Raw genomic sequence first — 288,358 nt, 5'->3', positions numbered from 1 at the left:
CATCCTTTGGGTTGCCTTTTTACTCTATTGATAGTGTCCTTTGGATGAATAAAAAATTTTAACTTCGATGAAGTCCAATTTGTCTATTTTTGCTATTGTACCCTGTGTTTTGGTATCACATGTAAAAAGTCATTGCCAAATCCGATTTGTCATGAAGATTTTCCCCTTTGTTTTCTTCTAATCATCTTACAGTTTTAGCTCTCGTGTTTAGGTCTTTGATCCGTTTTGAGTTAATTTTTGCACCTGGTGTAAGGTAAGGATTGCACTGCATTTACTTGCATGTGAATATCCAGTTTTCCCAACATTGTTTGTTGCAAAGATTGTCCTTTCCCCATTGAACAATCTTGGCCCTTCTGCTGAAAATCCCATGGCCGTATTCGCAAGGGTTTCTTCTGGGGACTCTATTCCATTGGCCTCTACGTCAGTCTTTGTATTAGCACCACACCATTTCTGTTTCTTTTTTTTTTACTTTTTAAACTTATCTTTATTGTTGAGAGTATTATAGGTATCCCATTTTCCCCCCCAATTGATCCCCTCCACTTCGCTCCCACCCCCTTCCCAGGCCTTCACCCCATTATTAACTGTGTCCATGGGTTATGCATATAACTTTTTTGGTTAATCTCTTCCCACCCTCCACCCCCCTTCCCTCTTTCCTCTGACATATGATTGTCTGTTGCATGCATCAATGTCTCTGGATCTGTTTAGTTCATCAGATTCTATTGTTCATTAGCTTCTTAAAGAAGACCCTTCAGCTTTTCCTGTAGTGCTGGTCTGGTGGTGCTGAACTCCTTTAGCTTTTTCTTATCTGTGAAGTTCTTTATTTGGCCTTCAATTCTAAATGATAGCTTTGCTGGGTAGGGCAATCTTGGTTGTAGTTCCATGTTTTTCATCACTTTGAATATTTCTTGCCACTCCCTTCTGGCCTGCAAAGTTTCTGTTGAGAAATCAGCTGACAGTCCTATGGGTGCCCCCTTGTAGGTAATTAACTGCTTTTCTCTTGCTGCTTTTAAGATTCTCTCTTTGTCTTTAACCTTTAGCATTTTAATTATGATGTGTCTTGCTGTGGGCCTCTATGGGTTCCTCTTGTTTAGGACCCTCTGTGCTTCCTGGACTTGTAAGTCTATTTCTTTCCCCAGGTAGAGGAAGTTTTCTGGAATTATTTTTTCAAATAGGTTTTCAATTCCTTGGTCTCTGGCACCCCAATAATACGAATGTTGGGCCTCTTGTTGTCCCAGAGGCTCCTTATGCTATCTTCATATTTCTGGATTCTTTTTTCTTTTTGCTCTTCTGATTGGGTTTTTTTTGTTTCTTCATGTTCCAAATTGCTGATTTGATTCTCAGCATCCTCTACTCTACTGTTGATTCCCTTTAAATTCTTCATTTCAGTTCGTGTAGCCTTCATTTCAAATTGGTACTTTATTATGTATCGATTTTCTCAGTTATTTCCCTAATAGTCTGCTTAAACATCCTTATAAACAAAATTCTGAATTCTGTATCTGTTAGCTTGCTTGGATCTATTTCATTTAGTTCCTCTTCTAGAGATTCCTTCTGTTCTTTCCTTTGTGACATGTTTCTTTGCCTCCACATTTTGGCTGCTTCCTGGTGTTTGTTTCTATGTATTAGGTAGAGCTGCTATGTCTCTTGGAATTTGTAGAGTGGTTTTGTATAGTAAGTGTCCTGTAGGGTCCAGTGGCTCAGCCTCCCAGTCACCTGAGCTAGGCCTTCTAGGTGCTGCCCTGTGTAGGCTGTGTGCACTGTCCTGTTGTAGTTGAGCCTTGGTTGCTGTTGGCATCACTGGGAGGAATTAACCCCCAGGCCAATCAGCTGTGAGGATCAGCTGCAACTGCAGCCAAAAAGCTGGTGTGCTGGAGACACCCTTATGGATCAGGATTTACTTCAGTGGAGCTTTGGTGTTCACCAAGTGTGCCCCTTGAGTGTCACTCGTGGCTGTGGTAGGGTTGTCATCCAGCGTGGTCAAGTCTGACCACCAGGTGCACTGTCTCTGGGGCTCCCGGGAGTTACAAAGTCAGCCACCACCAGTGCCTTGCCCAGGGCCACCCAGCATGAGCTACACAGCAAACCGTAGTTGGCTGCTACTTGTGCTGGGCTTTGCGTTGTCCAGGAGAGGCCAAGCTATGAGCCAATGCAGGCTGCCAGGCCTGGGGCCACTTACCAAGCCGTATGGGACACACTGCTGCTTGTTTGAGAGATTTTCAGAAAGTCCTAAGCATAAGGCTCCAGAGGCCACTTGCACAGAAAAGCCCCTGGAAATGGCCTGGATGAGCTGCAGGTGGGGAGGGGCGTGGCCTCTGGGAATCACGGGGCGGGGCCAGAGGTGAGAGTCAGGTGCTGGAGATTCAAATATGGCGCCTGCCTGCCGGTTGTGTGCGGGGAGGACTCGCCAAAGGAGCCATGGCCTCTGCCAGCTCTTCTGCCTGGGAGGAAGCCGCCCCTCCACCTCTCGCCCGGATCTCAGGCAGGTTAGTTCCTCCCCGAGTGTCCCGGGTCCTTTCCAGCTGCCGCCCGGCGCTGGGCTCAGGGGGAGCGTCCGAGTGAGTCCGTGCCGGGCCCTTTAGAGGAGCTGCTGGGGCTCCCGCAGCCTCCGCGACCCTCAGGGACAGTCCCCGCTGGTTTCACAGCCTGGAGTTGTGGGGACGTCTCTTCCTGGCCCTGGAGCCCTGGGCGGGGGGCCGCTCTCGGTGCTTCTTCAGCTCCCTGGTTGTGGGGCTTCTGTTCAGCCAGATCTCAGGAGGCTCTGAGTGCTGGTGGTTCTGTATTTTAGTTGTAATTTTGACGTGGTTGCGGGAGGCGGCGGGCGCAGCTGTTCCCTAGGCCGCCGTCTTGTTTCTCCGCCTCTCAGCACCACACCGTTTGGATTGCTGTAGCTTTGTAATCAGTAAGTGTGAATCTTCGGATTGTGCTCTCCTATTTCAAGACTGTCTTTGCTATTCTGGTTCCCTTGAGTTTTATGATGGATTTTGCTCTTTCTACAAATAAACATCATGGGATTTTGACAGGCGTTACATTGATACTATATCTCACTTTGTGTAGTATTGACATCTCAATGTGATGTCAATGTGATGTCCATGAACACAGGATGCTTTTCCATTTATTTGTTCTCTTTAACTTCTTTCGACCATGTTTTGTACTTTTTGGTGTACAAGTCTTTCATAAAATCTTGGTAAAGTTAATTCCTAATTATTTCATTCTTTTTGATGCTCTCATAAATGGAATTGCTTTCTTAAGTTCCCATTATGTTTTTTAAGGATTGCTTTGGCTCCACTGTGGAGGAGAGGTTGCTGTGGAGACGAGGAGTGGGAGCTGGGAAACCGGTTAGGAGGCTGGTATAGTCACCCAGGCAAGAGATGATGGAGAACAGGGTGGTGGCACTAAAGATGGAAGGACATGGAGGATTTGAGGTGTATTTGGAGGTAGAACAGACAGGACTTGAAGATGGGATGGAGAAGTGGTGTAAGAGAGGAGGAGTGTTCGAGGATGACTCTAAGATTTTCAACTTGAATAGCTGGCTAAAAGGTGGTACCATTTTTCTCTGAAATGCAGAAGAATGGGTCAAGTTTCCTGTAGAAGAAAACTAAGGATTCTACTTCGGATATTTGAAGCTGAGGAAGACCATAGTACATCTGAGCGGGATGTCGAGAAGGCTGTTAGATATCCAAGCCTATCGCTCAGGGAAGAAGTCAGGCCTGAGATGGTGTTAGGGAGTTACCCAATGTAGATATTATTCAAAAACAGGGACCAGGTGACACCACCTAGAGAGAGTAGAGAAGAAGAGTGCCTGGGACAGAGCTCTGAGCTGCTCCAGCATGTAGAGGCCTGGCAGAGGAAGAAAAACCTGCAGAAGGGCCTGAGAAGTTGCATGTGGACCCCTGGAAGCCAAGACAGGAGAGTGTTTTAGGAAGGAGGGAGCGTCAACTGTGTTAAATTATTGGTGTGCCCATTGGATTTGGCACATGAATGTCTACAGTAACCTTAGCAAGACATTCTCAGGGGAGGCAAGGGAACTGTATCTGGAGAGTGAGGGAGAGAGGGGTAAGAGGATGGATTTTGTGGTTTGAGTGCTTAACGGATGCCATTTTCAGGGACTGAGAACCCTGTAGGTAAACAAAGAACTGGAAATAATCTAGTTTTTCAGACTTATCCTTTGTGCCTGGATGGAAGCCCCTCCCTCCATCTCTGTGCATTCACCATCACAGCCCTAATAACTTATGTGCAGTGATTTTTCACGTCCTTTTGTGCTTCCCTTGCTGGGGGGTGAGCTGCTCTTATGTAGGGATCCTGTCCCTCTCCTGTGTGCCAGTGCCTAGCACAGGGCCTGGCCCACAGTCAGTATTCAAAAAGTGTTACCTTGGAGCCTGGTTTCCAGAGATGAATGGTTCCTTCATTCAAGAAGGTGGGCTCAGGCCTCTGCAGCTCCCTGAGAAGAGGAGGCTTCCCAGATACTTTGGGGATCCTTCTGGGGGGCTCTCATGCATGTGGGTTGGAGGAAGCCTGCCTCCAGCGCTCTCCTCAGGTTGTGCGCAGGAAAGCGGAGGGTGGCCCTGTGGGCATCACCTCCCCAGAGCAGCTGCCAGCTCCGCTTCCGACCACTTAGACTAAGAGGACTCCCCAGCTGAGAGGGAGCACCCAGGAGCCAGCGGGCCCCAGTTCAAGGAGAACACATGGGTCCAGAAAGCAGCCCAATGGCTGCTAATCACACCACAGAATGGGTCACTTTGTCTTGAGCAGGTGACCCAACCTGACCCTCTAGCCCCTTCGAAGAGAAAGTTTCACGCTCAAAGAGTTCCCCCCATTTTCAGGATCCTCTTACTCCAGTTCTATTACAAGGCAGGAGGTCTGGGATTTGGGAGCAACAGAGACAGAGGGGAAAGCCGTCTGATTAAATAACCTCATTTGGGCGGAAATGAGTTTTTGAGTGAACAGATGGAAAACCACTCTCTCCTCAGTCAGTGGGACCAGAGAGTCCCTATGGCTTCTTGGCAACAGCTCTTAAATAATTTGTTTGAGGAAGCCATCTGCATGCGGGGATCTTTCCCTGATGACAGCTCTCAGTCAGGCTCCCAGAGCGGAGGGTCAGGGAAACAGCCCTGGCCTAGGAGAAGGCTTAGCCACACTTCGGGGGAGGGAGGGCATGAAAACCCGGCTGGGCTGCAAGCGCCCTGGTCCTCAGTTCTTCGGCCCTGCAGGGGCAGCTCCTCTGCACATGCCTGACATGGAGAAGGAGCAGTCTCTGAACTGCCCAGTCGCAGCCTCAGAGCCCAAGCCCTCCTCTGAGAGACGACACCTTCATTCAAATCCCATTGACTTCCAGCCTAGAGCAGGGGTTCCTAATAAAACCAGGGACTCCTGAGCCAAGCTGGGGACCTCTCCTCAGGATAACACACAGGTAGCTACAACGCACGGTTTTGATGGCTGACCATTGCCCCTTGAGCCCTACTCTAAATACTTTTCACACAGACCTGACCTCTGCAGAACTGCCGGCTTCTTGAGTACAGCAAGCAAATCTTCTGTTCCCAAAGCATCTACCTTAGACACAGAGTAGTTATCAGTAAATATAGACTGAGTAGGCCATCAAACTGCAACGCAGTTTCTGAGTCTGCGACAGGGCACAGAGGCTGTTCCTCAATGGCACAGAGGCAGCCTGACAGCAAAAGAGGAGAGAGAAAGATCATAACTGAAAGGTTAACGTTGGCGGTGGTGTGGGGCAGGCTAAGTAGCCATCTCAGGCGGTGGGTGAAGAAAAATTGAATTTATTTAAGGAAAGGGGATGGAGGATGGGGGTATCCAAAGGGAAGGGCTACGCAGCACTGAACCAAAGGATATTGGGTCCATGATGGCAGCAAAAATATACTTGGGACAGTGAAACAAAGAGGAGCATAGAAGAGGAAACAGGAGAGCCTAGGCTGGGCTGCTCTGGCTCCCTGGGAAGTCAGAGAGAAGGGGCCTTGGAGACAGGTTCAGGGGGTAAGCCCGGGACCAGTTGCCGCTGCCCATTGCTCCCCTGGTTGCAAGTCTCGTGGGGTCCCCTCAGAGGGAAGAAGAAGATGCCGCTGGCGTGCTCCCCTGGGGGGGAGAGTGCTGGGTCCTTTGTCCTGAGTTATTTATCTCTTTCTTGCAGGCTGGAATCTTAGGGGAGGTCTCAGGGGAGGGTCTCAATGGAATGTTCATCAGCTTTCCAGGTGTGCTCTGTCAGGGTCGTGGTCTCCCCTGATTGGTGGGTGCCAGGGCGTCATTCGTGAAGGCAGCTTGTCCTGAGGCAGCCATGCTGTCACTTGTCTGGTTTTGCTGCTTTTCTGGGCCTGGAGCTGAAATACAACTGAGGCCTCGATGTTATCTTTAGGGAGGAAGGCTCAGGGGGTCTAAACCGCATGGGCATCTATATGCTGGGGGAGGACAGGTTACCCTGGGGACAAAGTTCTTGTTTTCCCAGTTTCGCCCCTTGCTAGGCATCCGGGGCTTTCTGCCCTGGTGAGCCTCTGTACCTGAGTTGGCTTCTGCTCCTGTCGGCCTAACAATAACCAGGTGTGATGTGGAAAGGCCTTCACACAGAGCTCACATGCAGCTCTCTCAGCGAACACAGCCTGCTGAGAATCCCTGTGGATGTCAGAAGCATGGGCCAACCTTTGCCCAGAACACAGAACATTTTCAACATGGCAGAATCCATGCTGGTGGGCACCCCTGGGCCCCTGGGCAATCCAGAAACACCTTTATTTGTGGTTTATAGTTTACATACTTGAGATAATGCAACCAGGAGAAATACCCTATAAACAAAGTAAATTTTCAGAGGTATTTATCAATAGCCTATGCCTTTTTTGGAAATCATAAAATTTATAGCAGTGAATAATTTAAAATCATTTTGTCACCTTTCTAATCATATTTTCAACTTTAGAAAAATTATATTTGTGCTCTGGCTAGTGTTGCTCAGTGGTTAGTGTCAGCCCACATGCTGAAGGGTCTTGGGTTCGATTCCCTGTCAAGGACATATATGTGGGTTACAGGTTCAATCCGGGGCCCCCAGGCCGGAAGCAACCAATCAGTGAGTCTCACATGGATGTTTCTTTCTCTCCATTTCCCCCTCCTTCCCCCCCTCCACTCTCTGTAAAAATGAATGGAAAAAATATCTTGGAGTGAGGATTTAAAAAAATCATATTTGTGAATTTAGTTTTATCTCCTAATGTGTTTATCATTTTCTTGTTACCTTTCAAATTCAATTTGAACTTGGTTTACTCTAAAATGGAAATCCCGGGTCTTACTGAATAACTGCCTCGAAAGTGTTCTCCCGCCACCAGGAGTTCAATTGCTCCCTTCCCCGCACAGCGCTAGGCCTCCCCAGGGGTGTTTCATCCTCAGTCACCTCAGCTTGTGTCTTGGGGCCACATTGTCTATTCCTTTGATCTACATATCTCTGCTTGCACCGGAAACACACCACTTAAATTGGTGTTAATTTAGCATCTTTTAACAATGCGTAGAGTCAGATTCCTTTGCTTTTGAAGACAACTTTTCCCATTTTACAAAATTAACACTTTCTCCATGAAAAAAGCTTTAGAGAATATACAGAAGGGGAAAGAAAAAGTTAAGATTCCCTATAATTCTAACCATTGACAACCACTGTGAAATTATTGGGGCTGATCCTTCCAGACGTTTTTGAGGAAAATGTGTGTACAGAATATATTGTAATCTTCTTTTATTGTGCCAAAATAAAATATTAACAAGTTTCAAAATAAACAAGGGAGGCATTGTGGTCAGTGAATTTTAACATGGCCTTCCTGACGTTTGTCCCCTCATTTATTCCCCTGAAGGCAAAAGGGAGATTATCCAGGTGGGTCCAATCTAATCACACAGGCCTTTGAAAGCAGATTTTTCCCCAGCTGGTGGCAGGAGAGGAAGTCAGATCTGAATACTGAGAAGAGTTGCTGGTTTGAAAATGGAGGGGGCTTCTCGGAGTAGAGAGCAGCCCCCTGACAGCCAGCAAGGAAATGGGGACCTCAGAGCCACACCTGCAGGGAAGTGAATTCTGCTACCACCTACTTGAGCTTGGAAATACTTTCTTCTCCAGAGCCTCCAGGTAGGAGCCCACCAACAGTGATTTTTAGCCTGGGAGACCCTGAGCAGTCCACCCAGAATTCTCAGAGAACTGCAAAATGATTAATGGGTATTGTTTTAAGCCACTAAGTTTGCAGTAACTTGTTGCACAGCAAGAGCAAACTAATATAGGCATTTCAACCAGGGCACAATTTTTTAATTAATTTTTTTTTTTTTTAGAGAGAGAGAAGGGAGAAGGAGAGAGAGAAAAAAACATCAGTTAGAGAGAGTGAAGCATCAGGCAGCTGCCTCCTGCTCCCCGCTACTGGGGATCAAGCCTGCGGCCCGGGCATGTGCCCTGACCAGACAACCTTTCAGTGCTCGGGTTGACCCCCCAACCAACTGAACCACACCGGCCAGGTCCAGGGAACAATTTTTAAAGCTATCTTTCTAATGGTATTTTAAACATTAGAAAAATCATATTTGGGAATAATCTGAATTTAGCTTATTTTCTTTACTCAGCCTCTGCAGAGGCCTCTGAATTCCCCTGGCTCCACAAAAAGCCTGAGTCCTGAGCCAAGATGGGGTCTCTGGGACTAGGACTCAGCCCCACTGTGTATCTAGGAAGTGGAGTGATTCCCACCCCCAAAACTGTCCCAGACCCATGAGAGCCCTACTGAGAGCTGGAGATGGGAACTCCCACGGATTGGCAGCATCCCTCCTCCATAGGCATTCTCCCTGGTGGGCTAGCTGTTGACTGAGGGCATCTGAACACACAGGGCACTGCATTTGACTGACCATAAGCTGAGCCTGTGAGGCTCACCAGGCCTTTGGGGAACAGTGCGTACCTTTGCATTTTAACACATGTAAAAGTCTGTGCATTTCTGTCATATAATAGCCAAGGGTAGCCACAGGGCTGGCTGGTGAGAGCGATTGGGTTGCAAAGGGCCCCCCAGTTCTTCCAATCCCACTCTCTGGTGCCAAGCACAATAATCAAAGTTCCTTTTTATTACAGGTCTCATGCTAGGTAATTTATACTCACATTCTCGTTTGTTATCTTATCATTGCTCTAGTTTGCAGAGGAGGGAACTGAGGCTCAGAGAGGTTGTGTCATTTACCCAAGGAGAGATCATTAAATAAGTGATGGAGCTGGGATTCTGACCCATCTCTCACTTTAGACTCTTGTAACCGCTACCTTGGTAGCCAGAAGGAAGGCGTGCACTCAGCAACTGCACACATAGCAGTCAGTGGTTCTCAATCCTGCAGGTGAGAATCCTGTGGGGCTTTTTGAATTCCTGAAACCTGGACCTCAGTGCCAGAGATTCTGATTTTAATTGGTCTTAAGGGAATCAGACCTCAGTAGTTTCAAATCCTCCCCGGTGAAGTTAATGTGCAGAGCAAAGGTCTCTAACACTGCCAGGCAAAAGAACCCCCTGGGGAACCTTGTTACATATGCAGATTTCTAGGCCCTATTCTGTGAAATTCTGTTTCAGTTGGGCCTGGGGGAAGAGGGGGGGAGCCCAGGAATTTGCATATTTGCCCTGCTCTCTGTGCTTTTCAAACTTGTTAAAATGAAGATTCTGATTCAATAGGTCAGCGGTGGAGCCTCAGATTCTGCATTTCAAACAAGTTTCCAGGCGACACTAATGCTACTGATCTTGGGACCACACTTTGAACGCTAAGTGTCCCAGCAGATTTGGACGAGCTGCCCTAGACCAATGTTTCCCAAAGTGTAGTCCTGGGTCCAGCAGTATCACCTGGGAACTTGTTAAAAACAGAGGGGCCTCTGCCTGAGATCTACTGGATTAGAACATTGGGGGGGGGGGGGCAGCAGTTTTAATAAGCCTCCCAGGTGACTCTATGCAGGGGACAGTTTAAGAACTGCTATTAGAGGAATGGGCCACATCTGCTGGGCCAGAGCCAGCAGAGAAGGGGTGTCTGGCTCTCAGTCTCTGCTCTGGGCTCCATACCCAGGAGGCCAGGTCGGGTTAAGCAGGAAGCAGACTAGGGTCCTGCCAGCCACATCTGGATCCCAGCATGAATTCTCCTGTTTCCTGACAAAGTCAGGGGCAGCCACGTTGGTATCATTACGAAGATATGCAAAAAGCAACATTCTTGGAGGAAAGCCATTGACTTTGTGAATTTAATGAGATCTGGCTCAGCCTTCTCTCCAGATGTCCATTTATTGGTTCACCAGCAGCTGCCAGGGAGATGCAATACAGAGTTTGTTGGGTTAGGTTTTAGGTGTGTGTTTTTTCCCCCTCAGTTTAATGCATCCGTTTCTGGAGCCTAAACACCCATTTCTAGAAAGCAGTGGGATTTCCCTGGCCCGGGGAAATAGGGAAAGTTAGCACCTCCCTGAAAGGAGGGGGTATAATTATCATTTCAAACATTCATTCTTTCAATAAATATGTATTAAATGCCTGTTGTATGCCAAGCATTTGGCCACGAACTGGGGGGAGAAATGGTAACACCATTCATTGTGTTAGTTAATGGTATGTTAACTAACATATGTATGTGTTAAAAAATTTTAACTACCAAGGCTGCAAGTCTTTTTAAAAGAGAGGGTTTATTAAGTCATGGCTAGCAGAAAAGACCAGTCTTTGGACATGGAGTCTAAACCCCAGCAGCATAACTGAGTGGGTAAGACATGTCCATTGTCCTGGGGTTTTGCAGGCATTTTTAACAGGGAAGAGAAAGATGCAAGCTGTGCTGAAATGATATGCATTAGCTGCAGACAGAAGGGACTGGAGAAGGTGAAGTGGGGCTAGTCCTGGGACAGGCGCATAGAGTCTGCCAGGAAGAGGTGGGCCCCTGTGGATTAGCTGTGGGCAGCAGATCGGGAAGTTCATGTGCAAATAAGAAGTGGAGGCTTCTGGGGCTCAATGAGGCTTCCCGGAAACTACTGCCTTCTCAGCAGGGGTCTTTGGGGCCTTCTGAATGGCCTCCTAAATGCAGAGCCCAGAATAGCTGTTCCTGTTTGAACTAGAGGCCCTGGGCCCCTGAAGAGAGGGGGGCTCAGTTACAGCTGAAGGCAGAAGGAGCAGGAGAGAACAGGGGCCCTGGGCCACAAGGGGCAGAAGTGACCCCTTCTCCTTTCCTGGAGAACAGGCCCAGCCCCCCAGCTCCCCACCCTAGGGCTGGGGGGGGGGGGCGGTTCACATGAGGCTCACAGTCAAAGCCCAGCTGTTCTGCCCCGCTCCACATGGAAGCTTTGAAAAACCAGGACATCGGCAAGATGAGTCCAAGATGCAGCCCCACTCCACCCAGAGGTCTCTTAATAGCTAAGGGATGAGCTATTCACAGAGAAGAGAAGCTGATACTGTTTCAGGTCTGAAACAAAGGCAGACTCAAAAAACGCACACTGCTAGCCACGGAAGACAGAGCAGAGGAGCGCAAGCATCCGCTTTATACTCTGCCAAGTTTATGCCTTTTCCAGTGCGCAGTAGTTTTCTTCCTAAAGATGGGGTGTGTCTCCAGCCATCCTCCCGAGATTCAGATTTAGGGATCCAAATGGACTCAGGTAATCTCCCTGTGCTCCTCAGGACTGGCTAGCTTCTGTGTCCTGATATGACCCCAGGAGCTTCGAGCATTTCCTTGTTTTTTCCATAATAGAAAATTGGAAAGGAAGATCACTGTGTTGTGCGAAGAAAGAACTGGAGGGTGCTAAAGGAAAGCGGGGAGCCCTGCTGGACGCTGCTAGGGAGTCTAGCTGAAAGGCACAGTGGTCACAAGTGATTGAATTAAGGATACACTTTAGGAGTAAAACCAGAAGGACTTGGTAGTGGATTGAATTGGGGGGAGTGAGGAAAAGGGGAAACTCAACGACAGAATCCAAATTTCTGATTTAAGCAACCAAGTGGGTGGCGCTGCCGTTTTCTAATGGGAATGAGGGGTGGGGAGGGATCAAGGGCCCTAGTGAATCCGGTTTGAAATGCCTCTGAGAAATTTCAGGTAGGCAACTGGATATTAGAAACGGAAGATCAGAAAAGACCTGGCTTGAGATGCACAGTTGGAAATCATCAGCATAGAGCCCAATGCCTTGGGTTGAATTAGGCCTGGGGGGAGAGAACAGGGGTAGGGAGGTCATGCCAACCCTTGGAGGTCTGAGAGCGGAGTGGGCAAAGGAGGGCAGCGCTTACAGGAGAAAGGGCGGCCAAAGTCCCTGGGGTGGAGTAAGGAAAGGGAAAGGGAATGGACTGTTAGATTTGACCTGAGATCACTTCACTAAAAGCTAGTGGCTGATAGAGAGAAAACCCTTTTTGGAGTGGATTGAGAAGAGACTGGAAAGCCAAGTAATGGAGATATGCTTTGAGGTGAAAGGGCACAAAAATGGGATGTTGTCAGGAGGGGAGATGTGTTGGGGGGAGGTTGCTTGTGATGTTTAGTTTGTCGGGTTTTGGAGGAGCGGACCGTATTTATTCCCCCAAGATGGGTCACATTAAGGCAAGTTTGTAGGCTGATGGGAATAACTGAGTAGAGAGGCTGGTGTTGCAGGAGGAAGTTAGGGGCTGGGATCAGGAGTCCGGGGAGGGGGCCCCTGTGATGGATGCCCCAACACCTTCTCCACTGGAAATGTTGAGGCAGGTGAAGAACCCAGGGCCCAAGCCGTGGCTTTGGTGGTGGGAAGGCGAGGGAGGTGGTGGGAACTCATGAAATGCAAGCCAGGGCCATCAGCTGGGGAAGAAGTTTGAGGAGAGGGGATATGAAATAGTTGCCCTAAAGGCCTTCCAAATGCAGATTTGGGCCACCACGCAATGATCCTGACTCAGCTGTCTGAGGCAGAGCCTGGGAATCTGAAGTTTTAACAAGATCCTGGGGTGATGCCTGTGGGGGGAGCGGGTCCTCCTCCCAACCACAAGAAGGGTTTATTGCCCCTTTTGTTTTACAGTAAGTAATCTGTGTTCTTTATGGAAAATTAGAAAATTTAAGTTGACCCAAATGTCAGATTTAACCCCCACCCCCATCAGTGCTACTCTCTTGACTTCAAAGGTAGGTCTGGCTTAAGTTTCTCTCTTGTTTCATTCAGTTTCTCTCCCTTGCAAGGTCTAAGGTCTGGTGGTACTTGGGGGCTCTTCTTTCTGCGCCAGGACTGCCCCCCCCCCCATGGAGGTGCTTGTTCAGGGGTGGTTCGCTGCTCCCAGGCCCATCTCAGAGGGGGTGTGGAGGCTCCCAGGGCCTTCTCCGCACCCGCCAGCTCGAGTTGCAGCAGGTTGCCACCCGAGGCCTGGACCCCGCAGCGTCCGAGGTGTGCGCGGTCCAGGGGACTCTCTCCCTGGCTGGGACATGGGCTGGGGATCGTGGAGCCCCCAGGCTGGAGCCCGAGCTGGTGGGTACACTGCGCGCAGCGAGGCGCTGGGGCAGCGCTGTTGCAAAGACTCAGAAGCGTGACGCAACCCGGCGATCAAAGGCGCGCGTGGCATCTCCGAAGCTGGGCGGGTGGATCGCCAGCCGGACAGCGGGTCCGAGGTCCCCAACCGGCTCTAGGGCTGAGGGCGGAGAGGCGTAGTCAGAAGTGTAGCCGGGTCCCCAGGATCACCGCCCTGCGCCCAGTGACAGGCCCTCTCCCCACGGCCGCAGGATTTCCCAGCCGGAGAACCAAGGCCGCTCCCCTTACCAGCCCGACCTTTCTGGAAGGAACTTGAACAGTGCAAGTCCTGACCCTGCAACTCCATCCACAGGAATTTAATGTGAAAAAAGCCCTACTACGTGCTAGATGCCGTGGACACAGGAGGGGCGAGGTCCCTGTCCCCTCGACCCCGCCCCGCCCCCCGCGCGGTTTCCATTCTACCGAGGAACCCCACAGTAAATAAAATCACATAAAATGTCTGGAAATGTGCAAATGCTGCGAAGGAAACAAGAGGTGGCGAGAGGATGAGAGAGGAGATCTTCCGATTGGGAGGGAGGCACAGGCCATGAGCAAGGGGGGGGGCAAGAGGGTGTTCAAGGACCTGAAAGGAAAATCCAGGGTGGCTGGAGAGGAAGGAGGGGAAGGTGTTACCAGTTGTGGTTGATCGACTAGGTTCCGTGGACATCGCTGCACGCAAAGAAAATAGTCTCTAAAGATAAAATAGTAAATAAGAGTGATTTTTAATAGAGTTCTGGAGTCTCTCTCGATGTACTAGTAATGAAATTCATATTCCACACCCCGGCCTGAGCTCCTGGTTCTCTGACCTTGGCCGCGAGTCTCCTGCTCCCTGCCTTCCCCACCCCCCAGTCTCATATTTGACCTTGGCCCAAGAGTACTCAATAGATTAAGTAATTGGGCAAAAGAAAGAGCGACAAAAGGGAACTTAAGATCCTCAAAGAGAGGGAATTATATAGAATCCAGAGCAGAGAGTTTGGAACAAAAGGGTCAGAAAGCACCCGCGGGTCTCGAACCCCAGGGTAGGGATCATTGTCTGCATTGACGAAGTAACCGCTTGAGCTAAAGCCGACCCGGGAGGCTGGGTGCAATCTTAGCCTCTAAACTATAGTGGAGTGACGTGAGGGGGCTGGGCTGCATCTGCTCCACGCCTCTGAGCTCTTTGCGTCACCGGTCCCTCCCTCTCCCCGCCTAGTGTCCCGAGAGCTTGTCCGAGAAGTAGGGGAAGGCCTCTGGGTGCCCCGCGCGCGGAAAGGGACCAGAAGGCGGGCGCGCGGGGAGAGCCGAGTGAGCACAGCGCGGGCCACCCGCCCTGCTCAGGTAACCAGGTGGCGGAGGCCTCTCCTAGAAACTTTTCAGGGTGTCCCTGAGCAGGTGGGAGCAGCCCAAGGCCCTCCATAACATGGCCCAGGAGCAGCCAGTGAGCTTTTCTAGGGCTGAGGCCAGCGCTTTGCCAGGGCTGTGACAGGCCCAGAGCTGTGCCCTGAGGACAACCGGTTTATGATCAAATGATTTTGGGGTGGGGAAGTGAGTGAATTAGTGAATGATTATCAGGGCACCGGGGCCCAGGGTGGAGCCTGCAGGCTGAAGATTTTAAAGCCTCACAGCTCAGGGGAAACTGTCAGGGATAAAGTAGGTGAGTCATTCCTCCTCCCCCCACCCCGCCTCCTTGTATATGCTTCCTTCCTTTGGGAGGATTCAGGAACTGGATAGAGACCTTACCTGTACAATTGTTAACAAAGGGACTGGCACCTCGAGGATAATAATGTCCAGGGTCCCTTCCCTAAGCATATACCACAGTACCAAGCTCTGGATTAAGCATTAACCCATTTAATGGCCAGAATGACTCTGAGTTTGCTAATGCTGCCCCATTTTACAGATGAATAAACTGAGACTCAGTTTAAACAATTGAAATGTTAGGAATTGTAAAAAGTGACACAATTACTATCAGGAAAGGGGAGGAGTTACCCATAGGGTCTGTCTTTCCGCCTATCTTGCTTTAAAATATGTCAAACAACGGGTAAACTGCACTACACAGATATCTTCCATTTTGTTCTTTGCTGTTTCTTGTACTTAGCACAGTGCCTAGTCCACAGTAGGCATTTAATAAACATTTAAGTGAACAAGTCGCTGGGGAGAGGAGGATAGCATTTTACTAGAAACTGCTTTATAATCCCCAACCTGGGTTGAAGCCCAGCACATCCACTTCCTAGCTGTGTGACTTCAACCGCAAGCTTGTTATAAATTGTTTTTTACATTCATTTTGTGAAACAAAAACCACATGAAAAATTAAAACCCATACAGGTAATGAAAGCCACTCTAACGCCAGCTACATACCCGGACCCCTCCCCAGAGGTAACAGCTATTTTTAAAAAGTTTGCTTTGCCTCCTTCCAGTCCTCTTTCTATCAATTTGCATATGAAGGTAAATAAAACTATATAGCTTTATTTTGTTTATGGCTGTGTTTTGTTTGATATCATGGGACTATGCTGCACCAGCTTTGTGAGAAATTCTGTAGTGTGTCTGGGAGATGTTCCCACAGCGACGTCTGGGATCTCTCATTATTTATAATAGCTTCCCACGAGTACATGAACCATGATTTATTTTGCCATTTCCCTGATAAGATTGGACATTGAAGTTACTATTTTTTTCACTCGTTTACAAATAGTGTTCCAATGAACATCTTTGCACAAACCTCTTCATGAAAATTAGCAAGTAGAACAAGTATTTCTTGAGGATAAATTCCCAGAAGTGGAATAGCTGGGCTGAGTAGCATACACACTTAAAATTGTAATTGCCAAGCAGCCATCTAAAAATGGGCCTACTAATAGTATGTGCATGATGAAAGCTTGGAAAACTATGCTGTAATAATGCACCTCACTCAGGCCAGGCACATAGTAGGCTCAGGAAGCAATTACCGAAGTAATCATTTTCCCCTCCTCTCTATTCCCAGCCCTTGATCTGATCAAGCCCTGGCTTTGGAGCCTGGAGCCTGGATTTAGAAATGGGAACTGGCCAGCAGGAAGGCAAGGACAGGCGGGTGCGTCCCAGGCACTCCCCCTGGTGGGCGAATGTCCCTGGACAGTAAGGAAATCCCCCATCTTGGCAGGCCCTAGAGCAGATCACACCCATTCCTGCTCAGAACGCTGAGAGACCTCTTCTTAGTCCAACCCAGACTCCATCTCTGGGTAACCTTGTGCCTGCCTACCTTTCTGATGTCCTGGTCCCTCTCTCTTCTTCCCTTGTTCTGTTGCAACCACACTCCCATGCTGCCGCTTCAACTATGCCCTTTCTAGCTCCTTCACTGTTTCTCAGAACTTCCCACCCTCCAGTCATTCTTTAACATTCAACTCGTATCCTTCTTTCTTTTTTTTTCTTTTTTTAAGGCATTTATTTATTTATTTATTTAAAGAGGGATTTCTTTTTTAAAAAAATACATCTTTATTGATTTCAGAGAGAGGAAAGGAGAGGGAGAGAGAGAGAAAGAAACATCAGTGATGAGGTAGTTTTAGAGAGGGAGAGAAACAGAAACCTCAATGATGAGAGAGGCATCATTGATCGGCTGCTTCCTGCACACCCCCAAATGGGGATCAAGCCCGCAACCCGGGCATGTGCCCTGACCGGGAATCGAACCCTGATTGCCTGGATCCTAGGTCGACGCTCAACCGCTAAGTCACGCCCAGCCAGGCGAGGCTTTTATTTTTAAAAAATATATATTTCAGAGAGAGAAACATCAATGATGAGAAAGTCATTGATCGATTGCTTCATGCACGCCTCCAACAGGAGATTGAGCCCATAACCCAGGTATGTCCCCTCACCGAGAATCAAACCATGATCTGAATGCTGGGTTGATGTTCAACCACTGAACCAGGCCTGTCTGGGCTTGTATCCTGCTTTCTTAGGGGGCCTTTCCTTGAACAGGGCCTTTCCCTGCCTAACTGGCCCCCTCTCTCCTCTCCACACTCCCTACCTTACTCTTTGTCACATCAGCCTGTGTTCTTCACCCATTAGCAAGTATACACTGAAGTAAACCCAGACATTCCCAAGAGTGGCAGAGTACAGTGTCATGGGGGCAGGGAGGCCCTATCTGTCTTACACATGACCCTTATCTCCCAGGGCCTGCCACAGCACCTGGCAGTCACAAGCACTCAACATTTGTTTTATGAATGGATGAATGAATAAATAAATGACCCTAACAAGCAGAAGTAGAATTGATATTGAAAGCTAGCCAGGGGTAAGGAAGGATATACCTTCCAGGGTTTGGGCTCCCTTTCCCCTCCATGGTCAATAAGAAAAATTTTCCCTGGGGTAACCTTTAGCCAGGTATATTATCCTGAGTGCCTTGGGGTGGAAGGAAGGAGACAGAAGGCAGAGGAGGTTTTCACACCTTTGCTTCAGTGATCTTTTCCACAATCTGTGTGGTAGACCCTATTATTTGCTGGATGAGCAAACTGAGGCTCAGAGAGGCAGAGTAGGATTCTATGATGCACAGCTAGCATCAGCCTCAAAGAATGGGAATGTCTGGTGATTGAAGGGTTAGCAAACAGTCCCATCCTCTAGTCCAAAAGGACACATAGTCCAAAGGAGGTACAACCCACATTTATGGCTTGGTGGCCTCTCTCAATGGAGAAATCTACACTTACTGGCATTGGGTGGTGGGCCCATTCATTCAACACACCCTTAAAAATCATCTATCATGTGCAACACCCTTCAAAGATGACTGAGGGTTGAATTTGGCCTTTGAAAGCCTTACAGCCAAGAGATGTAATAGACCATTGCTCTATAGGATGTCAAGTGGTATGTTTGGAGTATGTACAAACAGGGAAGCCATGTATGGCCAGGTAGTGTATAACTCCAATCTGAGCATTGCCCGTCAGAATGATCACAATGTGAATGGTGCTCTCTGGAGTCATGCCACGCACAACCTGAGCAATACATGTGGCTGCTGGTGGGGATGGGGTAACTCACCTGGAATTAGGTGATCGGTCTGAGGAGTGAGAAGAGAGAATAGGTCTCAAGGGAGCACCAGTATGTAGGTGTGTGTGGAAGAAGCAGAGCCAGAGAGGCAGGAAGAAGACTGGGTATTAGAGAAATCAACAGAGGAATCTGGATGGAGAAGCAGCCAGCAGTGCCAAAGGCTTGATTCATCAAGCAGAGAAGGGCTCCCAAGGGACGGCAACAAGGAGTGTGTTGGTGACTTTGGCAGGAGTGGTGAGGATGAGAGATTCCTGCTTGTTGTGGGGTAAATGAGACTTGGAAACAGAGTGAGGGTGTTCAGCCCTTTCTGGACATTGCGCTGTGGAAGGAGAGAGAAGGCAATGGTGGTCAGGGTCTTCAGGACTAGGGAGAGATTTGTTTTCTTTTTAGTCTTTAAGATAAGAGCCTTGAGCATGTCTAAATGCTGTTGGAAAGGAGGTAGAAGCAAAGAGAAGTTGAAAACTCACTACAGAGTGTTTTTAGCAGGATGATTCACACAGGAAAGTTTCTAGGAGGGAGAGAGGTTTGATTCACAGTGGGCAAAGGTTCCAGATGACAGCTAGTCAGGATTCCAGAAGGCTTCATGGAGGTGGTGTGCCTTAGTCCTGGTCAAAAGGAGCCCCTGCCCTATGCCTAGTATTTTAAAGACCCCTGCCTGCAATGCTCTCCAGAGTGCAATAAGGAACTGTCGAATAACCAAGGGAAAACACCCAGAACTCTTTTAGATTGTATTCCAGGTAACTGGAACACTTAAATCACTGGAAAGAATAGCCCTGAGGGTCTTCCAGGATCTATAGGTAACTTTTTATCAGGGATTCTTCCCAAGAACAGACCACACACACCCAGGGGGAAGCCAACTCATCTTATGAGTTGCTAAACCTGAAAAACTGAGTAGAAAATACACCAGACCATTATTCTTCATGAACATAAAGACAAAAATTCTAAACAAAATTTTCACAAATAGAATCCAACAATCTATTAAAAAGATAATCTATCATGACCAGTGGGTTTTATCCCAGGAAGTTTGGTTTAACGTTTGAAAATTAATCACTATATTAAACTAAACAAAAACAAAAACCCACACGACAAGCAAAAATAGCATCATAGCAATAGATGCAGAAAAGATGTTTAGAAATCTAATATCCATTCCCGATTTAAAAAAACAATCACAAGCCCAGCCAGTGTGGCTCAGTAGTTGAGTGTTGGCCTCTGCGCAAGGAGGCTGCCGGTTCGATTCTGGTCAGGGCACATGCCCAGCAGGGGGCGTGCAGGAGGCAGCAGATGGATGCTTCTCTCTCATCGATGTGTCTACGGCTCTCTCGCTATCCCTTCCTCTCTCTCTCAAATCAATAAAAACACTTTTTTAAAAGTGTGGTTTAACTTTACCCACACTTAAAAAACAAACAAACACAAAACTCTCAGCAACTTAGGAACAATAGGAAACTTCCTCAACCAGCTAATGTGCACCTGCAAAAGGCCTACATCTACCTTCATACTTAAGTGTGAAAGACTAACTGGCTTTCCCTCGTAGTATCAAGAACCAAACAGGGATGTCAGCTCCTTTCACTTTTATACTGAAGGTTCTAGTCAATACAATAAGTCAAGAAAAAAAAAAAGATAGAAATAGGTTACCCAGTCTGGAAAGGAAGAAGTAAAACTTCATATTGGCCAATGACACAATCCTCTATGGAGAAAATCTGATGGAGTCTACAAAAAGTCGCCACAACTAATTAGTGAGGTTAGTCAAGTGGCAGAATACAAATCAGCATACAAAAATTAATTGTGTTTCCATTTATAGCAGCAAACAACCAAAATTGAAAATTAAGAAAATACCATTTACAATAGCACTGAAAGTTATGACAGACTTAGGGATGAACATGGCAAAACATGTGCAAGATCCGTAGACTGAAAACTACTAAGCATGGGTGAGACAATTTTTTTTTTTTAAATAAATAATAAATGTAGAAACATACCTTGTTTGTGGGTCAAAACACTCAATATTGTTGTCTCCTAATTGTTCTGTTGACTCAACACACTCATAGTCAAAATCCCATCTTTTTTATCAAACGGATTCTAAAATTCATAAAAAATTAAAGGACCTAGATTAGCCAAAACAACTTAAAAAAAAAAAAAAAAAGACAAATAGGTCAGTGGAAAAGAAGACTCTTAAAAGTAGACCCATAAATAGATGACCGATTCCTGACCAAGTTGCAAAAGCAATTCAGTGGAGAAGGCGTAGTCTTTTCAACAAATGGGGCTAAAGCTCTTGGTTATCCACATGCAAACAGAAGATTGAGCTATACCTGCCACCATATACAAAATGGAATTATTTCAAAGCAAAACTAAACTAATAATGGATCATAGACCTAAATGTAAAACCTAAAATTCACAAAAATTCTAGAAAATCTTTGACCTTGAATTAGGTAAAGATTTCTTAACCATGAGATCAAAACTCATGATTCATAAAAGATACAAAACAATTAATTGAATTTCATCAAGATTTAAAACTCTGCTTTTTGAAAGACACTGTTAAGAGAATAAAATAAACTGTGGACTGAAAGAAAAATCTTTGTAATCATATACCTGATAAAGGGCTTATATACAAAATATAAACGAACCCTCAAAACTCAAAAGTAAGAAAACAAATAGGTCATTTAAAAAAAAAAATGGGCCAAAGTTTTGAATAGACATTTTACCACAGAGGATATGTGGGGGACAAATAAGCCCATGATATAAAATTCTCAGCATCAGTAGTCTTTAGGGAAACGCAAATTAAAACCACAGTAAGATAGCCACTACACACTACAGTAGCTAGCATGAAAAAGGCTAAACAGTCCAAATGTTGGCAAAAATGTGAAAGAACTGGAACTCTGGTGGGAATGTAAAATGGTCCAACCATTGTAGAAGGAAAAGAGTGGCAGTTCCTTAAAAAACCAAGCATATAGCCCTGGCCGCTGTGGCTCAGTGGTTAGAGTGTTGTCCCATGCACCGAAAGGTCACTGGTTAGATCCCTGGTCAGGGCACATGCCCAGGTTTCAGGTTCCATCCCTGGTTGGGGTGTGTACAGGAAGCAGCTGATCGATGTTTCTCTCTCACATGGATGTTTCTCTCTCTCTCCCTCTCCTTCCCTCTCTCTCTAAAATCAATAAAAAATATATTTAAAAAATAATAAAGCTAAACATACACATATCATATGATCCAAGCATTCCACTACAAGGTATTTACCCAAGAGAAAAGAAAGCATACATAGAAACAAAATCTTGTACATGAATATGCCTAACACCTTCATTTACAATAGCCCCAAACAGGAAACAACTTAAATATGTATTCATAAATAGGTCAATGAATAAATCTGTGTTACATCTGTACAATGGAATACTACTCAGCAGTAGAAGGGAATGAAATATTCATGCGTGCATCCATGCAGCAACATGGGTGAATCTCCAACTAATTATGTGAAAATAGAGAAACTAAACTAAAGGAGTACATACTATATGGTTCCATTTATATGAAACTCTAAAAAATGTAAGCTAATTTTGAGAGAAAGCAAAACAGTGGTTGCCTAGGGATGGGGGTGGGTGGCAAGTATTGGAGGGTAGAACTATAAAGGGTGGATCTTTGGGAGCATTAGATGTGTTCACTCTCTGATTGTGGTGGTGGTTTCATGGGTGTATACATAAGTCAAAACCAATCATGTGGACTTTATTATATGTCAATCCTACCTCAATAAAGCTGTTTAATACTTAGGCCCATAGTACATGGGCCTCCCTGTTACTCTGCCTTTTGCCCACAAACATTAGGAACAAGCTTAGTGATAGGATATTAATGGACAAGAGTTAGCGTGCTGTGTATGGGAGGGAAAAAGAAAAAGGACATTTTTCTAAACTGCTCCAACACCCAGAGGTTTCAGAGAGTCACCGGATAATATAATAAACAGCAAGTAATTACTTAGCAACCACCATGACCCAGCCTTGAGTCAGATTCTTGATAAATATAGACGGCAATCCCAACACATTTACAAGACTTTGGCAGTTTAGAAAACAGGCCTAGAGGCCTCCAATCAGCCATCCAAAACTGCACAGCGAAGAAGTGGCAGGGCCAGGTCTGCGGGGCTTGAGCAGCTGGACTTGTTCCGTTTCCCTTTGTGGAGCGCTCCCTGCAGGCAGCTCCCGGCTGGGGCTGCGGGCTCGGCCGCACGCGGGCAGCTGTGGGGACAATAGGCCGCGCTATCCAAGTGTTCCGCCCGCCAAGGTTCGCTATTGTGCACGGAGCTGTATATATATAGCTGACTGCTGGGAGGAAAGAGAAAGCAAGATTTACTTTTTGGAGGCTCTGACGATTTAGGCGACTTGAAATGTCCCGAAGGCTTCTGCAGACGGGGCCTGCAAGGTCACTGGCTAAGCACAGTTGGAGTGTGGTTTCTTGGCAAGGAAGGAGGTGTCCTGGCCCAGGGAGGTGTGACACGTTCCTCTGCTCAAAATAGAGACTGGTTTCCTGAGTGCGAGTCCGCTGGGAGTGGGAAGGCTGACCCAGCCCTACTGCCTCTGGCCATTGGAGGGCCTGGAAGTCCTGGTGGAGAGTGGGAAATGGAGCAAACATTCAGGGCCCCTGGCCATCTCAGGCTGGGGATGGAGGATGACAGACAAGGGCAGTGAGGTGGCTGCTATATTGCGGATGGGAAAGGGGTGGCTCCCACTTCTGCCTGGTAAGGTTGGGAGAGAGGAGAGCGTGAGTGAACCTTAAGGACTGGCAAGAGTTTCCAGGGAGAGGCCACTCCCTGCAAAGTATGATAGTGGGGGTGTTGCTGAGGCTGCAAGTTGCTGGGCATGGAAGGAGATGGTTCCTGTGCCAAAGTAACCAAAGAAGGTCCAGAAGAGGAGGCAGAGGCCTGACAATGACCTTAGCAGTGTGAGTGAGCATTCACAGGGGATTTTCTAACTGAGTGAGAACCAGCAGTGCCCTCGAGTTTAGATCCCACAGGATCTAGCTCAGTACCAGCTCCAGGGCTCACAGTGAGCTGGTTTACAGTCATGTGGCTGCCCTGGGTGTTAAATGTAGAAATACTTCTGAACTGGTTGGTAACTAGCACTGCCCAGATCCCACAAAATCACCCCCACCATACAGCCATCCCTGCCTGCCCCCACACCTCTGTCCCCTGCTACTTTACTTCTCGAGTCCCACAAATTTAGCCACCAAAAGTTTAATGCTTAGCCTCCCTCTGATTGGCTCAGGGTTGTTAAATATTTGAATATCACCTTGGCTGGACCCAAAAGAGTAGCAGTAGGCAATTGATATTTGCTATGTGCCAGGCACCCACCATTCTAGATACTTTATCTACATCTACAATAGCAATAACAATAAGATGGCAATGAGCTAACAAGTATTGGGTGCTCATTAGGTGCCAGGCACTGTACATAGTGCTTTGCATTGATTATGACATTTTAATGCCCACCTATTCAGTATAACCCTATGTGGTAGGTTCTGATATTATCCTCCATTCTCAGAGAGGAAAAAAGCTCCAGGTCCAAAGAGGTTAAGCACAGTGTGCTTTGGGTCACACAGTAAGTAGCAGGGCCTGACTCAAGCCCAGGTCTCACTGACTCCAAAGCCCTTGCCCTGGCATTACTCTGTACTGTGAGTAATAATACAAAATAATACAAAAATGCTCATAAAATTAAAAACTGTGGTTCTAATATTAAAAGCACTCTCTTCCCTTCCTATCTGACAGTAGTCCAACATCTTCATCAGGCAGTCCCTAAAACTTTGCTGCTTAAGTGTTTCTAGTACATCCTCTGAATTTGACAGGTATCATTCTCACACTGTGAAAGTAAATTAGATCGTGCCATGAGTTGTTCAGCTCATCTGGCTAAACAGTGACTGGGAAACACTTTGTATAGAAGATACAGGCGAGTCCTGGCTGATGTCTGCAAGAGGCTAATGGGAATATGGAGCCTTCCTTGGCTCCATGCCACCCATTTGCTTTCCAGAGCTTTCCTCAAAATTCTTTCCTGGCTCTTTTTTTATTATTGTGTTTAAGTCAACATAATGGCCATTAATTGATGCAGTGTCTCATTGGCAAGCTTCTGAGAGATGCCCTATTCCTGAAAGCAGGCCTCCTTCTGACTATGTTCCAGGAACTGTCCAATGTTTTAATGGCCGGTCATGAACCTGCACTCATCCACTCAACAACCATCTAGGGAGGGCCGACCATGGGCCAGGCACTGTTCTAGATATTGGGGGCAGAGCTATGGCTAGAACAGCCCCTGCCCCTGCCCTCATGGAGCATGTAGTCTGGGCAAAGAAAAAGATATCAGACACATTATTAGGGAAATACAGCTAACAGCACAATTATGTTTTGTGATAAATGTTATGAGAGAAAAGTGAAGACCAAAATGAAAGTTGATATAAGATCTTGGATTGGATTGTCAAGGAAGAAGGAAGAAGAAATATTACAAGTAACATTTAAGCAGATACATGAAGAGACAGCCAAGAGAAGAAAGGAGGGGGGTCTCAGAAGAAAGAAAGTTCCAAGCAGGGGAACAGCATGGGTGTAGGCCTTGAGGTAAAGTTAAAGTTTGGCATTTTTGAAGTCGTGAAAGATAAAACATGGTGTCTGGAGTTCAGAAAGGAGCTGGAAAGTGAGAGCAGATGAGACTGGACAGTGAGAGCAGAGGCAGATTTTCTATGAACAAGCATCTCTATTTGAGAAGTGCAAATGAAAAAAAAAATCAAGCCTACCTACACCTAAGAAAAAAATTACAGATGAGGGTTTGGAGCCTGAAGACGACAGTGAAACTATCCCAAAAGAATACCCTTTGGTAGAACATACAAACCACATGATAATGGTACGAGGAGGAGCCCCCAAAGCTCTGTTTATTCATAAGGAGAGTGAGAAGAGCAGTTGCTTTCATAGCAAAAATTTATCTTGGGCTGAACTCATATCATACTGGCAAGGGAAAGCTTTCTTAATTAAAGTAAAGCCGGACAGGCTTAGTAAATGTGTCCTGAACTTATAGGGCCTGAGACAGTGCCTTAGTCACAATTCTTTTAGTTAACAGAAACTGACTCTAATTAGCTCAAGTTAAAAAGAGAAATATTGGGCCCTAGCCGGTGTGGCTCAGTTGGGGCAGGTGCAGGAGGCAACCAATCGGTGTCTCACATCAATGTTTCTCTCTGCTTCTGCCTCCCTCCCTCCCTTCCACTCTCTAAAAAAGCAATGGAAAAAAATATCCTCAAGTGAGGATTAACAACAACAACAAAAAAGAGAAATATATTGACTCAAACAACTGGAGAGCCTAAGGAGTAAAGGAGCTGGGTGGAGGGGTTCAAACTCGCCATCAGTTGTCTGTGTCTCCCTCTTTCAGGCTCTCTCTGTTCCTCTTTCCTTAGTGATTTGCTCTGACGTGGCTTCATTCCAGGGCACGTAAAGATGGCCTTATGCTACTTCAGGTAAAAGAGCTAGATCGTTATGTGAATTCTGAGTCTCATCTTGGATTGTGTGCCCATCCCTGAGCGGATTGCCAGGAGAATAGACCACTCGGCCCAGATCAATCTCACCCAGCCATGCGGGTCAGAAAATAGGAGCATGGAAGGCCGGAGGGTTCACTCCCTAGAGGGTGCTGGCAGAGCAAAACGGACCCCTAGGACCTAAGAGACGCAAAACTTGTCCTGCCTCCACATGTAGAATATTATTGTTCCATTAGTGTTTCTCAATTAAAGAAGAAATAAGGTACCCATAAACCTACCACCTATTGTTAATATTTTACTGTATGCCCTATTAATCTCTCTCTCTCACACACACACAAACACACGCGCACATATTTAATTGGCTTTGTTTTCCTTGGTAGTCATTTGTTTGGAAAATTTAACTCTGATAGTATTAACTTTTAATTTTTCCAAAGAAACATAAACCTGTATTCCTCTAATTGGTGATGTGCCACGAGAAACTTTGGTTGGCACCTCTCTGTAAACACCTCATTCAAAAGCTTTCAGTCATTCCCATCTTTCCTAACATTTAACACTGATATCAATATCCTCCGTCACTTTCTCATCCTTGGTTTTAGATTCAACTATAAATGTTACTATGCTCATGTTCCCAAATGTTTTTGGATCCTTTAGCTTACCTTAGCTTGCAATCTTTATTTTCTGATTTAAACCGAACCTAGAGTATTTTCCCCCAGGAAACACTAGTGTACTTTCTGAGTCCTTGCATATCCAGAAAAGTAGTCTTTACACATGAATCGTGACTTGGCTGGGTATAAGATTCTTGGGATGCAGTTCTTTTCTTTCAAAATCTAGGTGACTGTTCCACTGTTGCAGATGAGAAGTTTCATACCAATCTGATTTATTTTTCTTTGTGAGTAAGCTTTCTCTGTGCCAGGAAACATGTTGACTTTTCTCTTTAATTTAGAATTTGAGAAGCTTCACCAGGATATGATTAGTTTTGGGCTTTTTAATGCAACTTGGAAGTTGATGAGCCCTTTCGTCCTAAACTACAAGTTTTTCTAGAGCTGAGAGCTTTCTTTCATTATGTCTTTAATTGTTATTTTTCTCCTGTGCCTTTGCCTTCAGGCTCTCCTGTTAATTGCTTACCAAGTCTCCCAGAGCTATCCTCTATAAAGGTTACCTTGTACGTATGCTTTGCATTACTTTGGTTTTTATCTCCAAGTGTTTGTGATGCTTTTCTCATTTGGTTTTCCAGAATATTGTTCCTTGGTTAGTTTTTTAACCAAAGTTTCAAGTCATATTTTAAAGTTTTCAGTTTTAGAGATTTATTGCCCTTTTTCATTAGGTTAGAACTGCCTCCAAAAGGTGCACAGTACCCATTGGGGACTCAGCTTCCCTCCCTAAAATGGGAACTTTCTTTCCTCGCATTGATGGTTTTGCTCCGTTACCTCGTGCTGTGTGGTGTTGTTGAGGAAAAGTGTGAGACGGCCTGATTGCCATTCTTTTGTAGGTCACCATTTTCTTTCACTTGAGCGCTAGAAAGCCGTGCTTATGCTGGCATTGGTGATGCGTGGCTGCTTTCTTTATAACGAAAGAAGGTGACATCTAACAAGTGGTGGACCACACTGAGGACCTGTCCTAGGTGGAAATACCCTATTATCCATTTTTTCTACCTACGGCTTCAGTAACCCACCTTTGGGCTTTTCCTAGGCTGTCATTGACCGAGCATCCTCCTGATGTCTAGGCCCATCGCCCAATAGTCTGGTGTCCAATATTCTAATGAAATATTCATGTAGTTCTCATATGTTTGCATGGATATTTCTGTGAGAAGATAGTGTGTGTATGGGAAGGGGGAGAAATGATTCCGGATAGTAATTAAGCTTCTTTATTGCAGACATAAACTTTCTCTCTGTTGTTTTATTTGAAAGCTATTGGGGAGCTCCAAGAATTGATGGACACATCAAGAAGCAGGCTTGAAAAGTATTATAGTTTTAGTTCACAAACAGATACGCCAATAAATATTTAATGAGTGTCTACTACGTGCCAGGCTTTCATTGTCCCGATTTTTAAATTTTCATGTGCTCTGCTGCCTTAATCGCATTTTATTTGAAAAATGGCTTCTCTTCCAAAAATATTCAAAGAAGATGAGAAAAGGAGTATTCAGGGTAGCTTTTGAAAACTGTTTAGATTTACTAGTTGTTTGAATACATTATAAAAAGCATTTCTCCCCATTTTAAAATAAGAGACCTTTAAAAAAAATTTTTTTATTGATTTCAGAGAGAGGAATGGAGAGAGAGAGAGAGAGAGAAACATCAATGATGAGAGAGTAAAATAAGAGACCTTTTGAAGATAAACATTATATATAAATATTTGTACATATATCTGGTTTCCTGAGAGTTTGTGGAACCCAAAATACCGATTCCCTCTGTAGTATTTGAATTTTTACCCCAAAGATGAACTATTTTTATAATATAAAAAAGTACAAGTTCATAAAAAATTTCACACATGCACACACACATGGTTTTTCTCTCTGACAAGTGTCCCTCATAGCGACCCTCCTGCTCTTTGGAAGCCTTGCCCTTTGTTCCCTGCCAGGTGCTTCCGTGCTCTCCTCTGAACCGTCTGCCCCACTGGGCGGACAGCCACATGCAACCAGCCTGACGTGCTGTTTGCTTTTTCCTAATGTCCTGACACTTGCATCTCTTCCAAAGATACTACCAGAGCGTGAGGAAGAATGCAGGGGAGAGTTTTAGAACCATTCAGGGTTCACAGCTCGAATACCTCAATAAAAGCTTTCAAAAATGTTTTTCATAAGAGGTTTAAGTTGAAAAATATACCTTGTCATATTTTCCCTGAGCCCCACTCTGCGTGACTGGCATGAAGAGTTGCTCATTGTAATGCAACTGGCTATTCTGGCTCCTTCCTCAAACTAATTTACCTCAGGAAGCCACGTTCCTCCATAAAGGGGGGGCCGGGTGGGAAACAATGGGGTCCTTTACATTCTCAGTAGTGTGGTGCTCATTAGCTAAATGCTGACTCTGTTGGGCTCGGGAACAGAACATAATATCCTACAGCAAGGTCACGGCTGTAGCAAACTGGAAAGAAAGGGGCCCTCACACCTGCGTCTGAGCCCTGGGTGGGGAAGGAGCCAGGCTGGGGCGTGTAGGGCAGGAGGGATGCTGCCCAGGTGGCCTCCTCCCCTCTCCGGGCCCGGGCCCTGGGCCCAAGGCAGTGACAAAGGAGGGGGAGGGCAGCACTTAACCCTTCTGGGCCAGAGGTGCCAGAGCATCTTACAGACCAGCTATCTCCACACTATTTCCCCCCATGCTGTTTTGATCACAATACCTCTACTGGTAAAACTGTTTGGGCATATCCTCTCCGTATAAATTATGATATATTAAATATCTCATCAACTAAAATAGTCAACGTTCTAAAAAAATTATCTTTATTGTTGAAAATGTTATAGATATCCCCCCTTTTTTCCCCTCTGATCCCCTCTACCCCGCATCCGTCCCCTCCCCTCCCCAAGGCCTTCACCACACTATTGTCTGTGTCCATGGGTTATGCATATGTGCATATAAGTTCTCTCATTAATCTCCCCCCACCCACTCTCCCACTCCCGCCTCCCCACTGAGATTCATCAGTCTATTCCATGCTTCTTTGTCTCTGGATCTATTTTGTTCCTCAGTCTATTTTGTTTATTAGATTCCGCACATGAGTGAGATCATGTAAAAGTGAATCAGGAAGAATCAGAAAACCTGAATAGGCTAATAACAACTGATGAAATCAGAGCAGCAATAAAAAAACTCCCAGCAAACAAAAGCCGTGGTCCGGACAGCTACACAGGGGAGCTTTCTAATTCTTTGAGTTGTAGGGTTAGATAGTTTACTAAAAATTTTTCTTGCTTTTTGAGGTAAGCCTGCAGTGCTATGAACTTCCCTCTTAGACTGCTTTTGCTATGTCCCATAGATTTTGGGTTGTTGTGTGTTCATTTCTTTCTAGGAAGTTTTTGATTTCTTTCTTGATCTTATTGGTAACCCATTCATTGTTTAATAACATGCTATTTAGCCTCCATGTGTTTGAATGTTTTTACTGTAGTTGATTTCTAATTTCATGCCATTGTGATCTGAGATACTTGATAATGATTTCAATCTTCTTGAACTTGTAGAGACTTGTTTTGTATCCTAAAAAGTCAACATTTTAAAGGATGAAATTTAAAACTAAATATTAAGAGAGAAATCTAATGTAAACATAAGACTTATTGGAGAAATGCATGGATGGCCTTTCTCCTTTGCTAGTGGGAGTGGGTTTCTTGGGGTACCATTGGCATAAGCATTTCCAGAGGTCCCGACAGGGGGATGAGATGTGGTAGTAAGCTTTATGTTCATGGAATTGCATCCCTCAGTTTGTAAAGTCCCATTTCCCTTCACCCAGTCCTGGAAGATGTGCAGCTGGGGAGTCAGCAGAGCTAGAAACAAAGCCAGTGTCGAAAGTTTCCCTTCTGTGGTGGAGCTGGATCCAGTCCAGCATTAGGCTAGTTGCAGTCCATTAATCCACTGTGTGTGGGGTTCGCATGGCTGTGAGACATGTGGGCCAATGCAGAAGCATGAGAGCCCCGCAAGCCAGGAGCCAAGAGCACAAGAGCTCAAGTCAAGAGAGCTGACTCCTTTGTTTAGGAGATTATATATCTCACCTTCCTGTGCTTGCAGTGGCCATGCCTACCCTGGCCAATGACCTGTTCCCAGGTGTGACCGACTGTACCTTCCCTGTTTCACCCAGACTTTACTGGGTATGTGTCTACACTGCAGCTTCCTGGCAAAGCTGCACAAACGGCATGCCCTTTGCTCCTTTCCAGTTATTCATAACTAGGTTAGTTAAAACGGTATCAAGACCACTTCTATAGATGAGGCAGGGGCAACTCTATGGTCCCCATGCTTCCTAGAGGAGTCATGACATGACCCTTGGAAATTGTAGCTTTAAATACAAGCAAGACCTCTATTTCCAATTTCCCGTCAAAATATTTGTGAAGGTACAGAAAAGGCCCAAGGTTCACATTGCCTGAAGGACAACCTGGAAACTGAATTTGGGAAGAATTTCCACCAAATACAGGGCTAATGGAGTGGAACAGAAGGGGGAAATGGCAATCCTGCTTCACCCATGAAACAAAGCATCCCTGCTTCCTAGAAAGAATCTTCAGCAGCCTCCACATTTTACTTGCCCGGGGTTCTACAACAGCCATAAAATCAGGTAGACCTTTCAGAAAACCAGGAGGCTGCCTTTGAGGAGCTCTGAGGACAATCATTTCCTGCTCCCTCCAAACCCACATGCTCTCCATCCATCCAAAGACTGCAGATCACAGAAAGAGGGAGGGCAGGGAGTTTGGGGTTGGCAAGAGAGGAAGAGGAAGGGAAGTATGGGGAATTTTAAGGGGCTGAGGTCCCAAGGTCAGTGCTTTGACAATAAGGAAGAGAGAAGGAATCTTCATAACAGCACCTGATGAGGGTTTGCATTTCTCATTTATCCCATCAATTCAACCCACCCAGGGGCCAAGAGCTGGGAAGTTGGAGGAAATTCACCTTAGGACAGGAGAGGCACATGATAGGAGTGATATTCTGGGCCTCTGTTCCTCACTTCAATCAAGCTTTTATGATTTTATAGACGTTTATGTTGGAGTTTATAGTAAAAATTTTTTCTGATAAAAGTTTTGCCAAAAACCATGACAGTCGTTCCTACCTACTGAACATTGGGAATTGGGTCATGAGCTATCATGACCACCTTCTGTACTGGTGAATTCATGACAAGTGGGGCAGAACAATTGACCCACTCGTCTGCCTCCATAGTTAGTTCTCTCTTTGTGCAGAACCAAGTGGAGAAGCGGGAACCTGACAAGCGAGAACCAAAACCCTCGTGAAGACTATAGAGGCAAATAACATCTTAAAGATTCAGAGGAAGTATGTAACAATACAAATGATTTATGGCAACACACAGAAGAAAATTTTAGAAAACTAGAACCTTTACTGAGCATAGCTTCTATAAAATAGAAGTAGGAAATCATGAGAAAAAAACAAGATGAGATGAAAAAGGGTATAAGGGGGGGAGGGAACTCATATATTAATGGTCAGGTTAAAATCATCTGAAGTGGAGGCAATAAAAAACTAAATGCCCAGAAAATGAAATCATTCACATGGAAGATAAACCTTAGCAGTCTTTAGAAAATTCAAAGGAAATGGGAAAAGCAATAAAGATTATGAGAAAGGAAATTATCTACTTGAAGGGTAAATAATAGAGACTGATTCCAAGAAGTGTAGGCTATCCTAAATAGAATCAAAATAAGTGCGTGTAGAACCAATAAAACATAATTGAAACATTGCAGAGATTTAAAAATTTTTTGAGTATGTAAATTAAAAAAAAAACCATAAAAGAGAAAATATAGGCTAGTATTTATCTGATGTTAAGAAATCTCTAAACAGACAAACAACATCAACAGTATAAGTATATTTATCAAAATATGAATAGACTTACCCTGGCCAGTGTGGCTTAATGGTTAGAGCCTCAGCCTGCCCACCCAAGGGTCATGGTTCAATTCCCAGTCAAGGTCATGCACCTCGGTTGCAAATTTGCTCCATGCCCCTGGTCAGGCATGTCCGGGCATGTGCAGGAGGCAACCAGTTGCATTGATGTCTCTGTCTCTTTCTTTCTCTCTCTCTTTCTCTCCCCCCCCCCTCTTCTACTCTCTCTGAAAAGCAATGGAAAAAATATCGTCAGCTGAGGATTAACAAAAAATAAATAAAAATGAATAGACCTGAATATATACTTCTTCTAAATATTTTTAAAAATATGTTTTTATTGCCCGGCCGGGCATGGCTCAGCTGTTGAGCATTGACCTGGGATCCAGGCGATCGGGGTTTGATTCCCGGTCAGGGCACATGCCCGGGCTGCGGGCTCAATGACTCTCTCATCATTGATGTTTCTGTCTCTCTCTCTCTCCCTCTCCTTTCCTCTCTCTGCAATCAATAAAGATATATTTTAAATATATATATATATGTTTTTATTGATTTTTAGACAGAGAGGAAGGGGGTGCGGAGAGAAACAGTGATGGGCTGTCTCCTGTGTGCACCCACACTGGGGACGCATCTGAAGCCTGGGCATGTGCCCTCACCGGGAATCAAACATGGGAATATGCTCAACCAACTGAGCCACACCAGCCAGGGCTACATTTTCTAAATTTTAAGAGCATTACAAAATTGAGATAAATTACTAATTTGGAAAAATGCCTGATAAATATGACAAAGGGTTAATATATAAAGAACTTTTAAAATAAATAATAAAAATACAGATTGCTTTCAAAAGGAAACTTGGGTAAAGATCATAGATAAAAATAATTAAGGACTCAAATGACCAATAAATATTTGAAAACATAATTTAACCTCATTAATAATCAAAGATATACAAATATAAAACAGTTTTGACATATAAATATTTGCTTTTCACATTTGCAGATTTTTTAAAGGGGATTCTGATGTAGTTGGTTCTTGCAAAGCACAATTTCAATGGCACTGGTCTTCCATTTGAGGGTTCATCTTATCTTTTGGGTCTTAGTTTTACCTTCATTTCTTCCAAGGAGTTCCCTCTGACCACCCAGGCTAGGTTATGTTCTCCTATTATAATTTTCTTATTTAACTTTTAACACTAATGCAATGTTTGTGTGTGTGTGTTAATCCTTACCCAAGGATATTTTTTCCATTGCTTTTTAGAGACAGTGAAAGGGGGAGAGAGAGGGAAATATCCACGTGAGAGAGACACATCAATTGGTTGCCTCCTGCACGGGCCGATTTCACCACCTGGTAGGTGATGGAGATGGTTCCTGCCTCCACTGGTTGGAAGTTCCTGCTCATGGTGTGAGAGCTCCAGGCATCTTTTCTAAAACCTTCCCTGTCCAGACTGATCAAACAGAAGCAAAGCTCCCTTTCTCCAGAAAGGAACTGGATCTTGTGTTTTCTGAGCCTCAGGCAGCACTATAACACCTTCTGAGGCTACACTGACAGATCAAGGTTACTTCTCAAAGATATAAAACAGGTGGCTTAATTAGAAAATAGTCAGAATTTGCCTTTATTTATTTTTGTCTCAGTAAGCAACACTTTTCCCCATGATAGTCATCTTCATACTTCAAGATGTCATATTCCACCACAAAGATACAAAGCAAAGCTGGAGTCACTGAGGAATTCATGACTCAAGGGTTCAAATTCTTTCTTGGATCCAGAGGGAAATATCTTCCCATTTTCATGTGCTGCTTTGTAAATGGAAATATATATGGAGATAGGCAACATTTGTGAGGATACGTTAGTATTAAGTCAAGTGAAAATGGAGTTAGCACCCTTTTGTTCACAAGGAGGTAGCATTGAATAGGAGCTTCACATTTGGGGGAGAGGGATCAGGCAGCTGGAAAAAAGGGAGGGTTTTCTCATTAACATCTGTAACCAGCAGGGAGCAGGGAAAGAATTGTTGAAGGCATGCTGTTTTGTAGAATGGAGACACTTCCCTGAACCTTTAATCTGCCCCAACCCCCTTCACACAAAAAACAAAGCAGTTCAGGGCACTTGTTGAAGAACTTGAGCTTTGACTAGAGAGGCTGAGTTTGAGGCCCAGCTCTGCAGCTTTCCTGTGTGCCCACGGGCGAGTGTATTAACCCTATGAGCCTAGCTCTCCCATAAGTAAAATCATGATAATAAAAGGGACTGCTTCATAGGGTTGCAGTGAGACATACATGAGATAAGTAAGCAAAGTGCTTGGCATAGAGCCTGGTGTGTCGTTGGCTCTCAGTAGATGGTAAGCATTATTATTTCATAGCAGCAACTTGAACTGCCAGTGAAAATGACCCTTTCCTTTGTATCTTAATTATTTTTCTTTAAACCTTAATTATTTTTATGAAAACATTCTCAACTGAAGTGCATATTTTCCAGGCTTATTAAGTAGAACATATTAAATATAGTGAATACTTTGGCCTTTGTTATGCTTAATATACCTCACTGTACAAAGAGAAATGCAGGAGCCTATAAAGTTGAAACTGGACATCTGCCCAGTCTGCCCTATTCTCCAGGTAACCCCTATTACAGTTTGTGGCATGTCCTTTCTGACTTGGAATTTTCGGGAAAGTTCCATTGAATGCTGCAATGCAGGGATGTTCTTGTCTAGAGCTATGACAGTGTGTGATGGACTTTGCCCTGACAGTCAAAGTCCGCAGCCAGCCAACCCCTTGGAGCTACGTGCCTGATTCATAGTCTTTCTGCCTCCCCCTTGATGTTAGCCTGTGGCTTTCCCCTCCTGCTCCTTCCCACATTGGAGTTTCCAATCCCCTTTGTTCAGAAAACAGAAAATCAAGTTGATTCTAAGGGTAGGCTATTAGGATAGTCATTCAGATATTTCAGATACACATTTCATATATTTCTGAGCTTATGATTATGCCATAGAAAGAGGAGCAATATTTCAGGAAGAGTCCTAGATGAGAAATCCAGAGATCTGGTTTCTAGTCCTGCCCCTACTATTTAATACCTGCCTGAACCTGGAAAATTCACTACCCCTTGCTAAACCTCAGTTGCCCCATCTTTTAAATGAGATCATTAGTTAATACACTAAACTCATAGTGATTGCTTCCTGTGGGACAGGCATATTTCGTGTTTTTTTTTAATCCTCACCAGAGGATATTTTTTTCATTGCTTTTCAAAGTGGAAAGGAGAGAGAGAGAAACATCAATGTGAGAGAGACACATCGATTGGTTGCTTCCTGCATGTGCCCCGACCGGGGTCGGGGATCAAACCTGCAACCGAGGTACATGCCCTTGGCTGGAATCAAACCCAGGACCCTTCCGTCTGCAGGGTGACACTCTAACCGCTGAGCCATACCAGCCAGGGCTGGCCAGGCATATTTCTAGGTGCTGTGCACATAGCAGTGAACAAGACGACAGGTGTCCTTGGGTTAACATTCTAGAAGTGGGAGAAGTGATAAAATATATTCACTGGTTAGTATCCAACAGCACACTCAGGTAGGCAATCTGTCATGTTCTAGCGTACCACCTCATTTCCCAGAGTTGTCAGGCCTTCAAGTAAGTTTCATCAAAGGGATTGGTAAACTATAAAACATGATATAAAATATAATTCTTAGAAAATGCCTATAGATTTGTAATACCAACCGCCCAAGATCCTGCTGTTCTCAAAGGAGTGGGGCCTCGAAGAAGAGAGGGGCATCTGGACACATACAGTTGAGAAATACTGCTTTATAGTTGTGAAAACACTTGTTCCGTACTTATCTCAATCTGTCCTCTAAGTTTTCAAAATGCCTCCCAAATATGGTGGCAGGGAGTGATATGAGAAAAGAAAGAACTTTTTTTTCCTCTACCTGCAAAGGCCAGCCTTGTATATTACTTAGCTGGACCCCTACCATTTGCACTGCAATGCTGGGGGACAATGAATTGGAGGGTGAAGCGGGTGCGGGGACCTATGCTCTGCAGTTTCCTTTTGCAGACAATTTCTCAGATGTTTGTTTATAGATTATAGAATACTTTCATTGTAGGAGTGACCTAAAGCAAAGTGCTTTAGGAAGGTCGACCAGCGAGGAAGTTCGGTGAGACATTACGGTGAAGCAAAGCTGATATTATATATGATACAGGCACATTGCACATCGCGGGTTAGGATTTGCATTTTACTGCCCTGGAATCCCATCACTGTCTCGGTGGTTGGCATCACTCCCCATACTTTACAGATGAGAAAACTACAGTTCTCAGCGAAAGCAGCCTCCCAAATGTGTTGCTGAGTACACTTCTTTTTTTTTTAAATACATGGAACGCTTCACGAATTTGCGTGTCATCTTTGTGCAGGGGCCATGCTAATTCTCTCTGTATTGTTCCAATTTTAGTATATGTGCTGCCGAAGCGAGCACTGAGTACACTTCTTGGCTGAGCGGCCACCTTCAGAGTCCCTCAGGAGCTCAGCCCACACTGGTTTTCTTCTTGGTTCCTAGGCCCCATCTCGCTCTTGCCAGCCTGAGGGCATTTGCTGTTTCTCCCCCGTTGCTCATTGTGCTCTCCCTCCTGGCCTCCTTCCCCATCTTGAATACAGGTCCTCCTATTAATTTTTCTGCGCCATAGAACTTTCTTTTTCTTCCAGGCATTTATGAAGAAACATTTTATTTTTCAAATGTGCTAATTTGTGTATTATCATGAAGTCAAAGTTCATGCCTATTTGGTTCACTACTGTATTCCCAGTACCGGGCACGGTGCTCAATAAATATTTGTTGAATGATGAATGGAAGGAAGGCCAATTCATCATTTTATTTGAAAGTTCAAACAAATAAAAGCTATTTCCCCTGATACGGTATTTTGATATTGTTCTTATCCTGATATTTTTCTAACATACAAAAAGTTGAAATAATTGTGTAATATTGATTCCACAATTGTTAATATAAATTAAGAGCTAGTGATCGAAGTCTATTTCAAGAAAAACTGAATTTCAAGTTGGGTTGGTTGTCCGGCCGGGCATTGCTCAGCACTTGAGCATTGACCTAGGATCCAGGAGATCACGGTTCGATTCCCTGTTAGGGCACATGCCCGGGTTGCGGGCTAGATCCCCAGTTAGGGGCGTGCAGGAGGCAGCCAATCAATTACGACTCTCTCATCAATTCTCTCTTTCCCTCTCCCTTCCTCTCTCTGAAATCAAAAAGGATATATTTAAAAATAATAAGAAAATAAATAAATAAAGTTGGATTGGTTGTGACACAAATAGGCCCTACCAGATGCTTTGGGAGTTCTCGGTTACAAAGAGCTGGTTCTACACTATGTGGCCCAGAAGTAGCACCTTTGTCAGAAAGCTACAGGTGCCCGCACACAGGGCTCTGGTTTCTACACAGCTCCTGGTGACATAGGTGTTGGAGGGAAAAGTCTGGGCCTGGAGGCCTCGTCACTCATGAGTCTGTGTGATGTAGGTCGAATTACAGTCCCTGTAATTGAACCCCCTTGGTTGAAGCCGCTGACGCAAAGCCTGGGGATAAAGAGGAGGACCCGGGCAGTTCAAACCCGCGCCGTTCAAGGGTCAAATGTACCTCTCTTCTCTGAGTCTATGTCTCCTTCTGTGAAATGGGAATTAAAATTCCAGTCCTGACTCGCTCATCCCTCACCAAGATGGGATGATGGAGTCCGATGTAGGACACTGTCCTTTGTAAAAGCATAATGTGCTGTGAAAACGCCAAGGGCTTATTCCAGACAGGGGCACATGCAAAGCATCTGGGTATCTGTTTATGTTTCTTCTCGCTAATTTGCACTGTTAATGAAGAATTCCAGGTTCACCCCCAGCTTCTGTTATCTGGCAGGACTTTGGATCACAGCCCTGGGGCTCCTCCTGAAAACTCGGAGCTGGGCCAAGGGCGAGCCTGTAAGGGCCTCCTAGATCCTGCTCACTCCCCGGAAGCTGGATTGCTTTGAATATTGTGCCAAATCTCCTTCCCACTCTTGGAAGAAGATTTGAGCAGAAAGAATATAGGGCCGGTTGTTTTCGCCTGCCCCTTCTCCCGCCCCCGACTGCAGAATTTCTGTCTCACATTTATCCTCTGACTCCCTTTCTTCTCCTCCCGCCCAGACTCAAACTTGTAGGAGACCTTTTGCCCTGAATTTCAGCAGGAAGCACAACCAGCAACCAGATGTCTGACTTTTTCACCCCATTGGCAAGGATTAGCCATCTTCCCTGTAAACTTCCGGCCTTTCCTCTCCCTTAGATCTCTCAGCCTCTTCACGCTCCATCTCCTTTAGCTCATGCACATGAACACCCTCCAGAGGAGAAACAAAAGGTGGCCTGCACACTGCTGCAAACGTGCGGAGTATTTATAAACCCGGTTCAGTAAGCCCAGCGCTGGTGGCTGTTGGAGAGGGTGTGGGGGGACCGGATAGTGGCTCAGCTCTTGGATTCACTTGGTGTATCACCAAATTCTGATCCAATGGAGAAGAGGTGGCCTTGATCAAATACAGAGATAATTAAATTCACAGCTTAAAATAACATGTAAAGAAAAGTGAACACAAATTCTGTTACCATTAAAGTATTTGGGTGTGGAAAAATAATAGATAAGGCCGTTTTTGCAGCTTCTAGAGTAACAAGAGACACAGATCGTCTTTGAGACAGAGCAGAAGACTTTGGAACTGGGAGAAAACTCTGAGGGAAGCTCATCCAGTTCCTTCCCTTCCCAGGTAGAGAAACTGAGGCTCTGCTGGGGCAGGGTGGGTGGGAGGACTTGTGCCCCAAGTCCGTTGGTTGATGGTAGAGTGGGGTATCCCAGATCAAGGGCCCACTCATGGCTCTACTTATACCTCCCCTGAGATGTTTCTGGAAAGGAGTGTGGCAGTCACAAGCCTGGACTTGGCCTGCCTTCTCTCTGCTTCCCATCCTTCTGCTCTTGGAACAGTTGGCTGGGTCTCTTTCTCAGGGTCACTCTGATCACAACCCCCAGCCATGAAGCAGCAGCCAGAGCGATGGGTGGGGCTTTTCTCGCCGGTGTCCACCAATCATCCAATAAACACCTTGAGGGGAAGGAGAAGCAGAACTTTTCTTTTAAAAAAACATAAGAGGAAACATACTCAGAAAAGACTGGTTTCAAGTCAGCAGTCTTGGACAGGCCATAAGCAGCAAGTGTTACCCAAAGAAATGCATGAAAAAGCAAGTGGGGCCATCACAGGAAACCTTTAAAATGGGTATCACTCAACTGCACAAAATCCTGTCCCTCCATCTTTCCCATCCCCTGCTTTCCCCACACACATCTGTGTTTGCTGCTATAAATCCCCGTTCTACCATTCCTAGTTGTGTGACTTCAGTCAAGCCCCTCTCTGTGCCTCAGTTTTCTTACCTATAAAGTGGGGATAATAGTTCTTATTTGATATAGTTGCCATGGGGCTTATGTAAATTGAGGGTATCACACTAAGCATGTAGTAACTGTTTAATAAGCTTCAGTTTTCTTCCAGTTTTCTTCCTTCTGTGATGGGAGACTATACACCCATTCCTTAAGGGAGTGGGTCCCAACAGGGCAGGAGGTGCCTTCTTCAGCAAGTCCCATAACACTTTGTTTCCTCTCCCACCTGCATCTTTGTTCTGCAGCCTTGGCTGCCTCCAAGAAGAAAGGTCAATCTGGGCCTTGAAGGATGTGTTCAGTTTGGGTAGCCAGGGCACCTCAACCAGGCAGAGTCATTGTGGGAAATGTGCGCCCTTTCTATCCTCGGCCCACAGCCGGGGGCTCTATCACTGATGTTTCTAATTGTTTACTTCACAAAACCTGAATTTTTCTTCTAAAAAAAGGGAAAGAAACCAGGGCCCCCACATTAATATAAATGGCTCCCAAGGGGGCCTGTTAGCTGGGGCTCAGAACAATGAGTTAATTGAAAGTGGTAATGAGAAAAAGCAGCTGACACTCATAAACCCATGCACCAATGAGCAGTTCAATTCCTGGGCAGTGGGTGAGAGCCAGGCTTTCTAGCCAACCAAGATGTCAATGGCTTCTCAAAATAATTGCCTGAGGAATACCAGGCTGCAGGCAGGGACCAAGCTTGTCTACAGATCCTGTCACCTGGCTGGGAGCCACCTGTGATGGCTCAGTGCCCAGTGCTTCAAGCCCTGTGCTTTGAGGAAATACCGGAGACCTAAGGATAGGCACTCCACTGAGGTGTCACGTGAAAAAGTCAAGGGACTTATTTCACATTCCAGCCTCACCATTCCCATGGGGGTGGGGCTTGAGACAAGGCACATCTCCAGGCCTCAGTTTCCCCACCTGTCAAATGGGTACATTAATACCTGTCCTCCCGGTCTCGCAGCATTGTTTTGTTTGAACATCCAATGAGATGACATATTTGGAATGCTCTATGAAGTAAGAGACATGTCGTGCGAACAGGAGAGCTCTGTGGAGTGAGCTAGGGTCAGGCTGCCTGGCTCACACAGGTTAGACTAAGACAATAATTCATACTTCATAAGATTGATTAGAATTAAGTAAAATTTTACATATATATAACAAAATATATATAAAATGTATTTGAAATGGCAGCTGGTGTATGGTAAGTACTGGACAAGTGTTCCCTGTTGTCTGTGATGAGGTGTATTCAGGGCTCATGGCCGGAGGCCCAGAGCGGGCTTGTGCTTTGCTGCCTTTTCTAATCATTTCTGGTCACGTGGACCAAATGCCCAGTCTTCCCACAGCAGCCCTGCATCACACAAAGAGGGGTGGCTGAGGAGACAGAGCAGTGAGGATTCTAAAGACAAAAGGATGCACAATGAAGCTGAGACGTAGCCAATGGAGATGCCATTTCTTTCCAAAACCTGTCAGTCACACTGCACTGTGAGCTCACCGCATGCTTACCCACAGGCAGGGCAGGTGGGGATGGGATGGAATCTTCAGTGAGCCTGGGACCGTTTATATGGAAACTGATGGAGTTCAGGGCACAGGAAACTGGGAAATGTGATTATGTGTGTGTGTTATAGGGGGGGATACAAGCAGCTACTGAGAAAATGTTATGCTCCTCGGATAAGAGAGAAGACACAGGGCCTCTCCAGCTGTCTATTGCCCACCTCTCCCTGTTTCTCAGGACTTCTCATAAGTCCACCTCAGAAGTTTCCTTGGACCGTATCATCGCTCATGTGCAGCCTCAGGTGGGATGTTACGGCAGGTGCTGAGTGATGTCGCCCATACTGTGCTCAGCTTAAATCCCACGGCAAGTGCAGGAACGGAGTCCACGTGCTGTGTCTTAGCATGTCCTTCAATAAAGCCAAGGACAACATTAAGCACAACTGAGTGATTCACACACTGCCAGTAGGAGTGAAAATTGGCACAACCTTTTCAGAGCTCAATTTGGCAGTATGTCTCCTACCCTTTAACCCAGCTTTTACTTCGAGAAATCTGTCCCCCAGAAGCATGCACATGCACACACAGAGGTGCCGCCTGTGTAGCACAACTTGCCAGTAATAGAAAAGACTCAGACACAACCCAAGGGCCCATCCAAATGCAGTGATACAAGGATGCTCACTATACCAGGTTCGAAATTGCAGAAGAAAAAAAGACAGACGAGAAAGAGAATGAAAAATTTATTTATAGGAGCTGTTTAAAATACAGAGGTGGTTTAATATGTAGATTATAGTGTGATGGAAAGGTTCCAAATATATATTAAGTAGAAAAGGTAGATTGCAAAATATTAAGTGGAGTGAAATGTCTTTCGTTAGTGCATGCATAGAAACAAGATCTGGGTGAACAGACACAGAACTAGTCACAATTGTTACCTTGATGGGGAAAGGGAAAGAACACAGGAGACTTGCACTCTCTTCAGAGTTTATTTCTAAAATGCTTGACTTCATGATAAAGATATATTAATTTTGAATTTAAAAAAATCTAGTAAAGCCAATTAGGGAAACATACATAAACAAACCTTAGGGTAAATAAATCTAAGGGCTGGGGCCACGTGCTTGGCACTGGGCCAGGCTGGGGTGCAGTTATGAGAACCCAGAGAGGTGGTTTGATTTGGGCTCTTTTGTAGATTCTTTGGTAGGCAGCGGTCAATTTCGCCAGAGCCTGGAGCGCGGGCAGCTCAAGGGTCCGTTTCCCATGAGGGCAGCAGATACCCATTGATTGGCATGTTCTGAGTTGCTCCCTGGTAGGGGAACTCTGAGCAGTTGGGAAGCAGTTGGCCCAGCTGCCTGGATATAGGGACAACCCATTCTTTTTCCTCTCGTGGAGCTGGGGCCCCAGAGAGACTGTGGTCGGAGTTGGCTTCCCCTTAGGAACAGGTCCGGGTCTGAGCCAGCTGGGAAAGAAGGGCTTCCTTCAGCCGCAATCCATCTCACAGGCTGGGCGCTCTGCACCGCAGGTGTCTTCTTCCCTTCCTCCCAGAGACCCCAGAAAAAGTTTTGTTTCCCCTTATGACCCTATATTTCTTAAAGTTTTGGTTCCAGGCGAGCAATACAAGAAATGTGACTGGACACTGGGGACCTTCAGTTCTGAGAACCAGATGGTTGAGCAGGTCCTGCCTGTAGCTTCTCAGGATCTGCTGGTTCTCACCACTGAGGGGGACTCGTCCCCATCAAGGCATCAGCAGCAGCCTAGAATCACAACTACCTGGGTTTAAGGAAGAAAGTACACGCCTCTGTTGATTCAATAAAGCCAGCTGGACCTGTCAAAAAGGTGGTGTGGGATGGGAAGTCTTTGGTCCCCTTAATTCTGCTTCATCTGAGAGCTTCCACCATTTTAATGTTGTTTCTGAGGAAAAGCCAGAACTCTCAGCTGAGGCTTTTGACATTGAGAAGATTTGGGGGAGGGAATCATGTGACCTACCCTAGAATATTTAAAAAGTCACCTCACAGAAAAAAAAAAATTAGAGCCATTCTGTGGATTTCCAGAGCATTTCCTTCCCAATCAATAGTGTGAGCTACAGTGAAAGGTGGGACAGTTTCTGTGGACCGAGCCCAGTGCTAGCTTCCAGGGACACACTGGTGAACATCAACAGGCATTTCTAATTTTGTGGAGCTTATAGTCTAATGAGGGAGACCACCTTTAATCAAATAATCACAGTTCTGGGTATAGAAGAGCAAAGGGACATAGGTGCTCTACGGGAACCTAGAACCGCTCTAGACGGGCGTCAGGAAGGGCTTTCTTAAGGAATCGATACTGAAATCCGCAAGATGAGTGGGAGTGGACACTCTTGTAGACCCTCCAGACAAGAGGATGGTGCCATGAGCAGCAGGGAAGATGGAGAGAAGCGGGTAGGAGTGAGAAGGGCCAGTGAGGAAGGGAGAAGGCTTTCCTTTCCTGGAGATACCTATGACTACTGACACCACTACCCCCTCTTGCCCCCCCAGCCTCTGCATATCTCACTTGGAAACAGATGGAGGGTGAACTTGCCAGACTAAAGGGTTTCTCACAGGACTGGGTCCCTCTCGTTACTAACTATTCAATTCTTTACCAAGCGAGAAACTTGGAGTTGAATTGACTCAAGTGCCTGCTCATTAAGAAACAGTGAAGAGGATCTGAAATTAACATGATGCAAATGTACACTTGCCGTCTAGTTTTAATCTTTGTTCTTTTTGCTGGATAGGAGCCTAAAGTGCCAGAGTGTCTGGTTCAATCCTGTGCACTCCTTGTCCCGACTCCTGGGCCTTCTTCCTTCCTCAGGAAACCCAGGCTGTTACCCACAGGCTCACACTTTCAGGCCCTTTCTCTCTTGAACCCCAGATGCTCCCAACTCGAAGCCTCAAGGCCCCTCTCTCTCTGCCAGGTAACCCCCGCCTTTCTCTCACCCTTACAGGCCCCAGCTCCTTTCCCTCTGGTTCACAGAATGCTCCCTGCCTGAGGCCATGCCCCCCACCCCCCAGCCTCCTCTTGGCCACACAGAGGCCTCACACTCACTTCATGGACCCCTAGCCTCCTGTCCCATCCCTTGGTTCTCCTTCCCACCCCATGCTTCATCCCGCCATTTGATTTACTTTTTCCCAGATCAAACTCAAAGGACCCTCCGGCCTGCCTCCCCAAGATTGGAAGCCGTGAGTAATGGGAGGAGAGAAGGGAGAGCCCTCTCAAGGCCCCTGGGCTCTCACCACAGACCCGCCACCCCTGTTCCCATTCTTCGCTCATCTTCCTCAGGGGTCACGCTCCCATCAGAGCCAAGGTCCAAAGCGCTGCCTGGGACAAGGAAGGGTTCTGTGCACATCTCAAGATGCCCTCTTGGAACTGGACTCTTGGAGCTGTTTGGCCTGAGGAGTGGCACAAGGCACAGGCCGGGCCCAGTAGAGAGTGCCACACTGTGAGCTCTGCTTTAAAGAGAGCATGTATCTCCCACTGAGCCCCCTCCCAACCCCACAGAAAGCTTCCTGGTCTGGCCCTTCATTCATGGATCCAGGGGCCCACTGCCTGCTGGCTCTCCTTGTGGGGTCCTGAGGTGACCAGACAGGAATGAGGCCATGGTCATGTGGGTTCCTGGAAGATGAGCTAAAATGTGAAGAATTCCCTTTATTAAGATAAGAGGTTCTAGCTTCTTAGGGATCACAAACTCTTAGATCAGGTGAAGGGTGCTCTCACCGGAAAAATTTCCGTGTGCAAAAGTGCACAAAGCTCTGCCTACAGCACCAGGGCTCCATCCTGCAAAGGGCCAGGAGAGACCCAGGGCTTCCAGGGGAGTTGGAAGTTAGTGGGCAGGCAGGGAACCCCAGTCCCTCTTCCCCATGTCTGAGAGGGCAGGGAAACCTGGCCTCATCCTGGGTCCCATTCCCAGGTCCTGGCTGCAGAGAATGAGCTAGTGAACGAGCACTTTCTTTCCCTTTTGGGGGGGCAACCCCATTGAATACGGGCTCTTCCTCTCTACTGTCATTTAAATTGGGGCTCCCAGGCAAGAATTTTCCTTTGGGTTAGGAGGTGAGTGAAGTGTTCTTTCTAGGGCTTTCATAAGGCAAACGTCTACAGACATGTGGTCTTGAACCAATCTGCTTACCCCTGACCGGCCAGCAAGAGTGAGGGGGTCTCACACACACACACACACACACACACACACACACACACACAGAGAGAGAGAGAGAGAGAGAGAGAGAGAGAGAGAGAGAGAGAGAGAGAGAAAGAGAGAGAAAGAAGGGCTTAGAGACCTGTCTCCATCTTTACAGTGAAAATTGTCTGGGTGCCAAACATTGCTGGAGCACTGACCTGGGCAAAATACAAGAAGTCTCAATTCAAACAAACAAACAAACAAACAAATTGATGTCTTTTAAGAGAATGAGAGCAAAGTCTGCAGGAGCCCCAGTTTAGTTCAAGCCTTCACAGTTTTGTTTACCTCCTCACCAGAAGATATGTTTTTATTGAATTTAGAGAGAAAGGAATGGGTGGAGAGAGAGAGAGAAAACATGGATCGGCTGCTTCCCCAACTGGGGATTGAACCTGCAACCTAGGTATGTGCCCTGACTGGGAATTGAACCTGAAACCTTTTTGGTGCACGAGACCACACTCTAACCAATTGAGCAACCAGTGGGGGCTTCACTGCCCATTTATAACATAATTTCTACCCCAACTCAGAGGACAAAAATTTGGGGTGTTGCTTCTATTTTCCCTCAAGATGATAAGAGAAAAATAACATAGCCTTTTGTATGTGTTGCATTGTAATTTAAGTAATAAACATTTACTGTGGATCTACCGTGTACCACTATGTACCAAGCACCACAGCAAAGAATTAGACAGACATATTCCTACCCCTTCTTTATATCATGGATATAAGTTCAGGTGCAATAGCCCTTTCCACAGGTGCTCCAGGGTATATGGCCATCCAAGAGTCGTGCAAGAGTCCCCCCTGCTCCCCACCCCAGAAGGAAGTGACATTTAACACCTGGAAGGGTAAAAGTAGCATTTCCCAGTCCTCCCTTGGGCCTGTTTGCCCCAGACCTACCTTCCCAGCTCCTCCGTCATTCCGTCTCACCCCTGCCCTTCCCATCAGTTGCTATGCATATGGGTGGGACCCTGGTCCATACAGTTACAGGGTCACAGCAAAACAGGAGAGCAATACGAGGCCTTGGGAGTACCCGATGGGGTAGGTCTGAGGTGGCTGAGTGATCCTGGACTGGCCTTGGCTAGAAGTCACAGGTGAGACAGCAATGGTGCTCCTGAGATGCTGGTGGAGAGCTTGCCCATCTTCCTGTCTCCTCCCCCTCTGACCTGTACATCTTCTCTGGTGCCACCAGCCTTGCTCCTTACTAGGAAGGCAGCTGCCTGAGGCCCAGCTCTGACCTGTGATGCACAGTTAGGGTAAGTCCAAAACACCAGCCCTGGCCTACAAAGCCCTGGGTTGTCCTGCCCACCTCTGCAGGCTCATGCCCACTTGTGTTCTCTGTCCAACATCGGTCTTCCCTCAGTTCCTCATTGCCACCACCACTCTACTGTACCTGGAGTCTTCACACACACTGTTCCCTCCTCTGCCTAGAAGGCTTTCCCCACCCTCATCCCCACCCAAACTTCACCCTCAATTAACTCCTGTTCATCCTTCAGATCTCAGCTCAAGCGCCTCTTTGTCAGGGCAGTCCTCCCTGCCCCCTGGTCCTATGTGCTCACGGCTCATGTTCCTGTTTATACCATGTGGTTATTTGATTAATACCTGTCTCTCCTACTAGGTTATACAATCTGTGTGGGCAGGACCTGGGTCTGTTTTTGTTCACCATTGTGTCTGGCAACTGTTACAGAGCCTGTCACGTAGTAGGCTATCAGTAAAAATATGATGAGTAGTTGCATGAATAAATGAATCAATGAATGTCTTGTATGGGGGAAGCTGTCCATACCAAGCAGATTCCCTGGCCCTCACTTTGTGTGCTGGGCTGGCACAAACGGAATCCAGGAAGCTCAGGTGTCTGCCATACTCACCGCAACCTTGTCAGGAAAGCCACCTGAGCCACTTCATTCCTGGAAATGTGGTTTTGCCCTGTGCCCTGTGATCTGAGTGGAAGCAGCCCTACAGCTCTGTCCACAGTTGCCTAGATGAGGAGTGGTATCCCTGCCAACTTGCAAATGAGCCGGGCGTGAGAGAGGCCAATACTTTTTGAGGAGGCTTGGCATGAATTACCCAATGTAATTCATTTTGGGTGGTGGCAAGTTTGGGATTTTCTCTCAAGAAGTCTACCTACCAGGAATTCTGGAAAAAAATGTGAAAAGAGAAGGAAGATCACTTTAAGGATGGCTGACTCCCCAACCATGCCCTCTGCTATTATTCTAGTAGCTCTGGGACCAGAGTGACTTCATGGCCGAGGAAACCACAGTCCTTGCCACCCTGCGCTGCCAGATAGCCTTGTGAAATGCCTCCTGACCACTGGTCATGTGTGTTCATCCCTTCCTTTCAATTTTAAGGCATAAAAACAATCCGAGTGTGAGGAAGAGAATGAGTTTTTGTCTGCATTTGTCCTTATCGTGTTCTGTGTAGAAAAAAAAAAAAAAAAAAAGGACCTCCTTGGTTTCTCCTTAAGGCTGCTAACAGTCTCTAAATGTGGCATCTAGAAACCACTCAGTAAAACAAACCTGTGTCTAGTGCCTGTTTTCCTGATCTGCTCATGCAGCTGTGGGGCATTAGCTGCTGATGAAATTGTTCCTGGGATCCTAGTAGTTCCAGAACCTTGGGGGTCCTTAAAGTGAAATATCACAGCTACGTGAAGACCTGGCCTGTTTGTGCATCGGTGCTAATCACCAGCACCCCAGGCGCCAAATCCTTCAGGAGTCAAGCAGTGGGGGTGCTTGGATGTCTCGATGCTTCTAGTTACTCCAGTTTGTTTGTGGCTCTGTCAGTGCTGCAAAAACAACAAAATCAAGCAGGGCATAAGTATATCTATTTCCCCAAGTCTGGTTATAGACCTCAAAAATGAACTCCAGGCATGTGATGATGAGATGAGTAGAGGGAGGGGGAAAAATGTGCAGTTTAAAAAGCTTAGCTCAGCCAATGCTGGTTGAAACAACCAAGGGGGTGTTTGGGGATCATCTTATTTAGGCAGACTAGAGATGGAGCCATTTATGGCTGTCTTCCTGACTTGATTGCATTCCATGTGAGCAGGGGCCTTGCCTGTTTTTTCATTTTAAGCATTCCCAGTGTCTAGCCCAAGGCCTGGCACATAGCAAGCACTCCACAAATGCTTTCTGAGTGAATAAATGAATCAGAAAGGAGGTTTCAAATCATGAAGCCAGGGATAGAAACAAGGAACTGACTGAAGAGATAGGGAGGGAGGTTCAAGGAGAGAAGTGGGTGTTCTTTTCCACTGATAGTTTTATCTCTGAATATCCTTATTTTTCATGAATCAATAGAGGAATGTATGGAGCAATTTTCTTACCATTAGAGTGCATATAATAAAACATCCAGAAATCATAAATAAGTAAAATATTTAACCTACATGAGAAATAGATTTCTTTCCTATGGTCCTGAAAACCAGAGGAATCCGCAGATGGTTTTGTTTTGTTTTTTAAAGATTTTTTTAAAAATATGTTTTTATTGATTTCAGGGAGAGGAAGGAAGAGGGAGAGATAGAAATATCGATGATGAGACAGAATCATCAATCAGCTGCACTGGTGATCGGGCATGTGCCCTGACCTGGAATGGAACGGTGACCTCCAGGTTCATGGATTGACGCTCAACCACTGAGCTACAGCAGCTGGCTGTCCCCAGATGGTTTTTGCACAGAGCCCACAGATATTATAGCCAGGACCACACTAGAGCTCAGACATCTTTTGACAGAATGACCTGGCAGAGGGCTCCAACTACTCCATCTGTGGCACATTCAGGGCAGGAGACCCTGTTGATTTCTTACCTTGTTTTAAAAACATTTGAACTCTGGTTCAAGTGCGACAGTGCTCTTACAAAAACAGGTCTGCGGAAACAGCACAGATGAGATCAACAGCCCTGCGCTGCTTAGCGCGGCTCCTCTCTGCAGAGGAAACAGTACACTGCACGACTTGGGCAGCCAGAGTTGACTTAGAGGAGCTTAACTGATTTGATTCATCGGTTCAAATCACCTTTAATGTGGCACATTAGTAATGCCACCATATTGTAAATGATACATCCGCGGAGGCATTAGTCATTATACAAATAGAATTAATAGGTTTCACTACACTTCAAGATAAACATGTTGGAACAGTAACTCCATTCACTCAGGGCCTTTTGAGCTTGCTCAAGGCCCTTACCTGACTGTTAGAGTAAATACAAAGTTTTATGACCTACTTGCTCTGTGTGACTTCACCATCACCAAACACCACATATTCAGTTTAAAAATTGCAATTGTGTCCATTGACACATTTATTTATCCATGCATTCATTCATCCTCCTACTAAGTAACCTATTGTTTTTTTTCCCAGTTCAGTTCACAGAGTATTGTGGTTCCATATCACTATAAAATTCACAGAACCATTTGGTTGGGGCACAGAAGACTAGAATGTCTCAGTGAGAGTGAGACAGGAGAGCAGGCCCAAGTCTGGATGTCAGACTCATCTGGATTTGAATTCTAGTTCCATTACTGATGATCTGCATAAACTCAGGAATTGACTTTGCTTCTCTGAGTCTTCACCTCCTTACCTGTAAAATGGCTGTGAAATCCCTCATATCTCAGCATCTCTGCATTGCATATTTTTTCCTTCTTATGCAGCTTCCATAATTCCAAGAATCAAGAAAAGCTCCTGGAGAACCAGGCAGGCCTTGTGAAGGAGGAATTTAAGTTGGCCTGGGAAGGAGAGACAGGACAGGCTGCAGGAGGGAACATTTCCTTTAGAGGTTACTGTGAAAGCAAAGGTGTGTTGATGGAAATGTGATGGCAAGTTGGGAGTAGTAGTGACAGCAAAGAGACCAGGTTAATGACGGGAGAAAGGAGGGTGGGCTAGGGAGATGGGAGAGGTTGGAAGGGACTGGCTTGTGGGAAGCACAGAATGTAAGATCTTCCAGAATGCACGGATGTGGAATGTGGCCTAATGTACAAAATATTTCAACCAAATTCCATTACATCTTTCAATGATCAGCAAAGCATTTTGAAAACACCAATTCTTAAAAAAGCACACGCTCCAAGGCCAAGTTAGAAACATTTCTGGGAGTTGTAAGCCCAAGTAGATTGTAGAAATATGCACATTCACAACAGCTAGTTTCTTAATGGCTTGTGCCTTAGTTTTTCCATTTAGAAAAAGGAGATGATGATGTTTGCAATAACAACTACATTGTGAGTTTACTGTGGTGTTTAATAAAATATAGAAAGCACAGTGCTTTGTACTTAGCATAAAGGACCTGATTGATCAATATTAGCTATTATATGCATAGATATCTGGCAAGATGTTACATCAACTTACTGGTTATTTCTGTCTGTGTCAGCTTAAGTAATTTTTACTCTTTTTTTTTGCCTTTGCTTTATAATCTGAATTTTCCAATAAACATGCAATATTTTTGTAAGGACTATGAAGCTAGCTTTTAAAATCTATACTTAGCAATGACACATTTCAGGAAATACAGTCCAAAAGGATGCAGCCCTGCCTGCATAACCTTTCAAATAATCATACTGAATAGTTTAACCCTTTAGAACGAAAAACTCCATTTCAGAAAAGGGTCTTTGTTTTACATTTTCACGACTGAATGATCTATTATATGTGGGAGCTTTTTACAAAACAAGGGGCTCCCCAAAAGTACCAAGATCCTCCTCCACTTTAAACACCTGGGCTCATAGCTTTGAAGTAACAGATTTTGATACTCTAATCTCTGACTCTTCCATGTTTAAGTGGTCAAAGATCTTGAAGACAGAAGATAAGCAAAACCCCCAGTAGATTGTGAGCTTCCCCAGGGCAGAGCAAATACCACTCACCTTTGTATTACCAGTACTTGGCACAGTGCCAGGCACACAGTAGCTACTACTACATAAATATTTAAGTTGAATGGATAAGTGAATGAATAAATGTTAAATCTAAGAGCTGAGTTTCTGCATGGGGGGTAGAGAGAGTGGCACCCTATTACATATTAAGATTTGATTAGGGCCCGGCTGGGCTTGGCTCAGCGGTTGAGCATCGACCTAGGATCCAGGCGATCGGGGTTCGATTCCCGGTCAGGCACATGCCCAGGTTGCAGGCTCGATCCCCAGTCGGGGGCGTGCAGGAGGCAGCCGATCAATGACTCTTTCGTCATTGATGTTTCTTTCTCTCCCTCTTCCTTCCTCTCTCTGAAATCAATAAAGATATATTTTAAAAAATAAATAAGTTAATAAATAAATAAAACAAACATTTGTATGGCACTTACTATGTGCCAGGCACTGCTCTAAGCACCTAACAGAGTCTGTATTTATTTAATCCTCATAATGATTCTATTCAATTGATACTATTGTTATCCCTATTTCACAGATGCGGAGACTGAGGCACAGACCGGTTAGAAACCTGTGCAAGTTGACGCAGGTTGTGAGACAGCCCATGTTCAACCAGGAAGTCTGGCTTCACAGTTCTCACGACTAAGATTTACGCAGTTAAAAGGCACTCTAAGGAATATGAAGTTTCTGTCTCCTTCCCCTCTCCCCAATCCCATAGCACTGCCCGATTTTCACCTGCTGCTCTGGACTTGTGGCGGTGTGCACATGTGGTTTGGCTCTTTGGAGACTACGTCTCTGAGGATGAAAACTGAGAATGTAGAACAGTGGAGGTCAGTTGAGTTAACTTGGAGAGTGTCGCCATCAGGAAGAACAGATGCTGGTTAAGTCAGGAAGAAATGGGTGTTCACTCCAAGCCCTGCTTTAGAAAGCCTCTTTGTTTTACGACTCTGGGTGCAAGCAACCCTTTTAATTTTGTGTTTTGGATACCAGCCATAGGAGGCCCTCTTTAATGTAGCAGATGGTTGGAGACAGGCAAGCCGGGTTCCTACCCTCTCCATCAAGCAGCCTTCCCTAGAGAGGACTCCCCCAATTATGTTGCTCTGAAAAAGGAAAGATAACTTGAAATGAACACATTAAATTTATACCACACGTAAAGTAACCACTGCTTTAAGCATCTGCAAACATTTGGAGGTCAGGAAACCGTTTGAGAGTCTGATGAAAGCTGTGGACTTTTTTTTGCAGAGAATTTGTACATAGGTATATACTCAAAAATGTGCATATTCATTCCAGGGGCTCGTGGAGTCTCCGGTATCCATCCCTGAAGCTTCAAGGGCCTGTGGCCGAGAGATTGCTGTGCTTCCGGTGGAGGCAGATGTCGTTCTTTTATGTTCCTTTTCCTTTTTTCAATCTAATAAGATTCTTAGCTTCTGAATTGTGAAAATAAGGGTCTGTGGATTATTAAGGAAACATTTCACATCAGAACACTCAAATTTTACTGGAAAAATCCTTTCAAATATTGGATGAAATCCCTTTAGTGTATTCTCTGGCTGGCCCGGGACCTTGGCTCCTTCTGTTAAAAACTAACATGCGGCTCTTTTGAAAATTGTAACATAATTTTTTTCTCTCCCTCGGATGGGAGGGTGAGTTATGTCTTTGTGCATCATTTCTTGGGGAGCTCACTCTTCTCACAACATTTCCCAGTTCAGCTCTGGCTCCTGCACTGTTTCCGATATTAAGGATTGAGGGTGGGGTAGTTTGTCAGTTGAAGAACATATAGAATTTTCAGAACTTGAAAAGGCAGCTTTATCATTTCCAGTACACAAACAGATATTTCTTGCTCTGATGTCCACTTGCCATGACTGTGTGAGGAAGTGAGAAGCCTTTGAGGTGGCTACCAGACCCTGTATGACTATCCTTGATGTCACTCATTCACTGATCCTTCTTCGTTGGGTGGTAACTTGTCCAATCATGATCACATTCTTCCAATTCTACTGGGTGTGTTCTAGTCATTTAGGGAGAATCTTCTGAGCTTCAGCGAAGGGTGGAACTGAGATATTTAAGGATATTGAAACCAAAACCAATTTGTCTTAATTACCCTATATTTAAAAATTTTAAATATTGAAAGACTGAGTTAATTATTCCAGTTCTTCATGTCTCATATTTTCTGAAAATTACCCCCATTTTGGGTCTGGAAAATTCAAGGCTGAAGTAGGTCAAGGACTAAGCATTTAGGCTCATTCTGGCTCTGGTTGGGTAACTTAGCTGGTTAGAGAGTTGTCCCTATATACCAAGGTTGTGGGTTCAATCTCGGTCAGGGTAAATATAAGAATTAACCAATAAATGCATAAATAAACAGAACAGCAAGTTGATGTTTTTTTCCCCTCTGTCTCTCCCTTCTTCTCTCTCTTAAAATCAATAAAAAAATTTTTTCCTCCTAAGTCAACATTTAGGCTCATTCTGTCTACCAAATGAATAATTAAAGCAATTACTGGAAAAATTCAAAGAAAAGGCCCATTCCTACACCCCCCTCCCCCAAACATCAACCCAATTTTTTAAAAGAACTATTTTGGGCTTAAATCAGGGTTTCTCAACCTCAGCATTATTGACATTTGGTGCTGGATAATTCTTGGTAGAAGGAGGCTGTCCTGTGTATTATAGTATGTTAGCAGCATCCTTGGCATCAGTAGATGCCACTAGCACCACCCTCCTAGGTGTAACGATGGTCTTCAGACATTATCAAACGTGCACAGGCACCCGTGGTTGAAAAGCACAGGCCTAAATTATCCAGAAATAGGTTTCTCAGAGGTAAAGTAAAATTGAGTATTTATCTGTTATCTGATCTTCTTGATCAGATGAATGCTAAACTGAAAAACAGTTTGTTTATTTTGATGCCTTACTGATTACCTGTCTGTTCACTTCATCCCATTCTACATTTGTTTTAGATCCCATTTGATTGCCCCAAACAGGGACTTCCTTATTCCATTCCTCTGGTTCTGACAGGCCTGTTCATTTGCTGCTTGATATCTTTTTGGCTATATAGATATTTAGTGATCTGTCTGATGTTTTATACCCCGTGAGGTCTGGATAATTTCTCAGTCCTTTGGGGGGCAGCTGTTGTGCTGCTAAAGTTTCCATTCCTCTCTTGTAGGTTATCATCTTTTGCAATTTAAGATCTAAGCTGAGCCCACATAGCAACTTGGAGAGGTTGGAGTCTCTGGGTGGTTTGGTCAGTATGTGGACACAGTTCAGGAAGCAGAACTGTTGGCTTTGAGATTATAAATGTGATTGTTAAAAGGAATCCTGTAATCACAAATTCTTCCTTACATATGTGCAGTGACTGCGAGACAGTAAACAGTTTGTTTTGGAAAGGATTTTACTATCTGTTTGAAGTAAGAAGTGACTCTAGTGTACAAAACATTTAAACAAAATTGTTATGTCTTATAATACTCAACAAAGCACTCTGCAAACATCAGTCCTGGAAAGAAAAAAAAAGGCATCCTTCAAGGCAGGGTTATAGGCACTTCTGGGAGTTGTAAACCCATGCAGGCTCCAGAAATATGTGCCTTCCAAGGGCTGGAAAATTCTGAATTAACAACAAATAATCAGCGAGTGTGACAAAGAGTTAAAGTACACAGACTTTACTTTCACAAAGTTTATGATGTAGTAAAGAGGTTTAAGATGCAGACCTGAGATTGCAAACTGATGGCCAGCAGGCTAAATCGGGACCATGGATTTGTTTTGCTTGGCATGTACAGGGTTGGCCTCCTGAGTGTCTAGGAAAGAGAGTGAAAAAGAGAGAAAGAATGAAAGGAGTTGTTAAACATAAAAAACATTAAAATCCAGATTTCCAGCTGTTTCTGAAAAAGTCAGAACATCTGCCAACAGGGTCCTGATTCCTGCAACTCCCCGTGGTGACAGTTGACTGGCGTGAACCGCAGCTGCCCCTTTTGATCAGAGCGGGCGCCCTCTGGTTCCCCAGCGGGGCCCCCGCGCTGCCTGACCAGGCCCCTGTCCGCGCTTCACATGGCTACCCTGCGGCTGATTTTGGCAACATTTCCTTTGTCTCTTCGCAGCGGAAACAAACAGCTGAAGGAGCCTGGAGCCAAATAGCGGCTGTCCACCTTGCGTGTCAGGTGAGACGACCCCGGCTCAGGCGGCGGAGGTGGCAGTAAGCACGGTGACAAAAGGTCAGATTGGGGATATATTTGGAAGGCAGAGTTAGTAGGGTTTTGTGATGGATTGGATTAAGATACGAGAGGGTTAAAAATGACTCCAATTTTTTAAAAACTTAGATTATTTTTAAAAGAAGCCTATAGTGGAATTTTGGAAAATTGGTATTGAACTTTAAAAGTAAAAATAATTATTTAAAAGTTTTTCTTCATTAGTAATCTCCAAATTGGGTCCCCATAGGTGGTAGGCTATCATATTCTGGGACGTGCTGACAGTGTTGGGGAATTGGAGGGGAAAAGTGTTGAGAAGGGTCCCAGGCGCTAAGTTTGACTGGTCGCAGGAGATGGGATGCGATGCCAGCCGCGGTGGCCGCGGCCGTGGCCCCCCGCCAGGGGCGGGTCCCCGCAGGACCTCCCTCCGCCCCAGGAGGTGGGGGGCTGTGTCTTGAGCTGCTGGGGTGAGCTCCCGATGGATACTTGGGGGAGCTCGAAGGCGGGCGCTCGGTGCGCTGCCAGGTGCCCGCAAGGGGGGCGTGGGCGCGGCTCCGGGACCGCGGACGGCAGGGCGCTCGGCGGCGCCCGTGAGAAGCCGCAAGAAGCTCGGAGCTCCCTCTGAGGCGCCGCTCTCCAGAGGCTGCTCATCCCTGAGATTTATACGAGTTAATAAAAGTAGCAGAGTTGCATCCGATGATGTCTTTATTTGCACTTTATATTTCACTGGGGAAATCTCCAATTGTCCATGTCGAGGACAATTACTTTATTTTATTATAAAGTGGGTTAATTTGGTCAGTGGAGACGGACAGTGGCCATGGTGGGGGTGGGAGCTAGCCGGCTCGCACTTCTTTTTCTAATCCTCACCAGAGGATACGTTTGTATGTTTACTGATTAGAGAGAGAAGGGCGGGGGAAGGGAGAGAAACGTCGGTTTCCTAGAGAAGACGTCGTAGGGTGGGCTCCCCGAAGCGCCTCCGCCGGGGATCGAACCGACACCGAGGCACGTGCCCCGCCTGGGAATCAAGCCGCAGCCCGTCGGGCGCACGGGGCCGACGCGCCGACGAACTGGGCCGCGCGGGCGGGGGCGACTCTCGTCCGGGGCCTGGCCGCTGCGGCGCGGAGCCGCGCTGACTGGGGAGCAGGCAGCGCCGGCGCTCGGCCAAGCGCGCCGCTTCCTTCAGCCGCCCGGGCGGGCGGCCCTGCCCACGCTCCCGCAGCGGTCACTCGGCCGCTTGCGCGCATGCGCTGACCTCAGCGCAGGGGGGAGGGGGGAAGAAGGGGGTGCCCTCGGCTCCTTCCCTCCCTCATCCGGGTCCTGGGCGAGCGGGCGCCGTGCGCGTGTCCCGCGGCCGAGCTGCTAATAAAGTTGCACTGAGGGGAAGCGCAGCGACGGCGCCGGGAGAGCGCGCCCGGACCGCCGCAGAGTGAGTGTGGGGCCGCGGGGCGCGAGCGGGAGCGGGGCTGCGGGCTGTGCCGGGACGCGGCTCGCCCTCCAGCCCTAGAGGCCGGACTCGGGCCGAGGCGGGGGCGTTCGGCCGCGGACGGAGCGGAAACCACCCGGGCCTGCGGGGCGGGAGGTAGGCCGAGCCCGCGCCTGCTGGGGTCCGGGCGGGCGGGGATGGGGCGGCCCGTCTGCCCGCGGAGGCCTCGCCTGCGGCCGGGGCGTCTTGAGGCGGAGCGGAGGCGGGTCCTAGTCCTGCGCCGCGGCTGGCGCCGGGACTGTGGAGGGAGGCGTTCGGGACGCCCCGGAGGGGTCCCGGGCCCCGCTTCTGTCCCGAGGATCGGTTTGTTCTTCCTCATCTGAGCACCACCCTGGTACGGTCGCCGTGCTCGGCGGAGCAGCCTGGTCAGCTCCACTGCAGGCTGTCCAATGGCTTGATGAATCCGTGCCGCCGTCGCTTTGTGTTTCAAAGATAAGGATCCACGCTTATCGGTGGGAATTACACTCTGGGCGGTTGTGACCTGCTACTGCACTCAGCTGGGTGTTAGACCTGATTTCTGCCACTTGCCATGCCAGTTTTCACCGCTGCAAAGGTTTCTTCTACTTCATGTGAAACTTGTGCATAGCTACGCGGAGAGTGCCAAGCACTGTGCCCGGGCCCTTCACCTCGATATCAGTCCTCAAGATTCATATTCCGGTTTCTCCTCCTTCCCCTCCCCTTTTCCTCTCTTCCCTTTTCAGCTGCTGTTATTACGTGGAGTTTGGATACTAAGCTTTGAAAACTCCCATGTGGCGCCCGTCTTAAGTTGGAGCATGCTCAGTAACCAAAACATTTTGGTTGCAAAAAGAACTGGGACGAGGATAGTCGAGTATTTGGACCTTTGCCCGCTTCCTAACAAAATGTTCCAATTCTGGTTTTGATGGCATTGGAGAGTGGAGCTGTAGGCCAGCCTGGAGGTGAGGAATGCCTGAACACCCTGGGCCAGATCTCTATCTTGATTGTAGAGACATTGTTTCCTGACCAGCTGGAGGTCTAGAGAGAGGGAAAAAAAAGCTTTCCTGGTCGCTTGTGCCTTGAAATGGGTGTGGTGCTAAGTATATCTTGTTTACCTTATCTTTCTATGGAAAAAGTTTTGTCTGGTTGAGTTTGTCACATCATGCCTGTTGCCTAGCACTACCAAAAGTGTTCTTATCTAGCAACAAAGGCTGGATAGGTGGAGGTTGTGGCTTGGCCTCATACAAGTTGAGAGGAAAGGGTACTTGAGTTGCTGTTTTTTAAAATTCTTTTTTTTAAAATGTTTTTTAAACTAGAGTACAGTACTTGAGTTTCTTTAGAGTACCCAAACTGCCCAGAGTTAATTAGTTCTTAATGTTAATTTGAAAGCCGAAAAGTTGAAAACCTTAGTCCTAGTAGGTATAGTAACATCCAAGTAGCTTAAAATTTCTGCTTGATACCAGAAAACAGTAGCTATACACAATGCAATAGTTTCACATTTATTGGCCCACATAGTGTTATGAAATTAGTGGGTTCCAAATTAAGTAAGGAATTATTTTTAGATTTGAACAAATTATTATATTTTATTTTTTTTACTCCTTTGCTAACTCTTTTTCTTCTAAGGTGAACCCAGAGATTTACAGGAATACAAAACAACTCATAAGAGACAAGTTAACATGTAACCTTCAAAGAAGTCGTACATATTTTGTTTGTTTTTAATTTAATTTTTGTTTATGATTGTTCACATGATTGTCTATAGCATCCTCCTTTCCTTCCCCCTCTTCATTGCTGCTCCCTCAATGTGCTTTTCCTTTTCACACAGCTGCTGTTATTGGCGTAAACTAGACTGGTTTATCTTTGATACAAAAATCCATTCGTTATTTATGTTTCTGTTTCTTTCAGATCATAGTGGAAATAGGCTGTAAAAGTTAGATGAACCTTCTTAACTGACTTTCCTCTTAGATTTTAAATGCATCCATATGCTATGATCTGGTTAAAAGGAGGAAGAGAGCCGAGAGCTGGAAAAGAAAAGAATAAAATAATTTTTGTAGAATCTGTGTAGTTTTGGTGGTATTATCTACTTGTCTGGTTCACTGTGGTAGGCGCCACAGAAATGGGTAGATTGATACGTGCGGCATTTCTTTTCCCTCTGGCAAAGTCAGCTATTAATTTCAGTGGGAGACAGTGGCAGAATGTTGTTACTAATGAGGTTTGAATCAGATTGTTGTTTACTGTTGGTTATGTAACATGTTGCTGGGAGTATTATTAAAAGTTGCCTTCTGTTGCAAGGTAGAGGCAAGTAAATTCTCCTTACCCTCTTCACTGGGTTTTAATTCTTGGCTGAACCTGAAGGCACATTAGACTATAACCATAATTATACCTGGGCAGCCTGTCTGTTTCCTGTTTTCATCATGAACCCAAACATTATGATTTGCAGTGATGATCTTTTTTGTCCTTTGGGTTAACAGAGGCAATATGTTTTCTCTCTCTACTGAAAACAGATTTGTAACTTGGTAAAATCAAAGATAGTGGCTTCTTAGTCTTTTGAAGACCAGGCAGTAAAATACCAGTTTTTCATTTTGTAGTAACTTAAATTGAAATACTATTTTAAAAAAAATCTATTTCACACAAATTGCTTGATTGTGTTTTATGTAAATTTTAATGTTACCAATGGTTGTAGAGTCTTTGAATTGAGAAAGCCGTTTTTGTTTATGACTTATCAGTGTTTATTATTACCAGATGTATATGTTGGTTTAGGCAGTGAGCCACACATTTGGGTGAATTTCAGAGCTGACTTGAGTACACTATAGGATATAGCTGCCTTTATTCCCCTAGTTTATCAGTCTTCCTTATTCTCTTTACTTCTAGAGTCCCCCCCCCCCCCCCCAAGCACAAAGAAGCAGTCAAATAGTTTATTTCTTCAAATGTTACAGGCATCTTACATCCTATGGGTTTGCTAGTCTACTCATAAGGTCAGAGATATGGGAGATTTCTTTTTATGAAGGACAGCAGCAGCCTGAGCAATGATTGTTATCTTCACCAGCCTGAGTATTATGGAGAAAAGAGTATCTTGGAGGTTAGGATTTAAGAAGGCTGCACAGAAATGGGGTACTTTCCCACCAAGGAAGATGGTGCATGACCCCAGGAAGCCTATTCATGTCTTTCCACTTTCAAAGTTAATAGGATAGTAGTTGTTGAAAATTTTAGTGCTAGATTATCCAGTTCATTGCCATTTTCTAAAACTCTGAGTCTGAGAGGTATGTTTACTAGTTGGAGGATTAAGATGGAAAATTTTTGAAGAACTGCTAAAAACTTTGTTAGGACCAACTTAATTCCCAGTCTCACAGGCCACCTTCATATTCTCACAGCTTTTATCATTTTACAACTTTGAAAAAATGGGGTAGTTTCAGAATTATTACGGGTTTTTTTGGTAAATAATCAGCTAGTTCTGGGCTCTTTAGTTTTGATATATTTTTGCCTTCGTCAGCTAGGTGGGAAGATTTTTGGCCCCATTCTGGTAGGGAGGTGGTTTCAGAAAGAATTTATTTTTTATTGAATTTATTGGGGTAACTGGTTAATAAAATTATATAGGTTTCAGGTGTACAGTTTATAATATATCATCTGTGTATTGTATTGTGTGTTTTACCACCCCAAGTCTAGTCTCCTTCCATCACCATTTATCCCCTCTTTACTCTCTCCTACCTCCCCCCACCCTCCTTCCCTCCAGTAATCTCCATACAGTTGTCAATGAGGTTTTTCGGGGGGGGGGGGGATTTTTTGGTCCTTTTTTGCCTAATCCAGGGTCTTTTTTGCTATTGGGGTTTTTTTGGGGGATTCCATTGCAATTTTTGGAATCTTTGTTCTTGTTCTGTGAAATTTGCCATTGATGTCTTGATAGGAATTGCGTTGAATCTATAGATTGCTTTGGGTAGTATGGATATGTTGTCAATTTGTGTAGTATGGACATTTTATCAATCCTTCCTGTCCATGAACATGGTATATGCTTCCACTTGTTTTTATCTTCTTCAGTTTCTCCCATCAGTATCTTATAGTTTTCCGAGTACAGGTCTTTTACATCCTGGTTTAAATGTATTCCTATTTTTTGTTTTGTTTTGTTTTGTCTTTTTTTTTTTTATATACAATTATAAATGGGATTATTTTCTTAGTTTCCCTTTTTGATAGTTCATTATTGATATGTAGAAATGCAACTAATTTCTGGGTATTTATTGTGTATCCTATTGCTTTACTGAATTCATTTATCACATCTAGCAGTTTTTTGCTGGAATCTAAAGATCTCTATATACAATATCATGTCATCTGCAAATAATGACAATTTTTCTTCCTTTCCAATTTGGATGCCTTGTATTTCTTTTCCTTGTCTGATGGCTGTGGCTAGGGCTTCCTGTACTAGGTTGAATAAGAGTGGTGGAAGCGGACATCCCTGCCTTCTTGCCCGTTGAATATGATGTTGGCTGTGGGTTTACCTTTATTACGTTGAGGTATGATCCCTCTATTCCCACTTTGCTGAGAGTTTTTATCATAAATGGTGCTGGATTTTATCAAATGCTTTTTGTGCATCTATTGATATGATCGTGTGATTTTTGTCCTTCATTTTCTGTATGTGATGTATCACATTCAGTTGATTTGCAGATATTGTACCAACTTTGCATCCCAGGAATAAATTTCTCTTTATCATGTGGCATGATCTTTTTAATATATCACTGGATCTGGTTTGTTAATATTTTGTTAAGGATTTTAGCATCTATGTGTCAGGGATATTGGCCTATAATTTTCTCTCTTTGTAGTGTCTTTATCTTTATCTGGTTTTGAAATTAGGATAATGCTGGCCTCGTAAAATGAGCTTGGGAATCTTTCCTCCTCTTGAATTTTTTGGACTAGTTTGAGAAGGATAGGTGCTAGTTCTTTGAATGTTTGGTAAAATTCACCTGTGAAGCCTCTGTTCTAGGACTTTTGTTTTTGGGAGTTTGTTTGTTTTTTATTACTACTTCAATTTCATTACTTGTAACCGGTTTGTTCAGATTTTCTGATTCTTCCTGATTCAGTTTTGGAAGATTGTATGTTTCTAGGAATTTATCCATTTCTTCCAGATTGTCGAATTTGTGGGCTTATAGTTCATATTTTCTTACAATCATTTGTATTTCTTTGGTGTCAGTTGTTACTTCTCTTTAATTTTTTATTTTACTTATTTGGGTCCTCTCTTTTTTTCTTGATGAGTCTGGTTTAAATGTTTGTCACTCTTACGTATCTTTTCAAAGAACCAGCTCTTGGTTTCATTGATCTTTGTTTTTTTGTTTGTTTGTTTTTTAAGACTATTTTGTTTATTTCTGCTGTGATCTTAAAGAATTTTTTTATTAGACAGTTCTGTGTGTGTACTGCTATAATTGTAATTCACTTTTGGAAGCTAGTTGTTAAAGTACGTTTTGAAAAACAAGTTTTTTCTTGAATTCTTTGGTACACCAGTCTCTGCCTATAATGTATATATAATTTAGAGACTGGTATATTCTATAGAAATTTGGAAATGGGTTGACGTGTTGTTAGATTTTAATTCAATTTTTTCTTTTGATTTCCATATAGTTATTTTGTTATTACTGGAAATAATAATGAGAAAAAAACTGGTGCCACCTTCCCACCTTTCTCTGAGCATAGCAACTGAAGTCCTGGGAAGTCTCACACTTTTCAGACTTAACTATGACCTCAGAATATGGCTGGTGCTTTCAAGGCAAGTTTTGTTTTGTTCAATTTTGTTTTCATGATGTGTTAGGATCTGCCTAGCATCTATCTGGTAGGTTGTATAACCTGAGATCTAGTTATTCTGGTTTGTGTGTTCTCAGGAAATGGGGGCACTGCAGAAATATTTCAAAGCTAGCCTTTCATTTTCTTTCCCCTTATGCACATCCTTCTGCTCACTTAAGTGAGTGCCTGCTTAATTCACTGGCCAGTCCCACTCTTTGGAGTTGAAAGTGTAAATTAGATGAATGCTGCCTAGAGTTGAAAAGGTACCCAGAGCCAGATTTGCTGCCTTTTCTTTTAAGCAGGTAACTTGAAATCTGGGGTGCACATGAAGTATCTGGGGAACATCTTCATAAAACACTGGAATATATCTTGTGTACACAGGTTAGCATTTTGTACTCCAGAGACATGTAATGTAATGATTTGGTATCTGCCCTTGAAGATTTTATAATTTAAAGGAAAGCACTATAAAAATTGACCAGCTCTATGTCTGTTCCTGTGCCTACAGGCCTATACAAGTATATTCAAATACATCTGGTTGTAATGTAGGGAATCTTGCAGGCTCTGTGGGGGTGAGTGATACATCTAGATCAGGCTCTGCTTAATTAGAGGACTTAGAGGAGCAGGTGAAGTTTAGAGAGTGATTAAAAACTGGGAAACAAAAGTCTGGATGTGGGAGATAAAAAAGTATAGACTTGTGTGGGCACAAAGAGAGGCTAGGCAAGAAGATTATGCTGTGAAAAGTGTCGGACCATGAGTTCTGTTCCTGAATGGCTTTGATTGGTTCTCACCCACTATGAAAACTTTCGATGTCTTTGGAAATTGGGAGTCACTACTGGGAAAAGTGGTGATTTAAGTGTTTCTCTACGAAAATGTTTTTGATGTTCATGTGATTATATCCCCTCTTCTTTATAAATGTTCTCATAAAGAATAAGATTTCTGAATCTAGGAGAGCTTGTGGGTAAATTTGCTCTTGGTGTCCTTATCTTCCCTGCCTGCAGCATGATTGTGGCTTACATATGTTGTCATAATTGTAGACCTGGGTCTAGGATTGGTTTAACTGTGGTGGGGGGGGCAGGGGGTGTCTTCCTTTGCTGATACTTGGTGACTACTATTGATATTAGAACAACAAGGGTAAGATATTTTTAAAGTTTTACCACCATCAATCACAAAAATTACTATTGGATTTAGTATATAGGCAAGTGACTTTCTTCTATTGCAGGTGATACTAAAGACCTTGGTTCTCAAACCTGCTGCATAACCTGGGACTCTTGTTAAAATGGATATAGGACCCACTTTCAAACCTAATGAATCTGAATTTTGTTGTAATGAAGAATTTGTTTTTTTAAACCTCATTCGGTAATTCTTTTGTACAGGTTTGGCTGAGATGATGGTGGGTTGTGACCCATATGGGCATTTATTTTCATGAGTTGATGTGCTCAGGAGATTTTGTTTTGGCTAAAAGTGTTAGGCGAGGTTTTTGGATTGGTTTGTTTGCCTTTTATTTTGTACTGAAACAATTAGAGAGATGTTGGAGCAAAAAGTTAAGTAGCTGTTGCTATGAATTTACCTTTGAAGTTTGGGCATGAGCAGTATGTGTCTCTGTGTCTGTCTGTCTGTGGGAGAGTGTTGAGGGTGGTTTGTGTGTGCTTATGGGAGTTGGCCAGGAGGTCCTACTCAAGTATAAATTGCGCACCGTGTGCTGATTGGGTCCTTTTGGAGATAGAAGGAAAGTGCATTTTCATTAGTTAGTTTATACATCATTAGGTAGTACCCAGACTTCTCCAAAACCAGCACTGAGGAATGTGGAAGAAGCTATGAGGAATGGAGAAAGAGGAGGCAAGAAATGAGGAGAGTCAAAGGAATGGGAACAAAAGAGTAGGGGAGAGCCACAGATACTGGCAGGAGGTGACGAGATCATCAGCAAGGACTTCGGGAGAGGAGAAAATAAAAGCTGCAATTTTTTTCAGATCATAACATCTCTGAGTTGAGTGTTTTTATCTTATTCAGTTCTCAGAACTGATATTCACTATGTAAAATTGGAAAAAATTGAGATTTAGGTGTGTTAGATCCGGAATTTGAACCCAAGTTTATTAGAATGCAAATCTGGTGTTTATATGTTGCAATACACATGTTAATGTCCCTGTTATAGATTAGCCTTATCGTGTATTTCCAGCCAGTTCTCTTGTTCTACCACCTATGCTCCAGCAAACTAAATTGTAGTATTTCCCCATCCTGGTAGATAAAAACTCTGTTTTTCTGTTTTTACTCGCAATAGCTTTTATGTCTAAGCTGTAACTACCTCATGTCGCTTATCTCCCTTTACTGCCTTCCTCAAAGGGCCATCCCCTGAATTTCTTTTAGCACCCTGTATTGTAGATAGGTATGGGCACACCTTAGTTGTTTATTAATTTGTAATTCTTTAAAGTTAAGATCTGGACCTGAATTATCTTTTAATCCTTATAGCCTCTATCTTAGTGGTTTGACATTTTTTAAAAAAGATTTTTTTAATTGATTTTGTTTGTTTTTTTTAGAGAGAGAGAGAGAGGGAGAAACGTAGATCTGAGTGAAACATCAATCTGCTACCTCCTGCATGCCCCCCACCGGGGATTGATCCCAAAACCCAGTCATGTTCCCTAACTGGGAATCACACCAGCAACCTTTTGGTACATGGATAACCCCCAACCAACTGAACCACATCAGCCAGGGCATGGTTTGCCATTTTTAGGTACACTCAGTAAATATGTTTTGTATAAATAAGACTATTAGTCCGAGATTAATTTTGGTACTGGTTATATATACGTATATTTGTACAAATATACATGTTGATGGTATATTTGTTAATAAAACTGCCTCAGTCGACCCTGAAAGCATTGTAGAAAGGGAGTATAGAGGACCAAATTTAATTGCCCAACATTCTGTAACCTCTAAAGACTGAAGTTACAGAGTATAGCCTTTTGAGGATTTTCTCTATTTCTAGGATAAGTTGAGAGATAGTAGAAAAGTAGTATGTACACAATCGACTGATTAAATTGAGTATGGGTGTTCTCAGTGTTCCTAAATTAATTTTATTTAGTGGAAGAAAGGCAAAAGGGGCATGAAAATTTGAACCAACTTTTCAATAAGAGATTCAAAATTAAACCCTTTGGTTACTAGAAAACCTAATATTACTTTTATTGTCAAAGGTGTTGCAAGTTTACTTGGGGATCCTATTGCATATGCTAATATATGCAAATAAGAAAAAGCATAGTATCTTACCCTATTTTTTTGTATACATAATCAGAAATTCTTTCATAACCAAGGACTTTTGTGAGGATAGTGAAATCTATTACTGTATCCTAAGTACTTTTATTTCAACTTGTGTACCAAGGTTTTATTTTGAACATGACATATTCTACAGAAAAGATTACAGGAGAGAATTGATCTATCATATGGATACTATACAATGGTTTTAATCCCAATATAACAATTTCATTTTGAAACCTAAATGTTAAAATATTAAGAAAGTAGATGAGTGAAATATGGTTGGGGCATTAAAAGCATATATATGGCAGTTTCTTGTTGTATTAAATGGGAAATGCGGAATACCAAGTAATATCATAGCATACCCTCAATCATGGCCAGAGGAGAAGAAGAATATATATATATCCTATACATATATATATGTATATATGGAATATATATATATATGCAGAGAAAAAATATAAGGAAGTAAGTATACCAAATGTTAATGAACTGATTAAGCATATTTTATAATTAGAAATTTTATACTGAGAAAAAAACATTTAAAATAAAGTAGTGCATTGTCTCATCATTTCTGAGATAATTATGTTCTAGTGATAAGTGTGACAAAAATGTCCTAATGATAACTGGAGCTTTGAAACTCCAAAAGAAAAGGCTACCATAATAAATGTAAATTTTTATACAATAATAGTTAAACATTAGATAATCTTTTTTTTTAATCCTCACCCCAGGACATTTTCTCCATGATTTCTAGAGAGAGTGGGAGGGAGGGGGAGAGAGAGAGAGAGAGAGAGAGAGAGAGAGAGAGAGAGAGAGAGAGATGTGAGATGTGAGAGAGAGAAAGAGAGAGAGAAAAAGAGAGACATCAATGTGAGGTATCTGGCGAGGGCCAGATAGTCTTTTCGTACCTACTGACTGACTTAGCTAAACTGAAAGAAAAGTGGGCTAAAGTAGATAAAGTTGATGAGAATATGTTAAGTGGTATGAAAAAAATCAACTTGAAAATGAGCACATTGAACTGGATTATTCTTGGTCTCTGAAACCATATAATCTTATTTTATGATAATATATAATTATTTGAATGTTTTGGAGAATTCAGAGATATGAAGAACAATAGAGAAGCTCTTTAAGGGAAGAAAATTCCTTGGCAGGAGGATCTCTTTTTAGGTGGCAGTGTGTATAGTGGTTCGGAGTGTAGATTCTGGAGCTGGGCTGCCAGGGTTTCAATTCCTGGCTTTATTTCTTCCTATTTATGTAAATCAGCAAATTATTTAATTTCCTTTTGCCTGTTTTCTCATCTGTAAAATGAAAATAATGGAATTTACCTCATGGCTGTTTTGAGATTTTAATGATTTTTGGACTATAATAAGGTCCTTAACAGTGCTTGGAATAGTGAGTATTCAATTAATATTAGTGGTATCCTCATCTTCCTTCCCTCCTCCCCCTCCCCCTCTCCTCCCCCCCCCCCTCCTCAAAGGAATTATTGTTTCTTTAGCAATTGATTTTGTAGAAAGGAAACTTGAAATTATTGAAATAGCTATATTCTTTTAAGAAAGTCGTGTCCAAAAGTCTGCCTATCTAAGTAACTTTACAAAATTATTCATGCACTTTTGTTTATTCAGTCAGTAACAGTGCATCTTATTCTGCATGCTTTTTATAGTGTGTTTCTAACACAGCACAGTAACAGGTTCATAATGATAACTAAGTCATCAGGAAAAGCTCATGTTACATTTAGGTCTTGTGAACTAATGATAACTGGTTTAAGAAAAAGCCCATTTAAAATGAAACCACTTAACATGCAGAGTAGTGTTTCATACTAAATTGTGACTAAAAGATCTGATTGGGACTTTACCTTGAAAAATTAAAATTTTGGAAAAACATTAGGTTATAATTGTAAATATGCATTCTTATAATGAACAAAGACTGAATCAAGTGTGAATGGATAGGCTTAATTTTTCTCACAAAAATAAGTTAGTAGCATGATATAGCATCCTTCATGTTTGACATTTGTGGTACTAACATTAAGAGGATTTTTTTTTTCTTTTGCAAAAATATCCGTAATAAATATATATTGCTTTTGCCAAGAACTTTTGTTAATCCGTTGATAAGTCAAGTTATTCTTTCTCTACAAACAATAGGCTTGCTTACTGATTACTACAAAAGTAATTGCAAACCCACTATAGGAGTACCATCCATCTGGGCCATACTACATCACTTCCATGGGTGTTGGAGGCAAAGAGAACCGCAAATCTGATGCTAATGCTGTGCCATGAGTAATAAAGTCGTTTGTCTCTGACCCTGGAGTCTCATGTCTTTTGTCAATATCTGTGAAACAGTAACTAACTTATTTGCTTGTAGAGCAGTAGGGTAAAATTAAATCTCAGGCCCTACATTGTTTGCCATCATTTTAATAAACTTTGTGAAATGTTAGTTTTTGCAAATTTGCAGTTTCACTCATGGTTTATGATGAGGGATGCTAGTGAATGGGAACTAATTTTATAGGTCGCCAATTCACTAGTAAATTGCTAAAAGATTTTTTTATATTGAAGTATATCTTATAATAAAGTATATAAATCTTATGTGTATAACTTAATGAACTTTTACATATACATACATTTATGTTGTCACCCAAGTCAAGATATAGAAAATTTTTAGCTCCCCAGAAGAGTTTCTCTTGTCCCATCTTAGTAACGTTACTACCTCTAATGACATAGGTTTTTCCTCTTTTTGAATGTCATATAGATGGAATGATATGTTTAATCTTTTGTATCTGACTTCTTCAGTATTATATCTATGAGATTCATCATGTCTTTAGGAATGGAATTGCTTGGTTATAGGAATCTATGTTTAGTATTAGTAAATATTGTCAAAGAATTTTTCCAAAGTAGTTGGGGTAATTTATATTCTTACTAAATTAAGAGTTCCAAATCTATATCGTCATAAACGCTTTTTTATTTTTTTAAAATCTAGCAATTCTGGTAGACGTGGAGTGATATTTTACTGTTTTCCTTTTAAAAATTTCTCTGATGACTAATGATGTTGAGCCCATTTTACCATCTGATGTACCCGATCAGGTCCTTTGCTTAGTCACTAGTGAATTTTTGTGATGAATTTTGTTTCCTTTTTTAACTTTGTAAGTTGAGGCTAATGAGTACTTGGATTACTTTGCACATACCACTTATGTAGTTTGAAAAATTATAACACATTTTTAGAAAGAATTCTTTTAAATGTGTTTAAAATTTTTAATCATTCTGTATTTAAAGAATTGAGTGTAAGGTTTGTCCCTACCCTTTTCCTAGTGCTAGTTTTTTGTTGTTGTTTGTTTTGTTTTTAATTGATTTTAGAGAGAGGAAGGGGGGGAGAGAGAGAGAGAGAGAAACGTATATCTGTTGCCTCTTGCACTCGCCCCACCTGGGGATTGAACCCACTACCTAGATATGTGCCCTGACCGGGAATCAAACCAGAGACATTTTGGTGCATGAGACTATGATCCAACCAGCTGAGCCACACCACCCAGGACCCTAGTGCTAGTTTAAGAAAACAGTAATATTGAGTCTTAGGTTTTAAAACCTGACACTCCTTATTCTTTCTGAAGCCAATCTCTTGAGGGCTAACTAATGACATCGCCATACAATACTCACAAAGTCATTGGCCTTTTCTTTGTTCACATTTTTTAAACTTTCCCATTTGCTTAATCTCCTACAGTACTATTGTATCTAGCTCTAAGATCTTCCTTTTAGGGATACTTTATCAGTAACACTTTCTCCTGTTTCCTACCAGTGAACGTTCCCTAATATTCAGGTATTTACTTGCTGCTCTTTCATTCTGTTGAAAATCTACATTTTCTTACTGTTTCAGCTCTTTGTGCAAAATCTTAAATCTGTTTCTCATATTTTCTTTGCTAAACCTACGTCTCCATTCATGCCCCTTTTCCAGTAGAGTTAACCATCTGTTCTGCTGACTAAGCCACTTTCTTAGTATCCTTAATTCTATTAATGGAATTGTCATTATCTTAGTCACCTGGATTTAAAATTTGAAGTTATCTTTTTAATTGCAAGGTACAGTTGATAGAAAAATCAATGACCATTCATTATATATTCCCTTAGTATGTGGCATGGGACATGGCATAATGCCAGGTGCTGAAGATGTCTTCCTGGGAGGATTTTGTATTCCATTTGGGAAATTAAGATATATTTTTACCACTTAAGATATTATTCATTAATTATAATAAGTATAATAAATGGCCATAGCCTCTTTAGGGTGAAGAATTCTTCACCAAAGGGGGTAGATTTGAGTTTATCATTAAGGATGGTGAGATTTCTCTCAGAAGACACAGATGGGCAGAGGTGCAGGGATTTGGATTGGATCAGAAACTGGGTACAGTGGTACAGTGGTGGGTACGTTGGATTGAGACTAAATCTAACCAGGCTTTGAAGTCTTGACTCTTCTTCCTTTGAACACTGATGATCATAATTCAAATTTGAATAGCACTTTTCGGTTTATAAAGTATCTATTACATGTGTGTAATCTTCCTCATGTAGACACATACACACACACTACTTTATTACTTCATCATTTCAGTGTCTTAGGAACCATTATACCTACTGTCCAGAAAAGTTTATAGGCTTAGAAAGAGTGATACCTGGTCATGGTCATATACCTAGTAAAGGACAGAATCTGACCTTCTGTTTTCATTAGATTACTTTTTAAAAATTAAAAATAGTGAATTTTTTGAGTTATGAAACATTTAAACACAGAAAAGCAGAGAAAATAACATCTTATGATTTGCCAGATTTTCTTCAAATCGAGTTTTATAAGAAACACAGCTAAATCTTTCCCATCCTTTCTTCATCCTTCTTTCCTTCTTTTGTAAGTCAGTATTCAGTACCCTGAGGTTGGTATGTATCATTTCCATCCATACTTTTAAAAAAAATGTATCTTTATTGATTCAAGAGAGAGGAAGGGGGGGAGAGAGAGAGAGAGAGAGAGAGAAACATCAGTGGTGACAGAGTCACTGATCGGCTGCCTCCTGCACACCCCCAACTGGGGATTGAGCCTGCAACCCAGGCATGTGCCCTGACCAGGAATCGAACCGCCGTCTCCTGGATCCTAGGTCAAGGCTCAACTGCTGAGCCACGCCCAGCCAGGCTCCATGCATACTTTTATTCCATTACTGTATCTATGTTTATCCATAAACAACATTAAAAAAAAAATTTATACAGATGCTCTTATAAAGGCATGCATATTTCACAAAATTAAAAAAAACTCATTTATTTAATAAATAGGCACTGTTCTAGGTGTAGGGAATATGATGGTGGATAAGGAAGATGAGGCTACCTGCCTAATAACATTTCAGGGGGGAAGACATATAATAAATTGGTAAAATTGATAATGTAATGCCTGGTTAGGTTAAGTTCCATGATAGAAAATCGAGGAGGGTCAAATGATAGAGAATGATGTGGGGGTGGGATGTAAGCTATTTTAAATGAAATGTTCAAGGAAGTCCTTTTTCAGGAGGTGACATCTGAGCAGTTGAATTAATTGAGAGAGTAAGTCATGTTAAGATCTGGGAAAAGAAAATGCCAGGGGAGGGAACATCAAGTGCAAAGGCCTTCAGATAGGAATGACCCTGGAACACTTGAGAAATGGAAAGAAGTCAAGCATAGTTGAGTGCAAAGTTAGGTAGGAGGATGGTAAGAAATGAGTTTGGAGAAGTCAAAGGCCAGATCATGTAGATCCTATAAAGTGATGTTAGGGAATTTGGATATTGAGTGTAATGGGAAGCCACTGGATAATTTTTGAGCAGGGGAATGACATGGTTGATGTACTTTTAAGATTATTTTCACACTGGAATTCTGTGAATAATGTGGAAGCTCTTTCTATGTTGATATGGAAAGGTCTTGAAGATACACTGTACATTTTTCTGTAACTGCCTTTTTTTCTTTTTAGTATAGCACTGTGTAAAAAAAGATTTTTATATATATTTGTATTTGCTTGTATTTATGCAAAATATTTTTGAAAGGACATAAAACATGTAAATGAAAGGGATTGCTTGTGAGAAAGGGAACTGATGATGGGGAGAAAATAGTTTTAAATCATACAGAAAAGTGTACACATCTTATCTATCCAGCGAGCTGAATTTTCACAAGCTGAACTCTCCCATTTAATCACCCAAAATGAGAAGCAGAACTTTACCAGGACGGCAGAAACCCTCAGGTTCCCTTCTAGTTAATACCCTCACCCTTTCCTTCAAAGGGTAATCACCATCGTGACTTTTACTAGCATGCATTAGTTTCTCCTGTTTTGTACCAGCACTCTTAACCCCATTCTGTTCATCATAATTTGTTGTAGATTAAGTACTCTTTTTATTTTAGCATTATGCAAGTGATGTATTAATAGATTCCTTTCGTTAAAAGGTTAGAACAATACAGAAGTAGATAGAATAAATCACACAGGATTCCTCTCTATTGCCTCTCCCCAGAGGTAACTTTAACTTCCTTTGTTTTTTCTTTAGTACATAATATGGTTAGTATTTAAAAATAATAATGATGATGATAATGGTGATGAGACTAGATTAGTAGTTAACATTTATTAAGCACTTTGTAGTGGTTAACTACTAATCTAGTATCTGGTCTTTAAACTCCACTCCTTTTGTCTCCCCCTTCATTGTATCTCTCCATTGCACATATATACTCTCTCACACACACATGCATTATCCTGTCTAGCCTCCGTTATATTCCAATATTGCTGAATAAGATCTCACTCAGCCAGGCCTCTCTCCTTTCTGTCGTAGGAAATGCTCTATTCATGTCTTCTCATAACTTTTTTTGTTTATATCCTTTTGTCTTTGAAATTTCCCTGCTCAGCTTACACAACCCAGCCATGCCTTTACTTTCTGATTCAGATGACTTATATCCTATGTCCTTGATGTAGCTACAACTGAGATCAGCCCTTCTTAAAGTTTGTTTAGTACATAACACTTTATAGTCCGAGACCTATTACTGAAAAATGTGTTTTCATTCTTTGTTATAGAGCTGCAGTTTAATGTAGCCAGTTTTACTTACCTGGCAAAAATTATCCTATGTAGGATTGGGCATATTTATTCATATGTAAAGAGTATATTCTCACTTCTCTGCACCCTTCTCCCCATGGTTCTAACATAGCAACAAAGCAGTCTAGATAGCTACTACTAATTGATTAGTGCCAGGAACAGTGCTTGGCACATAGTAGGCTCTCAGTAAGTATATGCTGAATGAATGAATCAGTTGGCTCTGAAGATGAGATCTATTTGCTATGGCTTTTTGTTTTTAAAGCACTATTATCGCTGTTCACAGTAAGTGGCACATAACAAGCAATAATTATTTGTTGAATTTAATTCAGTTTTATTTTACTTTATGTTTAACTGGATTTTAACTGAGCACATACATTCTTTTCTGGGAAGATGCACCCTCAATACAGAATAGTCCTGATGCTAGAATTTGTCACAGGAGAGCTGCAGCTGTATTTGGCAATTTTAGGCACAAGAAAGGAAGCATCTTTTATTATTGACAACTTTTTTCCAGCATACTCCTGCTACTTCACTGGTTGCTCATTGTCTGTAGTTGTCTGTGTAGTCACCACAGGGGATTTTACCCATTCTTATCAGTGGAGTGCCATTGCACATCACTTCCTCTTGTCATCAACTCGAAGAGCTTCTTAATGGTGCAGAGTAGTGGTCTGCCTGGAGCAGGTTCATTAACTTAACATGCTTAAAATATCACAAAAGGCAGTAGGAATTATAAAATTATTAACTGTCCTTTTCTGGGTTAAACTTTGAATTCTCTTTAAATTTATTTTGCATTCTTAGTTTAAAAAATAGATACTTTCCATTTTTCTGGCAATGATGTATGTGAGGATTTATTTGAGGGCTTGGTACATTTTGTCTTATGACAACCTTTAATAAAATTTGCATCTAATAATGTGATTGAATAAGACCATGCCTTTTGCCCAAACCTTATGTCTGTGAAACATTTTAAAGAGAATAATGACCTTAGGGAAGAGCTAGATTTTTGTTCAAATCAGGACATATCATGTTCAAAATTGACATAGCATGTAACATGGGTTTCAATGAAGAAAAGTACTTCAGAATCAAACCTTAGGCGGCCATTTGGGGGCTTACTAGCCTGACCAACAAAATTAAAATCTAGATGCTGTTGTATTGTTGGATAATAAGTAGAAAGCAGAGCAACCTGTTTTTGCTATTGGTTATCCCTTGGCATTGCCTGTGAATTATTTGTTCATATTATGAAGAAGAAATTGAGTAGTCACAGGACTTTAGAGAAAATTTTTCTTTCTAGACTTAGGCTTTTTTGTTTTACTTTGTAATGCTTTTCTGCTCTTATATAAAAATAACATACTTTTCAATTATGTTGATTTTAATGTATGTTAATTGCATTCTTTAAATTAGGGATCTTATCCTTTCCTCCTTTCTCTTTCAGGACTTGAACCAGTGAAAGAAGCTTATGGCAGTTAAGAAGATAAATGTCCCTCTTCCCTTTTTAATTGGAACTTCTGCTTAGGACCCGTGTATGACTTTTCATCTGTGATCTGTTCATTCAGTAGCCACTGACTTTGAGTTGCAGGAAGGTCTCTGAAGATTTATATCAAATGACGTCAATGGCCAGCTTGTTTTCTTTTACTAGTCCAGCAGTAAAGCGATTGTTGGGCTGGAAGCAAGGTGATGAAGAGGAGAAATGGGCAGAAAAGGCAGTTGATGCTTTGGTGAAAAAGCTAAAAAAGAAAAAGGGTGCCATGGAGGAACTGGAGAAAGCCTTGAGTAGTCCAGGACAGCCAAGCAAATGTGTCACTATTCCCCGATCTTTAGATGGACGCCTGCAGGTTTCTCACAGAAAAGGCTTACCCCACGTTATATATTGTCGTGTTTGGCGCTGGCCTGATTTGCAGAGTCATCATGAGCTAAAACCATTGGATATTTGTGAATTTCCTTTTGGATCTAAGCAAAAAGAAGTTTGTATCAACCCATACCACTATAAGAGAGTGGAGAGTCCAGGTAGGTTTTACTCCGTTGAGAAGAATTAAAAAAACTTCTCTCTTGCTGATTTGCGTTTAACCTGATTTAGTAATTAAAAGGTTATATTAGCCTTGTGTTTTTCTTCTTAAAGATTTTAATTTTGGAAGGAATACTGGATTTTGAATTCAGCTTTTTACATATAGATGATATAGCTCCCAAGTGGCTTACCTCTAACTCATTATTAAGGAGTCAGTTATATGTACTCTCTGCCATTCCTGTGAATGACCTGTCTCTATTTGATCTAAGGCCTAAGCTCCATGTGCATACTACATCCCACTCCTTTTTGTCTATTTAAGAACTTTTCCCCAGCATTATATTTTTCCTCTCTATTTGACTATTTGTGAGAGCTATAAGGATGTCATAATACTGCCCATCCTAAACTGAAAGTTAAAAAAGAATTCCTGTCTTGGCCTCATACCTCCTCACCCCCAATCTTCTGCACTATTTCCTCTAGTTCTTTTAGAGGAGTGTCCATTTTTATTATCTTCACATTTCTTTCCTCCCATTCTTCCTTGACACCCCTCCAGTTAGTCTTTCTTCTCTACCATTTGACTTGTCAAGATCACTAGGGACTGCCTTCTTACAGATAGAGGGGTCAGTCATTCTCAGTCCTCATCTTGTTTGCCTTCCCAACATCATTTGATATAGTTGCTTTCCTTCCCTCTCACTCAAAACTTTTTTTTTATTGGCTCCTGAAACACTATAGTTTCCTGTTTGTGCTTAGCTGCTTTGTTGGTTTATTTTCCTATTTTCACAGGACTTAGTCTCTAGACAATTTCTCCATGTATCTTTCCTCTAAGTGTGCTCTCATTCTGTCACGTCTTGAAACCATCTATTACCTCACGCTAACATTTAGAACTCCAAAGTCAACCTTTCTTCTAAGATTTAGACTTGTATCCAGTTGCCTACTTGATATTTCCACCTGAATATGTCCAGTAAACATATATTTAATGTCTAAATAAGACTTTTGATTTTTTCTCCCACCAAGTCATTTGTTTCTCCAGTTTTTCTTATTGAAGTCAGTGGCACCAGCATTCCTGCAGTAGCTACTTATAAGCATCTTTGATTTTTCTCTTTGAAGTCCTGTGTTTGAGCTGTGAGCAAATACTCTTTGCTGTACCTCCAGAATATATCTTGATAATATCATCTCTCACCATCTCTGATACCACGGTTCCAGTACAGAGTATCATCATCTTTCACCTGCAGTAGTCTTCTAATTGATCTGTCTGCCTCTTTTTGTTCCTCTCCAACCCAGTCTGTTTTCTATATAGCAGATAGAGTGATAGTTTAAAATATATACCAAATCACGTCAATCCCTGCCCTCTATTACACTTAGAGCAAATTTCTACGAGACCCTACATGACCTGTCAGACTTCCTCTATTCTTTGGACCTGCCATATTCCTGCATCTAGGCTTTTTTCTTGCTGTTTTCTTACTTACAGTACTCTTCTCCCAGGATCTTTATATGGCACATTTTCTCACTCCATTCAGTGCTTGCTCAGATACCTGCATCATTACGTGACATTGTGTTAGACATTTATTTTGTTTATTGACTGACATGAGCAGGACCTTCCTCTATCTCATTCTGTATTGCATCCCCAGTGCCTACAATAGTAATATTACCTGGCACTTTAGAGATTGTGCTCAGTAAATAGTTTTTGTAATGAGTGAATTGTATAAACTGAGATACTAGCTGCATGCATTAGTTATCTACTGCTGCATAACAAACTACCACAAGTTAAGTGGCTTAATACACATTATTATCTCATAGTTTCTGTGGGTCAGGAGTCTAGGCACCACTTAACTGGGTCTTTTGTGTTGGTCAGGGCTTGGACCTCATCAGGCTCAATTAGGGAAGGATCTGCTTGTCAGCTCCTGTGATTATTGACAAGATTCAGTTCCTTGCAGGCTGTTGGACTCTTGCTAGTTGTCACCTGGAGGCTGCCTTCCTTTGTTTGCCACATGACCTCTTCATAGATAGTGCACATCCATGACAGCTTACTTCTTCAAAGCTGGTAGAAGAGAGAGGGTCTTTTTGCTGGAAGGCATATTCTTACGGAATGTTATCACATACATCCTATTAGTTTTGCCATATTCTGTTGGTTAGAAGCAAATCACAGGTAATACACTTAAAGGGAGGGGATTCTACAAGAATGGTACACAGAGATGGTAGTTATGGTAGTCACCCTGGAGTCTGTGCCACAGGGAGTTTTACATGGAGATAATAGAAGCCCAGTATGGTAAAAAGGCTGTGAAAATAATACTGAATGTGGAGACTAGCAAAAAGAATAGCAGGGATGGTGTTGTCAGAGAAAGTTCAGTTTAAGGGCTTTAATTGGTATTTGAGGTGATTCTCAATTTCTCATTGAATCTAAAGAAATCTGTAGCCTGAAGGAGTTGATGAAGAAAGGAAGATGTGTGGATTTAATAGAGAAGCGTAGTCTGAAAAACTCCCTAGCTTGATATTTTCTAGGAGTTGCTGGGAAAAAAGTCTAGGAATATAGTGTATTCCCCCATAGGCGCAGCTATTCCCCCTATAGAAATGTTTTAGTTTTTATAATCCATTTTTCTCAGCCATGATTCATTCTATAGAAAAGACTGGGGCATAGCTCTGGTATGCTTAAGCAAGTGAATCAAGCATCTATGATACAGGATGGATCACTTTATGGTACTAGTATTAATAAAGTGGTAGTAGTAGTAACTGTAATAGTAATACACATTTATTGAGCACTTATGGACTGGGCACTTTTCTAATACTATGAGGTTATTTCTTCATAGGGTTAGAAAATGGTACTAACATTTTAAAACCTAATAAATTCACAGATAAGGAAACCAAGGGAAGTAACTTATACAAGATCACATTGCTAATATATAGTGGAGCCAGAAAGTATTACAAAAAAATTAAAAAAGATGGAGGATAGTTGGAAAAGAAACATAGAGGGCCAACCCAGGTTGCCCTCTATAAAAGGCAAGACCTATTGTATATGCAAGGACTCAGAATTTACACACTGTTTCTTAGGCAGTTAATTGAGGAAGATGAGGTCCAGGAAATGAGATCCAACAGGAGAGAAAAGAATGGAAGTCCAAGGACTTCAAATTTGCAGGAGACTTAAGTAGCAACCAGTCTAGATTTTAGCAAAAGGATGGACAATCCGGGGGAAAAAATGGAATCAGTGTACTTTTTGGTTTATTTTGTGGCATCTGGAAAATAATATTGATAGGAATGTGACTGATCTGTTGGACTTCTGGAAATATTAGTGGTAAATATGATTAAGCAAATGAAGGAACAAGGCAATAATTAACTGTAGTATAAGCACTCTTCACAAAAAAATGTAATCTTAGTACATACTTAGCTCAACAATGCATAATCTTTATATAAACAATGGATATTAATTTAACAAAAATTTTTTAATATAACTTTATTATTGTGGGGAAGGGGAGTGGGAGCAGGTTAGAATGAGATTAAGAAAGCTACTTCATTTGCCATAACAGCAGGTGTACAAATAATGTCTTGAAATCAATAATAGTAATATAAACATTATCTAGCAGTACATAAAGTATTAGAAAAAATTGGCTAAGAGTTTATATTTGTCTCTGGAAGCAATATATGAGGAGACTTAGAAGTTGCTGTTTTTATTATAATCTCTTGTAGTATCTGTGTTTTAAAACTATCCATGCATTATTTTGGATGTAAATAATTACTAAAAAATGTGTATAGATATACAAATAAGAGAGAAGTCAATGATTTTAGCTCTGCCTTTAAAAAAATAAAGTGAAGAAACCCTTACTGGATTGAATACTTAAGTAGTTATTTTACTAAGTCTTTCAGATTGCTAGTTAGCTAAACATAGAACTTTTTACTGTCTAATGCCCTCCTACTCTCCTGTGGCAGCGAGCTGTCCCATCAGTCTGTGAGAGGGACAGCAGTTGGTAATACACAGTAGAATACAAATAGTTGTAAACAGATATTACCAGCATAATTACAACACTAGTTCAGTAAAATAAAAAGAGACCAAAAAAAAAGAACAACAGTACAGATAAGAGCTCTGATTCCTCAGGTACATCCTGCTTCTGGAAGGAGAAGGATGACCTAGTAAACTTAAAAACAGATGGATTTTATTGCTGCTGAATGATGTCAAAGAGATTTTCAGAAGTGAAATTACATTGACAAGTGTAGGAAAGCTGTAGAAGAGATGAACTGGTACAGTAAGAGTTTGAAGAAATTAGGTTTGTTTCTGATTCCTGTGGTGAAAGGTAATCAGATATTTGTATGCGCTTGATCACTGGGGTCTTTAGAGAAAGTGAATGTGTAAATAAAGTGTATTGTTTTAAAAATGTATCTCTTAAAATGTTTAGGCTTTGTTGTATAGATTTTCATTATGGTCATGTTTAGAAAATTGATTTTGATTGAAGACTTATACATAGGAAAGGTTATTATTTTGAGTAGGGAAAACTTTACTGAAGAACATAAAATGTGAGATCTCTCAAACTAAGAAACATGAAATGTTCAGAATTGGAAACATGGAGGCTTTCAGGATGTCTATACAGCTGAACTCAACTTCAGTCTCTCCGTCTTGCTTCCTGGTTCAGTGGCTAGGCCAGCTGTTGATCCTTTCTCATTTCACTCCTGGAATCTCCCCATCTCCTCCTTGATTCTCCCCACCCTTAGCACTCCCTTGTGAAAGCCTCCTAGTTCTTTAAGGTCCAGTCAGATACTATCTTTTCCACAATATTTTGTTTGATTCATTACCAGCTGGAAGTACTCACCTTTGTTGAACTCTTATTGCATTAATGTTTTTTTGTATTATGGTTTTAAAATATGCCTTATCTCCTGTAGAACAGGAATGATATCTTTCCTGGGTGTTCTGTCTTCCAGAGTACTTTATACATGCTAAATGCTTAGAGAGTTTTTGGTTTCCTTATTATGTAAATAGATTCAAGGTTCTACAAAGCAGTCCTTCCCATAAGTGAATTGTATAATGGGTTTACAGTCTTAACTGAATCCTTTCCATGTACCCCTTAATGTGCATGAGATATTTGCTTTAGTTGTTGCTGACAGATGACTTTTGATTTTTGCCTTTCAGTCTTACCTCCAGTATTAGTGCCTCGTCATAATGAATTCAATCCACAACACAGCCTTCTGGTTCAGTTTAGAAACCTGAGCCACAATGAACCGCATATGCCACAAAATGCAACTTTTCCAGATTCTTTCCACCAGCCCAACAACACTCCTTTTCCCTTATCTCCAAATAGCCCCTATCCCCCTTCTCCTGCTAGCAGCACGTATCCCAACTCCCCAGCAAGTTCTGGACCAGGAAGTCCATTTCAGCTCCCAGGTAAGAATTTATTTTATTGATACAAAAAAATAAACCCTAAGAATCAGCAGTAGTTATACTGCTGGCCCTCTGGGTGAACTGCTCTATGCTAAGAGCTAGCTATGTCAGACTCTGTATTCTTTGGTAATTGATTTACAGAAGAGTTTTGGATTTTATTTTGCCAAATACCGTATGTTTACATATTTTCATATAATACTAAGTCCCATTTATTGAGCGCCTTTTATAACTGATATTGTAATGAAAGATATTACATTGAATTTAATCTTCAACATGTGAGAGAGATATTATTCCTGTTTTACAGATGGAAAAATAAATTGATACTAATTCCAAGAGTTTAAGTACCTTGCCTCAGGTCACACAGCTAATAAATGGAGGTTCAGACCCAAGTTTGTTTGACTTTAAAGTCTGTACTTTTTGAACTTTACTACATTGTTCGTCAAATCATTTTAGACTTTGAAAGGTTAAAATGAATTCCAGTTATCTTTAATTAGATAACTGACTAACTGATTTGCCTGGAGAAAGATAAGTAGATTATAATTTATCATGTTTCTAACTTGTTAATGGTATGTCAAGTCATGTGCAGACACATCTTTTGTCACTCTGTCAAATATTTGAATGCCTATTGCAGGCGGAGTCATATGTAAGTATATTCTTTGTGGCTTCTCTGTAGCAAAATATCAATTGATGTTGTTCTGTTTTGTTTTTTTGAAGAGGAATTAAGTACCAAACATTTAACTTGCTGTTAGGTATTTGTTCAAAAGCTAATTTTCATACTCTTTCCTAGATTCAGTTTTTATTGTAGCTCTTGTTTCAAAATATTATCTTGTACAAACCTTGGGGTTGAAAGACAAATTATATTCAGTCTTTATAGTTACTGAGACAGGGAATTATAGCTATAGCTTTTGCAAAGAATTTCAGCCATATGTGTTGGAACTCAAAAGATTTTCTAATTGCATTCCATTTCCTGAGAGAATTACCTAGCCATTTAATAAGGCATAACAGCCCTTTTAAGGTGTTGCAAAAAATTAAGACAGCTGCTCTTAGTAGTGATGGCAAATTTTGAAGGAGCATAGTTTTATTTTCCAGTTTTAAATAACAATAAACAGTATGTGATGAGGTTGATAATTTAAAAGTGTCTATAGATACATACCCATACTAGGAAAATTGTGTCCTTCAGATTGCTTTCCAGTGTTTGCAGTTTCTCAGAGCATATGATTCTAAGCAAATAAAGGTGAATTTCTTGACCTTGAATTATATTTTAGTGAGTTTTAGCATTAATCTTACTATACTGATTATCCCAAATATATGTGGACTTACAGTAGGTTTTCAGTAGCTAATAGTCGTGCTGTCTTTTTTCCTTTTCCTTTGCGCTAAGATAGCATCCTTCATTTTTGTGTGTCTGTGATATTCATTAACGAACTCTGCTGGTAAACATGAATTTTTAAATGCTTTTAGGATAACTTTGAACAGGACGAAGACTTTAACTATTCTTTTGGGAATTTAACTTGTCTCATTTTCTTCCTCTTAGCTGATACCCCTCCTCCTGCCTATATGCCACCAGATGATCAGATGGGCCAAGATAATTCCCAGCCTATGGATACAAGCAATAATATGATTCCTCAGATTATGCCCAGTATATCCAGCAGAGGTAAGAAAATGCCATGTTTATTTTGTTGTTCTTGCTCTTTTGTTTGCTTGCATCTTAACTTCTTAGCCACTTTTAAAAAATAGCTTTATTGAGATATAATTTATATATCATAAAACTTATCCATTTTAAGTGTATGAGTCAACAGTTTTTGTAAATATATAAAGTTTTACACCATTACGACAGTGGAGTTTTAGAGCATTTCCATAACCCTTTCAAAATATCCCTTGTGTCTGTTTTGTAGCCTGTACCCACTCCCAGACCCATCTTCAGAGGCCCTCTAATCTGTTTTCTATATCTGTAGATTTGCCTTTTCTGAACATTTCATATAAATAGAGTAACATTGTATACTCTTTTGCATCTAGCTTTTTTCACTCAGCATCATGTTTTCAAGGTTCATCTATGTTGTTGCATGTATCAGTAGTTTCTTTTTATTGTTAAACAAGCATTCCATTATGTGGATGTACCACATTTTTTTTTTATCCATTCACCAGTTGGTGGACATATGAACTGTTTCCAGTTTTTGGTTAGTATAAACAATGCTGTTATGAGCATTAGTATATAAGTCTTTGTGTGGACACTATTTTTCATTTTCTTGGGTAGATACCAAGAGTGGAATTTCTGAGTCATATGATAAGTTAACTATTTAAGAAAAACTGCCAAGTTTCTCCAAAGTGGAAGGGCCATTTTCCATTCTTACCAGTAACATATGAAGGTTCCAATTTCTCCACATACTCTTTTTTTTTTTTTTTTAAATATATCTTTATTGATTTCAGAGAGAGGAAGGGAGAGACGGAGAGAGAGATAGAAACATCAATGATAGGAGAGTTGTCATTGATCGGCTGCCTTCTGCATGTCCCCGACTGGGGATTGGGCCTGCAACCTGAGCATGTGCCCTGACTGGAAATCGAACCGCAATCTCCTGGATCCTAGGTTGATGCTCAACCGCTGAGCCACGCCTGGCTGGGTACCATGTACTCTTATACTTGTTATTTTCTATTTTTTTATTATAGCCATTCTAGTAGGTATAAAATGCTGTCTCGTTGTGGTTTTAGTTTGCATTTCCCTAATGAGTAATGATGTTGAACATTTTTTATGTACTTATTAACCATTCATGTATCTTCTTTGGTGAAATGTTTATTTAAATCTTTTACCCATTTTTAAATTGCTTTGTTTGTCTTATTATTGCATTGTAATTGTTCTTTATATATTCTGGATAGAAGTCCGTTATCAGATAACTGATTTGCAAATATTTTTGCAGTCTGTGGGTTGTCTTTTGTCTTACTGGTATCTTTTGAAGCACAAAAGTTTTTAATTTTGATGAAGTCCAGTTTAACAGTTTTTTTCTTTTCTGATGTTGCACCTGAGAAATTTTTGGCTATCCCAAAGTCATGAAAATTTTCTTATGTGTTTTCTCCTAGAAGTTCTATAGCTTAGCTCTTAACGTTTAGGTATATGATTCCTGTTGAGTTAAGCTTTTTGTATGATAAAGGTCTAGATTCATCTTTGTGCATGTAGACATCCAGTTGGTTCTAGCATTGTGTTTGTTGAAAAGAGCATAATTTCTTTATTGAATTGCATTGGCATTTTTTTTTCAGAAATCAGTTACATAAGAGTTAGCATTGCCCTGGCTGATGTGGCTCAATTGGTTGAATGTCGTCCCATTCACCAAAAGGTCGCTGGTTCAGTTCCTGGTCAGGGCACATGCCAGGTTTTGGGCTCAATCCCCAGTAGGGGGCATGCAGGAGGCAGCCAATTGATGTTTCTCTCTCCCTCTCTCCCTCTCCCTCTTCCTTCCTCTCTCTCTAAAATCAATAAAAACGTATTTTTAAAAAGTTAGCATTTATTTCAGGACACTGTTTTACTCATTGACCTGTATAGCTATACCTCATAGTCTTGATTATTAAAGCTGTATGTGAGCTTTGCAAACGAGAAGCTTGAGTCCTTCAACTCTCTCTCTTTTAAAATTGTTGGGTATTCTGTGTTCTTGGCATTTTCATGTCATTCTAGTATCAGTTTCTCTATTTCTTTCCCCCACAAAACCCCTCTTTGGATTTTGTTGAGTTCACATTGCTAGATCAGTTTAGGGAAATTTGCCATCATCTTCCAGTGCACGAACGTGGAATCTCTCTCCATTTATTTAGATCTCAGTTTTCAGTATAAAAGCCTTTCATGTCTGCTTTTTTAAAATTTATTCCTAAGTGATTGGAATTTTTTTAATTTCATGTTTGGATTATTCTTTATTAGTATATAGAAATACAATTGATTTTATTTATCCTCACCGAGGATATTTTTTTCATTGCTTTTCAGAGAGTGTGGAAGGGAGAGAGAGAGATGGACGGGAGAGAGAGACATTGATGTGAGAGAGACACATCAATTGGTGACTGGGGCCAGGGATTGAGCCTGCAACTGAGGTACGTACCCTTAGCCAGAATCAAACCCGGGACCCTTCAGTCCACAGGCCGATGCTCTAACCACTGAGCCAAACAGGCTAGGGATACAATTGATTTTTATATATTAATCTTGTAACCTGTAACCTTGTTGAGTTCATTGACTAGTTCTAATAATGGATTTTTTATGTGTGCATATGTGGATTCCTTAAAGACATCTAAATACAGAAGTATGCTGTCTATGGATAAAAACCAGTATTTTTTCCTATTCAACCTGTAGAGACATCTGAATACAGGAATATGCTGTCTATGGATAAAAAAACAGTATTTTTCCCTATTCAACCTGGATGCCTTTGACTTCTTTCTGTCTTATTAAAGGGCATATATGAAAAACCTACAGCTATCTTCATGTATCTTCATGTATCTTCATAAAAAAGACTGAATTGCTTTCCCCATACACTTGGAAACAAGGCAAGGATGTCTGTCACTCTTACTTCTATTCAACATTGTTCTGGAGGGTCTAGCCAGTAAATTATTAGTTCTCTTTTATTCCTAGTTTGTTGAGAAGTTTTTATCATGAATGGGTGTTGGGTTTTTCAAAAGCCTTTTCTATATCTATTGAGATGATCATGTGTGTTTTTGGTCCTTTTTTGAGTAATAGGGTGTATTACATGAATGGATTTTCTGATGTTAAACCAGCCTTATATTTCAGGGATAAATCCCATGTGGTCAGGGTTTATAATCCTTTTTTATATATTGTTGTATTAGGTTTACTGATATTTTGTTGAGGATTTTTGCTTGTATACTCATAAGTGATATTGGTCTGTAGTTTTCTAGTGATATCTTTGACATTGGTATTGGGGTAATAATGGCCTCATGGAGTGACTTGGGAAGTGTTTTCTCCTATTTTTAGAAGAGTTTGTAAAATACTGGTATTATTTCTTCTTTAAATATTTGATAAAATCTACCAGTGAAGGCATTGGTGCTTAGACTTTTCTTTGTGGGAAGATTTTAAAAACTGATTCAATTTTTAAAAATTATATGGCTCTATTTAGGGTGAATGCTTTTTCTTGAGTCAGTTTTGGTAATTTCTGTCTTTCTGGAAGTTTATTCATTTCTTTCAAATTGTCTAATTTGTTGGCATAAAGTTTCTCATAGTATCTTTGTAATATTTCTGATTTCCGTAGGGTTGGTAGTTACGTCTCATTCCTGATTTTGGAAATTGGCATCTTGTTCGTTTTTTTCTTTGTTGGTTTGGCTAAAGGATTGCCAATTTTGTTGACCTTTTGAAAGAACCAACTTTTTTTTTTATTGATTCCTACTCTAGTCTATATTATTTCTTTTATTCTGCTTACTTTAGGTTTAGTTTGCTTTTCTTTTATAATTTCTTAAGGTGGAATTTTAGGTTATTGATCTGATTTGTTCTTTTTTAACATAGCTGTTAAAAACCATTAATTTCTCTCTAACCACTCCTTTAGTTGTATCACATAAATTTCGATATGTTTTGTTTTCATTTTTGTTAAGTTAAAAATATTTAAAATTTCCCTTATAATTTCTTGTTTGACTTTTGGATTATTTAGTTGCATGTTAATCAATTTTCAAATATTTCAGAATCTCTCAAATTAATTCCATGGTAGGCATTGAATATACTTTGTATTCAGTTTTTAAATATTTATTGCAACTTGTTATATACGTGTTTTTGTACAGCCTGTGACCTAAGAATGGTATTTAGATTATTAAAGGGTTGTTAAAGAAGAAGACTATGTGGCAAAGATAGTATGTGGCTTGCAAAACCGAATGTTTGCATTCCACTTGATAATGGTATATAATCCTTTTTATATGTTGCAGTATTTGGTGAGCAGAAAACATTTGCCAACACTTGGCAGAGCATATGGTCTACTCTAGAGAATATTTCATGTGCCTTTGAAAAAACTGTGTATTCTGATGTCATAGGAATAGGATCTATGGATTTCAGTTAGATCAAGTTGGTTGATAGTATTGTTCAGGTCTTTTGTCTTAATTTATTTCTAAATGTTTTATCAATTATTGAGAGTGGGAGATTGAAGTTCCCAACTATTGCTATTGAATTATTTACTTCTGTTTTCAAGTTGGCTTTTGCTTTGTGTACTTTGTGGACTCTTGTTAAAGTGTACAATTCGGTAACATTCAGTACATCCACAGTGTTGTGCAACTATCACTATTATCCATATCTAGAACGTTTTCATGATCTCAAACAGAACTCTGTGTCCATTAAACAATAATTCCCCATTCTCCCTTCTTCTGCCCCTTGGGTAACTACCATTCTGCTTTCTGTCTCTGTGAATTTGCCTATTCTAGTTCCCTGAGTGGAATCATATAAAATGTATCTGTCCTTTTGTGTCTGGCTTATTTCACTTAGCATAATGTTTTCAGGGTTTATCCATGTTGTAGCCTGTAACAGAATTTCATTCCTTTTTAAGGCTGAATAATATTATATAGTATGTATATACCACATATTATTTACCTTTGTATCACCTGATGGACATTGGGCTTTTTTCCACCTTTTTGCTATTCTGAATAATGCTACTATGAACATTGGTGTACAGGTATCTGTTTGAGTTATATACCTGGGAGTAGAATTGCTGAGTTTTATGGTAATTTTAACTTATTGAGGAACTGTCAAACTTTTTTCCACAGTGGCTGCACCATTTACATTTCCACCAGCTGTACATTAGGATTCCAATTTCTTCACATTCTTGTCAACACTTTTTTTAAAAAAAATAGCTATCCTAATGGGTGTGAGGCGGTATCTCATTATGGTTTAAAAGCCACTTTGTTTTGAGATTAAACTCCTTAGTTGGTCACAAGTTTAGAAGTAAGATTCTCCCATTTCTTAAAAGAATGGTGTTTTTGTGTGTATGATATGTGTTTGTGAGAATACCAAAAGACTGTCTGTCACATTATATTTTTCCAGGAGCCCCATGTTTCTAAAATCAGTTAAATTTCAGGCTCCCCAATAGTCTTGTTAATATCTGAATAATGTGTTTGCTTTTTCAAGGTTTAGAATTTACCCAGGAATTTTGTCATACTAATTTGCTTGTAATTCATAGAATCTGCCTTTATTTAGAGCAAAATGTCTCGGAACACGAATTTCTGGATTTGAGTTCCTGCATCTCTACTTACTTGCTTTGCAACTTAGGGTAGCTTTTTAAAAAAATCTCTAAGCCTAAGTTTCTCCATTTGTAAAATAAGTAGAATATATGCAAAGGGATTATTAGTATATTGATTGAATGAAACAATATATGTACTGATCTTAGCATACTGCATCAGGTAATAACCAATAAATGATATTATCATCTTCCTTCTGAAAATACGGACAGTATTTACCCCAACAATCGTTTTCCTTTTCTTCTTTCTCCCGATTCTCTAGAGACCAGATAGTGCCGTTTGTTAGTGTGGTATGTTAGGTGTTCCTTGGAGTACAATTTGTCTCAGCTGAACAACTGAGTCCCTTTAGAGGAACTTGGCACATGAGTCTTCTCATCGTCATAGATGTGTTTTTTCACCAAGATTTTTCTCATTTCAGTCCTATTTTGTGTGTTTTCTATTTTTCTTTGACAGAGAGGTAACAAAAGGAAAATCAGAGTTAAACTGCAGTGCCTGGAGTCACCAGTTAATATATCCTTTGCCTTGAGCAGAGGCAAAGCTTTTCTTTTTGTTCTTTTCTTCCTAACTAAAATTGTCTTTTTAGTTTTGCTTAGCAGTTTTCCCCTACAAGCTTCTTCTCATTCTTGGCTCTAGCTTCCCCGACACTATTCTTATAACTTCCTGTTACTCATTTGTATGTGTCTTTGGTTATGGACCCCTCCTTGTTCCATTTTTGTATAAACTTCTTTAAAATCTGAGCTGTTAGGATTTCTCTCTATGGGTCCACTTTGATTTATTGTTTTCTGTTTTCCCTCATCTGAATTCTTTGCAATTCAATAATCAGAATTAAATTTTAAAAGTTAACCAATTCTTTTGCACTGCATACATAGGCCATGTGAGCACTCTAAAGTTTTTCTTACATGTTTATCCCTGCTTTTTTTTTTTTTTTTTTTAAATCCTCACCCAAGGATATGTTTTCCATTGCTTTTCAAAGAGAGTGGAAGAGAGAGAGAGAAAGAGAGAGATTGGTTGCCTCCCCTACTGGCCCAGACCAGGGCAGTGGGTCGAGCCCGAAACCAAGGTATGTGCCCTTGGCCGAAATCGAACCCAGGACCCTTCAGTCCTCAGGCCGACACTAACCACTGAGCAAAACTGTCCAGGGCAATCCCTGCTTTTTTAAAAAGTAAATTGAGGGTCCATGACTTCTGTCTTATTACAGCTCCAAAGCAGACACCCTACTATCACTGGAGGAAGAGGTTCCATGGCCCTCCCACCCACTGTGTCCATTATGAATTGTTGACTTTTACACAAATAAGAATTTGGTCAGTACAGATGGATGCTCCTTGACTTAAAATAAACCCATTGAAAATTGAAAATGTTTTAAGTCAAAAAAGCACTTCATACACTTAATCTACTAAACATAATAGTTTTCACACAAAATACCAAGGAGCACCATGCAGCACATTTGCTGCATTGTATGTTGAAAGTATGTTTATTTTCATAAGAAACCGTCAAACTGTCTTCCAAAGTGGCTGTACCATTGTGCATTCCCACCAGCAGTGAATGAGAGTTCATATTGTTCCACATCCTTACCAGCATTTGGTGTCCTTGGTGTTTTGGATTTTGGCTATTCTAATGAGTGGCAGTGGTATCTCATTGTTATTTTAATTCACATATGCTTATTTGCCATGTGTATGTCTTTGAGGAGGTGTCTGTTATGTCCTTGATCCATTTTTTAATTCGGTTCGTTTTCTTGTTGAATTTTAAGAGTTCTTTGTATATTTTGGATAACAGTCCTTTATCAGGTATGTCTTTTGCAAATATTTTCTCCCAGTCTGTGGCTTGTCTTCTCATTGCCTTGACAGTGTCTTTTGCATAGCAGAAGTTTTTAATGAAGTCTGGCTTATTGACTATTCCTTTCATGGATCATGCCTTGGTATTATATCTAAAAATTCCTCACCTTATTCAGGGTCATCTAAATTTTCTCCTACGTTCTCTTCCAGAAGTTTTATAGTTTTGCATTTTACATTTAGGTCTGTGATGCATTTCGAGGTAATTTTGGTGAAGAGTGTAAGATCTGTGTCTAGATTAATTTTTTTACATGTGAATGTCAGTTGTTCTTGTACCATTTGTTGAAAAGATGATCTTTTCTCCATTATTGCCCTTGCTCCTTTGTCAAAGATCAGTTAATTATATTTATGTGCGTCTATTTCTGGGTTCCCTTTTTTGTTATTTTGATCTATTTGTCTGTTTTTTTTAATCTTCACCTGAGGATATGTTTTTATTGATTTTTTTTTTTCTTTTTTTAGAGAGAGGAATGGAGAAGGAGATGGAGAGAGAGGGAGAGGGAGCGGGAGAGAAAGAAACATCAATGTAAGAGAGTAACATCAATCGGTTGCCGCCCGTATGCACCCCTGACCTGCATATGTGCCCTGGCTGGGAATCAAACACGCAACCTTTTGGTGTAGGGGACAGTGTTCCAACCAGCTGAGCCACATTGGCCAGAGCAATCTGTCTTTCTGTTCTTTTTTCACTACCACTCAGTCTTGACTGCTACAGCTTTATAGCAAGTCTCTAACTTGGATAGTGTCATAGTGTCAGTGTTCTGATTTTGTTCTTCAGTATTGTGTTTGCTGTTCTAGGTCTTTTGCCTCTCAATATAAACTTTAGTATCAGTTTGTTGATATCCAAAATGATTTGCTGGGATTTTGCTTGGGATTGCATTGAATCAATGATAGACCATGTTGGGAAGAGCTGACATCTTGAGGTATCATGTTTATGAATATAGTATAGCCACTTATTTAGTTCTTTGATTTCTTTCATTACAATATTGTAGTTTTTTCAAAGATCTTGTACATATTTTTTGTTTGATTTTTACCTAAGCATTTCATTTTTTGAGTGCTAATGTAAATGGTAATGAGTTGTTTTTTTTTTTTAGTCCTCACCTGAGGACATATTCACTGATTTTTAGAGACAAGGGAAGGGAGAGAGAGGGAGGGAGAGAAAGAGAAAGGAACAGAAACGTTGATGTAAGAGAGAAACATCTATCAGTTGCCTCCTGAATGCTCCTGGAGCAGGGATTGAACTTGCAACCTAGGTATGTGCCCTGACTAGGAATCAAACCTGTGACGGTTAGGTGTACGGGCTGATGCTCCAACCAACTGAGCCACACCAGTCACGACAGTGGTAATGAGTTTTCAATGCCAAATTTCACTTGGTCATTGCTAGTATATGAAAAGTGATAAAGTTTTGTATATTAACCTAGCATCCTGCAACCTTGCTGTAATTATTAGTTCCAGGAGAGGTTTGTTTGTTGTTGTTTTTGTTTGTTTTGTCAGTCTTTTCAGTTTTTCTATGTAGACAGTCATGTCATTTGTGAAAAAAGACAGTTTTATTTCTTCTTTTCCAATTTGTATGCATTTTATTTCCTTTTCTTGTCTTCCTGCATTAGCTAGGACTTCCAGTATGATGTTGAAAAGGAGTAGTGAGAACATCCTTACCTTGTTACTACTAATCTTAGCAGGAAAGCTTCTAGGTTTTCACCATTAAGTATGTATGATGTTAGCTGTAAGTATTTTTATAAATGTTCTTTATCAAGTTGAAGAAGTTCCCCTCTATTCTGGTTTCCTGAGTGTCTCACTTAGTTTTTTAGTTCAGATTTTTGTTTAATATAATTTTATAGATACTGGTATAGTTAAATCTTTTAGGATGCTGAAACAGGTTTGTCACTGCAAATTTAAACCTGGATTAGATCCTGCTAGAAAACAATTTAAAATGTGATGTTGGTGCCCAGCCAGGTGTGGCTCAGCAGTTGAGCATCGACCTATGATCCAGGAGATTGTGGTTTGATTCCTGGGCAGGGCACATGCCTGGGTTGTGGGCTCAGTCCCCAGTAGGGGATGTGCAGGAGGCAGCCGATCGATGATTCTCTCATCACTGATGTTTCTATTTCTTTCTCTCCCTCTCCCTTCCTCTCTCTGAAATCAATAAAGATATACTTTAAAAAAAAAGTGATGTTGGCTATCCTTGTATTTGTGTAATTTTTTAAATTGTCATATTCAAGGCATTTTGGAGTTTGTTTTTTGGATACACACTCAGCGTTAGGAAGGATGGTGAGACTAAGTGAAATATCTGAAAATTTTCTTTTTTATATAGTGCTTGGGTTGGGTTAAAGGGAAACACATAAAGAATCTGGAGTCACCCAGCACTAGCAGGTTTGGCTTAGGATAGCCAGTATCACTTCTTTTTTAAAGTATATCTTTATTGATTTCAGAGAGAGGAAGGGAGAGGGAGAGAGAGAAATGGAAACATCAATGATGAGAGAATCATCGATCAACTGCCTCCTGCACATTCCCTACTGGGGATTGAGCCCACAACCCAGGCATGTGCCCTGCCCAGGAATCAAACCACAATCTCCTGCATCATAGGTCGATGCTCAGCTGCTGAGCCACGCCTGGCTGGGCACCAACATCACATTTTAAATTGTTTGGCTTAGTGTCAGCTCTCGGACTGAAGGGTCCTGGATTCAGTTTCGGCCAAGGGCACGTACCTCGATTGCAGGCTCACTCCCTGGCCCTGGTGAGGGGACTTGCAGGAGGCAACCCATCGATATGTCTCTCTTACATAGATAGTTTTTTTTCTCCCTTTCACTCTCTCTGAAAAACAATGGAAAAAATATCCTCAAGTGAGGAGTTAAAAAAAAAAGAAAAGAATCTGGAGTCTTATGATAATTATTCATTAAATAAATAAATTAAATAATTAATTAAATAATAATTTACTTAATTAATCATTCATTAAATTATAATTGTTCATTAAGCATATTTTGTTTGGTTTGTTCACAGATGTTCAGCCTGTTGCCTATGAAGAGCCCAAACATTGGTGTTCAATTGTTTACTATGAATTAAACAATCGTGTTGGGGAAGCTTTTCATGCATCTTCTACTAGTGTGTTAGTAGATGGATTCACAGACCCTTCAAACAACAAAAGTAGATTCTGCTTGGGGTTGTTGTCAAACGTTAATCGTAATTCGACAATTGAAAACACTAGGCGACATATTGGAAAAGGTAATTTTGTCATTTCTCTGCATTCCCTTGAATGCTGTCTTTGTTGTGCTTGCTGTGTCCTATGCAAGGTGCTGGAGCATACAAAGCTTAAGGCTCAGCCTCTGCCTCAAGTTGCAGATATTGAAGTAAAGACATAATTAGTCCTCTTTTCCTTACCCTGCTTCATTGTTCTTCATAGTACTTAGGATCTGAAAGCATATTATTTCTATGTTTATATTTTTAATTATTTTTCTCCACTGGACTATACGCTTTACAGAAATCTGCCTTGTTTACAGCATCTTCAGCAGCTAAAACAGCGCCTGGCTCATAGTAAATACACAAGAAATATTTGTGGGATATATGAATGCTGTGGAAGGATTAGGATTTTATAATTACATTTATGGAGTATTTTGGGTTGAGATGATGTGTAGAAATTTCCATTATGTTGGAGGAAAAGGATTTACAGGTAGGAAATCCAGTTTGAGTGATATAAATCTTCAATAGCTTCACCATCACCCCTCCCACCTTTTAATTCAGATAATGAAGTTTTATTTATAATTTGTCCTGCAAGATAGTTACCATAACAAACAACTTCTCACTGCAATGAAATGTCAGTCTCTTGTATCAAGTGGTCAGGAAGGAAGTCTGTCCCAGGTAAAGTGTATTGCCTGTTTCTTAACTTTTGTTTTTACCACTTGCTGCTTTTTGCTTCTTTGACTTGAGAAAATCTTAGTCTAAATACTGAACAAAAGGTAAATAACTATAATTGTAATGCAATTTCTTACAGAAGGGATTCAGAAAAATACTATGGCCAAAAATAAATTGAAAAGAAAGTTCTCATTCTCTTTTGACTTTAGCCAACTTGATTTTTTGGGTGAAAGGGCTCACTTCTGTGCACTGACTTTATTGCTAGAGTAGAAAAAATCAAGAGAAAGCTGCTTGGTGAATTCTGGAATTCTGGAACCCATTTGCACTTTCCCCAAAGTATATTATATAGTTCTAGGACCCTTTCTCCTATGGCTCATTTTAAGTTGCTTAGGAAAAAAGTTTTTAATGTCACAGCCTAATACAAGTCTGTGACTCCCATGTATGCCAGTGGTATGTATGTAGAAGGATGGCCTTTTTATCACTGTTTGCAGTAGTGAAAAGTTGGGAACAACTTCAGTTTAGCTGTGTAATTTGAATTTTTAATATTTTTAAAATTGTAACTTCATATTTATATTTAAAATTTTTATTTTAATCTTTTTTAAATGTATTGATTTGAGAGAGGAAGAGAGCAAGAGAGAGAGAGATTTATCATTCCATTTATTTATGCCTTCATTGGTTGATTCTTGTATGTCCCCTGACTGGGTGTGGAACCTGTAAGCTTGGCATATGGGGTCGATGCTCTAACCAGCTGAGCTACCTTGCCAGGGACACAAATATTTTTTTAAAGGAAAGTAAAATCTGCCATTTAAAGACTCCTTTTTGTGGCCTTAATTTACATATGTGCCTTAGGGGTTTTTTTGTTTTGTTTTGTTTTTAATGTTACTCTTCCCTCCATTAGCAGAAGGAGTGCAAAACTCTGCCAAATGACTTGTGTGATAGTTGATAGCACCAAGCATTCCTTTGAAAGGACTCATCATAAGGCGCTTTTGTGTGTGTGTGTGTGTGTGTGTGTGTGTGTGTGTGTGTTGCCTTTGCTTTCTCTCAAAGAGATGATAAGTGATTGTTGGAAAAGGTAAAAACTGTAAGATCTGATAATCTAATATGCTCCCAACTTGAGTCTTAAGTCTTAGTTACTGGAGGACAGTTTTAGATTTAGGTAGACATTAACCTCTTGATTATCTTTGGCAGTGTAAGGCCATCTAGTGGTACCTTTTATCTAAAGACCGTGGGGAGTTTGCTGTGGATTAGTGGGTGGGTGTTCTGGGTTGCATTTCATACTGCCTCTTTGGTTTCATTAGACTGCTTTGTTGACTCTTGTCATGCCTGTCTTTTTAAGGTGTTCACCTGTACTATGTTGGTGGAGAGGTGTATGCAGAGTGTCTCAGTGACAGCAGCATATTTGTACAGAGTAGGAACTGCAACTTCCATCACGGCTTTCATCCTACCACTGTCTGTAAGATTCCCAGCAGCTGCAGCCTCAAAATTTTTAACAATCAAGAGTTTGCACAGCTTCTGGCTCAGTCTGTCAATCATGGGTTTGAGGCAGTATATGAGCTCACCAAAATGTGTACAATTCGAATGAGTTTTGTCAAGGTAAGTGGGTTGGGACCTGTAGCTTAATTTGAGTCACTGTGAATATGTATATTATATGTCTGTAGGATATAATTTTTAAAAAGCCATTATTAAATGAAAGGTGGTAATTTTGACCTGATTTATTGGTTTTTAAATGAAATTCTTGAATCTGTAACTTTGACCACATGATAAGTCTATGATTTTATTTTATAAACCAGACATAAAATGCACAATACTGATTTTGATGTTGAATAGGGGCTGAGTTTGTAAAGAATTTAAGTTAAAGACTAAATTGCTAGAGAGCATTTAATATTAACATTTGAGTTCCCTAGCTTTAGCAGTTTCAATTATTATTAGATCCCATTAGAGTAACTTAAAGAATTCTTTAGGATACTAAAATTATTTTCCTTGTATCTAAGTTCTGTTATTGAGAATTGCAAAGTTTAAAGAACTTTTCAAATTTATCATTTACTCTTGGCCAGATTTTATTGGCATTCCAAAGATGGTGATGGCTCATGAACAAAATTTGGGAAGAATTTTAGTGATCTATTTAAGCAACCTATACTTGGTCCTTATGGATTTAGCCCAAGAAGAGCAACTGTCAAATGCTATGTGTGGGTGTTTTCTTTTTGGCACTTAGTCCCACAGTCCAGTGCTTCCTTGCTGCTTTGTTATAGGTCTGTCATAAGCATCAGTTTATCAGTAGCCTTGAAGGCACTCATTTCCTTTCCCTTCTGTAAAAACATGACTTTTGCATAATCTTTTCTGCCCCCGTCCCTGCCCTGTTCCCCTGTCCCAGCTCCCCAGACTAATTTTCCTGGGCCAGAACTACTACTATAAGTGGTAAAGCAGAGAGTTTGATAAATACAGGCAAATAAAAGTACAAAAATGTTTAATCTTTATCTGGAGTTTTAGGATAAAGTGTTCTAACTCAATTCCTCTCAGCAATTTCCCACTTTAAAGGATAGTTGATATGTGATTGCCACTTAAATTGCAATTGCATGGGTTAATCACATTTTACAATGCCTTATTTGATATTAAAAAAACACCTGGAAGCAAAAAAATGTTGATGACAAAATCTGAAGTGAGAATTTATCTCACTGCAGAAATATTAATTTTTAAGTTATGAGATATTGCACTTTAGAAAGTATTAACTTTATAAAATTATAAGAAAAAGAAATGTGAAACAGTTTGCTCCAAGGGTTTCTATTAATGGAATTATATGTTGTTAAAAATTCATTTATCTTTCAGTAATGCAGCTATTGTGTTGCTTTTAACTCCATGGTAAATGCTAAGATTGGTTTTGTGATTATTTTTTTTTAAGTACATTCTGCATATGTCTACTGTTAAAGTATGTTTTTGTTAGTGTGCTAAAATTGGTTTCAACTGGTTGACAGTTTAAAGAGGTATTTGCTATGATATCTGTTCATTTTCCCAGGGCTGGGGAGCAGAATATCACCGGCAGGATGTTACCAGTACCCCGTGTTGGATTGAGATTCATCTTCATGGGCCTCTTCAGTGGCTGGATAAAGTCCTCACTCAGATGGGCTCCCCTCTGAACCCCATATCTTCTGTTTCATAGTGCAGAAGTATTCACTTCAATTATATTATTAGTGGACTTGTTTTAATTTTAGGGAAACTTTCAGTACAGATACTGTGAGCTTACATGGAAAACAGCTTATTTTTTTTCTACATAATTGTGACCAATACATTTGTATTTTGTGATGAATCTACATTTGTTTGTATTAATGTTCATGCGATTAATTCTCAAATTGTTGTGAAAAATACAGAAAAATTATTGTGCCCCAGTTCAAAAGTTTGGCATTAATCTTAAACTGGAACATTCTTTTGCATTATTGTCTCAAAAAAATTGTTTTTAAATTTTTTTAAAAAGTAAGAACACATAATGAAAAAATTAGTGTAATAAGAGGGTATACTGTAAAAAGTCTTCCCTTTGACTCTTGATCCTCAAGAAGCTGTACTTTTACCAGTTTCTTTGTCCCACCAACTTTTAAAAAACCTAATTCATTGTTCTATAAAAGCATATAGTAGGGGCTTAAGAGAAACTATTAAAAAAATCTTTTGAAGGAACACTATGCACTGCTGTAACAAGTAGTGTCCAGTAAAAGCAAAGTGATAGTTTTCTAGACGACATCATAAAAATTACACTTAATACAGCTAAATGTTTGTCAGTGTATTGTGACTTCACTCAATATATCTTTTGTAAGACATTTCCTTTTTTTAAAAAAAATTGCCAACAACAGATCTCTAGTATGTGTCATTTACTCAGAACCTCTCATAAGTACTACGTTATAGCTAGTGACAGCGCATGCACAGCCTTGTTCAGCTATGTTTGCTGCTTTCAGCTGGTGTTGCAAGGACTCTAATTTTGACATGCATTAATCTTTTATTTTGCACTTTGATGGGTGACAGTTTTTAGTGTAACCTTTTGTGAAACACATTCAAGTAACTTGGACTTAGATGCTCGTCCTTACTTCCTTGGTACCCCTTTTGTATTAACAAACACTGCAATTTATAGATTACAGTTGTAGGAAATTAATGCTTTTTTTTAGTTTTTGTTGTATTTTCAGCCTAGATTATAATACTGTTATTCTGTAGCTCCAACTTAAGGTGCCTTTTTAATTCCAGTTTTATGGACATTATTAATGTTGAAAAGTCATGTACTTAATCTCATTGCTCTTATTACATCAGTCTCCCCATGCAAGGACCTGTGTGCTGTAGCCATAGGAGCCTCTTCAGTCTGGCCCCAAAGATGGGAGTACTGGTCTGATACTTGAATGAATCAGCAGTGGTTGTTGAGATAGCTGATTTTAAAACATTCACGTGTCAGTTACCATGCATGCTCTTTTTACTTTTTTTTTTTTTTAGCACTATGTGAATTCTAATCACCCAGAACACAATCCTCAGAAAGGAAAGACAAGGAAACTCCAAAATATTCATTTAATCAGTCATGCTTAAAGGCTTTGGGTAGAAGATTCTACCTCTTTTTCTAGGGAGCACAGATGGACTCTTGGTTATGGTATGAGAGCAAAGACATTATTATGAAAAAAAGTGACCTAATTTACCTATCAGAAGAAACTTATTTTCTGGTACCTTGTGTAAGTACTATATGGAGTCATGTCAGTCTTGTGTTTAAGATGTTAGTTTGGTTTGACTTTCCACCTTACCCTCTCTGCTTTGTGAGGAAGTAAGTGCATTTTTGAGGAAAGGGGAATGTGATTCTTTCTGTTCTCTATGACATTTATTTATTGCGTCTACAAAGTGCAGCCAATGGATGGTTTTCGTTCTTTCAGGCGAAGTGCCTGCCATGTGCTTCAGCTCACAGCCCTTTGCTGGATGAAAGGATACTTTCTGACAGTTACCTGAGCCTTAAATATATGTTTTCCATGATATGCATTATCAATCTTCCATAATTGTGTCAGCAATATGAAAGAGGATATATTTGCTTAGTGAGAGAACAATTTTATTTACTCTTTTTTTTTTCTTTCTTTTTTTACTTACCAGGCTCATGGCACAATCTTTGGAACAAATTTATAGGAATAAAATACCCTGGTTGAATGACAGATACATGTAATCAACTTCATGGGGCTTGAACTGAGGAAAACTATTGAATTGTTTTATCGATACTTTTAATTGAGTTAATTAAAAATTGTTTTTATTCATGTCACAGCTTTCAAAGTTAGCAGGATTTTATGTGAATGGCCTTTTCTGTGTTTTTTCTAAGGAGCTGTGTCTCGTGAATGACAGTACTGAAGCTATTAACTGTTAAGAATTTCATGGAGAAGTATAAGCCTGTTGTATTTCCTGAAAATTGTCAATTCCACACTTCTGGATTTTAAATGAAAACTTAATCTGGCTGCTTCTATGATTCCCGAAGATGTCCATTATCCATGGATAGGAAATAAAAATTGCCAGTAAGATTTTTAAAAACTAAGTAAAAATGTGATCAATGAAAAGAAAGTACCTTTGAAAGAAACCATTTCAGAAAATTACAGTTTTAAGTTTTTATTTAATATCCAGAATGGTTTATAAAACAACACCATTAAAATAATCATTTTATAGCATGTACAACATATTAATATATGCCAGCTGAAAAGAGAGTCTGGGAATAATAAAATTATAACCAATTTGGTAAATGCAAAAAGAAGAATAGCATCAAAATTAACTTCAGTAGTGAATTAAAGCAACAAAAAGATGTTGATTGAAATACACACACAGAATTTGACTAACAGCATTAATAAAAGATATTATGGTCTGGTTGGTATTGCCTGACTTAAGGTGTGAAATGAAAACTAGCAGGCATGTTATTGGTCTATTGAAGCTAACATTTTTTTCTTTAGAGAAAATTTAAGGGAGACATCAAGCAAAATGTAAAATACATCAAAACATAAACAATCTTTTAAATGTTATTGTTATATAAGAAAACTGTGGTAATAGAATTGGCTGGGTTTCTGAGGTGAAATCCACTGTAAGATTACTAGATAGTTCAATAAGCTACACCTAGTAGTACAGAAAGGGGATGCAGCCATATACTTTTCATACACTTGAGAGCAAGACATCCTTTTAGGATGTAAAATGATCAATAAGTATTCAGATCTGAAATGTATTGTCAAGACAAGAACTGGGGCTCATAAAACCTGTATTTGAGGGTACCTGTGGGAAACACTTCCCCTGCAATAGTGTTCTGCCGGGGGAGAAAGTTTTTATAAAAAATCAAATCCTACCAATAGCAGACTAAAAAGTTTGGTAGTAGCCGTTTAAGTGCTGTGCTGCTGTTACAGAGAGTATCTAATATACCAGTTTGGATCCATTTCTTCACACTTTTTCTAGTTGTCTGCTTAATAGTACTTTGGATCATTCTCGCTTTCCCATTTAAATATATTAGTACCTAATATATCCTACCTTAAGAAGGAAGAATCTTTTGATAATTATTGAATTCAACTTCCAATGATGACTTAAATTTTGGACCTGTTGACTTTTAAGAGAGTCAGAGCCCTTCTGTGTTGTCTTCGTTAAAGCCTCAATCTCTCGTAAGAATATAAATGTTTCCTCCTCATACTCATCAGCTAGATAAGCATGGATCTTTGAAGGTAGTAGATAGCCTGGTGATTTTAGAAGTTCGGTGATTTTTATGGGAGCGAGTTTTCCTAAGCATTGATTTATGGATGGTCTCCTCAGATATTAACTAGGATAACTTTTTGGGGGTAATCTCAGGTTCGATGCCTGTTTTTTCCCTGAACAGCAGCCTTTTCCTCATTGATGCAGGTAGGATTCTGGGGAGGTTTTCTTCTCACAGAAGATCCATGTATGGATAGTGATAGTTAAAGGCATCACTTCTGCATAAACAATTTCACTTGCTGCACAGAAACTTGGACAGTTCTTTGGAATCCATTGCAGTTCAGGTTCAGAGTGTCCTGACTCTAAGAGGTAACAGTGTTTATCAAGCCTTTGTTATACTGGATTATTCATAATAGAAATGTATCTTCTAAAATACAACTGTGTGATAATCAAAGTATTACCCGAAAATTGGATGGTTTATAAAACCAATAAGAGAGATTTTACATATTAATTTTTTTAAAAGTAAGAGCTTATGTTATAATATTTGCTGGTAGCAATTGCTGTAAAACCAGTGAGGAGTTGTTTTGTTGAAAACATTCTTCTGTCATTCGCGGCAGAGTGAAAAAGGTTTGTGCGGCTCTCGTCTAAAGAATTCTGTTCTTAATGTTCTTAAAATCGTCATCCTATGGTCCTGTAAGGTTTTATTTGAAGATGCTGTTTTTAAAAAGTTCAGAATTTTGTGTACAGGTAGATTTTTATCCCATTAGTAGTGCTGCCTTAATACCAGTTGTTGTTAGCTATAACCAGACTCCAGTGAGGTAAACAAGCCCAGGTTCTTTATAAAAGAAAAAATCTTCTAGGGTCGGCTTTCCCATTGCACGTGATATTGCCTTGATTCATTCACAAAGACTTTTAACTGTAGGGACTCTTGAAGATAATAGTTGGGCAAATGGTTTTCTTCTTAACCTTGTTGGTTAAGTTGCATTTTGAAAATTCCTTATTTTAAAATTAGATAAGATCGTAATGAAAAGTGGATGTTTATGTACCTGCCCATGTTCTCTTAAGAAGATATTGCATACGCAGATGATAAAGACCAAACCAGTGGCTGCACTATAGGTCTGCTTCTTGTATGTACTTGTTCTGCTTCTGTTTGTTGTAGAAAGTGAAACTCTAGCAACATGCTTCCATTCTCTTATCTTTTTGATACTTATAAAAATGTATTAGGTTTTACTATATTGTGCTTTTCAAAGCCATAATTCTTAAGAACTTTGTTTTTGCATATTGTTTGCTAATACTTTATTTTAATAAACCTCAAAACCTGCTTAATGTGTGTGGTGGTGTTTTTCTGTTCTTCTGTGTGTACGTGCTCTGTTTTGACTTGACTTGCTTCACTGAGTGGAGTTATAAAAAGAAGAGAATATTAGTTGCTATGACTGGCTGTGTTTGTGCACTAGCGATAGAAAATGGAAATATTGTGCCTTGCCACCCAGCATGAGGTTTGCTCAGAATGATTAATATTTTTTCATTCTGTTTCTCAGAGCGTTGATGTGTTTTTCTTTGCTAGTTTTGTACTGTTTTGAAAAGGGATTTGGAGCTAGAGTCTGAGTTTTTTAGTTTAACCACAAATTTCCCTTCTCTGGATTTATCTATAAATGGGAGGTCCTCACCCATGATCAGGAGATAGAATAACTCTTAGCTGAGCTGGCTCTGGAGTTTGCCTGCCTGCATTTGAATCCTGGGCCTCAGCTTTCTGAGCTCTGTGCCCCAGTTTCCTGATCTGTAAAGTAAAAGTCTACCTACTTCATAGGATTTGGGGAAGATTAAATAGCATAATACAAATATAGTACTAAGAACCAGTACCTGGCATATAAGAACTCACATTTTATTACCATCTCTTACATATCTTCTTTGATGCAGAGGAATTATTTCTGATGCTGCTTGACTTTAGTAGATCAACCCTTGATTATCCACTTTGTGAATTAGCTTTGTTTTTCTTTATTTTTTCCTTTTTAAAAAAATTTAAAATCATAGATTAGTTTTATCATCCCCACCAAATGCATGCTTTTTCCACGTCTGTGTTGTATATACTAGAAATACAAACTCATCCTACTTAGGAAGGGATGGTAAAAATCCATATGCCCCTATAGGAAAGTAGAAAAACCCAAGCTAAATATTTTAATCCCAAATAATAAATATAAAAGCTCTTATTCTCTTTAGAGAAAAACTTCATCAAAGGAATCCATTTCTTCAATCCCTTCTTAAATGCCTTTTTATTTCAAGTATAAGGCATTTAGTAAAGTATTTAGTAGCGACTTCACTTGCTGTTTTAGAAGCATATTTTTAAAAAACATTTGTTCTGGCCAAAGATTTTAGTGAGCAGTGAGAGGTGTTGAGTTTCTTTCACATCTAAGGCAATTAGTTTTCAAATTGCTGTAGCCAAACAGTTCCAGTGATGGGATCAGTTGTGATGCCCACTCCAGTTTTAGACGTGAGACTTGGTGGCCAAAGCTATTCCGTGTTATAGCAGTTTTGATGCAATTCATATTGTATAAATATTTACAAGTATCAGTAGGCTAGCAAGCTTATAAGGAAGTACTTTTTCAGTGCTCAAAGAAGGAAGCATTTATAAAAACTCTTTTCCCCCATTTAACATTTTAAATATTACTGTGCTTTTGGTTGTTGCTGAGTTTGTAAGCCTATCTTTAATAAACTGACTTTTGCAGGGGGGAAGTCTATGTTCTTTTGATCTAAATCACTTTTCGTGGTTGTATTTTAAAGGAAGGGGAATGAGGCTTTAGGGAAAATATAAAAGGAAGTTGTTGGCAGCTTGCTTAACCATTTCCATCTTAAAGTATGTTGGGTGGGAGGTGGAAGGGGGATTTAGATTGGTGGTTAACATTCTTTCATTATCCACATTAATTATTTTTTAATTTATTTTTTAATCCTCACCCGAGGATATTTTTATTTCATTGCTTTTCAGAGAGAGTGGAAGGGAGAGAGAGAGAGAGAGAGAGAGAAACATCGATGTGAGAGAGACACACTGGTTAGTTGCCTCCCACAGGTGCCTGGTCAGGGCCAGGGATCAAGCCCGCAATGCAGCCGAGGTACATGCCCTTGGCCAGAATCAAACCCGGGACCCTTTAGTTCGCAAGCTGACTAACCATTGAGCAAAACCAGCTAGGGCTTTCATTATCCAGTCTATGGAGTGGATGCGTGTAATTCCCGAGAAGCAATTACTGAGGCAGTCTTTTGAAGTTTGGGGATGAATTTGAAAGCTTCCTTATCATTTGTCTTACTCTCCTACCTTTCTCCCCATCCAATAAAAACTTCACCTGTTATTTCAGGTAAAATACTTTTACCTGAGATAAATGTGGAGAATTTTAACAGTATAGAAAAAGACAGACTAGCTAACCACTACACTTTTTTTTTTTAAATTTTTAAATTTATCTTTATTGTTGAGAGTATTACAGGTATCCCATTTTTCCCCCCAGTTGATCCCCTCCGCTTCGCTCCCACCCCATTCCCAGGCCTTCAACCTGTTATTGACTGTGTCCATGGGTTATGCATATATGCATATAACTTTGGTTAATCTCTTCCCACCCTCCACCCCCCTTCCCTCTTTCCTCTGAAATATGATTGTCTGTTGCATGCGTCAATGTCTTGATCTATTTAGTTCATCAGATTCTTTTGTTCATTAGCTTCTTAAAGAAGACCCTTCAACTTTTCCTGTACTGCTGGTCTGGTGATGATGAACTCCTTTAGCTTTTTCTTATCTGTGAAGCTCTTTATTTGGCCTTCAATTCTAAATGATAGCTTTGCTGGGTAGAGCAATGTTGGTTGTAGTTCCATGTTTTTCACCACTTTGAATATTTCTTGCCACTCCCTTCTGGCCTGCAAAGTTTCTGTTGAGAAATCAGCTGACAGTCATATGGTTGCTCCCTTGTAGGTAACTAACTGCTTTTCTCTTGCTGCTTTTAAGATGCTCTCTTTGTCTTTAACCTTTGTCATTTTAATTATGATGTGTCTTGCTGTCTTGGGTTCCTCTTGTTTGGGACTCTCTGTGCTTCCTGGACTTGTAAGTTGATTTCTTTCCCCAGGTAGGGGAAGTTTTCTGTAATTATTTTTTCAAATAGGTTTTCAATTCCTTGGTTTCTTTCTGCCTCTTCTGGCACCCCAATAATATGAATGTTGGGCCTCTTGAAGTTGTCCCAGAGGCTCCGTATGCTATCTTCATATTTCTGGATTCTTTTTTCTTTTTGCTCTTCTGGTTGGGTGTTTTTTGTTTCCTCATGTTCCAAATTGCTGATTTGATTCTCAGAGTCCTCTACTCTACTGTTGATTCCATGTAAATTATTCTTCATTTCAGTTCCTGTAGCCTTCATTTCAAATTGGTACTTTATTATGTTATCAATTTTCTCAGTTATTTCCCTAATAGTCTGCTTAAACATCCTTATAATCAAAATTCTGAACTCTGTATCTGTTAGCTTGCTTGGATCTATTTCATTTAGTTCCTCTTCTAGAGATTCCTTCTGTTCTTTCCTTTGTGACATGTTTCTTTGCCTCCACATTTTGGCTGCTTCCAGGTGTTTGTTTCTATGTATTAGGTAGAGCTGCTAAGTCTTCTGGAGTTTGTAGAGTGGCTTTGTGTAGTAGGTGTCCTGTAGGGTCCAGGGGCTCAGCCTCCCCAGTCACCTGAGCTGGGCCTTCTAGGTGCTTCCCTGTGTGGGCTGTGTGCACTGTCCTGTTGTAGTTGAGCCTTGGTTGCTGTTGGTGTCACTGGGAGGAACTGACCCCCAGGCCAATCAGCTGTGAGGACCAGCTGCAACTACAGCCAAAGAGTTGCTGTGCCTGGAGACACCCCTATGGAACAGGATTTACTTCAGTGGAGCTTTGGTGTTCACCAAGTGTGCCCCTTGAGTGTCACACGTGGATGTGGTAGGGTTATAATCCAGCGTGGTCGAGTCTGCCCACCAGGTGCACTGTCTCTGGGGCCTCCCAGGAGGTGCAAAGTCAGCCTCTGCCAGTGCCTTGCCCAGGCCCACCCAGCATGAGCTACACAGCAAACCATAGTTGGCTGCTACTTGTGCTGGGCTTTGCGTTGTCCAGGAGAGGCCAAGCTATGAGCCAATGCAGGCTGCCAGGCCTGGGGCCACTTATCAAGCCGTATGGGACACACTGCTGCTTGTTTGAGAGATTTTCGGAAAGTCCTAAGCATAAGGCTCCAGAGGCCACTTGCACAGAAAAGCCCCTGGAAATGGCCTGGATGAGCTGCAGGTGGGGAGGGGCGGGGCCTCTGGGAATCTCGGGGCGGGGCCAAAGGTGAGAGTCAGGCGCTGGCGACTCAAATATGGCGCCTGCTGCCGGCTGTGTGCGGGGAGGACTTGCCAAAGGAGCCATGGCCCTGCAGCTCTTCTGCCTGGGAGGAAGCCGCCCTCCACCTCTAGCCCCGACTTCAGGCAGGTTAGTTTCCCCCCGAGTGTCCCGGGTCCTTTCAGGCTGCCGCCCGGCGCTGGGCTCAGAGGGAGCGTCCGAGTGAGTCCGTGCCGGGCCCTTTGAGAGGAGCTGCTGGGGCTCCCGCAGCCTCCGCGACCCTCAGCCACAGTCCCCGCTGGTTGCACTGCCCTAAGTTGTGGGGACGTCTCTTCCCGGCCCTGGAGCCCTGGGCTGGGGATCTGCTGTGGTGCTGGGACCCCTCTCTCGTCCGGGAAACCCCCACCACCGAGATTCCCTCCCGGGTTTCAACCGCGGCACCGGGTGTGGGCCTGCAGCACGTCTCCTATTCAGCCCCGATTCAGCCCCGATCCGCCCGGGTCTGGTCCCTCCTACCGGTTTCAGTGCTTCTTCAGCTCCCTGGTTGTGGGGCTTCTGTTCAGCCAGATCTGAGGAGGCTCTGAGTGCTGGTGGTTCTGTATTTTAGTTGTAATTTTGATGTGGTTGCGGGAGGAGCGGGCGCAGCTGTTACCTACGCCGCCACCTTGTTTCTCTCTAACCACTGCACTTTATGTGTGTGCCCTGCTAACCTGTTCTGGTAATCACTCTACATCGGTCCTTTCCTGTCTTTGACAAAAGTTTAGCTGACTATGGGTGGAGATACAGCTCCTCTTTTGAAAGGGTTCTCAGAGAAATTTGTTTGGGTCTGAAGTGTTTCTTGAATTCTCTATACCAAAGAGCATTTGCTGTCTTCTCTCTCTCTTATTTTGTTCAATGGCAGACCTTTCCAAAATGTATAACATCAAGCCTTTCTACCCAGATCTTTTACTGAGATTACTGAAGCGACAAACAAACAAAAGACAATTGGGATGAATCTAGGAGGGCTTTCAGAAGCTTTTTAAAAAAAGACCTTGGACATTAAGGAGAAAAAAAAGGTTTTCGTTCTTCAGAACATTTATTGCCATCTAACATCATATGTATATATTTCTTTACTCTTTTTATAGACTGTCTTACCTCATGGGAATTTCAGCTCTATGAAACCAGGCCTGTGTCCCCGCTACCAAAACAGTTCTGGATATTTTGTAAGCACTCTGATGTTTGCTGAATGAATGAGAGTACTAGAATTCATCTTTTAAATTGTGTAATGAAGATACTTAGTTGAATGGATTCCAGCTTAGCACTTTAACTATTAGGTCTCTATTACATGCCTTGTAAGAGATGAAGTGGAAACTCAACTAAGAAACTAGACACTCACATGTTCTCATTGAATTTTTGGACCTTGGCCCCAAAGTTACCAGGTTCCTGGAATTATTGCTTAGAGAACCTAACAGAATAACAGTTATTAATATTTTCCCAGAGAAAGGATATACTTTCTTTGATGTATTTGACAAGAGAAAATAACCAAAAAAGTGTAAAAATTTTTTTAGAGTTTACACGGATGGCAGGCAGTGTTAAGAGCCTTGTAGTTTGATGTTGGTGCCCTGGTTGAGAGCCCCTAATATCATCCCCAACTGTTGGGAATGAAGGACAGGCATTCAGGTGGGGCAGCAAAGTAGTGCCTTTAAGAGACAACATAGTGACCTGTATTTGTACTTCAGAGTAAAAGATTAATTTTGCTGAAGACTCCTTGTGATTGTAGGGGGGAGGGAAGCACGGGGGGATTTGGGTGATACCACCATCAGTTAAGATTAATTAATAATAAACACTCCTTGGTTGCGTTTCTTTACATAAGATTCTGTGAATTGTACAGAATTTTAGACTAAGTGATAGCAGTGAAGGGGAAGGTGACTGCAAGCACAAAGCAGTTACGTATTAGCAGTAAGACTGCAAAGATGACCATCTGAAAAGAAGGGGCCTTTTTAAATTTATTGTCTGTTTAATGAGCTGCTGAAGTTCACCAACACCCATTCTGCCCTTTGTTAATTACAGAACACCTCTGTCCAGCTGCCTACCACCTTTCCCAGCCTCTCCTTCAGCTAGGGGTGGTCCTGTAGCTAAGTTCTGACCAATAGGATTTGAGTAGAAGTGATAGTGCTGTTTTGGCGGAATGCACCAAAGAGCACTGTTCTTGCCCCCTTTCCCTTCTCAGTGGCTAGGATGCAGGTATGATGGCAGGAACTAGATAGAGTAGCCACCTTGAAGTGCACGTGGAAGCTGGGAGATAGGATGGCAGCTGTGCTACTCCTGGAAGGTTATGTGCACAAGAAACTAAGAGATGGAGGGTGTTCTCTGGTATAACAGTTCAGAATGTAACCTAATTAATACTTGCTCATTTGCTTGGTCTCACCAAACCTTTATTGAGTGTTCTCTACAAGTAGGCTTTATGCTGGGCAGCAGGGAGGAGCAGGGAGTCGCCTCCTGTCCTCATGGAAAGGGAAGCTGTAACAGTTTCGTGTTTTCAGTCCCTATCTAGTTAGGGTTATCTGATCAGTTTGGAGGGTGGAAAAAACACAGGAACAGAGAAGAAAACTAAAAACAGACTCTGCTTCTGTTTTTCTATTTTTTCAGAATACAGTATTCTGGAATACTGCAATATTAGGTTGTTTGCTCATTCATTCAACTAATATTTGAGGGCCTGTTAGATGTCAGGCTTAGAGTGAAACAAAAATGCCCTCAAGGAGCTCCATTCTGGTTACAGAGACATAAAACAAGCTAAGTGAAATGTAGTATAGGGTAGTGATAAGTTCTAAGGAGAAAAAGCAGGAACGGGAGATTTGAAATATTGGGTGGGAGTGGGGTAGGAAAGCAGTTGAAGCTTTAGATCAAAATGCCAGGGAAGGGCTCGCTGAGAAGGAAATCTTTGACCTAAGTCCAGGAAGAGGTGAGGAAGGTGGTTTGTGAAGTAGTGATTTAGCTGATTCTTCGTCAGGCAATTCAGAAGTCATATGGGTCATACTGTAAAAATCTTAGTGTCCCTGTAGGAAAAGGGGTAGTTCAAGCAGAAATAGCTAAAAGAACTAACTTTTTAATTGTGTGTTCTTTTAGCGTCTGTGGAAGATACAGTAATAACTGAGGTTTTACATAGATGGAGACAAGAAATGTCAGTTGCTAACAACTTTGCGGATTACCACCTCCAGGAAACTGGCCGCTCGGAGGGTCAATCAGTAAGGGGAGTCCAACTCAGTATTTCATCTGATACAAGTTTAGTTTAAGGCAGAAAATAAAGGTGAAGCGTTCAGAGGAAGAACCCATGGGCAAATTTGTACCTTAACCTCTGGCTCTGTCTTTTCACTATGTTTCATTCAACAGATACTTCTTCATTGCCTATTTTGTGTTGAACAGGGTGCTAGGCATTGGGAAAGCAGCAGTGAACGAGATGGATGTTGTCCCTGACCTTGTACAGCTTATGTGTTGGTAGGGGGAGAGACATGAGGCTATGACTTAAAGCTATTTAATAGCTGTGGTAAGGGAACTGATTGGGGGCTATGAATGAATGAAACTGATGTGAACTCAGCAAGTCCTTTTTGATGAAGAGAGATTTAGGTTGAGACCAGAAGGCTAAGAAAGCATTAGCCAAATGAAGGACGAAAGACAAACAGCTTAGGCAGAGAGACCTGAGAGATTGAAAGGCACTAGTGACTAAAGCCTGGACCACAAGAGGAGTGTGAGGAGATGAGGCTGGGGAAGTTGTTGGGGTCAGATGATGCTGGGTCTTGTAGGCCAAGATTACGGTTTTAATTTTTGAGACCCAAGAGAAGCCACTGGAATGTCAATGGGATTGGATGTGTGCTTTGATTTCAGAGGCAAAAGTGGGTGTTAAGCTTTGAATTCAGGTGGTGCTGGTGGAGATGGAGGGGAGCAGATGGAGTGGTGGGGTGTCTAGGTGATGGATTGCATGTGGGAAGGATGAAGAACAGTTTGGGGTCAAGAATTACCACCACATATTTTTACTTTAGGCAACCAGATGCAGTTTGCTGAGATGGAGAAAACTGGAGGAAGACCTAGTTTATATGGAAAGGTGAGTTTTAGACATGCTGAATTTGAGGTTCCCTATGAGATATGCAAATGGAGGTGCTGAATGAACTCAGGGATAAGGTCTGGAGAGAGTTATTTGAAAAGCACCGGAAGCCACATGAGTGGATGAGCTAGTTTAGTGGAAAGCACTGTGGGAAAGGACCTAGGACAGCCGCCCTCCAGCTCTGGGCATATCCACTGGGAAATGGCAGACCTCTTTACTGTTCTGAGTTAGCACATGCCTTTTGAAAAGGAATGCAAGTCACTGAGGGAAAGCAGTTACTGTTTGTATTACTGCAAACATTTCTGGAATGGTCATCCTGTTTAGTAAGAATGATAGCTCACATTCAGAGCACCTCCTACATGTCAAACATCAGCTAAACACTACCTACAATGTCTCATGCAATGTCAAAAATCCTATGAGGCAGATGCTATTATGTCCATTTTACAGATGAGGAATCAGAGACTCCCAGATATCCAGAAACATGATCAAGGCGTAGAGTGGATGACCAAGGTCAGGTTATGTCACTCCAGGACTGAGGCTCTTTGCTGCTGCTCCCTGCTTCCTGGCATCTGCAACCATTTTCCTTCATTTCCACCCCATCCCTCACCTCCCATCAGAGAAATATATTCTCAACCTTCTTGCCTGCTACCCAATGGCATTGCAGCCCAAACACCTATATCATGGGTCCTATCCTATTTTTAGCCTGCCATGCTCAGCTCCCCAAAGGTGGTTACAAGGCATCATGGGACTTCAGAAGAGCAGATGGCAGGAGGAAGTGTGTATAGACTGACTACCTGATATCCATCTAAATGTCCAATACCATATTGTAGTCCACTTACCTGCATATCAGTAGAGGGCAGACATGAACGCAGGCACATTCCTACTTTCCAGAGGAGAATCTGGGGCTAGGTCCCACATGAGAAAGGGACCATTACTGCTCAACTGGTCTAACACTAGCCTAGGAAAGGGAATGAAATTATTCATGGTCACAGTACTTACTTTAAAAAGCAGAACCTTAGACTAGTCCCCCCCCCCCCCCTTGGTTTCTAGATCCCAGCTCTGGAGGCCCAGTTACCAAGGAGTTTCTTCCAGAAATGTCTGTTCATTTGAAGTGCTGAAGCCTTTGGTTTCAGTGGCTGAGGCCATTGCAACCCTTTAGAGACATCAGAGGAATGCTTTCCAAGTTGTCTCCATGTTAGCACTTTTTAGCTTTAACCTCTGTATGCCTTGGGCCAGTATTTTATTAATGTATCCCAACAGCCTCCTGGATCACTGTGCCTTTAGCTGATTCTGGCCCAGGAACTCCAAGTGACCTCTAAGCCAGTCATCCACTCATATTCTACCCTGCAAGGACCAATCCTTGCATTTGTTTGTGGGCACATTTGTTTGTAGGCACATTTGTTTGTAGTCCCCAGGGAGACCACATCCTGTTTGAGGGCCAGCTTCTCTCTCTCCCTCTCTCTCTTTTTTAAAGAATAGTTTTTTATTTTTAGAGAGTGAGGAAAGGAAAAGACAGAAACATCCATGTGAGAGTGCAACATCGATCGACTACCTCTTGCACCCCCCTGCTGGAGATGGAGCCCGCAACCCAGGCATGTGCCCTGACTGGAAATCAAAGCAGCAACCTCTCCGTGCATGGGAGGGTACCCAACCAAGCCACACCGGCCAGGGCCAGCTTCTCCCTTGTGTGTTGGGTGCTAGCATGTTTCATAGGTTATGTTGTTTAATATTATGTTGTAGAGCTAAGTGATATAATACTCATTTCACAGATGAGGAAACAGGCTGAACAGTGGAGCTGGGGTTAAAGCCAGACAATGAGACTCCAGAGCGAGTGCTTCTGACCTCTCTGCACACTGCCTTCAGGTCTATCCATGGGAAGATGTTGAAGAGGAATGCTCTGCCTCTACATTAATCTCCTACCCCTCACAGCCCCCAGATCAAGGCCCAAGGGTCCCCCATATCAGCATTGTGTGACTTCTTTATGCCAGCCTGGGGTATTCACATCTCCTTACATTTATTCCATTTAGTTGATTCTGCAACCAAGGGTAACAGATTAGCTGAGTTACCCTTACTATGTAGGCTGGAGAGATCTGGTTACATTTCCAAAGACCAAACTAAAATGTTCTGTGAGTTATCACAGAATTAGCACCATTAGGACTTGGCTGGTGTTAGCTCTTCGAGATGCATAATTAAGCCCAAGGTGAAACATCTTCTGCTCATCTCTGCTGCCAGGAGGGACTCTCAGGCACGGGCTGAGAGGCAGTTAGGAGCCCAGGCCTGAGACTCCAGCCCTAGCACGTATTCTCCCCAGCCTCAGCCTGAGTCCTTAGACAGGTTTCTGTCTGACAACCCTTACCAAAGAATTGTGTGCCTGTGTGCATTCTGCCAGAGGTACGTGTCTTAGCATTCTTCAGGTTCTCGACATCTGAGTGACCCCAAATGGTTTAAAACACAAATCTACCAGATCATTTTTTGTTGTTGTTAATCTTCACCTGAGAATATTCTTTTCCATTGCTTCCCAGAGTGAGAGGGAGGGAGGGAGAGAGAGAGGGAGGGAGGGAGAGAGAGAGGGAGGGAGGGAGGGAGGGAGGAAACATCTGTGTGAGAGAGACACATCCACTGGTTGCCTCCTTGCACCCCACCAGGGGTAGGGGGCTAACCCACAACCCAGGTACCTGCACTTTACTGGGAATCGAACCCTCAATCCTTCCTTGCTCTGCCAGTGCTCTAACCACTAAGCCACACCCGCCAGGGCTACCAAATTCTTTTTTAGTCAAACATTCTCTCAGCTCTAGTGCCCCAGAGCCAGGTGACTCCTGAAACTTTTAAATGCCCATAAACTTCCTAGAATTAGGCTCACTTTGAAAATAGTCAGGATAACCACAATTCTTTCTTTTCCCTCTCAGGTTCTTTGAGATTGTCTCCTCCTGATGGGGTTTACTCATCCACTGCTTTCTGCTGTGCTCTCCAGTGCTGGCCGCCTGCCTCGTTTGGGAATAAGTGCTGAGCAGCTGTCTCATTGCCTGACCCTTAGGCCCTTCCTTCACCAGCTGGTTCTGGTCCAGATAGAGCTCTTGGAAGGGTTCAGGCCCAGGATGGCTCTGAGAGCAAAGGAAAGAACAGGGAAGGGAACGTAGCCATGGAGCCCCTTTTCAGGGGATTTTTTTTCAGCAGACAAGGCAGCAATTCCCCTTTCAGAGCTGCTCTAAAAACACTTCCCAGAGCAAGTAACTGACTGACCCAGGGGGAAAGCTGGAGAAGAGGAGTACCATTAAAACTGACCTGGGCCACAGCAAGGCAGGAGGCGGCTGCGCTTGGCTCTCAGGATGCTCAAAAGGATGCCCAGCCCTTATCCCACTTTCCAAAGTGGCACAAACAATGACCAGAGCATTCTCAGCACTGGGTCTAATTCGGTGAGGTTTTATTGTAGGAACGCAGCCCCTGTATATTGGGGACGTGGGTCCCCACGGCAGGGTGCTGCCAGTGGGACCCTGTGTCTCTAGACTGGCTTTCCCTCCATCCGTGCCCGCAGGAAAAACTGGATCCTCGGACCCAGTGAAACTCCCGCTCCCCTCACTTCTCCTGGGGCACGCAGTCCCCAAGGGCCATCATTTCACAAAGTCAGGCTGAATTCACGCTCGGGACCTAGCAGGGTCCTCGGTGCTAACGAGAAGGAGAGGTGGTAGCTGTCGCAGGGCCAGCGAGTCCCACAGGCATGTCCCGGCCAGTTGCGCGCTCGCCCTGCCTGCCCCTTACGTGCGCAAAGCGAAGTCTGCAGGCGGCCCCGAAGACGCCTCTGTCTGTGGCGCGCGGTCTCAGGAAGGTCCCAGCTGGGCCCGCTGTCCCGGGGAAGGAAGGCTCTGCCAGGGGATCAGAGCCTTGGTACCCCGTGGCTAGTAGGAGCGGGAACCTAGGCAGCCCTGACGCCCCCGGCTCCCTTTACGCCCAGGTTGCCGCTTGAGGTCCGGAAGGGTCTTTGGGTCAGAGTGCAGTGTGCCCACGGCCGGCGACCCCCAGAGGTCAGGATCCCCGAACCCCCGAGGTCAGACCCGGCCTGCTCGGCTCACACCCACGGCTTGTAGCGAGACCCGACACGGCACCGGCGGGCCAAGGCTCGCTGCGCCGTTACACCGGCCGCGTCTTCCAGGGCGCACGGGCGTCGCGCATGGAGCGGTCGTGGGGCAGCGCGGGGAAGGCGGAGTGGCGCAGCTGGCAGCCGATGAAGAGGACGACGAGCGCCACGGAGAGCAGCAGCAGGAAGAAGAGGAGCAGGTAGGTGGGCAGGTCGGGCTTCGCGGCCGCGCTGTCCCGTATGCCGCGCGCGGTGGCCAGCTCCAGTGGCAGAGCGCCCTCCGCCCTGACCGTAGCTGCCAAGGCCAGCGCGCCGCCCACCGCCGCCTCGAGGCCGCCTGTGGCGTTGAACACGTCGCGGTACATGGCCCGCGGGTGCCCGGCCGACTCGCTCACTGCGCCTTGCTCGGACTAGTGCTGCCCGGCGCCTCCATGGCACGTCCTCCCGCCCCGCCGCGCGCTAGGGACCCGGAGTCCCGGACTGCAGCGCGGTCGCCCCCTTGCCTCCGCGCTCCGCTGTCCTCCCGGTGGGGTGCAGGACCCCTGGGCTGGCAGCTGGGCAGCTCCGCGCCGGGGCCCTCGGGCTTTCCCTGCGTCTCGTCGTCCCCGCCTGCGGTGCCGGATCGCCCGTCTCTAGGTTTTACAGCCGCCCTCTGGGCTCGGACCCCCAGCTCCGGTGAGCGCCTCACTCCGGGCTGCCTGCGGGCTGCGGCGGCGGAGAGGCGCCTGGTGAGCGAGGCCACAGCTCGGGTTCCTGCTGGGTGCCGTCGGGAGGCCTGGTCCACCGAGGGCAAAGGCTGGGAGTCCTCCGGCGCCGCCTCTGTCGGCGTGGCCCTTGCAGCCTCTAGGCCCTGTCCAGACGCTGGAGCGCGGCGACCCTGTCCCGCTGGCGTGAGCTGCTGCGCTCCTGTCTTGAGCTGGAGTCTGAGCGCTGAGGCGGGTCTGAGCGAGCTCAGGTCCCGGGTGGGGGGCGGGACTGGCAGAGGCTGTCCCCGAGAGTGGCTGAGAACCAATGAGGGTGAGAGCGGACAGGGCTGTGACTGCTCCTGCCCGACCTCACATCACTCACAGACAGGGACGCACAGAGAAGGAGGGAGAAAAAACACTGGGTCACAGAAAGACTGACAAACAGGTACAGACATATCAACAGAGACACGCAAAATAGACAGTTGTGGACAGCAAGCGGACTCAGAGACAAGGTGAGCCAGGCATGCACCGGGCTTTCCTATTCTTGACATTCTCCCTCTTGGCCAAGCCCCTTGGCACAGAGCCCCACTGGCCGCTGGGTCTCTCAGGCAGGGCATTAGCCTCCAGGGGAAGCCAGGGACACTCCCAGGCAAGCTGGGGCTGGTTTGGTGGGCTCAGGCGACTCTAGCTGTGACTTGAGGGTACATGTGCTTCCCCTACCAGGATCTCACTCGCTGAGCTCCCTGGCCTGGCCAGTTCTGGTACAGGGGCAAGAGGAAGAGTGATGCTGGTGATGGCCCACCTGCCCTTGGCAATCCTGGCAAAGGCCTGAGGGCCAAGACAGAGATGAGCAGTGAACAGAGGTGGCCAGTTTGGACCACCACTTGTTCCCACAAATCCCAGCTCAGCCCAGGACAAACACCCCTGTGAGCTCTTTGACGTTGAAATTGTGGTTCCAAATCCTGACCCTGAAGAGTGTTTGACTTGGCTGAGTGAGGTGCAGAGTGTTTGCTGATTGAGGTGCAGATGTGCTCTAGAGGCCCTATTCAGTGATTTCTTATTAGTCCCACAGACAGGTTTCTGTGGGCCTCCCTGGATTGGAAGGGGGCTGTGTGTGTGCAGACAGGGTGGGCAGCAGGACCTGGTAGGACTCAGCACTGCCCCTCTGCCCACCTTGGGTCCTGGGGAGCTGCCCATTGTGCTCCAAGGACACCAGACCCTGAGCCCTATGTCCGGCTGCTTAGGGCAACCCCTCCTTTTCCATATGGGAAAGCTGGCTCTGAGAGGGGCAAGGCTTATCCCTGTTAGCACAAGACAGCCACATGAAGCAGTGAAGCAGCAGTCATGGGAGTGGGCCACTTGCACGAGGGACCCAGGTCCCTTTCTCTGAAAGCCTGACCTGTTTTGACATCATTTTACTCAGCCAGCAGGACCCCAGGTGACATGATGTGAAACCAGAACAGGCTCCTGACCAGCACTGTTAGCCATGGGGAGGGCCAGCATGGGGATTGGATGGAGGCGAGTTTATCCAGGTGGAGCCCCGGCTGTCCCTGAACTCCCTGGGTTCTGGTAAAGCTTGACTACAGGGCTTGAAGGACTTGGTTTGTAGTCTGGCCTGGAATTTCCTCCTTGTATTTGCATGGGGAATAACATGTCCCCGCTGTCCCCACTACCTCTGCACGCCACCCGTGAGTTCAGGTAAGACACTAGGCGGTGGCAGGAAGCCTGGGCAGCTTAGTAGGGAGGTCCTAAGTGGAATCTGGGGCTATAAAATGGGGCTTTATGGTAAGTGACTTCTGGTTTTGTTCTGGAAATATGCTGTGAGCATTCAGGAAATGGGTATGGAGCAGAGAGAGTCTGTGAAGGGCTTGGTGTGGGTGGTGGAGGTGGTAGTAGTGGAGTTCCTGCAGCTCCATTGCTCGTGTTGGGGTTTAGGAGGGGTAATCTGTGAACCTGTGGTCATTGACACTGCTCATTTCTCCCCCACAGCTGCTGCTTTTCATAATCATATTGAATTTTGCAGAAGTAACACATGCAAGGTCTTGCAGCCTGTGAGTGGTGGGCTGGGACTTGAACCTGGGCAGCCAGGCTCCAGAGTCCATGCACTCAACCACTGCCATGGCCACCTCTAATGGCAGAGCAGTTCCAGTAGCTGCCATTCGCCGATCTCTTCCCATAGGCTGAGCACTGGCTTGGGCCTCAGCATGATCTTTCTCCTCACAGCAACCTGTGAGATGGGCACTTCTATCTCCCCCATTTTCCCAAGGAGGAAGCTGGAACCTTGAGAAGTGGTGTCACTTGCCAAGGTCACACAGCCAAGTCATGGTGTAAGAGAGTCTTAGATTCTGTAGCCAGTGCTTGTCCACTCATCTTAAGCTGCTTCTTCTAATGGGAAGCTTGGCAAGGGCATGCGGTTAAACTGCCTTCCTTGCCTTTTGGTAAAGTTGGAGAAGGTATATTGCCTTTTTTTTTGGGGGGGGGGGACACTGCTTCTTTTCTGAAAGATGTTCAGAGACCCGAGAGGGCAGTCATGTTCTCTGAATATCCCCAGGCAGGAAATTAAACAAGGCTTGGAGCTATGTAAATGCAGAGATGAAGTTTACACAGCTTTACACAAGCCAGAGCGACCTCCCATTAAGGGAGCTTTGTGTACCCACACATTTAAGTCTCGAAAAAGATTATAAAGGGGCTCAGAGGTTGGCTTTGACAGGCAGGGATCACAAGGCTAGGACCCCAGAGTGACCTCTTTCCCATTACATGGTTGCTGAGTGACACATGCTCCTTTCCCCACCAGTCTGTCTGCGGAGAGACCCGAGAGGCGAGACAAGGATGCCTTTCCTGCCACCACAGGGCTATTTGGCATCTGTTTAATGGAAACTTTGGAGACTCGGAGCATTAGAGCCCCACAATTTCATAAGCTGTGCTGTGATGGCCTCCAGTGCTTGGTGAAGCTATTTCTGTTTCTTCTGCACATGAGGGGATTTATTATTAAACTGCTTAGCATCACCAAGAGGCTAGGGTGAAGATCAAGGGTGAAATGTTGCTGTCTGAATGCTAGAGTGTGTTGCTGCTGGCTGCTTTCCCCTGTGTTGCAGGAGGTTGTGGAATGGCTTCCACTTCCTCTGTGAATACTGAGGATGTCCTGGCTTGCAGACCTTTCTTTTTAACCATTACCCCAGCAGTTTTCTTTTTGCTTTTGTTTTTCACTTTTTTTTTTCCCCTTAAGATTTTTTATTGATTTTTAGAGAGAGAGGAAGGGAGAGGAAGAGAGAAGCATCAATGTGAGAGTGAAATATTGATTGGCTGCCTCCTGCACACCCCCAACTGGGGATCGAGCCCACAGCCGGGAATGTGCCCTGACCAGGTATCAAACTGGCAACCTTTCGTTCTATGCACAGGATGATGCCCAACTGAGCCACACTGGCCAGGGCTGACTTTGTTTTTACACATGGCTTTGGCAACCACAGTGGTTGGCAAGTTAAGGTTGCATTTTAGAATTACCATTTTAGAACTCAGCAGCCAGCAGGCCACGCCCAGGCTCTGAAATGAAGAGGTTTTCCAAGTGGGAATGGGCAGTAGTAGGCTTGGCGAATGGTCAGCCAGAGCTCTTGAGGGGGTAGCAGTCTGGTTTTTGGAGTGGGATAACTGAAGAAAGGAAGGGTGTGAGGAAGAGGTGGTTCTAGAAGGAGAGTGTTCGCAATAGGGCTCCCCTCCTAGAAACCAGGCCTCCACCTCTGTCCCCTGATCCCCTGAGCCTGCAGTGTCTTACAGGATCAGATGGTAGGGTGCAGAGAGTCAATGATGTGGTTCACAGGGCTGCCTGGGGCTGGGGCTGGGAGTCTCTGGAGAGAGGTCTAGATGATGGTCCAGGCTACGTGTCACCCTGCCCATGGCCGAGGGCAGCACCAGCTAGAAAGACCTGATCTGAGTCACCAAGAAGCTCTGGGATTGGGAACCTGCAGGAAGGGGTGTGACCAGCTCCTGTCACCAGTACATTCTATTGGCTGCCTCTGGAGTGAGTTCTGAGCAGCCAGCGGGGAGCTGGCCCAGGATGGGGAGCTGCAGCAGGTGCAGGCTTGAGCTCTGCCTCCACACTCTGCTCCTGTATGGGCTCTCTGTTGGGCAGTTAGAGGCCTCACTTCCCAGAATCTCAGGGGATTAGTCCTGGGCCTGCGTGGACAGGCACCCTTCCCTACTTACCCTACCCCAAAGACCAGGTCAAGCCTGCAAACCAGGTCCTCTAAAAAATTCTGTACCTTTTTGATGAGGCCCCTGGCAGCTAGTCTGGGCCTCCTGAGACCCTGTCTTCATGGGCACAAATCCTGAAGTCACTTTCCACATCAACAGGAAGGTCGGATCAGAGAGTCATCCTTCTGACAATAACCCCTCCCCCCACCTATACTTAAAATATAGGAATGGACTTCCATGTTTACAAAAGTTGGGAACATATTCTGTTAAGAATAATTAGAAAATTATTCCTAAAAGATTATTCCTAACCCATAAACAAAAATTATATTTTCTTTTTCTCCCAAAGTTTAAACACAACAAAACCAACCAAAAAACACCTTGGTTTCTCTCCCATAAAACTCCTAGGGACCCCAATAATCTTAATTTTGGATAAGTCCCATTCTATAGCCAGTCACCCCTGCGCTAAACCTTCCCTTAGCTAGTGTCTGAGGGACAGCTCTCCTGTCTTTTCTAGTCCTTCTAGCACCTCTGCCATTGGGCAGCATCATCTTTGGGGGTGGAGGTGGGGCGTCATGGTGCGCTGTCCAGAGTCTTGGGCAGAGGGGACTCTACATGTGGAGTAGGGGCAGAGAGGGCCCCTTGACCAAAGCAGCAGCACATTGGTTATGAAAAAATCTGAGAGAATGTCCTTTTAGCTTTGTCACCTCTTGACAGGGAAGGAGGGACACATATGCCCAGGGCCTGATTCTTGAGGAAATGTGATTATTTTTAAAAAGTTTTCAGTGAGAGAACTGAAGCTGTCCTTTCAGTGGTATTTTAAAACCTAAATTGGAAAGTACGTTAGCAATGCCATTTTATGCTGAGGCAACAGAAATCCCAACTGCTCTTCCCCTGGGGTTTGGCTCCCAGGTCCAAGGTCAGGGTGTCTCCATCCTGGAAAGTTCTCCGGGGAGGCACATGTGGTACTGCTGGGGAAGGGGTGTCACCCACCCCTCCCCAAGGAGGCTGTGGGCTCTCTGCGGGATGGGAGAAGTGGGCTGGGTGATTCAAGATCCTCAGACCCCTCCTTAAGAAAGCCTTTCAGATGACACTCTCCCCCAGAAATGGCATTGAGTGGATTTTCTCAACATCTCAACTGGAACCAAATAGGGAAAACAGATGCTTGGGGGTGTAAAGGGCATTTTGAGATTTGACAGCCCACCATCTTGCACAGCCTGGACCTGGACTCGCCCACCCGGCAAGAAGGGCAGCGTTGGCACTCTTCTCCAAAGGTTGCTGCAGGCTGTGGGGCGGCTTCTCCAGGAACTGGGTCTTAGTTCCTTCTCACGGTTCCTCCTCTCCCAACTCCTTCAGAATCATGTGGGGAGCTTTTTAAATTCAGGTCTGGCCCCAATGGCAAAGATTCAAACCAAGGATTTGGAGCTGGGAGTGTACATGTATGTGTGTGTCTATGTGTATGCATCTGCATGAGTGTGTGTGAGTGACCAACCATTGACCAAGACAACCCCTGGGTTTCCCAACACCTGTGACCCTTCCTTGCAGGCTGATAACAGTCAGACTGCCCAATGTTAACTGCCTCCAGGAAGGAACATAAACTTAGCAAAGGAGTCAAATGATTGCTTTTTTAGTTTTAATGGTCTAGGCCTGGGTGTAAGGTTTGGAACAAGATATGAGTCAGGGCAGAGCTGTGGCTAGCATATATGGCACTTTTGGGTGAGTTATAAAAATGTGCCTTTCTCCTGTTGTACCCTTGCCCCTAAGCAGCGCCCATTTGGGCAGTGCACACACTGCTCAGCCTGCTGTGGCAGCCCTGAGTAAGGGCAAATTTTCCCACCCTGACATGAGAAGAGACCTCCCTGATCTCGAGGCAGTGTGGGGTGAGGGGTGAGGAGTGTTGGTGGGGAAACAAGGTGACCTTAGATTTGGAGGTTCCCTGAGAGGGGCTCTCTCTGCAATGGGAAGGATAACAGAAACCAGATAGTTTTGGGGATGAGGGTGCAGAGGGAAATAATAAATGCCTTTCTTGGATAGAGCCCTAGGGAAGCAGAACCCCTAAGTATGGATCGCTTCCCCAGCCCCACCGGCTGTGACGTGGTAGAATAATTCCCACAAGCTCACCTAAGTGTGCTTGGAAGTGCCCAGGGGCACAGGTGGCTTCCCCCAGCTCTAAAGTGTTTTGGGACAGAAGACAGGCTCCTGTGCCAGTGCTTCAAGAAGGACATGAAAGTGGCAAGGAGGCGTCTGTGGACATCTTTTGGATGGGAATGAGGGTCCACATTGCAGCAACCTGCAGGGCTGACCTTAGAGAGAACAGCAGGTGCTTGGTGGAAGCCTGTGCAGAAAGATGTCCACTCACACACCTTCAGCCAGCAGACGTTAGCACAGTGCCTGGAGACGTGCTGTGGGGACCCAGAGCTGAAACTTGGACCATTTCAGGGGAAAAGCTGGGGGTGGGGGGAAGAGGAGGGCTCCTCAGGGAGATTGACTAACGGAAAAATAATTTCACATTTCTTACCCACTTGAGTTTGTAGATTAAGAATGATACAAATATGCAAAGAAAACCACGACTAAATAATAATCTCTGTATGATGGGATGAAGGGAGATTTTCATTTTCTTTCTGAGTGCCAAGGTTTTTGAAAATTTCTCCAGTGACCATAGTTTACTTTTGTAATGATAATGATAATAACAATAATAACAGTATAAAAACAGCAAAAGTAATTTGCTTTTTTATGTCTCTTCCCTCGTTGGGGTCGTCAGTCCTTAAGTTCTTCCTCCATCATGCTTCCTTCGGACCCTGGAGCCCCTTCCTGCCCTGCTGGCCCGACACGTGCTGGAGCCATAGGCCTTGATTCACGATCACATGATGACAGCATCACCAGCACACTTTTAATCCTCTCTGCACCCACTTGAGAGGACAGCCAGGGTGGAACGCACACTCTCTTCACTTTTGGCTTTGTGAAGACGGTCTCTCCTCCGCCCCAGGTAGGAGGGTCTGAGCTGGGATCTGCTGAGCCAGAGTCCTGGGCCTTTCTACTCTCCAAGCTCCCAAAATAGCGCCCTTCCTCAGAATCTGCTTCTCTGGCCCTTAGAGCCCTTGTTCGGAGCCTCACTCTGAATCTTGAGGAGGAAAAGACCCACGCTCGGCAGAAAGGGCCATTTGGGAAGAAAGGGAAAGGACAAACCATCTGGGCCCCTTTAAGGAATCCCCACCTGGGAGGGGACAGGATGAAAATAGAACAGGAGGCAGGAAGGGGAGGCTTAGTGAGCTAGAGGGAGAAACATGCTGATTATTAAAGAGCACAATTACACAGCACATTTCCTCTGATACACATCGGAAGTGGCTCTGATTCTGTCACAAAGAGTAGGAAAGGGTGATTAAAAAAACAAATGGGTGGATCTCAAATATGAGGAAGCAGTCCTGTGTCTTTCCCCTCTCTGCCAGCTTGGAGATTTTCTCCCTGACATCTCTGTGGGCAGAACCTGTTTGAATGGGGCGGGGGGTGAAGGGTCCCCCTGCCCATTGTGGTCCAATGCCAGGACACCCAGGAAGCTTGCTGACCTCATTGTGACAGGTTATCTGCCTAAGGGCCCTGCTCTCTGACTCCAGGTGAGCCCTGAGACCCCAGGAGAGAGGGGGTGGGACCCCTGCCCATGCCTCGGTGCAAGAGTGACACTTCCTCACCTCCAAGAAACAGAAGACAAAATCCAAACCAGGCCATCCCTGGAGAATGCTGTTACCCAAACCCTTGTTAGTGTTTCCTGGCTGCTCGCTGGGTTTTTGCTTCATAATAATGCTGTTTAATAATGGATATGCAGCACAGGATAGAGTGGCATTGAACTGTTCACCTCTACTTTTTTTCTTGGTGCCTCCAATGCTTTCTTTATCTCCCATCTTTTCTATGTGTCCAAATCTTACACATCCTTCCAAAATGCAATCAGTCCTACCTCCCTGGTGAAGCCCAGAGAGCTAGCTAGAGCACTGGACCACGAGTCCCCAGTCCCTTTCCACCACCCACTAGGCAGATGACTTGAGCCAGGTGACTTCTGTGGCAATAGTGTTCAAATATGGTTAACCATCAGAGTCACTGGGGAGCACTATAAAATACAGATTCCTAGGTCCCAGTCTGTAGATATACATCATTAACAAGTGCCTAAGGGGACTCTGAGGCAGAGGGTCTGAGGACTGCCCTGAGAAATACCCTGCAAGGACCATCCCTTCTGCCCCAGGCTGCCTCCGATGGACCGGCTTCTACACTTGTCGTCCAGCCTAAGGGCATCCCGCCCATTCAGCCGTGTTCATTGGCACCCACTCTGCACCTAGTCCAGTTCACGGGGCTCAGGGACCCCGGGGCTGAACTTCAGGGAGGTCCCACTCAATGGGACCCCTGCACTACGGAAACTCTTTCTATGCTAAGGCGGTAATTAACCGTGCCTTGCCCACTTCACTGGGTTTTATTTATTTATTTGAAAAAAAAATTTTTTTTGGGGGGGGGTTGTTTTAATTAAATGAGATAAGGGATGTGAAAGTGCTCCGATAGCTGTCAGGTTGGAAATCTAAGGAAGTGTTATCATCGCCCATGATAACACTGCCTCGTGACGTCCTCCGTACTGTCCACCACTCATTAAAGATTTTACAAATCGACCTCACTATTCCCAGGCTCCCCTCCTTTCCCTCCAGTGAGGCTGCGAGCTCCTCGGGCCGGGGAGCGCACAGCGTCTTTTCAGTGCCTCGCACGCTGCAACCGGCTCCATTCAGCTTGTTCCACAAAGTGCTGCTTTCTGTAAGATGGCCGGAGCTGCTTCGCGGCTTTCTACTGACGCAGGGCTTCTTTCCAGGTGGAGCAGAGCTGACCGGGGCGTCTGGGAACCAAACACCCGCAGACTTGCGTTCCGGGGCACCGCTGACGGAGGCCCTCAGCTGGGTCGTTCCCCTGCGGTGAGTGCGGGACGCTCCTCTCCTAAGGTTAGGCTGAGGACGGCGAGAAAAGTTCCTGTTGAGTAATCGACTGCTTGGGCAATAGCGCCTCAAAACTGAGGGGCTTAAAATATTTTATTATTTCCTTTGATGCTGTGGTCCGCAGGCTTCAGCTGGGCGGCTTTCTGCTCCACGGCGCGGACTCACCCCTGCGGCGGCGCTCGGCTGGGAGCCGGGCTAGACCGGGAAGGGCCGGCGGCCTCCGCCCTGCAGCGCTTCTCCTGCGGCCTCTGCACGGTAGGTCCGGGCTTCACCGGGCATCCGTACAGCGCAGCCGCGGGCTTCGCTGAGGCCCAGCCCAGCGGCACGTGCTGTCCAGCCGTTGCTGGTGCTGTACTTGCTGACATCCCATTGGCTCACGCAAGTCACGTGACCACACTGAGCGCCCGTATGGGAGGAGGGGCAGGCGCGCGGGCGGTCGAAGCTGGAGGCGGCCATTTTCCTCTCTTGGGAAGGCGCTCAAACCCTTCACAGGGCGGGACAGCTGCCGTGCCACGTGCTTGTCTTCCCTTGCGCTCCGTCCGCTTGCCACCCGGGCCCACGTGCTGCCGCTCCTTGGCTCGGAGGCCTGCGGTGCGACGGGAGGTTACACGGACCCGGGCTCCTGTGCTCTGTGTCTGTGGTGGCTTCGCCCTGGGCAGCCACAGCCTGCGCGGAGGGGACTCGAGGCCTGGCCGGTGAGCATGCTGTTACTTTTCCTCTCCCTTCCCGCTGCCGTTGCGCGGCGCGGCCGCACAGCCGCTTCCTCCTACGCGTGGGCTCTGGGCTCGCTCCTGGGCAGGCCTCCGGAGAGGGGGCCACGTGGCTCCCAGGCTCCCTGAAGTGCAGCCACCAACCCCGTCGCCCTCCACATGTGCTTGGGTTGCCTCCGGGTCTTCGCCACCGGGTGGGCCCCTGTGAGAGCCTCCATGGGGCCGCGCCTCCTCCTCCCTTTTCTCGAAGTGCTGGGGTCTTGGGCCCAGATTCCATTCTCCCCCCTGAACCCCGTTCCTCCTCTCTGACCATGCGGTGGGAGCCGGCGCCGAGGCGCAGTGCGCTGCGGGCCTGGCACAGCTCGGGCCTCCAGCCCTGTGGGTGGACGCACACCTAGGTCCTGGGGGGTGACAGTCCTCTTGGTTTCCTCACACGCCTTGTCGCAGACTGTCGGCTCCGATTTGCAGCAGAGTACCCTTAGGTTTCCCCTCAGGCGGCATCTTTCCCGTCGTGTATGTGCAGTGGGAGGACAGAGGGAAGGTCTTCAGGAATCACAGAAATGGTATTTCTGCCCTTTGGGAGAAAAACTGAGAATCTGTGCAGAGTGACTGGAATACTGATCTGTGCCACCCTCTCGCTGCAGCCTCCGCACAAGGGAACCCGTCACCTTTGAGCTGGGGCTTGGGGACATAACGGCTCAGCAGTCCCGGGACACGGCAGACACGCCTGTGCATCCTGGCGGGGAAACGCCGCATGTCCGCGGCCTTCGCTGCAGTGCGGGAGACACATTCTGTGCATGCTGTTGGTGACAGGCAGCTACGATGCTGCGAGCGTCTTTACGTGAAGATGTGTCTTAATAAAACAACTTGGCGCTCAGAACTGTCCCCTTCAACAGGGCTTTGGGGGCTTCTAATTTCGTTCTGCGGATTGGGAAGGCACCAGAGGCTCTGTTTTGATGGAGTGTCTATCCTGTGATTGGTTGAGCTGAGCACAAAACCCGGGCTCTGGTCCAAGAATTATTTCCTCTCTCCGAGACTGACCCAGCTGAGGTTGGGGGTGGTCACTACTACCCCCAGCACCACTAGTCTGGAACTGAGTCAGTGGTACAGGTGCTGGTATTCATGTGATCTAGTGGTTTGTGTTCATGGAAAGTAGCAAAAGTCCCCGTAACCCAATAGAGTTGTATGTATGTAACTCAAATGGAACACAGCCCCCCCTTCCCTCTTCTTTTCTATGACTACACATCCTCTGGAGGTGTGTGGGGGGAGTGGCAACATTACCAGTGTTGGCTGTCCTGGGAGTGTCTGCATCTGCACTGAGACTCCTGAAAGTGACCATGGGAACTTTTACTGGAGTGTAAATTGCCTTCTTTTGCCTTCTGTTCCCCTAACGCACTACTGGGTGGGTGAGCCATTGGCCCGGGTGTGTTTGGGTCAGTGCCACAGGACCTGTGGGCCTCTTTGTCAGCTGGCACAACCGACACTGCATCCTCGTCGACACACTGCAGGCTCTGTTGGACCCAGTTATTTCAGACTCAGACACTTTTTAAGTGGATTGTAATTAAACGGCACTTGGCCCTGGCCTGGGCTGGGGGCACCCCTCCCTCTGCCTCGTGCCTCCTGGGATGCTCATGGGAGGGCGGTCGGGCCAGGAGATAGCCTTCCAGCTGTGGTCCCCATTTCTGTGGAGCACTTATCCCACGCAGACACGGCCAGGCTGCCATCACCTCCATCTCCTGCTCAGTCCAAGGGAAGTGTTTCTGGGTAAGGGAGAGAGCCCTGTGCTCCTCAAACATGCTTTCTCTCAAGCTTTTAGATTCTTCCCTCAATCCTCTCCCTTTTTTAGACTCAGGCTTTTGGGAACCCAAGCCCAGGTCACCTTTATTTTTTCCCTGTGTTTGTGTCATTCCTTCCCTGAGCAGAGGGCACAGGACATCCTATCGGCTAGACTGGGGTGAAGCGAAGGGAGAAATCCACACAGGGAGTTAGTGGGGTTTCTTTTGGAAGAGCCAGCACAGGCCAGGGAGCTTGCCATTTCTGCACACCCAGGTGAAGGGCTTTTCCTGCCTGGTTAACATTCCTGAGTTGATTTACACCCATGCATGTCTCCTGGAGTCCCTTCCCTCTGGCACCATCATCCTTCAAGGCATGAGGGGATGGGATAAACATAGAATGGGGCGTTGCCTCCCTGCCTCAGCGGATCAAAACTCCTAATTTCTGTCAGCCTCTGAGAGCCTCAGACTCTATATTTTACATAAGTCTTAATGAGCACTTTGAGGAGTGACAGGTGGTGGGGCCGCTTATTTTTAACCAGACACTGTGCTCCTGAGCAGGGCAAGGTGTCTCACCACCCCCTCCCTATGGGGGGTGGGGGCAACAGACATGAAGGTGTCTTGTAGCGGCCTTCCCAGGCCTGTGGCCCCTTGGAAGAGCCCTCACAGAGTTGTACCCACATTAGGCAACACAGCTCAGACTGTTGGCCAAATTTTGTCTTCTGGGCCTTACTGGGAGAGAGGGAGATACCCTGTGATGGGCAGAGGAGGCCGGCTGTGCTTTCCCAAGTGTGTGAGCACTTGTCCTTTAGGATAACTCTAGGGACTGATTAGGGGGTTTTGTACAGGAATTGTCACTGGGATTTGTGGAGACCTATTATGAGCCATCAGAAGGTGATAAGTTGCTAGAGAACTTGCTGCCTAACCACTGGTTACCGGGAGACCTGGACAGAGCTGCCACTCCTGAGTCCCTCAGCACTCCCAGCCGGGTCTGCGCCATAGTTGGCTGGCCTGTGGTGCGGGCAGAGTCTGAAGAAGCTCAGAAATAGCAAAGGGTGCCAGAGCCAGGCTCCTTCCATGCTGTGACTAGAGGTAAACAGGCCCATGTTTCCGCTGACCCTGCACTAAGCTGCAGCAGGGGTAACTTGTATTTCCTGCAGACTCACCAGAATTTCACAGCCTGATGGTGCCATTTGAAGGAATCTTAGAAAATTGGGGTCCAGCAGTGATTTATTGAGTGGGTACTCCTTGGCTCTGTGCCAGTGCACAGTGGGGATAAAATAGACCTGGGCCCCTCATAGAGCTCCCCAAGCAGTGGAGACAGATGTTACATGCGTACATTAGTTAGACCAAAGAAGGCGTGCAGAGTGCTGCAAGGGGATGGACCAGGTTTGGGCCCTTTCTCCTCCTGTTGTCTGCCCTCTACCCCCTCCCAGACTCCAGTCCTCACTTTCCTGTTTTCTCCAAGAACTGCTTCCCCTGCCTGGCTAACTCAACAGAAGCCAAGGAGCTGGGGGGGAAGTGAGGAAGGTTGTCAGTGCCTAGAAAATCTCTAAGCCTCCCCGCCCCTACTCCAGGCTGATAGCTGTGCCAGCCCTCAGTTCCAAGGCTGCTCTAACAGCTTTTGACAAAAGAGTGGCTCCTCTCCTCCCCCACATCCTTTTGGCAGCCACGAATCCATTCCTGGACTACCTTCACCTCCCAGACATGCCATCCAAAGCCTAATGGATAGTTTTTAATTACTTAGTGGGACTTGTTTTCCTTTATCTCCTTACAGGGTGAATTTGAGACTTAGGTGTGATAAAGAAAAGGCACCCTGGGATTTAAAAATGGGGTTGCCAGCTGCTTCTGGTCAAAGGCAGATAGGGAAATTGAATAATGCATCTTAGAAGTGTTTATTAGCATTCTGATAAAGACAAGTGAGGGATCTGAAAGGAAATGTCCCAGAAATGTTGGTAATTTGTCCCTGGGATAAATCAATTGCTCTTCCTACAGAGCATGCCAGCCTCTCTGTTCAGAGCCAGGCTTTAAAAGGAGCCCTGCTGGAAGCATGTGTGTCATCCCCTGTATTTGGCAAGGGGCTCAGTAAATATCCCCCGAATGAATTCAGCCCTCACCTGCAGGCTTTGGGGGCCATGGAGGAGTATCTGAGCAAAGCCAGGTATTCTCTCCAGACTCTTCACCACCACAAAGACAAGCACACAGTCTGATGGGCACCTTCGGATTTGCAGGTCCATTGAAATTCACCCATGAACCTTCACGAGCATCCCAGAAGCAGAATTTACCTCTGCAGAGCTCCCTGAACACACACTATGCCCCAGGACCCCTCTGATGCCTCTGTTTATTTCATGTTTGAGGACATGGTGGTGCCAGGAGGGCCCAGGTATGGAGCCACATTTTAGGGCATCTTCTCCAGTCACCAGGGACCCAACAAATGTGGGCTCCCTCCCCCTCCTGAAATTGGGAAGATTTGGCAGAACTGGGTCTATAGTCCTCCTGGCAGCAATTGGCTGGGATGAGTGTCATTGGCCCGCTTTGGGAGGGCACAGCCGTCTAGTTTGTCATGGCCGCTCCCCACCCCCAGTGCTGGGACTACCTTCAGTTCTGTTCATTGCCCCATTTGATCTGCTTTTAGAGCACAGTTAAGTAAAAACTTTTCATCTCTGAAGATACACTGTATGTCACAAAACACCCCCCAACATATGCATACATAAAACATGTATTTTGTCCTTCCAGGGTATTTGCAAGGCATCTGAATTTGTGACCTTGATCAGGGTTGCTGTGAGGGTTCGGTGAACTGATGCATGCAGAGCTGTCAGCACTGCTTGGTACTCAGCAAGTGCTCACTCAATACATCCAGCTAGTGTTACTGGTAACTGTTTCCTTGGGGCTTGTGGGCTAGTGGGCTCTCCTGGGTTCCACTGGCAGCACCATCGTGCTTTGAATGGGTGTTGCTTGGGACTGGGGCGCCCTCTGGTGGCCACTCTTCCCACTCACACCTAGGCTCCTTCAGAAAGATTTTTGATTCCTTTTCAGCTGGCACTCTGCCCCTCCCACGCAGAGGGGGAGTGGGCGAGAGGTGGGGCCTGAGAAAACATTTTGCTCCCCTCACCATTTCCTTTTTCTCTTTCCTGATGTTGGTGAGGTGGGGTCACTAGGTCTGGGGATAGGAGGAGGGGCTTGGAGGTGGGGATCCTGGCTACATGACCCTGGGTGGGGGGGGGTTGGTGTCTTCCCTCCTCACACCTGCCCTGTTTTCTTCCCAGTGAACCACTGGTCCTTGGGCTCCCAAGTCCACCTCCAGACAGGGCACAGGGCAGCACATTCACAGAGGTTCCCAGGCTATTATGAGGTAATTTTATTTTCATTTTAGGTAAAAATAGTAAATACAAGATAATCTTAATAAAGGTAAAAATACATCATTTGGATTTTGAACAGTGCTACCTACAGTACAATTTTTGATTTAGGATTTTTAAATTTTTTTTTATAAAGAAATAGAACTATTTTGCTATTAGGCTATCTGTGTTCTCATCTGGCACTTAAGAATAGATCACAGGTCACCTCCCGGTTCTGTTTGGATGTGTGTGGGTGGCAGGGAGGGGGTGAGAAGGGGCACATGGGATGAGGTGGTTTGTCTTCCCAGGACACAGACAGAGCTGCGTTCCATGTGCAGGGGGAAGGTGTGTGTGCATCCCAGAAGGCCTTTTCCTACACTGGCCACTGGACATATGTCACTGAGGCTGGACTGAAGGTCTCACATGTGTGAGTGTAGGGGCACTTTCTCCCCTCCTGTGGTTGTGTTTTTCACCCAACAGCCTAGATTCACAACAGTTCTGGATCCAGGCAGGCCACTGAGCTACAGATATCAGCAAGACTGCTCAGGATGGAGCCAGTGGTCAGAGGAGGGGGCTTGGGACCCCTGGCCACCAAAGTTGGTGGCCAGGGCATTCAGCCTGGCCTTGGAATGCTGGTAGAAATCACAGATGCCCCTGTGAGCTGCTAAATGTCTTTACCCTTGTTCACCCTCAGGTGCTCTTTGTTTAAATTCTTTCCAAATTTCTCACTGAGCTGTTGGATCAGGTCTGCCAGCTCACCAGTAGCTTGTGATTTCTCTTCTAGAAGCTCATAGCGCAGGCTGGAGATATCTTGCTTGATTTCCTTCAGTTCACCTGCAAGGACAGGTAAGATTTTGGTGAGTGTGAGCAGGCAGGAGGGGCTCATGCCACATGCATTCAGGGCATGTGCCCTTCCAGCAGAATCCCAGGTTGCTGGTCTAGCCCACCTGGGGTGTTGGTGAAGGGACAGAAGCTTCGTTTGGACCCAAGTCCCACCCAGCTGCTACCACTGAAAGACACACTCATCCATTTGAGACCCTCCTCCTCCCATTGCTGGTTAAGCTCTCTGGTAAGGGTTTGAGGTAGATGGAGGAGTCAAGATCAGGGTTGTGAATTGCTAGCACCTATTTCATATCATGATTGTTAGGATATTGGTCTTAGAGTCAATAAAGGCAGATTTCAAGACTCTGAGGAGCACCCTTATTAACTGGAACCCTTGTTTTCATGATGCACTCTGTATTCTGTCATTATTTGCAGAGGGGAGAAACTCGGCATGGTTGACTGGGTCTTGCAGTGGGTGGCCTTGCAGGAACTGGGCTCATCTAGACAATGCAAGCAGCACCGTGTAATGCACCATGTAACGCACTGTGTAATGGAAGCCCTACAACAGGCCTTTCTTCTGTAGCAAGGGACTACCAGGTGGATACTTACACTTATTTCCCCAGTGAACCACATGGTTAGAAATCCACATGGGCCTGGGCTGTGGGAACCATTTTATTAACCACAAATTGGAGTCAGAAGGTTCTTTCCTGATATTATAGACACTGGGCTTGATTCAACTGGGAGTCAGTGCCTAGGGACACATTATTCAATCTGATTTCTAGGTGTGCCTTACATAGAGGTGTGAAAGGTACAGTTTGGTCAGTTTTGACATCCCTCAAAGCTCATTGGGAGCTTCACTGAGCCCTGGTTTCATGGTGTAATTCCAGTGGCATGAACCCTGGGCAGCCCCACCTTCTATAATCAGGTACCTTCCTCTCAGTCACAATTACACACTGCTCGAGGCAGCTGGCCTGACACCTGGCAGTTTTATGTTTGAGACTGAAAAGTAGGGCTGGGTAGAAGGGCTGCTACTCAGTCCCTAGACAGCGTCAGCCCAGAGGGGAAGCTTTAGGGTGAAGCAGAGGGTCACTGATAATGACCACGCTCTTCCTGTAGGCTCCTGAGGCTCAAGCAAGGGGAGAATAGTGCCTTTTTTTCAAGGAGGAGGTTGTTTCATTAGGTCTGGATGTGCCTTTTTAACAAGTGACTCTGAGGCAGGGTTGAGAAACACTGAGGTTGTCAGATTCTGAGAGCCTGGAAGTGAGACAGGTCGGAGCCCTTTGGATCGAGGTGGTAGCAGAATTGGAAAGAGGTGTGGTTGACCGATCTCTGCATGTGTGCCACGGAAGGAGGAATTCTGGGCCATCCCTGACCTCAGTGTCCATGAGGCTGACTCAAGGTAGCCACCACTGCAGTAGGCAGAATAATTACCCTGCCCCCCCAAAGATGTCCCTGGTGTCCCGTCTATATTATGTGGTAAAAGGGAACTACAGTTGCAAATGGAATTAGGGTTGCTAATCAGCTGACCTTAAATAGGGAGATGATTTTGGTTTATCCAGTCTAATCACAAGTCCTTCAGAGTGGAAGAGAAAAGTGGAGGAGTTGGTCAGAGAGATGTGATGACAGAAGGGACATGAGGGGTGGCTGGCAACATGAGAAGGGGATGGTGCCCTGGTGCTGGTTCTGAGGTGAGTGGCTCCATGCTACAGGCAGACTGGAGGGTGACTTCTGTGTTAGAGCAAAGGGCTACTCCAGCTGACAACCAGCAAGGGACTAGAGATCTTAGTCTTACAGATGCATGGAACTGCGTTCTGCCAATATCTAAGCGAGCATGGAGACTGAGCCTCCCAGGGCCTCTGGACAGGAGCACAGCCCTGCTGACAACACCATAATTGTAGTCTTGTGAGACTATGCCAAACTCCCGCCGACCTTCAGGAAACTGATCCAATCTCTTACCTTCATTGACTTCATCATTTTCTCTGTCTACCTGGGCCTTCAGGACATATCTTTTTATGAGCCGTTTCATGATTTTCTGAAATGTGAGCACAAGGAAGGCATTAGATAGGCCTGGCTGAACACAGAGGCGGACTGCACTGTGTGTGCATGACTCCTCCCTCCCACAGAGCCCAGGCAGCTGCTGGGAGTTCTCCTATGCCTGGTGCCCTGCCTCTTGGAGGAGCCTGGGCCAGTCCTTCTGTTTAATCCCTCCACCCAGGATTTAGTACTGCCTGACCCTGGGATGGAAGAACAGGACATTTTCAGTGGCAGGAGGGTGAGCCAAGGAAAGAGAGAATCGTCTAAGACTCTGCTCTAGGGTCTAAGGCCTGACCCAACCCTGCCCTTCTCTGTGATCTCAGCCTGTTATGTCCTCTTCTTAGGGCTTCATCTCTGAAACACTGTTTTAGTTCAAACAACTGATGCAATTAGGAGGGAATACTAAGTCTGAGCAGCCAGCCTGGTGGATCTGCATCCCTTTGAGATACTGGGCGTGAGCCAAGATACACTTAGTACAGAGTGAGGACCAGGGTTGCAGACAAGCCCACCCTACCTTGGAAAATCTCTACCAGAGGCAGAACAGATACAGCTGGGCCTCGGGAAGTTTGCCAAGGCACCACTTCGCTGAAACCCCACATGCCTGACCCTCCATCCCTAGTCATGCTGGAGGGAAAGGGTTTTTGGCCTGCAGATTCATTTAATATGCAGACACTGAATTCTTTAAGCAAATGAGGCATGAACAAATAGGAGACACCAAAAATTGAGCCAAGTGTAAGAAAGACTGCAGGGGGTGAACTTTGGATTTTGCCAGCTAGTTGTTCCAGGGTTCTTGTGAAATCACAGGATTTAAAAGTATTCTGGTAGCTAAGACTTTTGAATCTTGCAAGAAATGAGCAGCCAGGCAGAGAGGGAGGGATTCCCTGCTCCTTGGTCATCCCTTCCTGTGACCCGCTTACCTGCTCACACCTGAGGACTGAGGGGACAGAGGAGCATTTTCTACACTGAAGGGACCTGAATTCTGTCCCTAGCTTAGCTGTGGGATGTCAAGCAGGTTGTTAAGTTCTCTCTGACTACATGGGCTCAGGAAAAGCTTCTTGCAAGTAAAAGACATGAACTGTCGTGATGCAAAGAACTGGAGGATTTAACTCATTATCATCAAACAGTGGTTCTCTCAGGGCCTTTAATGGTGATGACCTTGCTGAGGATGTGTTTCCTGGCCTTGTGATTCTAAGACTTCAAGTGGACCTGGCAAAGGCTCTCTATGGTGAGGTCTGTCTCTCCACTTAGACCAGCACTGCCCTTCCTTGGCCCTTAGTGGGCTGCTGGTCCACTTACTCGGTGCTTTGAATTGTGATCTGACTTCAGGCCAAGTAGTTAATTAGCCAGTTCCCTTCCTGCTGCCCCTTCTCAGAGAGGCCTGAGTCTTGTTATGTTAGTGGTTAGTGTTAGGTGTCTCATTGATATTTTCCTGGTCATTGAGGCAGGTTACCTAAGTTACAAGAACAAATGCCTTTCCATGGGGCTCATTAATGCTCTTTTTACTTTGAATTGAAGAAACAAAACAAAACTTTACCTAAAACCAGTCTCATGGGGAAAAAACAAACACGAACAAACAATGCAGATACCAACCATCTAGCATCCTTACTGAGTAGGTATTCAGAAGTAGTCTCCCCCTGCAAACTTTCAGGCCGATGCAACTTAAGGGGATCTAGTTAGTTTGTTGCCTTTCAAGAAAAATGACAAGAATTAAGGGAGAACATGTGACCACCTGTCAGTTGCTTACAGACTTTGTTTCCTGATGGGGACCTAGCTTCCCCTCTGGCATGTGCATATTAGACAACTTGGGATCTGCAGGAGCAAGATAAGATGCCAGTCTTATCCCCAGGAAGTCTGAAATGATTAGAAAGTGCCCCAAAGCTCTTTTCTTCCAGAAAAGATGGACATCAAAAGCCTCCCATCCTTCACTGCATGGAGGAAAGTGTGTTCCTTTGTGATGAGTTTGTGCTATTGCCATGCTAGCTTCCATAGAGGCCTTTCACTTCAAGGAAATGATAAACTTGCCCCAAGTTTACATGTCTTCATTGGTGGCACCTCGGCCCACCTCCTCCAGGCATTTAGCAAGAGCTAGAGATGAGTATATTTAGTGACATGACTCAGGCAAAAGAACCAATACTGAGATGCACAGTGGGTAAGAATGGTTGTGACTCTGAGACCTAAATCCAGGGAAGAAGGCACACAGTTCCCCTTGCCCACACTCCAAGGGGCGATGGTATCTGGCTGCTGTTGGTGAAGGGAAAATAGACAACCCTCTCTATGCAGCCAAGGCAGCTGAAGACATAGATGAGGAAGAGAACCCATGTGACATGTCGAAAATGGCAAACAGTAGAATCCTGAGAGAAGCAATATTTTCACCTAGGAAAACAGAAATTGAGGAACATTTGGAATAGAGTGAACAGAATGGATCCTGGGACAGTCAGCTGGTATACTGGGTTCATCAGACACCATAATAAAAGAAACCAGCGTTGGTAAGTTGTCTCCTCTGTTTGCTTTGATCTCTACAGAAAAGGCCATCTAGAATGTGAAAAGGACTCCCCACCAGGTTATGGGGAAGGGATTGTGTCATCAAGGTTCGGCTTATTTGAATGATGGACTGTGCCTGGATTCTCTGGTTCATTTGGGATATGGCTTGTTTGCTATGCCCATGAAGGAAGTGTACTTCTCAGAGAGTTTGTATGTGGGGTCAGTACACAAGAAATTGACACACTGGACCTTGAACAGGTCATAGGGGAGCTTTGATAGAAGGCACACTACAGCCACCTCGCTGGTATTGTGGTTTTGTTCCACTGTTGAGTCTCAGAACCCAGATTGGAAAAAATCATTGCAAAAACAAGGAACCAACTTTGTGAAAAATAACAATTCAGACCTCTGGAAGCCTAAGAAAGCAAAGCACAGAGAGCCTCAAGTCTAAAGGAAATGCCTTCCCTTACAGTGGAGAGCATCCCCAAAATGAAGGACTGACAGCTTAAAATAAATGCCTGAAGCACTAAGGTTGAATAGTCAAGCAGATCTGCTGAAGAGACACAAAGGAAACAAGCTTAAAAACCACTCATGGATGAACAAAGGGTTTTTTCTTACTGGGAATGTTACAGAATTTCTCAGAGGCTGATGACATTTGTGCTCAGTGAGATGGCAGCTCTGGATAGTAGGACAGAAGGAGGAGATTGGATGACTCCTGATCTCTGCACATTGGAAGTTGCTTTGGGAAGAAAGCGCAGCTCGGAAGCCACCAGTGGGCCCAAGAAAAAGAGATGAGGCCTGGTAATTCCTTGCCTGAGTCCTTCACTCTGCTTCCCGATTACTGTTGCTACCTGTTGATAGCAAAGTGCCTTCCCTGCTCTTTGCCTTCTCCCCTCAGGCTGAAAAGGCTCAGCTGGATCTCTTCCTAGTGACTGTCCATACAGGCAGGGCAAATTCCCGGGAAGGCTTTGGTACAACATTGTGAAGATGAATGGTGGGCCAGTGCCTGGCAGTGTGTGTGGTGAAAGATGGTTCCCTTCTGCGACAATCTCAGTTCAACCAGCTGTGTGACCTTTGCCACTGAGCATCAGTTGTCTCATCTGTTAACGGGATCAAAGATACTGCCCCTGTCACAGGAATGTGGTAAGGTCACACCAATGTTAGTATCTAGTCTGCTCCCAGCTGTCCTTTCATGTCTTCTCAAGGTTTACTCTTGTCTAAGCAGACTTTGTGAGCAGGGCTGAGCAAAGTGCAGATGTACAAATGCAAGGTGCTCTTTGCTCCTGTTTACTGTCCTCTGACCAAATGCAGGGTGCCTCTGCTCCTATTACTATCCTCTGATGCCTTTGGTTCAGTTTTCCTTCCTTCCCTTTCTGTGACAATTGTTTGAATAAGTAGTCCCAGGCTTTTCATGGTGGATTTACAGAACACGGTGAGCAGCTTTCCAAGGTTATCAGTAGCTGCAAATTGACCAGTTTCTGTAATCACAGTAGGAAGCTCTCTGGAAGATGGAAGGCTGGCAGAACTCAGTCAGAGGTGATGGAGGACAGAAATGGGAGAGTCCTGAGACTGCCTTTGAAAATGGTCTCACTTAACAAAGGGTTCGTCTGGGGTACAAGACATTGACCACATAATGAGTCTTCCTGTATCTCAGCAATTGACTCTGCTCAAAACCTAGGAGAGATTTGGCCCTAACCCCAGGGTTGTCTATCTTTTCAGTGACACAGATAATCTAAACTTCTCTCTGAGAAACTGAGAAAGAAAAATCCTTCCACTGACCAAAGGACTTGTCCTGTAAAATAACTCAAAGCAGATCAAACTGGGCAGGCCCAATTTTGTGTGTGATTACAAGATTTGCCCATTGCCAATTTTTATCCCGTATTATCTGATAATACTAGGGGTACTTTGAGGGATGAGCCGTTTCTAAGTTGTACTTAAATTCTCCTAACCGCACAGCTAACTTCTGAAATAAAGACGGAGATTCCATTAGGGAATCGTGTCTGGAAGATGCTACATTTATAATTGCTCCTTCTGGGATGGTAGCACTAGGGACACAGCACCTGGGCCCAGAGGAATGCTCAGAACAGCTTCAAATTCACATCTGATAAGAAATGATCAGCATGGATCAAACCCATGATTATAGGGAAGGAAGAGTCAGGAAAAGAATGGCTGCACTTTTATAATCAGTAACCTGTAGTTACCATTTATCACTGGCGCATGGGCTGATTCAAACTGACACAGAGATTTGACATTAATTTTCAAAAGCAATGTAAGGATTGCAAGCACAAAAGGTCGTCTTCTAGTTTTTATAATAGACTTCCAGGCTGGCAGTGCTCAGAAGACAGCAATAGCCACCTGGTTGCTAAAACAATACTTGGGAATCAGGCTGCTTTTCACCCATAGGCTCTATATCCAGAATGTCTGCTTTTCTCCATCACCCTACTCACACCCCAATCCAGGCTGCCATTCCCTTCACGACTATCACATTCTTCTCACTGGCCTCCCTGCTTCCTCTCTGATTCCACCATTCTCCTCTCATTATAGTAGTTAGGCAGTCCTCTTAAAGCATAAATAAAATTTTATCTTCTCCCTCCCCCAAGTTTTGCTCCTTCAACTGCCTTGGTGGTCACGTAGAGTAAAATCCATACCCTGACCTTGGTCCGGCTGCCTGCTTTCTCCTCTGACTTTATCGCCCTCCGCTCCCTACTGCTGGCTGGGCTCCACCTGCTCTGGACCTATGGGATTTCTCCCCTCCAGCTCTTGCTGATGCTTTTCCTCTGCCTGGAAGGCCCCACATGCTGCCTCCTTAGCCACAAGGTCTTAGCTTACTGCCCTCTCCTTGAACGGGCCTCCTCTAGTAACCATATCTAAGCAGGGTCTACCTCTTTTCTCCCATCTTTGTACCCTATTGTTTTCTTCTTGGCACTTTTATCAGTTTGAATGTATCTGTTTACTTGTTCATTGTCTCCCTCACTGGACTGAAGTGCCACTGAGATAGGAACCATGTCTTTACCCTCATTAGCTAGCACAGTGCCTGGCATATGGTAGGCACTCAGTAAATATTTGGGGAATAAAGGAAGGACTGAAGCGGTGTTCTGAGGGGATGACACAGCCATATGACTGAATCCATGTTTTAATGGAGTCCACTTCTGCCCATGCCTGAGAAAAGGGTGGTTACCTGGTATCTGGTGGGTTTGCTGAAAGTGTTATTTACTGTCAGGTTCTCAGAATTCCTCATGCCAGCCTGGTAGCGAGTCTTCTGGAAAAAAAATACATATATAATACATGATGCATACATACCTGGTAGGATTGAATAACATCTACATGAGGAGCGGTCCCTAAAAAGAGAGGAACCTTGGGAGGTTGACATACCCACTGCTGATTGGCTTCCTAGGACACTGTTCCTGGGGAGTTTAGTTCTGTAGGATGTCAACAGGTTTCAGAATACTGTTTGGTCAACTCTGGAAAGCACTGAGTTAAAGTTATATGGGTGTCTGTCCTCCAGGACTCCTCAGAGGTTTTAATGTGCTAATAAATATTGAGAATCCTCAGGAAGAGGAGATAATGGGCAGGGAAACTTCCTACCCAGAGAGCATTCTCTAGTTACACTCTAGGAAGAGCTGTTACACTTCCGAGTCTACTAAGGCGTTTCCCTATACTGGGGTCAAGGCTGAGTCCCCAGCAATGCACCTGTCCGTGGAGCTGGAGGGAGCAGGTAGCCACCACCACCTCTGCTGATGCTGCAGCTTAGCTGATGGGCCCAGGATTTTGAAAAGCATCAGCCCCTCTCAGTGCCTGGCTCCCCTTGTATGGGGCCCCATCTGAATCAAACGCACATAACTTCCCCCTCCGCCTTTTGCTGCCTTCTTAGCCCCATAAACTCCATGCTACCTACCCTGAATTTGGAATTTAGCATGCCCATTTCAAGGTCATTTTCACAGCTTTTGGCCTTAGATTTACAGAGTTTGATGAGGCACATCTTGATTCTCATTATGAGATAATAAAATGACTTAGGACTTGGCACTAGATTAAAAGGAGCAGGTAGAGTTCTTCCTTCATCAAAATAAGACAACCAGAGCTTCGCTCGGGCAAATTTCCACTCCACGTCTGCATCCTCCTGTGGACAAGGGAAACAACAAAACACCATCAAAGGCCACGATTTAACAACTGAGCTCAATCGGGTGGGGGCGGCGTGCAACCTCCAGATTCTGAAAGCAGATTTCTAAACAGGACTCCAGTACAAGTGTGGATCTTCACTACGGAGGCACACTGGGGAGTTTGCTCTTTCTAAAACCCTATGCAATTATTCATTCCAAAAGATCTGCACTTAACTTCTTGGATTCACCACTGAAAACCTCAAGTCAGTTCCTCCTTATTCTCCACTGGGTATTTTTATCAACATTTTCCACTTGCCCCTAACCAGAGAATGTTTCTCCTGGCCCCTTAATCCAGTCATCCATGAACATTCACATCTCTGCTCACTGAATCACCAACACCATGGCAACAACATATTACTTTTTTAGACCAGTACTGCCTCATGGAAATATGTGAGCCACAAAGGTGGACCACACAGGTAAACTCACTTTATAGTTGCCACATTATAAAAAGTATAATGGAACAGGTGAAATTTATTTCAGTGATATATTTAATCCAGTGGACCCAAAATGTTATTTCAACATGTAATCATTATAAAAATTATTCATGAGCTAGCTCACATTTTCTCATACTGAGTCTTAGAAATACGTGTGGTATTATTTGTACTTAGGGCCCATTTCATCTTGAACTAGCCACTAGGTGCTCACTAGGTACATGTGGTAAGTGGCTACCATATTGGACACCACAGCGTAATTCTTTTTTTGTTTTTTAAAGGTTTTATTGATTGATTGATTTCAGAGAGAGGAAGGGAGAGGGAGAGAGAGAGATAGAAACATCAGTGATGAGAGATGGTCGTTGATTGGCTGCCTCCTATATGTGCCCCTGCTGGGGATTGAATCTGCCACCCGGACATGTGCCCTGACCAGGAATTGAACCTTGATCTCCAGGGTCAACCACTGAGTTATGCTGACTGGGCCGTAATTTTTATTTGAGTATTTTCTATTGGTTAGAGTGCTGCCCGGGAAGGTGCTAAGAAATTCTGCATGTGTAATTCAAGGGGAACAAACCTGACTATGATTAGTCAGGCCATAGTAACTATGACTTAGTAGTAATTACTTCAGTCATAGTTGTTACTATAGTAACTATAGTTACTCTTTTCCAAGGTGGTAGTGGTGGATTGTAACCCCAGATCTGTTGCGTCTGACTTGGTGTCAGTGCCAGAATGCTGACTGGGCCTCCTGGGAGGGAGCAGCCGTGTTTGTTCTGTAGGCCAGCTCCTTAGGCCTCTGTCCTAGGAGGGCTGTTTGAGGCCAGGACAGAGGCGTGTGATCAGACAGACCTGAGCTCACAACCCCTTACTAGCTGTGTGACTTTAGGCAGGGGCCCTGGGCTCCTCATCTCTTCAAGGAAATGATGCTGCCTCTCTCACATAGCCCTGAGATTGGCATTGAGTATGTGCTCTATTAGTGGTGGGTTTCTCTCCCTACAGGCATTGGCTACACTGAAGCACCTGTGTGAGGCTGCAGGGATGTGACATGAGATACAATGTCATCACCAGCAGGCTTGGCTATTTTGTTTGTTTTTGATGAGATCCCATTGGCACCTGGCCTGGTTTATGGGACATCCTATATGGGTCTTTTAGACTGGAAGCTTTGTGAGCGCAGGGGGTTGCTCTTTATATAACAAAGAGGTATGACTGGGACACCTGACCTGAGAGGAATGGCGATACAGTGGTGAGAACATGGGCTCTGGAGCCTGCCTGGCTCTGTTCCTTACTAGCTGTGTAATAGTGGCAGGTGATTTAGCTGCTCTGGGCCTCAGTTTCCTCATCTGTAAAATGAGGATAATAATACCTACCTCATAGGTTGTGAGAATTAAAGGCGTTAATGCCTGAAAAACGGTCAGACTCTTGGTAAACCCTCAGTAAATACTCTTTTTATCTCCAAAGCTTAACACAGTGCCTAGTGTTCAACCTTTAGTCATTCAGTAAACATTTATAGAGCACCTACTATGTGACTGGCATATGCTAGGTAGGCACTGGGAGTGACAATCCATGGCCTTGTGGAACATACAGTCTGGCCAATGACATGAGTATGTTAGACAACACATCAGCTAGACTTTTACCTAGTGTTGTGCTAAGAGCTGTGGGAGGCTCTGGGTGTTCAGGCCTATGGCCTGGCCATGGGGATCAGGAAGGCTGCTCTGGTGGCTGGTATTTGAGCTGAGACCCAAGGGATGAGTAGTTCTCAACAGGGTCAAATGTGGGTGGGCTGGCAGGTGGAGAAAAGTGGGAGTTAATTAGTGGAATAGGCAGTGAGAAGTGTAAACAACTTGAGAAAGTTGGCTATAAAGAGCAGGAGAGGAAGAGATTGAGAGCTGGAAAGTGAGATTGAGGGAGGAATTTTTGTAGTTACTTTTTAAGATTCAGAGACTTATTTAAATGCTGACTAGATGGAAAAGGTGAGGGTGATGATGCAGGTGGAGTTGGGATAATGGTGGCTCCTGAGGAGGCAAGGCCAGGGAGCCAGGACATGTGGGCAGGGCGCTGGGATGGAAAAGGAGGGCAGGTGGGGCATGGCAGGTGCAGAGGCAGGCGGGTGTGTGGATTTGGACAGTAGGTACTCAAGATCTATTAACTGATGCCTGGCCAGTGTGGCTTAGTGGTTGAGCATCTATCTATGAACAAGGAGGTCATGGTTTGATTTCTGGTCAGGGCACGTGCCTGGGTTGTGGGCTCAATCCCCTGTAGGGGGTGTGCAGGAGCCAGCTGATCAATGATGCTCTCATCATTGATGTTTCTGTCTCCCTCTCCCTTCCTCTCTCTGAAGTCAATCAGAACATATATACACATATATATATGTATATATGTATATTTTTAAAAAAGATTTATTGACCGAATTAGTGTTCTCATGGAAAGCATTAAAAATATGTACTGATCAAAATTCAGTGTGATCATGAGTAGAGGGCACTTTCCAGCGGCCCCATTCCACTTCTCATGGTCCTGCAGAAGCACCTCCAGTCAGGTGGGTGGGGGACAAGTGCTCTCACCTGATGAGGAAATGTCCGGAGCCTGGAGAGGGGAGGTGTAGGCTGCAGTGAGTTCTATCTTCCTCCTGTCACAACACTGTTAGGATAACTTGAGAAGCCATAGGTTTGCCTCAAACTAGTGGGCATCAATAACATGACTTTACATTTCACATTCATTTGGACTAAAGCATGATATGCTTCTTAGGATGGGGCCAAAAATCCCAGGTGAGTGGTACAGAGACCCACAGATTACTAAGCACCATTTGGTTTTTCTTACACATGGGAATCTGAGGCTCAGAAGGGTAGGGAGGACTAGTTAGCAATAGCTCATCCACACAGGTGACCAAATAGGTATAGCACTTCAAAAAAATATGTTTGCGTATCGACAGATTCTGCATTTTCCCGGGGGGGGGGGGCGGTGCAGAGGGAATGAGGGCTTCATGGCCCAACTCACCTCTGCCTTTCACGTCTTGCCTCTTTTCCTTGCATAACCTATCACGTTGTTTCACCTCCTCTGCCTTGGCACATGTTGTTCCTACTATTTAGCGTACTCTTCTTTTTGGAGGGTATCATGGACGAAAGTTGTCCTAAAATTTATATGTTGAAGCTCTAACCCTCCATACCTTAGAATGTGACTTGACTTGGAAATAGGGCCTTCAAAGAGGTAATTAAGGTTAAATGAAGTTATAAGGATGGGGCCCTAATTCAGTATAACTGGTGTCATTACAAGGAGAGGAAGAGACACCAGGGATGCGTGCACACAGAAGAGCGGCCATGTGAGGACACAATGAGGAGGCGTCCACCTACAAACCAAGGAGAGGCCTCAGGAGAACAACCTTGATCTTGGACTTCCAGCCTCCAGAGCTGTGAGTAAATAACTTCGTTGTTTAAGTCACCCAGTCTGTGGTGTTTTGTTATGGAAGATCTAGCTAACTAATACATGCAGGTCTTTATTTTTTTCTGCGTGAGAAATACACAAGTAACTTTCTTATAAAAGATTTAAGTACAGAGATATAAAAAGCACATGTGAATGTCCCCTTTCAAATGTCTTCTCTCTCCCTTCCTTCCCCAGAGGACACCCCAGGTCAGGGGTGTGATATCTTTTCTCTGTCTTTCTCTACTTTTTCTTTCTGTAGATAAAATTTGCTTATATTCTTCTACAACTTGCATTTTTTCATTTTATCATAGAAATTTTGCTATGTCAGCAAAAGAAAATTTTTCTCATTGTATATACAGTATTATATGCAGTATTCTAAAATCTATACTGTACCAGTTTATTTAAAGATTCTGATATTGAGATATTTCAAAGTTTTTCCTTTAATGAACAACTGTGTAAAATCATATTTCTGCAAAGATCTATTCCTAGAATCGGAGTTATTGCATGAAAGGGTTAGTGCATTTTATTTTAATTTTTAGTTTATTTAACTTTATAATAATAAAACAATAATGTGATTTCTAGAACATAAAAAGGAATAAATAGAAAGGCATTCCAACCACCATGTCCCCCAACCCCACTTCTCAACAGCACCCTGCTGTGCGTTTCTATGTATCCTTTTAGAGGTTTTTTTCTTCTTCAAATGCTTATACAATAAAAAATGAATATGTATTCCTCTCTTTCCCTTTTGTACACAGAGTACACTATGTACATTGTTCTGCAACTTGACCTTTTTTTCATGTAACACTCTACCTTGAAGGTTTCTCCAAATCTGCGTATAGAGAACATCTTCATCCCTTTTTAAAGCTGCACAGTATCCCACTGTTGAGATGCATCATAATCTATTTACTCAGATTCCTGTTAATGCTCATTTAGTTTCTTTTTAATTTCTAGGTTTCAGTCAGTAGCTTATGGTTTGTGCATTTTAGATTTTGATAAATTCCTCCTGTTACACTCTCTTGATTCCCTTATGTGTTTGGCAGAATTGGATTAGTCTCTGAATGGCTTTCAGGCATCACCTCTGCAGGCTTCCTCCCCCCATGGCCTCTCACAGTCTCTGCTTTGCACCTTCTGCACCTGGTAGGACTGCTTCGGGTGTGCTGGTCCAGGGCACTGCAGTTTTTGATGGACATGTCTGTTTTCTCACTGGACTGAGTTCTTCGAGGGCAGGGACTATGTCTTAGTCATTTCTGTATTGTCATGCCTACCACAGGCTTGGCATACAGTAGGTACTTAATAAATACATGTGAGAGGTAGAAGGGAATGCAGGCTGAAAGATAGTTATTTTGATTTGCTTTGGGTCAGCTGCATGCTGTCCTTTGGGGACACATGTAAAAGAGGAAAGAGTCATGACCCCGAGTCTTTCTGCCCTTGTTAGGCCATTTTATGTATGGTGCCTGCTGTGCCTTGCAGCAGGTGACAGAAGTGCTTCTTGGAGTAATCCAGGAAGAATGCCTGTTGCTTGCTGTTCTGGCTTCACATTTAATAACACATGGGCTTCTAAAGTCATTACCTTCATTGCTGAAAACAGCAATGTAAATGAAAACAAGGAAGAGAGGATTTTCAATTAACTGGTCTTACCTCAATTTCCTGATATGAGTTGTTGATCATGGCTATTAGCATATTGAGCAGCACTACTACCATGGTGACGTTATAAACGCCATAGAGAACATAGCCGATGTTCTCGATGAATTTGTGGTCATATTTCAGCACCACCGAGATCACTTCAGACAAGCCAAAAATGGACCAAAATAAGGTTTTAAAACTTTCTTCAACCCTGCAAGGAAACAGCAGTCATTTCAGGCAGTTTGTACCAGCTAACACTTTTCACACGAAAGTTGCCATTACCCAGACTTTAATAGTTACCCCTGAGTGGGGCTGGGGCTGGCTGGTGGTGCCTGTATTCTGAAAGAATGAGACATTCAGATTTCTAAGAAGACTTGGAAGAGTATTATAAAGGGCAGGCTCTTTCTTTTAATTCAGTCCATTTATTGGGACTACTGGCTCCAGTATCATTTTTATCTTGTAATTAAACATTGAAAATTGAACACTAGGGCAAATGTTTGTTCTTATACGTATTAGGCTTCTCAGAAGGCTTTAATAGTTTAAGCCTCTTCTCAGACTACCCAGTCCCACATGAAAGGAAGGAATGGTGCCTGCTGATGGCGCTGGCATGACTGGTGACTGGGACTTGCAGGGCACTTGACACAGAGCAGCTCACTTAAGCCTAATAACCACCTCTGTGGTGGGCTCCCTTGTTACCTCCATTTTACAGATGGAGCCACTGATGCTCAGAGCCTTCCTTATGTGCCTTTCCCAGTAGCACTCAGCTGGAAAGTGAGGTGCAAATCCAGGCGTGTCTTAGTTTAAAAGAGTGTATACTTCAAACCGCTATCCTTTCCTACCCCCTGGCCCGGGGGATTGAGGCCAGCCATATATATCAAGTCCTCCAAACAGGTTGAATGATCAGGAATGAGAGTGGGGAATTTAGTGTGTCCGTATTGTTGCAGTTTGCGAGGTCAATACCCAATATCATCCTGCAGCTCACTCTAGGTGGTTACTGCATGTGCTTTGAGGGAAGTTTGGGGAAGACCTGGCTTTTAGGACACTACTATTTGATGCTCCTGAGACTTTGGAGTTACCAAAATATACTGATTTTAAGAATAATATTCAAGCACATTTCACACTCTGTACTTTGTGGCTGTATCAGGTTATGACATAGAACCTAATCAGAAAGCTGGATTTGGGTTGGTTGGGTGATTTAGAACATGCATGTGTATCTGATAATACTGAATGGCTGAGCAGTTCTTTTAGTTTGCATCCAGATTTCTGGTACCATTTATGAGAAAGCACTTTACTTTTTTCTCTTTAACATTTCAGATTTTCAACACTCACCCACAAATGGCCAGAATTAGCTAGATTTTTAAAAAATCAGCATTTCTTAAGGATTGGTATTCATTTGACAAGATGTACAAAAATACCAGTACTTGTCATGTTGGCTAAAAATTTCACTCTGACTCACATGAATTTTCAGCTCTCCTGTATGTGAGTGTGTGTGGGCGTATGTGTACATGTATGTGTGTGTCTAGCCAGCTGTTTGGTACTATGCACCACTGTTTGAAAACTAAAAATTGAAGTGGGTTTTTGTAGTCATTATTTGTTTTTGTTTTCTTTTTAAACTATGAGTTTGGAAAATTTAATTCATTTTAGTTTTAGCAAGAAGGAGTTTTGTTGGGGATTTGGAAGTAACTACTGGGTAACAAGCCATTATTTTAGAGCTCTAGCTCCTGATGCTATTTTGAGAAAGAGGGAAAGCTGTTTTCTCATGTGAGATGCAGCTTCCATTTGTGTAAAAAAGATGCTGTTCCACGTGGGGCATGGCTCACTGCAGGTATTGTCTCCATTTAGGAGTACTCTTTCGGTTATCACCCTAGTGGAAAGGAACAGTGGCAGGGAGAACCCAAAACCAAACCCCAGACAGCAGGACGTGACCTCTCTGATAGTTGTTCCTTTCCTAGTGGATCAGGTGAAACCTGGAGGACACTCTGTCCAAAGGAGGGCTGGGCAAACAGGTACTGGTTTAGGATTATGCACTACCATGAACAGCCTAAGAAATGGATAATAAATGTTACTGAGAGACATTTTACAGAAATTCATCTTCCCTTTCTTACGTTGGAAAACCCCACAAACCTTTGGCTGACACAGTGAAGCAAGCAATTATAGAACACATCCAAGGAAGGCCTTCTGAATTCTGATTAGGGAAACTGCCCTAGATTCAGCTTGTATTTTTTCTCACTTGCTTCTTGCTATGACTATTGCCACTAAGCTCTGGTTTATCCTTGGTGCCTTCTATGTCAATAATCTGAAGGAGGCAGAGCTGGTCCATTAGCCATATATGTTCCAGTAAAAGAATATTTACAGATCTCTAAACCTAGGCCTGTACTTCTCCTTCACCACACCCACCCTCCACCCCCTCCACTGAGGCTTGGAATGATGAGCTGTTCAGTTGTTGTCTGGCTTCTAGTTAATCATCAAACATGTTTTGTTTGTATTCTATAGCTTAAGGATTAGCCTCTGGACTTGAATTTGGCCATGACTTCTAGGAGAATCTAATTATAAGAGGCCTAGGCACACTGGGATTGCCAGAGTGAGGGGGATTCCCTCCAGAGCTATAATCCTTGGCATCTGACCTGGCAGGAAGGGGTTTTACCCAAACTATGTGTTTTTAACAAGCTTCTCTATAGCCCTTGCTTCCTTTTATTATGGGACAAAGTGAGTTGCAGTAAAAAAGACCTTTACAAAAAAGCAGAGTCCACTGGTTTGAATCATCCAAAATGGCCAGATTCACCATTGTCATCTCTTGGGTCTTTTGTTAGTACCCACACCTCCTTGAACATTCAGTGGACTAACGAGATAGACTAGTGTTGTTGTTATTGTTATTTCTCAGAGGGGTCCTTATGGGATGAGTTATGCCTAATTAGCTGGGCTAAGTGGTGAGCAATTAAGTATTTTATCCATAGCTTAAACCATATAACTAAATAAATTCTGAATAGAATTGAAGAGTTCAATGTTTAAAAATTATGTGAACAAAATAAAACATTGATATTTATATAATCTTGGTCTGGGAGAGGTTTCAGAAACTACAAAGGGAAAGAATTGCTCTAATCAAACTTGTATACATAAAAAACATAAAAATATAAGGTAAAAAGACTAAGAGAGGAAAGAATTTGTATATGCAACAAATACGACGATGGATGATGTCTTTCTTACATAAAGAAATCAATATGAAAATGACAGACATCCTAGTAGAAAGAAAAAGGGGGGAAAAATCCATGAAAACTTGATGTTTTTATGGTGACGAGAGTCCAATAATTAACTTATGCCATGCTTGTGGCATCTTCTGGCTTAGTACATAGCAGGAAACAAATGAAAGTTCTCTTGACTGCCCTGAGAGGGAAAAGGCTTGTGTTAACCTTGGCCTTGGATAGAAGACAGTACATTACTAATCTCAAGAGCTTGGGCACTGGAGCTAATCCCAATGTCTTGGGAGGTTATGATGCTCTCTGAGTCATGTACTAATTGGCACTCACAATTTTCAGGAGCTATGGGACTCAGGGCATGGGGCAGAAGACTAATTATGGCCAAGGTCTGGGACTGTCTTTCACGAAGAAAGTATCTTGCAGTTGACTTCCTTAACATTCACTATGAAGCCATTTGTCTCACAAAAGGCCCCCACTGTCAACTAGCTGGTCTCAAGGCTAAATTTGAGGTTCTATACTGATAAGGAAGGCAGCCACTGGTTTTGCATCTCATCTTCCCATCCACTCTGGCCAGCTACAGAGTTTGCCACAGATTCCTTCAATTGTGTCAGCCATGGGAATCTTCACAGAGATAGCTAGAGGTGGAAGAACAGCAAAGGTGCATGCATGGGTTCAAATCCCAGCTCCAGCATGTAATAACTCTGTGAGCTTGGGCATGTTACAAAACCTGTTTGAGTCTCAGTTTACTCATATACGAAATGGGACAATGGTGTGCTGTTACTAAGTTGCTGTGAAGATTAAATGAACAACCATGTAATGTATATAGTAAGAGCCCAGTAAATGGTAGCTATTATTTTTATTCATTTGTTTATTTGCCAAATATTCACTGACCTCCCAGGCACTGTCCAGGTGATAAGGATACTCTGCTGCTCAGAACATGTTTCTGTCCTTGTGGGGGTCCCAGTTTAAAGCAAGCCCATTAGGGTGAGTGAATGCTATAAGGACGTAGGCAAGGACGCTCCATTTACCTCACCTTACCTCACCTGGGAACACATACAACCCCATCAGCCCCTTAGGTGCTTCCACACAGGACTGAGTGGAGTTAATGAATCAGCTGCCTATTGATTTCTCTAAACAAGCCTCATTCTCCTTCCTATCTGCAAAGAGCACCACAAACCCTTGATTTCATGCAAATCCTCTCTGCTTCCTCCAGCCCTTGCTGTCTTTCAATATTTGACATGTAGTCAATGGCTGCTCTGGCATAAGAAGGGCTCCTAGGGAATAAAAGGGGGAAAGTGCCAGTGAGCAATGTTGAATAGAGTGTGATTCACCCACTTCTTGGTGGGGTGTGTGGGGGGAAGGTTGGGGCTGATTTGTCAAGCAGAAGGCAGGGACATGGTAATCAGTTCTCTACCAGGTCTGTCTCACCTGCATAATGGGACTTTAATAACAGCTTGCTTGACCAGGCAGTTGTGTATGGGGCTCAGAGAACAAACTGATCAACAGGGCAGGGCTTGGGGGCATTATGAAAACTGCTGCTGCTTCAGAATGCCATGACGTCCTTCCCCCAATGTCGTGGCACTCTCTCCCCCTCCCCAAAACAGTTAAGGTCAGTTACCTACCAAAATCTGCATGTAGCAGGGTAAAATTAAGCTGGAGGATCAGCTCCTAAAAGATTGTTTCTCAAGTTCAGGAGACAATAGCAGGCATTGTGCTAGAGGTCTGCTGAAGCAGAAACAGTGCTTACCTGCCACTGAGCTGGGAGATGGAAGAAGGTGCTTGGGATATAGAAAGACTCTGTGAGAGGGCCATACTTTTCTAATGCCCAGACCTGGAGACCGAGAACAGTAGGACGAGGCTTGAGGAAGTGCAGGGGAAGAGAGCCAGATGCCTGAGAAAATCTGAGCCTCACCCCCTGCTAAGCCCTGCTAGCTTGTGTCCTCCGAATCACTTGGTTTATCTGGCTCTAAATGAGCAGCTTTACCAGCGATTTTCAACCTTTCTCATCTCATGGTACACATAAACTAATTACTAAAATTCTGTGGCACACCAAAAAATATATTTTTTGCCGATATGACAAAAAACTAGGTATAATTTTGATTCATTCACACTGGATAGCTATTGTTGTGTTGGCTGTTGTCATTTTTAAAAATTTAACAATCTAAGGCAGGGGTGGGGATCCGTTTGTTTACCAAGGGCCATTCGGATATTTATAACATCATTTGTGGGCCATACAAAATTATCAATTTAAAAATTAGCTATGAAAAAAAGCTCCTAGATTTATTGAATTTTGAGTCCCTCTTGCAGTTGCACTGGCAGGGCAAGACCAAACGTTTCCCATCCCTGATTGAAGGGAAAAGAGGTCAATGCCCCTGACTAAATGGTCAAGTATTGCATGTTTTAAAAATTCTTGTAGTATACTGGTTGAAAATCATTGATTTAGACAGCCCAGAAATAGAGGAATCTGGCCCCAGATTCAGTGTCAAGGAACTCAGATGCACAAAGTCCATACAGCCCAGATTTATTCATACTGAGGACCAAACTCTTCTTCCAGTAGCCTGGTTGCTCCTTGAGGGCAAAGCTGTAGCTGTGCTTTCTTTACCCTTGAAACTCTAAACCTAGTACAGAATTTGGCTCACTGAAGGCTCTGGATAAATTCAGTGTCCGTTGAATGAATGAATGAATCTCTGATGTACATTTTGGCTTCCTGGTACCTGATCCCAATGTCACCTAGCCCAGCTAAGGCTCTGAAGACAGGTAAATCTGGGTTTGACTGTGAGTTTTTGGCTAAATAACTTAGCATCTCTGTGCCTCTTTTTTTCTAGCTGTAAAATGGGAAAACAACAGTCTCTACTTCATAAGGTTGTCATGAGGATTAAAAGGGTTAATAGCACTTTTGTAAAGGGCATAAAATACTGCCTGGCACATAACAAATATGTGATAAATGTTACTAATTTTATTATTGGTATTCATTTTTTTCTTTCTTAATTGCAATTGGCTCCAGGATTAGGGCAAAGGACTCTTCTCAGAATAACCCTTTAAAAATATGAATCAGATCCTGCCCCTCTCCTTTATAGGCTACCACCTGAACCCAGTCACCTAACCCAGGCCTTAAGGCCCTGGGTAATGAGTCCTCCCTCCCTCACCTAGCCCCAGGCCTTCCACCTCTGTGCCTCCCCTGTCCCTCTGCCTGGAATGCCTTCCCCCTTCTCTCCGGGTGGCCACTCATTCTCATCCTTTAGGCTTTCACTGATTATCACATGCTCAGGTGGGCCTTCTCTGATTGCTGTGTCTGATGGAGGCCCTCTCCTAATTACTTTTTGTGCAGCGCTTTTTTCTTTCCTAGATCTCAGCACTAAATCTATTATGATCTTATATGTCCATTTGCTTATTTTTTTTAATTATTATTTTTTGCTTCTTTTCCCTCTTACCACATTCATGGAGGAATGCGACCTCCATGAGGGCACGGCCTCCTGACTTGATCACCACTCTGCCATCGGTACCCAGAACAGTGCCCAGCTCATAGTAGGGACTCAGTAAACATTTTTTCTCAATGAATGATTGCATTCTCAGAAACTGAGGTATGAAGGAATTTGGTCTTAGCCAGCTTGCTCAGACTCGCCCAAGAGCCGTCTCTTCTGATAGCTCTCTAGAGCTAACCTAGGACAGTCCAGTTTCCTGTCCTCCCTCTGTCACTGAGGAATGGCAGTTTAAACCTTATTTTACATCCTAGAACTGAATTTTAGTGAACAAAAAGGTAGGGATTTCTTCCCTTTAGCATGGCTATGGTCAGTCTGAGTATAAGAAGGAGGATTTGGGAGAAAGCCTGAGAACGTGCTGCGAAGACTCATCCAAAAGGCCACATCTTCAGTGTATCAGCAAGTCCTTTTCCTCAAAACTTTGTGGGCTCTCAGCCTGTTCCAGAAGCTCAAAGGTATCAGGCTTTTAAAACTCATGTCATGAATAAACATGAAGAGAGGGTATAAATAAACATTATAGGATAGTAGAATGCCTGTGGTAACAGGCATAATTATTCTTCTAAAGTGTCTCTCTCGCATTGATGTCCCCCCTCCCCCTCCCTCTCCCTTCTACGCTCCCTAAAAATCAATGGAAAAAATATTCTCGGGTGAGGATTAACAAAAAAATATATAGTAGCACAGGAAAAGATCCATATGTTTATCCCTTATTGGAGAGTTATGCTAAGATAAAAACTAACATTAGCTCCAAGATATATATATTTTTGACAGTAGCTGGAAAGGCTATTTCCAGCTGCTCAGCCTCTTTGAGCCTGACCTGGGGCCCATCATTGACCACTGCTGTCTCCTCCGTCAAATCTTAGACCTCTCTGTGCTGCTTTCTGCACATGAAAATGGGTGTAATAAACTCTCTCATCCCTCCAATGCTTTACTTGAATTTATAAGACGAAAGGCAAGATTATAACTTTCTAATATAATACAGTATGATAACACTTTGTATCAGAGGTGCCAGTATTTCAGCACTGACCCAGGATCCTAGAAGAATGTCTTCCGGAATGTTAACATCGCTGATTCCATTCCAGGTCTCACTGGCAGGCACGTTCAGCATGCTCCACACAAAGAACACAGCAGTAGATCATGGTCCTTTGATGAGAAATGGTGATCTTTCCCTGGTTTCTCTTAATTGGCCTTGGCTTATAGTGTGTCTGTGAGGGCAGACAATGTTCTTGGCCTTGGCTGCCCCAGCAGGACCACCTCTGCAGACAGAGGAGGTGTGGCTCTTTGCTGTCAGGAGACCCCTCTAATTCAAACCTTCCTTTTGGATGTCTCTGGGCCTATATGGCTCACCTGTCTCCCTTTTTCCCTTCCTTGGACCAGAGAAGTCTCAGGCTCCTGTTTTCTCCTTACAAAGCACAATATTTCACTTTTAGTTAAAGAACCTATTTTACCCCTTCAGCAAGTCTCTGCTTGGCCCTTGGTGCTGAGCATGGGGCCCTCCTTCTCAAGGCCCTTCATCCAGTCCCTTAGGACATGGATTGCACCCAAGCTTCTAAGAAGTGGATCCAAGTGTTTACCTTCAGTTCTGTTGGGTATGGGTCCCCGAAAAGGCCAAAGCCCCTGTCCCTTTCCTGCATCACCAGGGACCTTGCCCTCTTCTCCATCATACCTTCCTCGACTCCCTCCCCAAATCCTTCTAGGGTCTTCCCAATGTCAAAACCCCAAGAACATTCTTTTTCTCTCTCACCCCACGTTCAGGCCATTACCACGTCCTTGCCACTCTAACCTCCTCAACATCCCTTCTCCATCTCCCGTTCTCTATCCCACAGCCACTTCCATACTTCAGGCTTGCATCTCTGTCACTCGGCTTCCTGCCACAGCCTCTTAATGGATCGAGCTCAGCATCCTTTGGAGCTGCCTTTCTTTCAAGTTGCTTTTAGGACATTTTCTCATTTGGTAACATGCCCTCATTCCAGTGACTATTTAACATCTGTTTTCCCAACCAGTCTGCAGGTTCCATAAGGGGAGGAACTGTGACTTTTTGCTCACTGTAAAATCCCCAGCACCAAGCTCACACCAAGCAAGGGCTTCCCCTCCCAACCCCTCCAGCCCAGTTGTCCCAGTACTCTCTCAAGGCAGACCTGATCTCACTTCCTGCTTTTCAGAAGGCCTTAGCAGACATGCTAACACCCTATCAGGACTTATAAATAACTTTAGGATTTGGCTCCTGCTGGGGTACCTGATCTGACCTTCTGCCATTTCCCCAAACTCTGGCCTACTCTCCCCCTTTTTTATTTTGCAGAAGTTGATTGTTATATGTACAGTAAGCTCCAAGATAACACTTCATTCTAGCTATAAGTGGCAGCAGATGTTATGGCAGGGAATCCAGATGTTTAGACAGGAATGGAATTAAAGATCACTGTTAGCTCAGGCACAAGGAACAGCTTACTTTTTGGCAGATTTCTTACTTCCACTTGTGGCCGGGGGCCCCTTCCTACTGGCCTTCTCTTTGAGCTCCTCATATTTCTTTTGTTGTTTCTGCTCCAGTGCTTATCTCATCTGTCACCTTGGCTGGCCACTTGGGCTGCTGCTTGCCACTTTTGTGGCCAGACATGGCTCTTGCTGTCCCTTCCCCAAACCTTGCTACTGGAAGCAACTTTTTTTTTTTTTTTAAATTTTGTGGTTTTGTTGTATCATGAGACATTGAAACATCTGAGCACATCAATATCTGGATGTTAAGGCAGCTGCTTTCTTCTTCGCTTCAAAAAAGTGCCCTTCTTGTTTACACTTTGCACAGGCTGGAATACCCTCCTAGTCACCCTCGAAGACCTGTTTAGGGTCACCCTCTCCAAGAAGCCTTCCCTGACCCTGCCAGACAGAGTCTAGTGCTTCCGCCTCACTATGCTGCTCAAATACCCTCTGATTGGTCACATGGTATAATAGCTGATGCTTGCTATTTTACTTTTCTGATTCCTCTACTTGTTTATGAGTTTCTTGGGGATTCAAGGATTTTTTTATTAACTTCTATGACCCCAGAGCCAAACACAGAACTTGGCATGGGGTTGCTTCTCCATAATGTTTGTCAAGTGAATGAACAGACTTTGGAGTAGAAAGCTGCTTTACCCAGGGGACGGTCACAGGCTGTATATTTAGAGCTGAGATATGTAGAATCATCAGGTTCTCAGTCATCATAAAAAATCTGAATTTAGTATGCTATTATTTAGAATAGCCACAGGAAAGTGACCCAACTTGTAAAGACATTTTGCTTCCACCTCAGAGCATACGCCCTGGTGTGGGAAGTGGGAAATTTAAGGTTAAAAGGTGGAGGATGGGCTTGGAGTCATGCAGATCTGGGTTCAAATCCTCTTCTTGGTTCTGTGATCTTGGGAAAGTCCAGCATTTCTCTGAGCCTCAGTTTCCTGGTGGTAATATCTGTCATTCCATTGTTGTGTGGTTCAAATGAGAGAGTAGCTCATGTGCTTGTCACAAGTTGTTCAACAGCAGGATGGTGCAGGGGTCCTGGGGTGGGGGAGGTGTGGGCAGAGTCTCAAGGAGTCTTTCTCAGCCCCAGTATCCCTTCAGGTTCATTGGAACTGGCCCAGTATCCCTTCAGGTTCATTGGAACTGGTGGAGTTGAATCAATACCTTCTGCCTCCAGTGGGCATATGAATCTATAGTGTGTGAAAATTTTCCATAACTACCATGGAAAACAGAAGCTTCTAATTTTGTCTAGCACTGCTGAAGCTCCTTCCATTACAATGATTCCTGGGGAGATAGAATAACCTTAGGAGAGATATTATTTTTGACTAGAAAGGTCTCAACCCAACTATGCTGTGAAGCTGTCTCCACAACAGCCTGTAGAGGTATGTGATTCCAGAACTGGCACACAATGGGGGTTAGGGCAGGGCTTCACTGAGGATTGGGGGTCTGCAGTTGGAGAAACCTTGGCTTTGTCCCAGGATGTCCCTACTTCTCCCATTTGGGATAGTACTGTACCAGGTGGGGTTTAAGTGGGACTGGCTTTTGTGAGCTGGCCTGGGACTGTACCCCTAGGGTGAACAGGGTCCTATGAGACAGCTCTCTCTTGGCTCATAACAGATGAATTTCAAAGTAGACTTCTGAACAGCCTTTAGGAATCCAAGCTGTCCTTGAACATGGCAAGGGTGAGGTTGGGGGGCGGGGTAGCAGTGGTCACTGATTGGGCAAGGATACCTGTAGTGTACTGCAGGCCAAATTTCCTTTCTGTAGGACTGAGTCTTTTGACTCTGCAGATAGACAGTCTTTCCCTACAAGCTCAAAAAGAACCCCTGTGGGTGGGCCAAAGGGAAGATCCCGAGCTGGGCAGGGTAGCCTGGGCATGGGCTACTATGAAGCACATTCACCTGAGTGGTATCGTTGGTCTTTATCATCGGCTTAGCTGGTATTCTGAATAGTTGTAAGTCCCCTAAAGCACAAGACTCACTTATCTCAATGTGGGTTTTTGTTTATCAAAGAAGGTCTCTTAGAGCTTACATGCTCCAGGGAGCAATCAAAAAGTAAGAGATGGCATTTACAAAAATCCATTCTTTCCTCTCCACCTCACTGCTCTATTGACTGTTTTCCTGTTCAAGCAAATCCTACTTACAGCTGCACATCCCATTTTAGGAGCTGCCAAGGAGATAAATATCCTGTCTTTTGTTCACTGCACTTGCGGCCACCACAACACCTTCCTTCCCCTTCCCCATCCCTGAGGGCCTGGGTCCTCTTTGGTTGGGTCTCTATGGCTAGGAACTCTCCATTTGGTTCCCATGGGATAAGCTAATTGCTTTGTCCCCTTTTCCTCCTCTCACCTTTTCCCTATAGATTAGCTGTGCTGCATCTAGCTGAGAATTGTGGCTATATCAGCCCTGCTCTAAGTCATGACCTTTTCCATCTTCCCATGTGTCATGGTACTGACCTTCCAAGGAGCTGTGGCAGGCAGTGCAGGAGTATTGCATAGAACACCAGGACAGTAGAAATGGGACAGAGTTTACACAGTCTCGCTCCCAATTCATTGTTTTCCCTGCTGCCTCACATCTGGCTTTGTTTCTCCTGTTCATTCCCTCATTCTTGTTATGAAACACTTGGTAAACAATACTGTGTGCAAGCATAGTGCTAGACTGGAAACACAGGAGGGACATTAGGGCCTGACCGCCAAGGGTAAGAGCCTGTGCTTGACTGTTGTTCAATAACAGTGTATCCCGTACCTAGTGGATACATTTAACTTTGCCTCTAGCAGGTCTATAGCATATGTGCTTTTCAGTGATTTCATTCCTTTGACAGTTAATCACTGGGTTTTGGAGTCCAACTGATTCACTCGTGTACTTGGCCTGAGCTGGTGAACAGTTTGTAAGCTAGGCCCCTGTCCAGAAAGGGTCCTATGGAGCTAATTCAGTCCACAGGTCTCTTTTCTTGCAGCTTGCCCTCCCCTCTCCTTCTCATTCACCATCTCCATGATTACCATCACGTCACTGAAGCCTTATCATACACCACTGATTCAGTTCCTGTTTCTTCTTGGATCCTTACAACAATCCTGTGATGCTGTCCATCTTAGTGTTCTCACTTCAGAGCTGGGAAAATTGAGGCCTAGGGAGTTTAAGCAGTTGCTCAAGGCCACACATCCAGTAAGAGGAGAGCTGTGTGGCTCAGTGGTTGAGCATCAACCTATAAACCGGGGTGTCATGGTTCAGTTCCTGGTTGGGGCACATTCCCAGGTTGCAGGCTTGATCCCCAGTGGGGGTATATGCAGGGGGCAGCCTATCAATTATTTGTTCTCTCTCATCATTGATGTTTCTCTCTCCCCCTCTCCCTTCCTCTCTCTCTAAAATCAATAAAAACACATTTTTTAAAGATACCACAGTTTATAAAAAAAAACCAAAACGGCGAAACTAAGGATCAGAGAAGTTAAGGAACAAACATGCTCATGGCCACATGGTGTGTAAGTGGAAAATGAGATTGAACCTAGTTTTTTTGTTCTTCCAAATGCAGAACACGAACTCTGAACTACCCTTGAATAAGTTGCCTTTAACCTTTAGAAATACCAAGGAAACCTGAGTCTCTGCAAAGAGCCACCTGGAAGATACTCTCAAAGACTCCTGGGAAACCCATAGGAACTCTCAGGGGGAGCCCTGGGATACTCACGTTGTAAACGCTGGGTTGTACTTTGCACCTCGGTAGTAGGAGTAAAGATTGAACATCCCAATCATGAAGGCCACAAATACCATGATGAAAATGACCATGAACTTGAAGATATCTTTCACTGTTCTCCCCAGGGAGATCTGCAAGGGCCCAAAACTCTCGTTGGCTGGCAGGATGTACGCAATTCGAGAGAAGCTCAGCACGACAGCTATTGCATACAGCCCTTCTGATATGATCTGAGGGTCTGAAGGCCACCACTTGTCCCTGGCTAAAAGAAAACAATCTGGGTTACTCACTGGGGACAGGATGTTCTCTAGAAGAGAAACCAGTTAATCGTCTTTAGAGGTCTCTAATCTTTATCACATGCTATTTCCTCCTTTGTCTTTAAATTAATCCCAAAACCCTGTAGGTGCCATCCTCCCTCTTGGAATGTGCTGGACCATCTGCCTGTAATATTGTTCTCTCACTTCAAGGTTCATTTCATTCCCAATCATTTTTTAAGACTGTTCAGCTGTCATCAATTTCAGGAAGCCTCCTGTGACCCACCATGGGCTGGGGCAGCCTCCCTGTTCCCCTCTGCTCCCACAGTATCGTGTATATTCCCTGTGGTGGCATTTACCATGCTGCTTGCTATTCTGTGTTTGAGCTCCACCAGCAGGGGCTGTCCCCTTTTCAAGGAGGTGGAGGGGAGGAGCATGGACCTGGAATTAGAGAGACCTGAGGTTGAGGGTGGCTTTTTTGCACATTGGCTGTATGATTCTGAGCAAGTCAGTTAACTTTCTGAGCCTCATTTTCCCCATTTGTAAACTGGGAAATAAAAGCCTAGCAGAGGTGTGGTGGGGTTGAAATGAAGCCATGTATGTAAAGTGCTTAGCTAGAAAACAAACTTCAGGCCATTCAGAGGGTCCTGGGGACAAGGGCCTAGCACACAGCAGGTGCTGATAAATGTTTATTAAATGACAGAATGAAATCCTAATCACAAGTTTAGACTAGCCACAAATCAGAACAAGTGAGCTCACATGGGGTCCAGGAATCTGAAGGATCGTGCCTGATGAAATGCTCCTGGGTTTTGTTCCTCACTGTGTGTCTGCAAGAATTGCTCCCTGATTGAGTTAAGGCCCCCAAAGTGGTGATCAGTCATCCAGGTTTGCTATGACAGCACTGTTCTAGGTGGCAAGAGTCCTAGGACCTGTCCTGGGCTGGGAAGATGCTTGTGGTCGCTGGTAAGGGTCTGAGCTGCCCTGGGTGTATTTCTGCAGCAGAGAAAACCTGCAAAGTGTTCCTATTGCAGTTCTGATGGTGCAAGAAGCAGCATCTCTCTCTAATGAGCTGCTTACCTTGTGTCAAGACACAGTGATTCTCAAATGAGGGCAGCACCTTCCTCCTGGGGAAGTGTGTAGGGTGTCTGTGGTTGTCTTGATGACTGGGTAGGAGTATTATTGTGATGCTAATATCTTGCAGTGCTCCAGACAGACCCACACCATGAAAATTGCCCTGCTGAAAAAGCCAATAGTGTCTCTGTTGAGAAATACTAAGTGAAACTTAAATTGAGAAACACTGAGAAACCTCGATTAGCCCTTACACTAGCTGTAATTTTCACAACAGCCCTGTAGGGTAGATATTATTATTTCCATTTTAAAGATTGGATTTGGGGTATGGTGTCCTTTTCAGAGCCAAGTAAATGCAGAGAGCCAGGATATTACGTAACAATTCTTGGTGCCCCAAGGGAGATGGAAGAGGAAGAATTTTGTTCTTTATTTTCAAAGTTATACTCAAACAGTTATAATAATAAAGAGCAGTAAGAAATCTTTAGTAAGGGAAGCAGGCTTCTATTTGCCACAAAGTTTCATGTAGTGCATTCTAAATTACATTTGGAAGTATAATAAAATTACAGACTCTATGTTCTCATCAAGGTCATAACTCACAAGTCTACGAAAGACAAGTAAGGAGACTAAATTATGTTTTCCCAATATATCTGTCGCCCTCTATGGGTAAATAATACATTTGGATAACATGAAATAGGACCTAGCTTCTTCATACAGACACCAAAAGGAATTATTTTTTCTTCCCCCAACAATTTTCCATCTTAAACCTCAACTGAAATAATAAAAGGCACTCCTACAATCTATCAAGATAGATTTAACATTCATCAGACCCTGATGACCAGGTCAGGACTTTTTAGTGAAAAATATTCTCCTTGGACTGACTTGTAAGAGTTCTTATAGGTGTAGAAGCAAGCAGCACTGTGATAATTCAGACAAAAGGATTTTCTTCTTGGAGCTGTTTCTGTGAGAAAATTTGTCCTAACCTGAAAAATATCTACCTACTTGGTGCTGCAGAGGTTGGAAGGTACCACTGTCTGGCTGCCACAAGAGGGCGCTCTTCCTCCACAACTGGAGCACAAGCGACCACAGATCCAAAAGATTTCCAAGGGCACGGAGTGAACCATAAAAGCAAGGGCAATAATATGCAATGCTTTGGGTTGGTTGAGACCTTAATATAATCCATAAAAGGAATTGAAGTCACAAGTAGACAATATGAAGCCTGAATCATGGCATTAAGAAAAGTATTCAACACAGTATTAAGATTCTCTAATCTTTCCTTGATGAACCCTGAGCAGCACAGGGGGGAAAATATACAAGACCATTTTACTTTTAAAAAGTCTGAATTTGTGAACCAAAAAATGAAGAGTGAACGATTTGTCATACTATAAAACTCTCCATTTCTCAGTGGGGATTTCCCTGCCACATTTAAAGGTCACACAATCTGCATACCACAATCTACATTGAATATGGGTAGCAAGTCGACTTTTGCACTAAGTGGCTAGCCCCCTGCACATCATTGCTGTACTTGATCATGATTCTGTGGTCACAGGAGCCATGTGGCTTTATTTAACAGTGACATATGACATTCAAACCCTTCATGATGTAACAGTTGCCATTAGTGAGTGCCTATTAAATGTCCAGCTAATTTACTGGTAATAAATATCTACTGTTTCTTCTCCCCACTCATCTTTCTATTTTAGTACAGAAAGTACAGTGTTTGAGCAAGAAAACCACCCAAGAAATAGTATGATAATAACTGTTACTACTTAGTGAGCATTTAGTACTTTCAGAATACAGTACAAAATTCTTCATATGCACTATTTTATTTAATCCTTAAAACAAACTTTCTGACATATGTATTATCACAGTTTTACCTATAAGAAAATGGAGGCTCAGAAAAGTTAAATAAACAAGGTTTCACAATAAGCTACAAATGCAGGGTTTGAATTCAGGTCTAACTCCAAAGCCTGAGAACATAACTACTGTGCCTTCTGCATGTTTTTCAATTCATGTTGGGCCAGGATCCCTTGCAATCCAAGGCAATCCTGTATTTATGGGATCATTGTGAACCCTGCCTTGAAAACCTGTTTCTTCATATATAGGATTAAAAAAGACCTTTTTTGCAGGGCTCTTGCAAGGATTGCAATTTATGGTATAAAATATCTGTATAGTTCATGGTGCTTGGTAGGTCCTCAATAAATAGATGCTATAACTGGTTATTATTCCTAAAATTTCAATCCAGCATCTCACACTGGTTTGAAAGAATTAAGGAATCTTCAAAGACACTGTCTTGCCATGAGAAAATATCTTTTAAACTGAAAAGCCACGACTTATCTTTGCACAAAACACAGGGATCCAACATAGAAGGAAAAGCTCCTGGATCTGCATTTTTATTAAGAATAGAGATTTTTGTTTTAAAAAAGAAAAAAATCCCACAGAAATGGTCAAAGAGCCTTTCCCACACAAATCCATCCTAACACAAAATGATTAATTTCCTGTAGTCACTAATTCAGCTTGTTGTAGTCCAGTGACTAGGACTTTCTTTTGGGGCAGAGAGTTGTGTCTGCATTAGCATTCTAGCTGACCAAAGCCTCTGGGTGACAAACCTGCTGCTGCTGGACCAGCCAAGCTAAGGGCCCATGGCCAGGCCCCGGAAGTGCCTGGGGAGGAATGTGGAAGAGTACACCCACTCACCATAGGTGAAATAAGCCACTTCTGGCGGAAGAGAGACATTGTGTAGTGTGTCGTCTGACACGTGCTGGTCCACGTACTGTTGGGCTTCGCTGGCCTTCAGGAAGGCCATGAACCTCGCAGTGAAGGAGGCCACGAAGATGGACAGCATCCCGAAATCCAGGAGATTCCACAGGTGCAGCATGTACTCCCGAGGCCCCTCCTCCCAGATTTCCTTGCATTCGGACCAAATCATTCCTGTGGGAGAGTGATGAGGTCAGGCTCATTTTTCAGTTTCCTTGGTATTTGTGACTGCAGCAGGTCACAGAGGGAACTGGGGTACAAATGTGAATAAAAACTCTTTGGAGCTGAGAAGGTTGATAGCCAGTAGCAAACAGAAACCTGTCTTCAAAGGTAGGTAGGTTGAGAATCGGCAAATCCTCAGACTGTGAGAATAGGTTTCACCAGTGCCTCATGGATAATCTATCTCCAGAAGTCAGGAGAAAGTTCTCATTCATTGATAGATTCTTGGAGGCAATATCAGAGAAGTAGAGTGGCCGACTTTTATACATTTTAAGAATGGGGAGGTCTTAAGGAATTAATTTCTGAAGTAAATGTAAAGAAACCGAGGTGCAGGTGGGCTTTCTGAAGGTCCCACATGTGACTTAGAACCCCCATCTTCTAACTTCCAGGTTAGAATGCTTTCCTCTATATTTCTGTGACTGTTTTGGTGAGTGTTAGATTTGAGTTACTAATTTTTTTCTTACTCTTTCATAATTAAAAAAAATATATATATCTTTATTGATTTCAGAGAGAGGAAAGGAGAGGGAGAGAGAGATAGAAACATGAATGATGAGAGAGTCATTGACCGAGCCTGCATCCTGGGCATGTGTCCTGACCGTGAATCGAACCCCGATCGCCTGGATCCTAGGTCTACGCTCAACCGCTGAGCTACACCCAGCCGGGCACTCTTTTATAATATTTTAATACCTTTTTATAATTTATTGGAATTTGAAGGCGCATGACCTCATTGTTACGTATTAAACTATGCAGAGGTATGTAAACAAAGTGTTACTAGTTCCCCCACCCCACTTCTAACACAGCCTTGTGAGGTAGCCTAGACTGACAATTTGGTATGTATCCTTCCATACCTGCACTGTCCAGTGTAGTAGCCACTAATCATGTGGATATTGAGCACTTAAAATGTGGCCTGTTGAATTGAGAGGTGCTGTATAAGTATAAAATATGCACTGGATTTCAAAGACTTGGTACAAAAAATGTAAGATATCTCAAATATTTTTCATATCAATCACACGTTGTAGTGACAATAACTTAGATATATTGGGTTAAATAAGATATATTGTTTGTTGATTTCCCCTATATATTTTTATAATGTGACTACTAGAAAATTTAAAATTAAATATGTGGCTTATGGTATGTCTTGCACTATATTTTTATTGAATAGTGCTATTTTGCCTTTTTACTGATTATTAAAACAAAATTGGTTTGAGTTATTAAAAGTTAACTGTTAAGTAACATTTCGAGCACTTAGTATGTGCCAGACACTGTTTGATATATATGTTTATATTAACTCCCTTCAATCTTTGCAATAATCTAATCTTATAAAGTAAATTCTATTGTCTCAGTTTTACAGCTGTTTCTTTAGGCACAGAGAGTCATAATGTGCCTAGCTAGGAGGCATACTTAGGAGGTTAGTGTGGTAGAAGAATCACTAACTTGTTGGTTAGTGAAACACTTCCATCTGACTGACCACACACTCTCGAAATGTTAACACTGCTAGCCTCCCTTAGCACTCCCCTGGCGCTCCCCTGGCACTCCCCTGGCTCTTGTGCATCAGACACGATGACCTGCCTTCCCAGGTCCCCCGTCTCTCCACAGCATCCTTTGTTGTTACTCCTCCTCCTCCTATCCTGAAAGGCTGCTACTTTCCAAGGTTTCAGCCTTTTCATTCTTCCCTCTTTCCTTGTGTAAGTTCACCCACCCCGCAACTTTGTCCTTCATTTCCTTGTGAATGCCCACAGGTGAATGTCTTCCTTCAGACCTCAAACCCAAGCACACTGGCAGATGACCACCAAAACCTGGCGGTAAGGATGATACTAGGAGCAGACAAATGGTCATGGGGCCCGAAGCATGGCCGACTTGGTCACAGGGCCACATCTGGTTGAATTTGAGTGGTGAGCTGATCATTTCCACTCCTCTGGGACTCTTCCCAGGGACTTTTTATTTTATTTTATTTTTATTATTTTTTTAATATATCTTTATTGGTTTCAGAGGGAGGAAAGGAGAGGGAGAGGGAGAGATAGAAACATCAGTGATGAGAGAGTCATTGATTGGCTGCAGCCCGCAACCTGGACATGTGCCCTGACCGGGAATTGAACCCGGATCACCAAGGATCCTAGGTTGACGCTCAACTGCTGAGCCACGCCTGGCCAGGCCCCAGGGACTTTTTAAATCAGAGTTTTTCATATTCTGGTGAAAATTGTCCATCAAATAAAAGGATTTGAAACTAAATGTTTTTTTTGAGAAGAAAATTAAGAGCAGCTATGTAGAGAAATTGTGGCTTTGTTTGATCAAATAGATTCTAAGATCTGTGTGTCTTTATGAAATTGGAGTCCCTACAACAGGAAGTATCCCAAAACACTGCAAATCTATTTATAAGACACCCCTCTCCTACCCTTGCCCCCCCGCCCAACATAGCCATAGTTTTTAAGTTTACTCTTTCAAAATTTGTGTGGTAATTCAGTGAAGTAATATCCTTAACACTGAGATTTACTTTCATCTGTGCCTGTCCAGATAGATATTTAAAAAATATTAGGAAAACCATTCCAGGCTGGAAAAAATGTTTGTTGCTTTTTTCTACCCCAAATTAAAATTTTTAATGCTTAGTGGAACTGCTTTTAACTGGGCACAGGCTACCATTGAAGGCTATCACTGCCTTTAATTCAGGAAGCCTTGGCTCAAGTTCTAGCTTGTCCACATACTGGGTGTGTGAACTTGGATAAGTCCCTTGACTTTCTTGGGGTTTTGGAGTAATTACAAGTGTTAAAAGCTCTATGAATCTAAAATGAAAATTATTTGCAGGAAACTCACTTTTCTAACCAATATGGAGCTCCTCATTGGGCATTGCAAATTACTTACTCCATGCTCAAATGCCCACATCAGTCTTTCTGGATTTGAATATTAACTCACCCAGACTAATTTAAATTATTCCAAGGCCATGAGTAAAAGTAGCATGGACCCAAGGGTTTGAGCAGCAGGAATGCTTAATGAAAAAAGAAATGTGTGAAATTAAATACTTTAGTGAGTGAAATTAGACCCTCTGCTTCCAAGGTGCTGGGGGTAGTTCAGCAATTTATATCCAAGCTGAGCCTCATGGTCTCTTGCCTCCAGCATGTCAATCAGAGGAGTGTTTAGAGCCCTGCGGCTCTGGGGGTCAAGATGCTTGCTGGTTACTGGAGCCTCCATCAGGCATAATCCCCTTTACTCAGGGAAGACAGGAACCTAGAGAACAAGGTCACTGATAATTAATGAGGGTGGCTGGCAGGGGAACAGGCTGGGAAATGCTGGGAAGCCTTGGGGGCAATGAGTAGCTTCATTTGTGCAGGTTTGGAGTAATGGCCGGAGGCTGCTGAGATGGAGCTTGACAGTTCAAAAGGTGGTTCACTCCCACCCCTGCCTCAGATGCTATTCAAAAGGAATTCTTCTTCAAAATTCTGGGTGGGTGAGACAAATATGCAGTCTCCTTGAATGGCCATGGTCCCCAGGACTCCTCTACACTGTCCCAGGGCCTGAGTAGAGCACACTTCTTCCCTAGCACCTCCTGGAAGGCCTGTCTGCTCTTTCAGGCCAGTTTCTCATCATTGGGGCAGGATGTGGGTGTTCTGTGAACTTACAGGAGGGAGAATATGCCTAGAAGCTTTCTGTCTTCAGCCCTAATATCCAAACTATCTCAGTGGCAGGTCCTTTGCAACAGGTCTTGGCCTCAGACACATTCAGGATTCATTTGTTTTCCTGGTAGGAAGATGGTATTAATAGATTCAAAAATTTCTTAAAGCTCCTCATCCTCCTCTGATTTTGGTAGCTAATGATTATTGAGCACCAGTTCGGTGTCAGGCCTCGTGCTAAGTACTTTGCTAACAGTAAATCTTACTAATAACCTGATAAGTAGCTACTGTAATTATCTTCACTTTGCAGATGAAAAAACTCATGTACAGAGATGGAAAGTATGTCATCTGAAGTCACACAGGCAGTCTAGGAGCCTTGCTCTCTCCTGTTCTGTCACCCACTATGCCCTCTGCTAGGCACAGCTACCCCATGGTCAGGAACTTATTCACCCATCTACCAGGCTTTGTTGAGCACCATGTCTCTGCCAGACACCATTATGGGGTTACAACAACCAGGAAGATGGCATCCCTTCCCTAGCAAGTTCAGTGCTGGAGGCAGATATATCTATAAGCACTGTGCTAAAGAGTGACAGATGATGTAAGAAAAGATGTCCGGGGACTGTTTGTGGAGAGACAGGGATAAGAGCAATCTGTGTTATAATATTTGACTCAGCAGTGTATCTAGTACAATATATAGCTGTTGACTGAGTGAGGAGTGAATTCATGGAGAAGGTAACACTTGGTGTGAGGAGCCAGGAGTTGGCTAGGTGAAGGAGGAGGGACTGGCAAGGTGTTCCAGGTCATGGCCATGGAAATGAGAGAACCGCAAGAGGCTCAGTGTGGCTCGAGGGTCAGGGCATAGGACTGGAGATTGGAAAGGTTAGTGAAGGCACAGTAGACCATGAGGTGGAGACTGGTTTTCACCCGAGGCAGCTAGATAACCCCTAAAGGTGATAAGCAGGGCAGAAACATGGTCTGACTTACTGGGAGAAATTTTGGCAAGTTGGTTGGAGTAGTCTGCTTGGAAACCTTGTCTAAATAAACGAAACCATCAGAAGAACTAATTAGGTGAGGAACCCAGCCCATGTGATTTTACAGTTTCACTCTTGACCCAACCTAGACATGTGATTCTGGAGGTAAGTCTTAGCATTGCCTTCAAAGAGTTTATAATCCCAGGTAGCTGGATGAGGAAGCAGCTTGATCCTCACATTTTACACAGGTGAAAACAAATTCGGACAGAGCCACCAAGGAGGAAGGGACACAGTCAGACTGGGTTTCTTCACACTCAGTTCCAAGCTCTTTCCTCTTCTCTGGGTCTCTAAGTGTATTTTCCCGCTATGTTGGCATTTCCATCCCCCTCCATCAGTTGAGCTTTCAATCCTGGGGCATCTGTTTAAGAAAACACTGTCAGGTTCTCTGTAAGAGTGGTGTAAAAGGAGTCTTCATGACATGATTCTTTTCCTAGATGGAGAAATGACATGCATTGTGGAGAGGCTTCTGCCCTTTAAGCCTGATGGCTTCCTGGGAGCCTTTAATGTTGTTGCATAGTCCTCTGATGAATGTCTCCATAGGCACAACCTCCAGTTGAAAAGCTTTACTATAAGCTCAACTACCCCAGCATGGCTGTTTATGATACAGCAAGAAAGACAGGTTCCTGTGGAATGAACTGATGTTGGGGACTCTCCAGGCTGGAAGGAGTGATGTTCTCGGCTCATTTAGTCCTCCCCACGGCAGCGAGCTTGCCTGACAGCTCTAGAGACACGAGTACTAGCAGATTCATCCCCTACCCTTGGTCTGCTCTGTTCTTGGCTCTCTCGATATTGTGCTCTGGTTTTTCTTCTACCTCGGGGTATGTATGCTTAGTCCTTGTCGTCTCCACCTCCTCTGCATATACCTCGAGTCTCCTGGATTGACAGTCTAGAATTTTACCAAAATTCTGCTGGTACTCAAGCATCTGGAATAAAGGAAGAATGTATTTCTAATTGGGTTTAACTCTTCCGTAGAACTGTACAGCAGAAGAACAGCCTGTATGCCCAGTGCGAATAGGGGCTTGGGGAAGTAAGAGCATTTTCACACTGTGTGGCCATTGAAAGAGGTCATTGGGAGAACTGCATGCAGAGAGGGCCAACAGATGAAAAGAGTCAACTACAAATTTGTATGATTACATAAATATTAATATTGAGACAGGCAGAAATGAAGGAAAGCATGTAGTATTGTCAGGTGTGAGCTGCTGGAAGACAAAGAGAAGGGGGAATAGAGGAACTTTGTACTTTAAATAGGTTGGTTTGAAAAGGCCTCACTTTGAGGAGGTTTTTGAGCAAAGGGAGTGAGCCAGGCAGCTACCTGTGGGAAAAGTGCTCAGTCAGAGGGGACAGCCCAGCAAAGGCTCTGAGGCAGAAACTATGAAGCAGGAAGCCAGTGGGGTGAAATAATGAGTGCAGTGGAAAGTGGAGGGAGATGAGGTCATGAGATGGGGTAGAGAGGTGGATGGCTTAGTAGGCCATTGTAATGACATTGCCACTTTTAGGAAGGTGGGAAGCCTGAAGGGTTTTGAGGCAAAAAGCGACAAACCTGATTGCATTTAAAAGGGATCACTCTAGCTCCTATGCTGAGAATAGACTGAGGCATGGAGTGGGAAGGGCAGAAGCAGGGACACCTGGATAAGACCATTCGCCTCTTTGTGGTCAGTCTTGCCATCCCTTAAAGGTGCAGGTTGGACTTGCTAGGGTCCTGTGGTTCTCTTAGTTCTAGGGCTGCTTCTCATAGAGAGGGAGTAATGGTTTAGGTGTTTTTATAGCCAGTCTGTTGGAAATACTGTATTTATGAGTGTGACACATCACGGGAGAAAAAAACCTGTGCTGCCGTTTCTGGTTGATCAAGGTGTTCCCGGCAGTGCCTGGGAGTAGAATGCAAAGGATCCATCTGTAGAGGCCTGAGCCATTTCAAGCCTGGCAATGTCTGAGCAGAGTGGAGTGGATTGTGGACCTTTGGGTGTGCCAGCACAAAGAACACAGTGAACACAGTGCTCAAAATCTTTCTCTCAGAGATTATTATTATGTATATTTGTAATAATTAAAATACTCTAGAAGGTATTTAGGGACAAGATGTTAGTCTTATTTTAGAGCTTCTTCCCCAGTATCTAGTACAGTGCCTGATATGTAATATAATGGTTAATAACTAGAGAATATTTATTGACAAAAATTGAGAATGTAGAAACAATATCAACAAACTTCCATTTTGCTGCCACCACTGTATTTACCAGGACACCTGCACCATGCCCTCCACCTTCCCTCCTGATACAGTGGGGGAATTGTCCTTGGTCCTGCTGGGGCCAAGTCCTCCAGTTACCTACAGGGTCCCATCTCCTCTTGCTACTCAGAAATTTGCTTCCAAAGTCCATGATCAGGTCTCAGGCCTCATGTTACTTGATCTATCAGCATCATTGGGAATAAGTGATCACTCCCTGGTTCCAGACAGTTAGTTTGATTGGCTTCTGGGACACCACTCTTTTGGCTCAGTCTCAGTATCAAGCTGGATACGTCTCATCTTCCCATCCTTTAAATATTGTTATGCACTAGGGCCTTGTCCTCAGTTCATCTGCCCACATTCACAGTTGAGCCAATTGCATATAATTTCCTTTAAATACACCAACATCCCCAAATTTATGTCTCCAGCCCCAGCCTCTCCGCTGAATTTCAGACATATAAACTCAATTACTACTTGACATTTGCACTTGGATGTCTAATAGATAATCTCAAACTGAACTCTTGATTTCCATCTCTGTTCCTTCTCTGAACTGCTCCTCCCCTGGTCTTTCTGTCTTAATAAATGGGCCTCTGTTGTACCATTACTTGAGCTAACACACTTGGAATTTTCCTTGACTGCTTTTTTCTCTCTCATACCCCATAAACAATCCAATGGTAAAAATTATCGATTTTAACTTCAAAATATAATCACCATCTACCACCTCCTCAGAAACAACCATTTCCTGTCTGAATTACTGCAGTGACCTCCTAACTGTCTCTCTGCTTCTGCTTTTGTCTTAGAATCATGTATGCTTCACACAGCAGCCAGTGATCCATTAAAAACTGTAGTTAGATGATGTCACTTCTGTGCTCACAACCCTCCAGTGGTTTAGAATAAAATCTAACTCTGTACCATGACCTACAGTGCCTGGCATGACCTAACTCTGCCTGTCTCTCCGATCTTGTCTCTGCTCTCTCCCCTTAATTCGCTGTGCTTCTGCCACACTGTCCAGAGTTCAAAGTCATTGACAACTAGTTAACAGCCTGTCTGAATAAAACCAAAAACTCTTTAGAAAAAGACAAAATCTAGATTATCTTCTCCATAATATAACATGTAAAGTGCCCATTATTCAATCAAGCCATATTTAGCTGGCATGGCTAAGTTGGTTGGAGCATTGTCCTGTACACCAATGTTCAGTTCTTGAGTTCAGTTCTCGGTCAGGGCACATACCTAGATTGCAAGTTTGATCCCTGGTCAGGACTCATACAAAAGGCAATAAATTGATGTTTCTCACGTCGATGTTTCTCTCTCTCCCTCTCCTTTCCTCTCTCTCTCAAATTACTAACACATCAGGACACAGGAAAATGTGATCCTTATTAGGAGAAAGATTAGTTAGTAGAAATAAACTGAGAAATGACAGAAATGTTAGAATTAAGAGTCAAGGACTTTGTAACAGTTACTATAAATATGCACAACATTTTTGAGGACTTAAAGGAAAATACAAGCATCAGGAGGAAGGAAATGAAAGATATAAAAGAGAGCCAAGTGGGATTACAGGATTGAAAAATATATTTGAAAAGAAAAATTCACTGGTTAGAGATAAAAATCACAGATAATGCAGAAAAAATATCAGTGAACTTGAGGCATAGAGAGAAAGATTGCGAAAAAAAGAACTAGTCTTTTAGTGATACACACAAAAAATGTTTATAGGAAAAAATTTATTAAACCTGGGATTTGCTTCATAAACTACAGGGTTGAGAGAAGGGAAATGGGGGAGGTTTTGATGAAACAAAGGTTGGCCAGGTCTTGCTAATTGTTGAAGATGAGAGATCAGTCCATGGGGTTCATTATATTCTTCTCTTGATATTCTTAAATTGTTTATAATAAAATGTTTGAAAAAGTTATCTACGTGAGAAAAAATAGACTCTTCTATCTGAAACATTAATAGGGTATAGGTAATGAGAAATAAGTTCTCCCCTCTGCAGTACTTCTGATGCAATAGCCTTAAGAACTCAGCTCTGCTTTGATGGGCAGAAGCTGGGACCAAGCTATAAAAGTGGGTAAAATGCCTGTAGTTGGTGATGCCTTCCTTTTGTTGGGATAATGAATGCTCTGACACATAAGAAGAGAAATATGTGGGCTCAGGATTAAGTCATGGTTCAGTAGGAGCCATTAACTGTGGTAGCATACCCAGTCAAGGGAAAGCATGGTTGCACCAGAGTCTTCCACTTGGGGGTCTAAATTGGGAAATGGATGGGTGAGTGATTGGTGCATAAATACTTTATTTTATCCATAAACCCAACATGTGAGTTTTTGTTTTTTATTAAAACTGTGTCTTAGTTTTGGTTGCTACAACAGAATATATAGACTGAGTGTCTTATAAACAGAAGTTTATTTCTCACAGTTCTGGAGGTTGGAAGTTCAAGATCAGGATGCCCTCTTTCAAGTGGCAGACTGCTTGTTGTATCCTCACTGGCGGGGAGAGGGTGAGAGAGCTCTCTGGGTTATCTTTTATGAGAGCACTAATCCTATTCATAAGGGTTCCATCCTCATGATCTAATCACTTCCCAAAGGCCCTACCTCCTAATACCATCACCTTGAGATTAGAATTTGAATTTTTAGGGATGTTAGCATTCAGTCCATGCAAAGTGCCGAGTGTACCAGGGGGAATTGGGATAGACTGTGAACTGTAAAAACGAGGCCACAGAACTCAATCTGCAATAGGCTTTAATGTCCCTTTCCAACTTTAATGCCAGTGACTCCACTACATGAGCCTTTGGTTACAGACCTGCCAGTTGATTACAAGTCTTGGAAGCAGTGTGCTTTTCTGCCTCTGCCCTTTGGATCAAGGTATTCTTCTCTCCCTTTGGCTATCGAGAGATCCAGCTAAGAGACCATATTCCCAGTTACTCTCAGCTTGGGCATTCTGTAGGATATTCTCCAGTGGTTCAACTCTTGTGACTCTCTTAGGCTATTCCATGTGCTGGGCTGTCTTTTCATGTATTTGTTCTTTTGTGATTTTGTTAATCAGTGGCACAGATACTTTGACCCTGAATACATTTTGACTAAATGTTTGTGAACATAAAAGTAATGAAAATTACAACAGTATTGAAATTTCGTCACTAAAACAAACCTGGGCTGGGATAAATACCAGAAGCGCAATTTAATCACTGATCAAATTTTGATACTGCATAGCTAAATTTTTTCAGTGTTTTCTATCTTCAGTTTTGTGTTACTCAAAGCATTCTTATCAAAGTCAAATTTTTCTGATATAAATCTTACAATTTATTTTAAAATCTATTTTTAGTTATAGCTGACATACAATATTATGTTAGTTTCAGGTGTACAATGTAGTGATTAGATATTTATATACCATGTGAAGTGATCACCATGATTAATTCTAATAACCATCTGCCTTCATGCATACGTATGATATTATTGTCTATATTCTCTATACTGTACAGTACGTCCCCATGACTATTTTATAACTGGCAGTTTGTACTTCTTAGCCCCTTCATCCTTTTGCCTATTCCCCTATCCTCCTCCCGTGTGGCAACCATCAGTTTGTTCTCTGTATCTATGAGCCTGTTTCTGGTTTGTTTTGTTTGTTTTTTTAAGTTCCACATATAAACGAAATCATACAGTATTTGTGTTTCTCTGTCTTATTTCACTTAGCATAATACCCTCTAGGTCTGTCCATGTTGTTGCAAATGGCAAGATTTTATTCTTTTTGTTTTTAATGGCTGAGTAACATTTCATTGTACACACACACACACACACACACACACACAAACACACAAACATGCCACATCTTCTTTATCCATTTATCTTTTTGATGGATACCTACATTATTTCCATATCTTGGTTATTTTAAAAAATGTTGCAACCAACGTAGGGGTGCGTATATCTTTTCGAAATAGTGTTTTGAATTTCTTTGGATAAATACCCAGAAGTAGAATTCCTGGGTCATATGGTGGTTTTATTTTTAATTATTTGAGGAATCATCATACTGTTTTTCATAGTGGCTGCACCAATTTACAATCCCACCAACAGTGTGTGAGGGTTCCTTTTTCTCCACATCCTCACAGTGCTTATTTTTTGTTGTCTTTCTGATAATAGCTAAATTTTATAATTTATTGATCAGGTTTTGATTATATACAATGTCACTGATAATAGCTTTTGCAGGTTTTTATTTTTTTCCTATCAAGTCTGATTTCTTAACCAGTTTTGAAGTTTTCTGTGTTAGGAAAATCTCTAACACATTTTGTCATGTATAGTTTTAGCCATTGCCAGTTATATTTTATCTTCTAGTAATAGTTTTTATGAGTTGGGCAAAAGTGAGCTAGTCAGTGGGGAATGGGAACAGTTTCCTTGGCAACTCCAGTGGCAGACTTTGGCAGCACAAAATATCACCACAGAGGAACTTGGTGTTACGTTCATTAACACAAATAATGAGAAAATGTATGCCCCTAACTTTTCAGATTCATATTAATCATCAAGATTCTACTATATATCAGCATTCAATGATAACAAAAGTATATTTTAGCTTTGCAATTTTATACTGTTTCAGAAGCACAGTTTGATTTCCTAAGCTTCCAGGACACTATATTTAAATGAGAAAAGGATTATATTTTCCCATGCAAAGCCACTTTACAATCACTTTCTATACACATATAATGAAAAGTATGTAACAGTTTCCCCCAACATCTGCTGTCAGAATTGGTATTTATACTACAGGTCTATGTGTGTTACACACCAACACACACAGAAGTTGAATTTGACCTACCTTATTGGTCATCACTCACTGTTTTGTCTCCCAAGAGTGTACTTGAGAGGAGAGGGAGAAGAAGTTCAGAAGCCAGAGTTTAGCAATGTCCTATTATAATTAGGGAGAGAGAATAAAAGATAGAGTGACTTGCTTACCTAATACCCACTTCATGATGAGCATTTCTGTCCAGGAGAATTGTGTGGTTTTCACTCTGAAGATCTGCTTTGGGTAGTCTGTGAAGGTTTCGTTGGGCAGGGTTTTGACGCCTTCGAAGCGGTCTGATGCATTCACAACTAATAACCCCAAGAAGATTGTGAAAGAAACTGCATGGGCTACAAATTTCATGAAGGGGCTCCTCAGGGTTCGTCCTAGCTGGAAACAAAATATGTACAAGACATGTTAAACTGGATACCTAGGTGGGTGTGCGTCTCTCTCTGAACACTGCTTTTGTTAAAAGTTGAATTAGGTCTTTGGACAGAAACTGCTAACTGAACCCAGGTAACATTTTCTCTTGCATTTTTATGTGAGATGCTGCTTGACCAAACCTATTTCACACGGACTTCAGTTTTTCCTACTTAGAGGGTTTAGTGTGAAAGTAGAAAGGAGTAGAATGCACTGACATAGCATTAGGTTACACTTTGACAGCACAGCTCCCCCCAACCACATGGATATGAATTTTATGCCCTTCAAATCTGGGGAAAAAGTAATGTGTGTCAATAGCATTCAGGATTTAAAAAATCACACACACAAAACTCTGTGTGTGTGTGTATATATATGCTCTGTTGCTCTTTTGTCTGTTTTCTTGAGTTTTATGCTTAGATGATGTGTTTTCAGTGTTTCTTATGTCTCGTAAATTTATTTAAAGCTGTACATTTCCTGCTAGGTACTGCTTTAGCTGGGTTCCCATAAATTTTGACATGTAGCCTTTTATTGACAGTTATTAAATATTTTAAAATTTTCCTTTTGATTTCATTTTTAATTCTGAGGTTATTTAGTTATCAGACATATAGGACTTTTTCTGCTTTTAAAAATTCTAATAGCATCATGTGTATAGATCATAGCTGCTATGATATTACAGGAAACATACTGAGATTTTCCTTGTGGGCTAGCACATAATTACCTTGTGTAGTTGTTCCATGTGAACCTGAAATGTTCCAGAAGATGTCCTGTTAGGGAGCAAATATTGGTCACATCTTCTCTATCCCTGGCAGGCCATCCCAAGGACACTTAGATCTTTGAGGACGAAACTGGGGTGGAACAGTGAGTCTTTGCTGACCCCCTATTAATGAATTCACTTGAGTTTCTTCCAGGTCACTGCCATCACCCTCATATAAGTAGCAACTCTTACCCCACACCCAGGTGTACTGATGAGACACGAGCAAAGACAGATTCCTTTTCTGAAGCTCAGTTCCTTATCAGGGCAGATGTTCACTTACAGCCAGTGACTGGTTAATTGATGTCCACATCCTGCCTCATTCAGGAGTCCTAGAGTGAAATGCCACCCAGGAGTGTTGGTTCAGTAGAAGATTAACTACAGGGTTTCTCTAGGTAAAATTTCCCTCATTATGACTGTGTTCAACATAATATTTATAAATCAGATGGCTTCATAATGTGCTTCAGCATGGTCATCATCTACTTTAATTATGCTCGCTGTTAGTGTAGCATGACTTATTGTGATTCTCATGCCATAGAACCCACCTATTGAAATTTAAGAAAAGATAAGTATTTACTTAAAAAAAAACCCTGTGTTTTAAGTCCAGATGTTGAGAACTCTTGCTTGTGCTGGAGAACACTTGTTGGGATTTGCCTGAATTACCAGTTTGTCACATGGCACCAGAATAACTTCGGAAATGGAAAAAGATGTTTACCAGAAAACCATGGGGCCCACAAACATCTCAGAAATGTCTTTTCTTTGTAATGTTTAACTTTGTTATTTATAAAACAGGGATGGTAGATTATTTTTGGCTGTAAGTAGATGTGCTAAATTCAGAATGCAGAGATTAATATAAGGACAAATAAAATATTTCACATAAATTCTGTAAAAAATGGAATTAAATCATATCTCATTTTGATTTATATGATTTCAAGTAGCAGTTGAATTTTTCAGTATTTTAGTTGACTGTGTTGGTATTTTGGAGACCTGTTTCCCAACCAGGACACTGGGACACTTTGGTGTATCCAGGAGACATCCTTAAATAGTCATCACATTGTTTCTTGTCAGCGTGTCCTTGCTGGGGTAGTGGTGAGAGGCTAGGGAAGATGGAGAATGATTGCAGTGGGGGATGTGGGTCGAGGGGAGAGGGAAAGTGGAGGAGAGGGCAGGGGACACCAGCTCTTGTGTGTCCCAGCGGGTCCCAGAAATAGCAGAGAAAAGATGAGGAACACAGAGATAGACAAGCTCTAAAGGGATTGGTGGCTACATTTCCCCCATCCTTTACCAGTGGTTTCTGCGTAACATCTCCGGAAACTGCCTGGAGAGGATGTGAGGCTACTTCCCCATCTTACCTGGGTGCAGCACCTGCTTGAGGAATCTGCATGCTGGATCCAAGCTAGCCCTGGGAGGCCCTGCGAGAGCTGGTTTGAGGAACTTACTGTTGTCTTTGTTACTTCCCTTGATTATTATTTTCTGACAAGATGCATCTGTAAAAATTACTATATCTGCAGCCAACCATATGAAAACCCTGATAAGGCCCTGCTATAATTTGGAAGGTTATGTTGGGCTCAGTTCCCACTTGATCTAGGCTGTAGTGAGGAAAAGTGAGATTAGGCATTGATGCTCCTTTCCTAATTTTCTTTCAGGCTTGAATGCGTCTTTTTAACTGGTAAAACTGCGATAAAGGTCAGATGATATCAAATTATTTCAGTGATCTTCTTTCTTTTTCTTTTTGTATGACATTCCAATATGTCTCACAAAAGTAATTTTTGAAGCAAATTACACTTGGAAAACCTCCTCCTTTACAAGGCCACCAGGCGAGCCAAAAGAGGAGAAAAGTCAACCAATATATGCCAGTGGCTCTGAGCTGGAAATCATTAAAGCTGGGTCAGGTAATAGCATAGGTGTAGAAAGAGATGGCAGAGCTTCGGGAGATGTGGGCCTTGGCCTTCTCTGCCTGGAGTGCAAAACTCATTAGTGTGGAATATGAGCTCAGCAGCTCTGTCATTACTTGGACCATACAAGCTAAGAACATACCAGGAAATCAAGCTTATAATAGCTAAGTCTGGCTCACCCCAAACTTTCTGGGCATTACATGAATGTGAGAATAACTGAGTAGCACTCCTGAATTAGCTCCAAATGAGCTGCATTTATGAGCCCTCAGGGCTGGGCACCTGCTTCTATTTACTGGTTGGCACACCTCTGTTCCATGCCACCCGGCTCTTCATGCTAACCCAAGTATATGCACCTAACTGGGCCTGGTGGCCACATGCCTGCAGAAAAGGCCAGGACTGCAGGAAAGCCACAGAGACTGATTCCAGCATCTCTCCCCATTCTGTGCCATCAGAGTCCCTCTCGCCAGGTGCCAGTGGCCTCAAGCAAAGGCTCAGTGTACAAGTTGGAAAGCTGAATGGAGACAAACTTTGGATCAAGTATTCCAAAAAGAAACGTCTTCAAGGCTGGAGTGGTTCTCCCATTTTAGAGAGATCCTGCTTAAATTAGTGGTAGTTTCCTCAGACCGCTCCCTCCAAAAATGTAATTCAAAATGTCTAACCTAGGGCTCAGGAATCTCGCTTCCTTTGGTGTGGCGACTGTTCCCTAGGAGTATCTAATCAGAGTCTTCTTTCATTACCATATGAATCCACCCCTCATCCTGGGGGCTGAAGAGGTGCTGAGTAGTGGAATTTCAAAGGTAGGGTTTCCAGGGAAAGAAAAGGAAGGAGTAGTATTTGTTATGTGTCGGATTTTATTCCTCCCTTCTAGAAAAGTCTTGCTGACTCTAAAGATCTTAAGTCCTTTTTAAAGTCAATTAGCAGCTAAGATGTTTGCATTCAGCATTGAGGTGGTAATGCTGCTGATGTAATTGGCGGGGGGATGGGGGCTGGTATGTGTTTATGTGTGCAGTGGGTAAGGTCTGGTCTCTGAAGCCAGAGAACCTAGGTTTAAATCACAGCTCCATATCATAGTTTTTGGAAAGTTACTTAATCTCTTTGTGTCTCAGTTTCTTCATCTGTAAAAATGGGGATAAAATAGTATTTTCTGCATAGGATTGACATAAGGAATGAATTATTTAATACCTGCAAAGCAGAACAGTGCCTGGCACATAGGAAGCACTCAGTATGTCGCACTGGAGGGCCTCAAGCAGTTTCCCTAAGAGGAAACTTATACTTGACTGATTCTTGAGAAGCTTATATGCAAGGGTTCCCAAAGGGAGACCTACACAGTCCTTATGTATTTATGTCACAAGCCCTTTTTGGGGCACTATTTATATGCAACATGATTCTGGGCACTGGAGGTGATGGAGATGAAACAGGCTATATGAGTTGGTTCTTCCCTTCATAGGTGCTGGTTTTTGAGTGGGGAGAGACAGGTTGAACTATGGTAAGAAATAGATGAAGAGATGGGAAGAGAATGTTACAGGTCTCAGACTGGGCTGGGTATGAAAGTGATCAGCTTTCTGGCACTCCTAAATCCTATCCCACAGGGAAACAAGTGATGGACTCTCCTTTTGGATTTGAGGGCAGAAGCTTTTGTAACAAAGGAACAAAATTCTGTTTCCTGGCGCAAAATCCCCCTCTGTGGCAGTGCTTCAAAAATTGCATCATGATTTTGTTTAATCCAGGGTAGCTCTCTCATAGAGGCAAATGAGGGAGACACAGAGGGTTTTGGAGGCACTATCCTCTCCTGGTTGACCCTAGACCATGTTTCAAACTGTTAGCTTTGGAAAGGCAAAGCAGGGATCCTCAAAAGCTGTAGAATCACCCATGCCTTCCTGACTAGATGTTTTTATTTGGGATGGGGCTGAGGGTTGGGGGCAATGACTAACACTTTGATAATTCTGCAAGCAAGAGTTGCATGGCAGATAGATCACACTGCAAAGACATTAGGTGGGAGTCTACAGTTGTTTACAGTTGTCCCGGCCTGAGTCCTGGGACTAATTTATAAGGATAATGGAACAGCAGAGGTTAACAGGTAATGCAGGAAGTCAGCTTCCCTCTTGTACTTTTATAATTAGGACTAGTGTGGTTTCTCAACACTCTCATGATGCTGACTTCTGTCCCAGTCTACCTGCTATAGAGACACTGAGCCTTTGAAGATGGCTGTTATTCTCGCAGCTGTCAGATTTTAGTAGGCAAACAACCTAAATTATGAATCACAAGGGAACAGCAAAGGATGGAAAGCAGCCTAATCAGCCATGAGGGCCCTTTGACATTGGGGCCCTTGTTAAGAGCTCTCTAGAAAAACATCTACCTGAGAGCAACCATGTGGATAAGAACCCATTGGCCCCTCAGGGGCTGCTTGACTTTACCTATGTTGGTGTTAAAAACAATGAGAAATTGTTTTTAAAAAAATCACTAATCTGTTTATTGACCCTGACAAACCTCTCCTGTGCTCCAGACCTGCACTTACCACCATGTGTACACAACTTCGACTTGGTCATCCTCTTCAGTCACCAAATCAGTAAGCTGAACTTCTACTGACACCTTTAACCTTATCATCTTACTTAACTGTCTTTCTTAGAGACCTTCAGAAACTTTCGTAAAAACAGAATTGACAGTCATGGGAATTCAATAGGAAATAAATGATTTTGGCAGGCTAATCAAGTAATTTTGGTGTTCCTAGATAATGACAGCAACTGTTAGGAAGTAAATACACCATTAGGTTGGAAGCAGAAATCTCAGTATTTATTAGATATTGATAGACAGTGGCTGGTTGATGAGATTTAGCAGTGAGATTTTATGAATACATTTATTAAAGAATATCAGGGTCTTATTTCTTTGAGGGAGCTGTAATAAGGTCATTAGAACATGGGCTTGCTGGAATGATACTGGCCTTTTCATAGAATTTCTAGACAGATACAAAGGCAGTGACTCTTGGGAGGAGGGATACTGGCCTATTAACAGAGTTCTCCACTGTGCCACTCCTCTTGGGAGGACATTGTATGCTGGGCATCAGGAGCCTTTAGAGAGGGTCGGTTTCTTCATGTGGAAGATGTGACCCCTTTGTGATCTCTGGTTATATAATCTCTTTGCCAAATTGAACAGATTTCTTTCTAAATTGTGAAAGGAAAGACTAAACATTTTTTGACTATTTTATCTGTCCTTTGTCTGCCTCAGAGCAAGTTTAAACAGCTTTTTAATGAAGGAATCTTTCCTCAGAATGAGCATTGCCACCAAAAATTAATCTCATGCTGTAAACTAAGACTTGTCGCTCAGCTGAGGACATACCCTCCACTGCATTGAGCTCAGACTTGGAGCCCAGAAAGTGCACAGAAACCACAGTGGCTTAATAACCAGCTTATTTATCTTGAGTGCTTTGTTTCTTAGTCTTACTGGAAGCTCCAGTAGCACCAGATGTCATTCAGACATGAATCTGAACAGAGAGGAGGCCTCAACTATTGGGCCAAACTCCCCTGTAATAATTTCTTCTAGAATGTTCCAGAAGACTGCTCTACCTTGGACCCCTATGTTCCATGGTGGCATCAGTCTCTTGGATTTACTGAGCCCCAAGAAAGTTCAGAATTCCTTCCCCCTCACACACATACTCTTCCCCGCTCCCCCAGGATGATTTTGGCTAAGATTCTTTTCAGACATACTAGAAAGTTAGCCATTTGGCATATCATTTCTTTGTGAATATTTCCTCGGACAGTCAGAGGCAAATCAATTTGCTGGTGTTGGCTAGTCCCAGTTTCCTGGAAGCTGTCACATTTAGTTTTACAGTAAAAGGGAGGTTGGCAGTGTTTTCTCCACCAAGTGGTTGTTATTTTAATGATTGAATATCCTAGAATTAGTTTGGGGCTCAGAGAGTGTGGAAGCAAGTGCCCCTGTCCATTTCAGCTCTGGACGAAGGCAGTGATCTAATTTGTAGAACAGATCAGATAATTCTAGTTTAGAAACCTGTGCCTAAAGCCAATGATCAGCTCAAATCCAGCTTTAAATCTTGTTTTTTTCACTCACTGTACTTTTCCAGCTCATAATGAAGGACAGAAAAACTTGCCTTCTCCTACATATATATCATTTGGGAAATTGTGATTTAGAAATCTGTGTCATGGTAGACTGACATAGAAATAAAATCCTCAATGGTGATAAGGTTGAACACCACTGATATTCAGTATGAGGACTTTTATTTTTAATGCCATTCTGCAGAAGAAGGAGTTTGAGTCCTAACCTTTCTCTGTGACACTCCCGCTACTCTAAGATGGCCAGTTCCTTGCCTGCCTGCTTAGGTGGCCCCATCAGCAGCCCTGAGTCTTGGGCCCACCATACTGGCATGAGTTCCCTCTTGGTGGAGTTGACAAGAAGATCCTTTCACTGATGACACTTTTATTAACTGCATTAGTGGATCATATTTTCTGTGGAACTAATCTCTCTGTAGTCATATTTCTTCTACTGAATGTTGATTACTTAAGTGTAATTTCTTTATTAATATATCAGCATAATATATAGGTAAATGCAGCTTTGGAACCTTTAATGACCATCTTGACCCATGAAACTTATTTCAAAATTTTTGCGTGGTTTGGTCTTATAGGCGCTAACTCTTGCCTGAAGCTGGAGTGGCTGCTGGTGCTTTCTGTGGCTGTGGATCAAATGGCTGCGCTGTGGGGATAGCAGCTGTGTGTGTGGCAGCTTGGGACCTGCAGGTTCCACTGCTTTCATTACCATTGGGCACCAGACACTGCACCTTCACCTTGAGAAAAGAACCCAGCCTTGTACCTTTAAAGCTCCTCTCTTCTCTTTGTCTTTTTCCTTTCTGTGACCTAATTTAGCTATCCATGTGGCCAGAACTCAATCGAGGAAGCCAAGGAAACTGGGAGGATGTTGACATGGATCTGCAGCGCCCAGCATTTGATTTTGGCCTACTAGTTACTCTCTTTTCTGAACCTATGTCATTGAGTGTGTGCGTCATAATGTAATCGAGGGGGTGAAATGAGATAGTCCATGAAAAGGGCTTACTTAGCAAAAGGCAAGTATTCAATAAGTGTTGACTATTCCTCTTACTATTATAATAATTATTATTACCATGGGTTAGGAAGACATGTTTATAAAATTGCATAATTAGAAGAGGAAAAGTGCCTTTATTCCCTCTCTGATCTGTTATTGATTAGATTGTCTCACAAGTTTAAAATTTCCCATTTTATCACTGCTCTCTTTAACAAAAAAAAAGATGGTTAAAAGAAAGCAGATCTTAACATTTTCCCTCTAATATGGTTTGCTACTTTTGCTAGGTATCTCAGAGCTATTTTCTTTAAATGTGGGAAATGATCAGTTGCTTATTTGAACAAAATGGGCTTTGGTTTTGCTAAGTAGAGAAGAAATAACCGCAAAGACATGCACCTTAAGCAATCTGTACCTTGCTGCATGGAGCAATCCAATAGGCTATGGCGAGAAAAGGGAGGCCTAGGGAGACTCCAAAGACAGCCAGGAATTTCACAGCGATAGACTGTTGACGTAAGCCTGAGAGATTTTCATACCACATGGTAAGCAATTGCTGCTGACAGTTAGGATGAGCAACGAACTGTAAAAACAAAACAAAAACAAAATGCAAACAGGAAATGGCATCAGTAGCACTTGAACAGTAACAACTTATGAATAGCTTGGGGCTGAAATGTTCCACTTGGGGGTGGCCTGTGTGTTAGAGCAGTAGCATATGGGTCAGGTTCCTGCTAGGTCCTTCTAACTCAGGAGGGCTGGGGGTCTTTGTGCAGTGGCCAGAGCCCTCAGGACTGGCGGCATCAGGGCCTGGAGAAGGCCCAGGCACAGAAAACGATAACCTTCTTCTAGGTAAAGGCTTATCTCCAATCCAGGGAGAATTATCTCTGGGCAGAGTTCATCTGGGAGACAGCATGAAAAAATGGATGGAGCACGAATGGGGTTTTGGGAATCCCATGTGGATGTGAGTTTTGTTTTACCATTTAGTAGCCTTGTGACCTTGGGCCAGCTATTTAACTTAACTCACCAGAGCCTCAATATTGTCATCTGCAAAACAGAGTCTGTCATATTCTTACAGGATTAAATGAGATATTGTAGAAAGCTTCCCTCTCTCTATTCCTATGAAGTCTAAGAAAAAGTGCCTGCAGTGTTTCTAGAGGACACTGACACTCCTCAGTTTTTCCCCTCTGGATTTCAGTGGCATTTGGCTTGGGATTCTTTAGACCACCGACACATTCTATCTCCCACTCAGCAGCTTCTCACCACCTCCTTCCTCTCTTGGAACTGCCCTGCCCTAATGCCCAGGTTATATGGCTGACCTCTTGTGGCCATTTTGTATTATTGACTTCAGCCCTCTGGATACAGCCTATTGGACAAGGGGTGGAGCCCTGACTTAACACTGGGCATATCAGGTTTTCTCACCAGTATTGGAAACTATGATTGAGAGAGGCAATCTCTTTATTTCGAGGGGTGTTAACATACAACCTTGGGAGATCTGGGCAGACATCTTCTACTGTGTGTACTAAGTGTGGACTAGCAAAGCTAGCCAGTGAAAAAGGGAAAAAGAAGAATGAAGTTGTGTAGAAAGAGGCTCAGAAAGTGTCCAACCCTCTGTGGAGCCCAGCTCCACTCTGCCCATGTGGTCCACGAGACACCCCCGGATTCAACCTTTTTCTGCTTAATCCAGCAAATTGACTTCACTTGCAACTGCACATTCTTTTTCTGCAAATATTTGGTGCCACTTGGTCAATTGTTAGTTGATTCTGAGTCCTGACGAATGGGAACTGGTAATAGGTAATATTTAAGTAAAATTTATGGGAATACAGTTTACACTTGAGAAAATTATACTCACTTGCTTATTTTCTTCCTGCGACAGGAGAAAGCCATTATTTGCTTTGGTAGCCCTGTTCTTTGGCCCTACCCAGGATAGCCACATGTCATAGGAGCTGGGTCCCATGGACTAGAGCAGACAGACCTTGCATCCTTCAAAGGGGCTGAGTTTCCATCTGATTTCCCTGGAGTATAATATGCCAGTTTTCATCTCATTTGCATCATTGGGTTTAAAGGAGACACATACAGTGATTCCTGGGAAATGTGCAACATCCCTTTTTTCATTATAAGAATATAAATAAAGCTATTTTTAAAACTCTCAATGCAGATGGTAACACGTTCTTATTTACAGTTTCTGGGAACTTATGGCAGCAGCCAAGTGACCTGTAAAGTCACTATCAAAGATTTATTTGGCCCTGCAGTAGCCCCTAATAATTCTATAATCCAAACAGCAGCTGTGAACGAGACTTTTTTAAATAGCATTACTCATAGCAACCTCTGAGAACAAGAGCAACGATACTCCTTAACCCAGATAGGAACCCCAGGCCAGCAGGTGATATGCTTTCGTGTGCCCTTTCTGGCTCACAGCAAAGTGGAGCAATCAAGACAATCATGTGGATGTTTCAGTAATTCTGAGAGCCTGGTCACAACACAGGTCCCACAGAGGGAAGGCTGGTGGGTGTGTGGGGAGCACAGTCAGTTTTTTCAACAGTCACCCTTCTCTGGGTGCTGTAGTAGCCTTGCTCTGGAGGAACTCACAGCCTGATTAGAGGATAGGACATATGCCCATAAAATAGCAGAAGACCCTGTGGAGTGTGTAATGGCTCTCTGCACTGTAGCCACTCTGGCAGGGCTCCAGTCCTAAATCCCTCCAACGGCATTTGTATCTGGGAGAGTTCATCCTTGCTGTTTCTATTGCCTCCTGCAGACAAGTCAGCAGGACTGATTAGGCAGCAGAGCTGGAGGGGAGGAATTTCTGAGAGAACACAGTGGGAACCATTCCCTCTCACCCTTGCCTGCCTTGGAGTAAGATGGTGGTCCTCACTAAAACAAGGGGGCTCTCTAAGGGTTTTGTCCTCTGATTAGATCTTTCTTAATTTCCACAGCTTCATTTTTCTCCTCCATAATAAAACAACCTAGCTCCAAAATTGCTATTATTTGTAGACAGAATTTATGTTGTACTCCTCCCAGAAAGCTGACGCCTGAATTGTTTATTATTATATGGGCACTTTTCTGTATTGGTGGTAGGCCTTCGAAAACAACTTCATGACATAGAGTTCAATGTGTATCAAAAGGATTTTTTTCTGTTGTGCTTTTGAAGCACTTAGAAATATCATCCCTGAACCAAGGAAGATGAGAGTAACATGAGACATACCATCAGGACACAAAGAACACCCTAACCAAAAGGGCACTCGACCAGGGAACAAAGGCAGGAAGAATTCCTGGGGGCCAGGGGGGAGGAGCAGGGGAAGGATTTTCAAAAAATGGTCAGAGAGGAACCAATGGAAGAAAAGTGCACAGCTAGGATAAAATGGGAACTCAGAAAATCGTTGTTGTCTTGAGCCTGCTTTCTTTGGCATCTAGCCCACAGAAGGATGGAATGATGAAAGGCTGGGTGACACCAAGAACTTTGCCCAGGGCATTCCTGCCCCTAAAACATCTGGACCTAGGTCATGGTACACTTTTATGACAGTTATTCTAGGGAAGAACTGATGGAACCACCTCCATTTCCCCAGTAACATGATTCGCACTCTTCATAGCAGGAGCTGTGTAATGCCTGGAGCTGAGAATCTGTTAAAGTGGGCTTAAATGGAGCTGAGTGGCCTCGTAAGAGGATATAAGTCAAACCCCATTCACCTTTGCGATGGACTGTCCAGAGACCTGGCCAGGAGGCAGGGGGAGAGCTAAGAGAAGTAAAACTGTGAAGAGAGAGAGGAGGGAGCTCTGAGACAGAAGTCCCTATAATGGGAAAGGAGACCGGTGGGATGAGCCAGACTGGAAAACAAGACCTGCAAGTTAGAGGGACCAGAATGTATGTGGCTGCTGGTTCTTGAATCTAACCCAAGTCAGTTATCCTGGTGGCACGTTTGATCAGTCTTTATGGTTAACATAACAATATTTCTGTCCAAAGTTAGTTTTCTGATAATATCTCACCTGAATTTCTTGTTCCTCTCAGACCCTGGTGACATAGTGAGAATAGAATGCTGGCATATGAGAACTCTTCAGTATATTGGCCAAATACTGACTGTTACTTTGCTTTTAATTTATTGACGGGCCAACGGAAAACCATTTCCTTCATTCTCTTCTCTACTTTATATTCATTCACAAGAAAATATCTGATATTTTAAGAATATATAGTTGTTGGAGAGCTGTAAACATTCCATGACTAACTATTGAGTAATTTTAGGGCTGTTTCAGGGGATGTTAAGACCCTTGGGCAAGATACCCACCTTACAACAGGGTCTAAACTTTCCCAATGAGGGGAGGGGGTGGTTAAGCGCATGAACTGGTGCAAGGCTGCCTGGCTTCAAGCCCTGGCCCTGCCACATGCTGGCCATGTGCTCTTTGGTCATTGACTCTTCTGTGCTTAGCTTCCCTCTTCTGTAAAATGAGGCCAGTGATGAGGATAACTGAGTATTTGTAAAGTACTTAGAACAACTCCTGGCAAATAGTAAGCACTATATTTGTATTTGATGAATAAAAATGAGCCCATGACTTTCCTTTCCTTTCCCATTTCTCTCTCTCTTTCTCCTTTGCACACTCTCCAGCTCTGCTCTTTGTCTGACCTCCATGTTGTTTCAGCAGTTTCTTGAAGTGTTAGTGCTTTGGAAAGGTCCGTGTAGCCTAACCAGGTGGGTTAGGCCGCTCTATCCAATCGCTCCTCCTTCATCCTCCACTGGAGGTGCAACTTGATTTTTTCAGGCAGTTAACTCAGAATGGGCTGGCCTCTGCTAGGGCAGTCAGGGTACCATCAAGTCCTTTCAGCTGTACCCTGGTCATTGGAGACTTCCATCAATGAGGTTACTGAACCTGCAGAAGGCAATTCTCTTCTCTCTCTAGTGCCCCTTCCCCTTCCACCTTAAAAGATGCTAACTTCTGCATTTTGCCCTTTTTGGGGGAGGGGAAGAGGGCTACATTTGAGCTCAGAGGCTTTGAGGCTTTGTGATTTCCATATCCCTTAAGCACAGATTTTTCTCTCTGACACTAGGCCTAATTTACAGAATAATGTGTGGCAGTGCATGATTTGCTAAACTGAAGAATAGCTTAGCTGGAGAAAGATTTATGAAATCCCACTGCTTATAGAGAAATTTTTTTTTTTTTTTTTTTTTTTAATACAGATAAACCATCAAAGGCCCCACTGATGTCTGATGAGACTGTGGTTAAGATTTTCCATTTGGCTCACCAGCATTTGCTTATAGAAATCTCACCCCTCTCCTCCCCTGGAACTGTTTTACATAGGCAAAGGGAGATAAGCACTGTAGCATCAAGTGGCTTTCGCAGTGTGGACAGTCAACCTGAATTTCCTGTTTGGAGCATCTCTTGAGATTGGGTTCATTGGTGCTTTCCATTCCATTGTGCTCCCTATGGAACTCTCTTGATTTCATTGGCTTTGACGTTAGCCCTTCCTGGTCTTAGCTTTTGTCATAAATAAAGCAATAAAAAGCAAACACTTACTGAGCACTGATATGGCTCAGGCCCTGTGCTGAGCACATTATGAACATTTTCTCATTTCATCCTCCCTACATGGTGAGGTGAGAAGGATCACATCCGTTATAAAGCTGGTCGTCCTGTGACTGTTCAGATCTGTCTCCAGAGCAGACATTTTCACCACTCCTTGTATTGCTTCTCCCAGCTCAAGTTTCCTGCATCTTTTCCAGGTCATATCACTATTTCATTCTGTCTGCAAAGAGGAGAGGATCTCTGTGGGCCTGCAGATATTGGATGTGCTATAGAGATGCACATATGGTTTTCCAGCCAGAATTCTGGGTGTCTCCTTTCATCCTGTGGCAGTGGGCTGTGTCCTGTTGGGGAGGACAGTTATCACACTGATGCCTTCCCTCTCCACAGCAGCACAAGTTCTCTGCTAATCTCATGTCCACTCCATTTGCACTGTTTGGGCTGGATGGAAGGATTGAGGCATAGATGGAGGAGGGGATTTTAGTTGGGGAGAAAGTAAGCAAGTGAAAGGGAATGAAGGAAGGTAAAAGGAGAGAACAGAGCAAAGGCAATAGAGTTTAAAACCAGACTTCAGCTGCTGCTCCAGCTTGGTTCCTGCTCTTTTCCTTCCCATCCCTGGTCTCTGACCAAACTCCAGCAAAGCTATTCTCAGAGCCTGACCTAAGTTTGACCATCTCTGAGCCTCTGCTCAGGGTATCTCTTGCTACCTGTAATGCTTTCTTTCTTTTCTCCATGTATCCAAGTTTTGTCCAGTTCAATAACTATCTCTTCCTTGAAAGCTCACCCTACCCACTTAGGTGAGAATCTCTCCTCTCCTCTCATGCAAATCTTACTGTCTGCCTTTTATCAAAGTTATATGCCTGTATGATCCTCTGCTGGAGAAAAAACTCCTCTTAGAGGGCTCATGTAGTCCTTAGTGTGGTGCTCAGTGAGTGGGTTCTCAGGCAGTACTGTTTGAATGAATAAGTGGTGCAGCTGCAAGTACTCTGTGTGTAGACTGCAAACCTGGTGTCACCTATAGGACCAGAGTGGCCTTCCTTACTCATCATCCCAAAGTGTGCAGCACTCTGGCCATGTCAATACATCTGGAAGAGGCATATGGGTGCAAGAGGCTGAAAGTTTGCTTGCTCTCTTGGAGATATGATGAATATGTAAATGAATGAATTCATGTCTCCACTGAATTTATTTTTATTATCAAAGTGCTAGACCCAAAAACAATAACAACTACATCCCCAAAGTCAGTTGAGCTAGGAGTGTAAGAATCTTATCAGGAAAAAACTTATACTGTCATCTGAAGAGGTTTGCTCAAGAACTGAGCCAAGGACGAGGACAGCAATTGGACTTAGTTCACGGGGATTTTTGGTTCTTTTGTTTCATATACATTGCCGCGGCCTCCCTCTCCTCATCTTTTTTCAGCACCACCTTCAAAATTTTCCATTTTCTGACCACCCGAGTGTCTTTCAGAAACATTTTTCATTGCTAGAAGATTCCATGTGGATGCCTGTACAGATGTCTCACTCAGTTTCAGCCTTCCCTCCCTCCTCTTCCATTTGTGCACTAACAAGCCCGGCCAACCCTGGCATGCTTCTTAGTTCTTTCCACAGCTAGAGGTCCTGCTGATAGCTGCTCACTGAGCCATTCTGGAAGTCTACTGGACAGTGAGAGGAGATGGGCAATTCAGAGGGCTCTTCACTCCCACAGAGATTTGATAGCACTTACTCAGTTGAGGAGGTTGCTCCATTCTCAAAGACAGCTCTCTGTTCCTGTTTCTCAGGGATAAGAGGACATGAAAAATTTGCTCCTACCTCAAATTAAGCAAACCTCCAATTTTCCAGAGGGATTACTCACACAAATGTCCCAAATTGGTAGGTTGCTCTGAGGACTCGGCAGCTTCTCTCTTGCCAGGGAAAGAAGGATTCTATGATGAGGACAGATGTTTGTGAACCAGCCTATGCTTCAGTCTTTAGAGTGCAGGGATCCAAACAAATTGTGCTGGACTTCTAGAGCTGTGGGTGAACCATTTCCTGAGGGCAGGTGGAATGGCAGGGGGCCTTGGTTGGCCCTCCTCAAGGCAAATGCTAAGTGTGTGGTTTTCCAGTGCTCACCAGGAGCCCTCTCATAGCACTGAGCCCAGAGAGTGCTGACTAGGTGACTCGTTTTCCAGTCTGGCTATATTATCATGGCCAGAGTACCACGGTGGGCTCAGAGTGAGCTTCTAGCTGGCTTCAGATCTCTGCCTCTGCTCTTTCACAATGTCACAAAGGGGCCACACTCTATACTTGGGCAGTGGCTCTCTACTTAGGGCTCTGCCATAGTCTGAAACCAAAGGAGAAGTGGAAGCAACTTCTAGCAGACCTTTTTGGATTATGTTCAACTACTCACCCCTCTTTCTGAGCCTTCCCTTCCAGCCAAGTTGCTCTGCATGCTGTTCCCAAACATGGCCTATGTAGCCCTCCTGCTCCCTGCTAGCCTGTGTTCAAGGACAATCCATCCTACTTCTCTCTGGGTCTATTCCTAATCAGCCTTCGAGACCCAACTTTCTTTCCACCTTGAAGTCCTACCAAGTCCCTCAGCCCCCTGATAGATTTGGATTCCTTTAGGTCCTATTTTGTGGCCCACTCATGTGGCAGTCATGGCTCGTGGTCAAGTTGAGAATTGCTATACCACTGTGTTTACATCTGATCTCTTCTGCCATTTTTAAGCCCTTTGAGGGAACCAACTCTCTTTGCATCCCCAGCCTTATGTGTTGCACATAATAGGTGCTCAAGAAACATCTGTTGAGTGATAAATTGCATGCTCTTCCAAAGCCTCTAAGATTTGCTTCATGATTTTTTCTCTGACTCATTATCGCAGAATAATTTCTAAATATAACAAATCCTCTGTGGCTCAGGGTCTGCTGAACACTTAACTGTCTTCACATCTTTACTAGAGAGCAGACAGGAAGAGGTGATGAAAACTAAACCAGGCTCTTATCTTCTGGTGGAAGAGAAGATTGAAACATGAGGTTAAAATAGGGTTTGAGGGTTGTCTCTTGTATTGAAGATTGTTTACTTTCTTTGTATGCAGTTACCACTGCAAACTGACATCAATCCAGAAGATATTTATGTAATAATAATAATTATCATTACAAAGAACAGCTAATGTTTATTGAGTATGTATTCTGTGTCAGGCTCCATGCCTAATAGTCACTATACTGTTTAACCCTTATATCATTTATTGAGATGGGTATTATTGTGTCCCTATTTTATATATGGAAGCATGACACACAGAAACATTTAGTAATTTGCCTATAATCACAAAGGCGATTATGACAGGGCCTGGACTTGAATCCAGGCTGGTCTGACTTCAAGGACAATGTTTTGAACTATTATCCTGTATTTCCTCATGGTAGATTTAAAATCAGGCAGACACACCAAAGCATGAGAGATCACAGTGATTTCTGCAAGCCCACAGAGGCCAGGAGACTTCACATTTTAAGATGCTGTTAGGACTCTCATTTCTCTGTGTTTCTGCCTGTGGGTCAGCCAAGTCCTAGTGGAGGTAAAAATCAGGAATACACAAGGGTGAGGGCACAAAGCCAGTTTCCCAGACAACTTCATCTCCCTGAATGGTGAAGCTTGGCCCCTCTCTCGCACGCAGACAAGAACAGCAGCAGCAGATTCAGCAATGGCTCTGCTGGCTGCCTGGTCACCACTCTGCCAGGAACCAGGTTGATGTGGAGGCCAAGTAAGCCTGATTTACAGCCTGAAAAAAGTGCAGACTCCAGCCAAAAAGTGCTTTACAGGAGGACCTATTAGGATCTCAGGGTTCTTGCCAAATCTCACCTGATACATCTTACTAGGAAGAGCTATAGTTTCAGGTAATTCTCTGAGCCTGAGGTCTGATTAGATAATGTTCCCAAGTTGGATCCATAACTGCAGATTTTCCTGGTGGTTATACTGTCCCTTGAGTGCAAAGATTCATGGGGTCGTAGAATATGCACAGGCTCTGGGGTCAGCCTGCCTGGGTGCCATTCTTAGCTTTACCACTGACTAGTGAGGGACAGAGAAGCTTAACTTCTCGGGCCTCAGTTTCTCCATCTATAAAATGACCATAATCATGACTAACTCAGAGGGTTTCCAAGGGTTGAGAAAATACAGTTCCAGTTTTTAGTTTATGGTTCAACTTTTAAGTGCCAAAATACTGTATTTTTTTGTTATAATATTTTATAATAAAAGTTAGACATATAAATCACATAGCCCTGTCCAAAGAATTATATCATGTTTTAAAATTTGTAATCAATCAAAAGTATGCTCATTTACACAGTAATCTGTATTTTTCATGGTTCTTTTTTTTTTTTAAATTTATTTTTTAATCCTCATCTGAGGATATTTTTTTCATTGCTTTTTTCAGAGAGAATGGAAGGGGGAGAGGGAGAAACACCTATGTAAGAGACACATTGATTGGTTTCCTCCCCCAGCACCCCTGACTGGGGTCGGGGATCGAATCTGCAACTGAGGTACATGTCCTTGACTGGAATTGAACCTGAGACCCTTCAGCCTGTGGGCCAACACTCTAACCACTGAGCCAAATCGGCTAGGGCTTTTCATGGTTCTTAAGTAGAGAAAAATGTGATTATCAATGTAAGCAAAGTTTTTCTTGCAAGAATAGTTCTTGTCTAGTTCAGAGACTTTATCAACAAGGAGCATATGGATCCAGAGGTATCGATGTTGATAGAGGAACTCTGCATCTATACTTAATTAAACAAAAGAAGACAGAGAGACTGGAAATGCTTCCTTGAAATATGAAACACAGCTTCTAATCAGTACAAGTAGTCCTAGGTTGATGGAGCTAGTGTAATTGATAGGGTGGGGTGGTCATACATTTTCAAAAATATTTCTCAAATTATTGAATAAAATATTAGCTCAGATGAAGAAATATTAGTTTCAGATGAAGAAACCAGAGGGAGATATTTGGAGTTTACTTAAAACTTTCTCATCATGATTCCAAGTTCTCGAGATTTTTCTTGCAAAGAAAAACGTGCATATCACTTGACAATAATGTATTTGATACACTTTACTTTTTAACACATTGTATGCGGGAAACGTATTTATACGTTTTACGTTGACTGGTAGTAGAGCGCGTGATAAAAACTACCCGCAAAACTACCCACTTCATATTTTACTTTTATGTAATTATTTAAAAGTAACTTTAAAATTAATTTCACCCCCTATAAAATTATAATGTTTATGTATGTGTGACATATCATTTTTACTTGAGAGTTTTATTTGAATATGCAGTTTTATATTTAAAGCATACTCAAGTTGTGTCACTTTTTTAAATCTGAAATTTTAAATGAAAAACACTTATAAAATGTTACTGTTAGCAATATTTTGATAATATGAGGCATAAATGTGAACTAATGGCATAACCATTGGCTTAAGAATTAGAAATAGCATATGTGTGACACAGATGTTCCACATCTTGGTAGCTGCTGAGTACAGGACCTAACCCATTGGTAGACATGCATCCATCTGTCCACCAGACAGATAGTAAACACTGATACTGTGCACCAAGCACCTTCAGGCATGGAAGACCACACCAGTGAGCAGGATGGTCAAGGCCTCTATCTTTGGGAAGCTTGTTAATTTCCAACTCTTGATGACTTGAAGCCAATTCTGGCTGGCTGACAGGGAATTTAAAAAAAAAATTTTAAATTTATTTTATTTTTTATGATGGCCTTCTCCTGTGTATTTCTACTTGATTCAGATACCCTACATAATTCATTTTACCTGCCACTAAATGTTCTCTGAACTTTCCCAGGTCCATTGCACAGACATAGCTGTTGTTGCGTCTCTGTAGCCCTGCTCTGGTTGCCCCACTTCCAGCTCTCTGATACATTGTTCTGCTTGCATTGGAGCCTCCTGGGCTCGTCCATGTTTCTGTGGAGTGGGTCTAGCCCTCCACTCCTGCTCTGCTTTCAGGGGCTGTTCTCTTACAGTTCTGCCGGGCTGGTGGGCTCGCACGTGGTAGTGGGTGCTGAGTTGCTCAGGATCTTGAATGCCTTCTTGGTTTGTGGGGTGTCTTGGAGATAGCCACTTGCTTTCCATCATGCCTGTCTCCAGATCTCCATCTGCTTACCCCAGAAATGCCTGTCTCTTCTCATGTCCATCTTTTCAAAGGACAGTACCCCAACAGAGTCTCTGGAAGTGATGCCCAGGCTGAAATAATGCCTTCCATTGTTTCACAGTTTCTCTTGCTCAGGGTTCAGGCCTCCATGGTTTTGCTTTTGATGATGTCAAGTGGAGGATTACTTGTTTTATTTCATTTTACCTCCACTTAATTACATGAGTTAGCTTCCCAAAAGGGATGGAGAGTGGTGTTAAGTCTGAGCCAGCACTCTTAGCTTCTTACATACTGCTCATCTTGGCTTGTGGGAGGACTCTGAGGACCACCTTATGTTGAACTCAGAATCACTGCTCATCCCGTACACAGGTCTTGGCCAGACTTCTCACTTCTGGGAATTTTGCTCTCATTTGCAGGTGGAAGAGCAAGAAATTAACCTCATTTCTTACTCTTCCACCTGCCAGCGCCAATCTGACCAACAAAGTTAAACCCAGTGTAGACAGTGTTCAGTATTTTTTTTTGTGGTTCTGCATCCTGTGCAAATAATAAGTTTGAACAGCCCTGTCCCCAACAACCAGCATAATTCTTCACATCTGGAGCCATTTCTACCCTCTGATACTTTTAGGGACAATGTTTCTTAGACAAAGAACCTGGCACATACCTTAGCCAGATACTTAGTGACTGTTGGTTTCTTTTCTCTTGGTGGTATCTGTGCCTGCTCTGTCACCCATGGCTTCCAGCCTGGACATCCTCAATTGCTCCTTTCACTTCTCTGGGAAATGTGGAAATTCATCACACCCCCAAACACTGAGAAACATGCAACATTCATTTCTGGTGAAGGCACATCTGCAGCTGACTGCTGGCTTGTTCTTAGATGTCAGATGAGGAGTGTGAGTATTCAGCAACCAATGCAAAGGTTCTGTGACACTTGTGTTGGTATTTGAAGAGGTAGCAGTCCCCCTTGTCATTCAGGGGCCAAAACCCAAGCTATGATATATATATCATATATATATAATATGATGTCTTTTTTTAAATAGAAAATGTCTTGATTGGTTTAGTTAATTTTGGTCATATTTGAATGCTGTTTTTTTTTATCTACCTCTAGCAAATAAAATCGCTTTCTTTCAGCATGATCATATTCTTCAGAAATAGAAACTAAACCCCGTATGTTATTGTGATATATTAAGTTTACATCTATGTATTCATATATTTATATCCATTCATCCATCCATCCAGATAATACTTACCATGCCAGACACTGGGAACACAAAGATTGAAAATAATGTCCTGGCTCTTGTGGCTCTCAAAATCTTGTCAGGGAGACAGATAGGTAAACAGGCAAATTCAATGAAGCTCAATTAGTGCTATAACAGGGTTTAGCTCAGAGTACCATGAAATGACACCCAGCCCAAAAGGGGATGTGGAGGGACAGTGATGAAGTGATGATAGGCTTCCCAGAGAATGGATTCTTGAGTTGAGTTATGAAGGCTGTAATCAGGCCATTGAGACAGTCAGAAAGGGCATGCTGAGGAAAAGGAGTGAAAAGAGTTTGGGCTGGAGAGTCAGACCTTGGTTTAAATCTTGACTCTGCCTCTGAGCAGGATCTATTTCGTATGTAAAGTGGGGATGACAGTATTGATGTGCACTGAATGAGTACATTCAAAGAACTTGGCATGGTGAAGGGCACTGATTAAGCTCTTAATAAATTGTCATTAACTGCCTTAGAGCCTGGTGTGTCAGGAGAGGTGCAGATGGCTCAGGGTGGGTGCCCCATTGGGGAGTGATGGGAGCCCCTCAAAGGTTTTGCATCATGCCAAGATGGAGACTAAACATGACTTCGAAAGGCAGGGTGCCTTGGCAACTAGGGGGAATTGCAACAGACTTTCATTTTTAGATATATGGGCCACAGTGTAGATTGTAGGTACACACACACTTGCCACCATTTCCACCCCCCGTGTTCTCCCACTTACCAAAGAGCAGAGCAGCATCATTTAAATAACAGCATCAGACAGTCTCAAAAGGCTCCAGGGGCACCTGGTTCATAGAACATTCCCAGTAGACAATGATAATTTATTGCAATGTCCAGGATTCTGTTTACAATCTCTTCAAATGTTAATGATCAGGAGTGTAATTATGATGGGGAAAGTTCCTGGGCCAGTTGTCGGTTTAATTTAATTTACAAAGCCATCTGGAGCTTTGCAGAATTCTTTTTACATTTTTTTCCAGACCAGATTTGGATAACTTCTAGTCACTAGTTATAACATCAAACATATAACAAAGACACTACCTCCAAGCTCTGAGGATTCAGAGGGAAGCCTGGTGACTGGAGGATGAGCCAAAGGGCTCAAGGATGATGGTGGATTGTGTAATCTCCCCTTCCCTCATCTCCCCCAGAGCAGGGAAAGGGCATTATCTGGCTAGTGAGGATGGGTGTCTGCTAAGAAGTAAGCCTCCTTCAGCTGGACAAGAGGCCAGACCAGTGGCTGCCCACTATGTTTAGAAAAAAAATCCCATTTCTTCCTGTGTCTATAAGACTTTCGGTAATCTGGTTCTTGCCTGATTCACATCACCGTGAATCAGCCCCATTGACCTCCTCACTATTCCTGAAACACACCAAGGACTTCCTTGACCACCCTGACCAAAACAGAAGTCTTCCCCTCTGCTTACCACTCAGTACCTTTCTGTCCTCTTACCCTGCTTTATGTATCTTTATATTGCTTAGCAACCACCAGACTGTGTGTTATGCATTTATTGTCTGTCACTGTACTGGAATGTAAGCTCCATAAGGGCAAGAACTGTTTTTATTGCATAGAACCCAGAACAGTGTCTAGTACATAGTAGACTCTCAATAAATATATGTTGAATGAATGACTCATGCAGCTCATCTCTTTAACTCTACAGTGCACCCCCACAAATGGGAGCTCTAATACTTCTTTCATTCTGCATTTGATGGCAACTCTGCAATGTGACCTTGACTTTACCATCGAGAGGTGGGATCTATTCCTGCTGCCTTTGAAGCTGGGCTAGCTCTCATTTATCTATTTTAATCGATAGAACATGGCACAAGTAATGCTGCAAGACTTTCCAAGACTGGGCCTTAGAGATCCTCAGTATCTACCTTCACTCCTGGGAAAGCTCCGTATTGGAAGGCAACTGCTATGTGAGAGAGCAGCTCCTGAGACCACTATGCTGTTCAGAAGCCCAACATAGCCAGGTGGAGGGAGGGAGAGAGGGAGGAAGGGAAGAAGGGAGAGAGGGAGACAGACACATCATATGAAGGAACATTGAGATGCCAGTCATATAAGTGAAACCTTCTGGTGTCTTCCATTCCAGTCCAAAAAACAAATGAATTCAGCTGAGCTAATGACTCCAGACGATGTAGCACATTAGAACTTCCCACTTGAGCACTGCCTGATTTCCTGACCCACAGAATTGTAACCAAATAAAATGAGTGGTTTATTAAAGCCACTAAATTTTATGCACCAAAAGATAAGTTGAACACGTCTCTCTAGTTTCCAGTCCCCAGCACTTCATCTGGTTCTTCCTCTGTGGGGCAAGAGCTCCCTCCTCAGTCCTCACCTCTTCACTGCCATGATGCTCCCCTCTGCTCCTTTCCTTTCCCAGGAGAAGAAGCACCCCTCCCTCCTAATCAGAGCCGGTGCTCACCAGTGTTCTTGATCTTCCCTATGGCCTTTGGACCATCTGAAATCGGGCTTCTGAACTCCGCTGCAGTTGCTCTCAAAATTGTGTCAATTTCCTCTGGTTGTCAGATCCACCACTCTGCTCTGTGTCTGTCTTCCCTCTGACAGCTCTGTAGTCCAGATGCCTCCTGCCGCCTGCTTAGCCATAAATGCTTCCTCCCCTGACCCCTCTGTATCACTGGTATCTTAATAATCTGCCTGGGAGATGAGTCTGTCTTGTTTCCTAGGCTGAAGTCTGATCATGGGAGAGTAAGTGGCATTTCACCTTCCACCTCCTGAGGAGATGGCCAGGGGGCTCTGTGAGCCAGGTGGTCCTGGCTCAAGAGTAAGGTCACAGTTTTGGGGGTTTTTAGGGATTGTTCTGAAGACTACATGCTGGCCTTTTCTTGGGATCAAGGTCCAGAGAAGGGGAGGGGCTGGAGGAGGGTATCTAGTGTTGGAGAGAGACTTTCCCAGACTGGAAGAGTGGAGTGGGCCTTAGGAATTCCCCATGGGGTGTAGACATAAAATTCCACTTGAACTCTCTGCCCAGGAGGTACAAGGACCCAGAAATGGGGTCATTCCAGAGTCCTGGGGGGATTGACCAACCCCAAGGGGCTTCTTTGTGAAAGGAGAGCGTCCTGGCACCAGTTTGGCTTAGAGATCTTGCTTCATTGGAAGTTCCATGAGGGAAGGGATTCTTATATGTTTTGTTTTTGTTAATTATTTTCTCAGCACCTAATATAGTATTTAGCTCATCATAGTGCACAAAACAAAACTCTTGAATGACTAAAATGGAGTCGCAGCTTGGGGCAGATGGTGCTGGTCATGGCATGTTAGGACATCAGGTACTAATAAGGAGGACACAGGCCATGAGCCCTTCTTTGGGCACACACGTGAGTCAACAGGACTGGTATGACACAGAGGAGGATGCCCCAGAGTGACTGGGACAGACTTTCCTTGAAAAACTCTGGAATAACTGAGCCAACTTTCACATGCTTTAGAAAAATTAAAAAATGATAAGAGCCAACTGTTATTGAGCATTTACGATGCATCAGACATTGCATTGTTCTAAGTGATTTTCATGTATTTAATCCTCACAAGACACAGACATAATTATTAGCTTAAAAATCCCCCCCCCCAAAAAAAAAGTGAGGAAAGTGAGGCCCAGAGAAGTTAAGTAACTTGTCTAAGGTCACAGTCAAGATGTGAACCATAGACACTCTCACTCTAGAGTTTCATCTATACCAAGTAGCAATTAAAATGTGAGATTTCTTACCCCTGAAGCAAAGTCATAGTGGTTATACCTGTTTCTTCACTAGTTACATATTTAATATATATACATAATGTATAATATGTCTAAAATTTAATAATATAAAATAATTCCAATAGATAAGGTTAAGGTTAGAAATAGAGAATTTTTTTCTAGTAATAGAGTGTAACAACTTGGAGTGTGCTATGACTTGCCTGTGACCCAGGCAGTATGTAGCCAATGACCTAAGGTTAGAAATAGAGAATTTTTTTCTAGTAATAGAGTGTAACAACTTGGAGTGTGCTATGACTTGCCTGTGACCCAGGCAGTATGTAGCCAATGACCTAACTAGTACCTGCTATGGATCAGAATAATTCCTGAAGGATACATTTGTAATTTTCCAGTATCCCACACTTAACCAGTACTTAATATGTGCCAGAAATTTATAGGCCAAGTAGTAGTAGTATTCCTACTTTAGAGACAAAGGAAAAGTGAGGTTAAGTGACTTGGCTAAGGGACTCCAGGCTGCCTCACTCCAGAGCTTGTGATTCTAACCACTACTCCACAAGAGTCTTTGTTCCACATGTTGAAAGGTCTGTGTTTCAGCAGAAACATGCATTGTTTGATGATCTTGGAGTCAGTTATTTCAGGAAGAAGTCTTTAACATCCATGTAAAGAACCTTCAGGATGTGTGTGCACTGTTTATAAATATAATAACTAAGTACAATTATAAAATAATATTATGTGCATGCATATATCCCTGCCCTTATTGTACACTGCTAGTTTTCTCTGGGCAGTGGTCTGTTATCACCGAAGGATCTGTAACTGGTGCTAATGGATTTGGTTGTTGGAACTTTGTCACTGAATTTTTGCATAATGGTTACTGAAAGCAGCTTCTAAATTAATGAACATTTTAACATCTCCTTTTTGCCTATTGAGTGAGGGTCTTCATTAGAAAATCAAGTATTATTTTGCGCCCATTAAAAATAATCTGGAGAAACTGGATAAGAAGGGGTAGTTGAAGATCAGATGAGAGGTTTAGTGTCTCTGAGAATCTCGGCTGCATTAGTTTATGCAGGCAGCCCCCTCCAGTTTCTGGCACTGCTCTGCCTTCATGCACAGGGCCTGTGGAATTGAGCAAGAGCTCCCAGCTCTGCGGTTCACTTGCCCCCTGCCTCCCTGCTTTGGGAATTCCTCTGGCAGCCTGCTAGGCAGGGATGGCTGGTCTTGGCCCTGTGGTCCCCAAGCACAGTGTGGTAGTTAAGAACAAAGGTTTTGGGACCAGGGATTAAGTTGGAATCTTCGCCCTGCTTCTTACCAGCTGCTTAACTTCCCTTCACTTTCTCTCCCTCCTTCATCAGTAAAAAGGGGAATATGTGCCTGAGGCTGCTATGAAGATGTGGCTGGCATGCACATGAAGAGCAGGGACAGGGCTGGCACTCAGTGAGAGAGAGCTACTCTACAGCACCTCCTTTCTGAGCATCTCTGTCAAGTCCTGATTCTTCTCTCCTTGTCCTCCCCCAACCCCTCTCCTCATCCATGTGGGCCCAGGTCTTTACACTGCCCCATCCTACCACAAAGTCCTCCAGGCTCCTAGATGGGCTACAGTTCCCTTCCTCACCTAAGTGAAATCTCTGTTAGGACAGCTTAGGATATGAATAAAACCATTTATCCTGTGGTTGGTAGCCAGACCCTCACAGAAGCTTCTCAATTGAACTTTTGCCCTAGATTGCAAAGTCCTGTTTTCACCTCCAAAATGACCATTACAGAGATTCCTCCTTTTAGGAGCACAGCCACCACCTCACTTTAGGCCCTCATCACCTCCCACTGGACTCTTCCAAATAGCATCTTAGTTAGTCCCATTCTCATGTACACCATCAAACCTTGCTACTAGAACTGTCTTACAGAAGCAAGGCTACCTACAGTCATGACTTCCACTGATTTGGACACAGACTGGTAGAAAGTTCTCTGTTGCACAAGTGCTGTACTAATCAACAAGGAAAAGATAAAGGCTCCAGTTTGGAAATGCTAAAGGATGGCGGTGGTGTGGTATAATGAGTGGCTACGGGGAGGCGGAATTCACAGAGAAAACGCTCATCTCCCCAGTGAACAGAGGGATGCATTTAAAAGTATGCATAACATAGTATTTTACACCCACTGAATTGGAGAGAAAAATCCTAATAATACCTGATGTTTGCAAAGTTCAGTTGTATAATACTGTTGATATAAAAAACAGTGTAGCTATTTGAGAAAATAATTTTATAGTGTGTTTCACAAATATTTGTGTTTTTTGACCCAGTAGCCTCATTCTCAGAAATTCAGTGTTAGCAAACAGAAAAAAAGGAAAGAAAGTACTGTGTGGTGATAATAGTAAAATAGAATATGTGTGAAAAGTGAACAAATGTTCACCAGTAGAGATGATATATAAATAATGGTACATCAGTCTTATGCTGACAGAAAAATAATAATTATAGAAAAAATAGAAAAATGTTTACCTTCTGATGCTAGGTGAATCAAATCACAAAATAACTTTATAAGTATGTAGATACATGTCTGCACATGGGTAAGAATTGAAAGAATGTAAACAAATGAAGACTGACATGGGGCATATGATTGTAGACGATTCTTTGCCTTTTAAATATTTTTCTTGTTACAATGCTGTTTGTGCAGTAAATACAATAAGTAGATTTATAAAGGCAAATGTAAGGACAACCTTGAAGGTTCTTTTCTATTATGGAATTTATGGAAATAAGGCCCTTCAGCACATCTTCATAGCCCACCACAGCCCCTCACAGCCTCCCTCTTCCCCAGCAGGTCAATTTCCTTCAACCCCATGCTCCTGATCCCCCACCTCATTTCCCCCCTTCTCCTCTCCCTCCTAACTTCCTAAATGCCCTCACCGACATTTGTAATTCTCCAAACATTGTTACACCTTTGTGCTTCCCATACTGTGTTCTCCATCTGCAGTGTCTTCATTCTCATTTTCTTTTGAGCTTCAACCCACCTTTCAGACGCTGACTCAGAAGCTACCTGCCTCCCTCCTTGAAGGTTTCCCACATCATTTTTGCCTGAATTACTCTTTCCTTTTCTTGTTGGATAAAAGGCTGGATTCGGTCTGTGTAGCCCTTTGGGATGTAAGCTCCTGATGGTAGGGCTGGGTCCCACTTGTCTTTTCATGTCCACAGATTTAGCTGCTAATAGGTGTCACGTGAGTATTCCTTTCTTGAAGCTTGTACGTCTGCCTGTGCAGTGAGAGCTAACATCAGAAGGGGAGCAAGCAAAGCAGTCAGATGATGACATATCAGATGATTTATTATAGAATAATTAGTATAAAAATTAATTGATTTGTAATTTCTTCAGGATGCAATTTGTGACCAAATTATTACTAATTTTATTAATCAAACGATATTTTGCATTTAACTGACCTTTCCTTCTTCCTCTCCTCCTCCCTTCCTTCTTTTTAAATAAAATAAAGCCATTAGTCATTATCCGAGTTTCCATGGCCTTGATGCCAATAGTTGTAGGAGTTCAAGAATGATACCTAATGCCTAGTATCTAGTAGCTTCTTATGGGCTACTTTTCTGCTTATATTATTTTGATTCTCAAGAGAATCCTCGAGAGTTTCCTCAAGAGCATTTAGGAATGCATCTCATCTTGAATGTGGGATTTTCTTGTATTTCAGAAAAATAAGAACTGCATTCATTCAATTATCAAGTTCAATAAATATTTTTAAGAATCTTTTTGACTGGGTCTGCTCTAGGCTAGGGTTATGGTGGTGAACTGCTGCCACAAAGTTTACTGTGTTGGGGGCAATATACAATAAATAAACAAATGAAACAAATGATATTTACTATGAAAGAGGACATTAGGATAGGGAGTGGTTGATGAGGGAGGGAGCAACATGGTGGCCACACGAAGATAAGGTAGCCAGGAGGGTCTTACTGGGAAAGAGACAGTTGGTCTGAATTTTGAATGATGAGAAGGATCCAGTTAGCAGATAATTGAGGGAAAGGGATCAGTAAGTTCTCTGGGGTGGGAACTAGTGTGGAATGTTGAGGGAACAGAGAGGCCCAGATAAAACCTTATCCAGAAAGTCCCCTCAGCCCCTGGGGCTACTGTGACCACAAATGCCTGAGAAGATATGCCCTTCCCTTGGGGGCAGCCTGCAGCTAATGACTGAGTGATACAGGTGTACGAAAGGCGAGTCCCTTTGCCTCAGTATGGGCCATTGTCTGTAGTGCTCCTCACACTCCAGAGCTCCTCCATAAGATGAGACTGAAGTTAGGCTTCACTGAAACCTCTTATCTTCTTCTCCTGCTCCATCCTGCTTCTGCCCTTCATTGCAGGTTTCCCCAGAGATCACTCACTTGCACAGGGACCCTTGTTTCAGGCTGCTTCTAGCAGTGAAGATGATTAGACTGTTAGCTCCCTGAGGGCAGAGACTGTGCCTCTCTCATTCACTTTTAGATGTAAGATTTAAGCAGGGGCATGACACAATCCAGTTACTTAAAAATTGCTCAGATTATTACTTGTGTGTACGTGTGTATGTGTGGGGTGGGGTGGAGAAGAAGAGGGGAGGAGGGAGAGGGCAGAGGTAGGTAGACCAGTTAGAGGCTGTTGCAGTCATCCAGGCGAAATAGGAGTATGGCTGTATTATATAAATGAGAGCATCTCTATTAAGCAAAGATTTTCACCTCAATTTTACTTACAAAACTCCCCTGCCATCAAGAAATCAGCAAGTGACCTTAGGCAGATGAATGTTGATAAAAGAATAATGAGTTATGTATATAATGGGAGGAATATATAAAAGAACAAATGCTCATTAAGACTCAGAATCCATATAGGAGCATTCAGTACTGAAATAATGAGACAGAAATGTGTAGTTGGTCTTTAGACTAATTATTGAAGTTAGTCAGAGGTCCTTGGGGTGGGGGAACTGTAATTTCTAAGATCATTTGACTCTGGGATTAAAAGAGACAATTTGAAAATGGCTCTTGTCCTTTGTACTTTGGGCTAGTAAGTGCATCTGATTTGTATCTGTTTCTTGGGGGCATTGGGGATTTATGTTCCTCCCTTGAATGCTCTTCAAATTCCTCTCTTCTTTTTAACTCTCAAATCAGTATGTAATAATCTGTCTCTGACTGTCTTAACAAATGCAGCATGTGATGAGTATAATGATAGTTACACAAGCTAAGGCTACTCAGCTTAGAGAACATGATAACCAGGAAGAAGAAAAATGTTTTAAAGGATTATCCATTCATGCAAATATTTATATATTGAAAGAGCTGAACAAAAGGCAGCACAATAACTAAAAAGGCAATAATTTTCTGCCCTGTTGTGACAGCTCATACAATGAGGATGTGAAATCTTTTTTGCAAATGTGCAGTAGTGTCTGCTCTTTAGAGGAAGTTGTGTCAGACGATTCACAGCAGCAGGCCTGAGAAAAGGCTGAGAGGAGGCATCAAGTGCTCTGCTTTTCTCTCTTAAAGCTGAGCCAGGCAGGGTGGGGGGCGGGCCAGCAACTCAGACTAGTACATGGACGGAGACTCTGAGACCCTTTATGGAGTGCCTGGTGATCTGAGCTCCCCTCTGGAGGACGAAGGCCCTGTAGCCCCTCTCTAATAGTGCAGGGCCACCCTGGGAGCCACCCAGCTCTTTGTTCCATCCCTAAGACCGCCAGGCCAGAACCGGTGCCAGTGCTTCTCTGGACAGCAAGAGCTCTTTTCCAGAGTTACAAACCCAAAAGGGACACAGGTCAGCAATGGAGGGAATGGAGATGATGGGCCCATGCTCTGAAGCCAGCCTGGAACACCATCAGAATTCTGTTCTATGGATTTTTAATCACAAAGGGGAATTTGGAGAAGTCTATGGCTTCATACTTTACACCTATCCATTTATTTACTTACCACCCAGCCTGCTCTGTCTTCAAAGACCAAGATGAATGAGGAGAGGTCCCACTTTCTAGGAGCTCAGTCTTTACAAAAATTAGAATCATCAGAGAGCCTTTAAAAACACAATCCCCAGGCTCCCATCCAGAAGAATTGGATTAGAAACTCTGTAGGTGGGACACTGACATTGGTGTTTTTTTACAAAGCTCCCAGGTGGTTCTGTTGTGTAGCTAAGTTTGAGAATTTAGTTTGTTCTAGAGAGAGAAAATGAGTTTGAATTTTATCTAACCTTCCATTTGGTCTAGAGAGATTGCAGAGCATCCTTGGAGAATTACAATCTTTGTCCTCAGGAGTTTACAGTTAAGGGGTTATCGCCCAGATCCTGAAAACTATACTGGAGATTCTAAATGGGATGATATTGTCTTTCCCCTTCCCCCACGGACATTAGAGACAATGTCTGGAGATGTTTTTGGTTGATAACTTGGGGGAGGGTGCTACTGACATCTAGTGGATAGAGGCCAGGGATGTTGCTAAATATCCTATAATCCACAGGACAGTGCCCACAGCAAAAAACTATCTGGTCCCAAATGTCAGTCATGCTGAGGTTGACAAACCCTGGTGTCGTCTTAAGGGTAGTTCTGCTTATAAAGCCAACATGGCAAACAGCTTCCATTAAGTAACATTTAGTATGCACTTACCATGTTCTATCTACATTACATGTGTTAATAAACATTAATTGTTGTTTATTAGGTATTGTTATTTGTTGCCATCAGACAGATAACAAAACTGAGGCCCAGAGAGAAATAACCTGTCTATAGCCATGTGTCTAGAAGAACAAAGTAAGGACTTGGGATTTGAACAGGTGCAGTTGGGCTTCTAGCCACAACATTATACTGTTGCCTAACAGGTCCTATTTTTCTTCTCCTGCTAGTTTTCCAGGCAGAAAAGGGATACATATATACTTGGGTTAGTCCTTCTTAAGATTTGTTGCTTGAAAAAGCAAAACTTTTTCTATGCAAAAGATAGCTCCTCTGAGCCAGGAGATTAATGGATGTTGATCATTTTTGTGCCATATGGCCAGGCTAGGGTAACGGAAGTGCTGAGAGGAATCCCAAAGAGGACGCTGATTGATGCTTTCAACAGAAGTGGATTCCAACAGCAGCTAGCAGGCATCCTGCTGCGCAGTTTGGGGTAGTGCCTGACCAGCCAGACTGTGTTTCTGACAACTCTGATCTTCTTAACTCTGAGCATCTGTTCAAACGATGCCTCAGCAGGAAAACACAGTGGGAGAATGTCTGTTCAAGGCATGTGAGCTTCTGACTCCCCTTTAGGTGTCCTTCAGAAAGCCCTGATGTCCCCAGGTCCCCTTTGCTCACTGGTCCTGCACAGATGGAGGAAATGAAACTGAACCCCAGCAGAGGTCATCTGCTCTCTCTGGTGTCCCAGCACTGGGGTGAGGAACTTCAGCCAATTGTACATCTACTGCAGGGCCTCATTGTCTTTTAAGACAGATTTAGGCCAGGAGGCACTTTAGGGTTGGAGCAGTGTCTGCCTTATTTGGGAGGCCCCTGCAGGCCAGCAGGTTAAGTAACTTACCTAAAGCCACATATTTAGTAAGTGGAGAAACTGAGTAACAGGCTCCTACCATAATACTACATTGCTACCCAACATTTTTTTCTTCTTGGAGTTCTTCCAGCTAGAAAAATGAACCCACATATTGCATGAATATAAAATATGCACAAGATGCTGATTTTTGGAAGAAGCAAAGGGACTAGTGCTGGGAATAGATGCCGTGGCCCAGCTTTAGACAGAGTAGTGGTGTGAGTGGACTTGGCCCCCCACCTCCTTCCCTATAAGCTTACCCCTTCCTCCTGGACTTTCTTCTCTGAAGGGAACCTTCTGGGTACTGTGCCCCATGGGCATACTTTGTGTATTTCTGGGTCTCATGTCTAGGAAACAATCTTGAAATGAAGTTGACAGCAGAGAATTGAGGTTCGTGGAAGACACTGACTTGGTGTGTTAACTAGTTTTTCGTAGAGATTTTCCATTTTTATTAAGAACACCGGCTATTGTCAAAGAATTTACAGTCTTGTCTTAGCTAGGCTGTTGGACCTGTTCAGCTCTCTCTTCTCACATCTCCCACAGAATTTTTCCTGAACTTTTTTTTAACTTTTTTACAGTCTGCCTTCTACCTATTTGCAGAGAAGTTAAGGCCATTAATATGAATTCCCTCAGCTTTTCTCCTTCTGGTAGTCATTCGCGCTATTTGCCAAATAGCTCCATTTTTCTCTCCCTTCAAATGCACGGCAGGGTTATACTTCCTGGCCCTTCATGTGGTAGGGTGAATGATGTGACTAATTGTTGACAACAAGTTGTAAGCAGAAACTGTGTGTGTTACTTCCAGGTGGCAACATTGAATTACTGGTGTGAGTCTCTCCAGAGCTGGACTTCTCTTTGGCAGGGTGGAAACATTTGAGATGGTGGCTAGTCTGTCAGCTTGGTTTCCTCAGTGAATTCTGTTGCCAGATGAAAATAGGGTGAGCAATAAATAAACCCCCTTTTGTTAAAAGCCACTACAGCTTTGGTTTTGCTTGTCAACACAGCATTACTTCACCTGTCTTGATTAATATCCTGTGCCAGGACTAGCTATCTCTCCATCTATCCTAATCTTTACTGATTAAAGTCCTCCAATGGCTTCTTAATGTTAAAAGAAGAACAGAAACAAAATCATTTATTCTGGTCTACAAGCCTCTGCAAGGTGTGGTTCTTGTCTGCTGTTGTAGACTCATTCCACTCCCCATGTCTTCTAATTCAGCCACATTAACCTTCTTTCCGTTCCTCTTATATGCTATGTTTCCTCTCACCACAGGGCCTTTGAACATGCTATGAATGTCTTTTTTCTTCCAGAAATGTCCTCCCTACCTTGAGTTAATTTTTTTTTAGAGCAAGCCTGAGTTCCTCAGAGGAGTCTTCATTGACCTCCCTGACTAGGTCACATCTACCTTTAGAAGTTATATATCATGTTTTCCCTTTTATAGTGCTTACCTCAATTATAGTATTAGTATTATAATTTATTGGTGTGATGTTTTGATTAATATTATGGCTGACTACATGTTATTTTTATTCACCACCGTGTCCCCAGTGATTAGCACTATACACTTTGTAGTCACTCAGTGAAAGCTTGTCAAATGCATGAATGAGGATATACAACCATGGTGGACACTTTGGTAACCACTGGCCACATGTCACTATTAAAAGTTAAATTAATTGCTCCACCGGTGTGGCTTGGTATTTAAGCGTACACCTATGAACCAGGAGGTCAGGGCACATGCCCGGGTTGCAGGCTCGATCCCCCATGGGGGGCATGCAGGAGGCATCCGATCAGTGGCTCTCTCTCATCATTGATGTTTCTATCTCTTTCTTCCTCTCTCTGAAATCAATAAAAACATGTTTTAAAAAATTTAAATTTATTTAAAAATAGTAATAATTCAGTTCCATAATCACATTAGCCTATCTCAAGTGCTAAATAACCATATGAGGTTAGTGGCTACCTTACTAGAAAGTAGAAAATTTTCCATCATAACGGAAAATTCTGTTGGATACTGCTGGCAGGATCAAATCCAAGTGTCTATGCATAACATGCAGTGCCCTCAAGGATCTGGTCCTGACAAGCATTCCAGTCTTTTTATTTCCTACAGCGATACAGCTATAAGGAAACATCCCCGCTAAACATGCTCTATACGCATGCGACCCTTCCTTCCTCTGGTGTCTATGACTTTTCAACTTTTACCTCTCTCTGCCTAAGTTGTCCTCCCTCACCTCTTGGTGCCTAAGTTGTCCTCCCACCCAGCACCTCTCATCCTTTAAGCCCTATCTCAAAGATTTCTCCTTCTGAGAAACATTTCCTAAGATCAGACTGAACTGGTCAGTGCTTCCTCTGGCCTCCATGCTGCCCCCATTCCATTCCTGTGTGCCTTGGTTAGGTAGGATTGTAACCCTTTGTTCAGACATTTTCTCCATTGCTGCATGAACCTCTCAGGGGTAAGGCCTGGGTCTTGGTCTACTCAGTCTTCTCAGTGCTCAGCACAGAGCCGGTGGTGTAGTAGACATCAGTGAGTGAGTGTTAAATGATGAGTGAGTAACTGAGTGAAACTTACAGGGGATATTATTTTCTTAGTACAATAATGTGAAGAAAGGTAACTGTGTTACTGAGTAGGGCTAGTGAGAGTTTCTCCTTGCAATCCTCTCCCTTCCCATGGTCATGTCCAAGGTCTTTTATTTCATGGGAGACTAGCTTTCTGAGCGAGGAATCACCAGGAGCTTGACAGAGTCAGGAAAGGGCACCTCAGAAATTCTAGAGATTGGAAGGCTTGGTGGAGTGGAGCTGCTGCTTGAGGGAAGTGGGAAGTCTCATTAGTTGGAAGGAAAGGTGGCTGGCACCATGATTAGATTCCCCACACCAAGCCACATGCCAACATGCTAGAACTGGGCCCCTTGGAAGTCCGGAAGAGCTAACTGTGATGAACTCTACTCTGCTTAGCTAGTGAAATGCAGAGGCTACTATGCTACAGTCATAGCATTCTTGTCTTTACCTCACCCACCACAGCTGATGGCTCTTTGAGGGCAAGGCTGTGTCTTGTTCTCAGGATCCCCAGCAGGCTGATCAGTGTCTGTAGATCTTATAGGTGGTAGCTAAAAGAACTTGTCAGATTCAACTAACCACCCTTACTGGTGATATTGCCTGATGTGAGACGTGCTTTCTGCGGTGGGAGTAATATAATTTTGGACAAGATATTTATGTTTTCCTTTTTTTGGTATCAGACCTTTGTTTTGTTACATCCAAAGGGGTCTGTATCTCCTTTAAAGGTGGAGTTAAGACCCCTGTTGTGCGAAACAGAACCTTCTGGGTCTCTTTGTCCCACTCTTCTTTGGCAGTTGAGCCTGGAGGAAGCATGCCTACAATTCTGTGAGTAGGACATTTACCGATCATCATTAAGACAGACTTGGAGTCAGGAAGAAGGCAGAAATGATGTAGGGGAAAAAACAACCCTGTAAGCGTAGAGACGAAACAATAAAGAGGAGAGAGAGGGAGGGATGAAAGTGAAGGGCCCAGATGTGTGTTCTCGGACAAGTTGATAACAGCACCAAGGATTGTGTCTGGGTTCTATGACTGGTCACTCAGCAATGACCACATTCCAGACACTGGGCTCCCTTTATAGGTGCAGCCTGGGCCCAGCTGAACCTAAACAGATTCAGAGACTGTTGTGTCTTCCCAGTCGGTGGGGCTGGAAGTCCCCTAAGCATTTATTCAGAATTGATATGCAAGTGAGAAAAGGGCCTTTAAAAAGGACATTTGGGCATGGCTCCCTGGGGACAGAGATAGAAATGGAGAAGACAGTAAGATGTCTGTTATTTAGATTGACCCTGGAGGGGAATACTAAGGCCTGTCTATGTATTCGTGTGTGTGTGTGTGGGGGGGGGGGGGCTGCAGGCCAAATCTGGAGGAATTGTTTCCTTTATCCATGAGACACAAGTGGAGTTGCTTCTGAGCATAAATTGACTCAGCATGGGGAGAGAAACATACTTGCTTCTTCATGTGGCAAGTTTGGGTTCTGAAGTGACTATGCCTTTAAAAGCTGGGATGGACTGAGATGAGTAAAAGAAATGTCATTCTAAGCCAGTGCAGTGTGTGTATTAACATTCCTTATTTATACCGGCAGGATGGTGAGCCTGTGTCTGTTCGAGGCATGCATACTTTATCCCACTTGATTCTCATAATCCTATGAAGTAAGCATTATTATCCAGATTTTATAGATGAGGAAAGTGAGGCGGAGAGGCTAGTGACTTGCTCAAGTTACCCTGATAATAAGTAGTTGGACCAGGATTAACCTCAAAGGGTACCCTCTTAGCCACTTCTCCAACACTGCCTTCCAGGCACAGGGGCTAATATTTCAGATGGCACATCCACCTGGGTTATTGGGGAGGCTGAGTTACCTTCTTTAAAATAGAAGTTGTGGAGAATAGCCATATCCTCTTAGGCTTTTGGTCTTTTGGGAGGAATTTTAGGCTGTAAGGATAATGTCCTTACACAGGGGGACATTTCTAGCATTGTCTGGGGAGATATCAAAGGATAAGCTAGGGGATGTTTATGGGGATAGAAGGACCCCTAGAGTCCCAAGGAAGGGGACATCACTGAGTTATAGCACTGATGCTTTGCTGAGGAGCTGCACAGAACATTACAGTTTCTAGATCATTTCCTTTCATGTCAGTTCATGTCAAAGTTCACAGAAAGCTCTGAATCAAAAACTTATATGCCCATTTTGCAGATGGGGAATGAGGTCTGGAGAGCTCCAGAGACTTGCCCAAGACCACATGGCTAGTAAGTGTAAGAAGCATGCTAGAAATCTCCTGACATCTACTTCATGATTCCTTTTTCTTTACCAAGTGTTCCCTGTGCCAAGGTGGGGTGATTGTCTTTATTTAACTGAGGCTGGCATTATGACAGAGCCAGCCAGGGGACCAGACCTGAGGGTGGTGCCTAAAGAGAGGCAAACATGCAAGTGAAAGACAGGATCCAGGGCGCAGTACCAGCCACAGGGCAGTGCCCACTTCATTCAGATCTATGTACTTCATAGATCTTTAGGCTGATCCTATATTAAGAGTTTTCCAGACTGTTACATGGACAACTAGTTTCACCAGATACTCCATGAGAAATACAGTTCTGCAGTTAAGTAGTACATATTGTCCCCTTCTTTTAGAGTAGTAGTGCATATTAAAGGCTCTATAATGTCTTTAAGCAAAGAAATCTGTCTAATTGGAACACAAAACCTTTTCTTAAGGTCACACCTATTAGCAACCCATGAAACTGTCAAGAACAACTAGTTTGTTTTAATCACTGAATTAATGGTTTGCTTTGATATCACGTGGGCAGAGCATTAGGAATTTTTTGTAGATTTATATTTCAGCCTTAAGACTCATATATATATCAGGTGTGAGGGGCAGTGTATTTGTAAATAGGCCTTGGTGCTAGTCATTTCATAACTCAGAGACCCAGGATTAGACTGTGTCCAGGCAAGCATGCTAAAGTTCATAAATTAAAACAGAAATCTCATTATAATATTAATAAGTCTTTAATATTAGGCATTTTCACTGGTAAATCATAATAGAATAAAAGTCAAGGAAAACTATGAGTCTGCCTGCTGTTGCTGATGACATACATGGTTTGGGAGAATTTACCCACTGGAGGGAGGTCTTTGAATGAGCAAGGCTGACATTTTATGCAGGTCATTTATTGTCATCCTAATTATGGATTGCAGCAGACACTTGACATTCATGATGGGTATTTCCTGAGACCTTCCTAACTGCCTAATTGGCAAATACCACTGGAGTAAATGATTTCCCTCGTAAAACCTCTTTATTCTGACCAGAACCATCATGTTCATGGAGTGGTTCACTTTTTCTTCTTGTTCATCGCTGTGGCTGTTTGGGACTTGGTAGTTAACAATGAGAGGGAACATGTAGCTATGAGGTGGTGACGAGACTTCTGGACTAGCTGACTAATCTACCTTCAGTGATAGTTTTGCTAAGATATGTGGATTTATGTTTTAGAAAAATGGTGAATGCTTGTATTTCATGGACTGTTGCAATTGCTCCTGAATAGCCAAAACTGTGAATGTAAATCTGCAAATGCTAGTCATCTCCTGATTCTTTGGGGTTTCAAAGACATCTTCACCTTTTACTCTGTGCTGGGAGGGAGCGGGATGATCTGGCTGGGTGACTCAGGAAATGCTGGTGGTTCTTTACCATTGCCAGTTTCACAGTAGGGTTTGTTTGAACTTCAAGGCCATGAATGTGTCAGCAGCTTCAGGAAGGGATGGCAGTGCTTTGATGTAAAACCTCAGTGAGCTCTTGGGATAGGCTAAAAAGTGAGTTTCCCTGAGCCAAGAAAATAGTATTGTATTTCAAATTGTAGCCTGACTCCTCTCCTCCCATCACTCTATACTTTTAAATATTTATCTAAGGTCACCTTTTCCATGATTTATCAGTTTTATATTTGGGACTCAGAGCCTTTTTTAAAAAGCTGTTTTTCTTAGAATTTTTGATTATTATTAAAAGTAAAAGGGCAGGAAGGTTTTATCAAACTTAGAAGCTATCTCTAGATGAATTCCATAGATGTACGTGGTTTGTTGAAGGACGGTTCACCCCACACAAATTTAGACAATCAGACAAGAGGAGAAATGCTTAGAGGCTGTTTTGGGGGCATTGAAAATATGCTCAGTATTGCCCCTTTGAAATAATGGGGGAAAACCCTGAAAGACTGATTAGCCATCCTGCATCTGTGGAAAGCACTTTGATATTTAAACACATCTTTGGATCTTTGATCTTTGGAGCTCTGCTGTTTTCATCAGGATGAATGATGTCATCTAACGTAAGAGCAGATTCTAAAGAACCCAGAGTACATCTAAATTGGAACCATAATTGAGTTTTGCTTCTTAGGACCTCAGTCTGACCAGCCACTGTGGGCCTGAGGGCTATTGGGTGTCAGTGGCCATTAGAAAAGCTTGCTCTTGTGAAAGCCAACTGGAGTTTTCAAATACTGTGGACTTTCATGAGCCTGAGGAGTAAAATTCCTCTAAGCCTCCCAGAACCAGGGATCCCACAAAGTCTCTACACCAAAGCATTTTGTACACAACGGTTCCCCAGGCACATGAGAAAGTGCAGTACATACTGCTGTACAACCTGAGTAATATGTTTCCCATGAAAACGCATGAATTGGCCTGCTCACTGATGGGAACACTGTGACATTGGCCCTGCCAGTGGTTTGGATGCTGGAAATCCTGTTTTGTTCTTGAGGCTCAGAGCCTGTTTATGGAATGACTATTATGGTATCTCTCTCCTGGTAGGCTGGGGATCAGGAAGGGGGTTGGTGAGAGGGCCTCTGAGCAGTTCCCTGTCTAGAGAGAAGTTGGGTATTGGTGTTGCCACTATTACCTTGCATGAACATAAAATAAGCATGAGTACAAAGCTAGGCCAGCAGCCCTGTGAGGTGGGAAGGCCAGGAGAGGTGGGAAGCTTACCTTCTTGACTTCGTATTTAATGGCGAGTTTGATCCGGCTCAGACTTGGACGGTGGTGGTCGGACCAGACTTGGAGGTTCACATCACCATTTAAAATCGCTTCCACTTCTTCTGTGTCTCGGCATAGGTCCAGCACGCCCACCACAAAATCCTTGCATTGCATAGATAACTTCCTGTAATCGTTCTAATAGAATAAAGAGAAATCAGGGGTATGTCACACTGAGCCCCACAGGTGGGCTTGCCCAGCATAGCAGTGTCGATCAGCAACTGTCCACCAAGTGTGAGCTTATGGAGAACATTAGAATCAGGGGATGTGCTGGATCCAGAAGCAGGGCAATTTGTCTTGATACACAACCTAGAGGACATCTTCTCTAAGCCAGGATTTGTCAAGGTGTGCTCTATTGGGCCGCCTGTATCAGAGTCACCGTGGGTGCTTGCTAAAACTGCAGATATCAGGCCCTGCAGACTTATCGAGTCAGAATTCCTGGGGATGAGAACCAGGAATTTGTCTTTCAACCTTGATGCCTTCTAAAGCCCATCCCAGGCTCTTTGAAAGCAGCAGCTCTCCCTGCCCAATTCTGAGGGAGGAGTAATAAAGAAATGAACTTCTAAGGCTAGTGGAACTAACACAGCACTCTTTACCACCAGTCTTTAACAGCTGCTCTCCACAGGAAGTTTACTGCAAAGATACAGCTGATATGCTAAATTGGGAAAAAATGTACACAGGTGTGCTTTTCCTTTTACATGCTGGAAAACCTGCTTGTAAATTATCAATTTACAAACCAAATGTAATTTAAATCTAGTAGGATTCTTTCTTACTACAAATCCTTTTGTATGGGGAATCATGGCTCCTTAAATTACTTGCCTGTTGAATAAACAATTTTAGACCTCAACCTTTTTTGTTTTGTTTTGTTTTTTAGTAGGTTGCCTCTGGAGTTCTCTCTTCTCTTCCCTAGGTATACTTTTCAGAATTTTCTTTGAGAGGCTGACTTCCAACTTCTGACAGGCCAACTTCTCTCTCCCCCAGACAGACTGCTTCAATTCCAGATAATGATCCAAAATATGTTGGACAAAAGAATGTTTCATGTCACCCTCATGCCACTGCTCCCCCCAAAATGTCTTCCCCTAGGGGCTTCGTTGTTGGTTTCTTAGTGGAAAGGAGTCTATTCAGAGTTGGTTCAGAAAGGACACAAGAGACAAATGTCACTTTCAGTGCTAATCAATGTCAGCAGCCCTCCACCTGTGATAGTTGATTAGCAGGAGTGCAGTTTTGCTTTTCCAGAACTTGGATTCCTCAGCAAATAGGTGGGGGCTGGGCAAATCACAGAAGCTCAGCCATTTTTCTGAGTTAATGATTCTTGTCTCCTTCCAGCACTGCTGCATCAAAATGTCACTGTGCATTAGAGAAGAGGTAAGTGAATGTTTGTTAGCTAGGAAGAGGAAAAGAATCAAGGAGATGTTTTCAGACAAGAGTGGCCTCCTATTTATATATGTAATTTAGGGAGAAGAAGGGAAATGCTGGAAGAAAAATGATTGCTCAGCTCAGGAAAATTGTCATGGAGGAAAATTCAGGAAAGATGCTTGGAGAGTTTGTGTTTTGGCGCATAGCCCAAAGAGCTGGTGGTGGCACAAAGAGCTGTGGCCCTCCCTCCCTCCCTCCCTCCGTCCCTCCGTCCCTCCATCCCTCCCTCCCTTCTTTCCTTCCTTCCTCCTTCCCTCTTTCCCTTCCTTATTGAGAGCCTATTGTATACTAGGAATGAAAAATTGGTAATGAACAGAACACATGTGGTCATTGAGTAGTGTGGGGGTAGAGAAGGCTAGGGATCCACTCTTATGATTCTGCAAGAGTAATGCTAAGTGAAACTTGCTTAGAGCTTGTCCCAGCTAAGATAATCTGAGACCCCTCAATGAGCCAGAGGTGGGAAGCTCAAGAAAATGGACAAGAAGGGTCATCTCATCACATGGGCCCATTCAACTCTGGCAGTCCTGCTGCTGCAACTCAGTCTCCCTAAATCTCTGGCCCCTACTCTATCAACTTTATGGGCATTTTCTCAAAAACGAGGAGTCTCTGAATATTACTGCCTGTTCCTGGTAAAACACAAACTTCCCTATTAACTAGATAAGACCTTGTCTCTGTGGAAACTCCCTCCTAGAGCTGAATGCATGGATGGATACAGAAAAGTGGAAAGGGCTTGACCCATGCCTTGGCCCAAGCTCCTCATGCTAGGAGCAACTCAGACTGTACTGCCCCAGAGCCTCTGCACATTTCTTGGTTCAGTGCAGTTCAGAATACAAGGCATCATTTCATTAGAGATTTTCACTTTTCTGGGCTTTTTTAGCTAGCCTGACCATAGTACAGGGAGACACACCAGAGCAAGCAGTTAGATTTTTGCTTTCTGTATTAGACACTCTTACTAGAAGGCAGCAAGCCTGGTGTCTACAGATGGCTGGAAGAAATAGAGAATCCGTGTCTGCCTGGAATTCGGAGATGACAGGAATATGGATAGTTGCAGATAGGAGGGTCATGGCTGGCCCAGGCTTATCAGAACACCCTGGGCAATTATGATGATTATGATTTCCTGGGTTATCCCTGAGCTCAGTGAGCCTTCCAAGCCACATTCCTCAACTTAGTTGAGACACACACCCAAGACCTTACAGGTACCCCTTTTAAAAAGAACATTTCTGCAATCTGAACTCTGTCAATCCCAATGGGTGACAGGTGTCCTACCTGTATTATCTCACTCAATCCTTGTAAAAACCTCATGATGGAAGGACTATCAGCATTTTCAACTCACAAATGAAGAAACTGAGATTCAAAGAGATAAGAACACTTTTCCCTATGCAATTGTCCTCCATTACTTATGGGGGATACATTCCAGGATGCCCAGTGGATGCCTGAAACTGGATAGTACGAAATCCTATATATACTATGTTTTTTCCTGTACATACATACATACCTATGATACATTTTAATTTATAAATTAGGCACAGTGAGATATTAACAAAAATAATAAAATAGAACAATTATACAGTAATAAAAATTATGTTAATGCGGCATTATTAAGTAAAGTGAGGTTACTTGAACACAAGCGCTGTGATACCACGACAGTCAGCCTGATAACTGAGACGACTACTGAGTAACAGGAAGGTAGTATACGCAGTGTGGATACGCTGGGCAAAGGGATGGTTCCCATCTCAGGCGGGACAGTGTAGGACAGGGTGAGATTTCAACATGCTACTCAGAGCAGTGCGCAATTTAAAACTTAATTGTGTGTTTCTGGAGTTTTCCATTTAATATTTTTGAACTGTGGTTGATCATGGGTAACTGAAACAGTGGAAACTGAAATCACAGATAAGAGGGCACTACTGTATTAGTCACTTATCTCTGGGTCACTTTCTCACTGTCCCTGAAGAGTTTAACCCCTGTCTCACTGTCACTCTCCCAAAATTACTGCTGCTGTTATTTTTGGTAGTTTCATTGTCTAGGAAGATGACCCTCCCATTACCCTGCTTTCTCATTTCCTTGATAACATATTTTCTAATGACCTATTCTCAGCTCCAACTCTATCACTCATTCTCTTAGTTATTTCTAACATACCCATGACCCTAACTTCAAGTTTCCCTCTCTCTCATCACCACCTCCTATGTCTAGCTCACTCCCTCTGAGACCTGAACTCTAGCAGTCTTTTGATTCCTCCAGACCTACAAGCCATTGGCCATGCTACCTACCTTTCCACTGGTTTTCATTTCTTCTTAGGTCCCTGTCCCCTCCTTACAGAGCCTGTATTTGGCGGGCAGCCGTTGTAACCAGCCCTGTGTATGTTAGGAGCTCTCTTGCCCTCTTCCTATTTCATCCTCCGCACTGGATAAAAGCCCAACCTTGGTTGAGTCTAACTCTCCACCAGCTCTGCTGCTGCCTCTGCACAGTAAGTGTGGCAGAGAACACACGACTGCAGTGACAGGCATGGTGTAAAGTCACTGTCTACAACCTCAGGTAGGCTTGAGTGCCCGTGGGCAGTTTACTTCCCCCTCACCTAAATAAGCATTTCATACCTTTCCCTCTCCTCAGTCTTCTAACACCTCCTCCCTCTCCTAACACTCAGATAAGGACCTTGCTTCCTCTTTTACTTGGGAACTAGAAGTCATCAGAGGAGGAATGCCACGGGCTTACACCATCACATGTTCTCCCTTCATGTGTTTCTATTCATGGACTGTCTTCCCTTTTCTTCCTGTGGATGGACTGCCCCAGCTCCTGTCTATGATCAGCTCCTCCTCTTGTGTACTAGACATCACCCCTTATGCCTACTCAAGTACATGGCTCCTGCAATCTTCTTTTCTTGTGACCCCAGTTCCCTCTCCAATCACTACTCTAATTATCTGTTTCATTTTATAGCAGAATTCTTCAATTGAGTTGTCTACACTGAGTATTTCCAATTGTCCTCCTTGTAGTTTTTCTTATCCCATTTAATAAGGCATTCACCTCTATACCCACTGCCTCCACTGTGAGTGAGCTTATCAGAATCATAAGTGACTTTCATGTTGCTAAATCCAATGGTTGGGGTCTCTCTCAGTCCTCATCTTACATGACCTATCAAGTGCTTGGACAGAGCGGATCACTTCTTCCTTCCTAATACAAGTTCTTTACTTTGCTTCCAACATAACTTGCCTTCTGTGTTCTTCTTCCCAAAGTACTGCCTTTCGCATTTGTTTTTTATTCATTCTCATATCCCTGATGTCTTAATTTTGGAACGCCCAAAGATATGCCCATTCCTTTGAACTCTCTTTTTATCTGTTTATACTCATTGCCTTAGTTGTCTTATTGTCTAAGATCATAAAATACTATCTATATGCTGATGACTCCAAAACTTATATCTTTTAGCTTGGCATTTTCTCCTGAACTCAACTCATATTATCTAATTGCTAGCTTGATATTTCCACTTGGATGCTAAATGGGCATTTCAGACTTAACCAGACTAACTCTGGATCTCATCTTCTCCACCTTAGTCTTCCCCACTCTTTCAGTTGTCCAGGAAAAAAAATCTTGGATTTATCCTTGATGGCTGTCTTCTTCTCTCACCCAACATGTAATTCAGTATTAGGTCCTGCCAGCTGTACCTTCCAAATGTACATATGGTCAGATTCTATATATATATAATTTTATATATTTCCACCAATTCTCTTCTTCTTACCTTTGCCATCTCTTACTTGGACTAATCCAAGAGGCTCCAAACTGGTTTCCCTAATTCTGCCCTGGTCCTCTATAGTGTATTCTCTGTACATCAGTTAGAGGGATACTTAGAAAAAGTAGTTAGACCATGGATGACACTGCTCTGCTCAGACTCTCCAGAGGCTCCCCATCCCCTCAGAGTAAAAGTAGTCATTACACTGTTCTTTGAGAACATGCATTATCTAGTTCTCCATTCTTTCTCTGATTTTGTTTCCTATGGCTGTCTTCTGTCCTCAGTCTACTCCAGCCACCCTCACTCCCTTCTGTTCTTCAGACACACTGGGCACGGGCCTCGTCTTCGTGCTGGCCATTCTCTGTGCTTGGAATGCTCTTTTGCAGGTAGCTACATGGACAGCTTTATCAGCTCCTTCAGATTCTTACTCAGACGTTGCTTTCAACGTATTGAATAGTTTTTGATATTCTTGTACCATTTATTTCTTGTGCTCTGCGCTCAACATAGATGTTAACAGAGATTGTTTGCTTTTCAACTGTTCCAGATTTTCTTTCCTTTTTGGTTTATAAATTTCAAACTCATTTATTATTGAGATGAATCTCTGGCTCCAATTCAGAGGCTAAATCAAAGGATTTAACATGATATGTTGATAATTTTGAATGTTTGGTGCTGAAGCCATTGTTTTGACAACACCAATTCCAAGAAATTATTAGTTTGCTTGACTTTGGTTAAAACCCCCAACTCTCAGACATTTTCAAAGCTACTGTCAAACTTAAATTAGAAAAGAGAGAGAAGCTTATTACTCTCATTGGTCAAAAGTTAAATTAATTTTTCAGACTGATGCTGTAGAGACACCCACACAATACAGGATAATTAACACTTAGTCCTCAAGGGAGACCTTAGAAATTAGATTGAAAAAGAGTGTGGGCCTCCAATGCACTCCTCCTCTGCTCCCTTCAGAGACCCAGTTATGGAGAAGGAATGTTCATTGAAAGCTCCAACTGAAGTACAAAGGGAGAGAAATCACTGTAAGTGTGCATGCTGTCATCCTGCGAGGTTTTCTGCTTTTGACATTTAGGCTAAGTTTGTTTAAGAAATGATTACAATAACAGTTTACAATAAAAGTGTTCTAAGCATTCTAATATTTTATTAAATGGTCACAATTACCCTATAATGCTGATAGTATTATTATTCCTAAATAATGCAAGGACTGAGAATTGGCCATTAGATTAAGCAACTTGGAGGTCATTGATCACTGTGATGGGAGCACATTTGGGAGAATAGAAGGCATGCCTGGTGAGAATTAGGGAATGGGAAGAGAGAGAAGAATTGGAGCCAGTTATATAGAAAGCTCTTTTGAGGAGCTTTATTGCAAAGGAGGGCAGAGAAATGGTAAGAAGCTGATTGGAGAAGTAGGGTCAAGAAAAGCTCCCCCTTCATCCTCTTTCCTTCCCTTCATCCCTCCTTTCTTCTGATGGGAGAAGCCATAATATTTTAAATTTTGATAGGAATGTTTCAGTGGATAATTATGCTGATCCTTAATCTCCTGATATGATATCCGTAGATTATTATATTAATCCAGTAAGTGGTGACAGGTGACTGGATTAGTCTGTATACATAGGAATAAATTTAGATAAAATTGCATATAGTTTGTTTATGGTAGGAGGAAGGTCAACTATGTGGGTGAGATTCTAGACATTTTCTTTCTATTGCTTCAATTTTTCCCCCCAGTGAAATAGGAGGAAAAGTTACCATTTGAAAGTAAGAATTAGGGAGGAGGAGAGGAGGTCTGAAATAGTTTTTAGGAGAATTTTAAGTGAATGGGTTAGGAAGACAGGATATGCTTGCTGGAGGACAATAAGAGCCCATTTGAGGTTCATGATCAGAAATTGAAAATGAGACTGGCTACCCTGGCCAGTGTGGCTCAGTTGGTTGGAATGTCATCTGGTACACTGAAAGGTTGCTGGTTTGATTCCTGGTCAGGGCACATACCTAGGTTGCGAGTTAGATCCCTGGTTGGGACATATACGGGAGGCAACCCATAGATATTTCTCTCTCTCTCTCCCTTCCTCTCTCAGATAAATAAATAAATAAATAAATAAATAAATAAATAAATAAATAAATAAATAATAAAATGAGACTAGTCAATATGGTTGATGTTTTGTAACCACATTCCTGGTGCTAGCATGGAGAAGGTAGATAATTAGATCTTACCAGGATTGTATTTTTGTCAAAGAGTACAACAAATCAAGAGAGGGGCAGAAGAACTGAGATGTATGTGACGAAGATTATAATGATAGTCCATGGAATTGAGGCTGGTATGGAGGGAGACAGGACTTCCAGGGGGGAAGGAAAGTGGAAAGATGCTTAGAAAAACAAGACCCAACTATTATCTACAAGAAACCCACTTTAAAGATAAAGTTGGCAATTTCTTACAAAATGAAACATACTCTTACTATACGATCCAGCAATTATGATCCATGGTATTTACCCAACGGAGTAAAAAACTATGTCCACCAAAATATCCTGCATATAGATGTTTACAGCAGCTTTATTCATAACTACCAAAACTTAGAAGCAACTGACATGTCCTTTAGTAGGGGAATGGATAAATAAACTGTGCTACATCCAGACAATGGAATATTGTTCAGTGCTAAAAAGAAATGGGCTATCAAGCCATGAAAAAAACATGGTGGAAACTTAAATTATATTAATAAGTGAAAGAAGCCAACCTGAAAAGGCAACATACTGTATGGTTCCAACTCTATGACATTCTAGAAAAGGCAAAGCTATGGAGACAGTGAAAAGATCAGAGGTTGCCAGAGATTAGTGAGGAGGGTGGAGCATGGATGATTTTTAGGGCAGTGAAACTACTCTGTATGATACTGTAATGGTAGATATATATGTTTATCCAAACTCATGTACAACACCAAGAGTGAACCCCAATATAAACTATGGACTCTAGGTGATAATGATGTGTCAGTTTAACAGTTGTAATAAATGTGCTACTCTCTGAGGGGATGTTGATTATGGGGAGGCTGTGCAAGTATGTGAGTTGAGGGTATATGGTAACTCTGTATCTTCTGCTAAATACTGGTGTGAACCCAAAACTGCTCTAAAAAGAAAGTCTATAAAAAAAAAAAAAAAAGGTTAGATTAGTGATTTGGAGGACAGGTCCTGGGGGAAGCAAAAGGTTGACAAAGTTAGGAGATTGGAGGGAGATGGGAAATTAGATCAAGTAGTCAGGGAGTAGTATGAGGTGTGATGCCTCGATTAGAAGAGTTTGCCTTTATTGATTGGGACAGTTATAGGCTCAGGTAGGCTCATGGTAACTAAAATAAGACCACTGGAGGAGATGAGTTCATTAAAACAGAGCCAAGGTGTTAAAAGGGTGATCTGTGTATATATTAAAGTGCCAAGAATTTACATAGTGGGGATTAAAACCATGGAGAAATGACAGAGTGACCACTGTTGCAGATTGCAATGATGAGGGTTATTGTATAATATAATCTGATGAAATGTGATTTAAAGCTGAATTCTCTTAGGGAGGTGATAAAGAGAAAGTTCTGGAAGTGGTAAGAAATAGCAAGAGAGGTATACCTCCCACTCCCAGCCCAGTTGTATGAGGACTGTGGGAGTAAAATCAGCTTCTCTTGAGAGGGCTGCCGGGGAAGCACTTGTCCTTTGGGGAGCCAGTCTTTAGAAAGAGTAAGACGGTGCTGCATTTCTATGAGGAGGGCAATGATAGAGATTTTACTGAGGAGGAACTATGATTTCCAGATGGTGAAGTGGGAGGATATCTGGAGATGAAGAAAGGAGGTATGAGGATGGAGCTGGGGTATGAGAAGTCTTGTGGAGAATCGATTCTAGGTTCTGAGGGGTGACCTGGGAGACAGATGGTGATGACATAAAGAGGGGTTAGAGCACCTAAATTATATGTGAGGAATCAGTGAGACAACGCAGGTGAAGTGAAGTGCATAGCATAGTGCTGGGCACATAGGTCACTCTCAGTACCTTTTAGGTAAGAAAGGAATTTAGAGCTACATCCTGCCCTCCAGCACTCCCTTTTGCATGTCCCCCCACTAAGTTGATGGATGACAAAATGGAATATTGAGATTTAACACACATGGCTGAGTTCTTATTAATTGTAACTGGAATCACTGAAATAATTAGTGGGTGTCAAATGCTGGGTAAAAACCTGAGCCTAGTGCTTGCTCATTATTGCAGACGAAAATGGAAAAGCTTCAGTCCATGGTTTAGCTTTCATACACATACTTGTTTTCATTAACCTTCAATAAGCCCATATCAATAAGCCCGTATCCCGAAGTATCATAAAAGGCAAATATCCCTCAGGATTTAATCTGCATTTAGGAATGCAGATCCAAGGAAGATGATTCGAGTTTAGTACATGAGTCAGATATCCAGCATTTCTCACCTTGGCTTTCCCAGGGGCATTTAGACAACTCCTCAGTCCTCAGAATCCAGGGTTCTGCCCCAAAGGTGGGGTGGGATAGGGCTGGCTCCCTGTTCAGTGACATCTCAAAGACCCAACTCTCTAACTCTGCCACTGGTAACTCACTGCCTCATTGAGTTTATTATTTGCTCTCTGCAGGAGGCCTTTATTTATCTATCCCAAACTTCCTGCATTCCCCAAGGGGTCTCTGTTCTAAGTGTTTCAGGATTTGGGAAAAATGATTGTATGTGAGCCAGTGGTGATCTTAGAAGTTTTCAGCATAGGCCTGATCAGTTTTTACATGAGAAGGATTACTGGGTGGTTAGTACTTAGCCTTTAAAATCAGAGTATCTGAGTTCAAATCCCAGCTTGGCTTCATATTGGCTGTGTGAACTTGAGTGTATAACTTAATCTCTCTGTGTGTTCTAATCTGTATAATGGGGCTGCAGCTGCTATTTACTTTATAGGGTTGTTGCAAGGAGTGAACAAAATGAGATAACCCATTTCTGTCGCTTAACACAACATGTGACAAGTATTAGCCAATGCTATGATACCTGCTGATTATAGGTTAGCAGAGGGTATAAACATGGAAAATTTCTCTCTTTTGGGATGTGGGTCTTTGAGTGCCTTCTTTAACAAAACATGACTCAGCCCTCATTGGATTCAGTTTCACAGCTTCACCCTGAGCCAGTCCTCAGGTGGAAGGTGCAGGCAGGACAGCAGGGTGGAAGCTTGGAGCATGGGATTGGAGCAGAGTCCTTGATAGTTCCCAGTGCAGGTGCAGGCCCCTGGGTGCTGAGCCTGAATCTGCAGGTGACTGCACCGCCTTTCTTAGCCAGGCAGTGTTGACAGTGCTCTGTTGATACTTTGGTTTCCACCGTGCTTTTTGGTTTACCTTATTGGCTGTTACTGACATTGTAAGGGGCTCCTTAATCCATCACCATGACATTGTGAAGTCCCTGAAGTAATGGATTGCTCTGCTCGTTGATTTTATCACAAGTCCTCTGATGGATTCAGAGGCTTGCCTGCGGAGGATAGAGGCTGTCCCTCAAGGAAACAGAAGAGCAACTCAATACTTGATTCTCTAGCTCAGCAAGTATATTTGAGCACCCCCTGTGTGCCAGGCGCTGGGGGTACAGACCTAAGTAAAACATAAATCTTTGTCCTTGAGGAACTCAGGGTCTTTCCAGAGAGAATAACAAGTAGCCAGGTAAGGCCCATAAGGTGACATTAGTGCCTTGGGACATGCCTTGCCACCCAGCTACAGAAATGGGGGATTTTCAAGAGGAGGCGGAGTATAAATTGAGACCTGAGGATGAGCTAGCAGGGGTGAGGGAGGAGAGGTAACAGGGAATGTACATTCCAGAAAGAGGGACTGGAAAGTGCAAAGGCCTAGAGAGGAGAGAACAGTCACCAACATGTGGACCCATATGGTTACTAACTACTTTAACCATAGCATGGTTATGTGCATAGGCCATGCACATTACCCAATGTTTTACATGATTTCTCACTACTAAGTGAATGTTTTTATGTACCTGGAGAGGAATTCAAATACACTCTCTATACATCCTTATCCAGATTAAAGATGCTGCTTGGTTCTCCCTTGTTGAGCTCCCAGAAGAACCTCCTCAGCTTTGTACTTTTTCTGCTGGAACTTAGGGAACCAAGACTTGAAGGCAGGTCTACCGCTGTGAGCCTTGCCTCATCCCCACACCTCTCTGGAAGGCCCCAGGGCTCTCTTCCCTCTCTCTGAATGCTCTGTTCTTATTCTGTCCCTCCTTCCTTTCTCCCCTCCGTTTATCTATCGCTGTCTCTGCCTCTCTCTCCCCCATCCCCTCCCTCACGTACATCACTGTCAGCCATAGGTTAGTATGAGCCAATGAAGAATGAGGCAGGCATGGTTGCTTCCCTCATGGAGCTGACAGACCAGAGGGAAAGGTAGACAGTGAAGGTCCTACAGCTCCATGGGGGGGGGAGAGATTGCTTCAAGCTGTGACTGGACATCAGTCAGGCTGTGTGAGTTGAAAGAGAAAGGACTCTCAGGAAGCCCCATGGTTCACTTACATAGAAGCAGGCCCACCACCGTTCCCCTGCCTTCCTGCCCTAAGCATGGTCGGTTGGTTTCTGTACCCGTTAGAATGGGAGACAATATTAAAACATAGGCTGTCCTAGTTATTACTAGTTATCACTTACTGAATGCTTACTATGTACTGGGCCCTAGGCTGAATGCTTTACATATTTAGCTCATTGAATTCTCATGACAGTGCTAGACAGGGAAACTGAGACCCAGAGACTTTGGTGGCAGCTGGGATTTGAACTTGGGTATGGCTGACTACAAATTTTATAATCCCAACACTGGGAAGTACTCATCAAATAAAAATACGAACTTCCCTGTCAAGTGCTCTAAAACCCCAAGCACCTCCCTGAAGGGGCAGATTCAGAGTCCTTCCTCGTGCGAGGAAGAAAGAGATGAGGGCCTTTTGGCAAGAGGCAGAGGTGCTGAAACTGTGTAAGGCAGTACCCTTCGTCCACACCCAGGGGAAGGCCAGAGAGGTGAGGCTGGCTGAGCTCAGACAGCTGAGTTTGACTCACACTATATGTTACCAGCAGGTGTGTTGACAAAGTGTCAGAGCAAAAGTCATCCATAATGGGATGGTACATTCTATTCCTCCCAAGGCCCTAAGCCTCTCATCAAAGTGTCAGTCTGTCTACTCCCCCACATCCTTTTTGGTCTTATGACTCCCACCAAGGGGTCATCCTTCTCTATTCTAGAACAGATTCCCCTGCCTCATCCAGGATTACTATGTTCATGTAAGAAGTTAGGGGACTGGGAGAGGCGGCAAGGGTTTGCAGTTTCCTCCCCGCAGCGGCTGTGGGACCTTGCAGCTCATCCCGCAGATACATAGAGAAACTGAGCATGGTGAAGTGACATTGTTTGTACCAGCTGAATTCCAAAGGGGACAGTATAGTAACTGCTGTTCAGGGTACACTGGCTTTTAGCAAGTATTTTGGGGTCTGTTTGTCCTATTGGAGCTGAAGCATAGTGCTGCAGAGGAGTGCTATTGATTAAGAGAGGCAAATAACTAGATAGCAACATAGCAATTAGAACAATGTAGGGCCCTGCTAATTATAAAATAAAACCTAGCCCTGGCTGATGTGGCTCAGTGGTTAGAGGGTTGACCCAAGGACCTAAGGGTTGCAGGCTCTATTCCCGGTCAGGTGCTTGTACCTGCATTGCCGGTTCGATCCCCGCCCCAGTTGGGGCACCTGTGGGAGGCAACCAGTTGGTGTGTCTCTCTCACATCTGTGTTTCTCTCCCTTTCTCTCTCTCCCTTTTTCTCTCTCCGTTTCTCTCTCTCTCTTTCTCTCTCTCCCGTTCTCTCTCTCCCCCTCTCTCTCTTCCCCTCTCCCTCCCTCCCTTCCCTTCAATGGGAAAAATATCCTCAGGTGAGGATTAAAAGCAAACAAAACAAAGTTAGGCAAATTAGTACAGAGTCCTCTTTTCTGTGGGGGATAATTTCTAATATCCCCAAAGCATATCTGAAACCCTGGGTAGTACTGAGCCCTATATATATTGTGTTTTTTCGTAGACATATGTACCTATGGTGAAGTTTAATTTATAAATTAAACACAGTAAGATATTAACAAAAATAACTAATAATAAAATAGAACAATTAAAACAATATACTATAATAAAATTTATGTAAATGTGGTCTCTCTCTCTCAAAATATTTTATTGTATTGCACTCACTTTTTCACTTAAAGAACTTTACAGCTTCCCTTTGGCATATCTGAATGCCAGCATCACTAGTCTTGTGCTTTGGGGCCATTATTAAGTAAAATAAGGATTATCAACACAAGTGCTATGATACAGCAACAGTCCATCTGATAACTGAGACAGCTACTAAGTGACTAATGTGCCGGTAGTATACAGTGTGATGCTGGGCAAAGGGATGATTCACCTCCTGGGCAGGACAGAGTGAACAGTTCACAGTTTCATTATGCTTCTCAGAATGGTGCTCACTTTAAAACTTAAGAATTGTTTACTTCTGGAATTCTCCGTTTAGTATTTTCAGACTGTGGTTGACTGCGGGTAACTGCAGAAAGTGAAATTTTGGATAAGGAGTAGTACTTATGACTTCTTGGATCAAAGGAGCATGCTCCATTCTTTCTGCTTCATTGCCTCTGTGCATTGTGTTTCCAAACCTGGACTGATGCTCCTCTTTGCTTCCTCTAAGAAACCCTACCCCTTCTTCAGAGCAGCTTGAAGATAACTCCAGGATGACTTTCCTTATGTCTCTGGGGAAAGCCACTGTTCCATGCTCTGGACCCCCATGGCATTTTCTTCTTAGGGTCCAATAGCCCTGTCAAAGTGCTCTCTGTATTTTTGACATTTTCATACTTAACTAATCAACTCTATTCATTTGTATATTGCATCCTAGGAGATGCCACATTACAGGACTTAATACATATACTCTGATTTAAGAATTTTATTTGTAGGAGGCTGAGGAGTAAGCAAGTGCTGACGTGCGGGTACCAGGGCATTGATCTAGGAACAGCAAGGGGAGTATATGGAACTCAGAGATGTCTCAGAGCCAAAGCTGACTGTTAGAGGCTCATTACATTGTGCATAGACAACTGCAGTAGCTGTCTAAAAGTCCCAGAAGACATGAGTAAAAGATGAGTAAGTGATTGCATTTAAATAAGTTCAAATCTAATCAGGAAAATCAGGTTCCAGGTTTTTGCCTAACTGATTTATCCAGTGCATGACTGTATAACACTCGGAAGTAGGACTTATACATATTTTATAAACAGCTTCCACTGTTATCTATGTGCTAATGACTCCCAGGTTTTTACTTCCAACCCAAGACTGTATCCTAAGGGGCTGATTTAAATAGTCAACTACCAAGTTGTCGTCTACACTGGTAAGTCCTGCACACAGAAGGAAGACTACCTTTTGCTGATACCACTCTCAGTCTGCTTCCTCATCTGTAAAATGGGAATAATAATCTTTTCGTAAACCTGAACTTAGATGTTGTTTATCAAAATGCTTAATAGAAATGAGAAGCAGAAAGGGCTAGAGAAGTAGGAACTCATTAAGAGATTACTGGTCCAAGCACCTGGCTTTATGAAGGAGGAAGAGGAGCTGCAGAGCAGTGAGTGACTGGGCCGGGTCACATGGCAGTTTATAGTGGAGCCTGGTTTCCTCACTCAGTGCCTTCCCTTCTGCTTTGGGAACCTCACCTGTCAAGGCCCCATTCCAGCATTGCCTGAAAGGATTTTATGATGTCATGTCCATTGTGACATATGCCATATCCTGGTACAGTGTGACCATAAGGCTCCAAGCTAATTGGTTTCCTCAAGTAATCTCTAAAATCTGATTACCATGATAGCACTCATCAACTATTTCCTTTAGGTGAAGAAAAGATCCAGCTTTCTTTGAAGTCTGATTTCTAAATTGGTAATCTGAGAAGAGATACCACTTAGGGAAAAAAATCCTCTTGCTCCTAATTTTTTCAGCTGAATTAAAACATTTTTTCCTTTTCCTGCACATTTCCTGGAGCTCATCTCCATGCTAATGTTAAAATATCAGTTGTAAGCACATAAAACATCAGGTTTCTGGTGTGCTGTGGGAAGGTATTGGGTGAATTCTTAGGAGTATAAACCTTAAGCAAAGTTAATAATCACCAGAGAAGATTGTCACCAGAAAGATTCTTGGGCCCCTTTTTTCAAAGTATGTAAGAGAAGCTAGAGAGACCTATTAACTAAACTGGCAGTGCCTTTGTCTTCATCACCCAATAGGTCAGCGACTGCATGCTAGGTTCCCAAGAATGAAAACATGACCTCTGCCCCCAACTCCATCCGAGCAATTGAATTATTAGTAAAAGTGAAGTGTGTTGTATTTCTAGGATCTGTGTGTGTGTGTGTGAGAGAGAGAGAGAGAAAGAGAAGAGAGAGAGAGGTAGAAGGAGGGAGGAGAGGTCATTTCAGTGTCTCCCTTAATTTTCAAAGCATTTAACCATCAGTAATTAGCAAACCTGCTCTGGAGCCCAGAATAACAAGTCATTATTATTAATTTCACACTGTAGATATGAGCGACAGAGTGATCATAATAATATGAAAGATAATTATGCTACCAAGCATTTGGAAAGCCCTTTTATGTTTGAGAAGTGATTGTATTTAGAAAACTTTAGCCTCAATCATTCTTATGTCACTGTAATTTTAGGACTAGGTGTACAACTTTAGTTTTCTTAGTTTTCCTAGGTCTTACATCATAATGCCACTATTGTGACAAGAGACTGTACTTCCCAACACCTCCGGACCTCCTGGGGTTGACAAAGAGTGCAGATTGTACTATACCACCTGGTCTGTTTTGTGGAGAGCTGATGGACAAGTTCATGGCCTCCTATTGTTCAGGCAATGCAAATTTTAAAATGAAACCTGTGCTAGGACATTCAGTGTTTATTGCAGAGTTTCTTATCCTTACACTGTGTTTGCGTGTATAACACAGGTACTGATTACATATTTTAGAAATGGAAAAGAAAGAGAGAGACACTTAGTTCATCAATAACAAGTGAGATTTCTGAATGATGGAGATTTTTTTTCACTTTGCAATCAATTTCAGTTCTCTCAGTTTTCTTGAGTGGTGTTAAATGGAATTGTCTTGGATCCAGGAGTTGCAGTGGCATTTGCTGCCTTTTTATAATTCATGGGCTTGAAAGGTAGCAGAATATGCCACCTCCAAATATGCCTCTTTGGTATAAGGATTATACAGAACTGAAGGCAGTTAAGAAAAAGTAGATGCAAGGAAAGCTCTTCACTCTCCCTCTCTTTGTCTAAAAGCAGGACATAAATTTGTAAGGGTATCCTCCCTTCCCTCCCCAAGGACAGAACAACTCTAGACTCTTAGTCCAGAGACAGCACTGACTAAAACTAGTCCTCATCTACCATTAGTTTTCCCATAGACTTAACTTCCCACAGTTTGATGCCTCTAAAAGCTCAAAGTCTTTATCCTTTGTATTGTCACTTCTCTAAAACTTTATTTTTCTTTTAAGAAGCCCAAGTCTTCAGCACCCTTTGAGTTGCCCCTTTCTGAGTTCTGCCATCTGCTGTGCTATGCACATGTTAATAAACGTTTAGTCATTTTTCTTCTTGTTAATCTGTCTTTTGCCTGTCTGGTTTATAGGGCTCTAGCCAGGGAACCTAGGAGAGTAGAGGGAAAAAGATTTTTTCTTCTGCTACAGTCTAATAGAGGAAGAAAAGAACCATGACTATTTACCATTATACATCCTTAAAAACAAACACTAAAATAATCCAAAGCTATGAACTCAGAAGGGTGGAGGGAAAATTTTTTCCCCTTCTCTACACGGACCTGTTTGTCTCCATGGCCAAGGGCTCAGATACTGTTCTTCACATGACCCTTCCTCAGTTCCTGGGGTCCACTCTCAACGTATACTGGGCAACAGGGATTGCTTGGGATTCAATGGTGAATTGTCAGAGATTTAATTTTATTGATTTATTTATACGTGTAGGGAGTCTTTACCCATTAGAATGGCATAAAGATTACGGTAAGCTAAAAACATCTGAACAAACAGCAACTAAATTTCTTTTACTTCTTTTTAAACTTTTAAGCAGAGCCTCCCAAAAAATACAGGCGCCATAAATCTGTTGGGGGTGAGGAGGAGTAGAGGTGGGTTTTATAGCCAGAAAGGAGAACCAAACAACACAAACTCTCATGCCTTCCATTTGTTCCCCTAAAAGCCTGTGTGTTTTTTAAAGCTCCTCTTTTTCCTTAGAAACTTTTCTCCCCTCCCTTCCCCCAACTAAGTTGACATATAAGCCCTTGTCTTTACTGTTCAGGGGGCTGCTACTTTTAGGTGCTTCTATACGCATATGAATAAACTCTGTCTTTTCTCCTGTTAAACCATTGCAACCTAAGGCAGTAGAGTAAAAGTTTTCCTCATAACACAGGACTGAAAATTTCCAGGAACTGTTACTTATACAGTGTTGACATCACCTGGGGGAAATGCCAAAGTACAATATTTAATGAGAAAACCAGGGTTCCAAATTGTTTATACAGTCTTGTCACCATTGCACAGAACAAACAAATCTATGCACAGAAAAAAATCATTGGACTTTTGTACCTGGTAATAGGCCATAAAACAGAGTCTTGGGAGTAAAACTGTAGAGGAATAATCACTGGGACACTGGGGTGAAAGAAAGTCCAGAAACAGAAACCTTTGTATTTGGGAATTGGTGTGTGATAGAAGTGGCATCACAGGTTAGTGCGGAAAAGTTAGATTTTCTAATAACTGTGCTGGAAAACTAACTTATGGAAAAAGCAAAAATCTGACACAAACTTACCCTGTATAGAAAAGTAAATTCCAATTGGACTATGGACTTAAAAAGACAGAAAAGGACAAGAACCATATGATTTCACTCATATGTGGGATATAAAACAGAAAGCAGCAAACAGAACAAAAAAACTCATTACCAGAGGGGATGTGGGGCGAGGCGAGGTTGAAGAAGGAAAGGGTGTCAGATGTATGGTGACAAGGAGACGTGACTTTGGGTGGAGAGGACGGAAAAGAGTATATGGATGAGGCGTTGTACACCTGAAGTTACATAATCTTAATAACCAATGTCACCTCAACAAATTTAGTAAAATAAAATTTTTGAAAAGTAGATGGTAGATTTATGAAGGCAATAGAAGAAAAAAATCGCTGTAATATAGGAGAATATCTTTGTGACCTTGGGGGGGAAGGATTTCTTGTTAAACTAAATGCGTAAACTCTTTCAAAATTAAGGGTTTTTGTTCAACAAAGGATGCTATGTACAAATTCAACAGAGCAGCGATAGACTGGGAGAAGTTATTTGCAGTACCTGAAGTAGAGAAGGAACTAGTATTTAGGATATCTGAGGAACTCATGAAAGAATGTAAAAATACGCCCAAACAGAAAGCCTGTTAAAAAGTGGATGAAGGGCCCGGCCGGGCATGGCTCAGCGGTTGAGCATCAACCTAGGATCCAGGCGATCGGGTTCGATTCCCGGTCAGGGCACATGCCTGGGTTGTGGGCTGGATCAGTGACTGTCTCATCATTGATGCTTCTATCTCTGTCTCTCCCTCTCCTTTCCTCACTCTGAAATCAATAAAGATATATTTAAAAAAAAAAAAAGTGGATGAAGGATAATAGGAAGAGGCAAGTCACAGAAAAGAGAAACCTACATGGCTGAACAATATACGAAGCACCCAGCTTCATTAGCAATTAGAGAAATGCAAATGAAACTAACTACATTCCTGACACTGGCAAACATTAAAAAGCAGGGTAATACCTAAAGCTGGCAGCACATGGCAAACCAAAGCCCCAAGGGCAGGTGTCGGTGGCATCAGTGGTACTGAGTGAAATGAACCAATGGCAGACCTTACCGGGAATATAGCACAAGAATGCTAAAAGAGGATTGTAAGCAGGTACAGGATGTTCTTTGCAGCATTATTTGTGTAACAAGAAATTAGAGGCAATCTGGGTGTCTTACCACTATGGGAATGAGAAAGTGAAAGGCTGCAGTTACAGATAATGGAATTCAGGCCCCAGAAGCAATGGACTAGGTTTATATACAGCAATTTGGAGAGACTATAAAAAGCTTGGTGGTGAATGAAAGAGTAAGAAAGATCACAGTTTTATGATCCCTTTTATGTAATTTATAAACATACATACACAAATCAACAAGATATTTTTTCTTTGGTCTCCATTAGCATGTAAGCTCTGTGAGGCAGAGGTTACAGGGCTTTGATGGTCTCTGAGTGTTCCCAGTCTCTAGAAGTTTTCACATAGTAGGTGCAAAATAAGTATTTCTTGAATGAATAATACTTGTAGACACACATACATACATACATATAAACGCACTATACACACATACTTATATATATGTGTGTGTGTGTATATTTTTGGGGTTTGGGAGAACAGGAGTGAAGATAAAGTATGAAGGGAAACGAAAACATGATAATGTTCCATCAACTGAGTTGTATTAATTATAATTTTTGCACCTGGGGTTAGGGGGAGCACTAGGAAGAAACAGATAATGAATTGTTCTTAGATGATGGGATTAATGCTTAACTTTCTGTTCCCTCTACTTTTCTATATTTTCTAAAGATTCTATAATCAGTGTGTTTTATTTTCATTATCCCCAAACCCAAAACTTGAAAATATTTTTTTCATACCTCAGAGGGGCAGTTCCCTAGTACCAAGTTTCTCCCATTCCTTCTGTCAGCTATCTCCCATCTCTTACCCACCTTGCTTTCCCAAATACCACAAGCACACACACATAAAGAATTCCAATATCTCTTTCTCCATTCAGCAGTCTCTTCCTTTTCTTCCAGACTGACTCCTAGTTTTAGGACTGACTTTGGCTTCCCAGAATAATTGACTTCTAGCCTTCTGTCTTGCCCTGCTATGAGGATCAGCTGGGTTCCTGGTCTCATCCTTCCCCAGTTCATCTCAGCATGGTGCTATCCCATTATATTGGGTTGTTTAGTGTCCCCTCCAAATTCACAACTTTCCTGGAACTTCAGTAGGGGACCTTACTTGGAAATAGTGTATTGCAGGTATAATTAGTTAGGATGAAGTCCTTCTGGAGTAGAGTGGGCCCTTAATCCAAAATGACTGGTCTTTATAAGAATGTCCTTATAACAAGAGGATAAGGGCCACAGGAACACAATAAGATCCCTGTGTGACAACAGAGGCAGAGATTGGAGTGATGTGTCTACAAGTCAGGGATCACCACGGAAGCTAGGAAGAGGCAAGGAAGGGTCCTTCCCTAGAGCCTTCAGAGAGAGCATGGCCCTCATAATACCTTGATATTGGATGGCTGGCCTCCAGCACTGTGAAAGAGTAAGTTTCTATTCCAGAGCTTTGGGGGAAGAAGCAGAGACCCACTCCATGCCTTTATGCTAAAACCAGCTCCAGTTAAATAAAAATCAGAGGTAAAATTGAACCATTTTCCTCTATTTTAATGAAAAATTTACTTCGTTCATGCAGCCAACAGAGGGAGAAAGATGTCCTTGGGATCTGGAAAATGTAGCAGAAACGTCAAAACCCAATGGAATTCAAATTCTGGGGCTATTACTCCCGGGCCCACTTTCCAGTACTTCCATGCTGGCAGTGCTTTGCAACGAACAGTTTGCCCAGACCTGGGAAATGAATTTATCCCCTCCACAGGAACCTTGTCAGACTGTGCTGCTACTCTGATTGTGTTGAATCACCCACTGGTTGAGATGAACTGGTCCTTCTGCACTCATGTGCCACTCACCCCCTTCCTGGGTGGACCACCCCTTCCTACAGTGGTCATTCAACTCCTTTCAGTCTGTCCCCTCTAATCCATTTCTACAGTAGGTAGAGTGGATCTTTCCAAACTGCAGATAGGAGTCTTCCCTCACCTGTTGAAACCTTCACCCTAAAATGAAGTCCAGCTTCTTATTATAGCTGCCAATGGTAAGTTCATGGCTGAGGTGTTCTTCAGTGCCTCTATCACCTGCCACCTCTCCCTTTTGCTGCCTGCAATAGGGAGCTACTCACAATTTTCTAATAGGCCTCTCTTTCCCTTCTCTGCACTGGGCTATTTCATGTGCAATTTCTATGCCTAGTTCCATCTCCAATTCCACACCGTCTGTTTCTCTCTCCCATACCCTCAGGTTTTCTTTAAACACTGTCTCCTCTGAGAGCTCTTTAAACACATGCATGTGTGTGCATGTGTAGATACACACACAGTCAGCTGCCCACTGATTCAACTCTTAAAATTGCCCTTTTAGGCTTAGCATGATTTGTAAAGCTGTGTTCATTTGTGAGGTGGTATGAAGAAGGCTGATCCTCTCCAGTAGAATAGGAGGTCCTGAGGGCAGGAACTTTATTTTGTTCATCATTAATCCCAGTGCACAACCCAAAGCCTGACTCATACTAGAGGTTTAATAATGCTGAATGTTGAATTATCAGGTAGCTGAATTATCAGGTTGCTCTGTAATATGAGCGCCTATCCAGTTCTGATATTCCACCCTCCTGACATATTTTCCACATTGATCTGAAAGTGAATTTGCTAGTAAAACATGTCTCCATGTTGATGGTGTGTGCAGCATCCTTGATTAATGCCACCCTATTGCGAGTAATTTATATGGCATTGTAGCTTTTTCCAGAGAAAAGCCCTGTATTTTCATCATTTCCATTTTATTTAATTTGTGCTACTACTCATTGACTAATATTCTCTAAGAACGGTCTCCATTTTCTCCATCTCTGATAGTTCAACCTGATAGTTGCACTTGTATAGGAAATTATTTTTCTCAGTTTTGTGTGTGTGCAGTGATGAATCTTTGGAGATATTTTTAACAAAGTGGCCTCTGTGTGTCCTGGAGTTGTGGCTGCCCATTTCCTTCTTCCTCCTCCTCCACTCCTGTGTCTTCCTGCCCATGCTGCTGGTTTCCACAATATTTTAGCAGCACTCCAGGCTTACTCAGTTTCACTGGCCTGCATTTTTCCAATTGAAAATATTCCCTTGCCCTGTTTTTAACAATGGAGCTTACATGTACAGCCCATATTATATCTTGCTCTGGAAATATCTCTTGCTGGGGACGGAGGGAAGCTTAGCAAAATCAGGAAGACCCTTTGAATAGAAGAAAAGCTGACATTTAAGTTGTGTTGAGAGGAAAAGTTGTGGCACTGAAAATCCAGTGGGCTTTGGGGAACAAAAAGGAATCCCCACTGAGCCATGTGTGTGTGTTGGGGGGTCAGGTTCTCTGCAAAGAGTTTTATATTCTTCATCTCATTTAATCCTTACCAACACCCTGGGAGATCATTATTCATTAGTTCACTCACCAACTCATTTATTTACGGAGCTCATATTAGGTACTGAGTACATAGTATGTGTCAGGACTTTCTTGTGGTTAAATGGGATGAGACATAGACAGCTCTTAACAACTGGCTGAATCGTGTGTCATTTACAGAGATTAGGGTAAAACCAGAAGTTTGGGTGGGGAAAATAAGGATTCAATTTCAGGTATCTTACATTTCTAATACCTACCCTTTCCCCCTTTTCAGATAAGAAAACTTAACTTCCACTGGATGCCTGAGATTGCATGGTCGCCAAGGGATGGCTCTGGGACTGGAACCCAGGTCATTCGGATTCAAGAGCCATTTTGCTCTCTACTCCAAAGTCTTGAGGAAATGAAACATGGCTGCCCTGGATGCTCATCAGAGCCTGTCCACTGTCCTTGTCCTTACCTAGCAAAGTGGCCTCCTTTATGCCACCTAAATACCTGTCACCCAGCGTACCCTGGCTGATACTCTTGGCATAAACCCCAGAAGAGGAAAATCATTTAACTTTAGGCATTAGTTGTGACCCAGTGAAAAATTGTCATTAAAGGACACATTAATTAGCTCCTTTTCCTGTTATGATTTATTAATGAAGGCTCTAGTGAAAGTGCTCCTCCAGACACTTAGGTAGAAAAATAGAAAAAGACAAAATTAACATGGGCAGAGGTCATCTCTGTTTCTTCTCTTGAGATAAGCCAGTCTCTGGATCTTACTGTCAGCTATGAAAGCTGATGATCCTGGCCCCATTGTGGACCTGTTGACCGGCATGGGTGCTCTGACTACACTTTATTTGTGCATGCTTAGTGGGGGGCCATCCAGTCATAGCTAATCACCTGACATCTGTCATCTTTCTCTTTTTGGCTTCCATTCTGCATTATCAGGTACTCAAGCAGAGAGCTTGGGTGACCCAGTCAGATCCCTGAGGGTTTGGGGAGTGACATATGAGTGCTTTGAGGAGTTTTCTGCCAGAGTCTCTTAAAAAACAACTTGATTTTTAGACCTGCAGCCTTCACAGCTTAAAAAATATTTTCCCAATGGAAAAGGAAACAGTTTTCAAGTCATTTCGTGCATGTTAAGCAGGCATTTGTTTATATTACCAGCCAAGATTTCAAACTTCAAGGAAATGTATTTTCCTAGGGTGTTGATCTATAAAATTTAAAAAACCTAAAAATATTCAAAGCGTGAAAAACAGGTGCAAACACAGATTCCACTGGAGGCTCATTCTGCCTTTGGCTCTGCCTCAGGCCCAGGGAGGGCCTTTCCTCAGGCTTCCTGGCTCCTGGCTCCAGAAGGCCAGAGTTCAGATGTGCTCTGAGCTGTCCCTACCACAATACAGTCACACCTCCTCCTTCTCCCCTCCTCTTTCATTTTCCATTTTGATAAAGTTTGCAAGCAGATTACAAACTGTCATCTCAACATCTTTACCTTCAACAATGGGATCTCACTAGAGATCATAGCAGGTGGCAAATTGGTCTGATTTATTATTATTTGCATTTTTAATTTGTGGTATTTTAGGCTCACTGAGTTTTTTATGGGTCTTAAAATGGCAACAGAAACATTAATACATAATTTATTATTATTTTTCATAATGCATGTGGTTAGCAACTCATTGACAAACAGAAATTTCATCAACACTTTGAGCAAGATGAAGCTACAGCTCTAGCTTTCTGCCACCTACTCTTCTCTGTGCTCTGTAAGGGTAAATTGCATGCGACTGAAGCACAGTAAGCAGCCTCCATGCTGATGTTTTGTCAACAGGAAATGCTTTCTCAGTTGCAGTTTTGTTATTCAGAATGACCAAATCTTAAATAACTGAGGTGAAGTTTTTGTTGGGTTTCCACAGTTCCCTGGCTTGGGAACAAGGGGTACTTTTTAATTGAAGCAAAAGATGAGAGAGCAAAAGGGATCCCTCCAATCCCCATCCTGCTTCTCCTTCCTTCCAAAGCCCTGAACCTCACTCTACAGTTCTCTTGTCCTTTCCTTCCCTTCCCCTCTCACCCCTGCTAGGCTTTGCTCTTGGCATAACTCTGAATTGGAAGAAAGATTTAACTCTTTGCGGTCGTATGTCTGCTCTCAGCCACCACAGCAAGGAACCGTACAAATCTTAACTCTATTCATTCATGTATCAGTTCATAATTTCTCTGAAAGCTCTTAAGTGTCTAAGCAACCTTGTCACGAACCAAAACATTGCCCCGACATTGCATGTTATGTATCACTGCTCTTTCAATGGAAATTAATTCCGACCAGTACAACACCCATGTCCAAATTTAATACGACTGCAAAGGGTTAATACCTGTAATCTTTTCAAAACAGTAGCTCCACTGATAAACAACACTCATGAGGCAGAATGCCTAGGAATTGGGGAAGACACCAGCAAAGTAAAGGGAACCCTGAGCAATTTTATCAGATCATCAGTAATGAAAACCAAGAAGACTCATTCAAGAGAAATGTAGAGACCTTATTATGTTCTTGGTGGCAGAAGCTGTAACTCAACTGAGATGGACAAAGTCCTATTTTTTACCATGTTACTGTAGGTGCTTCTACACAGAGAGAGACCATTCCAGCAGTGAAATGCCTCTAAATAGTCCATCCCATACTGGGCTTCCCCTTCTCTGTCTCATACTGCATAGATAAACCAATCAACCAAAATGTCATTGTGGGCAGTGCTCCCAGACTCCACATGGTAGGTACTGTGGGCAAGACCAAAAAGACACACTCTGCTCTCCAGGAGTTTAGTGATCATTGGCACCACACAGTGCAGCTAATGATTGGTCTTTAGTTATTTAATGTGGGTTAGTTTTATCCCTTCAACCACCTTGTAATCTTTAGAGCTTTCCCATTTCACCAAGTCTGTCAAATACCTCTATTAAACCTATACATGCAGGAAGAGTATAAACCATAGCTATAGTAATAACTTGCTTCATCAGTTGAAATGATTATCCTTTTAGCATTTCCTTCACTAAGTGTTATGGAACACTTACTAGATTACTGGGCACCATTCAAAATACTAGGAAGGCCCAGTGGCCATGTTGAGCTTTAATGTTCTTCTAGACCCAAGAAGAACAGAGAGACATAAGAAAATCCTTAAACAGCTGTATCATTTCCACACTAAAAATAATGGTTTTCTAGCAGGCATCTGACTGCAGCCACAATTTACTGGAGACCTTGACATTAGCTGTACTTCTTGCTAATGACTAGACTTTGTTCTGGTGGTTAGTTAAAATGACTTGCAAAACAGTAGCCTGGGCAACTGAATCCAGGTTTTCATGCACAATGTTAGGAGAGCCAATCCCAGAATGTGTGTTTTAAACGTTCTGGAGGATGACATAACATCTCTGTCAAGAACTTGATAGCTTTCATACAGTTGGTGGTGTTGGGCCATCTCTGTAATGCATGGCTATAAGCAGTAATGTGTAGTCCCCTTAAGGCAGAACAGACTCCGAAAGAGGGCGTTGTAGAACACATGCACTTGCTCTTATATTCCTTTATTACAACTCGAGTTCCCTTTGGCTAAGCTGCTCTCTTCTCTGGGAAGATTTATGATGTCAGGAATGTACATGCAAGGATAGCTGAATCAGTGGATACAGGTCTGACAGGACACTTACATTGATTTATAATGCACCCTTTGTCAACAATCTGAAATACTATTTCAAACAAAGGAGGATGTTAATAGTCAGTAAATGTGTAGTTATGTGAAATCTCATGTGTTTAAATCATTGCACTGTAGAGAGTATTTGTCATCATGTTAGTAGGTTCTTAATTGTCCATAATTTTCATAATTCACTTCTTAAATCAAAATGTCATAGTAAATACTTTTAGTAAACTTCAATTTTAGATATTATATGTACTAAAATATGCCAGACTTTGGGTTTTAGTAAAAGGAAACAAATAGCTCAGATGTAATTGCAAATGTTAGTCTAGCATAATTTTATTTAGTAAGGCTGGCATGCTCCCAGATTTCAGATAAGAAGAGAATTGTGCCATTATCCAGATAATCTGATTCAAAAAACATTTTTTCCTTGAATTGTTTTTTTCTTGGCCAGAAATATCTAAATTAATTGGCTTAGTCATCTTTTTTCTACATGACCTATATGCAGATTCATTCTGAAGCCTAGGGTACAGCAGAATTCCACCAGGTTTCCTTGGTACATCATTGGCCTTATTGCTGGTAGGTGGAGTTTAGTGTATAGAAACAAGGAAAGGAGAGGCAATAGCTACATTTCTTGTGAACTTACTTGGGTAATCTCTACATCTACATCCACCAATTTTTCTAGCTGAGGCCATGAACAAGGCATGATGTAGAGAAGAGCCTTCAGTTCAGTACATGGGTCTAAGATGGGGGACAGATGGAATGAAATTAGTTAATTATAGTATTCTTCATCTGTTCACAGTTTTTGGTACCCTGAAGCACCCTGTGGGCCTGGTTCTTCTGTTTCTGGCTGTGGGTGGTCCCATTCCTACAGAGAGGCTTCCATGGCCTCATGCACGCACAGCTAAATTGTCCCTTTCTTTAATCACAGTGCCTCAGGCTCTGAGCCCTCTAATTCGTCTTACCAGTCAAGTAAATTCCCCAAACTCTAGCTTTCATCATTTTAGTACCCTAATCACAAACTTTCAGTGGCTCTCCATTTCCTGCAGGATAACACCCAAAGTGCTCACCTGACACACAGGGCTCTCTGATGTCTGCCTCCAACTCATCTCCTCAGCATTCCCTGTGTGCCTCTATAGTAAATCTAGTCACATGCAGCTTCTCATCAGTCCCTTGCCTGAGGTGGGCCATTCTGGACCTCACCTTCACTTGCTTTCTCCAACTGCCCACTTCTTTTCTCACTGATAAGTTCCTCCTGCTCAGCAAGGCCCAGCCCAGTTTTTTTCCTTCTTTGAGATATCCCTGAGCAGTGGTGTCCATGGGCCTTCCCTTGCTGTGAATTGGTCTCCATCCTCAGCCACCTAATTGTGTCCTGTGCAGGAGGACATCTTGTTTAGGGACAGTGAACTTTTCTCCTGCAGGTGACATCTTTTCCCAGCTCTATGCCAGCCTTACAGTTGACACCTTTTTAAATATGCTCCATGGCATCATAGACTCCAATTGAATGGCAGGGTGGGAAATTATGAGCCCAGTTATAGTTTATACTTTTCTAGCCATACCTTCTTTAGTGGAGAGTTCCTTTATCATTCAGATAAAGACAAATAAAACCCTGAGAAGCCCAATGCATGGAAAGGGCTCTGACTTGCAAGTTCCTATAATGGCTAAGAGCTGGCTCTGATGTCCTAGCATGAAGATTAGAATAATGGCTTTGCTACTTACTGGTTATATATAGCTTTACCTCTGAGCCCTCATACAAATTGAGGATAATAGGCCCTGTGGCTCAGTTGGTTGGAGCATTGTCACATACACCAAAAGGGGTGTGGGTTCGTTTCCCAGTCAGGTCACATACCTAGGTTGTGGGTTTGATTCCCAGTTGGGGTGCATACACTAGACAACTGATTGATGTTTCTCTCTCACATCAATATTTCTTTCTCTCGCTCTCCTCCCCTTGCTCTTTCTCTAAAATCAATAATAATAATAATAAAAAAATCATATCCTCAAGTAAGGATTAAAATGAGGGTAATAATGGCATCTATACCAATGATTATAAACAATATATTAAGGCACTTAGTCTTTGATACACAGTAACTGCTCACTAAATGTTTGCTTTTAATTATTATTAAACACTGTCAAGAGAATTAGGTCCCAGTCTTCTCTTTCAGGGAGAATGTCATTTGACAGAAAAATCATAGGCCCACTATTGAATAGTGGACTTTGGAGGTGGGTCATCAACCCGTGGGCTAGCCTGTAGGTCCAGGTGTTACCAGGGTGACTGAATTACAGGACTTTGCCCCATTCCCTTCTACTGGGGTGACAAGCCCAACTCTACAGACAATTTTATTTTCATTTTTGTGTACCTTCTCTTCTGCCCTTTGACAGGACAAAGCAATAGCTTGCTAAATTGAAAAGGGCTGCTGCCAAGTCTTTCTAGCATTAGATACGAGACTGAATCTAGGATCAGCACACTCCAGGATGAGATAGAGATGTGGACAAGACAATCAAAACCATGCAGGTGAGACAGCAAGTTCAAGACCTGAGCTAGGAAACCACCCCAGGACTTCTAGGCACTCCTAAGTTCCCTGGGGGCAGACCTGAAGCATTTACACCAGAACCACAGTATGATCCTGCCTGCCTGCTGCTTGTCTTCTACAGCATGGGTTTGTGTGCAAGTCGTCTCTTCATCACACTTAACTGATTTCAAATATTTCACCTAATAGGCTGCTTTTTTTTTTTCAAGCCTTCATCTGTCAGATTGAGGAAGTACCCTTCCTCTCTGTGAGCCCAAAAGACAAAACCTCGACGCCTTCACCTGTGTTAGACTGGAAGACAACCTCTTTGGCTACTGGACACACCTGGAAGAGCCCACTGCTCAAGCTGCCTGCAGGGTGGTGAGTGGTGAATTACCTTGAATTCAGTCTCAATGTTGGCTAGCCTGGCTAACTCATTGCTTAGCTCCAGTGCGGTGAGGACGGGGTCTTCGCTGGACAGGGACAAGTAGGCAGCACTTGCCAGTCCCTTGTAGGCATTCATGCGGGAACGCGAGTGGCTGAAGGAGTCCTTCCGCTGCTTCTCGGTGCACTCATTGCACTTGCAGAAGTAATCGTGGGGCCGCTCAATGCGGGCACCCTTGAGTAGGAGGATGTGCACAATCTCGTACTCCTGGCAGTGGGCTGCCAGGATGATGGGCGTGATGTCGTGGGAGAAGCGTGTGCCGTCCTCATCATAGGCATAGAAGTCATCATCTCGGAGCTCCTGTTCTAGTGGGCTGAGTGTAAGGCGCTGGCCCTGTGCGAAGGCCGGATGGTTGAGGATGGCCTCCACGATGCGCACGTAGCCCTTGCTGATGGCCAGCAGCAGCGCGTCCCCCACCCGCGCCAGGTTCTCCTTCTTGAGCAGCAGCTCTGTGACCTCCAGGTGTTCATTGCCTACAGCCAGCTGCAGTGCGTTCTGCCCCATGTAGTCCACACAGTTGAAGTTGAGGGTCTTGGACTCCTCCAGCATTTTCCTGACCACTGGGATGTTGCCATACTCAGCCGAGTCCAGGAAGCGCTCCTCCTCAGGTGTCAGGCTGGTGCCCTTCTCGTTGAACATGTAGGCAGGACCTCGGATGGCCTGGCGGCGGCCTTTCTCCCTCAGTGTCGTGTGCCGGCGCTGCATATTTTTGAAGGTGCTGCTCCCCAACCTGCTGGGCGACAAGGCAAAGATGCTTGGTTACTCTCCCGTGGGCCTGTGGGTTCCCCAGGGGCAGAGCAAACAAAAATTGTTGAGATAAAGAAGAATGTCATGATTGGAATCTTAGGAGAAATTATGAAGTCGTACTAGAAGTAACTGTCTTATCACTGAGATTGAGGTGAACTGGGCAATCTGAATTATTCTTACTCAAGTAGAAGTATTGAATTAGTTACGCAGCATCTACACGGCTTGTGGGGAGCAGTGGTGGTAAAGCTGAAATGCGGGCTTAGGTGGAGTGTCATAGGAGATGGAGGTGCTGGGTGTGGTGCTGATGTGGCTGACACAGGCAATGGGTTGTTGGTTTTATTTCTATTTGTGCAAAGCTGAGCATGTCACTTAATTTCTCTGAGCTTTGGTGTGGTGCTTGTCCGCGCGTTTGCCTGCACATTGTGAGTAACGTGTGTGCGGTAGGATCCAGAGGAGGATTAAATGAGATGACGTGTAGAAGTACTTAGTCGTGTGGGTTTTATTCTTTCCGTCCTGCCCACTGGTACGGCCAGTTCTCTAAGGCTGTGTCGTAGAGATGGCTGTCATGGATATTGCTGCCTTTGTGTTGCTCCCAGTGACAAAACTGCAACAACACGCAAGCTGGCCACACACCTCTGTTTCCACATTCAGTGCTAACCTGTATGGGGACTGGGCTTGCTTTCTGTCCTCATGGAACCTAAGCACTTACAGAAGGGTAGGATGTGGCAGGGCGCATCATTCCACTTACTGATGGCCACATAGCAGCCCCCTGAAAGTTTAGCCAATAACTTCTTAGATCGAACCTGGGTTTTTTTAATGGATGAGAGGGCAGGTCATTTTATATGCTGGGCTCATATCTACCTTGTTCTTTCCCATAGTAGCTTAATGTAGAGGTTAATACTAATACTACTGATAAAAGCAGTTAACATTTATTAAGCACCTGTTACATGTCAGAAGCTGTACTAAGAAGTTAATATACTTTACATGTATTACTTGTGTAATTCTTGCATCCACCCTATGAGGTAGATAGTATTAGTGTCTTTATTTCAGATAAAGACCCTAAGACAAGTGGGGCTGAGAGACAGGCTTTGAGATCAGAAGATCTAGAGTCAGAATCCTGGCTCCCCCTTTGCCAGCCTTGTGACTTTGTACAAGTTACCTAATGTTTAGTTTGCTAGAGTTTTAAAGTGGCAGACTAGAGAGAATAGCAGCTGTAGTATAATTTGAGCTTGAACCAGATAACCTCATCTCTAGCTAGCCTTCACACCTTGAGCAGGTCCTCAGCTCAAGATGCTTATATAAAATAAAGAGTCTGAACCAGACATTTCCTAACTCTCTACGAACTTCAACATTTTAAACTTTCCTAATTCTCCAGTTGGCCCTACTTATATTTTCTATTCTCCTTTTCTAGTCTACCCCCACTCATATTACTCAAGTACTCTTAGAATGGCATACATTTCATTAAGAGAGTATCTGTTCTAAAGAGTATGTACTTGGGGATTTGTTTTGAACTATTTTCCATGTTCCAAACTGTTTGTTATTGGTCATGTCTCCATGCATTAAGAATATTCAATATTTCACTAAAGCCATTTATAAAAAACAAATCACAGAGGAAGTCTTTTAAATTAAATCTAGTGTTTTGAGATAAAAAAAATAGTAGTGTCACTCAGTCTTGTGATTTAAAAAAAAATTTTGGGCTTTATTTAGTTTTCTGCTCATTTAACTATTTAACTTGCTCAGAACCTTTTGGTTTTAGCTCCTTTAGGGGGCCCTGTCTGGTATAAAGAAAGACTTGGAGGTCAGAGTTTGTACTCTCGTCCTGCCTGGGCCTGAGTTACACTTCTTAGGAGAAACTGCTAAACTAGTCAGTGGAGCAGCTTCTTTAGCTGCGAAAAGTAAAAGGCATAATTATGGGCAACTCTCTCAAAAGACAACTGTGGGTGATAAATCCTAATAGAGTGCTCTATGCTCCTTTAGGAAGAGCATCTGAACTGCCATCCACTTTTCTAAAGTGCACTTTGATAGAAGATTGCTGGAGAAAAAATTATTCTTAGGATTCAAGTTCATGAGCTCCTTCTGAGCCCACTACTCTCAATAATTCCATCATTCCAGGGAAGGAGGCTGCTCGTTGATGCCAAAGCAGAGCATAGATTGGGAGTCCAGCAGAGGAGGGATTCACAAACAGGGTGCAGGTATTTATTAATATAGGTTTTTCAAAAGGACAGGAGGTGACTTAGTTGAAAGCTAATAAGCATTCACCTCATTTTTATTCCCAAGGGGCCTTGTTTCAGAGGATGTTATGAATTCAGTTTCAAGATCTGTCATCTGTATACACAGACTCAGGTGGGAATTGAGCCCACAAAAGACTAATAATACTCATAGAATTAGCCTGTCCTATGATGATGCTTTTACCCCACTCAGGAGCACCTTTTTCGACTTGGACATCACAGCTCTACCCCCCAAAAGGCAGTTTCCACTGAAGAGCACCTGAACAGTGTGTCAGAGATGAAATGGTAGCTATCCTAGAAGGAGCTTGAGCTTGATTCCACATCACTTTTCCATTAGAGGTCTGCTCAAGAGGAAGAATAGGTCAGACTCTAAGGTCAAGGGTATACAACTATTACACAGCAACAAGCCATTGGGAGATTAATTCAAAGGAGATATAATAACTACTGAACCAAGTCAGAGTAGAGAAACATTTTGCAAGGAACATATAAGTACCCGATCTAAATTCAGAGTCCACATGAATATTATAGACACTACAGCCTACAAATTTAAAGGATGTTAAATCATTACTTGTTAATTCCCCTCATTAAACAAACAAACATAAAAAGCAAGGTATTAGCATTCTTATTTTGTAGGTGGAGAATCTGAGGTAGGTGAAGCAAAAAGACTAAATCTTAGGGCAAGTAATTTCTGCATAAGAGTGGAACATCATATCTATTTTGATGTTTCTATAATAATTATGTCTTGTCAAAGAAAAAATATGTATGTATTGCTAGTATTTGTCAGAGGCTAAAATGTCCTTACCAGTTGACACGCACTTTTTCAAATGACCTTGAGAGAAAGATACCCAGAGTAGTAAGTAAAAAATCCTCTTTTTCCCAGCCTTTAAAACCTCAGCTTTGAGATACTTTTGGATGCTCACAAAATTGTCAGTCCTGCTCCTGTCCTGGCAGACTTTGGTACTAATGAAACCTTCAAGTCATGTATGCACACAGCATATAATGAGACATACTACTCAGTGAGATTGTGTCCAACATAAAGTGTTTCACAGCACACCCTGAAGCCACATGAGTTAATCTAGATATTGATGGAGACCTTTTATCCTGATGCCCCTCTAGTGATGTTTTTTAAACATTTTTTCCCCCAGCTTTATTAAGGTATAACTGACAAATCAAATAGTAAAGCATTTAAAATATACATTCTGGTAATTTAACATATGTATATATCATGAAAGGAATCCCACCATCTAGTTAATACATTCATCACCATGTATGTATGTATGATTATATATACATACAGATAGGTAGATACAGATATAGATATTTTATGAGAACATGTAAGTTCTCTCTTAGCAAATTTCAGTTCTATAATACAGTGTTATCAACTATAGCCACTATGTTTTACATTAGATCTTTATATCTTACTCATCTTACAACCTCTCCCTATTTCCCCCAGTTAAACATTTATACACATATGAATATATTAGGCCACCATATCCTTGCCATTTAGTCTTGACTTTAGTCAGGCTATAGCCATACGTTTCACATGGGTTGGAAAGAATCCACAAAAGATATGTCAAAAAGAGGAATTCATTTGTCCACCATAGCTGGTGGCCAAAACTCACATTCATGAATCAGGTGTGTTTATCTGCTAGACTCTGGGGATCTTGTCTCATTTTTAGGACCAGTAAGGAGCAAAATGATTCTCCCTAAAGTGCAATTAGCATTTGATTGCCCATACTTTAATATTTTTCTTAAAAATGAACTTTGAATGCAAATGCTTTTTATTTGCATTCATTATTGAGATGAGTGATCAAACTCATAAAATACGTCAATTAAGATACAGTGTTTTTCACTTTTCATAAATGCATACATTGACATTTGATGTCATTGAGAAGAGTTCCAGTGGAAACAAAACCATGTTTGAGAGGACTGATTATTAAACTTCCTCTTAATCCCTTGGTTGCTATTTTTATCAAGCTGCTCTTACAGTTGCATCAGCTAGTCTGAAGGAAGCCAGATGTCAGTGATCCATGAAAAGTATGAATTCTGCACCCTAAGTTGAGCTGCAAATGAGCGTGATCATAAAGCCTTTTAGAGACAGGGATTGTTGTTAATTACTGGTGAGAAAACTCCACTTAATCAAAATGTCTTTTTAGAGATATTTGTCGTCTTTTTTCAAAATTGGTACATGCACCGTATGTCTCTGTGGAAATTATTCAAGCCTGAAACCAATTCAGTCTGTAACATTCCACGACTGAACATAGAAGCAAACAAAATCCAAGAGTCAGGTAAGTCACCCAGGAAAACCTAGCTCTGGCCCGTGGAAGTCTGTGTATTGAAATTTAGTCCAGAGCAACAGTGATGAAATAGTCAAGTGATTTGGAATTTTCTCCTAAACTTCAACTCTTTTACCAATGGAAAGAGAATCATAAAATCTATTCTGCATATGCTTCAGAACCACAGTGAGAATGAAGTAATGTGTATCAAATGCCCTGAATACTATAAAGCCTTATACAAGTGCCCATGACAATAATGATCAAAATCTTACGTATCAGTACACTTAGGTAAATTATTATAAATTGGCTAACATTTTACTCTACACTGATCTTTTTCAGCTTGGCTATTTTTCTAAATGACTATGTAATGGTGATAGTTAACATATATTACACATTTGCCGTCTGCCAGACACTGCTAAGTCCTTTATATGAATTATTATTTTAAATTTATACAAATATGATAAGCTTAGCTATTTTCCTCACTGACCAGCCATAATGAGTAGCACTTATGTGACACTCACCACATTGTAGGCACCATGCTGAGTGCTTTACAGGCATTATCATTTTAAATTCTCATAAACTGTATGGCGTAGTTTCTGTTGTTATTTCCATCTAATAGATAATGAAGTGAGGCTCAGCTAAACAAACCACTTTGACAAGTCTATGGAACTTGTGGGTAATAGATCCACTGTTAGGAGCCTGAGCTATCTGATCTCAAAGCCCCTGCTTTTGGCTGATATACTGCTGCCATCCATCTTCCTCCTGCTTTTTTTCTAAGTTTCTTTAGATTGTAAAATTTTCCATTAGAGTGCAGGATCCTTGAGGGCAGGGAGAATATAACTTGTTTATATGGTATATGTACCTGGCATCTAGTACCCCTGATGCCTGGCCTATGGTGCATGGTCAAATAGCATAATAAATTTTTAAATACTTGACTTTGGGTTGGTCTTTAAAGAAGTCCAGTAAAATAGAGATGCTAATGTTTATCAGTGGCTTTCTTCTTACAAATACAGGAGCCATATAATCCTTTAATTACTATTTCCCATTTGTAACAGAGTTTCAGTGCAAAATTAGTTTCTAGTTAGCTCCACCATAAAGAGTGGCCCATAAGTTGCTAGGTGATACAGCTAATATCGAAGAGTGTATTAAGTCCCTTGGGTGACTGGGGCAGAAGACTGAGGCATTCCCACTTCAGCATAATACTCCTAATTTTTTTTTATGTGTTTCCAGAGGTATCCAACTTAATTCTAAGTATCATCTTCCTTATCCTGTTGAAGTTGAGGCAAGATAGTGCATGTAAGTTACAGTGCCTAGTAAGTGCTCTAGTAACATTGGATACCATTAAGTGTTTTAGTTTACTACAATTGTAGTAATTGTGGCTCTAAAGCATTCAAGTTGCCACCTAAGCTAGAGACAATAATTGGTTTGTACAACACATGTATTTTGAATAAAAGAAAAAAGATATCCACCTATTTATACCATGAATATATATGAGTTCATATTCCTTGCCAGTCAGGTACTACAGGAAACAAGCAAAGTATCCTTCTGCTTCTCATTACAATGCATTATATTGAGATATACTTTACAGACAATTCTGCTAATGTGTTTTTTTTTCCTTTGTACCTTGGATTGAAGATATTATCTAGTGCTCCTGAATGTTAATAAATGATTTTATCAGCAATTTATTTTTCACCAAATCATTATTTCTTTAAACATTTACAGAAGAGGTTATTCTCAGTATTTTCTAAGTACCTTATGTATTAGTTATCCAGGTATAACTAGTGAGTTGTGTGTGTGCTGCTTTTACTTCTTTCTTTTTAAATCCTTATTTGTCTATTTGAAACTGGGGAATTATGAAACTGGATGTTTATATCTCATTGTATATAGCCCCAGATAGAGCTGAAATAGGTTCTAATAGTTATGTTTTGTTCCCCAAAGAGTTGTCTTGTAATAAAATAGATATGTGTGACCTTTTGATTATTTCATTGACCTCTGTGACAGCAGAGTCTGAAATGAACATCCACTACCAGAAATGTAAGAGAAGCTCTTAAATTGTGAAATGACAATACTGAAAAAAGTAGCATGCTGAATATTTATCTGGAAGAAATGTTGATTGCCTTTCCTAAGCAAGAGATCCTGGCAGCTCTCATGCAGGATACCACATGCATCTGCAATTAGTCTCAATGATGCTCCACATAGTTCTGATTTTTTTCTGGGTTAATTACTGCCTAAAGGAGTTAACTAGTTGTCTACATGCCCTAAGCTCAGAAGCAAGTGTTTTTGGAAGAAAATTTTTATGAAATTATAATTGTGACATAGACCTTTGTAAGTTGTTAAATAATTGAACCAATATCATTGTTTTAAAGATCTTAGAGAGTGAGTTTGAATCATATCCATAATGAATATTCTGGATTTAATGTCAATTCATTCATAAATCCGTGTGCCCAGTGCTTCAAAAATAGGACCCACCAGCAGGTGGCATTCTGAGGCAAAAATTCATGCAGTGCCACCAGACAGGGTCAATCATTATTGCTTCTTTCAATATACCCTGAATCCATACATCCACTCAGTTGTTTTTAAGTGAATTTAAAAATTCAAACTTAAAGTGGGAGATTCTGTGTTCATAATTTTAAAGCTTGTGTCAGAACCGTGCCCAGATTAGATCTTTTATTAAGAGCATATTTCTTATGTTGAAATGGATGTCTAAAGGACATATTTTCAACAAAGAAAAGGAAAGAAAAATAGTCTCTTTTTTTCTCACCTGTTCTTTAGTGGTGCCTGCTTATTAGAATATAGCCTTCTTCCTCATTGTACCCTCATATGTATATTAAGATAAATGCAACCATAATAAGACACTAAATTAAGAAGCTGCCAGAAGTGAAGTAGAAGAGAACGCAATATTCTTTTCTAGGCTTAAACTACACTCCAGCACAAAGGACTGGGCTACCAGGATGAGTTGTCTATTTCTAAATGGCTTTGTAAACTTAGACTTTCAATGAGAAGTAAAATTTTCTCTATAAACCTGACAAATAGAGATTTCAGATCCAGATTTACCTTAAAAATCAAAGCAATGCACGAGAGGGAGAGGGCTAAAAATAAAAGTTTAATTCCATATTTCAGCAAGATAACAACATCTACTGGGAAAACCAATATGAAAGAATCATCATAGCTGCTTACATTGAGGGTGAAATACGCAGGCTTGTCCCTCCTCTAGATGACCGGAATCCGGTGTTGAGTCCGGGGAATCTGACTCCCCATGGGTGGTAGCCGAAGAGGCGCCGCTCTCCGTGGTGCTGAAGTATAGCGCTGGTCCAGCGAGTGGAGTTACGAGGCTGTGAAAGCGCGCTCTTCTGTCCTTTGTGCTGTCATGGTTAAAAACTCGCCTTCTGAAGCCGACCCGCCTTACTGTTGTTCTGTTTTTCCTAATCTGGGGGAAATTTCCCAGGGAACGTGATGAAGAAGGTTTCCTGTGTGAGACTGGCGTGCAGTGTGGTAATGGGTTGGTATAGTCCCACCCCCTCTCCCAGACAGTAGCTTTGTAAGGGAGGTGGCAACTCTGGCGAGCTCCTCAGGATTTCTACCTGCCCCTCCCTCCCCAGCTTCCCCCGCCCCATCCCTACCTCTATTATATAAGGCAGCAGATTCTGGCTTCTGAGGCAGAATATTCATCTGTTTAAATAAATGAAAAATGAGGAATGAACTGGTTTCCTACCTGTTGTGGGGAGAGAGTAAAAAAAACTAAAACCAGATGAACCTGAAGAATGGCAACGGTAGTTTCCTTCAATAAGCTTTAAGGTCACACCCCACTTTGTCTTCTATGAGTGATGCATCTTCTAACTTTACCTTTTTGTTTCGTATCTTTTTGCATTGTCTAGGATTGGGAAGAGGTCAGTGGTGTAGCTTAAGTCTGATGTTGAGCTTGAATAGGATTAGTTTTCATTTGTAACTTTTCATTTTTTGAAAGGAAACTCCTAATGCAAAACCCCTGTTCCTTCACAGTCCCCACTCTCACCAATTGCTCTGTTAACAAGTGGTCTACTGTTCTTAAACACTAAGGTATTATGATGGCCTCATTGGAGAGAAACCTTAATTGAAATACAGGGTGGGACAAAAGTAGGTTTACAGTTGTGAGTACATGAAACACAGAGTTTATTCTTGTATTATTATTTATTAATTATTGTATTATTTTCCACAAACAACTGTAAACCTACTTTTGCTCCACCCTGTATTGCCTGTGTGAGAGAAACCGGGATTACTCCCAGGACCAACTTGGGTCACTGAACAATGAATCAGAGTGCTTAGTCTTTGAAATGGACTCATGGATTAACAACTGAGTCTGAAAAGGCTGTCCTTGTAGGCAAAAGCAATATTTAGGATTTAAAGTTGGCTTATAATGTATTTTGTACAGTGCCATTCTAGGTTTATATGTAAATCACATGGAATGGTTCATTAGTATGCTACTAGCATTTTCTCTGGAAACATCTTGGTGTGTGGGGAAAGACCTAGGAATTTTGATTCACTTACTAACTCTGTGACCTTTGACATAATACTTAACCTCCTTGAATCTCAGTCTTCTCCTGTGTAAACGGTGGGTAATAATGCCTTTTTCCAAATTCGTGGTAATTAGTTGAAATAATATATACAAAGAACCCAGAGGAGTTAGCATTTAAGAGATGCATAATAAGTTTGAGTGCTCTTCCTCCCCTTCTTGCTCAAGAGAGGTTAAAGTAATTCTCTAGTTAAAAGTTTCCAAGCAGCTTGACAGCAAACTGATTTTATATTTATAAGCTTCTACACAAGCTTTTCAGTGTTAAAAACTGTGCTTTATTGGATAAAATACCTTTTCAAAAAGAATTTTTTTAAAAAAATTAACACTTCAAAAAATTTTAGTCTTGAAGAACAAGAGAATTTAAAAAAATTAGAATCAGCAAGAAATACATTTAACTTAGTCAAAGAAAATGTTAATTAAGAGCTATTTAGTATTACACTGCAGTGTAGAACAAAATATGTAATTCAACAAAAGTGTCTTCACACAACCACAAAGTTAGAAGATTAGCTGTAACACTAATGATATCCTTTTGATTGGGATTCTCATCATCATGATTAGGGAAGCTGTATAGAAAAAGTACTCTTAATATACTTTCTTAAAAATACTGTGCTGTAGCTTTTAGTTGATAACAATGGAATTGAAGTCTTATTATACTCTGTTTTTATTAAGTAACCAAGAGAATATTTTCATGAAATTCTGACTTGAGCTATGTTCTTGTTTTTACTCACGATGAGCTCATTAAAAAAAACATTTTTAAGAAGTGTGTCAGTGATGCTACAGTTACATACATGGGGGAAGTGAGCAGATTATTTTATATGTATATTAACTGAAGAGAGGTCAGAATCAGGCTAGACAGCTCTTCGGAAGTGGTAGGATAAGATGATGTTTAGTGAAGGTTCCAACCTTCAGTGCCTACATTATTAGAGAGCTTAAAACTTTTAGAAGATACCATATATGACATTTAGGTAAATATTTGTAATCTGAAAAATGTTACATATATATATAAATATTTTCAGTATGTAAGACAGAAGTAATTAGGTCCTTAACTATCAACAGTTAAAGTTCTGAAGACTATTAGCGCTTGGACTAGAAGGTGTCTAAGGTTCATGTGTAAGGTCTTGAGCTTTGTTTTGTTCTAGGCTCACAGTAGAGCGCATACCACTTCTAGTCAAACTTCTTGTGTTTTAATTCCAAATTTTCCATTCCCCAACTGTGTTTCTCACCTGTAACATGAAAGTAATAATAGTATCTTGCTTGTGGAGTTAAAGTGAGGATAAAACGAGACAGTTCACATGAAGTGCTTGCCATAATGCCTGGCATGCAGTCAGAGCTCAGCATGTGCCAGTTTTCATTATTGCTTAACAGCTTACTCTGTGACTGAACAGTGAACATACTATTGATCTATGGTTCTTAGACTTTGCGTCTTCCAGCCTGTTAAAAATATAAAAATACAAAATTCTGGTGCCCTTCTCCAAAGAATTTGCACTCCCACCTCCCCCCAACCCCTGGTGATTTTGATGATTCTGGTGCAGGTGATTCATAAGTCATACTTTGAAGAAACACTGCTCGTTTATTGGAAAACCAAGTTGTCTTAGAAACTGCATCAGTGAGTACAAAAGTCTGTTTCAAATGACTGAATCCTTTGGGATGCTCTTCCTCTTTTTTCCACTCTAAGAATGATCTTTAATAGCCATGCTACTCTGTTCGGTTACTGGATAGTCCTGGCTATTTCTCCTAGATAGAAACAGCAATATACTGAGCAGACTACTTCTTTTTAGTTTTGATTTAAGAAAGTGATGCAAATAAGTTTCATAGGAAAAAAATGCTACTTGAAATGTCCAGAATCCACTCTGTTAAGCTCATATTCGAAAAAAGTAGGGATCTCTCTCTTGGTTGATTGCAGTATCATTGTAAAACTTCCCCAGAGTGAGCACAATATCTGGTAAAAATCTGGTGCTCTAGACTGTTCTCAAGTCATGAAAAATTGTGTCTTTATTCACAAACAGGTGGGGAATGACTTTCAGAAATGGCACTATGTTTCAATGGGATGATAAAAATGATGCTAATTTAATTCTATTCATGTATGTGTTTTATGGAAAAGTATTGATCTTCCAGTTTGGGCTGTAACTTTGTGGATTTCAGTGGTTATGGCTTTCCAAGATTTTTATCAGCTATAATTGGCCAGTAACCTATTAATGTTTTCTTTTAAAAGCAAATAGCAATTAACATGAAATAATGATTTATTCATGGAGATTCCCTTTCAAGGAAGGGCTTGCATAAGGACAGTAGTCAGCTGATAGACTCTGCTATCAGATTCTTGAGGGTCTGCTTCGCTACAAAGAGCCACCTTACCTGAGGTCACACCTTTTCTTGGGTAGCCTGTATCCAGTGACCGAGCAAGGTGGGGGTATATAGGCTATTTTAAGGACACTCTTATGGACAATACTTATTCTAGAGCTCACTGCCATATTGGTCAAATGATCATAGTTTGATTTCTGCCTCTGCCCAGTCCTACTTCATTTCTTTTTTCATAAATGTTGATCCCTAATAAGTATCTTTCACATCAAACCACCTCTCAGTGCCTGCTTCCAGAAAAGCTGGAACATCACCATCCAGCTGGCAATACGTACCTCATCACTGGTGATATTTGGAATACATGCAGCCCCTGAACCAAGGTGATGGTCCAGTTCCTAAACTTTTACTTGTGCTGAATTGGGAGGTTATACTGGAGGAAGAGAATCCTTAATCAGGTGTGATATATCATGCATTTAAAACTTAAGGAGAAATAATAATGATAAGCACAATGGTATTGAATGGCTATTGTTAAATGCCACTGGTGCCCTACAGAAAGATAATGAGTAGCTGAGGGAATTAATATTCATAGTACTGAATTCCAGAGATGACTAGATGCCCAACCAAAATGGGTTTGTCATGCCAAGTTCAGCACCTTGGTTGGGAAAATTTAAGGCTATGATGGGGTGAGGATATCTGCATGGATGTCTGTGATGATTTTGACTTCCCATATACCCCTGAACCCTCTGAACCTACAGAAATGGCCTACTCATCCTACTGTCTTGCACTGGAAGGCATTATATAGGCCTCTCACCCATGAGGTATCATGTGCCTGCCCCAGGACACACCTCCTTCCCTACTGTCCACAGGGGTTAAGTTGTTCACAGGCTGTAACTGGGGTTCAGTTGCTCAGAGGATCTGAGTTGACATTTATATCTAGAGATCCATAGTATTATGAGTGTGATAGATGAAGGGAATAAAAAACTTACAGATGTGGGGATGTTGGACTTGATCTATTATGTTTGGCTAGAAGGCCATGAGATGATGAAGTTCATGGGACCTAGAGGACACATCTTTTACCAAGGGCATAAGAAATGCACTGGTTAGAGGGGCACCAGTATCACTAAAATTTTCGGGGGTGGTTCTTCTCTGTAGGCTAGGGGTGTCAGTAGGATAGTCTTACTTTAGAACGTGGCTCACTGTAAAAATGTACACGATAGAACCCTGAAATAATGGAGGTTAAATGTCATAAACTAGGCCGTTGCAATATTGTAGATCAGCAAGACTGGAGAGGCAGTCAAGAGGGTACAACCCATAGAGCTATGGAAATGAGTAGCAGAAAATAGATCTGTAAAAATAACTAGATGGGTAGCTGAGCTACTATTCAGTTTGTTTCTGTAGGAAAATCAAGAAAGGGTGATCGGTTACTCTGATAAAAAGTCATGATCCTAAATGTATCTTAGTGAAAGATGCCAGTCTGAAAAGGCTACATATTCTATTATTCTAACTATATGACATTCTGGTAAAGCTAAAACTGTGGAGATAGTAAAAGGATCAGTGGTTGCCAGGGGTTAGCAAGGAGGAGAGGGATGAATAGGTGGAGCACAAGATTTTTAGGGCAGTGAAACTATTCTGTATGGTACTGTAATGGTGGATACATATTATTATACATTTGTCAAACCCATAGAATGTACAACACCAAGAGTGAACACTAATGTAAAGTTTTCACTTCGGGTGATAATGATTTATTAATGTAGGTTTATCAGTTGTAGCAAATATACTGTTCTGGTGGGGGATGTTGATAGTAGAGGAATCTGTGCATGTAGGGGGAGAAGAGAGTATATGAAACCTCTCTGTTCCTTCTGTTCAGTTTTTTTGTGAAGCCAAAACTGCTTTAAAATATATAGTCTTTTGGGAAAAAAGTCATGCTTTTTTGCCTGTCTTCTGGGTCTGACCCAGTTTTGAGACCTGGGACCCACTGATTAAAGTGTTGGGTTGATTCCTAGGAGAAAGAACACCTAGGTTCTTTACATGGTAATGATTCTTCTAGCCTTTCTCCAAAGGATCCTATTGTTGTTTACTTGATTAACCTTGCACTAGGGGAAATGAAAAAGGGGAATGCCCAGGCATTTTGAGATCTGTTGGACATAGGGTCTAAGTTGACATTAATATCCATAGACTCAAGGCCTCATCATGGCCCCCTTGTTAGAGTGGTGATATGTAGTGACAAGGTAATAAATGGAGTTCTGGCCAAGGCTAAGCTTACAGGAGGTCCACTGAGTCCATGAACTCAGCTAATGGCCATTTTCCTGGTCCCAGGATGTTGAATGAGTTTGGCATACTTGGCAGTTAATGCAACCTCTGCATTGGGTCTCAGTCATGTTGGGACAAGTACTATCACAGCAAGGAAAACCGAGTGGAAGTGTCTTGAAACTATCTCCCACACCCCACCAGACAAAATGGCAAAGTAAAAAACAGTGTGGCATCCTGGAGAAGGAAAATAATGGAGATTAATGGCACCCTTCAGGACTTAAAGGACACAGAAGTAATAGTCCCCAAGGTGCCTCTGTTTAATTGGTCAGTCTAGCACCAGTAGAAATCAATGGCCCCAGGGTGATAACTATAGACTGCTGCAAACTCAAGCAAATAGTAGCCCCAATCACAGCCACTGTGCTAGATGTATCTTTGTTGGGGTAGATTAATAGGCCTAAGTTGTGTTGCCATTGTTTTGGAAAATATTTTGTTTTCTATCCTAAATCATTAAAAATGGATCATATATCATTCATATCGAATAGATGACAGAATATATTTCAAGTTTTGCTCAAAGACTTATGTAAACAATCCTGCTCTCGATCATAATATAGTACAAAGAGATCTGGATTGTTTGATCATACTGCAGAAAATCACAATGATTTATTACATTGTTGATATTATTTTGACTAGGCCAGATGAGCAAGAGGTGGTCAGTATGTTGGAGGTCCTGGTAAAACATATACCTGTACTACAGAAGGCAGAAGATAAAACTTACAAAGATTTATGGGTTTTCTGTATCTATAAAATTTTTAGGGGTCCAGGAAACAGGAGCATGCTGGTGCATCCCCTTAAAAGTATAAGATAAATTATAGTGTCTTGTGATCTCCTTCCGAAAGAAAGAAGCACAATGACTGGTAGGCTCCTCTGGGTTCTGGAGGCAGCAAATTCTACATATAGGGAATTTCAGGAAGCAGGAAGGATTGCCATTTTATTTTATTATTATTATTATTATTTTAAAAATATATCTTTATTGATTTCAGAGAGAGGAAAGGAGAGGGAGAGAGATAGAAACATCAATGATAAGAGAGTCATTGATCAAGCCCACAACTGGGCATGTACCCTGACCAGGAATCGAACCCCGATCGCCTGGATCCTAGGTTGATGCTCAACCACTGAGCCACGTCCAGCTGGGCAGGATTGCCATTTTAAAGGGGAGCCCAGAGCAGGAAAAGACTCTCCTACAGGACCAGATTGTATTATAAGCAGTCCTGCTCTTGGCCCATACAATCTGGCAGATGCAAGAGTACTAGGGGTTATCCTTGGTGGGAAAAGATACCATGGATAGTTTCTGTTAAATCCCAGTGAGCAAATCATAATGTGGGCCTTTGGGGTTCTGGAGCATGGCCTTGCCATTTGCACTGGAGAATTACATACTTTTTAAAAAATATCTTCTGGCATGCTGCTGGGTCCTGGAAAAGATGGACCATTCAACCATGAGAAACTAAGTAACTATATGTTCAGAACTGTTCATCATGAGCTGGGTTCTACCAAACCTATAATTCATAGGTCAGATGAGTCCAGGAACAATTCACTCTAAAATAGAAGTAGTATATCTAGGATTGAGTAATAGTAGAACCAGAGAACACAAGGAAACTTCATGAGCGTGAGGAGGTACCTCAGATCTCCCCATGGCACCCACGACTGTGGCACCAGTGTTCCTTCCTCAGTTCATAATTATGGATATATGGAGAATTTACTATAGCAGGTGAAGGAGGAGAGAAAAGCCCAAGTTTGGTACATAGATGAGATAGCCTTGAAAGATAAGGGAAATCTCAGTGCAAAGAGGATTGGTGGACTTGGTTATCGTTTTTTCAAAGCAAGAGAACTAACCTGAGGTTAAATATATGCAAATTCTTGAGTAGTGATGAATGGCTTGGCCAGCTGGTCAGGGACCTGGGATGATAAATAATGGAAGATGGGTGACAAGAAAGTCTGGATTAGAGACATTTGGATGGACATATGGGAGTGAATATGAATTGTGAAGATCTTTGTACCACATCTTAATGTTCACCAGATAGCATCTATCGTGGAAGTGCTATTAAACAACCAAGTAGATAAGGGGCCTATCCAGCTGACAGAAGCTAGCCTTTGTCATAGCCACCTCAGTGCTGGCACACTGGGCATATAAATGATGGTAGCAAGGAGAAAGGATTTGCATGACCCCAGTAGTCTCAAATCCTAGTTACTAAGGTTTGTCTGCTGTGGTCCTCACTAAATATCCAGTATACTAGCAACAGAGACCAATATTAATATGACAATATTACTCAAGAAGACCAACCAGCCTCTAGGTGGCAGGTTAACTACATTGGGGTCATTTCATGCTGGGAGGGTTAGTTGTTTATTCTCACATATCTCACAGAAATGGACATGTATTCTGGGCATTGGTTTGCTTTTTTTTGTCCACATGGTTTGGGCCAGCACAGCTGTGGAAGAGCTTGTGGAATGTTTGATTTATTGGCGTGGGATCCTGTGTAACATTACTGAGGGACTCGCTTTATAGCAAAGTAGGATCATGAGTGGGTCTATGACCATAAGATTCTCTGGTCATATAACATTCTATTGCACTCAGAAACTGCTAGTCTGATAGATCATTGGGGGCTCAGGGCAATACTCTATCTAGATGGGGTATTATCTTTTCAAATGTGGTATATACATAGAATCAGTGGCCTTTGTGTGGAAGAGTACATGAACACAGAAATCAAGGGGTGGAAACAGTAGTGACCCCACTCACCATCCCTCTCAATGATTGACTGAGGGTCATTGTGTTTCCTTTGCCCATAATATTCTGTGTTCTGCTTGGTTAGAGGGCCTAACTTTCTTAAGGGGACACAGAGGAGTTCCCATTAAATTATAAGCTTCAGTTGTCACTTGGGCACTTCGACCTCCTTATGTTCAAGGACCAAAAGCAAAAGAAGTCACCATCTTGGCAGGATGGTTGCCTCTGTCATTTGGAGGATATAGGGCTGCTATTGTACAATGGAGGCTGGGAGGAATATGGGTGGAACTCAGTTGATCCGGACCTATCTTATTACTCCCTTGCACATTTGTGACTCTAAATGGGCTGGTACAGTGACCCCAGCCAAAGGGCATGGGTGACCACAGGCTCAAGTCCTCAAGGTTGAAGGTCGGGGTCACACTAACAAATAAGTGGCTGGGCCAGCAGAAGTGGTAGCTGATGGTTAATGGAATTTGCAAAGGATAGTAGAAGAAGAAGGTAATACATACTAGTTGGGACTCTGACACCCACTTCTACCTTAGGCATGGTAGCTCCCTTCTGAGCTTCTTTTAAGAAGGGAGGCATATCAGACACTTGGAAGATCTTTTTTTCCACTCTTATGCAGAAAGGGATCAATGTAGAAAAAAGAAGTGGATGTACCACTCAGTTTTCCTTTCAAGAAAGAATTTGCTGTCCAAATTAGAGTATTATAATCAGCAGATAACATCCATATTTCAGCTCCTTCAGAATCTACCTCAGTTCTAGAGACCCACCTTGTCTGAGCTTACATTCTTTCTGGGGAAGCCTGTGTCTGGTGACTAATCAAGAGAGGAAATATACCAGCCATTATGGCTTGGCACAGGACTGTACTCACTTCAGAGTGCCCTGCCAGTTTGGCAAAGGTTTGATCAGGCCTGTATTGTCTCTCTGCCCAATCCTACTTCCTTCTTCCTCTCCAACAATGTGGGTTACAAATAAACATCTCGCACCCCAAACCCTATCTCGGATCTGTTTCTAGAGAACTCAACCTGCAACAGATGGCCTACAGAGATATATAAAATATAAAACTGTTTTACCTCTTCCTTTCCAAATGGCATGCCTTTTATTTCTTTTTCTTGCCTAATTCCTCTGGCTAGGACCTCCAGTATTATGTTGAATAAAAATAGTGAGAGCGGGCATCCTTGTCTTATTCCTGATCTTAGAGGAAAAGCTTTCAATTTTTCACTGTTGAGTGTGATGTTAGCTGATGCTTTGTCATATGTGGCTTTTGTTATGTTGAGGTAATTTACTTCTATACCTACTTTATTGAGAATTTTTTATCATAAATAGATGTTGTATCTTGTCAAATGCTTTCTCTACATCTATTGAGATGATCGTATGATTTTTATCTTTTATTTCTCTAGTGTGCTGTATCACATTAATCGATTTGCTGATCTTGAACCATCCTTGTCGCACCCCTGGAATGAATCCCACTTGTTTGTGGTGTGTGGTCCTTTAATGTACTGTTGTATTAAATTTGCTAGTATTTGTTTAGGATTTTTGCATTTACGTTCATCAGAGATATTAGCCTGTAATTTTCTTTTTTGTACGATGTCGTTCCCTGGTTTTAGCATCAGAGTAATGTGCATACAGATGGCCAGCAGGCATATGAAAAGATGTTCAACATCATTAATTATGAGGGATTGCAAATAAAAACAATGAGATATCATCTCACACCTGTTAGATGGATATTATATTAAAAAAAAAAAAGACAAATAACCAGTGTTGGAAAGGATGTGAAGAAAAGGGAACCTTTCTTACACTGTTGGTGGGATTGTACATTGATGCAGCACTATGGAAAATAGTATGGAGGTTCCTCATCTGCAGTATTTTGAACAAAAAAAAAAAAATTAAGAATAAAACTGCTTTATGATCCATCAATCACTCTTCTGGGTATTTATTCAAAGAATATGAAAGCACTAATTTGAAAAGATATATATTCCTGTGTTCATTGTGGCATTATTTACAATAGCCAAGATATGGAAACAACCTGTGTCCACTGATGGGTGAATGAATAAAGATGTTGGATATATATGTATCTTAATGTTATATATATATAAGAATGTTTTATATATATATATATATATAACAATGAAATACTACTTAGCTATGAAAAGATGAAATATTGTCATTAAGGGTATTATGCTAAGTGAAATAAGTCAGATGGAAAAGGACAAAACTGTATGATTTCACTTATGTGGAATATAAAACAAAAAGCAACAAGTGAACAGTAACAAATGAAATAAGTAATAAAACAAATCATAAATACAGACAAAAGAATGGAGGTTACCAGAGGGGAAGGGATTGTGGGGAGGGTGAATTGGGTAAAGGCGGTCAAATATATGGTAAAGGAAATAAACACAGAGTATGCAGATATTGAATTTTGTTATACACCTGAAATTTATATAATGTTATAACCAGTGTTATATCAATAAATAAAAAAAGTATAAAACAAGTTAGAGATAGGTGAAAAAAAGAATAGGGCAATAATAAGGATGGGGACATAAACTTTTTGAGTCCTATCTACAGGCTATAGACAGACTGTAGGTTTTCTGGAAGTCAGAGCGAGATAAAAACAAGCCAAGTAACTGGGGGGTAACCATGTAATCAGATGAAAGACAACAATTCCTCATTCTAAGAGCAGAAGTTTTTTTTTTTTCCCTAAGAAAGGAACTGTGTAATGAAACGAACAACCTCAACAATTAGGATTGTGCTGCATGGTTAAATAGCTTATCACAATTTGTTACATTTAATACCAGTGGAATTTCAGTCAGTCACATTATCCTAAACAGGCTTATTGTTTGTCACTCACACTCCTCATGCTCTGATTCGGTGGGTATGCAATAGTCATTGGAACCATTTATCCAAGTGTGTTTGGTTAAGATGGTCTCACCGGAGATGGAGTATGAAGAACCAAGACGACTAATGGTGCCCACACACTATTATTATTCATTTGACCCTCCTGTGCACCAGGATGTTCTGCGTGAACTGATTTCTTTTCCCTTTTGATTCTCTTCTCCAAAATGGCAGTGCTACCCAGTGCAGAAGAGGGCTCTGAAAGTAGGAGAAGGGAGGAATGAAGAGGAGAGGAAATAAGTGTAACACTGAAGGGCCTAGAGAATCTCCCAGGGGAGAATTATTTCTTGAGTACCTGAATTGCGAGTCAGCTAGGGCCTGATTTTGAACCCTTGATTTTCTAGGAAATTGAACAGAGATATATTACTGGTGTCCTTACAAGAAAGTAATCTTGTTTCATTGGACTAATTCTGAGAATAATACATTCCTTCAAAAATCAAAGTATTTCTGTTATGGCAACTAACAAACCTTCATAACTGGGGTTATGTTTGGATTCTGCTAGAGGAGGGTGTATAAATAATTAGTGTAATGGATTTCTTAAGGTACAAAATAGAAAGTTAACTTTATTAAAGTTTATATTTTTAAAAACATTACTTTAAAATGCAGCACCTAGAGGAATTATAAAGGATAAAAAATAAAATTTTGCTTTCTTTGAGTATCTAAACTCCTGCATTCATTGTATATGGCTCACATTTTTTAAAAATTCCATGTACTTGCTTAACATTTAAATCTTTTTTATTCAGTTGTTTTCAGTTATTACTTTTTTAAATCTCGATTTAAGTCTCTTAGATGCTCCTGATTCCTGCAGGGGTAATTTTATTTTTAAAATCTTTCTAGTGTTATCCCTACACTCTTGATTTCATCAATACTCCTTTATCTAAAACACATACATAATAAAAATCTCACTGATTCAGATTATTTTCAGGTTTAAACTAATAAGAAAATTGTATTATAATCTGTTTCCATATGTACCTTTTAAATTTATTAACAGGAATTTGGCTGCTGGAGTGTTAGTAAGTTACATAATATATTCTAAGAATTTATTTTAATGAAAAGATAAGGAATTCTTCTTACAGGTTTTCCTATGTGCTGTGCTGGCCCAACAGTTCTTCCCCCTCTCCCATATTCGTCCTATTTTGCAGTGGGGCTAAACTTGGCTGGCTGTGTTTCTCAGGCTCCCCATTAGCTGCCTGTCATCTGCATTTGGCCAGTTGGAACCGTTGGCGGAGGATTGACAGGCAGGGGATGAGGAGGTATTCTACACCTCTCTCCATATTTGGGCAGCAAACGCTAACTGCTGGAAGGTTCTGATCTCATTGTACTCACTGCCATGCTTCCTGCATTTATTTGCTTGGTGGCCCTAAACCCTGGGCTTCAAAAACATTTTCTCTTCTCACTTTAGCCTAGGGCTGATGGTGGGTTCCTGTGGTTGCCAATCTCTGAGCTGCCCTATTGCCCCCTGTTTTGCTTCTTAGTTCATCTATCAGTAATAAAACTAATTCTGTGCTTCAAATTCCCTCTGTTTTGGAAAATAGGGACTTTTAAAATAAATGGTTGTGGGGCAACTGGATTGTCATTTGGATAAGAAATTGGTTTTCACGCTGCATACCAATTGCCAGGACAAACTCCAAATGGATCAGAAATCTAAATGTAAAAAATGAACCCATGTAATAATATAAAAAGACATAGGTAACTTATCTCTTGACGTGGGCATGAAGAAACTTGCAAACTATAATCTAAAATCTAGAAATAACCAAAGAAAAGATAGAGAATATCAACTACATAAAAATAAAAAATATGTGTTTTTACATGACAAAACACGCCATGCAAAGTCAAAAGACCAATGAAAAGTCAGGGGACTTATATCATAGTTAAAGGGCTAATTTCTCCATTAAATAAAGAATTCTTGCCCGGCTGAGCGTGGCTCAGTGGTTGAGCTTCGACCTAGGATGCAGGCGATCAGGGTTTGATTCCCCGGTCAGGGCACATGCCCGGGTTGCGGGCTAGGCAGCCAATCAATGAGTCTCTCATCATTGGTGTTTCTATCTCTCTCTCCCTCTCCCTTCCTCTCTCTGAAATCAATAAAGATATATTAAAAAAAAAAAGGAATTCTTAATAATCAAGAACCATTCCCCCCTAATATGATATAAATGGACATAAACCTAAAACAGTTCATAAAAATAAAAATTTAAAATGGTCCTTAAATACATGAAAAGGTTTTTTTCAGCTTATAGTAAAATATAAATTAAAACTTTATTGACACAACATTACTCATCTCTCAGATTGGTAGAAAGTTCAAAATCTAGACAACACATTTGTCAAGGCTGCAGAAATTCAGATACTTGCATGCATTTCTGGTGGGAATGCAAAATGATAACAACCCCTCTGGAGGAATTTGATGATATCGAACAAAATTACATATGCATTTACCTGTTGACCCAGAAATGCCACTTCTAGAAATTTGCCCCACAGACATGCCTCCACAAGTATGCAAAAGCATATGTGCAAGGTTTTCATTCATGAATAAGTTGTAATAACAATGTATTGCAGTCACTCTAAATGATCACTTGAAGGAGAGGGATTGAATTAATACAGCACTCCATACAGTGGAGCCCAGTGGAGCCCTAGAGGAAGAATAAGGGAGCTATCTGTGAGTCCTGGGTATGATGGAATGCACACAATAGGCTACCTGTTGTGTAAGAAAGAAAGGGACATTGCTTATTCTTACAGAATGAAACAGAATATATCAGCCAGAAATGAAAGAAAATGTTTCTTTACAGGGTATATAGGGATGATGTGGAGGCTATAGGGATGGATATGAGAATTCTCTTAGTAAACCATTTTATGTAGTTTTCATTTTTAACCATGTACATATTTTACATGTTCAAAAATATGAAAAAAAATACAAAAAGGCAGATATTTAACTTGAATACAAGCAGGTAATAAAAATAACCCAACTGCATGTCAAATTGATAGTAATCACACAGAGGAAAGAATTGTCAAGTAACTTTTGAATACAGGGCTTTGACTGTACACCCTAAATAAAATATAAAGTAAAAAGGAACTATGCTTTCTAATAACTTTGTTCTTGACAGTTGTGGTATAGTTCTGAAACTTGTGTGTGTATAATAGGATAAAGCAAATGAAAAAGTAGACATTTTGGGGAAGCAGGGTTTTTTCTTTCATAAGTGAGGTAAAAAAATGTAGGGTTGATTTCAATGAGAAATATAAATATGAGTTCAAACAGACACATGTATATATATATATGTACACACAGATGATAGATAGACAGATAGACAGACAGACAGACAATATGAACACACATGCACACTTCCTAGCTCTGTTTGCTGAAAGGGCTTTAAGGAAATCCACTTCAGTAGCACTGAGTACAATTGGCACCTAGATCTGGATTTCTACCTACCATTTACCATTAAAGTACTTTTTAGAAAAATGGCTATTTCCAGACGCAGAGCAGGGAATCTGCAAGGTAAGCCTAAAAAATCTCACGTCAAAAAGCAAGTAAAGCACACAAAGACTAATGGGTTCATTAAGAAGAAAAATACAAAGACTGGCTTGGGACAAGTTACACATCATAAAGAATGATAATAATTGGTAAGTGAAAACTGAATTCATGCGTTCATAGTGATGAGAAGAGAGAATTGGGAGAGATATCAAGAGATAGAAGTAAAGTTCTTTTTGTAAAAGCATGTTATGTAATAAATGTAGATGGAATAACACAATTAGAAAATCATTTTTACCCAGGGGGGGTGGGGGGGTAAGTGACTACCGAAACCATTGGGTGAAAGATTGTTGGGGAACAGGATATTTATGTGGTCTCAAAGTATCTCTCCAAAGATTATTTGGAATAGGAGGAAAAATGCACTTTTATGGACAGATCTGATGTTCAACACCTTAACTGGGTAATCAAACATGGCATCTCTGAAAGTGGAATAATCTAACATTATCTGCCTCCTGAAGTAATGTTTCCGCACAGGCAGATCAAAGTTAAATGCCTGTTCCTTCCATATTGGGCTTATGACTGTCTAAGCAAAAATTGTACTAGACAAAGTTAAACAGGTAAGAAAGAATTTGTTCAAGGCTACTGTAATACCGGGGGGGGGGCGGGGAGCAGAACTCAGTCTGAGATCTACTCCTGTACACTCATGCCCATGGTTTCTTTAATGGAGTCAATCCATCTCATGTTTGGTCTCCCTCTTTCCTAGCTTTAAAGGCCTGGATGTTTTAAAGAGCTAGGATGGGAGTAGGGAGGATCATAGTGTTTGCTAATTGGCCTTACCCAAAGGAAAAGTAAATCTTCTGTACCTTCCTGATAGGTAGTTTTACAACTTTAAGCAAGGTGTGCATGGGAAGTCAGGCTCCTTTCCTGATGGCTCTCACGTCCTTGAGAAAGATATTTCAGGGTTGTAGACTGGTAAGAAGCTTTTTTTCTTCTTCTTTTTTTTTAGGTATAATTGTCCTATAACTTTAGTAAGAAACTTTTTAGAGATTTATATCTCAAAGAAGCAGAGAAAGGATTTGCAAGAACAAGTTGTTGTTTTTTTTAAAGTAAATGCTCTAAGAAAAGTAAGACCTGTCTAAAGTTTAGTCAGGCTGGGGGAATGTTAAGGCCATTTTGGTCATGATAGTGGGGATTTCCAGAGGTCTGACTGAGAGATATGTACCTTGTCTCTCTCACCCAAGCTCACAGTGAAATCCTGACTTGACCTTGAGCTACTCATGACTAGACAAATCCTTCTCCTTTTGAAAGTACCCGAGGACTTCCCTTCCTGTGCTCACACACCTTTTTCCTACCTCAGTTCTGCTATTTCCTTTGCAGACCTGTGGTTGTCTCTCACTTTCTTCCTGAACTTTTAATCATCTTCTTCCCCAGCCTCCTTCCTTGTTCTTTGGGGTAAATCATCTCTTGGCTTCCTTCCAGTTGTCATTCTCTATGGGCCTCTGCCTCTCAGTGTATACCTAGGAAAAAGTAGGTTTATGTCAGTGCAATATAAAAGGGTCTGACTCTTCTCAGGTTTTCATCAAAGCTGATGATTGAAAAACATTTTTCTAACTAGTGCCACAGGAGTAGCAGAATGAATTGGTGATGGGCAGGAGGTAGGAATCAGAGGGACCTTGGTTCCAGATTTGCAACTTACTGTGTAGCTTTGAGTAAACCTGTTAACTTCTCTAAGCTTCAATGCATTTGTTTACAAATAAGAGTAATATAGAACTAACCATGAGAATTAAGGTAATGGATGTAAATTTACAGTGTCAAGTATTGAGATCACTGTTTCTTTGGGGAGAAAAAACAAAGTCTTTGCCTACGTAATGCCAAGAGTTGCTTTGAGATCTAAGGTGACATTTTTCTCAGGATGAATATCTGATCACTTCCCTCTTGTGCTAGATGTGCCCTCAATAATAGGTGTGGTAGATTTGTATTGTGTCAACTTAGCTAAAAAGCTACACTTCCCAGTATTCCTTTCTCTGCATAATTCTAAGTCCCTTGGGCTACAGGAGGCATTTTGCAGGGGATGTGACAGGTGGAAGTGAAGCAGCAGCCACATTATTTGCACCCACGTCAGTGTAGGGCAAGAGGTGCTGCTGGAGCCCACTACATGTTGCCACATGCTGTACCTGATCTGCTGGCTCACCTCCAGCTCCTCCTGCATTTCTTCCTTCAGCTTCTCTGGCTCCTGGGCCAGACATGTGCTTAGCTCTCTGTGAGGAAGGGCCCCAACCTTCCCTCCAGGATACCTCCATTGTCATAGTAGGATCTTGGAGGCAGTGACAGTGTGCAGTGGGTACCAGTGTTTTCTACTCATCCTTACAGGTTTCAGTTTTTCGTTGCTTCCTCCATTTTACATCTTTTCTCTTCCTGACAGTCTATCTGCAGGTTCAGGCTCCAGTGCCAGAGCAGGTGGAATAGCTTCATATAGAAGACTTAATCTGCTCCACTAGTTGTGAAAAGTCAACTTCCTATGATTCATCTTTTAATATATCAAATCCGTCATAGTGATTTTGCTTATTTGACTGAACCTTGTCAAATACCATAGGTAGGATAATTCAGTAAATTGGCCAGAGAATATGAAATGAGGCTCTGGGCCTAGGCCTTCGACTTCTCCTTCCTTGTGGAGCATGTACATATTTTTCCTGTTTCTAGTTAGACTAATTCTGAGATGATGTTTTCACTCCATCGGTGATTAGAAGCTATAATGATAGCTTTTCCTAATGTGGTGACAAAATATCACATACCTTTGTAAATGTTACTCTGATAATTTCAAATACAGGTATTGAATGATTTATACAACCAGTGTATGTCAAACTGCCAATTTTCACATTTCAAACATAGCATGCAAAGATAGTAACTTTAAAAAGATAAGTTATGCAATATAAACTATAATAAAAGAATGTGAATGGAAACAGAAGCTCAGAGAGGCAGCAGGTTATAGGAGTTAGAAATGTAGAATAGGACCAGACTGCCTAGAGTTTTGATGGTTAGCTCAGAACTCACTAATCACGTGATGCTGGATGATGACTTGGCCTCACTTGCCTCATCTGCTGCACCAGGCATAATGGGTCTGCTGTAATCATGAGGTAATAAATGGACAATGCTTAGAGGAGTGCAGGGTACAATGTCGGCAGAAGCTTTCCTTTTTGGATGGGATTCTCCCTTATAAAGCAGAAACTTAATTTCCCCAGTCCATGAGGGCAGGGACCAGGTCTGTCTGCTATGCCATCCCTTTACTTGACACATTGAAGGTGTATGTTGTGGTGTCCCACCCAGATCCCCCTTCAGGATCCAGGTACTTCTTCCCACAACTGCTGGGAGTGTTGCTGAGGGTCACAGCGGAATTCCTCTCTAGCAATTGCCTTGGTCCAAACGAACTGCCATTGGTCAGCTTATCCAGTGACTGGTAGACAGGATATAAAAGGCAGGCTCCCTTGTTTCAGTTTGAGGTGAGTCTGAAGAGCTCCAAGTGGGGTCAGCTGGGCTGGGGCCTCTGTCTTCTCTGCATCATAGTTCAACTCAAACTCTTCACTCTCTCCAGTCCTGCTGCCCTCACTCCCACACAGGTGCTCCTGAGTACATTCCCAGATAAACTTGCCCACAGACTTGCATCTCAAGACCTGTTAAAAGGGTTATAAGGAAGAAACTTTTGGGATTGATCGAAATATTATCTTGGTTTTGTCGATTTTCAAGACCCTTTCTCTTTTCCATGACTCCTACTAATTTGATATGTAACACTTCCCACATCTTGAACTTTGCTCCAATTAAGCAAGCACCTCTTTCCCTCTGTCCCTTTGTATTGTTATGACATCATATGAAGAGAGCACAAATGCACACCATTGGGAGTGTGTAGCTGTGAGAAACAGAGGAGGAAAGGAGGAGCTGGTGACCTTTCCCAGTGTAAAAAATGTCCTTTTAAAGTTCCAGTCATTCTCCAGTAGTGCTTACCATTTCACTGGCAAAAGGAACTTTCCCTGTTGGACAGACTTGTTTATAGTCACAAGGAGACGAAATGAGACATGGCAGGATTTCTAATCTAAGTCACTTTGCCACTACTTCATCAGCATTTCAGCTCCACACTTATCCACAAAGGATTTCAAAGAAGAAATAACAATGGCAATGAGAAAAAATAATCTTTAGTTTATATGTATGTTAAAAGGCAGTCAAATCTGAATGACCTCTTTGTATGTTTTATTTATTATTTATTTATTTTAAATACATTTTTATTGATTTCAGAGAGAGGAAGGGAGAGGGGGAGAGAGAGAGAGAAACATCAATGATGAGAGAGTTGTCATTGATCAGCTGCCTCTTGCACGCCCCCGATGGGATTGAGCCTGCGATCCGGCTGTGTGCCCTGACCGGGAATCAAACTGTGATCTCCTGGATCCTAGGTCGATGCTCAACTGCTGAGCCACACCCGGTTGGGCTCTTCGTATGTTTTAAATACGGAAATTGGAACAGGAGTTTCCTTGGGAGCCGTAAACACCCAGAGAAACCATGTGTAAGAAACTAGAAGCTACTCGGTAGCTCGGCCTCTTCTGCACTACTATGTTTGAATCTGAGTCAATGGTTTGGATTTGAAAAAGGGTGCCTTGTGCCAGGATAGAAAAACCTAAGAGAAATACACTTTGTGATGTTGAGAACCAAATGTTAATATACTAATAACAATGACTAAACAAAATTAAGGAATGAAATAAAAACTAAAACCTAAAAACCCCAAACATTAGCTATTTCTGTGTGGTCTTACTTTATGCCAAGTTCTGTGTATTATCTCATTGAATCCTTACACAGCCGTTTCCGTTCTAAGTGGAGGAAATAGTGGGCAGAAAGGCTGTGTCATTTGCCTAAGATCACAAGGCTAGTAAGTAATGGAGCTGAAATACCAATCTGGGTTTGCTTGACTCCAGAGCCTACATTGTTAAGTTTTGTGGGTTTTGTTTTTTTTTACACTCATGGGAGAGGCTCTTTACTGGGTTTCTTTCCAAGAGCTTGGCAAGCTGTGAAAAACTCCTCATGAGCTGTATGTATAGACTTTGAAAGGTGCTATTTTGCTGTTGCTTTCTATTGTTATTGCCTTGTAGTTAGAGAATTCAGTGTGTGGTATCGATTGATTGATTCAGACTTCTTTTATGATCCAGTGCGTAGTCAATTTTTGTGAATTATTCGTGTGTGCTTGAAAAGAATGTTTATTATTTTATTTATAGGATATGTCTGCTGGATCAATATTGTTTATTTTCTTGTTCAAATCTTTTATTGCTTTCTTCTTTTTGCCTGCTTGATCTACCCATTTCCGAGAGAGATGTATTAAAACATCCCGTGATGACTGATCAGTTTCTCCTCTTAGTACTGTTTATTTATCTTATGCATTTTAAGATTGTGTGGTTACATTTATGCAGGATCAGGATGGTTATATCTTCCTGGTGAATTTTTTCTTTCCGTCATTAAGTAAAACCCTATTTTATCCTTACAGATGCATTTTGCCTTAGTATAATTTGATATTAATATTATATCTTATTTCTGTTAATATTTTCTTGCTTTATCTTTCTTTACCAATTAAAAAAAATAGTATAAAAACAGGTTTGTATGTGTCCTTGCATGTATGTGGTGTTGGGAGATGTTTGATTTCAGTTTTGGGAATTAAGTTAATTCTAAAATTTATGTAGGGCAATGATAGCCAAAACTCCTCGGAGTAAAAAATGTGGTGGAGAGGATTGGACTAGCAGATACCAAGATTTATTTTAAAGTTATAAAAGTAATTAAGTGAAATATTAGTATATGGATAGAAAAATAAGCCAATGGAGGTGAATTGAAAACCCAGAAATAGACTTCAGATACTTGGAAGCTTGACTTCAGACAACCTTGGAATTGCAAATCAGTGGAGGAAAGGAAGGGGTTATTAATAAATTATACTAGGACCATTTACACATTAAAAACATATAATTGGAATCATTCCTAAAGTATGGCAAAAAATTAAGATGAAAACTCAAATCACATAAGTTTATGAGACAGTATTGAAGAATGCAGGGATGGTCAATATAGGTTAAGTTACCAGCCATCATTACCTAAAAGATAAATCATAAGATAAATCATATGAAATAATACTAATAATTATAAGACAAATAATACAAATAAATAATGCAATAATTAATTAATAAGTAATAATACAAGAATAAACTCTGTATTTTGTGTACTCACAACTGTAAACCTACTGTTGTCCACCCCTGTATGTTATAGTTTTGGGGTAGAAAATGATTTCTTAAAATGGTGGCAAAAATTCTAACTACAATGGAAAGATTGCTACATTTGGCAGCGAAGTTGAAAATTTTTGTTCATAAAAAACTGCCATAAAGTAAAAAATACCCAGAAAATGAAAGAATGTATTTGTAACACCTGTTCTTGACAAAGCATTAGTATTTAGAATATATAAATAATTCTTCTCAAAGCTGAATAGAAAAATGAATAGAAGATAAGCTGATACATCACAGAAGAACCTGAAATGCCCTAATGGTATGAAAATGAGGATTATTAGTAATCAAACAGTTGCAAATAAAAACCTGCCACAACAAAATACCATTTTATACCCATCAGTTAGTAAAAATGAAAACATCTAAGAATATCACATTTTGTAAGCAACTTATAAATGTAAAGACCCAGCAATTCTACTCCTAGACATATACCCTGAAGAATGCTTATTTTTGTGCACCAAGCCCTGTGTAAAACTTTTGATGGCAACAATACCTGTATTCATGAAGACCAGAAATAGTAACCCATATATCTGTGAATCGGAGAATTGACAAATTTTGGTGTAATTATACAATGGAATACTAGAGCACAGAGATGCTGTGTTCCGTAATGGGTATGTCCATGGGTTACTATATCCCTGTAGTATGGGGCTGTGTCCCATGTGACCCTGCATTCCTGAGTGTGTCTTAAAACCCCAACTCCCAGTCCCCTGGAGCCTACATCTGGCCCCATACTCCCTTGATCCACAGGACAGTAGTGTCCCTTTATTGCTTTGCCTATTCATTCTTGACATGTAGGAATTTCCTTTTCTTTCACATCAAGTTTTGAATTTTACATTTTGTGAAGACTGTTTTCTCATGTATTTCTATAATATAGTTTATAGCAAGAGGAGACTTTTCTGCATCAGAAAGTCACAAGAAGCCACTGCCTCTCATCTGTATTGATTCTGCCTGTTGCAGGATTCAGTGCTTTATACCAATATCATGTTGCTTTGCCCAAGTTCAGCTGTTGTATCTGCGGGAGATAGAAATGTGTTCTTCAGGAAATCTTTTTAGAGTTCTCTTTTATTTATGTTTGTTCCTTTTACTCAGAAAAGACATTACTTTCCCTCTCTTTTAGATCTGGCTCTGTTATTGCCACATCAGTCTGTATGATGACTTACCACTTTAAAAAGTAAAAGTCTTTTCTTTTATCAGCTATCCTGATACATCTGCAGAATCATTTTCAGCTCTTCTAAAGGGCTAAATGTATACTTCTGAAAGGAGACCAGGAATGACAGCAGAGGTATACTTAAGTTAGATGTGCAAAACCAAGATTTCAGAATGCAGTCATAAGCCTGAGCGTTTGCCCTGCCCTTCCTCTCCACCCCTTCCCTTCCTCCCCACCCCTTCCCTTCCTCCTGACCCTGCTTACTCTCCCCCCCTCCTCCTCCCCCCTTCTCTCTCCCTCCCCCCTTTTCTTCTTCCTTTTCTTTTCCTTTGGGCCTTAACGTTTTTGGTGTATTCTAAAACTCTTAGAGAAGGCCAGATCATAGAATACATCTACCTGAGAATTATAGAAATTTAGTCAGTCAGGGGAAGCATTTTTTTGCAATGTCTTTGATAGGATAAATTGCATTTGGTATGCCAGACTGCCCAAACTCCCTCATTTCCCTACACCCATGAGGTCTTTATTTTTTTCTCCAACCTGTCTTTTTTTGTGGACTGCAAGAATCTGCCGGAAGTATCTCCCATTAATAGAAATCCTTATTGTACTTGGATGACCCAAAAAACAAAGGTTGTTGAAACACCCTCTCCACAGGGTCTGTTTGCCTGGTACTGTCCTTGATTCTAGCCTTTGATCCAGGAGGGATAAAAAGGAAAAATTTCCAGGTTGGCTGTTAGTAAGTTATAAGTTGCCTTATCTTTAAAACCTCTGGTTGTGAAAACTGTTACTTCATTTTAAACTCCAGATTAGATACTCCTCATCTGATACACACAAATTCAAGAAGCTAAGTGAGCTACAAGCAAAAGAAATATAAATAAAATTACAATAAGGCACAGCATAAATTTTCTCAAAATCAGTAATGAAAAGAAAAACTTAAGAGCAAACAGAGGTAGATGAGACATTATGTACAGAAAAGTAGAGAGAGAAATGCCAGAAAATCTTTCATCAGGAAAAACACTAGTGAGAAGAGAGTGGAACAGCATCTTTAAAGTACTGAAAGAAAAATAGTGTCAACCTACAGTTTCTATATCTGAGGGGAATGAAATCATATGTCCATACAGAGACCTGTGAACAAATGTTCAGTGCAGCTTTATTTGGAATAGTTTCAAACTGGAAACAACCCAGTGTTTCTCAACAGGCAAAAGATAAATATACTGTGTTGTAGTCATTTAATGGAATATTACTCAGTGATAAAAATAATAAACTGTGGATACACATTATGATGACTCTCAAAATAATTATGCTGAGTGAAGAAAGTCATACAACATAGAGTACACACTGTATGATTCCATTTAGCTAAATTTCTGGGAAATTCAACCTAATGTAGAATGATTGAAATCAAATCAGGGTCGGTTGCCTGAATTCATAGGTGGGGGTGGAATTGGGAGGGGCAGTAGAGAAGGATTACAAAGATGTATGAGGCACCATTTGACTCTGATGGATATATGTTCATTATCTTGATTGTGATTGTGGTTTAGTGGATGTATACATATGTCATAACTTACAAAATTGCACACTTGATTTATATGTAGTTTATCCTGTCATTTATGATTCAGTAAAAGTGTAAAAAAACCCTGAGAGATTCCGTTCATCGCATTATCTTCATTAGGAAATTGACGTTAAGATGTTATCATGCTTAATGTCATATAGGAAAAAAAATCCAGCTTGTTTGCTTTACATATTTTGACTTAATCCTTATAACAATTCACAAAGATATATTTTGTCCCATTTTTCAAAAAAGAAAAATGAGATTGATAGAATTTAAGTTACCTGCCTATGGTCACATAATTTGTGGATAAGCTAGGCTCTAAACCCATATCTCTCTGCTTCCAAAGTGTGTGTCTTCTTACTGCTGAGCATCTTGACATCTTTGGGCTCTAGAAATGATCTCCAAGTCCTTGCACTCTAAAAAGAAAGAAAAATCACCACTGAGCCTTGAGCATTCCACTCCCAAAGAAATGCTCTGGCTCTACCCAGAGGGGAGTGTCTGAACACCACTCAGCACACTGTGAAGCTTGCTATGTGTGTAAGCTCTCTGTTTGGTATTCCTGAGATTGGGAGAAATTTCCCACAGCCTAAAAACACTTCCAACCTTTCCTTGTCATTCGATAAAGCATTTTAGAATATGGGTCAGTGAGAGTGAGGCCTTAATTTAATTCTGTAAAAGCAAATAATTTATAAACTTTACTAATTAAAAATAATAGCTAACATTTATTGAGTGCCAGACACTCTCTGAGCACTTTACATATATTGTCCTATTTAATCCTCAAAATACTTGAGGCAGATATTAATATTATCTTTTTTTTTTTTAAATGAGGAAACTGAAGTTCAAAGAGATTGTCACTTTTCAAGGTCATGCAGCAGATCAGTGGAAAAGCCAGGAATAAAAATTAGTCAAATTCCAGAATTTACTTAACATCTGTACTAAACTGTCTTCTAGTATTTTAACTCTTACTTAAATTAGTTTTGGTATTAAATTATTTGAAACATATCTGGCAGTAGATTAGTGCAACCCATGATGCTTGATCCCTATCATTGGAAAAACTTTGGAGGGCTCACGGCCCCCAATAATCCTCAAGTGGGACCCCGCAAATCCAGCAACGTACTGCTGGGTTCTTAGGAGGATGACTTCTGGAACATAGGCTCTATTAAGAAGAGCTAGCTCAGCAGGAGATGAAACATCAGTGTTAGGGTGGAGTAGGGGAGCAGAGAAGATGGGCATCCTCTCTGTAAGAGCTTAGAAAACAATGTGGACACCATTCCTGTCTTCTGTGTGCACCCCTCTAAAGTGAACAATTCTTCAAATTGGAGAAAGGCTAGGAGGCGCCTGGACTCCTCTCTCAGAATGACAACAACCAAGCTTTAGCTCCCTGCTATTTCTAGAATTGAACTCAATTTCCAGAACATTAACACCGCCCCCCCCCCCCCCCCCGAATTAATACTTTATAGTCATCACATATTGAAAATACAAGACAGCAAGCAGAGAGTCTTCAGGACTTTAAGGGTTAATTACCAGATGAATGATAGGAAGCAGTCTTTTTTTTTTTTTTTAATCCTCACCCCAGGAGTTGATTTTAGAGAGAGAGGAAGGAGGAAGAAAGAGGAACATCGATCTGAGAGAGAAACATCAATCAGGCACCTCCCATATGCACCCCGACTGGGGATCGAACCCATAACCTGGGTATGAGCCATGACCTGGAATTGAACCCAGGACCCTTTGGTGCACGGGACAATGCTCCAACCAACCAAGCCACACCAGCCAGGACAGCAATCTTTTTGGAACCTGTGTTTTGTTTTGTTTTTGGCAGTGGGACCCATTTCCAAGATCGAACACATTTAAAATAGATTAAAACGCTTTTTAATTAATACATATCGACTTTATGTCTATAGAGTTAATTTATACATTTATACAGTTGATCTATGTGGCTGCTTTATGAACATAAACATTTGAAACAGGGCACTATGGTGGTGCTCCTAGGCTCACATTCACTGCAGCACCTTATGAAACTAGAGGCAAACCTGGTGGGATTTTGGCAGCATCAATGCAGACTATTTTATGAGACAGTTTGGAAGCTACAGGTATTGACCAAAAGGGCTGAATGATCTTAACAGGGGAAAGATTACTCGCTGGAGAATCCAGAAAAAGCACCAGAAGAAGTTGGGATTGTAATGAATCTTGGAGGTGAACAGGGATTATTGGTGAAAGGGGTTGGGGGTCCCCGTGAAGCACCTGCCTCCTCTGTGTCCTCCCGGACATTTGGCATCAGTGTGGGTGGGTTCTGGGACTTGGTCCTGGTTGAGCAAGAATCTACTGTTCTTGTGCAAACTTCCTTCCCACAAACCCTTAGGTCAGGGTCTGCAACTCATCCATCTTGGTCCTGTGTCCTCTTCTGTACTTTGCCAGATGCTCAGTACAAGCTTATTCAATAAATAGGCTCCCAGGTGAGGGAGAGGCTCACAAAGTATGAAGCAAGAGTTCATCTCTCCCCAGCTTCAGAGGACCCTTAGGCCCAAGGCTCCCGTGTTCCCTTGGCTAACAAACGGTTCCTCAGAACTGCACTATGAATTCACAGGGGCTCATCTGTGTTTCACTTGGGAGCACCCTGGAAAATGAGCAACACATAGACACGAGCCATCTGCTTGGACTGTCTGCATAGACACCCTGAGGTGGACAATTGTTTTGTTCAGTTGATGTGCTGATTCTCTTTTTTGAAGGTTTCCTCATAATCATTCCAGAACCTTCCATAGATGCTTTGCTCTTTACTCTTTACATCATTACCAGATGAACACACCTAGCTCCTTCTAGGTGTCAGATACTGGGCTAGGTGCTGTAAGGCCATCCAAAAGTTGGGGGTGAAGTGGGGACACAGGCAATGAGGAAAGGGAGGTAGTGCAAAGACAATTCAGCAGGTTGATTGATGAGGCACAGAATGATTAATTGCCAAGTGAATTATGCTCACAATCGATGCTCTAGGCTGGGGGTTTAAAAGAGGAAGACAGGAGTTGTCAGGGAGGGATTTAGAGGATGCAGAACTGAAGAGGGTTTGGGCATGGGAGGCTTTAACCCTCAGAGGCTGCACTGGGCGGCCGAGGGAAATGTGGAAGGGCAGCACACACTCCATGTGCAGCAGGCAGTGGTTGGACAGGGAGAGACATTTTTTTTTTTTTTTAGTTTTTTGCCTCTGGCTTATTTCTTTTTTTTTTTTCTTCTAATTTTTTATTTTATTTTATTATTTTATTATTTTATTTTATTTTAATTTTATTTATTTTACTTTATTTTTTTAAGGTTTATTATTGCTTAAAATATTACAGATGTCCCTTTTTCTCCCCAATGACCCGTTCCACCCCATTCCTTCCCCGCCCCAGTCCCTCTCCCCACCATTGTCCATGTCCTTGGGTTGTGTATATATGCACATAAATCTTTGGTTACTCTCTCCCCCTCCACCCACCCGCCCTCCTCCATCCCTCTGACATTCATCAGTCTCATCTATGCTTCCATGTCATTGAATCTATTCTGTTCATCAGTTTATTAAGTTCTTTAGATTCCACGTATAAGCGAAATCATGTGATATTTGTCTTTCGCTGCCTGGCTTATTTCACTTAGCATAATATTCTCCAGGTCCATCCATGCTGTCCCAAAGGGTATGAGATTCTTCTTCTTTACAGCTGCATAGTATTCCATGGTGTAAATGTCCCACAGCTTTTTATCCACTCATCTACTGATGGGCACTTGGGCTGTTTCCAGATCTTAGCTATTGTAAACTGTGCTGCTATGAACATTGGGGTACATATATCCTTTCTGATGAATGTTTCAGGATTCTTAGGATACATTCCTAGGAGTGGAATCACTGGGTCGAACGGCAGCTCCATTTTTAATTTTTTGAGGAACCTCCATACTGTTTTCCACAGTGGTTGCACCAGTCTGCATTCCCACCAGCAGTGTACTCTAGGGTTCCTCTTTCTCCACACCCTCGCCAGCACATGTCGTTTGTTGATTTGTTGATGGCAGCCATTCTGACAGGTGTGAAGTGATACCTCATTGTGGTTTTAATTTGCATCTCTCTGATGATTAGCGACGTGGAGCATTTTCTCATGTGTCTCTTGGCCATCCGTACGTCCTCTTTGGAGAAGTGTCTGTTTAAGTCCTTTGCCCATTTCTTAACTGGGTTGTCTTCCTCTTGCTGAGTGCTATGAGTTTCTGTACACTTTGGAAATTAGCCCCTTATCAGATACATCCTTCGCAAATATGTTTTCCCAGACCGTGGGGTTCCTTTGTATTTTGAGGCTGTTTTCTTTTGCTGTGCAGAAGCTTTTTAGTTTGATGTAGTCCCATGTGTTTATTTTTTCCTTTGTTTCTCTTGCCCTAGGAGATGTATCAGTGAAAAGTCCACTACGTGGGATGTCTGTGACTTTACTGCCTATGTTTTCTTCCAGGATTTTTATGGTTTCGTGACTTACATTTAAGTCTTTTATCCATTTTGAGTTTATTTTTGTGTATGGTGAAAGTTGGTGGTCTAGTTTCATTCTTTTGCATGTATCTGTCCAATTTTCCCAGCACCACTTATTGAAGAGACTGTCCTTACTCCATTGGATACTCTTGCCTCCTTTGTCAAATATTAACTGACCATAATGGCATGGGTCTATTTCTGGGGTCTCTGTTCTGTTCCATTGATCTATAAGCTTGTTGTTGTACCAATACCAGGCCGTTTTGATTACAGTGACTTTGTAATATAGTTTGAAGTCTGGTAATGTGATCCCTCCCACTCTGTCCTTTTTTCTCAAGATGGCTGCAGCTATTCGGGGTCTTTTTTGGTTCCATATAAATTTTTGAAATGCTTGTTCTAGGTCTGTGAAATATGCTGTTGGTATTTTCAAAGGAATTGCATTAAATTTATAAATTGCTTTGGGTAGTATGGACATTTTAATGATATTAATTCTCCCAATCCATGAGCATGGTATCTTCTTCCACCTGTTTAAATCTTCCTCTATTTCTTTTTTTCAGTGTCATGTAGTTTTCTGAGTACAGGTCTTTTACATCCTTGGTTAAGTTTATTCCTAGGTATCTTATTTTTTTAGTTGCAATGGTAAATGGTATTGCTTTTTTAGTTTCTCTCTCTGAAAGTTCATTGTTGGTGTATAAGAATGCCATTGATTTCCGGATGTTGATTTTGTATCCAGCTACCTTGCCAAATTCGTTTATCAAATCTAGTAGTACTTTGATGGAGTCTTTGGGGTTTTCTATGTACAGTATCATGTCATCTGCAAATAATTACAGTTTTACTTCCTCCTTTCCAATTTGGATACCTTTTATGTTTTCTTCCTGTCTGATGGCTATGGCGAGGACTTCCAGTACTATGTTGAAGAAGAGTGGTGAAAGTGGACATCCCTGCCTTGTTCCGGATTTTAATGGAAATGGTTTTAGTTTTTGCCCATTGAGTATGATGTTGGCTGTAGGTCTGTCGTATATGGCCTTTATTATGTTGAGGTATGATCCCTCTATTCCCACTTTGCTGAGAGTTTTTATCAGAAATGGGTGCTGGATTTTGTCGAATGCTTTTTCTGCATCTATTGATATGATCATATGATTTTTGTCCTTCATTTTGTTTATGTGATGTATCACATTTATTGATTTGTGGATGTTGTACCAGCCTTGCATCCCCGGAGTAAATCCCACTTGGTCATGATGTATGATCTTTTTAATGTATTGCTGGATCCTGTTTGCTAGTATTTTAGTGAGGATTTTGGCATCTATGTTCATCAGGGATATTGGCCTGTAATTTTCTTTCTTCGTAGTATCTTTATCTGGTTTTGGGATTAGGGTGATGCTGGCCTCATAAAAAGAGTTTGGGAGTTTTTCCTCCTCTTGAATTTTCTGGAATAGTTTGAATAGAATAGGTGTTAATTCTTCTTTGAATGCTTGGTAAAACTGGCCTGTAAATCCATCTGGTCCAGGACTTTTGTTTGCTGGGAGTTTTTTGATTATTGCTTCAATTTCATTAGTTGTTATCGGCCTATTCTGGTTTTCTGCCTCTTCTTGATTCAGCTTTGGAAGGTTGTATGCTTCTAGGAATTTGTCCATTTCCCCTATGTTGTCCAATTTGTTGGCATACAGTTGCTCATAATATTTTCTTACAATCCTTTGTATTTCTGTTGGATCAGTTGTTATATCGCCTCTTTCATTTCTGATTTTATTTATTTGGGTCCTCTCTCTTTGTTTCTTAGTGAGTCTGGCTAAAGGTGCATCAATCTTATTTACCTTTTCAAAGAAACAGCTCTTGGTTTCATTGATTTTTTGTATTGTTTCTTTAGTTTCTATGTCATTAATCTCTGCTCTGATTTTTATTATTTCCTTCCTTCTACTTCCTCGGGGCTTTTCTTGCTGTTCTCGTTCTAGTTCTTTTAGTTGTTGCGTTAGATGGTTCATTAGATCTTTTTCTTGTTTCTTGAGATAGGCCTGTAACGATATGAATTTTCCTCTCAAGACTGCTTTCGCCGTGTCCCATAAGTTTTGAGTTGTTGTCCGTTCATTTTCGTTACTTTCCATGAAGTGTTTGATTTCTTCCTTGATCTCCTTGGTAACCCATTCATTGTTTAATAACATGCTATTTAGCCTCCATGTGTTTGAATATTTTTGAGTTTTTTTTATAGTGGTTGATTTCTAGTTTCATGGCATTGTGATCCGAGAAGATGCTTGATATGATTTCAATCTTCTTATATTTGTAGAGACTTGCCTTGTGCCCTAACATATGGTCTTTTTTTGAGAATGTTCCATGTGCACTTGAGAAGAATGTGTATTCTGCTGCTTTGGGGTGAAATGTTCTATAAATGTCAATTAAATCCATTAGGTCTAGTGATTCATTTAAGGTCTGCATTTTCCTGTTGATTTTTTGTCTTGATGATCTGTCCAGTGCTGACAGTGGGGTGTTAAAGTCCCCCACTATGATTGTGTTGCTGTCAATCTCCCCTTTGAAGTCCCAAAGAGATTTTTTATATATTTAGGTGCTCCTGTATTGGGTGCATAAATGTTCATAAGGGTTATTTCCTCCTGTTGGATTGATCCCTTTAGTAATATGTAGTGTCCATCTTTGTCTCTCATTATGGTCTTTATTTTGAAGTCTGTTTTGTCAGAAATAAGAATTGCTACTCCAGCTTTCTTTTCCTTTCCATTTTGCATGGAATATTTTAATCCACCCCTTCACTTTTAGCCTGTGTGAGTCCTTTGCTCTCAGGTGGGTCTCTTGTAGACAGCATATATTTGGGTCCTGTTTTCTTATCCATTCAGCGACCCTTTGTCTTTTGATTGGCCCATTTATTCCATTTACATTTAAAGTTACTATTGATATCAACTTATTTAATGCCATTTTCCCCCTTTATGCTGATGTACCTTTCTCTCACTATTCCTTTTTTTTCTTAAAGCAGTCCTTTTGGCATTTCTTTCAATGCTGGTTTGGTGGTACTGAACTCTGTTAGTCTTTTTTTGTCTGGGAAGCTCTTTATTCCACCTTCAAATTTAAATGATAGCCTTGCTGGATAAAGCAATCTTGGTTGCATGTTCTTGCTCTTCATTACTTGCAGAACTTCATGGCACTCCCTTCTGGCCTGAAGAGTCTCTGGTGAGAAATCCACTGTCAGCCTTATGGGGGTTCCCTTGTAGGTCACTGCTTGTCTCTCTCTTGCAGCCCTTAATATTTTCTCTTTGTCCTTGACATTTGCCATTTTAATTATGATGTGTCTTGGAGTGGGTCTCTTTAGGTCCCTCTTGTTTGGAACCCTCTGTGCTTCCTGAACTTGTGTGGCTTTCTCCTTTGCCAGCCTAGGGAAGTTTTCTATAATTATTTCTTTCACCAAGTTCTCTATCCCTTGCTCTCTTTCCTCCCCCTCTGGCACTCCTATAATGCGAATGTTGTTTCGCTTCATGTTGTCCCAAAGTTCCCTTAGACTGTCCTCATGCTTTTTAAGTGTTTTTTCTTTTTGCTGCTCTGATTGTGTGATTTTCTCTACTTTGTCTTCTAAGTTACTTATTCTATCCTCTGCTTCATTGAGCCTGCTTTTAATTCCTTCCAGTGCATTCTTAATGTCAGATACAGCATTCTTTATCTCTGTCTGAGTTGTATTTATGGTATGTATCTCTTTTTTCATGTTTTCACTAAGGTTCTCAATCTTATCATCTAGAGTCTTCTTAAGTTCCTTGAACATCTTCATCATCCATACTCTCAACTCCGTTTCTGATAACTTGCTCAACTCCATCTCATCAACGTCTTTTTCTGGCAATGTTTCCTTTTCTTTAATTTGGGGGTTGTTTCTTTGTCTCCCTATTTTGGTAGGTCTTAGTGCTTATATCTATATATTAGATATATTTGCTGTGTCCCAGTCTTGTGGCGTGGGATTTTGTCTTGTGGGTCCAGTGGAGCCCAGAGGTGTGTGTTGTTGTTAATACTGGTGAAAATTTAGAAAATAATAATAACCTAAAATATAAAAAATAGAGAAGCTACTGTGAGATAACAGAAGCAGAGAAAAGATTCTGAAAGAAGCGCCAGCACAAAATTAAGGGAGGGAATAGGAATAGGATAGTAGTTGAAAATGAGAAAACAAAAATACAATAAAGAGAATAAGAGAAACTAACAACCAGACAGGAAAACTGAAGGGGGCAAAATGAAAGAATGATAGAAAAGTAGAAAAAGAAAGAAGAAAAAGAAGAAAAAAGTTATGCCAATGGATTGAGAGGAGAGAGAGATAAAGCCCAGGCAGGCAGGGAGTCTGGTAGGAGATTTGGGGGAAATTATAGAGGAAAGCAGTAAACTTGGTTATAATGATAAAGTCCCAGTCGTTAAGCAGGGATATCAAGAAAGTCTTGATAGTAGAAGCAAGGATAAAACAAAACAAAGCAAATAATGAAAACAAAACCAAAAACAAGCTAAGCAAGACAAAATTATTTTATTAAAAAAAAAAAATTAGTTAAAAATGTTTAAAAAAAAATTAAAAAAGAAAAAAAGATTTTTATAACATTTAAAAAAGAAGAAAAAACAAATTTTCTCCCCTTTCTCTTCTTCCTAAGGAAAAAAGAGAAAAAATAAACCCACAAACAAAAAACAAACAAAACCAAAAAAACCCCAAAACCAAACAAAACAAAAATACAGCAGAGAAAAAGGTAGTCAATCAGGTGCGTTTCTTCTGGGCAACTTATGTTGTCTGAGGGTCACTGTTTTTTGTGGTTTCAGTTCTCCTGGGAGGTACTTATGTATCACCCAATGTGAGGAGCCGTCTAGGTTTGGCTCTGGTGTCCTTAGGTAGATGGTTGATCTGAGGCTCTCTGTGGGCCACCTCCTCTTGTCAGCTATTTTGCAACCTTGAAGTTGTCTGGTCTTGCTCCAGAGTCTTCTGTAGAGTCTTTAGGGTGCAGGGTGGCTAGTGTAGTCCAGGGTATCACTCCCGTTAGAGGTGTCGCTGTCAGGTGCTCACTCTGCGGGAGTTAGTCTCTGCTCCACCGCCAGCTCCTCAGTCCCTCCCCTGTCCTGTGATTCTAGTTCCTCAGGCTCTGTCTTGCTGCAGCTTCAGATTGATTTCAGCCTGTTGCCTCTTCTGTCTGGGCCGTGTCAGCAGCCTGGGCCCAGTGGGTTAGATTTAGAACACATTCTGGTGGGCCCTTTGCCTGTCCAGCCCCCAGCAGGGGTTTTCAGCTTTTCCTCCAGTTCCCAAACAACAGTCCCCGGGAGTCTTGTTCTTGTAAAGTCCTCCTGTGAGCTGCTATCCCTTCCCCCTCAGGATTGTGCCCTGCGGGGTGTCTGGGGCCTCAGTGAGGGGGACCCGCCCCTTTCCTGTTGGGGGCGGTGCTCCCGGCTGCAGGAGAGGCTGGCGGGCTCCGCCCCTCCCTGCTCAGCTCTGGTTGGCTGGTCACACTAGTCCCACCCCTCAGACCGTCTACTGCGCAGACCCCAGTGGCAGCCTCTGCTGGTCTATCTGTGCAGTGCACGCCGGGAAGGGGGGAACCGGTTCCGCAATCAAAGTCGCAAAAGCACAAAGCAAGACACAGGCAGAGAGTCCGCCCTGCAAGGTCCCGCCGCCTTTGCTCCAAGGCACCCAGCGGGAGGGGACCCAAAGTCAACTCCATGCAGCTCTCCACACCGCTGGTCTGAGCAAAGCTGGAGCGGCTTCACGTGCCACCACGGGGCCCCTCAGGGCCGGTCACAGATCCCAGCCTCTTGGCACCCGGGAGCTCAGGGTGGGAGGGCTCCTCCCCTCCCCCGTGCCACACAGATTCAGCGCTTTCTGGGGCTCAACACAGTGCTCCACAGGGAGGCAGAGGGTCCCCGTGTGCGGGTGCTCAGCGCAGTCCTCTGGTCCCTTACTACTTGGGTGCCACAGGCCTTGGGAAAGCCTTCCCTATGGTCGGCACCCCGAGCACCAGACGCTGGGTCGCAGCCGCCCCTAGAGGCTTTGTTTCCTGGGAAGGCGCCATCTCCTCCCGCACTCACCGCTCCCCTGGGTCCCTCTGCCCTGTGTGTGGGGCGCTCCTTCCCCTCTCTGCTCTGGGTGTGGGATCCCTGCTTTTGGATGCAGTCCGCGGGGTTTTGCAGCCTCCAAGCCTTCAGGCTCGGAGCCCAGCACAGGCTTCAGGGGAACTCCCCCTTCCAAGGGCCCCCTCTCTTACCGGACTCTGTGATGGTTCCTCAGTGCTCCCCACTCACACTTCGTCCACTCAGGTATGTTTCTCTGTTTTTTTTTTCAAGCTGGTTACATAGGATTTTGGGAGGAAATCAAATCCGTGGCTGGAATGGGGGCGCTGCTGCTTCTCACAGGGCTGCCATCTTCCCTCTCTATCTTTTTTTTTTTTTTTGATTGGAAAACAAACATCGTTAATAATAAAACAAAACAATGACAGTAAACATTTATTGAATGTACAGTTTTTGTCACACTGAACTAAGCACATAATAATAATCTCAAAGAGTTCTCACAAAACCTTATGAGGAAGTGAGGTCACTGCTAGTATTTGCAGTAGTTTGGGGGAACAAGCAGGTGGTGCCTCCTCAGGCAGACACAGTTCATGGAAACATGGCTTGGAGCATCCGAACAACTGCGCACCACATTACAGAACTGCATGTGGTGGTAGAAACAGTCAGAACATGTACACAGTGAAGACTGTGGACCAGGCTCTGTGTTCAGTGCTTCTCACACATGTTAACTTTCCTACTCCTCATAACTACCCCATAGAAAGAGCTATTTATTTCCCCATTCTGTGCTATTCTGCTTTGGGGGGGATGATTCTGATAAAGAACAAAATTGTGGAGGGTCTTGAGTAGGCTTGGGAAATAGGACCAAATTTAGTAGAATTTGGAGGCTTTTATCCCAGACACTCAGTGAATCCCTGGGAAAGCTGTCCCAGTTGCCCAGGCCTCTAAGACCTAGCCAGGGCAGGCTTTCTTCCACACTTCCATGTTCTTGCTGAGAGCACATTCCTATCCTCCGTCCTGTCCCTTCTCTCTAGAGTCCACACTCCAGCCTCCTGCTTGTCTTCATCACAGTTACTGGTCTCAGTTAGACAGGGAACTCTGATCACTGAGCACACGAGCCACTCAACGGCAGGGACAGTCTCATTGTTCTGCCCCCACAGCATTAAGCGTAGACCTTTGGACTTAGCAGCAGTTGTGTGGACATTCCCCAAGGAACCCCTCTTTTCATTCCATTTACTCAGTTTGAAGAGCTCGACCTCTTTGGCTGACCTGGCTTCTGGTACTCATAGCTGCACACTGATTTCCTGCTTTACTAGTGTCTATTCCATGTCGGAGCCTTTGGACACTCCTCATCTGCTCTCTTTGTGTTCATCTTCACTTGCTTCTTGGCTGCTGTTTATCTTTCATTGCTGGCTGCCAGGCCATGGGATGCAGTGGGACTCTGACAAAACTGCAGAATTGTACTTTTGTTCCCTGGTTTGAATCGTTGCTGGGTATCGATTGCTTTTCACACCACACTCCTTCAGACAGGAGGGATGAGATTTTGGTTCCTCTCTTCCAGGCTAGCTGTACTAATCAAATCACCTATATATTAGAGGGGCCTGGGCACTTCTTGTCCTGCACAAGGCTGTCGTTTAGCAGGTCCACACCTGACTGGCCATACTTGGGGTTACAACATTGAAATATTTGTCTTTATTGGTAAATAGCCACCGCTCCAAGGCCTTCACGGGCTCCCCTGCCTCTCTGCTTGCACTAGCCTGTCCCCTGGATCTCCTAGACCTCCCCCAATCCAGCAACTGAAGAGGTAATGCTCAGCACAGGAGATCTTTAAGACTAGCTGTAGTTCTGACTGGTTAGTCCAGGGTCACACAGATTGTTCAGTGTTTTGAATCTCACTGTTGCTTCCTCGCCAAAGAAGGCCCAGACTGCCTTCTAATACCAGGCCCATGGAGATAGGAGGACTATTTTCATTAGAGGAAACAGCTTCCATTCTGGGTAAAATGGGAGCTATTATTTATTAAGCACTCACTTTACCAGGTGCTGAGTACTTTACCTGAAACACTGTATTTAATTCTCACAAAAGTCTTTGATGAGGCCCCTAATGGTATTAAACCCATTTCGTGTTTGAGGGGAAAAAAGGCTCCAAAAGTTGAGAACTTGCCCAGGACTGGCAAGTGGCAAAGCTGGGATTTGAACCCAGCTTTGTCAAGCTGCCAAGCCCATGGACTTTGAACAGTACTCCTCGTTTCAGCCAATCCCTGTCCACTGGACTCAAAGTGTGCTTCAAGGAGGACCTTTCTCAGTCATCAGGGCTGCTTTGATTCTGGTGGGCATACTTGGGCTTGGCAAAATATCCATGTCCTCTCACCAGGATTTGGTAGAGAGGTTCCCTCTTACTCTCATCTGAGTTGACATCATTCCGTCTTTGAAGTAGCACCTGGTGAGTTATGCCTTCTTGTGTCCATACAGTCCTTTGAGATATGAGTTTGCCATTTCACCCATCCAGAGGTGGGGTCTAGTTTCTTGAATCTGGACTATCTGACTTGTTTTGACCAAGAGAGTGTAGTAGAAATCATATTCTGGAATTTTTCAGCCCAGGCCTTAAGAGGCCATGTAGTTTCTGCTTTTGCTCTCAAAACTCAGCCACCATGTAAAGAAATCCAGGCCATTTTGCTCCAGAGAGGCCACTTGGAGATGGAGGTGCCCTGGAGGAGAACTGAGGCACCCCCACCAACTGCCAGTACCAAGCTCCCAGGTCTGTGGGTGAGGCTTTTTGGATCTCTCTTGCTAGCTGAGTCATGCCATGTGGAGCAAATGCAAGCCATCCAGACTGAGCCCAGGCAACTCACTCTGTGAGCAATATAATAGCTATTGTTTTAAGCCACTGAGTTTTGGAGTGGTGTGTGATAAAGCAGTAGATAAGGGACACAGTATAAAAAGAGAGGGAAATTCTATTAACAGCAAGGCCTAAAATGATTTATAATTGTTAATAACTCTTTATAAGTATAGATTGACTTAATTTCACTTTGTTCTTGGCTAAGAGTTAAATAACCTGTTAACACAGAGAAATTTCATAAAGAGAAAGGAAATAAAAGAAAACCCTTCTTCTAAGGAAATTATTAAAACAAAACATTTGAAACCCCAAATCTCCCAAAAATCAACAGGTAAGCCAGAATAAAGGATGTCTTTGAGAAAATTTACAAATGACTTTATTTACATGTTTTCTTGAAAATTACCTGATTTATAACTCTTAATGGAGTTTCAAGATGAAAACATAAATGTTAGAACCCATGAAGTAAGGTGGATATACTTCTCCATTGCCTTCCTTGCAATAGGCATTTGGACATGTCAATGCATTATATATACGTAACTTTAATTCAGCAAGCACTTATTGAGCACCTACTGTAAATAAAAGTAGAATTATATCTGTATAAGCAGAGTGTCTGAATAAATCAGATCTATGCAAGTTCTCAAAAGACTTATAAAAAAAGTATTGAATCTCTACCTTCTTCAAAACTACTAAACAGTTTTAATATTTTCTGATGCAACTCTGGAGTACCAGTTATTAGTGGAGCCTCCATAAATACTTGTTGGATGAGTGAAGTAATAAACAATTAGAAAAGCTGAAAAAAGTGGGCCTAAAGGAAGGGGCATGAGACAGAGAATCCAGGCGGTTATAGGAGGTGGGGAGTAGAATCATCTAAAAACATAATAACCAGTGTCTGCTCAATGGGAGCTGCCTCAGCCTTTCAGCCCCCAGAGCTGTTCTCCACAGGAAGAGCTTTCCCTGGCCAGGGCGCCTGCAAATGCCAGGCTGGAGGGCAGCCGAGCTCCGATGAATATAGTAGAGTGTGAAAATTAAGCACAATTTTTAGCTGTGCTTGAGTCTGTGGTGCACAGTACTGGCTGTAGGCAATGGCAGTTGGCTTCTTTCCTGGACAGACTGCCATTGTGGCTATATGTTCAGTCATAACCCACTTCTAGAGGGACAAAATCAGAGGAACACAGAAGTGGGTGGTGAACTTCTGGAAAAGTCCTAGGAATGTCTCATGGGATAAAGAGTTGAAAAATCTGGGATGTTTAGTTTTTTAAAAAAATTCCAATGGTGAATTTGAGGAATATCTTTAGTATTTGAGTTTCCGTGTGGAAGGGAGTCATCTTGCTCTGCGTGACTTCAGAGGACAGAGGGAAGACCAGCAAGCAGGTGCTTTATCTTTGTAGGTACGTAAATATAACACTAACTGGGGAAGGCACATCAGATCCCCAGGCAGATTCTGTTTTGGAGAGATGTACTTCTTTTTAGCTATTTTATGGCCCGAAGAAGTGTGGCTTTACAGTAGGATCAAAGGATAAAGAT

General features: G+C 42.6%; 3 protein-coding genes across 8 annotated transcripts; 1 reads left to right on the top strand and 2 right to left on the bottom strand.

Annotated features, from left to right (window-relative positions):
* Nucleotides 1-55,171: 55,171 nt before the first annotated feature.
* On the top strand, nt 55,172-100,977 carry SMAD5 (SMAD family member 5). 6 transcript variants are annotated; one of them, XM_081134083.1, is made up of 9 exons: nt 56,630-56,742; nt 57,501-57,716; nt 62,350-62,494; nt 74,226-74,797; nt 79,903-80,154; nt 81,683-81,802; nt 92,157-92,378; nt 94,342-94,598; nt 96,016-100,977. In XM_081134083.1, the coding sequence occupies exons 4-9, from the start codon at nt 74,395-74,397 to the stop codon at nt 96,157-96,159; spliced, it is 1,398 nt and encodes a 465-aa protein (XP_080990209.1). In that variant the 5' UTR covers nt 56,630-56,742; nt 57,501-57,716; nt 62,350-62,494; nt 74,226-74,394; the 3' UTR covers nt 96,160-100,977. The 6 variants fall into 6 exon arrangements, with proteins under 6 accessions (XP_080990212.1, XP_080990213.1, XP_080990214.1 ...); XM_081134084.1 differs by lacking the exon at nt 57,501-57,716; XM_081134085.1 differs by lacking the exon at nt 62,350-62,494.
* Nucleotides 100,978-112,458: 11,481 nt separating this feature from the next.
* SMIM32 (small integral membrane protein 32) lies at nt 112,459-114,026 on the bottom strand. Its single transcript, XM_081136049.1, has one exon. It carries the CDS (start codon nt 113,479-113,481, stop codon nt 113,170-113,172), a length of 312 nt encoding a protein of 103 aa, XP_080992175.1. The 5' UTR covers nt 113,482-114,026; the 3' UTR covers nt 112,459-113,169.
* A 14,743-nt stretch (nt 114,027-128,769) lies between these two features.
* TRPC7 (transient receptor potential cation channel subfamily C member 7) lies at nt 128,770-249,760 on the bottom strand. The gene is made up of 12 exons (XM_081136069.1): nt 249,509-249,760; nt 241,033-241,810; nt 212,051-212,233; nt 180,962-181,126; nt 172,614-172,830; nt 160,564-160,797; nt 156,548-156,812; nt 143,737-143,932; nt 137,995-138,216; nt 137,278-137,358; nt 131,544-131,619; nt 128,770-129,599 (listed from the first exon to the last, which is right to left on the bottom strand). Coding segments are annotated over exons 1-12 (2,589 nt in total). The 5' UTR covers nt 249,511-249,760; the 3' UTR covers nt 128,770-129,429.
* Between the last annotated feature and the right edge of the window lie 38,598 nt (nt 249,761-288,358).

Source organism: Miniopterus schreibersii, assembly GCF_964146895.1.
Source record: "Miniopterus schreibersii genome assembly, chromosome: 4".
In the NCBI taxonomy this organism is placed as follows: domain Eukaryota; kingdom Metazoa; phylum Chordata; class Mammalia; order Chiroptera; family Miniopteridae; genus Miniopterus; species Miniopterus schreibersii.
The sequence above is the reverse complement of the archived record's forward strand: the minus strand, read 5'-3'. Positions and strand labels throughout refer to the sequence as shown.

Coding starts and splice junctions, on each gene's coding strand:
- SMAD5 (XM_081134086.1), top strand. CDS start 74,395: ATGACGTCAATGGCCAGCTTGTTTTCTTTTACTAGTCCAGCAGTAAAG. Junction 74,798..79,902: donor TAAGAGAGTGGAGAGTCCAG/GTAGGTTTTACT, acceptor TTTGCCTTTCAG/TCTTACCTCCAGTATTAGTG. Junction 94,599..96,015: donor TTCGAATGAGTTTTGTCAAG/GTAAGTGGGTTG, acceptor TCATTTTCCCAG/GGCTGGGGAGCAGAATATCA.
- SMIM32 (XM_081136049.1), bottom strand. CDS start 113,481: ATGTACCGCGACGTGTTCAACGCCACAGGCGGCCTCGAGGCGGCGGTG.
- TRPC7 (XM_081136069.1), bottom strand. Junction 143,933..156,547: donor TACAACCCAGCGTTTACAAC/GTGAGTATCCCA, acceptor GTTTCCTTGCAG/GGTTGAAGAAAGTTTTAAAA. Junction 131,620..137,277: donor GCAAACCCACCAGATACCAG/GTAACCACCCTT, acceptor CTCACATTTCAG/AAAATCATGAAACGGCTCAT.